The 283342-nt window shown below is 55.8% G+C and overlaps 2 protein-coding genes, 2 long non-coding RNA genes and 4 pseudogenes across 6 annotated transcripts in view; 5 read left to right on the top strand and 3 right to left on the bottom strand.

The window, feature by feature from the left end:
• The window catches only part of LOC118613818, a 10517-nt gene extending 6003 nt beyond the window's left edge, over positions 1–4514 (top strand). The window contains exon 2 of the long non-coding RNA XR_004955923.1: positions 2116–4514. This is a non-coding gene — a long non-coding RNA (uncharacterized LOC118613818). The remainder of the gene's footprint in view (positions 1–2115) is intronic.
• A 1118-nt stretch (positions 4515–5632) lies between these two features.
• Positions 5633–5751, top strand: LOC118614578 (annotated as a pseudogene).
• Positions 5752–14705: 8954 nt separating this feature from the next.
• Positions 14706–63267, top strand: WNT7B (Wnt family member 7B). Of its 2 annotated transcripts, none has more exons than XM_016135704.2 (4): positions 14706–15148; positions 39140–39366; positions 54777–55048; positions 60684–63267. In XM_016135704.2, exons 1-4 carry the CDS (start codon positions 15078–15080, stop codon positions 61161–61163), a joined length of 1050 nt encoding a protein of 349 aa, XP_015991190.1. In that variant the 5' UTR covers positions 14706–15077; the 3' UTR covers positions 61164–63267. The 2 variants fall into 2 exon arrangements, with proteins under 2 accessions (XP_015991190.1, XP_015991189.1); XM_016135703.2 differs by lacking the exon at positions 14706–15148 and adding an exon at positions 19271–19471.
• A 54315-nt stretch (positions 63268–117582) lies between these two features.
• Positions 117583–243305, bottom strand: ATXN10 (ataxin 10). 2 transcript variants are annotated; one of them, XM_016135705.2, is made up of 12 exons: positions 242973–243301; positions 225205–225396; positions 222055–222137; positions 212196–212292; positions 210284–210442; positions 200471–200551; positions 194292–194457; positions 187104–187212; positions 185498–185667; positions 138481–138544; positions 118369–118556; positions 117583–117899 (listed from the first exon to the last, which is right to left on the bottom strand). In XM_016135705.2, the coding sequence occupies exons 1-12, from the start codon at positions 243086–243088 to the stop codon at positions 117897–117899; spliced, it is 1428 nt and encodes a 475-aa protein (XP_015991191.1). In that variant the 5' UTR covers positions 243089–243301; the 3' UTR covers positions 117583–117896. The 2 variants fall into 2 exon arrangements, with proteins under 2 accessions (XP_015991191.1, XP_036093553.1); XM_036237660.1 differs by lacking the exons at positions 117583–117899; positions 118369–118556; positions 138481–138544 and adding an exon at positions 180965–181972 and having other exon boundaries at positions 242973–243305.
• LOC118614069 lies at positions 193413–193531 on the top strand (annotated as a pseudogene).
• On the bottom strand, positions 233939–234057 carry LOC118614351 (annotated as a pseudogene).
• Positions 243306–252929: 9624 nt separating the features above from the next.
• LOC118613715 lies at positions 252930–256888 on the bottom strand. Its single transcript, XR_004955743.1, has 3 exons — positions 256370–256888; positions 255170–255356; positions 252930–254976 (listed from the first exon to the last, which is right to left on the bottom strand). It is a non-coding gene; the product is annotated as an uncharacterized LOC118613715 (long non-coding RNA).
• Positions 256889–272496: 15608 nt separating this feature from the next.
• Positions 272497–272615, top strand: LOC118613935 (annotated as a pseudogene).
• The last annotated feature ends 10727 nt before the right edge of the window (positions 272616–283342 follow it).

Below are 283342 nucleotides of genomic sequence, written 5' to 3'. Positions count from 1 at the left end.
GCGCGGCCGTGGGGGCGAAGGCCAGGCGGGGCTCCCACACACCTGGGGAGGAGGGGGCAGGCAGGAGAGATAACACCCAGAAGCTCAGGTGTGCCGTGGGGAGGTTACGCGGCCAGGGTGTGCCAGACCCTCGCCCGCTCACACCGATCTGATCAGCCGACTCCCCTAACAAAGGGCACGGCCATCCTTGCCCGCCGTGGGGGATGTGCCGTCCCCCCATATTGTCACCCCTACCTTCACCCCTCCAGGCAGCAGCAGAGGGAAGGGAGATATCCCAGGGAGGGATAGCAGAGAGGCTGGCCAGCTTTTGACATTAAAACAGACTTTGAAAGACAAACAACAGAAGAAGCTTCTAGAAGCCACAGTCCCGGCCGACATGAGTTCATGTCCCAAACGGTGGCTCTGGGGAGATGCTGAGCCGGTGACCCCGACCCGGGGTTGCGGCAGGGCTGGAGGGGTTGGGGCCTGTGCCCACGGCCCCCAGGGAGCTCCAGCTCTGGCGGGGAGCAGGGAGGGCTGGGTCCAGGAGTGACCAGGAGAGCAGGCCCGCACTCCCAGACCCCGCGAGATGGGTGCGCAGTGACAGGCCTGAGTGACCCGTACGGGCCGGGCTGGAAGGAGGACAGCGCCCCAGGCCGGGCACCCGTGGCGGGGACGCTGCAGGAGTCGTCGCCGCTGCAGAGGCGGAGCCCGGGGCTGGCTGGGTTTGCTCTGTGGGTGCGGAGGGAGCGAGCATCGCAGCTGGTACAGACTCGGCTGCGAGCCAGCGGGGCCCTTTCCGCCTGCCTGGGTCGCCATCTTTCCTCGAGGATGCTCCGGGGAGGATGCTCCGGGGAGCGTGCTCTGTGACCCTCGGCCGGGTGGGGCAGGTGGAGTCGGGATGGGGTGTCCCCGCCCCTGCGCGTGGGGTTATTTTTCCTTTGGGAGGTGATAGCCGGGTGCTGGAGTCGTTTTACTCATAGATTAGGTCTTGGTCTTGGCGAAAAGATGCTGCGGTCCGTGATAGGGGAAATAACAAGCTGGTCAACTTGGTCAACGCCCTACCTCCAGTAACTGGGTGGGCCTGAGGAGCACTGGGTGGGCAGAAGGAAAGGGACAGGTCCTGGCCTGGGTGGCTGTGCTGGGAGGCAGGGTCTGGCCTGCACGTCCAGCCTCCTCTCTCAAGATTCCAGGCAGCCCTGGGGGACCAGATGGTCACCACCCCCCCCCCCGAGACCCCCTGTCCAGGCCAGCACTGGGCTGAGCATGGAAGGTGGGGAGAGCCATGGGGCGCAAGGTCCCCACGCCCTGCCTGCCTCAGGGTAGACACTGCACCGCGGGGGAGGGGTGGCCCTAGGCCAGGCTCCCCCAACCCCCTCCCGGCCGCACAGGAAGACAGAGCTCAGAGACAGCGTGTCCTGGAGTGAACCTGCCACCAGCGCTGTGGTTTGGGGCGCCAGACTCTCCTCCAATGGGCTCGGACGCATGACGGAACTTCTCAGCCTAAAATGATGAGGGGCCTGAGACTCCCGCCCGACTTCAGGAAACCTCAGCCTCTGCACCCCGTCTCCTGCAGCCCTCGCCCTGGGGTTCTGCTGAGTTCTTGCTGACCTTGGAGCCCTCGCTCTGGCCGTGCCCCACACCTGCCACGCTGTCCCCCGGGTCCCGCCACGGTGGCCTCCCACAGCCCCTTCCTGTGCTTGTTCATGTGCCATCTGCCCCCCCCACCCCAGTGCAGGCTGGGACCTGCCTGTCTCGGTCCCTGCTGTATGCAGTGCAGATGGATGTAAGTTCTCCCCATTCGCCTCCTCCCAGCACCCCCCCCTGCACCCCTCAGGGCCCCGCCCTGCCCGGCCCCCACACCTGCCTGGCATGCACCCCAGGGTGCTGCCAGCTGGTCGCTGTCCCACCCTGGAAAGCCCCAGAAGGGCAGGGCCACTGCAGGAGCCCACCAGGTCCTAGCCCAGGTTGAGGGAGGGGACAGGCTCACCAGAGAGTGGCCTGGCAGGCAGCCTGTGACCTGGGCCTCTGGCTCCTCACCACAAACCACCCTCCCTCCCGTGCAGCTGGGGTGAGGCTCCCGGGGGCTGGGGGTTGGGTGCTCCCCAGTGACAGCCCCTTCCTTTGTGACCTCAGGGCTGGCCAAAGATAAGAAGGCACAGAGCTGAGCCCGCTGGGAGGAGCCAGGCCTACAAGTCAGCGCAGGGAGGAGAAGTCCACAGAGTGGGGCTGCCCCCCCGGAGCCCCAATACCTGAGCACCAGTGCCGGGCCCGCTGCAGCGAGCAGACCTCCCCCCTCGCTGCTCCCTGACCGAAGACCCAGCTCCTTCCCAGGCCTCAGGCCCTGCCTCCCGGACACTGTCCCTCTCGGCCCACAGTGCTTCCCCGGGTCCCCAGCCCAGCCACACGGCACCCACCACCTTGCACGTCCCATGCCTTTGCCAGCAACGCTCCCTGCCCAGCGCTCACCCCCACACTCAGCCGGGGGTGCTGCCCCAGGAACGGCCTCCAGATCTACCTGCTGTGCCCTCTGGCATCTGCGACCCCGCCAGCAGAGCAGGGCGGTCTGCACACCTCCGACTGGGTCTGTCTTTCCCGCTAGGCTTGGCTCTGGTCCCCCGTCCCAGGGGAAGGGGTTAAAAATGTCCCTTATTTTGGTATCTCTGAAACCTCTCAGCACACAACTTCGCATGCAGTAGACTGAAGTCACAGTCCCTGGTCCTGACGGAGACTGAGTGTGTCCGCGTGTGTATTTCTCGCACCTCTTCCCGCCCCCCCCCTCCGCCACCATCACGGAGGGCCCTTCCGCACGTCTGCCCCTGCCCGAGCGGCCCCCAGCCTGCGGCTCATTAACCGCCACCTGCTCTGCTGGCCAGCGCATGTCACCCCTCGCCTCCGGAAGCTTCCTCGAAGTTCCGAGTTCTCCCCCGCCACCCTGCCTCTCGGGGTCTAGGTGGGGGTGTCTCTCCCTCCTGACCGTGAACGTGGGCCAGTCGTTCAGCTCTCCGAGGGCGCGAAGCCCGCCCACGAGGAAGCTAGAACAAAACAGCATCAGCCACAGTGAAACGCCAGGGAAGCAGCCGGCGAGGCTGTGGGGAGACTGGCCCCCTGAGGGGCGGCTGGCGGGGTCAGCGGTACAGTCTCCGCGGACAAGCTCAGCGGCTCCTCACAACGCTAAACCCAGACCGCGGGCCGCAGTTCCTTGCCTGGGTGTACCTGTGCCAGGAAAACTGAGATCAGGGGCTCGGGGGACCCCACGCCCCGCCCCGCACAGCTTGTCCAGACGGCAGAAACACCCCAAGCGGCCGCCCACGGACGGACCATGCACAAAATGGGGTCCGCCACGCAATGCTTACGCAGCCCCCTGCGGACCCCCGCGTGGGCTGGGAGCGCAGCCGGCCACTGCCCCCCACACCCCGTCCTCGCCGCGGCCGCCTCGCAGCCCCCTAGACTGGCATCCTACGGAGAGACGAAAGGGCCGGGGTCACACGGCCCTCCCTGCCGCCCAGCTGCGTCCTACGGCCGCATCCTTTCCCGGCCGCAGAGTGCCCTCTGGTGGTCACATTGGAAATTTTCGAGGACTCAGAGGAGGAAACGGGAATTGGGTGGACCCCAAGGTCAAGAGCCGGAGGCCAGGGGCTGCCTGAGGACGAGGACCTGCTGCCCACGTGGGCCCTGAGAGGGACGGGGGCAGGAAGCGCGTGGGGTGGGCGGCTGAGGGAGGGCAGGAGTGAGCAGCGTTTCTGCCCCCGTGGGGCCGCTGGGGCCGCGAGGCCAGCAGGGAGGAGCCACCAGGCCTCTCGCCCCAGAACCACCTCTGGGCCTTCATCCCGCAGGGTGCCACTTCCGCTCACTCCCTGCTGTCCCCCAAGCCGGGGCCGTCCTCTGTGGCGGGGGTGGGGGGCGCTGTGTCCTTCCTGCCAGGCCTGGCGCCTGGGGCATGCCTCACCCCTCCGGGGGTGCCAGGCCTTCCCCCGCCCCACCCTCCCGTGGGCCCAACCCAGATCCCGACCCCGCCCTCGGGACCGAGGCCCTGAGCCTGGAGGAGGGGCGAGGCTGGGAGGCCGTGACATTGAGAATTTTCACAAGGAGCAAATCTGGTCTTTGTCCCCATTTCTGGCACCAGGCTCTTCAAACTCTTGGAATGTCCTAAGTGCGGAGAGTGGCAAATGTGTCTTTTGTTATGTTAATGAGGTGACTCGGGCTGGTCACCAGGAGAACCAATCAGGCGATTAAAGGCTGGAGCTTTCAGTCCTCCCTAACCCCTCGGGGCTGGAGGTTAGACCCGCCCACCCATCCCCAGGGGCCAAAGGCTTAATCGGCTGTGCCCAAGTAATACGGCCTCCTGGAAACCCCTAAAGGACAGCGTCCTGAGAGCTTCCAGCTTCCAGGGTGGCGGACAGGCTGCGGTCTGGGGACGGGGGTGCCCTGAGACGGCACGGAGCCCCTCGCCACGTGCTTCCCCTGTGGGTCCCTTCCATATGCTGTTCCCGAGTTACCGCCTTTTATAATAAAACTGGTCACCTAGCAAGTAAGACATTTCTGGGAATTCTGTGAGCCTTTCTAGCAAAATAGTGGAACCTCCAGAGAGGCGTGTGGAAACCTCCAGGCTGTGGCTGGTCACCTGGCGTCAGGGGCAGTCTTGTAGGATCAAGCTGAATTGCAGGACACACACCTGGGGTCTGAGAATCGCTTGGTGGGGAAAGAACCCCCATATTCAGACTGAGTACAGAAACTTTTAGAGGGTGACTGGGGTCCCCTAACATCCCCGCCGTTACTTCTGCAGAGGACCAAGGCTGCCGGCAGCAGCTCTCGTCCAGGGACTGCGGCGTGAGGGCAAATCCGAGTTCAGCACTGGGCGCAGCGGTGGAGGGGCTTCGCCCTCTTCGACGCCCTGAAATACCGGCACCGCCTCCCCCGGCACTTCCCAGGGCAGCACCTGGCAGCCCGCGGCGCCCTGCCCAGGCGGGCTCGCTGCTCAGTCCCTCTCACACGGACCCCAGGCGCCACTGTGGGCTCGGGGTGCGGGGGCTGGGGGACATGGAGTATAGACAGGCTGCGGTCCCACATCTGCCCAGAGACACACATAGCACAGTGGGATCTGGGCTGAGGTGGGAGGGCAAAGCGGCCACGGGAGGCAAGAGAAGAGAGCACCTCAGGGAACTGGGACGACCGGAGGGCTCCCTGGAGGCGGTGCCAGCCACTTCTGTGGGCCCAAGAGGAATTTCAGGAGTCTCCTGGTGAAGAAGGCTGGGGGACGGTGCTCTAGGCAATGTGCCCAAAATGGAACTCTAGGGGTCACTGAGGGATGGTCCGTATGGCTGGCGGAGGCGGTGGGCGCTGGGGCGGGGGGCTCGATGCAGGTGGGTTTGATGCAGGTGGGGGTGCAGGGACTGTGTTCCTGGGAGGCGCAGGGAGGCGCCTGCAGGGGCCCCGTGGGGAAGGCAGGCACTGTCACCCCATTCCACACACCAAAACCCCGAAGCTTCTGAGAGGCAGCCGCTCCCCCAGCACCATGCTCGGTGGGGCAGGCGCTGCCCTGGCACACGCCTGTGCCTCTGCCCATGCCCGTCCCTCCCCCTGGAAGACTGTTTCTTGTCCCTCAGGCACCCAGCCCTGACTGGCCTGTTTCCCACTGTTAAACCTGGAGTGAGTCTCCGGCCACGCCACCCTGAACGAGCCCGATCCCGTCTGATCTCAGAAGCTAAGCAGGGTCGAGCCTGGTTAGTACTTGGATGGGAGACCACCTAGGAAGACCAGGTGCTACAGGCATAAAAATAAAAAAATAAAGGAGTGTAAGCTAAGTTCCTTGCAATCTGTGAGGTCAACCAAGGGTTACCTTGCCATAAACAAACAAAGAAACAAGCCCCGCCCCCCCAGTAAAGGCGGGAGTGCTGCAGGAGACGGCCCCAAGGGCTAAGGAGGGGCCATCACTTCATTCATTCATTCGTTTACTCATTCATTCATTTCCTCGCTCATTCATTCATCCGCCAGCCTAGACGAGGGTCGTAGGCGCCAGTGTTGGTCAAGGCCTCAGCATGGGTGACAGCCTGCCATTTCACAGCTGAGTAAACCAAGGCCCAGAGCTTGTGAGCTACAAAGGCATTTTCTGGGCCAGGATGGGATTCTGCCCTGACGCCCTGGATGCTGCCCTCTGGTGGCCCGTGTGCATCTAAGGTCAAGATGGGGAGTCCCCATGGGTGGGTGGACTTCTGGTCAGTGGGCCCACCTCCCTGGGGCTCTGCACTGCAGTTGGGTGCAGGAAAGGAAGTCCATGTGGCCAGATCTGGGACCCCGGATCATGCATCTGATGCTGGATTGGCTGCTGCAATTCTGGGAGGGGGGCGGGGCAAGAACCCAGAGGGATCCCCTTGGGTGCTGGACACACTTGGCTTGGAATCCATGCTTGGCCACTGGGTGACCCTGGCAGTCACTCTGCTCCCTAAGTTGCAGCCTTCCCACCCTTAAAGCAAGTCGCCAGGGGCTCCTTCCAGGTGCTGCGACCGTGAGTCTGGTCAGTCCTTGCTGTTGATGAGCTACGAGGCATGGAGTCAGAAGGCAGCGTCCCAGGCCTCGCTGCAGGTGTCGGCCTGGCTCCTGGTGCCCGAGACAAAGAACAAACGCCCCCTTACTTTTAGGAGATCAATCTGGCAAATAGGATTAGGGCGACAGAGGCAATTACATTTCAGAGCTTTAATCCAGCTTCTTAAGGCCAAGTCCCCAGCTCAGAAATGAGCTTCCCCCTCCCCCAACCGACTGGGCGGTCATTCCCTGCGAGGCTGGGAAACCAAGTGACTTAGCCTCGTTTTTTTCTACAGAATACGCTTGGCTTTAAGAGGCATGAAAAATGCATGAAGTTAAATGCCGTGGTAGAGTGATGATGAGGAATAAATAAGTGTCCACGTTAGACAATGACGGTCTCTCCCGCACCTCCCTGGCTCTGCATCGGTGGCTTTGACCGGATCGGCCCAGAGCAAGGCTGAGTGGGCGTGGGGAGGTGATGTCCACCTGCTCCTTTATTCCTTCAGCGCCACCTCTTTGGGCCTGGACACAGGCTGGGACCCGGCTGAACCCCCAGGAGGACGTCTTAATATTCTGTTGCCCATAGGCTGGGTGGATTCAGGATGGGGACAGCTGAGCAGATCATGGGTTGGGGAGAAGTCTGTGATCGTGTGCCTCAATGTCCATCTCACCATTCACCTGTGTAACACAGCTCCGATTTAGTGCTGCTGGCTAACAGGTTACACTTCCCGGCCTCCCTTGCAGCTAGGTATGGCCATGTGACCAGGTTCTGGCCAATGAGAATTAAGTGGGAGTGTCCAGGAATGGGGAGAGGCGTGCCCTCGTTTGGTCCGCCTTCCACCCAGCAGCCGGGAAAGCAGACGGGATGGCAGACTTCTAGCAGCCAGCTTAGACTGTGGGGCGAAGGGACACATGCTCTGGAAGGCAGAGCAATGAGCTGGCAGGAGCCTGGGCCTCTGATGACATGTGTGGCCTTTATACCAGCTCTGGTTTATCAACATCTAGCTATCTTTCATGGGAAAGAAAAATACACATTTATCTTATTTAACCACTGCCGCATTGAGTCTTGCTGTTCTATGCAGTCGAACCTAACCAGAACTGGTGTCACGGGAAGAACTTACGAAGAAGAGAGGACGACGTGTGTGAAAGCCAGAGGCGTGATCGGCTTGTGGGATCAGTTTGAGAGGACTACGTGGTACTGGGTGACTGCATAGGGCAGGGCAGGAGCTGACCTTGGGAGCAAGGTCTCTCGGACTGAGCTAAAGAGCTGGGGCCACACCCTTTAGACAGGAGCCGGGGAATCAAAGGCTTTCGAGGGGCCGTGGGACTATAATGAACAGCGTGGGAGGGTGTCAGGCAGCGGGAGTGAGGAGAACTGCAGTGGGGACCGGAGCCTGATGGTGTGTGAGGAGCTGCCGGTTTGCCTCCGAAAGCCACTGACCCCTTCTCCCCGGTAGCGATCTGTGTGCCCGCCTGTCCTATAAAGTGGAAGCTGGTCTTGGCGCGCAGCCCAGCCTGCGCCCAGGGGCCCCAGACCCCTAGTGGCCACGGACCAGGCCGGCATCAGCATCAGTGGGCCGTGGGCAGAGTGCTGTGTACGCCATGCCACTGGCTTAAAAGGAAACTGCTTGTTTGGACTTTTTCGCTTCCCCCACGCAGAAGCTCAGACACACCTGTGATCCCACTAAGAGCCCTGCTGACCAGGCCATGTCGTGGGGATGTCCACGCGTCCTCCACACCCAGAAGGGCAAACCTTACAGCTTAGAGCCATGGTTCTCAAGCAGGGCTGATTCTGCCCCCAGGGGATATTGGGCCATGTCTGGAGACACTTTGGGTTATCAGAACTGGGGGTGAGGGGCGTGTGACAAGCATCTAGCGGGGGAGGCCGGGGGCTACCGCACACCCTCCAGTACTCAGCACAGACACCAGTGTGAGGAAGATCCAACCCTGAATGTCCCTGGGGCCACCGGTGAGGACCCTCAGCTGACCCAGCAGCCGAGCGCATGGCACACAGTCCTTGCCCGGAGGACAGCTCCAAGGCCTTCGTCTGCCTTTCTCGGCCTGACCCAGCCCGAGGGCTCGGGATGTCAGTGGTCAGAGTTGAGCTGTAAATGGTGGTGCAAAGGAGAGGAAAAGGAATTCCAGACGGGGAACAGCATGGAAAAGGCACAGAGGTGAGACCTACCCGTGGACCACGAGCTGCTGGCCCTAACAACCCCACTTCCCTTTTGGGCAGGGCGGCTGCTGCCTCTGACCAATCAGACGATCACCTCCGAGGCCAGGGGAACGTGACTGGCGCATGTTTCACAGGCGAGCCTCGCTCTGAGTAGGCTCCTTCCTTACTCCAGCAGGGGTATTAGCAGGCAGCAGGAGAGGCTGATCAGAAGCCATTGCGAGCCGGGAGTCGGAGCCAGGGCCGCCAGGTCATGGCTCCCCGGCGTAAGGTGCCACATATGCGAGCGTGAGCCCACCCTGCCACAAACAGCGGCTATAACACACAAGCCGTCATCTCGGCGGATCGACACAACCAAGGCGGAGTTCTCTCTCACATGACGATTCCGTGGTGAGTGGGGTTCTCTCTGCTTAGCTGCTATAAAGGGAGTCGAGATCAGCCCCCTGAGAGTTTGAGACAAGACAGGAAGGGAAGCTAGTCACCAAAGAGACAACTGACAATCCCTCCCTCTGCAGGGGCCAACCCAGCCCCAGGCACCTTTGAGCCAAACTGCAAGTTCATTCGCAAGGCAGCCCCGAGCCCCCAGCAAATGCCTCGACTCCTGAATTCATAACCCTCACAGAGGTCAGAGGACAGACAGCAGCCTGCACATGTCATTCTTGGTGCCTCGACACAGGCTCCGGGTGCTTACTCCTTCTCTGGGCTCCGGGATCCCCTGTTGAAGCTTGGCAAGCCCCGGGACTTGCCCTGTGGGGCTTCCTCTTCTCCCTCGGGAAGATCGAGCTCTGTCCGCCCCTCTCTGTGAGAGGACCTCGGCGGCACAGAGTGGTCAGCGGGGCTCCCAGAAGGTTCTCTCAGGCTCCTTCTGGAACCCCGTCTCCCATGACCTCTTTGCCCAGGTGGGCTCCAGTTCTCGCTCACCAGAGGGTGCTCTGCCCCTCCCGCAATGAACTGCTTCTCTTCACGGGGGCCCCCACCACCCCGGACAGGGCTGGGAACCCCGAGGGGAGTCAGGAAAACCTTGTATACGGAGATGATCTGGAATGTGGACTCAGAACTTTCAACCACGTAGCCATTTGTCCAGAAGGAGCACTTCCCAAATGTACTGCTGCCCGCAGCCGGTTGGGCATTTCCTAAGCATGCACGTTCGCAGGCCCCTCCTAGGACATGCTGGAGAAGTAGGTCTGGGGCGGCGCTAGGAGTGGGATGGTCAGGCGAGCCTGAGACACTCCACCCGGGGCCCGCTTCTGGTGGCCCTCTCTCCCGTCAAAGTCTTCAACAGCCCCCCAGTGCCCATTAAATCAAGTCGGTGCCCCTCAGCCTGGCATTCGGCTCTCTGTCCGCTCTCATCTTTCACTCTGCTCCGCGACCTCCCGGCACCCAGCGGCCACCGCTCGTGCCGTTCTATCCTTTGGAGTTCTGCTCCCTAAGTCCGCCTGTCCAAATCGTACTGTATTTGTTTTATACTGTCGGATGGTAGATGACCGCACACTTAGCAGCTTAAAGCCACATACATTTATGATCTCACAGCTCTGTGGGTCAGCAGTCCAGCAGGTCCGACAGCTGGGTTCTCTGCTCAGGGTCTCACAGCTGGGAACCCAGGTGTAGGCAGGGCTGGATCTCCCCTGGAGGCTCTGGGGGAGAATCCAGGCTCACCGGGGCTAGGAGCAGATGTCAGGTCCTTGCAGCTACAGGACTGAGGTCCCTATTTTTTTTACTGGCTGGCATCCCTGGGCCGTACTCGGCAAATAGACGCCATCCGAATTCTTTACCACACAGCGCCCTCTGTCTTTGAAGCTGGCAAAGGCATGTCAAATCCTTCTTGTGCTTCAAATCTTTCTGACTGCTCCTCCTGCCACAAGCCAGAGAAAACTCTCTGCTTTTACAGGGCTCATGTGGTCAGGCCAGGCCTCCTAGCTAATCTCCTCTGATGAACTCAGTCAACGAATCAGTCACCTTATCACATCTTATGCCCTGGGCATTCTATGCACTGTATTCCCAGTCCCTGAGATGAGGGCAGGACATCTTGAGGGACATTTAGGGTTCTGCCCGCTGCGCCCCTCCCTCCCCAGGCGCCCTCAGGCACCTCGCTCTCCCAGGGTTTGCCCAGTGCCAGTGGCCCCTTCCTCATGGCCTGTTCTCTGGCTGTTTGCCACACTCTGTCCCCTCCCCCCCCGCCCCCCGCCATTGAACTGGGAGCTCCCAGCAGCAGGCCGTGGATGGTTTACAACATCCTGCACTCCAGGAGGCACAGGCCCCACCTCCTGGGAGGCTGGGAGTGCTGTGAACGAAGCCCGGGCTCCGGGCCTGATGGGCCTGGTTTCGAATCCCAGCTCCACCAACTGCGCGACCTCAGCCAAACTCTTCGTCCTCTGCCTCAGTTTCCTCACCTGCGCCATGACTTCAGTAGCATCATTTCACGAGGCCGTATGAGGCCCAATAGACAAGCACATGTTCCTTATTCAGAAGGGGCCCGATACAGGCTCAGTGGTATCTGAGTAGGAATTGTTGGGGCACAGGAAATGCTTGTCAGCGAACCCAGAGACAAGATGCAAGAGAGGCAGGAGACAGGTGGCAAGAATGGGGTGTGGTCGATGCTGAAGCTACCGGCTGAGGTCAGACCCAAGGTTCAAAAGAGTCACCGTCAGGTCCCTGCTCTCCACGGCTGCCAACTTACAGGTCGCTGCTGCCAACTGCTTCCTGGAAAACTATTCATTTATTCAACAGTTGCTCATTGAGCACTTACTACATGCCGGGTTCGATCTAACGCCTTGAGGATGGAGCAGGAAGCAAATCAGATGTGGAGATGGTCCCTGTGGAGCTTACAGGCTGGCGATCGGAAACAAATAATGACCTATTGTCCTCAGCGTCACAAAGGGAGCAGCAGGGTGTTATGAGAGAAAGTACCAATGAGTGTTTTGGGGGGAGGAATGTGAGGGCCCCTTTGACGTGGGCGGGACCACAGAGAACCAGGGATAAAGCGCTGTACTAGCAGGGACGGCATGTGCGAATGTCCTGGGGCAGAAACTAGCTTAGCGTGTTCAAGTGACAGAAGGAAAGACGAGGGTGCCGGAGGGGAGAGAATGAGGAGCCTCAGGTATGTGAGGAGACCGAGGGACAGACAGGGGCCCGAAGATGCCAGGCGGGACCCGCACTGACTAAATGCCCGCCGTGTGCTCCTCACCCTCCAAGCACTGTCGCGTGGGTTAACTCACTCAGCAGTCAGAGCCCCACAGAGTGTAGGTGCCATTGTTACTGCCACGTGGAGAGGAGGAAACCCAGGCTGCGGACATTGAGAGCTTTGCCTGAGGTCACACAGGTAAGAAGTAGCTGAGCCCCGCTGGGCCCCACGGGGCCCGAAGGTGGTCTAAGACCCATCCGGAGTCCCCAGGGTGCCCTGGCTCTGGAGACTTCAGGCCTCTGGGCATGAACAGGTCTCCATGTTGGGTGAGAATCAGAGCTCCATCCCCGGCAGAAGGGTCCCCTCTACTTCCTCTCACCCAATCTTTCCCGCACCTCAAACAGATTCGGGACCCTTGGAGCTCCTACCCTGTCCAGGATGACGGAGCTGCAGTCCCATTTGGGAGGAGGGGCGGGTGGGGGAACCTATTTGTGGCCACACAAGCTCAGATCCCTGGAATCGGCCCAGACTGAGTGGGAGCCTCAGACACAGCCGCCCCTCTGCCCTAGGCAGATGCTTCTGCTGTGTGTGTGCGCGCGTGTGCGCGCACCGATAGGAAACAGGACTCTTCAGTGGAGGGGGGGGGGAGGTCAAGAGAGCGGTCCTTGAACCTGGCCCCGAAATACCTGCCGCTCCAACCTTTCTCTCCCGCGCGGCCTCCCTCCCAGAGCCGGCAGGGGGCAGCACGACGCTGCGCCTCTGTCCCTCCGCGTTCCCAGTGGCGCGGCTCTACATCCGGTTGTCCCAGGGAAACCGAGGCACAGCGAGGCAGAGTGAGTCAGTGAACCAGAACAGGCGTCCGGTCCGCCGGCCCCGCCCCTCCCGGCTGGTCCGGAGCCAACCTGACCACGCGCCCGGAGTGGACTGGGGTGGGCGATGCGGGTCGCTGCGGCCGAGGTCTGGGGCAGGCGAAGAGGTCCGGAGATGAGAAGAGGCTGCCACGGCTGTCGTCGTTACACGAGCCCCGCCGCAGCTCCACAACTCCTGAGGATTCGCCCTATTAACGGTCGCTAAGACTGAGGATGGTGGGGGGGAGGAGCGAGGTGACCCTTGGACGCTGTGCCAGGGTGGGGACACTGCCCGTCTCGCGGCCCCGGGGCTCGGCGTGGCCCAGTGGACCGCGAACCCCGGCCCCGGCGCACCTGCGACCTTGCATCTGAGGGTTCGCATCGTCGCCGCCGGATGGCAGTATTGGCCCGCGCGCCCGAGCTTCTTCCGCGCTCCCCACCCCCAGCGCGCCCGGCTGCAGCCACTGGCTGCGAGGGCTCGGCCCTGACCCTTGTTTCCAGAGCTCAGCTTCCCGTTCTGCGAAATGGGGTGGCATCGGGGCGCTGCGGACACTTGAGGATGAGGCTGCTATTGTCATTTCACTTCTTTCTGTGCCTCAGTTCCCCTGCCGGTGATGGCCTCCAACGTCCCTTTCATCTGGAAATGCTCCCCCTCCACCCCACTCCTCATGGCTGCACCGCCTCCCATCCGCCCTCCCTCCCCCCCATGGAGAAGCCGCGGAATGGCCTGCGCTCGGGTCGTGGCAAAGGTTCAGGAGATTTGGGAGGATTAAGAGGGGATCAGAGGCTGGGGGTCAAGCGGGACTGCAGGGGGAAGGGGTAGGCTCTGAGCTCGGGGTCACCGCCCAGGCTTGGCGAGGTGGGACCTAGGGTGGTTGGCAGTAACACCCCTCCTCGACCTCCAAGGTTTCACCCTAGCGAGCTTCGGGTCTCGGAGGGATCCTGGGAGACTAAGCGCTCCCCAGTTCCATCCACTCGCCCAAGAACGGCAGGCTTGAACCCGCAGAGGGCTGTAAATTCGCGGAGCACAAAAGCCTAACCAGGACTGCGCTTAGGCGCACGGTCGCCGTCCCCCTCGGAACAGACAGGGCATGGGCGCAGCGGAGTGTGCAGGGCCCCGGCGCCCACTCACTCGCGGCTGAGCCAAGCCAGACCGCTCCGGGTGTCCGGGGCACTGCGGCTGTTCTGACCTCGCGCTCTAGGTGCTGAACATGAACACTGAGTCTTGTCCGGCACGGGCGACCGCGGTCGACTGTCGGGGAGGGAAGGCAGGGGACCCTTGGGGGCCTGGAGTCTCCCCCAAAGCCTGGGAAGCGCCCTCAACAACCTCCTCTCCGTCTGCATCATGGTGCTTAACCCAACGGCTTTTGCAGGAGGTCATCTGAGCAACGCCCCTGCATCTGACCGGGCCTGTCTATCCTTTCCCTGTCCCCACTATGAATTAGCAGTGCTGACGGGGCAGGGCGACCCTGGGTGCTGGAGGGAGGGCTCTGATCGAGGTCTACGGAGATGGCATTGCTGCCTGGACTAAGGGCGTGGCCCAGGAGGACCCCCTGTGGATAACTGCGGCGGGGTGGGGTGGGGGAGGGAAAGCGTGCCAGAATGGCTATATGACTGGGTGGTCTCTCCCTCTCCCACTAGAAACTGGAGGCCGAGTGGCCACCAGGACCTGTGCTATCCGTCCCCCGCCCCCCACCTCCCACCCCCACGGGCTCAGACGAGCCGCCAGCCCCTCCGCAGGTGTCTCTTCGGAGCCGCACCCTCCCCCCCGCACCCCCCTCTACGCACCCAATCGCCAAGCCCCCGCCCAGTCCCGGCAGGACGAACGGAAGGGAGCCGGCCTGGGGAGGGGGGTTCGGGGGGTGGATGCGTCTGTGTGTCACCGGGGAGGGAGGAGAAAAGGGAGGGCAGAGCTGGGGAGCGAGGGAGAGAGAGCGCGCGGCGAGCGAGGAGGGCGGGCGGGAGGCGGATCCTCCTACCTGGGGCGCGCTCGCTCGCTCGCAGCTCGCTTGCCGGGGCCGCGAGTCACCTGGGGAGGCCGACAAGTGCGGACACATTGGCTGCCGCAGCGCTCGGCGAGGCGCGCACGGCCCCAGGCGGCTGCGCCCAGTGGAGGCTGCGCCCGCCTGGCCGCTGCGCTCGGGCCCGGGCCCCCGCCGGCGCTCGTGGGGCCCCGCGGTCGCTCAGCCGGGCTCCGAGGTTGCGGCCCCCAGCCCAGGTCACTCCCCCAGGCGCACGCGGCGGCGGCGGCGGCGGCGCCCGGGGCTCACCATGGTGGCAGCGCGCGCCGAGTGCCTGCGCGTCGCCTGCCGCCCAAGCCGCAGCGCCGGCTGAGAGCCGTCCGCCGAGGACCCCCGCCGCTGCCTGTTCCCCGCCTGGCCCGCGCGTCCCCTCCGGCCGCCGCTGTCTATGGCGCAGCCCCCCTCCCTGGATCATGCACAGAAACTTTCGCAAGTGGATTTTTTACGTGTTTCTCTGCTTTGGCGTCCTCTACGTGAAGCTCGGGTGAGTATCCCCGTGGCCAGGGGCCGCCGCCGGGGGTCGAGGCCGCGGGTGGGAGCCGCCTGCAGGGGTTCCGCGCAGGAACGTGGGCACCGGAGGGGGCCATGGGCAGCTCTCGAGGATCCGGGGCTGGCCTGTGTGCTGGACCCTCGCCCAAGCTGGGCAAAGACGCAGCCGAGTCCCCGAGCGGCGGGTTCTCCCGAGGGGCGCCCAGCCCAGGGCTAGAGGCGGGACAGCGGGGCGCGCAGGCTGCCGCGGGCAGGCTCGCGGGGAGCGGGGAGCGTGCCCGGCGCGTACTTTCACCTGTTTGGGCTCCAGGCCCCGGGGGTGGGACGCGCCTTCCCTCCCCCGGGCTGCGCTGGGCGCTGAGCCCGGGCCGAGAGCTCGCTGCCCGGAGGGCGCGCCGGGGAGGGGGGCGGGGGGCGTCGGGCGGCCGGGGAGGCTCGGGAGGCCTGGGCGGGCGGGGGGCGCGCACCCCAGGCGCGAGCGCGCACGCCCGGGCTCCCGCCACGGCCCTTCGTCTCTATCCATCACCCGGACGTGTTGAAATTACCTTGACAACTCGTCCGGCTGGCTCGGGATGGGCCGCGCGGCCGACCCGGCCGCCTCGGGCTCGGTACGGGCCCCGCGCCCCCAACCTCCCGAGTTCCCAGGCCCGGCCCCCTCTCGCCGCACTCCCCCTGGCGCGGCCCGGGCGGGCGCCCGGCGGGCCGCGCTCGCAGCAGTAGCTGCTCCGAGTCGTATTTCCACATTCCTGAACCTAGCCGAGTCCTTACCTGTTGAGCTGCGATCTCCTTTAGACAGAATCTGTCTCGGCCTCACTCGAAGTGGGGGTGGAGGGGGCGGTGTGACCATGAGGGGGTGCGGTGCACCTCGTCGGGGGCGCCCACGGTTCCCCGTCTGACCGCGCCCTGCGCGCCTACTGTGTGCGGCTAGCGGCTGGAGGCAGGCCGCTCCCGGCCGCGGGCAAAGGCGGCGAACCGCCCGGCCCGGTGCCGCCAGTGGAGACGCGGCTTCCCAGGCGGAGAGGTAGAAGCTTCGTTTGAGAATCATTTCATCCATCGTCCCCACGCCGTACACAGATGGAGAAACCGAGGCCAGTGGCTGCAGCGGCAGGGCCGGAAGCCCCCTGTCTCAGCCTCGGTTCTGCAGGCCCGGCCGCCTGGCGCGTGTGCAGCGGCTGGTGGCTCTGTTTATTATGGGCCTGTGTGTAGGCCGTGTCCCTGGGTGTTTGTTTATGGGAGGTGAGGGTGCGTGCGTCCAGTCTGCTGGCAGTGGGGTTGGCCGGTGGGGAGGGAGGCCCTGTTTTCTGGGCTCTCCAGCACCTCCTGAGCTGACTCCTCCTGTGTTCGCCACAGTAGTCCACTTAAGGAGGCTTTCTCTGCTACCTAGTTCCCAGTACTGAGGCCATGTTTCCCCCTGACACTCTGGAATTAAGTGTCCGCATTCCTCCTGTTTTAAGAATTAGGATACTCAAGTCACTTGTCCCCAGGAGTAAATGGCAGAGTGTGACGGGAGCTGGCTCTGGTCTCCACCACTGACCACTCCTCCCAGCACGAGCGCCTAACAGGAGTCATCTGAGAGCTATCCCCCTTCCCCCGCCCCGGCTTGCAGGAGGAGCTCTACCCCCGACTCCCCACCTCCAGGCCGCACAGGAGCTGGAGTTGGTGCCCAGCCCAGACTTCCAGGGCTGGCTCCAGGGCTTGGAGGTCTGAATGACTGGGGACGGTAACTTCCTCTCACCACGAGGGTCCCCACCTGCACTTCCCGCTTCAAGTGAGACTGCTGCTCTGGCCATCCCGAGCAGGGAGAGCCCAGACAGTGGGACCCGGCCCGTGTGCCCAGGCACCTGCATCAGCCTCTCTGGGGATTCCTGAGAGAGCTGGGTGGCGTTCCTGGCACTGCCATCTGCCCCCACCGAGGGGCCCTGGGAGGGGAGCTTCTCCCCCTGGCATGCCCCGTTAAGCATATGCTCTCTCAGTCCTGGGGAGAGAGTAGAAAATGAGATCTCCACAACACCCCCGCGGAGCCACCACGGGACCTGCTGAGGCGAGGGCGCTCGGCCCCTGACGCCAGCACAGCCCCTGCCCGCCAGCGTGGGAGTGAAGGGTCCTGCTTTCTCCGCAATCCGTCTTGGCTGTACAAGGCAGGGAGCAGGGGGTGGCTGGGCCCAGATGTGATTTAAGGGGTTAAATGACCTTGGAGCGCAGTGAGGTTGAGGACGGGATTCAGGTGGTCAGGCCCCCCCCCCACACTCACCTAGTGGCCTTGGGTGAGCTCTTTAACCTCCCAGCTCACCTTTCTTCTGGGGGGAAATAGGGGAATGGTAGCGCCTCCTTCACTGGCGCTGTGAAGGTTAGTCCCAGGGGCTTTAGCCCCGGAGGGCTTTGGCCCCAGGGTTGGGGCGGCGTCCCATAAACACCTGTGCGCACCAGTCAAGCCTTTCTTATTGTTAATAACCGGGATACCACAGCTGCTGCAGGCACTCCGGAGACGCCTCCAGAGAGTATATTCTGGGGCTCAGGACTCCGAGGACTTGGGATTTTAGGGCCACCAAAGCCCCAACCCAAATGTCAGAGACTGTGTGTGCTGGGAGACATTTCGTGATCACAGCCCAGCGGCCCACACTGTGCACAGGCAGCCCCCCCCCACATGCGCCCCTCAGCCAGTGCAGATGTGCAGCCCCTGGGGGGTGAGAACTCTGTCCTCACAACCCCTATGGGGATTGGGGTCCCAAGACCAGATGTGTCTTGGATTTTGAGCAATTTGAAAACAAACGACTTTGGAGAGTCACAGTTCCTCACTTGAGGACTGATCAGCCTCCGTCCGAGGTCCAGCCCTGGAGGAGGCCAAGCCAGGGCGGGCGGGGGCAGCCGTCAGGAGTCTGGGCACATTCTCACCCTGGAACCGGGGTCACGAAGTGCCAGGACCAACCCTGCTCCATGCCGGCCTCCTGCCTTTGGAGCCAGGAGAGGCAGAGGGGCCTGAGAGCCCTGGACCCCGAGGAATGAAGGGGTAGAGGCAGCCCCTCCTCGTGGATGCTTGGTCTCCAGGCCAGGTCAGAAGCCAGGAAATCCACTCCCCCGGGACCAAGACCTCTGTTTTCCTGTCATCGTCCCTGCTTTGTGCCTTTGCCCCAGCGTAAGGGGTCTACGCTGCATCTAGAGGGACATTCGTGTGTAGCTAGGCTTGGCAGACAATAGGAAGTGGAACTCAAAACCTGTGTTTCTGGCCTTTTAAAAAAAAATCACTGGAAGAGGATTGCTCTGAAAAGTGTGTCCTTGTGGCTCTGCTCCTCCCCACACTTACCCCAAGCAACCAGCCCCTCGAAGGAGAGCAAAAGAAGCGAGGTGGGGAAGCCAGAGCTGGCAGCTCTGTGCACCTGTTGGGGGTGCGTTCCCTCTGTCGGCCTCTCCAGACTCAGAGGCAGGACCCTGCAGAGATACCAGTGCGCATGTGCGCAGGTGAGCCTTGCCAGGCTGGGCCGGGTTGGCCATGGCAGTGAGCGCGTGCGACCCACAGCCAGCTTCGCCAAACCCAGGGGCGCACGCAGGCAGAGGCGCAGCGCACACAGTGCATCTGTGCGCACACACCTGCGCCCTCACAGACGCGCCCACGCTCCCGCGGGCACACACAGGCGCATGCAGGCACATGCATGCACACGAGATCACGTTGCGGAGCACAGCACCGCAGAGGAGCGCACGCCCCCGCACGGCTGTCCCGCGGTGCTCCCCCAAGGTACAACTTCCAGAGCAGGCCAGAGCTGTGCGGCTCGCTGGAGTTGCGGGTAGGGGTCCGAGCCAAGGCGGTTTGGGCAAGCCCTGGGGGCGGCTCCCGCCGCGCGCTCGGGTCAGCCTCCCCTTTAAAAAACCCGCCCGCGGAGGAGGCGGATGTAAGGGCGGCGCGGCCAATGGCAGCTGCGCGCCTCGGGAGACTTGCAGACGTGAGCCAGAGCGAGTGACAGAGCCGGTTCCGACGGATCGACGGACGGAGGGCCAGACGGCGGCCGAGGCTCACTCGCTGCCCCCCTACCAGCCCCCCGCCCAGCGCTCCAGCCGCAGCGCGATGCGCGGCCCCGGCGGCGGGGCACTGGCGAGTACTGCGCCAGGACCCGCGCGCCCGGGTCCCTAGCGCCCCGTGCCGCCGCCCTACCTCGGGAAGGGCCGCGGAAACCCGGGCCTCGGCGGGCTCAGGCGCCCTGCCCGCGGGGCCCGGCCAGCCCTGCCGGGAGTGGCGGCCCACCATGCTCCTGCTGTCGCCGCGCAGCGCGCTCCTCTCCGTCTACTGCCCGCAGATCTTTCTCATCTTGTCCAGCGGCAGCTACCTGTGAGTCCCGCGGACGGCACGTGGGGTGGGCGGGCGGCGGGGTCCCTCCCCGGCCTTCCGCTGGAGCCCGGCGGGCAGGGAACGCGGCGGTGAAGTCCCTGGGCGGGGCGCCGGGCGTCCGGCGCGCGCGGGAGCCGGGGTACTTTGGGTTGCCTCGCCGGCCTAAGCCGCTAAGGTGGAGGACCTGGAGGAAGCCTCCGCAGTGAGAAGTTCCAGCTTTGGGGTCAGAGAAAAGGTAGCTCGCGGGAGGCCTGACCGCTCCACAAAGACCAGGCTGCGCGCACCGAGCGCGAAGGCCGGAGGGCGCGCGGGCGGCGCGGAGATTCCTTGCGCGTCCCAGCTGAGTCCTGGACCAGCGGGATCCCCTTCCTTATTTATATAAATCCACGCGGCCCGCATGGCTGTGCGACATTTGAGAGAGCCGCACGCACGTACCAGCTCCCCCGAATACACATTGGTACACACGTGCACGCTGCGCCCCACCGGACAGCGCCCAAGCTGTCCTGCGAGGTCGCTGCGGCTTCTCGTGCCTTCCTGCCGCGCTGGGCCGCCTGGCCCTTGCCCTGGCCGAATCCTCACCTGGGGCGAGGGGGCGCGCAGTGCGGGCCTGCGGCCGGCCGAGGTGCGTCTGGACCTTGCGGCCAGGGCAGCGCGGGAGCGTGGGCGCGCGTGTGCGTCCGCCCGGCTGCGCCTGCCGGGCTCCGTGCAGCTACCGGCAGGGCCCGGCCCGGCCCGGCCCAGCGAGCCGAGGGGGCGCGTCAGCGCAGCGGTGGCTTCGCCGGATTCCTAATGGGACGCATATGCTCTGGCCTCCGATTTAAAAAGAAGTTTGATTTATGGAACCGCCGTTTGGGGGAATTTAAGCTGGATGCTACTGATTAAACCTCAGAGCCAGCTCTCCCTCCCCTTCTCTCCTCCCTTCCCCCTCCCCCTCTTTTACACGCGGGCCACGTCCGGGGTCGCCTAACGCGGCCAGAGGGGGCAGCCGCTGCCTTCCCGCTCCCTGCGCCACCCCGTCCCCCTCCCCCCGCGCGGCCGTAGTCGTAATAAATCGCCGCGCCCCCACCCCCTTTTAATAGAGACGCAGCCAATTTCTCCTCCAGCTCCTAGGAAATTACTATCCTACCAGTTTTCCTTCTATAAATAGTCGCGCATCTTGAAACAAAAGTTCGCAACCACAGCCAGATGCTGCGAGGCCCGCGGTTTCCCGGGCTGTGGGACATAATTACAAGGTCCCAGCGCAGAGAGCGCTCCAGGCCCGGCGGGCAGCCCCGGCTGCGGAGGCATCGCCTGGGGCGGGGGGTGTGGGGGGGGGGCGGTGAGGCAGGCTGCCCCGGGCAGGGCTCGGGGCGGGTGGGGACCGCCTGATCACTGGGGACTCGGGCTAGGGAAGAGAGTCCTGCTTCTGGTGTCCCTCCTGGGAAATGGGTCAGCCCAGGGGGGCCTTGGAATCCCAGCCTCCAGTTCTCAGAGGTCGGAGGCGGAGATCGGGAACCTCCCCCTCCCCAGAATCGCAATCTCATGGCTTGCTGGAGAATCCGCAGCTACTCTGCTTAATAAATCATTTTCGGAGCCAGCTGCCTGAGGGTTGGGGAGGTGTCCAGGGGTGGGAAACCTGGGGTCCTGGGGGGGTGGTTTGGAGTGAGAATCTGCGGGAGAAGGTGGGCAAAGGGCTCAGGAGCTGGTGAGAGCGGGGAGCCAAGGCCGCAACTGAGGGGCTCTGGGGCGGGCGGTGGCCAGCATACCTCTGTAAAGCCCAGTTTTGGAGAGGTTGGTCCCCCAAATCTGGGCCTGTCGTGATTACCATCTGTGCCCACACAGGCTTCCTTCCTGTGTGCTGCCAGCTTTGTTGGCAGAATTCTCCTAAGACAGTAGCTTTCCCGAAGGTTCGTGGGCCAATGCTGGGGTCCGGAGTGGGTGACTGAAGCATCAGTCAGACTCTGCGGGCCCCCCCCTTCGGCAACCCCGCCTTCCAGCCAGCACAGCCTGACCTGCAGCCCCAGGGGGAAGAAAGTGCTGATGCCAGCCTTTCCTGAGCAGAGAGAACTCAGCCGTTCCCAGGAGCAAGGGAGGGAGGCCCCAGGCGTCTCTGGGGCTTCCCTGCCCTGTTTGGGTGGGCGCAGGCCAGATGCGTGAGATGCCATAGGAAGGACAGGGACTGGGTGATGTGAATGAAAGTGTGCACGATGAGGCGACCCTCTATGTCCACCGAGCTGATGCCCAAAGGCGGCGGAGGCAGCCGGTGCACAAGCGCTTTGAGAACTGCCAGAGTCCATGGCTGGCCCACCTCAGCACCCCAGGAATGCGTAAGGAGGCCGGCCCTGCAGGATCTGAGGATACCCGGGGCAGGAGGGGCCCTGGGTGGAGGCTTTTTCTGCTCCAGAGAACTTTCCAGAAGGCATCCCATTGCCGGGATCCCAGACACTGGCGGACAGTTGATCCTTTCCCTTTCATCTGGGCTGCTCTCCCAGCTCCCCGTCCTGGGCTGTGGTCCGTGCACAGCGAATCCCAGATGCATGCCTGGGCCCCTGCCACTGATCGGGTCCGACGTGTGTGCTGGCCTGGAAGGGCTCTGAGCTCGCCTGATGCTGAGCCCGGCCAGCTGGGCTGGTACGCGGCAGCTCTGGCCAGCTGTACCCTCCTCTGCTCCTCTGTTGTGAGAGCAGAGGCTCCCAGGGCCGGTGGGTGTCAGCGAGGGCCCCAGGGAGGGCAGGTGGGGGGGCGCGGGCCAAGAGGAGGGCCTGCGGTGCCAGGTCAGCCGGTATGGGGGCCTGGCTGAGGCCTTGTGCCAGGACCAGGCTGGCCTCCCGTCCTGGGCAGGTCCCTTCCGGTCTTGGCCTCCCTCTCTCAGATGTGGGGGTTGGCTGCAATGGTCCCCCCAGGTCTTCCGGTGCGAGCCTCTCATGGTGACCGCCCGCTCTGGGGAGCTGAGTGAGTCATGGGTGACAGGGCGGTTACTCACCGACCACCTGGCTGTGGGGGGTGGGGGGCACTCACCACTGCTCAGCCAAGGCTGGGCCTCTTCCCGGCTCCGCTGCTGTGGCTTTATTGGTCGTGTCCACCGCAGCTCCAGAAGCCCTGTGGGCATGACCCCGGCGGAGGGGGGCTGAATCAGGCCGACTCCTATGGCATCGCTGCCCACGTGGGGGCAGAATGGGGTCGCTGGCTCAGGCGCGGACAGGTCACCCTTGGGAGGAGCAGCTCCCAGCCTGGAGGCCTGTTTCTGTCCGGATTTGGGAACAGCTCTGCTGTGTGGCCTCAGGCAGGTCCATGGGCCTCTCTGGGCCTCGGTCTCCTCGTCGGTCACTCAGGGTGGAGAGCCTTGCTCTGCAGACTCAGATCAGGCCCACGTGCCCTCAGGGTCTGAAAGCATGAGCAGCTCTGGGGGGGGGGGGTGTGTGCATATAGGGGGCGGGGTAAAGCCAGGGAAGCCGACAAACCTCAGCACCCAAAGGACCCGCAGCACAAGTTGTAAGAAGTCAGTGACATGTACGTGACCCTTGTCAACCACTAGTTGAAGGGGGACTGGTGCATTCTGGGAAGGACTCCTTTCAACCCTCTGTGTGTGGGGAAGGGTGCTCGGCATGAGAAGGAGGGTCCTCGAAGGCTGCCTCCGGGGCCACAGTGGGCTCTGCAGCTGTGTAGTGAGGCCCGTGGAGCGGCCAGTTTTCTAGTCCGCTTTCCCGTGAGTCCTCGTGAGGCCCAGGGGCCCGGTGATGACCCAGATCCAGGGGTCCCATCCCCACTCCTCTTGTTTCTTGGGTGCATCCTGTAACCTTAGCTGCGTCCTCTGTACAGAGGGATTATGGGAACTCAAATCTAGAGCGGGTGTGAGAATTCAACAGGCAGGTTTAGAGACATCTCGGCTGGGTTTCTGGTACACGGTAAGTGCTCAGGAGAGGGGGTCGTTCTCAGCTATTAGGGGCAGGGAGGCTGGCTCCCAGTGACATGGGGAGGCCCAATGGCTGTGTCTGCTCGGGGGAGAGTGATGAACTCTCCAGGGTGTCTCAGACGGCTTCTCGGAGGAGGTGACCCCCAGATGGGGTTTTGAAGGGTGGATAGGAGTTGCCCAGACGAAACAGCATGAGAGAAAATGTCAGGAGGAGCAACCCTCATTGTCAGACCCACTCGCCCAGGTTCCTTTGGAGGGAGCCCCACAGCGTCTTGCTGAATCGGGCGGACCGAACCCCGGGGTTCAGCAGACAGGCCCGGTCCCGAGGCGAACAGTCCTCTGGCTCTAGAACCAGCTCCACTGCCACCTCTGAGGGGGAGTGCTCCCTGTGGTGGCCCAATGGAGAGGAGAAGCCCAGGGCCTCTGGGGCCCCGGGGGCGGGGTGGTCCAGGCAGCTGGAGGAGGCACCCTGGGGCGAGGAGCTCTCCAGGAAGGGAGAGAGTGTTTGAGGGCCTGATGTCACATTGTTCCTGCATTTGCTTCCCCTGGGGACATGGTGGCCACAGGCCTAGCAAGTCATGCTCCCTGCCCTTGCCTCCTGCACCCCAGCCATGTCCCCGAGAGCCTCACGCAGCCTGCGGAGAGCCCAGAACCCCAGCTGGGGTCTGGACCGATGCTCCGGGTAGACTCCGAGGGAGGTGGCAGGGGAAGGGCTGGGGCGGGATAGAGGTCTTGCCTGGGGGACCCAGTCACCCTAGGTCAGTTCACAGTCTGGGGGACCCAGATCAGCCTGTGCTGCCTGCACCAGTCCCCGAGCCCCCCGGGGCCTGTCTCCCCCTGGGGCAGGGGAGGGGCTTTCGCTGGCTCCCCTGAGGCCTCCGTTTTTGGTGGCCCCTTGGTCCAGCTTAGATAGGACTCATCCCCCCTCCCCACTCCTCTAGGAGGGGACAGGAGGCTGGGCGCCCTCCCTTGTCAGATGAAACCCCAGGCCTGGGCTCGCTCAGCCTGATGAAAGGGTCATTGTGTGGCGCAGGCCGCCCGCTGGCCAAGGACAAAACCACCGTTTGTCCTCCTTCCCTGGCGAGGGCTGGGGCCTCCCCTCGGGCTGGCCGGCGGGGTGGGGGTGGGCACAGGTGCGCTCCCTCTTCCCTTTCCCCATCCTCCCTGTCTCCATCACAGAGCTGCTCCATTGCCGAGACCCCCTCCCGGTCCTGCCCCTCACCCAGGGCGTCCTCACCCTGAGTGGGGAGCTCAAGGCTCGACCCAGGCCTGCTCTTGGCAGGGAGGCAGTGAGCTCCCCAGCCTCAGAGGTGTGCAAGCAGATGCAGGAGTAAGGGCCGGGGATGCTGGGGAAGGGCCTTGCCTGGAAGGGATCCAGCACTCGGGGCGCTCTGCTCCAGCGGCCGTGTGTGTGGTCGGCCCACTGCATGGATGAGGGTGCCGAGGCCTCGAGGAGGTGGTCCCCGCCTCAGGCTGGAGCAGGTGGCCTCTGAGGCCCTGGGGATGCCACGAAGGGCTCTGTCTGAGGCTGTGAGTGGAAGACACTACAATTCTGCAGACCTCAAGTAGCCACTGCCACGCAGCTGCCCAGGGTGGGACCAGGGAGGACGCCGCCCTGCCCAGCAAGCAGGTCCCCAGCAGCAGCCACGGTCTGGGAGAGGCGGAGTCAGCACCCCACCCCCAGGACACCTGTGGGCCTCCATCGCATTTCTGGATGGTGCCCCACCCATGGCTGTCCCTGCTCCCCACCCTTCTCCAGGGGCCTCCCAGGCCAGAGGCTGTGCTGGGAGCTGCAAATGGCCAGGCCCCCTGCAGGGAAGGAGCCCAGGGACGAGGGTGGGTGGTGCCTGGGCTCACCCTCCCCGTAGCAGGCGTGGGTGCTGCCATGGTGCCCAGGGGGTCAAAGCCGAGACTTAGGCCCTTGCTGTCCGAGTGGTAAAACAAATTTAAAAACCTTTTTGAATGAGAATTTTTTCAAAACACATGATCTGTCCCCCAGGCTCTCAACTGGGGAACACAGGGCTTTGCATTCCACTTCTGGAGGACTCAGGTCCCCCTGGAAAGGCCTTCTCTCGTGGGACTGGCCGCGCGCACCAGCTGGGGTCTGATTTGACTGTTTCCTCTCTGGCTGCCAGGACAGGTGGGCTAAGCAAGGACCACCCACGTGGAGTAGGGTGCGTGCCGGTCAGTGACGCTGCTCTAATCATGCACCCATTTTGGTCAGTGATGCTCTAATCACGCTCACGCAGGCTGAACCCAGACGCGAACCTGCATCCGTGTGGCTCTTGGGTCCTCGCTGCCTCTTGGTGTCCTGCCGATGTGGGTCTCTACCTCTAGGCAACTCCATGGCCCTCTAACTCACCGCCTGTAACCTCACCTCGTCTGGAAAGCATATCTTCCAGCTGATGAGCATTGTGTTGACGGGGAGGCTCGAGGAGGTAGCCCCAGCTTGTGATCTCTATCGGGTCATACATACGCTGTGGCTTTGCGGCAGCCTCGGAGGCCACCCGCCCCTTTTCTGGACCTCAGTTTCTCCATCCGGGTGATGGGCCTAGATGCTTTCGGGACGCTCCCCTCCTCCCCTTCCCACCGGCCCTCCCCACCTCTCTGAGACTGCTCCTCACACGGCGACACCTATGGCCACCCCTGGGCCAGGCGAACGCGACGGGCCGTGTGTGCAGGTGACCCTGGGCGGCACCCCTCCTTCCTTTCCCGTCATTTATACAAAGCCCTGTGCTACCCACGCCCCAGCCCCTAACCCGTCTGCAGTGAGAATGGACCTGGGAAGACCCCTCATGGAAGATAACCTCTGACTTCGTCCTAAGGAATGTGCTGGATTGAAGAATGGTGTTTTGGGCACAGGGATGACTGTGCGCGTGGGCCGGGGTGCGGCGGTGGGCAGCAGCTTGTCACAGTGGGGAGTGTGGGGGGGTGAGGTCGGAGGCGTGGCAGGCCCGTGCCCAGGCCTGGGAGCCGCGGGAGGGAAGGTTTTAAGCCCTGGGCATGGGATGGACAACGGGAGACGGGAAGAGGCTGGTCCTGTCGCTGGCCTCGGATGGCCGGGGCTGCAGGGAGGGGTGGTTTCCCAGAGGCGGGGGCTGCGAGGCTGGCGGGGGCAGGGGGCAGGAGAAGAGCATCGTCAGCACGAGGGCCGCGCAAGGCCAGGCCTGTGGCCATGAGATCGGATGCTGCCATCCCCCCGGGCACCCGGCACGGTGCCTGGCATTTACCTGGTGCCCGGTTCACCTGTGCTGGATGGTCAGGATGCGGCTCACGTGTCTGGGGCCCAGGGAGGCCCACCGCCTCGGTCAGGGCCCCCTGCCCAGTGGTAGCAGAGGCCTCCAGGTCCAGGTGTGCCGGCCCCCAGTGGGCGTAGGTGGGCACAGGGGTGGGCTGGGGGACTGGATGACTCCCCGACCCGGGTCTTCCCCAGGTGTCTTCACTGTTGGGGGGAGTGCTGGGAATTTCCAGGTGCTGCTGACACCCCTCCCCCCCCCCCGGAAGGAGCCGGACCCATCACCCTGCTGCCCTCAGCTTCCTCGGGCCCGTTCTGTGTGCCCATCCGTCCACCTCGGGCCCTGCAGAGGGCTGACATGGTTGCTTGGCCACACCCATGGACCACGTAACCGTCACTGCCTGGCAGGGTCATCTCCTTGCCTTGGTGGCATCGTCCTGGGGGTGGAGCATGGTGTCTGGCATGCCTAGGTCCACAGGGTGACCTCCCTGAGCCTCAGGCCTATGGAATAGGCTGGGGGCCAAGCAGCTAGCCCCATAAGGATGCCTAGGGCACGTGCCTTGGCCTGGGGTGGCAGGGCTAGGAGTTCAGGGCTGGCCGGGCACCCTGGTGTCGTGGGAGCCCTGGGCAGGGAGTAAGCAGCCTCTGACTCACTGTCCCCAGGAGCTCAGAGCACATGGGGCCACTGGGCTCATCACCTAGGGCATGGGGACCCAGGGGCAACGGCCCTGGAAATGCCGGCGGGGGTGGCAGTCGTCAGTGTCTCAGGGCCACAGGGCCAGTGCCCGGCCGAGGGCCGTGAGCTGCCCGAGAGCCACCCCTGTCCTTCCTCTCAGACCCCACCTGGCCGGCCACGTGACTGGGCTGGGCAGGGCTGCACTCCGGGGCGCCAGGAGTGTGGGGGGTGGACACACGCCCAGCCTCTGGCTCCCTTGTTTCCTTTCCAGGGACCCTGGGTCCGGGCAGGGCGTGAGGCGTGATGACACCATCCGCTAGGGAAATCCTCCCCATTGTCTGGCTTCCACCCCTGGCCTGGGCATCGCGGGGCTCCTGCTGCCCCCAGGGGGCCCGCCACCATATGCCCCTCCCAGAGAGGTGCGGGGAGCCAGGGTTCGCAGCCAAGGGTGAGTGTGAGCCCGGGGCGACCCTTGGCTCCCCGTCAGGCTTCCTTCCAGGGTGGAGATTCCTGCAGGGGGCGGAGGCGGGAGGAGCCGGGGAGGTGGGGGAGGCGGAGGCCTCAGGCCTCGCAGGCAGTGGGAGGGTGTTGAGGAGACAGACAGCCCGGCCTGTGGAGCCGGAGCCGGGAGGTGGGAGGGAGACCCGGGGCCTGGCCCCGCTCCTGGCTCTGATACCGAACCCCTGCCAGGTGGTTGCGTGGCCTTGGGTGAGATGCCGCTCCTCTCCTCCAAGTGGGGGCTGGCGTGAAAGTCAGGGGCTGCGCTCAGGCCGCCTCCGGCCGGGTCCTGGGGCCCCGAGCCAGGCCGGTGTTCTGAGGGTGCCGCACCCAGCAAACTCCCCACGTCGTTCGGGGCATCGCGGCCGGGATGGCGAGGGGGTAGAGCGCCCTGCACTACGAGGCGTCTGAGCCGAGGCAGTTGGCTGGGCAGGTCCTGGTGGCCCGAGGATTCTCAGAAGCAGCAGCCCAGGTCAGTGGGCTCCTCGAACAGCGAGGTGGGTGGTGAGGGAGCTCTGCCCCGCGGGTCGGGGCCCAGAGGGGGTTCCCAGCTGTGAGGCCAGCACAGGGCAGGACCACAGAACTGGGGGCAAGGCAGGGAGGCTGGCCGGAAATGGGCCTTGGGCCTGGGCGTGCTCTGCGATGCTACGAGGCCCAGGCGGGCTCCACCCTTATCTGTTCCTGGAAAGGGGACCGTCCAGGATGCTGGCCTGAGTCCCTGGGCCAGGAGCTCGGCCCTGCCCTGCAGTCGGCACAGAGGTGACTGACTGCTCATTGTCCATTGCCTGTAGGGGCTTGGCCCCTACACCTGCCGCTCAGCCCATGTCCAGAGTAGCCAGGAAGGCTGAGGCCCTGGCTGACCCATGAGGTGCCCAGACTCCCAGCCTGGCCGCAGGCCAGCGGGGCCTGCCAGCTTCCTCCCACCTGTTCCGCCCGCCTGTCCGTTCACCCGTCTGTCCTGAGGTTTCAGGTTGGCATCCTGGCCACCCAGGCCTGCAAGGCGCCCCCGCGTCCGACAGATCTGGGGCTTCGGGGCCAAGGCCAAGGCCAGGGCTGAGGGGCTCGTTCCTGCTCGGGCCTCGGTTTGCTGTGCAGCCTCAGGAACAGTGGTACCCCTAGGCACTGTGTCCTCGACTGTACCAGGGAAGTCAGGAGGAAAGTCAGAGATGAGGCCTCAGGAAGGTCCCAAGCTCAACAAGGGTTAGGAAGTGTGGCCATGGCCTGGACAGACAGGTGGTGCTGAACCTCAGCCCCCAGCGGCCTCCTCAGGAGCCTGGCAGAGACGCAGCAGTGCTGGGAAGACAGAGGAGAGCCTCGGGCAGGCTTCCTGGAGGAGGAGGCACCAGCCGGGGCCTGGAATCTTGCCTGGCTGCTGGAGGGGGCAGGATGCCTCTGGAGGGAGAATCACTAGTCCAGTGTGGCCTGAACCCAGGCATGTCACGATGGCTCCTGAAGGCCCAGCGTAAGTCTAGAAGTTTCCGAGGCGAGAGGTCAATGTCTTGGGGTCACAGTGACTGGTGAGGTTCTGATTTCACAGGTTTGGCGATGCGAGGGCCATGCGTCCCCTGCGCCCCCTTAGTCGCAAGCTCGCTGTGACCCCGTTCATGGGTGAGGAGGGCGCCCGGCCGCGCTCGCCCGCCTCTGAGGGCCTCAGCCCTGCCCAAGACCCCCTGCTCGCTGCCTGCTCCCTCCCGGGCCGCCTGGTTTCTCTCCAGGGTGGGGTCCCAGGATGCCAGGCCAGGAATGCCAGCTATGTGGGGCGGGCGGGCGGGCGGCTGCCCGCCGGGGGCGCGAGGGAGCATGCGGACACTGAGCTCTCTTCCCGGGGAACACCGCGGGCGGCAGCGGAGCGGTGGCCTGGAAAGGCCGCAGCAGGCGGCAGCCTCGGCGCGGGGAGCCGGCCCGCGGGGGACCCACCCGCAAGCCGGGGCTGCTCCCCGCCTGGACGGATGAGCAAACTGAGGCTCACGGGGGCCAGTGAGAGTCAGCGGCCAAGCAGAAGTCAAACACAGGACCCTAAACCCCAGAGAACCCTTGTTAGGATACAGCTTCAGGTACCTGGATGGTTACAGCAGCCTCTCACTCCACAGACGGGAAACTGAGGCTGGGGGGAGGGCAGGGAGGGGCAGAGGGACGGCCGCCTTGCCCAGCGGGGACCCTGCCCCCCTCCAGGCCTCTCTGTGCCTCCTCTGGGGACGCCCTCGTCCCTGCCCGTGGCCCACGAAGCCCCCTCTGGGTGTTCTCTCTCAGCCCACCCTGGAGAGCCGCCCCTGGGGGTGCCGCTCAGGAAGCTGGTCTGTCTGGCCTGTCCCACCCCTGAGAGTGTAGGCCCTGTGTCAGGGCAGGTGAGGGGACAGGTCCGATGGCCACGGTGGGCTGCAGCCAGGCCTGCCCTGCACGCACGCTGCCCTCCCCTCACTCCTCTGGCTCCACTGGGCCCAGCACAGTAGAGGGAGAAGCCCTTTGCCAAAAGAGGGCTGATTGTCCCTCAGATGAGAAAACGGAGGCAGCTCGGGGTGGCCTTTCTGAGGTCCGGGGATGTCCCCAGGCTCCATGCCCTCCACCGAGCTGGGTCTAGAACCCCAGCAGGGGAATGCGGTGAGGAGAGAAGAGCAGAGGAAGGACGGGGGGCCCCGGAGCCACCTGGCTCTCATGCCAGCCGCGTCCAGCTCCGACCCACTGTGGTCCCTTCCAGTTCCATCCCACAGAGGAGGGCTTCAGGGACCCGCCTCGTGCCAAGCTCCGGCACTGTGACCTGGGGGGTCTGCAGAGTGGCCCTACACCTGGATGACATTCTTATCCTCACTTGACAGGCAGGAACACTGAGGCCATCATCACGCTGCCTCATGAGACCCTGCGGGGCTGCAGAGCCAGCATGTGTGGCTGGAACGTTCTGGGCCAACCGCCGCGCACCTGCAGGAGAGGCTGGCAGGACGTGGCCTTGGGTGGGCGTGAGGGCCAGGTGCTGCCTTCTCAGGTATTTGCCGAGTTACTTCCTGGACAAGTGGACCCAGGCTCGCCTCCCCGGCTGATCACAGATAATTAGAACATTCTTCGAATATTTTGCTGGAAGATGCCCGAGAAGGAAGAATTACAAAGCGCCTCGGGCCGGGAGCGTGGGCTGAAGGGGCTCTGGGCAGCTGGGCAGCCAGGGTTGAGGCCAGGGCTGGGGACTTGGAGGGAGGCTGGGGATCTGGTCCAACTCGGCCAGCTTGTCCCCACCTCTCAGAGAGCTGGGGCTGTGGTGGGGGCTCCCGGCCGAGGCCAGCTCAGGGCCCTGCTGGGTGCTGGGAACATTGTGGATCCCTGCCCTGGGGAGCCCACTGCAGGAAGTGGGGACCGACCCTGCCCCAGGTGGCATTAAGAGAAGCCTGAGGCTGTCCGGCACAGAGCCTGGCTGCCTGGGGCCTCCCCGAGGAGGGTCCCTGCAGTGGGGACAGCAGTGGGTCTGGGAGGAGGGCACGTCTCGGGAAGGTAAACCCTGGGGCAAAAGTGTGGGCCAGAACCCAGAGTGATGTGGGAGACGAGGCTGTGTCTGTGACCAATCTCGTGACTGACGCCCACAGCCCGACAGCTCAGGCCTGGGGCCACCGTCCTGCTGGTGTGGGGGAGGAGCAGGCTGGGGGTGGGCAGCGTGGCCCGGAGGGCAGAGGGGGCTGGGCGGGCTGCTTTCCCGGGGGCGCTACATGGCAGGGGCCGCCACCATCCAGAAACCCCGGGGGGGGGGGGGTGGCGGCTGCCTTAGAACCGGAGCCCGGTCCAGAGCGAGGGCTCAGAGGGGAGCCGGGGCCAGGCGCCGGGGGTCCCCAGGGGGTGGGGCCGCTCATCCCCCGCTGGGGCCTCTCTCTCCTGGGCTGTGGTTTGTGGGGTCAGCTGTTGGGGAACCTGTAGGAGAAACGAGTTGCTGAGGTGAAGGTGCCTGGCTCCGGGGGCCCCCCACATCCGCGGCCATAGGTCGAGTGCTCAAGCCTCGGGGCCTGAGGGGCTGTTCTGTCACGTGGTCCTGGGCTGGCAACGACACCCCTCACTGGCAACGCTGGCGATCAGCGCCCTACTGAGGACACTTGGGGGTGGCTTTGTCCCTGTCGGCCGTCACCCTCCCCACCTCCTGCCACTGAAGCTGCGGGGCCCCCAGAGGGGGAGCTGACGCTGTCTCAACCGTACCCAGTAACATGGGAATAAAAGTCGTTTTGTATCGGTCGGCCTGTCACAGTCCAAGTGAAAATGGGGAGTGCGGCCTGCCTGCTGGCCCCCCGCCCGGCCGAGGGTGCCCCGGCTGCAGCATCCTGCCCTCTGCACAAGCGGGGTCCCCGCCCCTGCCAGGGCCCCCCCCAGATGTGTCTGAGCTGTCTCCACACTCGCCCGCCACGTTCCTTCCATGGTTCCACGGCGACCCCCTGCCAGACAGCACGGCACGAGACCGGGCCCGGGCCGGCCTGTCCGGGGAGGGGCCGCGACGCGACTCCTGGCCTGAGGGACTCCTTCCAGCCCGGCGCCAGTCGGGGCCTCCTTCAAGAGCCCCCCAGGGGTACCCTCCTTCAGTGCGGCTCAGCCCCAAATGTAGCCTTCTGCCCCTAGGGACCCATGGGGGAGGATGGCTCCTCAGGTGGACAAGTGCCCACTCCCCCGACTGTCTGAGGCACTGGCGGTCTGGGGGCTGGAGGTGTGGGTCCCTCCCTCCCTTCCCGAGCTGCTCGGCAGGTGGCCGGACCTCTCTGGACCTCTGGTCCCCGTTCTGAAGGGCTAATGAAGATGGCGACAGGAAGCAGAATCGCCTCCCCGGCCCGCTGCGGGGACCGTCACTCGGAGCACCCACTCTGCCTCGACCCCTGAGGGCTCTGAAGAGCCGGTGGGTGTGGGTGAGACGCCTGGCTGTGGGGGGCAGCTGCGTCCTGAGAGGGGGAGAGGTGCTGCACACGTAGACGGGGCGACAGGCCGGGTCTCGTCCCGGCCGTGGTGACACGCCGGCTCCCGTGTCCGGCCCCTCTGGCCCTCCGGGTCTCCGACCGGAAGCCGCCTCCGATGTCTGCGCGGAGGACTCGGGCCTTGGCACGGCTGGGGCCTGGCCTAATGTAGGCCTCAGCCCGAGCTCTGTCCCCTCGGAGCCTCAGGCAGCCCCGGGAGGGCCTGGCCGCACTGGCGGGCCCGGCTCCGCGGGGCGGAGGGGCGGTCAGCAGCCGGGCTGGTCCCGAGTGCCCAGCGGGCACAGGCTGAGGCAGGAGGGCACTTCCTGTCACGGCCCCACCCGTGAAGGGCCCCCCGACCCCTGCAGCCGCCGGGGCCTCCCGTCCCCGTCCTCACTGCCCTGCAGTTGCTACACAGCCTGTGTCCTTGATTCGGGGTTTGCAGAGACCGAGGGCCTGGTGGGGACAGGCCGGCCACACCTGTGGATGGTGTCCAGGCAGGGGTGAGGGTGGGCAGGTGGGCATTGCCTGGAGGACCGGGCTGGGAATGCCTTCTGATTCTGGGGTGTCCGAGCCTAGGTTTAGGCTGCACTCCCGCTCTGCCTGGAAGGGGTGGCCGGCCCAGCCCCCCGGAGACCCCCGCAGGCCCAGGCCCAGGCAAGGCGCACGGCTAAGACTTTATGTTCGTCTTTCATCTCTCAGGTATACTTTATTTTGCTTTTTTGTAAGAGAGCTTGGCCTTTACCGTCCTTGTCTTATCCTGCCGGCCCTGTAAATTTGTGTGTCATAAACTTTTACTTCTTTGTTGAGGTAAAACTTACATAAAGTAAGTGTGGGAACCTCGAGAGGATAGTCCGACACCTTTTCATATATGTGGATACTGGTATGACCCCTGCCCAGCCAAGGATAGAGAACATTCTGGAACCCCGCAGGCTCCCGGGGCCGGCTCCCATGAGTGCGTCCCACCCGTGGGTGACTCTCGTGACTGGAGGGCGGTTTTGCCCGTGGACGTGTGTCGCCGGCCGGCTCTTCCCCTGCTGCTGTGCCCGCCACTGTGTGAACGTCCATAATCTGTCACTCTCCTGGGACGGACACCTGGGCGGTGGTCCCCAGCCTGCTGGGGACGTGCGCGCACGTCCACGTCTCCCTGGGCGTGTGGACGTCGGCGTGAAAGCCTGGGCGGAGGACAGCGGTGAAGCCACGGGGTGGGGCGGTGGCCGCACAGACGCCCGCGGGCTTCGGGGCTGCCAGTGTGGGCACTGGTGCCCCGATGGACCCCGCCGGTCCCCGACCCCCTCGGGGAGCTGGGTCCTGGGGGCTCAGCGAGTGAGGGCCGGTAATGGGCCCCCAGTCTCAGACCTCGGAGGCTGGCGAAGGCCACCAGCGGTGACCTGTCACCACGGGCCGGAAGGGCTCTGTGCGCGCCCTGCCCTCCTCCCGGAGCAGCGTCGGGTATCAGGCCGGTTATCCATCCCATTTCACAGATGGGGAAGCTGAGGCATGGACCGGGTAAGAGGCTTGCCTGAGGTCTCCCAGCTGAGAGGCAGAGCTGGGGCTCCGGCCAAGCTCGTGTTCCTCACCCTGCCCCACGGGGCTGCCGGCTGGGTAGGCTGGTGCCTGGCTAAGGCCACGGCGGAGGTGGCACCCGCTTCCGCACCCGTCCGTTGCCCGGCGGTGGTCATGGAGCCCCTCAGCTGACTGGAGCGCCCTCGTCCCCTCGGGACGGCTCTGGCAGAACACCTTTCCATCTTCCTGTTGTCCAGGGGCAGCCCCCGCCCCCCGCCTCAATGCCCAGTGCGAGCCCAGTGCCAGGCCCTCTGCTGGCCTCCGCGTCCTCTGGTCTGAGACCAGACGCCCTGTCCACAGTCCCCGGGGACGAGGCGGGAGCTTCTTGTCCACAGGGCCCGGAACCCCTTCTCCGAGCTCCCCGCTGGGGACTGGCCCGGGCCGGGGGTGAGGGGAGTTCCCAGATCTTCAGCCTTGCCCACTCTCCCTGGCATCGTGCCTGTGTCCTGGGGCCCCTGGACAGCCCGGGCAGGGGGAGGGGTGGCCCCCAAGCAGCATCTCCCCTGGAAAACGTCAGCAACTGAAACACGAGCACCCCGCCACGCAGAACCTCCCCGCCAGCCTCTCCCCAGGCACCCGGGCGGGCAGCTGTGGGCCAGGAAGCTGCCCAGAGGCTCTTCCCACTTCGGGGTGAGAGCCGGGCGACCCCCGGTGGCGGGGCGGCTCGGTGAGAGTGCCGTAGCATGCCCTCACCCCCAAACGGCCAGCTACCCCAGGACCCGCCTCTGGTCCGCCAGAGCACCAGTTACCGAGTGACGTGTGTTTATCCCTTTCCCCACTCGGAAGGTTTTCTAATGAAGGCCAAGCTGGTCGCCCATATCAGCGGCCCCCTCCCCTCCAGGGGAAGGAAGAGCGTGGGCAAGTCCTGGGGTGTGGCGAGGCCCCGGCGCGGGGGAGGGGAGGGCAAGGCGGGAGACACCACCTTCCCCGGCCTCAATCGCCAGCAGCAGAAGTGTCCGGAAACCTGGCCGAGTTAGTGGGTGACTGTGAGCAGCGGAAGGATGCAAGCCGGGTTCTGAGAGTGACGAGTGGGCCCGGGTTCCCGCTCCTGGCCACCTTCTCGAATTCGTTGTGCACCTACTGTGTGCCACACTCTGAGCCTCAGCGCTGCCTCCCCTGACTGCCGGAAGCAAGAGACGGGGCTCCGAGCCTGGCTGTGTGGCCTCGGGCGGGTTCCCGAGCCTCTCTGAGCTCCAGTCTGCACACCCCTAACGTGGGCGTAGCAACGTTTACCTTTCCAGGTAGGACCAAGGTCCCGCAGAGGCTAGTTGTCCAAGGTCGGTGTTCAGTGGGGGGAGAATTTAATATCCTCAGGGGGAAGATCCCTGCATCCTAAGGAAGACAATTTTGAAATTATTTCTGAACAATGAACCGTATCTGATCATTTATGCTCCCCGGGCACCAAATGCAGTGCGACTTGCCCTCCATACCCGTATTTCACCTGTAACCTACACACCGGCAGTCCGGGGGCTCCTGTTCCCCTACCCCGTCAGCCCCCCACCCCCTGAGAAGCATACAGCGGGTACAAGCAGGTGTCAGCTGGGCAGGGCCCATCTCGTCTCCTTCCCCCAATCCCCTATGGCCAGGGTGTAGAAGTCCTGTGTATAGACAGAATTTTTTAAAATCGTGGTTAAAATACACATAACATAAAATTCACCACGACTGGTTTAGAGTCAGTGTCATTTAGCACATTCACAGTGCTGTGTAACCACCGCCCTGATCTAGTTCCAGAACTTCTTCCTCACCCCAGATGGAGATTCCATGCCTCTTAAGCAGGCACGCCCCCTCCCCCATCTCCTTCTCCCAGCTTCCCCTCCTCCGGCACCCACCAGTCTACTTCCTGTCTCTGCGGATTTGCCTTCGCTGGGCATTTCACACAGGATGTGGTTTTTTTGCGTCTGGCTCCTTTCACTTGGCATCCATGTCGCAGGGGACTGGACTTCAGTCCTTTTCAGGGCTGAATAGTATTCCACGGTCTGGATGGACCACATTCTGTTCATTCATTCATCCGTCGATGGACTTTTGTGTTGTTTCTTTGTTTTGGTGACGACAAACCCTGTCCTCCGTCCTTTTGGATACATACCGAGGAGTGGAGTTGCTGGGTCCTGCGGTCATTCGATGTGGAACTCTTTGAAGAACTTCCCAACCTCTCCGCGGGGGCGGCACCCCTTCTCGTTGCCACCAGCAGTGCGCGAGGGTCCCCGGCTCCCCACCTCTCACTGACATGCTGCTTCCCGTGGTCTGAGCGTGCCCACCCCCGCGGGTGCGCATGACGTGAGACTCTGTTCACCTCCTCCTCGGCTATTTGTACGTCTTCTTTGGAGAAATGTCTATTCGAGTCCTTTGTCCATTGTCGAATTGGATTGTCTTCTTGTGCCTGCGCCGCAGGGACTCTTTCAGATACGACCCCTGAGTACTTCATCATTGGTTCATTCGTTCGCCAGTTCCGCGAACATCCTGTTCAGCGGCCCGGGCCAGCCCCCAAGGTGCCAGAGTCAGCTCAGACTGGGCGCTGCCCTCGAGGCGTTCGAGGTCTGGTGGGGAAGCCGGGCATGGAGGCAATGACCGTGAGGCCGGAGGTGAGGTCGGTACTGCGGGTCCTCAGTGCCTAGGGCTGAGGGGTTTGAGCCCTGTGGGGCTTGCACTTGGCCCTGGAAGAGAAGCAGCTTTTGTCAGACAGAGAAAGCGGGGGAGAATGGCATCCCGGGCAGAGGGACCAGCACAAGCATCGGTGGCAGGGGGCGTCAGGGGCCAGGTCCCAGGGGGCCTCCGCTTCTGGGCAAAGGAGCCTTCGAGCAGGGGAGTGACAGTCACGCCTGGGCGCGGGCGGCGGGGCTGGGCAGCCTGCTGCAGGCGGGACACCTGGGCTGCAATGCTCCGTTTCATCTCCCAACATCCGCCCAGGTCCCGCTGCGATCGCCCCGGTCACACCCTGTTTGTCCAGACCGCTGCCCCCAGCCGGGGTTCGTGCCCCGGGCAGTGGGGCTCTGCAGCCCGAGCCCGCGGGGATGGGCTGCGTGCGAGCAGGGTCCGGGACCGAAGCGGGCTCTGACCTGTGGCCTGGAGGCTGGTGCCCGGCAGGGTTCCCATCCATCTCATTTCCCCGGGTCGGTTTTCTGCGCATCTACAATTACTCCGGGCTGAATTCCCCAGATTCCAGCCCGCTCCCTGCCCCACCCGGCCAGATGCGCTTCCTCCATGCCAGCCTCCGAGTTCCTGCCCATTGTGCCCGTGGGAGACCTGGGGGGTCCTGGGCAGATTAGCGGGCAGGGCGGGCGGGCCACGGGGATTGAGTGTCGGTCGGGCATCCTGCTCACAGCATATGCTGTGGGCTCACACCACACGGGGACTTTCCCAGCTGGCTGTGGGTGCCCGGCCGCCCTGGAAAAACACTGGCTTGTTTCTCTTAAGAAAGGGACTGGCAGGCGGTGCGTAGAAGGAGGCAACTCCCCAGTGCAGGGGGCCAGGGCCATGGGCGTCAGCTCTGGGGAGCCCCTCGGCGTCTCCCGTGCTCCCGCCCTTGGCCCCTCACCGAGCAGGCCCGCCTGTGGCTTGGGAGCCAGGTGCGGTTTTGAAACCCAGCCGGCGCACCCGCCTCCTTCCACCTCGCTGTCCCTTCTCGTCCAGGTGCTTACAACCAACCGATGCCGCTTCCTTGGGAAACAGGAGGCGGTGCCTCACATGACCTGGCAGTTCCACCCCTGGGCACTGCCCCAGAGAGCTGGGAACGGGGATTCAGACGCAGTCTCGTCCGCACGTGTTCCTAGCAGCTCCGTTCGCAGCAGCCAGGAACAACCCAGAGGTCCATCACTGATAAACGGATGAACGGAATGTGGTTTCTCCCGACAGTGGAATAGTAGTCGCCCTTGAAAAAGGACGAAGTCCTGACACGCGCTGGCAAACGTCGCGCTAAGTGAAAGGAGCCAGACACGAGAGGTCGCGTGGCGCACGATTCTGTCCGTATGAGACATCCAGTGTAGGCAAGGCCACGGGGGGCCGGGGAGGGAGGACGAGGGGCGAGTGCCAAGGGCTTTCTTTTCAGGATGGTGACAGCGTCTTGGAACCCGGTGGAGGGGGTGGTTGCACGAGGCTGTGTTTGTACTAAGTGCCGGGAGGATAATTAAAAGGCACCTTCGGGGGACTGCTCTGGGGACGAAGGCTGCGGTAAAGCGCCCCGCCTGCCGAGCCCAGCGCACAGTAGGTGCTCAATTCACGTCGGGGCCTGTTCCCTGCCACCCGGAAATGAATGAACAATGACGGCAGTAGTTCAGCCTTTCTCCCTGCTCTGAGCCTGTGTCATGGTGGTGATGACGGAGGCAGAGGTGTTTTACACCCGCATTTCACAGTTTTGAGGCTCAGAGAGGCAGAGTGCTTTTCTGAGGTCAGTCACAAGCTTTAGCTGGAGCCAGGACCCAGTGGGCTTGGCTCCCAGCCTGGCCACCCACTCAGCAGCCAGCCTGGCTAGATGCCCCCCCCCCCCCGGGGAGCCAGGTCTTTGGCGATGGGAGTGGGGGTTTGCTGCTGGGGGCAGGTGCTCACAGTCCCGAGTCGATGGCTGTCGAAGCCCCAAACGGTCTGGGTTTCTGATTCAGAGGCGTGCAGAGCCATGGTTCTTGCATTCATGGGACTTGCAACTCCCCAGATCACACCTGATCTGTGGGACTTGGGGTTTCATGTCTTGCACTCCTGCGGTCCCTGCGGTTTCAAGGTCGAGAGGGCACAGGTGTGTGCGCGTTTTCGAGCTAGGGTCACAAGCGCGGGTCCGTGGAAAGTGGCCCCTCGAGGGCAGGTCTCTTTCCTGGTGGTGGACGCCTGGAACACGCTCGCTTCCGGAGAGCCGGGCGCAGAGGGCCCTGCCCAGCCAGCTCACCTCTCGGTGTCTCGTCCCTCTTCGCAGAGCGCTGTCGTCTGTCGTGGCCCTGGGAGCCAACATCATCTGCAACAAGATTCCGGGCCTGGCCCCGCGGCAGCGTGCCATCTGCCAGAGCCGGCCCGATGCCATCATCGTGATCGGGGAGGGGGCGCAGATGGGCATCAACGAGTGCCAGTACCAGTTCCGCTTCGGACGCTGGAACTGCTCTGCTCTCGGTGAGAAGACTGTCTTCGGGCAGGAGCTCCGAGTAGGTAAGGGCGCCTCTGGGCTCGTGGGGACCATGCCACCTGGGCTTGTGGGGCACGGGGCCTGGCCTCCTGCCTGCCCGCCGGAGGCCGGGCTGGGCCGGGCCCCCCACGCTTGCTGCTGTGTGCCGCCTTCACTGGCCGGTTTTTTTGCCATAGTGTTTCCACACTCCTGGTCTGTGCCCTGGGGCTTGGGCACCTGGGAACCCAGGGACACCCAGACCTGGCCTGGCCCTCCGGGGCTCTGCCGAGTCTGGAACAAGGGCGGTGGCAATGGGAGCCAGCCCGTGTGGGTGGACGAGGGTCGTTGCTCTGGGCTGTGGGGCCGGGGGATGCCATCTTGGCATGGACGTGAGCCGGGCAGGCTGGTGGTGTCCAGTACGGTGCAGGTTAGAGGCGCGCGCCCTGCTGCTGAGCTGTGTATGTGCCCCGGACCTTTGTCCCTCTGTGTTTCCAAGCCGTATCTGGAAACGGGATGACAGCAGTGGTTTCCGCATGGGGCTGTTGGGGGGCTCGATGCCCGGCCCACAGGAAGTTCCGTGTAAATGTTGCCACGATGCCGCGAGTGGCGGAGGGTCCAGGCAGAGGGGACGGCGTGAGCAGCCGTGTGAGGGCTGCGGCGACATGCCCCGTGTGGGAGCACGGAGGAGCGCGGCAGCTGGGGGCGGGCGGGCAGGGTGTGCAGGTGCCGTTGGACGGGGCAAGGGGTGTAACCTCCAACGCTATGGGTGGCGGCAGCCACCGCAGCTCATCAGGCAGAGTGGCGAGGCCTCTGCTGGCCGTGCCCCCCGTACTGCGTGCTGTCCCCAGGCCACAAGCCACGTCCCTGTGTCCTCATGGCCCTGGGGAGGCTCCATTGTGCCCATTGTACAGGCAAGGAGACTGGGGCCCGGGGAGGGGCTCAAAGGGAAAAGCGCATCTCCCGGAGTCCGACCTGGACTCGAATCCAGCTGTGTGAGCTTGGGCATGGCCCTCGGGGCTGCTCGGGGCCTCGGTTTCCCCGTTTACAGCATGAGCTCTGCGTGAGCAGGGCCCCCACCTCTCCCAGGGCCCGCGTGCAGTGGGTGCTCCGGAAACGGCTGTTGAACGAGCGATGGTGAGACTAGTCGCACACCCCGCCCCTCCAGGCCCTCGTGAGGGTCAGACGGGGGAGAGTGATAAGTCGGGGTGCAGTGCCGGGCAGGCAGGGGGTGCCCTGTTATTTTAGACTCCAGCCTACGGGCACAGGTGGGCCTCTGAACGTGTGGGCGCAGCATGTCCTTCCGGTCGCAGAGAGCCAAGGAGCCACAGCTGCCGGGACCCAGGCCAGAGCGCGAGCTCTGTGGGGCTTGGAACGCCTGCCGTGGGGCTGGGGGTGGCGCAGGGAAAAGCCCGCGGGGGCCCCTCTGTGGTGAACAGCCTGTGGGTGGCACCTGGCACGGCCCGGAAGGTCGCCCCGCCCCGCCCCGGGGCCCCGCCACCCAAGTGCGGCGCCTCCCTCCAGGTGCCAGCGGGGAGGCGGGGCTGCCCGCCCATCAGGCGGTGGGGAGGGCGTCGGCCCCGGGCCTGGTTTGTGCCAGGGGCCCACCTGCCTGCCCGGCCCCGCAGCCCCGAGACTCCGGGCTCTGAGGCGGCCGTGAGCATGCCCGCTGCACAGGGCGGCACTGAGGCCCGGGGAGCCGTGAGGCTGCCCGCAGCCACACGGTTTAGACGGTGCGGCTGGGTTCTGATCGAAGTCTCCTTTCTAGAAATCCTCGCGGCCTCACGGTGCAAAGAGAGACAGGCCGTGGGAATGGCGCTGGGCCTGGCAGAGGGGTGGGAGCATTCGCCATCAGCACCCCGGCACACGCTGGCCTGCTGGGACCCTCCAAGGCCCGCGGCGTTGGCCCCCCCGTGACCTGCCCCCACAGTGGACACCGTCGGTGCCCAGGGCGGCTCACCTCTGCTGAGCGTCATAGCCTGGGGCCGTGAGGATGGCGGTTATCAGCTCACCCTGTTCCTTCTAGAAGCCCGGGAGGGTCCACAGCTCTGCCCGCAGGGAGGTGCAGCCACAGCCAAGGACTGGCTGCGCGGGGCCGGGGGCGGTAATTGAGGCCGCCCCTGCCTCGAGGTGGGGCTGCTCTGGGTGCTCCCCGCGCCCCGGGCTCCGCCAGCATCAGGCTTTGCTTCTGGGGCGCCTGTCCTCGCTTTCCTGAGCTTTGCAGAGGCAAACTTCTGGGCAGAGCCGTCCGCACCCACTTCCCCCGCCTTCTCTTGCTCCCACCACCAGTGCCCGGGGCGTGAGTGACCTTCGCATGACCCCCTCTTCCTCGCCTAGGCTTCTTCTCGCGTCTCCGGCCGCTCCTTCTCAGCCCCGCTCCGATCAGCTGCCTCCCAGGGGCAAGACCCGCATGGCCGCTCCCCGTGGCAGGCTCGGCGAGGCCGACCCACGGGACCCTCTGGCTCGACACACTCAGCATCTCGTTGCTTAAATCCCCCGGGCTCAGCCTCCCCCGCCCCCGCCAGAGACCTGGCGTCACGGCCTTGGCCACTCCTGCGCTCTGCCCAGGGCCGCTGCAGGGCCTGCCTCTCCGAGCCTCGCCTGGCAGCCGCCAGTGCCTCCTTTGACCCCCCCCACCCAGTCCCGGCCGTGCAGGGTCGCTCCTGGGCTCTGAGGCCTGCAGTCCCCCACATCGCCCAGCATGAAGGTAACTCCTCAGCCCGGAGTGTGAGCCGTTCCCGCACACGTCACCCCTGCCTCCCTCCGTACCGGGGCCTCGGCCGTGGCCGATTCCTCCTCCTCGCCTTCCCTCCTCTGGGGCTTTGCTCCTGCTGCTGCTGGCCCGGGACTGTCCCCTCTGCTCTGCTGAGTCGCATCGGACTTCCCTCGGGGACGACACCTTTTCACCCCTGCCTGGCCGTCCCTTGCCTGCCGCCGGGCCTAGGCTCATCTCCGGGCGTCTCGGCCCGAGGCCCACTGAGCACCTGCCTCGGGTTCTCCTCACCCTCTGCCCCAGCGGGGTGGGCTCCGCAAAGCCCAGGCGCAAGTGTCCCGCTGGCCACCCTCACCCAGGAGGGCCCTGGCTGCGGGGCAGCTGGGCTTTGTCCTGCAGAGGCAGCGGGAGTCCCCCTGGGTGCCACGACAGTGGTCTGAACAGGTACCTCACTCCTCCCAGGGCTTGGCCGCTGGGAGTCACAGCAGGAAGTGGCCCCTGTCAGAGGCATGCGGGTGCCCCGGGCGCAGGATGGGGGCCCAGCCCTGAGCTGGCAGGCAGCCGGGGGTACTCGCGGGAGCAGCCACTCAAGCGATGCCAATTAATGATTGGCCGCGAGAGGAGGAATGGCCCGGGTGGGTAGGACGGGCCCCTTCAGGCCTTGCCTATGACCTTGGGCCATGCTCACGTCCGGAGAGCTAAAGAGAAGCCCCTTAAAGAGGCGAATCGAGCTCTGTGCAAAGTTGCGATCCTGTTTCCAGCACCTGGCGCTGTAGCTTCTATGCCTCCACGGGCGGGGAGCTCACTACCCTATCTACGCTACATCCTTCTTGTCTTGACCCAGTGCTGGCCTTGCCCTGGGGCGCTCTGGGTGCCAGTCGCTCTGCTCCCTTCAGGGAGCCGAGGCCCACACTGGGCCACCTGTACCTTCGCGGTCACGCCTCGTGCCTGGTGGCCTCCAGCCTCCGGCCCCCCGAGCCTGCCTCAGGCCTATTTCTTCGTCTATTGAATGAGACTTGTGCCTCAGGCCCCTCCCGACCCCTCTTTCTGTCAACTGGAAATGCGCTTGGCAGTGGAGGTGAATGGGTCCTCAACTCAGCTGTCTCCTGCCATGGGGTGGGAGGGACACAAGAGTTGGGGGTGAACCTTGCGTTCTAGGGGTGCTCGTTAGAAAGTCAGGGCCCCCGGGACCCTGAACAGGCTAGGGCAGTCCCGCCAGGCCCCGTACCGCATCGGGACTGTTGCGGAGCACTTCCTTGGCAGGGTGGGGGCAAGTCCAGACCCAAGGGTGGGTCGGAGTGACCCAGAGGGGCCTGGAGGTGAGCTCGGGGAAGGGGGCTCTGGGAGGAGGGGACAGCCAAGGACCGGAGGCCAGAAAGCAGATGGCACATTCCAGAAACTGCAAGAGCATCGCGCTGAGGGCAAACCGGAGGTGGGGAGACCGGAGGCTGGAGGTGGGGGCGGGGCCGGGGCGCTGGGAACCCAGGGTGTGAGTGCTGTGGCGGCCTGGAAAGTTCTGAGCAGGAGAGGGACTGCTCTCCAGGCTCTGCGCCACCCCCTCCCGGGCCCTTGGGACCTACCTGCATGGGGTGCCGGCCCCCCGCCCCGAGCGGCCATGGACCGCTGAGCCCTGCTGGTCATGTGCCGCTCAGACATGACCGGGCATAGGCGCCGCCCCTAATCCTGGCTCACACGGCCGCTGGGGCTGCTGCCTCTGCTCCGGTTTGCTTTACGGGCGAGATTTACGTGGGGGGCAATCGCCAGCCGCACGCAGTAGGGGCTCAGCCACAGGAGGTGGCAGAGCGACCTACCCCCAGGGGTCTGAGAGGGTCGGGCCTGGGGGCTTCCAAGTCAGCCACTGGCAGGGGTCTCGGAGGAGAGAACACGAGTGACTCCACGTCCTGTACACCTACTGTGCGCCGGGCCCCTGTCCCGGGCCTCACAGACCAGGCCCAGGGAGGCACGACGTTAGTCCCTAGCAGAGACAAGGACTCGAGGGCCGCGCCGTCCACTCCGGGGGCCACAGGCCACGGCTGGCAGGGGGGCAACTTGAAACATGGAGCGTGCGAACGGAGATGAGCCGTGAGTGTAAGACGCACAGCAGATTTCAGATCTTGCAGACTTTGAGTGATGGAAGCGAGTAAAGTGTCTCTGATCATCTTTGCATTGGTTACGTGCTGAAAGGGCAGTATTTGGAAATATCGGCTCGATAAAATGTTACTAAAACCACACTCACCCGCTGATTGTCACTTGTCTTTCTGTGGCTACTAGAAAATTTGAAATGGCCTGTGTGGCTTGTGTGAGACTTCTGTTGGTGGCATGGCTGCCATCAGGGTGAGGAGTTGCCTGGAGTCACCCCGGGTCAGGGGCAGAGTGGACATGTGAACCCAGGTATGACTGTCTCCTCCCGGGACACTGTCTTGTAGCTCAGCTGAGGGCCGAGGGTCACTGTGCAGCGGCTTCACAGGGCCATGAGGGCGGCGCGGGCGTCGAGTGCCTGCTGAGAGTCAGCCGTGGGCCGCGGAGCTGGGAGGTGGCGTGAAAGCCAGCCAGCCCCCGGGCAGCCAGTGGGGCCGGGCCGGGCACGCAGGCCCATGTCCGAGGGAGGCACATCTTTGTCCTGTCTGCCCAGGTCCCGGGGACCCAGCCCGGGCCCGAGGCTCAGGACACTACGGACCATCGGGGCTTCGAATGTCAGAGTCAGAAAGGTTTTCCCAGGGGCAGAGCCACGCTGCCCGCTCCTGGTTCAGGACGGGATGAGGCCTGCGGTCACCCTGGGTGGGCCCAGGCTCGGCCCCCTCCCCTGGAGGGCCAGCTTGCACTTGAGGGAGGTGGCTCCTGAGATGACCATGTAAGTGGCCAGGCCTGGGCCTTCTAGCAGGTGGCGCAGAAGCCTGGAGACCAGTGGGCCTCTGACCAGCTGGGTGCTGTGGGCTGGGTGGCGGCCGATCCTTCCACGTGACCCCTCTGAGGCTGCCTGGACCTCACCCAGGGTGGGAATTTTCCACTTCCCCTGGCAGGGCCCCAACAGACAGACAGCCATGGGGCGGGGTGGGGCCTGGGCGGAGAGAGGGCACTGTCTGGGGTGCAGACCCCGCCTGGGCCAGCTGCCCAGGTCCCACTGTGTGACCTTGGGCACAGCCCTGCTCCCTCTGGGCCTCAGTCTCCCCGCGCATGCCAGGGGCTGAGGCTGAGGACGTGCGGCCTCCCCTCAGAACGGCGGCGGGAAGGCCCTCTGCCACCTCCGCCCTCACTCTGGGTTCCGCCGAAGGACGCCCCGCCCCAGACAAGGGGTCCAGGGCTCTGGGCTGCGGTCCCACGAGGCAGGACACAGGGCGCAGGTGGGCAGGCGTCCACTCTCGGCCTCCGAGGAGCGAGGCGAGGCCCGGCCCGGACGTCGCCTGTCTCCAAGCCCGACTCCGCCTGCCGCCGTTTTTGGGAGGTTCGTTTCTCATCTCCCAAGGCCGCTTTCAGGAATGTCGCCCATTCCAGTCCCTGCTGCCCTACGTCACAGGTGGGAGACTGAGGCTCGCAGGAGGCTGATGCCTCGCCCTAGGGTGCACGCCGGTAAGAGCTAGCAATTAGAACCCAGCAGTCCAGCTCTGCGCCCTGGTGGGGGTCCAGGTGCCTGGGGGCCATGGGCTGGCCCTGGGGAGGAAGGGGCTCTGGTGCCATCATGTCCCCACTCAGAGGCCGCTGCTGATTTTGCTGCAAGCCCGGGCTGGGGAGCATTCGCACAGGCAGGCTGCACGGGGCTGGCCTCCCCAGCCAGAGAGGCTGCTGGGAGCTGGGGCTGGAAGCTGCTGGAAGGCCAGCCCAGCTCAGGACGCAGAGCCTGGGCCCCGGCCCACAGCGCCCCTGCCACGCGGCCCTGGGCCAGGCTCTGCCCGTCTGCAGCCCGACCCACCTGCAGGGCTGTGCGCGGCGTGTGAGGGCCTCGCTGGGTCAGAACAAAGGCTTGGGGCACGGGCGTGCCGGCGTGTCCGGGCCTGGCGGGACTTTTTCCAGCGCTCTGTTTATGACAACGGCAGGGAAGAGCTTAGCGCGGAGACACTGACTCAGCCGGGGCCGACTGGGGTGGGGGCCAGGGCGGGGCTGGAGAGAGGCAGAGACGGAGGGGGACAGAGGGACAGAGGGACAGAGAGACAGAGAGACAGAGAGACGGAAACCAGGAGGGAAGGCCAGACGGAGATGTATGGAGGGCGGGACAAGCAGGGGACAGCGCGCACGGACACACATGCACGCACACGCGTGCACGCACAGACACACGTGTGCACACGCACACGGCACCAGCGTGCGTCTCTACCTAGCCCCTGGCCCAGAGCCTGGGCTCACCCGGAGGTGGGTGAGACATGCAGCCCAGGCGCGTCCCGCACGTCCCGCGTGCCGAGCCCTGCGCGGCGCTGACTGGCACACGCCGCACGGGCCCCTGCGGGGCGGGCGACCGATGGCCTCCGTTCAGCAGGTGCAGAGATGGCACGGGGTGGGAGGAGCCTGTCCAGCTGTCACCAGGCAGAGCCCAAGCACACCCAGGCGGCCCAGGGCTCCAGGCTTCTGATTCTTCAAGAGCACGGATAGGGATTTGGGGCCTAGCCGGGCCTAGAAGCATCTCTGGGCCTGCCTGACCCCCGCTGCACCTGCCCGCGCCTCCGGGCCTCACCCCAGCCTTAGCACAGTGTGTGCTGGGAGGCAGCTCAGGCAGGAAGCTGCACCCCAAGCCCTGATGACTGAGCTCAGGGTCCAGGGGCCAGGCGGGGGCATGGGCAGCCAAAAGGGGCTTGCTGGCCTCTCCCTGAGTCCCGGGGCTTCTCTCCCCAGCTCCTACACCCTCTACGACCTGGACGTGGGCACTGGACCCACTCGGCCGGGTGACACCAGGAGCTGCCAGTGTGGCCCAGGGGTCTCTCCGGGCCCCCCAGGCCTCGCTCTCTCCACCTTTAGGCTGCGTCCTCTCTGACCCACTTCTAGGCTTGTGGGAGCCTGGAGCCAAATGGGATGGGGCTGCGGGCTCAGGTGAGCAGGGAGCTCGGCAACCAGCAGAGTCCCACTGGCCTGGCCTCAGGCCTGGAGGACTTGGGGGCCCCGCCCTGCCAGCCCAGGGGCCCCATTCCGTCCAATGGAAGCTCACTGCTAAAGAGGTTTGGGAGCCACTGCGTGAGGCCGGGGTCGCCCTGGGCCCCAGCTCCATCTGGGGTTGGCTCCTGATGATGGTGATCGGGCAGGGCTGGGGGTCTCCCGGGCAGGGCTTGAGTGCCCAGCTGCTCCCGTCTCCCTCCCACTGCCCCTGGGTACCCCAACCTGCCTGCGGCCAGGGAAGCTCCTTAATGTCCCCAAGAGCTCATCCTCCCCGCCCTCTCAGGGGCATCCCACCGCTCTCCAGGCCCCGGAGCCTGGGCTCCGCTCCCTAACCCCTCCCCACCGACCCAGCCCACTAGCTAGTCTCTAGCCACACCTCACCTCCTCCACCTGGCAGGCCACTGGCATTTCTTACCTCGACCCTCGCAACAGCCTCCCAGGGGGTCTCTCTGCTTCCGCCATGCCCCCTACAGCCAGCCAGAGGGTCCCTCTCCATGCCCATCATCACGGCACCCTCGGGGGCTCCTCACCTCAGAATAAAGTCTAAAATCCTCCCCGTGGCTCCCAAAGTCTACGCAGCGTGGCCCACGTCATCTCCCACTGCCGTCTGCTGGGCCGAACCGGACGCCACCCAGCTCATTTCTTCCTCGGGGCCTTTAGCATCGCTGTTCCCTCTGCCTGTGCACGGCTCACGTCTGTCATCATTCGGGACCCGCCTTCAGCATGCCTTCCCGAGAAGGGCCCTCAGTCGTCACCCTCTGCCCCGATCCCGCCAGCCTCCCTGTCCTGCTGACCCCTCCCTGGTTCTGGCGGTGGCCGCTGCCTGAACCCTCTGTGAACCTCCTCCCAACCCATCGGCCCCCTGGGCTGCCCCGTATCAGTCGCCCTGCTGTACGCTTGGCCTTGGGCTCAGGGATGGGCGGGGCTGAGGGCCTCACCCCTGGGACTCGGGAGTTTGGCCCAGAGGGTGCTTTGGAGACACTCGGATGGTAGAGTTCGTGAGGGAGGAAGGGGCGAGAGAATGAGTGATGTGCCAGGGGCTGACGCCCGCGAGCCCGGGGCCCAGGCCTGGGCAGGGGAGCGGGAGGCAGGACCGTGCAGCCTCCCTGTCCTCGTGGATGGGGCGTGGTCTGAGCACGGAGCCTGGGATCCTGGCTCGGATCCCAGCTCCATGGCTGGCCTGCCATGCGACCCCAGGGCAGTCACCTGCCTCCTCTGCGCCGGGCATCCTCATCGAGGTGGGGTCCCCTGTGAGGGTAGATAGAGCAAGTAGGACAAGTTGCGTGCAGTCCCTTGAAAACCATCGAATGCCGTATGTTTTTATAACAGCTTTATTGAGATGTAATTCTCATACCATACAATTTATCCATTACAGTGTACAAGTCAATGGTTTCTAGTGTTTTTGCAGAATTGTGCAACCATCACCACAGTCGACTTTGGAACGTGTTCATCATCCCCAGAAGAAACCCTGAACCCCTTACTGTCACCCTGTCACCCTCCGGTCCCTCTGGCCCTTGGCAACACTCACCCGTGTTCTGTCTCTGCGGGTTCGGGGTTCGCTGAGCGCCGTGTCCTCGAGGTCCTTCCGTGGCGTGGCGTGTGTCAGAGCTTTGCTCTTTCGTGGTTCAGTGATGCTCCCTCGTGCAACTGGACCACATTTTCTTTATCTGCTCTCCCGTCGGTGGGCATCCAGGAGGCTTCCATCTTTGGGCTGTCGAACGATGCTGCCGTCCTTGGGTACAAGTTGTTGGGTGGACACATGTACCTTGGGCCGGTACCTAGGAGAGGTTGCCGGGTCAGAAAGTGACTCCGGATTGAACATTTTGGGGACCTGCTGAAGCGTTCTGTAGTGGCGATGCCATTGGAACCCCCCCCCCCCCCCCGCAGCGCACGAGGGTCCTGCGTTCTCTGCGACCTTGCCGGCACTTGCTCCTGTCTGTCTGGCCGCGCTGGCCATCCGGCAGGGGCAAAGCGCTGTCTCCTGGTGGCTTCGATTTGTATTTCCCCGATGAGCATCTCTTCATCTTTTATTGGCCGTTTTCATATCTTCTTTGGAGAAATGTGGATCCTTTGCCCAATTTTAATTGGGTCGTTTGCTTTGTTATTACTGAATTGTAGAAAATGCCAGGGTTTTTTTTTTTTTTTTTTTTTAAGGGGGCAAGTGCCGGCTGGCAGAGAGGCCGGGTGGATGGGCCTGTGTTGGCAGCAAGCGCAGGCGCACGCGCAGGTGCGCACACTCGCTCGCACGCTCGCACAGGAACCACGTCTGTGCGTGAGCGCCGGCGCGCACGCCCCGGTCCACGTGCCGCGGTCGCGCACACGGATGCACACGAGAGCCCGGCGTCGTGTGTCGCACGTGACGTGTGGGCGTGAAGCTCCACTCACTCGCCGTGTGCGCAGGGGCCGGGCGTGCCCCCCGGGACCACACGCGGGCCCACTCGGTATGGTGAGTTGGCTGGATCAGAACCAGGATCCTCGTTTTGCAGGCGGGGAAACCGAAACGTGGAAAGGCCTCTCGGTTGGTCTGAGGTCACCCGACGGGCCAGTGTTAGGGTCTGGACTTGAACTCGGGGTGTCACACTCTGAGCCCCTCTCTGGGATCACGCGTGGCCCCGAACCTCAATCGTGTCAGAAGGTCAGGGGCTCCTCTGCTCTCTGAGCTGCTGTGTGCCCCTTTCTGGGCCTCAGGCTCTTGTGGGGTTGTACTGGACGGTCCCTGAGGCCCTGCCCAGCACTGAGGTTCCCAGCTCCCCTTTGAAGAGGGAACCAGGTGCCTTTCCCACTTTTCTCCCCAGCCTGCAATTAATCGGGTCATTATGAGCTCAATTACAGCTTTTTATGGCTCTCTGAACATAGGGTGCCGGCCCCCCGTGGACGCTAGGGCGTGGCAAGTAGCTTCGAGTGGACAGCGGGAGCAGCCCCGGGCATTGGAGGCATAGCCCGGCTCCGCCCTGGGAGGGCAGGGGGCGCTGTTCTGCCAGGCCCCAGTCTGCTGGGGAGGCACATGGGTTCCCCACAAGATCTGCTGACAGAGATCTGTCTGGTCCTCCTTGGGGTCCGGGTGAAGGAACGAGGGGCAGGCCAGGCCCCTTGCCCGGGCGTCGGGTCTGGCTGAGGCCACGGAGCAGGGTGTGGCGCTTCTGGTCTCTGACTGGGAGCCCAGCAGGGTCAGTGGGGCGAGGGCCTGAGTTTGAGCCACCTGCAGGAACGAGGGGGCAGAGCTACGGTCGCCCGGCGGCCAGGCGGCCTCGGCGCACCCCGGGGGCAGGCGCTCTGAGGGCTCTGAGGTTCCGTGTTCTGGGTCGGTGCAGACTGCACAGAGGGCGTGCTGTGGGGGGGAGCTGACCGGGTCAGCCCCAGGGAGGAGGCCCTGGACAAGCACAGAAATGCCCGTCTGTCCCGGAGGCCCGGCCCTGGCCCGCTCGCCGCTGGGCGAGGCTGAGGCCGAGGCCCATTTGTTTGCTCTTAGAGCTCTTTCTGGGCCAGGGGGTGGGCTGAGGGTCTGGAGCCCCACCTGGCGAACGAGGACCTAGGCTTGGAAGGGTTCGTGGCTTACCTGGGGCCACACGGCAGGTGTGCGGCTCCGGAGCCCACCCTGAGGCTCCGGCACCTCCTCTGCTTTCCGGGGCCTGGGCCCTTCTGAGCGAACGGTGCTCACCTTGACCTGCGGGCACCAGAGATGGACTGCCCCGGGAACTCCGGGCTCTGCGTCAGGGCCATGTGCGCTCAGGGACGCACCCCGCCCCCCACCCCAGGGCTCGCGAGGCCCTGGGGCTGCGGGGTGACCAACGTGCGGCCAGCCGGCCTGTCTCCGGCATTTTCCAGGAATACTGCCAATGCTGCCACCGGCTCCGGTGTCGAGTGGGCGGGGCTGTGCTGAGCGGGTCCAGGATCCCGAGAGGGACCTCTAGGCCTCCTGAGACCAACATCTGCCCCCAGAACAGCTGTTGGCCCCAAACGGGCCACTCATGCTGCCTTCACCCAATTCCGCACCCCCATCGCCAGGCGCATCGGGAGCAGCTGCTATGAGCCACCTGGGAGCTCGGGTGGCTGCTGCCACTGCCACCTGGAGCAAAGCAGTTCCCACCTTTGAATCTGTGTTCCCATCTGTGGCACGGAGCTCGTAAAGAAGGACTCTGTCGCGGGCTGTCACGGGATGAGAAGGCGATGCAGAGAGAGCCCCGGCCCCGGCCCTCTCATGCTCGGGGCTCAGGGAACGACGCTGGGTGGGGGGCACACGGAAGAATCCGGCGCGGATCCGGCCTCCGCCTCTGCAGCCCGTGGGGCACTGACGAGCCCAGAGGAGGGGCTCACGCCAGCGGGGCTGCTGGGGGCCCGGCGTTGTCCCAGCTGTGTCCAGAACTTGGGTGAGCTGTGGGCACGTGGGCACGTGGACAGGGGCCCCAGGCAGAGAAAGGGCCAGCGGCAGGGACCCAGGCCTTTCTCCTTTTCGGTAAGAGCGTGTGCTCTGGGGGCAGCTGCACCTCCCCACACGGGGGCCACTGGTTCATCCTGGCCAAGCTAGGCTGCAGGGAGTGGTGGGTGGGGCCAGGTGGGGTCAGGCCTCCTGGGCTCGAGGTCACTTCCCGGTCCTGGGAGCCAGAGATGGCTGCTGAGCAAGGCCCACGGGTTCGAGAGACATCTTTCTAAAGCTGAGCCCTCCCTCTGCTCACCTGGATGAGGACATGTGAGCAGCTCTCTGGGGACTGGCCAAACTGCCCAGGAGTGACTTTGGGAGGGGCCCCTCTGCCTGCTCCACGCCAGGGCACACTGCGACCGGGGCCCTCTGAGCCAGCATCCAGGTCGGTATATGGGGTGTGGTCCCCCCCGCCCCACAGGGCTATGGCGAGAATGCAACAAGACGCGTGTGCTGAGTGCGGGCGCATGGGAACCCCTCAGTCTGCGACCTAACGTCACCCTCTGGATGCTCCCCAAACTACGACTGTCTCACAGTGGCCCCCACCTTGTCTCCGTGGAGAGACGAGGCGGTTTGGCTCATTAAAACCAAATAAAAAAGGAATTAGCAGGAGTGGCAGCCAGGTGAGTGAGTAACCGATGAGTAACCGGGAGTTTGCGCAGGGTATGGACTTAGCCCGGTGGGAGCAGAAGCTCACTGAGAAGAAAGGGAGATTTCCGTGAAATGCCCCCAAACGCACTGGCCTGCCACCTGCCCGGGGCTTCGGGATGGCCAGACGCAGGAGTCCCCTCTCCGGCTCCCAACGGGAAGACGGGCACTTCGCGTGCCCCCTGGGGAACGCCCACATCATCCTTGATCAGGCAGGCAGGGCTTGGTGGTGGGGACTAACTCTGCCTGGCCTCTTGGCGAGATTGCACAATCGTCAGAGTTCTCCGCCCATCCCCCTCCACTGGGTGCCTCATTTGTGACATGCCTCTGAGAGCAGTTGGGTGTCCCCTGAGCTCCTACCCAGAATTCACCTGCTGGCTTGCTGCCATCCTTCCAGGGCCCACGGCGCAGACATGGCCCAAATGAGGCATCTCCTCCCCCAGGGAGCCGTGCGCGCCTCTTCTCCCATGTCCTCCCGCCCAGGTCACTCAGCTGCAAGGGGGCCAGGCCGGGGGCGGGATGGCCTCCAGGGGCCCGAGCCCCAGGTGCCGAGTCCCTCCCTCTGCCTCTGGGCTTCGATTCCGCTGCCTGGGTTCAAATCCTGCTTCAATCGCTAACGCCTAGTTCCATAACCTCTGTGGCCTGTGTCCACGTCTGCGCGATGGGAGCGGCCACGTCTCGTAGGATTGCTGTGACAGTTGGATGAGAATGTATGCGAAGGGCTGGCGACGATGACCACAGCTCTGCGGATCCGCTTTCTAGATAGTTCCAGAATCCCCATCCCTCGTGCAGCCAGCGAGCTCTCAAATTCTAGCCCCACGGAGTGTGGCCCCAGCACCTGCACAGAAAGCGCCATCTGCTCCGTGGGTGCCCCCACGGGAGTCTGGCTCCCTTGGATTTCACCCACCTCTTTTTATTACGCTTGACCTCATACGTCCAGTGCCGGCAGCGCCGAACTGTTTCGCACCTCTGCACCTTTGTTCCAGCAGTGGCCAGGAGTGCGCACACACACACGTGCGTGCACACACACACACCCCCCACAGACACACTCACCGGGAGTTAACTCGCTGCTTCTTGTTAAGACTCACTTTACGACGTCACCTTCTCCAGGAAGCCTTCCCGGTCTCCACCCGCGGCAGAGGCAGGTCGGGGCATCCTTTGAGGTTTCGTGACTCCCTGTGCCCCTTCTTGCAGAGCTCTGTGGTCACCTCCCTTCCTGGAACCCCCCTCTTGTTTATCGTTGCCGCCGTGTGTGAGCTTGTCGGCAGGCCTGGCCGGGCTTGGGCAAGGCAAGCAAGGAGTTCAATAACCCACTTCACACCCAGCAGGCTTCTCCTCACATCATCTTGATCTAATTGAAAGCCAGGGAGGGCAATGCTCACATTCTCCCTGTCCCTGTCCCTTTGTCTGTCTGAGAGTCCCTGGCCAGCTGGCCTTGACCACACAGGGACCAAGACTTCTCCAAAGAGCCACTCACTGCGCTGAGAAACGGCTTGTTATGGGGTGGTGCTGGGTAGTGGAGCTTGTATGTTCATTCGGTGAGTCCCCAGGTGGCCCTGCATTGACTCCTGGCAGGGAGAAAAGGAACTCAAGGGTCTGACTTTATCTCGTAGATGTGGATGGAAGTTGCCATGCAACAGGCGGTTATTAAATTATTGTCAAACTAACAATGAATGAAGGAATGTGTGACATGGTCTTTGCCTCCCAGCGGCTCGCAGACAGTACTCAGGCACCATGCTCCAGCACAGGCAGGCTGGGTCCGTGCTGGGAGAGCCGAGGCAGGCGAGAGTCACTCACCTGGAGGCACTGGAGGGCTTCCAGCAGGAGGAGGTGTAGCTGAGCCCTCAGTGGAATCACTGCCCCTTGAGCCTCTGCAGTGGCTTAGGTCCCGAGCAGGGGCTTCCCTGCACCCCTGGGAGGAAGGTCTCACTGTCCCCACCTGGATGGTGGCCAGGGGGTGAGGGAGGCATGGAGACCCAGTGCCCAAGTCCGGGGAGTGTGGGGGCCCCTGAGGGAGGCTGGGGTATTAGAGAAGGGAGGCTCAGGAGACCAGGGCTTGGTGACAGGTGATGGTGGGTGGTCAGAGAGAGGCCGGGGAGGTGGCAGCGGAGAGGCCAGGTGGGTTCTGAACTATGTGGATTCTGCCCCAGTCCTGGCTGGTGGGGTGCGGTGCCCCCACGGGAGTCTGCAAAAGTGGCCGATTCATGAGCAGCAGCACTGGAAAGGCGGCAGAAGAGAGGGGGCAGAGGGACGGACCCCACGGGCCGGTCACAGGGCCGCCCACAGGCCAACCCTTCCAGGGTCGGGGAAACAGGGCCCCTCCAGCCCAGGCTCTCGGGACAGGGAGAGAAGTGTCTTCCGCGTTGGTGGCGAGGCCGAGGCCCGCATGGCGTGCTCGCTGCAGGCGGGGCACTGTCCTCAGCCCTGCGGGGTGGGCTCCCCAGCTCCACGTCCCCGAGTCGGAAGCTCAGCGAGGGCGAGAGCAGAGCCCAGGGCCGCACAGCCGGCCATCGACAAGACCCGGGCGGGCGGCTGGCTCGGCGGCCCTGAGCCCCGCGGGCGAGGCCGCAGCGCCTAACGGGCCGCACCTTCCCTCCTCGCAGGGAGCCGAGAGGCCGCGTTCACCTACGCCATCACCGCGGCCGGCGTGGCGCACGCGGTCACCGCGGCCTGCAGCCAGGGCAACCTGAGCAACTGCGGGTGCGACCGCGAGAAGCAGGGCTACTACAACCAGGCCGAGGGCTGGAAGTGGGGCGGCTGCTCCGCCGACGTGCGCTACGGCATCGACTTCTCCCGGCGCTTCGTGGACGCGCGCGAGATCAAGAAGAACGCGCGGCGCCTCATGAACCTGCACAACAACGAGGCGGGCAGGAAGGTAGGGCGCGGGGGCGGGGCCAGGCGGGGCGGGGGCGGGGCCAGGGGCAAGGCCAGGGGCGGGGGCGGGGCCAGGCGGGGCCCTGGCTCGCCCGGGTTCCTCCTCCCTGAGCTCTGCCAGGCTCTCCCAGGGGAGGGGATTGGGAACCCGAACCCCAAAAGCGCGGGGCGAGCAGTGCTGGGCATGGCTGTCACCAGGGGCCCTCTTCCAGGTGTCGCAAGCAGGCCTCATGGTGCCCGTTCCAGAGGGCCGTAAACGGAGGCTCCCAGTGGCGAAGCAATGTGCCCGCCGCTCCCAGCTGCTGGGAGGCAGGGATGAGACAGGAAGCCTTCCCAGGATCCCGTTTCCATGCAGGGTGGGAGCCGGGCCTGGCCAGGGACCTAAGTGTCAGGGGAGGCCTCTGGGCCACAGCGCCAGGTCCCTGACTTGGTCCCAGTACCAGGAGAGGCGGCCTTTGGTTTGCGTTGCCATGAGAGAGCGGAAGGAGGGGTGTAGGGGTGCGAGGGGCGGAGGGAGGGGGGAGGCGCAGCCCCGGGGAGGGCGGAAACTGAGCTGGGGGCTCTTGAGGAGCAGCCAGCTTCAGGTGTGGGGTGGGATGCAGTGTGGTAGGTGATAACGGAGGACATTCAGGCAGGGACACACTGGGGAAGAAGTCAGGGCTGGCCCAGCCCTGCCGTGGGGAGATGAGGGCCCCAGATACTGGGCTGGGAGGAGTGGCCGCCATGGCGGCGAGATGGCCAGAGATAGGGCCGGCAGCGGAGCAGAACGCCTCTCCGGGTCTGATTCCCCAGCCCGGGGGCCTGCACCCAGTGCTCGGGGCCTCGGGGGTTCTGTAGGCATGGGATAGACTTGACTTTCCAGGCCAAGAGGAGTCCAAATTACCCTCTGCCCCAGGGACCATAACTGAGGCCACCGGTCCCTCACTCATTCACTCGACAAATGCTCCCTGCCCCTTCTCTAGGTTCTAGGTTGGGCATGGGGACAGGGAGGGGCACAACAAGACCCTGGCCATGGGCGCTCACCCAGCACGAGTAGCTGCACGGAAGGGGAGCAGGGGCCATAGCCGGGGACAGGAGGGGGAGCAGAAGCTTCCTGGCGGTGACGTCCCCGTGGAGCCTCGATGGACAGGCCAGAGCTGAGACGGCAGAGGCAGGAGGAGTGCCACCCGGGTGGGGGGCAGGGCTGCAGACGGCGCAGGCTGGCGGGAGCGGGGGCCGTGGGCCTGAGAAGCAAGCAGGCGCTGGCCCAAGGGAGGCCTTGAACGCCAGGCCAAGGGTCTGACTTTATCTCCTAGATGTGGAGGTTGCCATGCAACAGGCAGTTATCAAATTATTGTCCGACGAACAATGAATGAAGGAATGTGTGACATGGTCTTTGCCTCCCAGCGGCTCGCAGACAGTACTCAGGCACCATGCTCCAGCACAGGCAGGCTGGGTCCGTGCTGGGAGGGCCGAGGCAGGCGAGAGTCACTCACCTGGAGGCACTGGAGGGCTTCCAGCAGGAGGTGTAGCTGAGCCCTCAGTGGAGTCACTGCCCCTTGAGCCTCTGCAGTGGCTTCGGTCCCGAGCAGGGGCTTCCCCGCACCCCCAGGAGGACGGTCTCACTGTCCTCATTTTACGCAGGAAGACAATGAGGTCCAAAGTGGGCTGCAGAGCCACTGGTGGCCCCAAGGCCTGAGCTCTGGTCACTGCTCCATGGGGATGTGTCTGAGTTCACAGCAGAGACGTGGGGAAGGACACTCCCGGTAGAGGGACCAGTGAAAGGGGAAAACGGCATGGGGGTGGGGAGGGGCACTCGGGTCTCGCGTACAGAGCAGCGAGGCCACCAGCCCAGCTCAGGTGTCTGGGGCAGGCGAGGAGGCCGGAAGGTTGGACGGGCTGCATGCTGGAAGACTGTGACAGCCAGGCTGGCTCTGGGCCCCTTGCAGGTCCCTGAGGGAGAGTGGGGCTGAGCAGCTCAAGGGCCAGGGTTGTGTCCAATTTGGCTCTGAGGTCCTGAGTGAACCCCAGGGCTGACCTAGCATGGGATTTGGGGGTGCTCTGGGAAAAGGCATAAGGGAGATGGAGGTGGGCAAGACTGAGCCCCGAGGGAGACGGGGCCAGGGAGAGGAGAACGAGGAGGCTGGGGGTGGATTCGGCCTGGCCAGGGGGTGAGGATGGAGGAGGGTCAGCATGTGGGGGGTTTGAACTGGGGCGAAGCCCTGAGCCTGTGAACGGAGGAGAAGCAGGTTGTCGGGGGTCAGATCAGCAGTTCGCTGGCCCATCGGAGACAGGGCAGCCGTAGGAGAGGGCTATAAAGGGCTCAGCGGCCAGGGTCCTCGCGCCAGCACTGACCCTGACTGTCTGTCAGGACCTGGCCGCCCCCGCCCCTCCTCCGAGCCTCGGCCTCCTCCTCTGCACAGCGGGCGGAATGCGCCTCGCCCCCTCCACATGGAGCTCGTGGCACACAGGTGGCCGAGCCCTTGGACTGAGCCGACTGCGGGCAGCACAGGGAGCAGGAGGGGTGAGCCCTTGTCCCCAAGGCAGTGCGAGGGGTGTGGCGGGCAAGGTGTCCCTAAGGACTGAGTCCAGAACTTCAAGGGTCACCCCGGTGCTGGGCGCCCTGGCCCCCTTATAGAGAAAACAGGCCCGCCCCGCCCCCCACTTCCTCAGCGAGTCAGGTGGGAAGGAAGCGGACCATGAGGTCCCACAAACCGCCGGCAGAAACCCATTCTCTCGCAGGCTGGAGCCAGAAGTCCTGAACCCGGGCTGGGCTGGGCCGAGCTCCCTCTGTCCCTCGGGGGAGCAACTTCCTGGCCGCCCCAGCCCCGGGGTCTCCAGGCGCTCCTGGGCTTGTGCCCACATCGCCCGGGCTCGGCCTCCTCCCCCGGGGTACCCTCCTCTGCCTCTCATAAGGACACATGTCCTCAGGTTGAGAGTCCACCATGGTCCGGGTGACCTCATGCCGTCTCACCTTAATTGCATCTGCGAAGCCCCTGTTTCCAAATCGGGTCACGTTCCGAGGTTCTACGTGGCCGCGGGTCTGAGGGGCAGCCCACCCCGGGCTGGCACGTGGCCTGCGGGAACCCCCCGTGGGCCAGGCTGGGAGAGGCTGAGCACGGACACCTGCTCACCTGCGCTTCCGACAGACCGCAGGCTCCCTCGGGGCTTCAGTGTGCCGGCCCACGACTCCCCCCGCCTGGCTAGAAGGGAGCGCTGTTCGCAGAGTGTGGGGCATCCCTCACTCCAGAAAGAACCTCCAGTCGGCCCTGTTCTGGAGCCCCCAGTCACCTCACACCACCCGGGCTGGGGGCGGGGCGGTGAGCCGGGGGAAGGGGCCCTGCTCAGCCCCCAGCTGCTCCGGCCAGGCCTGGTCACTGCGCCCTCCGAGGGGGTCTCCTGGGCAGTGGGGCTGGCGCCACCTTTGCCGTCGCCCTTATCTTGAGGGCACTGGAGACGGAAACGGCACATTCTTGAATTCTGTGATCACTTCCCAGGAGAGGCTCAGGCCCAGGGGACCCAGCCAAGCGAGGATGTGGCCCCTCGCTCTGCAAACAGCTGCCCAATCGACTCCATCTGCTGGCTGTCACTGGCGGCACAGGGTCCCGAGACGGGTGGGTGGGGCGCTGGGCTTTCCTGCCTTGGCGAGGACAGAGAGATGGGGGTGGAGGGTCGGGGATCGGGGCGGGTGGCACAGCGAGGTTGGGGGAAGCTGATCTGCAGGCTGAAGTGGACACCCTGATGGCAATTAAGCCTGGACCACCTGGCCTGTACAGCCTCTAGCCTGGACACCCCTGCGGGGTCTCTGGCCATCACAGCCCCTCTGAGGAGGAAGATTCTGGGCTAACAGCCTGGGGTGGGGTGAACCGCTAGCTGGGCTGGGGCTTCTGAGAGGGACGTTTGTCTGGTCAGCTTCTGGCCTGAGGGGTATGCTGGGCCGGCAGTGTGTCCAGCACATGGGACGTTTGCAAGCCTTGAAGGGCAGGTTATTGGACGGAGGGGCTTTCAGGGGAGGGGAGGGTCCGTGCGAGGATGAACATGGGGCGAGGCAAGGGAGTGGAAAGGGATGTCTCTGACCTTGCTGGATAGCAGGGGGCAGAGGGGCAGGAGGCAGAGAGATGGCCCAGACATCCTTCCCCCTGGAGGTGGGAGGGTTCCACCCTTCACCCAGACCAGACTTCTGGCCTGTGCCCTCAGCCCGGGCACCCCACGGCCCTGCCATTCCAGTTCCGAGCATTCCCCAGACCTGCCCCTTTCCCTCCTCCGGACGCCCGGGCTCTCCCGCCTTGCCTCCCCTGGCCGAGTATCAACCTCTCCCCAGCCCCTTCTCCGCCCTGCTGCCCCCTCCTTTGTCTAATGAGCTCCCGTTCCTCCACGGGCACCCAGGGGCGGCACCCCCTCCTCTAGGAAGACCCCGGGCAGGGGCAGCCTCTCAGCATTGCACTTTGCTGCTCTGTGTGTCGATTTCCTTCTTTTTCCCACACTGGACTGAGCCCTGGGCATCCTCACCGAGGGCCCCGGGCGGCTGGGGCAGGAAGAGAGACGGGGCAGCCGCCGGCCCGTGGGGTGCTCCCCTCACTTTCTTCATTCATTCATTCGCTGTGGGTCTCATCTGGGCCAGGGCTGGGGCTCTGGCCCCGGGTGGGGTGGGGTGGGGGTTGTGGGGGGCAGAGGGTGGCCAAGTTCCTTCAGGGCTGGGCCACGGAAGTGAGGCCAGGGAGAGCTGGGACAGCTGACAAATGGCCCTCCTGCAGTCGTGGGCTGCAGCTAATGATTCCCCATCTTTAATCAGGCCCGGCTGGCAGGGCCCTTTCGATCCGGGTAAATGAGTACCTGGGGTCAGGGCTGGCTCTGGGAATCGGCCTTCCGGGGCCAGGGAGGGAGGCCCAAGGAAAACACGCTGCACCCAGCTCCGGCTGCTTGAAGCTGGGGAGAAGGAAGAGCAGGATCCGGGGTGCTGCCCAGCAGTCAGCACACCTGGGCCTCACCGGCCGGGGTGCTCACCTCCCGCCAGGCTGCCCCGCGTCCTTTAGCAAATGTGGTGCGTACGGCTCCACGTGCACGCCAGGCGCGCCAGACCTTCATCGGACAGCCGTTTATTAAGTGCCGACTGCATGCCACACCCCACGCCGGGCCCGAGGGCGAGGAGCGAGAGAGAGGGGGGTGAGGCATCAGCGCCTATTAAGCACCTACTGTTGCTGGGCTCGGTGCACCATGAGGTGCCTGGGGGCAAGCTGGGGGCAGGCTGGGGGCAAGCTGGGGGCAGGCTGGGGGCAAGCTGAGGGCAAGCACCCGCTCTACGATCTGCCGTCCTGGGACCTGCAGCCAGCCCTGCATTCCAGCTTCCTCCCAGCGCAGTGACTCCCAGCTCCCGGAAGGGTGGTTGTGAGAATTTAGGGAAATACGTTTGATAACGGTGTGCCCAGCTCTGCCAAGTTCTGAATGTTCTCTCTGGACCCTCACAAGGCCCTCTGCAGCAGGGACTTACCGTCAGCACCCCCATTATCGGATGTAGAGACTGAGGCTCAGATAGGCAACGGAAGTCAGGCTGGAGGTAGGAGGTGCCCGGCCCGGCCCCGCCCACCCTCAGACCACGCCCACTCAGGCCACGCCCCCCCGGCCACGCCCGCTCTCAGGCCCTGCTGTGTCGCCCGCAGGTCCTGGAGGAGCGCATGAAGCTGGAGTGCAAGTGCCACGGCGTGTCGGGCTCCTGCACCACCAAGACGTGCTGGACCACACTGCCCAAGTTCCGAGAGGTGGGCCACCTGCTCAAGGAGAAGTACAACGCGGCCGTGCAGGTGGAGGTGGTGCGGGCCAGCCGCCTGCGGCAGCCCACCTTCCTGCGCATCAAGCAGCTGCGCAGCTACCAGAAGCCCATGGAGACGGACCTGGTGTACATCGAGAAGTCGCCCAACTACTGCGAGGAGGACGCGGCCACCGGCAGCGTGGGCACGCAGGGCCGCCTGTGCAACCGCACCTCGCCCGGCGCGGACGGCTGCGACACCATGTGCTGCGGCCGCGGCTACAACACCCACCAGTACACCAAGGTCTGGCAGTGCAACTGCAAGTTCCACTGGTGCTGCTTCGTCAAGTGCAACACCTGCAGCGAGCGCACTGAGGTCTTCACCTGCAAGTGAGCGCAGGCGGCCCGCGGCAGCTGCGCGCGGCTCCGCAGCTCGCGCCTTCCCGGCTCTGCTCCGCCTCGGCTGCGGGCCGGGGGCAGAGGCAGCCGGGGGAGCGGGACGCAGGAGGGCTCCCACTGGGCTCCTCAGCCTCTCCCTGTCCCCGGGGGCGGCCTCCTGCCGTTCCCGTCACTTCCTGTGGCAGAACAGTGCCCGCGCCCAGCAGAGAGGGCGAGGCCAGTGGCGCCGGTGTCCTTGACGGGGCCCAGGGAATTCGCTTTCTTTTCTCCGGGAAAGTGAACCTCAAGGACGCACGTATCCCCGGAAAGCAAAGTGACAAGACTCTGCGCGTCCCCCTCCCCCACCTGGTGGCACGGACAGGGGAATGCCATGCCCGCCTGCCCCACCAGAGACAATTTCCCGCGCCATGTCAGCCGTGGGGCCCTGGAGCTGTCTGGGCGGATGTTGACGAAAATTATTTATGTTTTCTTAGTATCAGAGGAGGATTCTTAGCACTAAGGCGCAGCCAGCCCTGACTGCGGACTCCATGCCAGCACGGCCCCTCTCTGCCCTCCGCTTCCTCTCCCCGACCTGCGGGAGCATCCCCGAGCCCGGCACCCACCCGGCCCTGCCCCGGGGGAGGTGGCTGTGTGAGTGTGGTCCCCAGGGGAGCTGGGCAGGGCTTGGCCCCAAGAGGGCCGCCGAGGAGAGCCCCGACAGGGTTTTCCGCCCCTCTCTTCCCTTTTCAAAAATCACATCAATCAAATCAAAATGTCACCCACGTCAGGTTCCAGGAGCGCTTCGTCCCCTCCCTCATGCTGTCGCCCTCCCAACACCTCGCCAGCCTGACGCCCCCCAGTTTACAGAGCCCCCTCCCACCTGGGAGCCGGCTGGACCCCAGGAGAGCATTGTGCGGGGGCGGGAGGGGCTGGCGGGGCAGGGGGTAGTTCAGGGTGTTTGCTTCATTCGATGGAAGGGAGCACCAGCCAGAGAGCCCGAGGCCACTAGTGGAGCTTCCTGACTTGGCTTAGGTGTCCTGTGCCCCAATGCAGGGCTCCTGGCCCTGGAGGAAAAGCTCTGGGGGTGCTGGGCATGGTGTGGGGTGGCCCTTGTACCCCTGCCCCTGCTGCCAGCCTCACTGAGGTGCCTTCGAGGGTCTCTCAGTGGCCTCCTCGGATCCAAGACCCCAACTGCTGTCCCAGCAGATGCCTGTCCCCCCAAGGGTCCCCACACGGTGCAGACCCCCCCCCGAAGTCCGTCTCACCCCGAAACCTGGGAGACAGGAACAGGAAGGGGTCCAGGGCAGCTCTAAACCAGGTTTGGGGTGAGGGACATGGGAAATGAGGTGCTCAGAGCCGGATGTGTCCTCCGCGAACGCTCCCGCCCCTCCCTGGAGAGGCACAGAGGCAGCGACCTGCCAGAAGGCATGGCGTGCAGCTGGCTTCTACCAGCTGGGGGGAGTGGGGGTGCACGTGCTCCCCACCCTGGATTTAGGGTATTTTGCAGAAGCTCGTGGAAATGTGTGTCCTCAGGCAACCGACCAGCCCAGTGGGCTGGTTATTAGCCTCGGGTGAGGGACACTGTCTGGGCCCTGGTGTCCACCCTCTGTGCCCCCAATGACGCCAGAATGCTCCATTAGCTGCTGTCCTGGGAACTCCCAGGCCGACGTGAACACCCCCACCACGCACCCCTGCCCCCACGTCCACAGGCCCGGCGTCTTCTGCCAAGGACCCTGGTTAACTTATGTTGTTATATAGTGTCAAAATGTCTATAGTGTCTTTTAAATTATTGTGACCTACACTGGGTACTGGGGAGGGGGGATGGCCGCGCGCTGTCCCCTGAGACAGGCTCCTCCTCCTGCTTGAAACGGACTCTCGGGGCCGCTGACACCACCGAGTCATGCGCACTGTCCCTCTGCACCGAGTGCCCCCGCCGAGACCCCGCCCGCCCTGTCGGCAGCTGCCCTTCCCTCGGGTGGGAGAGGGTCAGTGTGGCCCGGGCAGGGGCGGCGGTGGCCGAGGCGAGGCGTCGTGTGACCCTGCTGTGCCCTGCTTCAGGAGAGCCGGTGGGTTTCTGACGGGCCGAGGGTGGCGTCGGCCCCAATAAAGCTGGACTCAGAGACGTGAGTGTGTGTGGAGCCATGCGCCGTCAGCCGAGAACAGGTCCCCCGCGTGCCTTTCCGGCGTCCTCTGCCCTCTCTGCTGGCCCTGCCCTGGTGTCCCCCACACCCAACCCTGTCCTCACACCCAGGTCCCAGGTGGAGCCTTGAGTCATGCCTGTCTCCAGGCCACCTTTGGCCTCCCTAACCAGCGAGGGCTACGGCGGGAGCCAGACACAGAACCTGAGGCCTCCTTGGACAGCCCAGGCTCAGGCTGAGGGCCCCTGGGCCATGGCTTGGTGTGAGAGCCTTCATGGGGTGCAGTTGGGGCTGTTCTCAGGAGAATGGGGAGCCTGGGGGTGGGGGACCCACAGCAAGAGACCCTGGCCCCGTCCGCCTCCTTTTGTGTACCCTTTCCCTTCTGAGCCCAGCTGGCCTCAGGGTCCCTGTGGGTCCATCCAGCTGTGTCAGGGTGGGTTTTGGCTTAAGCGCTCCGCCCAGTGCGCTCCCTGCCCCCTCGGGCCGTGGGAAGATGGCCCGAGTTCCCTGGGCAGCCACCGGGCCGTGCGTCTCCCCGGGAGCCTGGCGCCCCTCCCGCGGTAACCACGCGCCAGGGGCATGAATGGCATTCCTGCCGAGGGCCGGAAGGCATGCGGCGGGGCCGGTTTGGCCACTGCCCGCTGTCCCCGCAGCCTGGCATCGGGCGGAACCGCTGATCAAACAGCCCTGTCTGCTCGGTGCCCACCTGGGCACCCATGGAGCTTGGCCCAGACCCACAAAGGGACCGCTGGGTGGGCTTGCTGAGGGGGCCGTGCCCCTCCAGGCCGTGGAGAGGGGGACACAGACAGGAAGGAACCTCCCTCGACACCCCAGACTCGGGGAGCCTCTGGAGTGCCCCCTCCCCGCCCTGACAGAGGGCCTTGGTTTCCCCATCTGGGATCAGGACGTGGCCCAGAGCAGGACCTGGTGGTTGGCGGGGCCCTCAGAGCCCCGGCCTGGGCCGGTGGTTTGGCAGGAGGCCCCGGTTCCCCGCGAGACGGTAAGCAAATCCCAGGTGGCGGCTGCAGAGGAACGCCGGGGTCCGGCAACTCCCACGGGGCCAGGAATGAGGAAGGAGCCTCGAGAATGCGCGGCCCCACTGCCCAGACTGTGCTCGCTTCTTGGCCCCGGTTCAACCCCAGCCCCAGCCTCCCGGGGCTGCGGGCACATCCTCCGAGGGGCCCTGCCCTCACCGCCGGCCAGCCCCAGGCCCCGCCTCCCGGGCCAACATTTCAGAAGCACTTCCTGGGGCAGGCCCGTGCCCAGCACACTGGCTCGTCACCCCCGGAGGGACCCCTTTGGCGCTTAGCTGGCCCGTGGGCACGACGGGGCCTCCTGCCTCTGTTTTTACTGGGGCGCCCCGTCGCCAGACCTGCCTTCCGCTCCGCTCTGAGAGGGCGCAGAACCACCACAGCAGGAGCGCGTCTCGCGGGCTCTGCCGGGTCATTTGGGGGCGCCGGCGTGAGCGCCTGGGGTTCTGGGACCGTCTCTGCCACCTGCTCGCTCACTCAGTCTTCCACCTGCTCATGCGCCTGTTTAGCTCTGCTGGAGGCCAGGCCCCAGGCTGGTCCCCGGGGGCAGGGGTGGTTCATGCCCGGCCTTGACCTCAGAGGTTCCGGCTCTTCACCCCACTGTCTTCCCCAAGGCAGCCCACTCTGGGGGTGCAGCTGCTGACTGAGGGATCCTGGGAGGCAGAAAGGGTCTTGGACTGACTCCTTTACTCCGTGAACCTCAGCTTCCTGCCCTGTAGAATGGGCACAGGGACCTGGTTCAGCCTGGCTCCCCTCCCTCTGTCTGGGGGACGCCCCTGCCCACACAGGCTGAGCTTTAGCATCGGGGCTCCCACACTGCACCCCGGGGCTTTCAGGCTGTCCACTCAGCTGCTGTCTGGTGACCAGAGTTCATAGGAACCCCTGTGGCGTGGGCGGGCAGCGGCTTGCTTTTCACTACGGCCTTGGAAGCTCTTCCTGACCCTCTCTGCCTCATCCGTCTACAGCTCACCTCCAGCACCTCCCCCCGGCCCCAGAGTTCCCTGCGCTGCCAGGAAGCCACCCCTCCCTGGAAATGCCCCTCACACTCTACACACACCCAGCCTTTACTCCAGCTGTGGCCTTTCTTCTACCAGCCCTGCCCACACCCTCCTTCCCATAATGCCCCCCTCTCCAGCCGGCTTGCCAAGGCTCCTGCCTGCTTCTTCAGCCTCTGTCCTGGTCTCGTCGCTGTGCCTGCCCGTGCCCACCCTCCCCCCCTCAAGCAGGCCAAGGGGCCTTGGAAGCGATCAGGTCCATTAAAAACTGGACACTCCCCACCACGCCAGTCGCTAGGTCTGGTCCACAGGTACCCTCAGCCTTCACACACCCCTTCCCCAAACAGGTCAGTGCTAACTCCGTTTTATAGATGGGAAAACCGAGCCTCGGGGAATAAAGGGTTCTGCCAAGGCCACAGAGCCCGTGGGAAGCAGAACCGGGATTTGAACTCAGGTCCTCTGAGGTCTTCCTTCTAGCCAGCTCATATGCCTCCTCCCACGAGGAGAACAGAGGCCCCGGGACCTTGTCTCAGGCCGCTCAGCGTGGAGCGGGAAGGGAGTGGCGAAGGCAAGTCTCAGAGAGATGACAGCGGCGCTCTAACTCGCAGAGGACGGAACAGGAGGACCAGTGAAAAGCAGCAGGCGGGATCTGGGTTAGACATCTGGGTGAACTTCTGGGTGACCCAGAGCTGGGCGGTGGGGACGGGGTCAGGAGAGGAGGGGTGGTGTGGAGGAGAGGGAGGTGACCTGGGACGGGTGGGGCTGTGGTTTGGGGGCACGGGGCCGGGGGCGGGAGGAGAGGTGAGTGGAGGCCGCAGCTTCGGTGCTCAGGAAAGCAGGGAGGTTGTCGGGTCCCTGGGCAGAGCAGCCAGGGCCACCCTGGCAGGCGCGGAGCCGGGCGAAGGGCCCCAGGAGCCAGGAAGTCTCCCCGCACCGCGCCTGCTGCAGTCCCGGCAGCTCCCCCCACCCCCGGGACTGAGCGTGCACCCACTTCCTGCTCTGGGATGCCAGCTGCCTGCTCGCCAGGTCTTGCAGAACCTGGGGATTCAGAACCACCTGGCCTGAGTGTCCCAGGACCCCTGAGAATCAGAACTGGCAAGTCTTCAAGGGCCCAGGGAGTTGCAGGCCTGGCACCCACAGCAGTGCCCGGCGGAGGCCTGGGGGGTGGATGGCTGGTGAGGGGGCCCCAGAGGCCGCCTGCAGCCTGCCCTGGGTGGGCACTGCTCCCAGGGCCTCAGGGGTGAGCAGCACCCAGGCCGGAACTGCCTGGCTGGCTGCCCTGGCTGGCCTGGATGCTGAGCCTCTCCGGGCACAGCTGGAATCCTGCAGCCACCTGGGCTGTAGAAGGCAAAGCACTCACAGCCTTGCAAGGAAGCAGCCCAGGTGCAGGCAATGCAGACTCAGGGCGAGGGGCCTACTCCACCTGCAGGCTGAAGCCGGTGGCCGGCAGGGCAGGGCTGGGACGCCCTCCTGGTGCTGACGCAAGTGTCCTTTCCGGGGCCTTGTTGGTCTCCCTGGGTGGCCCACCCACCCTGAGTGGCCTTCAGGACTCTAGTGCTTCCAGAACGAGCCCAGTGGGGGAGTGTGTGTGGGGGGGTCTCAGCCGATGGTGCTGGGCAGGACCCTGGGGGAGGCCTCTCCAGGTATCTGCATCTGCGACCATTCTGTCGTGCGCCCCACCTCGCTGCCCCAGAGTGGGCTGGGGGCTTTGCCCGAGGTCCCTCCCTTGGCTTCTGGCTCACGTCTGTCCTCAGAGGGCTGCTTCCCCATGGACAGGCTGGAGTGTGCGTCCGCCCTTTCGCACGTTGCTGGCTCACCGCTCACACACCTCAGCGCCTCGGTGCCCAGGGCTTGGCCCAGGGTTGCAGCAGGGAGTCCACTGCCCGCCCCCACCGCCACGGCCAATGCAGCCCATCCCTCCCAGCCAAAGGGCCCGCGTCCCGGCTGGCATTCCCCACCCCAGGCTGCCGTCTGGAGCCTCCTTTTCCAGTAGAAGCGTCTCCCAAATAAGAGTCGCGGGCTGCGCGGGTGTGGGGCAGGGGCTGGGCACTGAGGCTGCTGGCCCTTCACGATGGGGGCGGGGGTTCCGGGCCACCTCTGCCAGGCCTTGGGCTCTTCCGTGATGACCCACCAGCCCAGCGAAAATGTTTGAGGAGGGGCCTCTGTGGTCCTATTTGGACTGGCTGCTCCCGGGGTCCTCATCAGACCCAGGATGGGCACCCAGCGGGCCGTGCCGGGGGCCCCATGCCTACCCCTGCTGAGCTACCCAGGTGGATGCTTCTGTGAGCTTCTGTGAGCCAGTTGGGGCGGGGCCCTACCTGCTGAGAGTGGGCATGGCCTTGTCCCCACGGGGGATGGGGCCCGACAGGGGTAGCCTGCTTTCCCTCCTGGGAAAGATAGATGAAATCTCCACTACAAACATTCCAGGGAAGGGAGGACAGCGTGGGGGCATCAGATCCGAGCCTCCAGGACAGTCCCTGGGAGCCGGGAGAATGCCATCACGGCCTCACACTGGAGCAGGGAGGTTTTGAGGTCGCCCTTGGGGGCCCAGCAGGGGGCAGGCCTCAGGCCACACTAGGAGGATTTTCTCAGGCCAGAGCTCCTGGAAGGAGACCGTTTCCTGCCAGCGGAGGGATCCGTGCATGGTTTGGGCTCCACGCGATGGAGGGGGCGGGGTGCAGCCCCCCGCACTCTGATTCCCCACAGTTCTCAGGCGCTAAGAGTCTGCGCTCTTGTCTAGGGCCTGGGAGTCCTGATTCTGTAGGTGGTAAAGGTCCCAGTTCCGGGGACGGGCAGTGTCGGGTTCTGGGAGAGCTGCCCCGCCCTAGGCCCTCCCCTCCTGTGCCTGACATGAGTCCCCCCCCCCCCCCCCGGAGGGGAGACGCTTCGCCTGCCCCTTATTCGGTGGATCCACGGACGTCGTGCACGTCCTGTCCCGTGCGAGCGTCAGGCGCTGGTGATGCGGCAGCGGCCCCGGCCCGGCCCCTGCCGCCCGCGGGGAGCTGGCGGTCCGGACAGTGAGAGGCAACGAGCATCTGTTAGGACTGGAGTGAATGTCGCACCATCAAGTGCTGGGCACAGAGGAGAGTGATCGGGGCTCAGGAGAGCCGAGGCGGGCTGCGGCGGCGAGACGGGGGAGCGGGCGCTGAAGGACACGGGGAAGGCGACGCGGAGGGTAATCCGGGCGGAGCGGACAGCCAGGCCGGAGGCTTGGGGGAGGAAGAGCGGGCGGTGGCTGGGGAGCTGCGGGAGGCCGTGCGGCTGGCACCGAGTGAGCAGAGGGCAGCGGAGAGGCGGCTGGACGGGCGGCGGCCTCCCGCACACCGAAAGGACTTGGGTTTTCCTTCCGGCGACTAAACGGTCTCCGCAGGGTGTCCCACGGATGGCCGTGCAGGGCCAGGTAAGGGGCAGGGGCAGAAGCAACGAGGCGGCCGAGGAGTCTACTGCTCCGGTCCCGGCACCGTGGCCCGGGGAGAAGTGGCGGCTTCTGGGCGTATCCGGCAGACAGGGCCACACGTTCTCCGAAGGGAGCTCAGGCGCTGGACAGGAATCCCCAGAAGGGAAAGGCCGAAGCAGGCCGAGGTGTGTCTGGCCCAGGCCGAGCACCCAGCTGTTCCGCAGGGCGATGGGAGGGACTCGCCTCAGGGCACGTGGGTGGCCAGGGGAGCCAGGACACAGGCCTCCCTCCTGCTCCGCCGGACTGCTGGCTGGAGGGAGCACCTGCCCCTCCCTGCCCCCACCTGCGGCCTGCTGGGCCCAGGGTAGGCTGCGGGCAGAGCTAACACTTCCTGCCTGTGTGACCTTGGCCTGCTCTGCCTTGGTTCCCCTCCGGGAGATAGGATGACGGCCTGTCCCGTGGCCGTGCGGAGGGTCCGGGGAGTCGGCCTGTGTGGACCCGCGGAGAGTCATCAGCCTGCTCGCTCCCCCTTTCCCTCCCCCTCCTCCACCCAGGCCAGCTGTCCCCCGAGCGGGCAGACCGGCGATGAGCCTGGGAGGCCCCTGCCCCACCTGCCCGGCTCAGACCCTTCTCTGCGCACGCCCATCAGTGGAGGGGAGCTGTAGGTGTGGCCGGGCCCCCCACCCCGCCCCCTCATAAAGCAGTGCGTCTTCCTGGAAATCCCTCCGTGGACAGACCCTCTGCCCAGCGTGGCCGGCACAGGCACTGCCGGCCTCGGGAAGATTCCGAGAGCCTCGCCCTCCTGCGTGGACAGCTCGCAGATGTCCCCGTGACCATTATCTGCTCCTGCCCCAGTGTCGGGAGCCGACATCTTGGCCCCGCCCTCGTCCTCGGGGCTCCCCCTCGGCTTCCTGCTCCCAGACCCCTCTGGCGGGAGGGGGCCTCTCACCCTTTGCTGACCCCTGACCGAGACTGGGTCTCAGGGCCCCTCGTCCCCTCCCACCCCCTCCCAGGGCCCTCGTGGCCACGGAGCTCTCTGTGATCCTGAACCTCTGTCCTCCTGGCCGGTGTGGCCAGCGACGTCCTTGATCCTCTAGCTCCTGCAGGTGTCACCCGACACGTCCCCCTAACTGCCCTACCCCTCTGGGGACTCCCTGGGGCCACTCACCCTGAACTGGCCCCATGCCTGGCAGACCTCCGTCACTAGGAGCCCCGGGTTCATGCCCAGCTGCACCCCTGGAACTCTGCCCTGCGAAGCGGCCCCACCCTCCTCAGGCCCCCTGAACTGGCCGACCACACCCCCTTCCTGCATGCTGCTCCACAGGCCTCAGGCTTTTCCTCCTGCCCCGCCCTCACCCCCAGCCCTGCTCCCTCTGGCTGCCGCTGCCGCCTCACCCAGCGGCTCCTGGTCACCCCTCAGCCGGGACGTGGCTTCTTCCAGGACACCTGACGGGTGCCGCCCCGTTGGTCTGCGGTCTTGGGGTCTGTTTACTCTCAGATGGGGGGGGTTACTAATTATTCTCACTGCCAGGTGGAGGGGTGCCGGGAGGGAGTCGGAGCGGCGCTGTGGCCCCTGGCGCCGATGCCTGCCCGCCGGGTGTGGCCTGGCCGGGCACTGATGGGTCTCCCTCCCTCACAGCCGTAATCCCATAATCATTTTCTGATACCTCCAGACTCCTGTCACCGGCAGTTAAATCAAAACTTGGCAGGAGACCCGAGCTCCAGACCAGGCCCTGCCCAGCGCCGGGCGGGGGGTGTGGGGAGGGGCAGAGAAGGGGGAGGACAGCCCGCGGGGACGCACCTATTTTTAGCCTCGAGAAGAAAGCTAAACGCCAATACACACAACACGCAACACAAATGTTTGTTTTTATTCTTAAAAGGGCTCGGGTGGCGGGTCTGGGGCCCGAAGCACACGCTCGGCTGAGCCTCGCTGGCTCAGAGGGAGGCTCGCCTGTCCCCACACGCCCCACCCGGCACTCCTTCCTGGCGCCCCCATCCTGCCTCTCCCGGAGGCTCCCAGGGTCCCCACCCACCAAGCCAGCGCTGTCCCTCACATGGAACTAGCCCGGCGACTTCCCACCTCCCGCCCAGCTCAGGCCACTGGCCAGACACCATGCCTCTCTCCTAAGAAGTCCCGGGCTCTGAAGAATCCCTCCTCCGCGGAGGCCTTCTCTGCAGGAGCCCCAGTACCCGCGGGGTGGCGACGCTGGCCACGCGGGGGCCAGACGTTGCCTGTGTGGGGCCGCCATTCTGGTTGCTCTGGGCCCCCTCCTGAGCTGCGCCCTGCAGAAGCAGACACGAGAAAGGGACCCCCAAAGTGCTCACAGCTCTCCTGCGCTGGTGGAGAGGGCTGGGACGTGACCTCCTAGGACTGCCAGAGTGGGGGACCATGACCACAAACCAGGCAGCTTTAAAACCCAGACGTTTACTCTCTCACAGTTCTGAGGCCGGAAGTCCCAAGGTGACCGTTGTCAGGGCCGCCTCCCTCGGAGGCTCTTGGGGACCATCTTTTCTGGCCTCGTCTAGCTCCTGGAGGCTGCCAGCATCCTTGGCTAGTGGCCGCGTCACTCCAAGGCCAGCGACTTCAGATCTCTCTGTCTCGGCTTTACATGGCCTCCTCTGTGTGAGCAACGGCCCCTGCCCCCCCCTCAGAAGGACACCTGTGGGTGCACTGAGGTCCCCGATAGTCAGGACAATCACCCATCTTGACTTAACCGCATGTACGTACAAGGAGATGTTTGCAGGCTGCAGGACGAGGGCCTCCCCAAGGCCATGGTTCGGCCCGCTACAGACAGCTGGGCCGATAGACCCTGAGCGGCACCCGCCCCAGCAGCTCCTGCTGAGTGGAGGGCAAAGGGGAGGGGTCCACCAAGGCGGAGGGCAGACCAGCGCCAAGGCCTCCAGAATGTGGGTTTGGGCGAGAGACGCGGAGCTCATGGCCCCATCACGGCCCCAGGCCTGATCGCCGGGCGTGGGGGCCACTCTAGACGGGGCAGGCCTGGGCGAGTGTCGGCTCCCGCCCCTGGGCTGCACGTGCCGGCAAAGAAGCGTTTGCCCACGTCGGAGTGGCCACGGTCCACGCCTCCCTCTGAGTGTCAGCAGAAAGGCAGTGGTGAGGCGTGAATGTCCAATCAATGGTGGCTCTTAACTTTCTCGTGACTCTGCTCTGTCCCTGCCCAGCCTCTCCTGCCTAGGACTACCTGATTCGCCTCCGACTGGGGCAGGGTCTGCCCAGGACCCTGGCATCCCTCCTGCCCCCCCATCCGCCTGTGGGACAGGCGGGATGCCCTCCGCCTGGGATGTCCTCCTGCTCCCCGGGTCTCGGCTGGGTGGTCCCCGACCGAGAGCCCCTCCTGGACCCCAGCCGCCCAGTCCCCAGAGCTGGCTCTCGCTGAGCTCATCTCCAGGCTTCTGGTTGGTTCCACCGGCATGTGGACCCCTGGAGGGGACCGGGCCAGCGACAGGGCTCGGGGCATAGTGGATACAGTGATGTTTTCTTGCCCCAGTGGATGGAGAGTTTTCGGGCATCGGTTCGGGGATGAGAAAATGCCACAAATACCAGGGAACAATAATGCCTGAGATGAACTCAAAACGGCCAATGCGGTGAGCGCAGGAGGCCGCCGGGCTGCTCCGGCCGCCCTCGGACGCTCGCGTCATGTCCCCCCACACCCCGCGTCCCCCGCGCGGGTCTGGGCCTGAGGCCCTGGCAGGGGTCAGGGCGCCGCCATCCAGGGAGCCCACCTGTCGCGTGCCCACTGCACGCCGAGCCCACTGCACGCCGAGCCCACTGCACGCCGAGCCCACTGCACGCCGAGCCCACTGCACGCCGAGCCCGCCCTGTGAACCGTGTCCTCGGTGCCAGGCCAGGGACACTCCCAGACGAGGCCCCGAGCCCGTCCTCAAGGCCCAAGCGAACCTTCGGAACCATGGGAGGCTGGACACCTTCCCGCCAGGCGTCCTAGAGCCAGGCTCGCCACAAGCTCAGCGGACGCCTCCGAACCAAACCGACCCAACGCGCGGGGCGAGAGGCCCCGCCCCCCGCCACGCAGGGCCAGGCGGAGCTGCGCAGGGTCCGCGGGGCGTGTCCCTCCCAAAGCCTCGCCCACCTCACAGTTAGTGCGTCTGGAGGGGGAGGGGCTCGGGGCTCCGAATCACTAGACTCACGAGCGTGGCCCGCCAGGGTGCTCTTGCCGGTGGGCACAGGGCGGGCCGGACGCTGCTGGGGTCCCACGAGGCCTCTCCCCAGGGTGCTCCCAGAGCGCAGGGCGGGGGCAGGGACGCAGCGTGCGGCGTCCGGGGGCGGCTCTGAGACCCCCCTGCACAGCAGCAGAGCTGGGTTCCACAGAACGGTTGGTTTGACAAAGGAGCTCTGCTGCTAAAATAATAACGTTTGAAAACTACGCAGGGAACGCTGCCCCGCAGCTTCACGAGGCTCGGAGAGGGACCTGGGCTTCCCCAGGCCGCGCAGGCCAGGGGGGTCCCCTGGCCCCCATCTGCCTGGCCCAGAGACTCCACTCCAAACGCAGGCTCCCTGAGCTGGGCTCTCAGGGCCTGCAAGCCCATGGGGTGGCCAGAGGCCAGTGCAGCCCAGCACCTGTCCCCTCCCTGGGCTCAGCAAGGCCCCTGTCCGCAGCGAAATGGTCACAGGAAAGGCCAGTGTCAGAAATGCTTGGAGAGGCTTTCGGATCACAGAGGTCGTGGGTCAGGGCAGGCGGCACGGGGGAGCCTTGTTGGGGGTGCAGGCTGGCTTACCTGGGTTACGGTGCATGGCCCAGCTGCCATTACCCAGGGGGTCTGACCACTGCTGCTCGGTGCTGGGCGTCACCCCACGGAGGGGGGTGGTCTGGAGAGCAGCGTCCACCGGTGCCCCATGGGTGGGCTGGAGCTCGGGGCTGGAGCCCATGAGGTCGACAGCCCAGCCCACCACCCCAGCGACCCCAGACCTCCTGGTCGGACCCTGTGGTTGGGCCCTACCAGTTGGTGCTGCCTTGCAAGGTGACCGGACAAGGACCTGGGACCCGGAGAGGGACACTTGGGGGGAGTGACGGCTGTGGGACAGGGTCGGTGGGACCAGCCCCAGGTCCCTAAGGCGGGATTCAGCCTTTCGATGGGGGAGGGACTTCCCGAGCCCAGAGGGAGGGCAGGAAAGCCGAGGGCGCTCCAGGCCAGACCGGAGGGTCCCGAGCCCACAGGAGCAGGGAGAGCTCTGGGTGGGAAGGGGGCACATGGGGCGCCAGTGTCCTGGGCCGGCTCGAGTCCAGAGCCATGACCACCGACTCCGCCTCCGCCCCAGAGCCGTGGAACCGCCTGGCCTCAGCCCGCTGACTTCTGGCAGCAAAGCGGGCAGCTGCTCTCAGGCCTCTCAGCCTGGGCCCCCAGCTGCGTCTGCCCTGGCTGACAGTTGGCCGACCCTCAGGCCAGGGGCAGCACCTGCCCCCAGGCCTCCTACCGATGAGGCGTGAAAGAAGGGAGGCTGAAAGGATGAGCAGAAGGATTTGTAAGTGGCTGGGTGCAGGAGAGAGGGGGGCATGGAAAGGGAGCAGGGGCGAATGGACAGGTGAGCAGAAGCAGCGCCCCGAGCGGACCCCCCGAGCGGGGCAGAGGGACCAGGCCCCTTCCAGGACCGTCTGAGGGCCAGACAGGGGTCTGCCCAAGTCCCGCTCCCCGGGGCTTCGATGGCCGCTGGGCCCCAGCAGGCTCCCTGGGGTGCAGGCCTAGACTCAGACCCAGGGCGTCGGGCCCCTCCCTCCTCGCGGCCACTGCTCCCCCTGGGCTCACTGGCTCACTGACCCTTGCCCAAGGTGGACCACCCAGTCCTGTCTGCTGGTGAACTACCGCTCATCCTTCAAGACCGGTTTATAGTTACCTCCTCCAGGAAGCCCCCCAGGGCCGTGCAAACTAGGACAGAGAGAGGGACTCCAGGGGCTGAGCCCCTGCGAATCCTTCCAGGAGCCGTGAGGGTCCGTGTCACTGTCCTGTGGGCATCAGCCTCGAGGGCCCTCCCGCCGCAGGCCCGGGGCAGAGTCTGAGGGAGACAGAGTCCTGCACACCGCACACCATGGGACAGACGGGGGGAGGGGCCTGGAGCCGTGGGAGAGCGAGGCCCCTGTCCGCGCCCCACTCCTTCGGTACCGCCTGGGCCTCAGTTTCCTCTTCTGTAAAGTGGGCCCCTGTGACATAGAGCACCAGGCCTGAGCGGGCTGTTTCGCCGCCCGAGGGCCCTGTTTTTCATCTGTAAATGGGGCTTGTGCTTGCCCAGCAGGGTGACATCAGGGTCCCGTGAGGTCCTAAGGGCCCCGTCCTGCTGGCTGCTGTCGGAAAGGTGTTCACGGGAAGCAGTGTGGCCCCCATTGCCTCATGCCATCCCCCTAGAAGCAGAGAACATTCTCTCACCCTCTGGGTGCCCAGGAGAGCTGGGGACAGGGCGTCCGTGGGGCTCGCACGCTGCACCTGACTCCTGGCCCACACCCCTGGGGTCTGGTGGGGCCCAGGAAGTGGCCAAGTTGTCATGGGCCTGGCAGAGCCCCTCAGTCCTTTCTGTGAGACCTCACAGCTGTCCCAGCTGCAGCTCACTCCTGTGAGCTGTTGGGGCCTCACGCCCTTTACCAGGGTACCTCGGAGCTGGGCAGGCTGGGCGGGCTGCGCTCGGCCAGGCCAGGGGAGCCAGCGATGGGGAGCCTCTGGCCTTGGGACAGACGCTCTCTGGTGGTGGGGCGGGGCTCGGTTCCCTTGTCTGCAGGAAGATAACCCCCACCCGCCCTGTGGGAGCCAGAGTTGCCCAGGCCCTGGGAAGATGCACCAACACCCCGCCCACTGCCCGGCCTGCGGGCGACCCCCAGGGTTTTCACTGGTTGCCCCACCCTTGGGGTAATTGAGAAAGCGGCTTCTTTTTAATTAAAGATCTGCAAAGGGCCTGTGCTCCCCAGGAGAGGAAAAGTGTAGATGCAGAATAATTAGCCAGACAAAAGGCAAATCCTCTTAGCGTCTCCCTGGGCGATTGCAGGTTAATTGGTTGGCGCTCCTGGGCCAGACACCCCGGCTTTCCCCAGCCTCCCACCGCTCGATGACCCCGAGGCCACACCTGCCCCTGCTGTCCGGCGTGGGAACCCAGCAGGGGCTCCGGTTGCCCTCTGATCCGCCCCTGCCCTGCCAAGCCCTCTGCTCAGCCCCTGGCCCCTCCCTCCGGCAGCCCCTAAAGCCAGGGTGGGCAGCCCGGGCCTGTCCGCCTGGGGCTGCTGCAGCCGCAAGTGTCCCAACATTGCCCCGAAGGCAGGCTCCCCCGTAGCCATGTTCACACCTCTGACCCTTCCGCCTGGCCCTCTGCCTGCCAAACACCCCGCCTGGAACACCTCCTCCCCCAGGGGCAGGACCGGCCCTGCATCTCCCGAGACAAGGCCACCCCGAGAGGTGCAGGACTCACAGCAGGCCGAGAGCTGGCTGCAAACCCATCGCTCCAACTTGTCCTGTCCTTATCTGTCCCCAGGCAGAGTTGGAGCCACCTCCAGGAACGGGAGCCCAGGCCAGGCCGAGGACACAGCAGGCATCCTGGGAAGCTTTAATGCGGGTCACACCTGAGGAGCAGGGAGAGGCCCGGGCGGCTCTCAGCAGCCCGACTGTGGGCACGGGGCACAGGCCGCCTCCCTGTCCACGGCCCCCCTGAACCTGGGCGGTGATGGGTGGAAAGAAAGGGAAGGTGGCAGGGAAGGGGGGACGGAGTCCGCAGCCCTGACCGTGACCTTCGGGGCCAGCAGGCGCCGGCCGGGCGGAGCTTGTCCGCTGGTAGGCCGTAGGCCCATTTAATGTCCACGTTTGTTAAAAATCACTCTGAAACGTGCATTTTCCTTTCACTGGCTGTGGCCCCCGGGTGGACCCCTGAGCCTCGGCCACCATCGCTACCGTCCCTAACCTCCTCGGGCAGAGCAGGAGGGTCTGGGCCTGCATCCGGTCCTGGCGATGAGGCCACAGAGGCCAGGAGAGGCCAGGGCCACTGGTCACGCACCGAGCTGTAGGACAGCGGGGCACGCAGCGGGAAGGGCGAGCCCCTGTGTTGGCCCCGTGGAGAGCGTGGGGCCCAGACAGGGGCGGGCCTGGCCCGAGGTGCCCACAGGGCTCCCGGGGGCAGCCCTGGGCCCCTCCTCACCGCCCCTGCCCCGAGGCCAGTGAGTCAGCCTCCCGGCGCTGCCCGAGGTGGGGTTCCAGCGGCAGAGAGAGGAGGACAGCTGTTTATTTTTCTTGCCGTTCAGGGTGGCGGGGCGGGGGTGGGGGCAGAGGGAGCTGACCCTGCTGGTTCTCACACTGGCGCAGGCTTCCCGGGAGCCCCCAGGGGAGGGGGGATCTCAGGGCCAGGCTGCGGTGGGTGGGGGGGGCCGGGGGTGTGGGCCCGGGGCCTCCCCGCCGCACTCCTGGGGCAGCCCGCCAAAGCCAATCCCACAGGCCAGTCCCTGGAGCGGGATGCTGGGGTTTCCGAGGTCGGGAAGAAACTGGCAGCGCTCAGCTCATGATGTCACCGGCCCGGCCCCAGCCTGGCCCCGGCCCTGGCCCTGGCCCTGGCCACTGCTCCTCGGGGAGAGGGGCATGCCGGGGTCTGCTCAGGGACTCCGGTGCCTGTCCCGGAGTGGCCCTGGACATCCGGACCCTCCCTGACCAGATCCCGGCCAGCTTCGCAGCCCCTCGGGGACAGGGACGAGTCCCCTGGCTTCTAGGCATTGAGGTGGTATTGAGGGGCTGTTTTTTGAACCAAGAGAATGTCCTTCCAACATGCAGTGATTCAGCCGTCCTGGGAGGCCTCCTGGGGCCGCTGACCCTCCTCCCGGTGGACCCCGGGCGACCTACACTTCCTCGCAGCCCAGGGCTGAGCTGCCGGGGTGAAGGGGGGCTGCCATCTGCAGTCGAGATGCCCATCCCCGTGGGGAGGGTACGGACGAGAGGAACCATCTTTCTTCTTCTCTGGGATTTCCAGTTTTCGGCCACAAATACTATTTTTTCTGGAACTTTTTAATGAAGTATAACCCACAGGAAAGTGGACACAGAAGTGTACAGCTCGACAAATTTTCACAAACCAAACCCTTCGCGTAACCGGCACCAGATCAGAAGCAGACCGCGGCCAGCTCCCAGAAGCCCCCTGAGCCCCTCCCGGCCGCGGTCCCCACCCCGGGGGGCTGTGCTCCTGGCCCCGACACTGTGGATTCGATTGGCCTGTTTTATGCCTCGCATGAATGGGTCACACAGCCTGTCCCCTCGGCTGTCTGGCTTCTTTGTTCAACATTGTTTGTAAAAAAAAAAAAAAATGACTATGCGAGGCGAGAAATATGTTAATTAGCTTGATCGCGGTAATCATTTCACAATGTGTATGTTATCAACACTTCCCGTTGTACATCTTAAATACACAGTTTTCATGTGTCAGTAAAGCCAGAAAGAAATGCATAAACAGGCAAACAAAAATTCTGTTTGTGAGATTCACCCCCATTGTTGTGTGTGGTTTTAATTCATGTAATATTTTTTTTTAAGTAGATTTTTTTTTTTAAGAGCAGTTTTGGTTTGCAAAAATACTGTGGGGAAAGTACAGAGTTCCCATGCACCCCCCTTCCCGCCCCCTGCAGTTCCCCTGTGATTAACTTCTCCCGGCCAATATCGATGCGTTATTATTCGTAAAGCCCATACTTTACATCGGGGTCACTTCGGTGCTGTGCATTCTATGGGTTTGGACGAATGTGTAATGACATGTATCCATCATCACAGCATCACACAGAGCAGTTTCGCTGCCCTACAAATCCTCCGACTTCTGCCTGTCCGTCCCTCCCCCGGCGCAGACAGCCGCTGATCTTTCTACCATCTCTACAGTTCTGCCTTTTCCGGAATGTCACAGAGTCGGGATCACACAGCGTGTGGCCTTTTCTGATCGGCTTCTCAGTCGTACGCATTTAAAGTTCCTGCATGTACTTTCATGGCTTGACAGCTCGTTTCTTTTTAGCGCTGAATGCTGCTCCACTGTCCGGGTGGAGCACGGTTTATCTGTTCACCTGCTGAGCCCTCCTTGGTTGCTTGCAAGTTTTGGAAGTTATGAATAAAGCTGCTATAAACATCTGCGGGCAGGCTTTTGTGTGGAAATAAATTTCAGCTCCTTAGGTGACTACCAAGGAGCAGGACTGCTGGGCCGTGTGTGAGAGTATGTTCAGTTTTGTAAGAAACAGCCAGACTGTCCACCAAGGTGGCTGCACCATCTGCACCCCACTGCCTCCCCGCCCTGGGCTGCGCCATCTGCACCTCCCTCCCCGCCCCCATCCCCTGCCCCGCTGCGCCGCCCGCACCCCCGCCGGCTGCCCCGCCTGCACCCCCCACCCCGCCGGCAGCGTGAGCATTCCTGGGGCTCCACGTCCTTGCTAACATCTGCTGTCGTCAGGGCTCAGACTTCGGTCGTTCTGCTAGGCGTGCAGTGACAGCTCTCTAGTTTGCCTTTCTCTGATGTCACGTGACGTGGAGCATCTTTTCACGCGCTCGCCTGGCCGCGAATGGGTCAGGAAACGCATGTTCGTGCATCATCTTTGGCGAGGTGTCCGCTCGGGTTCTGCCCATTTTTTGATTGTTTGCTCTCTTCTCGTTGAGTGCTAAGAGCTCTTGGTGTATTTTGGGTACCAGTCTTTAATCGGACATGTTTCGCAAAGATTTTCTCCGGGTCTGTGGCTTGTCTTCCGATTCTCTTAACATCGCCTTTCTCCGGGCGGAGGTTTTAAGTTTAGCGAAGTCCAGCTTGTCGATTATTCCTTTCGCGGGCCGTGACGTCGGTGCCGTGCCACACTCAAGGTCGCCCAGGAGCTTTAGGTTTTCCGTTTTACACTCAGGTCTGTAATCCGCTGCGAGTCAGTGTGGGCGAGTGGGTGAGGCGGGTGTCTCGGTCCATTTCCGTTTGCGTGGGGACGTCCAGGTGTCTCGGTGACACTTGTTGGAAACGCTGTCTTTGCTCCACCGTGTCACCTTTGCTCTCTGTCGAAGGTCAGCTGACTGTACACACGGGGCTCTCGATTCTGTTCCATTGACCAATTTGTCTGTTCGCTCACCAGTGCCGCGCTGTCTTGATTATGTGGCTTTACGGTCTTGGGTGCTGTGTATCACTGTAGCTTCGTAGTAAGTCTCGTCTAATACTCTTTTTAAAGAAGAAAGATGGCCAGTGCTACTTTCGAGAGATGCCATGGTAGGCAGGCCTCTGCCCGCAGCTGCCGGCTGTTCGGGGCGACGCCCCTGCTGGCCCCGTGGTCCCTGGCAGCCTCCTAGGTCCCAGCAGACCTCACAGGCGGGCAGGGAAGGGGGACCCTCTTCATTTCCATGTCCGTGAGCTCGTTTTTTTTGTTTTCCAGGCTGTGGTGAGTGTGTGGGGGTGGGGGGAGGGGGCAGTGGGAACTCCTTACTCTGGTTTGAACATTAACCATTTCAGCAGCCAGACCGGGCTGGTGGCAGTGGGGGATTCCCGTTCCCTGTTCCCAAGTGGGCGTTTCCCATTTCTGGCTTCCCATAGCCATCCTAGAGACAAACTGTAAAGCGCCAGGCAGGCCTGTGACTGTTAGGGTCAGCTGCGTCCTGGTGCGGGCCGAGCTCCTGAAGGTGGCTGAGGAGGTGGTGGAGAGGGGCCTGGGGCGGCTTTCTTGGTACCTTTGTCCTGTCCCTAGTGCGCAGGCGAAGGGGGCCAGGCTCCCGAAGGACGCGACACGCCAGGCACTCAGGGCCCGGGCCAGCGCTTCCTGACCCCGGGCACCCACGCACCAGACTGCTTCCGGGCCATCGGCCTGGCGACGACCACCGCTGACAGGATTAGAATGACAACCAGGCCGACCGTGTAGAGAGCTCCGTGCAGGAACCGACCATCGGACGCCCTCCGCCTGCCCGCCTCTGCCTGTCCCGGCCCTGGCTGCCTCCCAGGATGGGGGAGGGGCACTCCGGTGGGATGTCTGGCCCTTTATAAGGACAGCCTCTCAGGACATCCGCTCCCCTGACTCAGAGAAAGTCGGCCGGTCAGAGGCCGAGTGAGGCTTAGCCGGACGGAAGCGCGAGCCCCCGTGGCTGCTGGGCGCGTGGTGGGTGAAGAAGCGACGTGGCTTCCTCGCCAGGACTGGCCGCCAGGCCGTGCCCCTGGACAGTCGGATGGCCGGGGGCTCTCGGCGACTGTGGGCAGGTCCTCACTCACAGACCTGGAGAGGGAGGGCGGGACGGCACACAGTGGGCCTGGCAGATTCACGTGTCATGTCCAATTGAGCCAACTCAGGTTCCAAAAAACAGGACATTAAAAACTAGTCAAACCGGTTGCAGACAGGAGCTCGCCAATCCGGCAGCAGCTCCTTCGGGGTTCACGGGGAACCGCGCCCTCCCTGCATCCTGGTCCTCCGAGGCCAGGCGGCCAGGCCCAGCTTGGCCCGCGGGCGGCAGGCCTGCAGCGGTCTGTGCAGCCGTAGCCTCCCGCTGCGGGAGACCGGGCCGTGCCTCCCCCCTGCTCCCTGTCCCCATCTCAGTCCTCAGGGAAAGGGCCGCCACTGAGTCTGTTCCAGAGACCCCAAGCCCCGCCCCGAGGGACCTGGGTGCCACCTGGTCGAGCAGCCGCCCTCCTGTGGTCTCCGACAAGCCAGGTGCTTCTCTCTGGGCCTCAGTTTCCCGGACTCGATTTCTTCGTAAAGTGGAGTTGGGAGGAAACAGCTCTTCTCAGAATTCGGTTCAACAAGCCCCTGTGGTCCCCACCCTGGCCAGTCACGTGTCAGTGAACCCCAAGGGGCAGCAGATCTGCAGCCACGGGGTCAAGGGCAGAGCCCTGGGGTACAGGGGTCTTGGGGCCCCTGCTCAGTGCTTGCTCCCCTGACTTGTGGCCCCACGGCCACTTGGGCCCTGCACGCCTAGCCGAGCTGATAAGCCTTGTCCAGAATCCAGGTCTAGGTGGGCTTTGCTCCCAGCCCTAGCAGACAAATCTACAGTGTCAGGAGCCTCCCCCGGGCCCTGGGGCTGAGAGCATCCTGGGAGAGCGAGAGGAGGCAGGACCAAGGCCAGTGACCTGGCCGGGGTTCTCTGGTGCCTGGCAGCTCCGCCCTGTGGTCTTCAGAGGCCTCCCAGTCCCAGACCCGCCCCTCCCAGACCCACTGTCGGGAGAGGGCCTGCTGACCTCAGTGCTGCACAGACCACCGCCCTGCACCCCACTGATGCCCTGCGCCTCCAGCTGACCTGCCCGACCCCAGGCGCCACCTGGTCCTCACCTCCCTTCTCTGCCAGGCTGACAGCTGCTCCCTTCCAAGACACAGTGCCAGGCGCCCTCTGGGGGCTTCCTCTCTGGCAGGGCCTTGACCACGGAGACCCAGAGGCCGTGGGAGCCCTGCCCAGGGCCGGAGAAGGTGCCGACGGAGCAGAGTTCGAGTGAAGAGGCGCTAGGAACCTGCCGGAGGGCCCGCGCCACCCCGATGGCGTTTACTGGCTCATGTTGTCGTCCAGTTGAGAACAGGGGCTGGGCTGAGTCCCCTGCAGGGGCCTCGCGGGCACGTGGGACCTGGCTCTGCTGGCTGCATGGACGACGTGAGGAAGACTGAGTCAGATGGTCCGGGAGCCCCTTGCTGGTGGCCCACGTCCCGTGAGAGGGGCCCGTGGGACTCCCGTGTGTGTCGAATGTGCCACAGAAGGTGGGAAGACACTGGCCACTCACGTCTCTATGGTAACAGGCAGGTTAATTAACACTGTGGTAGAAAAAGTGAGTTCTGGAGCCCCTGCTGGTTCCATCCCGGGGCTCCCTCCTGCCTCCCTGTGTGGCCGGGAGGGGTCGCTCAGCCTTTCTGTGCCCTGTGGGAGGAGGGTTGTAAGCCAGGGGCCAGGCCGCGGGGACTAAACGAGTTAGCTCGCAGAAAGCACTGGGCTCGCAGGCCCAGTAAATGCTGGTAACGCTGAGCTGGGCAAATAGGGCCGTTTGATAATCTCATCACAGGGGACTCACACGGCGAGGTGATCGGGCCTGGCGACAGCGCTGTCCAGGGGATTAAATACCCCGATGCCCATTCTGGGATGGTGCCAGGAGCAGACTCAGACATCCCGGGCGCAGGCGCCACAGCCCAGCGTGGGCACTGCCCAGGGAGATGGGGACCCCGGGGAACGAGCCGGAGGGACTGCCCAGGCCTGGGGAGGGGCCGAGGGGCTGGTCGGTGGTGGAATGGGTCAAAGTAGGGCAAGAAATGAGTTGTCATCCAAACAAGGGCGCTTTTTGAAAGGATGGGGGGGCACTAAAAATAATTTAAATGATTAGTAATCTGAATATTTATTTATTGACCAACTAATTAGTTTTATGATATTGGTGGACCCATGAAACAGTTCTAGTCAAAGCTTTTCAAAAAACAATACAATGATTTCTGAAACACTTGATATAAACTGTGTCAGTGAGTATCAGTGGGCATTTAAAAATAAGCCTGCCCCAGAATGCTTACCTGAACGTTAAAAACAATGTATTTACAGTGTCAGAGAATGCCACTCCTTGGTCACAGCCACGTCTTTGGGCCCCATCTCTCTCTATCTGTCCCTGGTATTTCTCTGCCCAGTGTATTTTTTTCATACGGTCTTATTCTTTTTAAAGTTTATTTCCATCAATTTTCCTGTAATTTTCAAGTTGCTTTTAACGGCCCCCAAATATGAATATGTGTATAACTTCACTCGATGCTTCTCTGTAGCTCATAACATTTCATTGGGAAGGCGCTCTGTCCGCAGGGCTGGGGTCCCTGGTATGCTCAGAGCAAATTCCGTAAACGCAAGTTCTCGGATCTAATATTTTGCATTAAAACATGTAAATATTTCAGCCCAAATGTTCTCACGGGTGCTGCCTTTCAGCCTCCATTCGGGGGGCAAGTATTCAACAATAAAAGACAAATAGTAAAAGACAAATCTCACCAAATAAGTTATCTTTATTTATGATTCTTTTTAACGATTCTTCAAATTGAGATGCTGTAGAACCGTCGGCCTCCCCGATTCCATCCCATTTCAATCCAGAATATAAACTTACCCGATTAATGATAGAAACTCCATCGGCAGAGGCACGTCCGGCTGGCCACGCCGGAGTGCGACCGCACGATTTCAAGGGACACCTCGTCCCGGTTGGCCCCCTCGCCGGTCGCCGTGATCTGCCCCGCCTCGCACGTGCAGGGATGAACGTCCACGTCTGCTGGTTTGCAGGCTGCGTCTTCAGTCCTCGCGGTCCTGTAAAGGCTTCCCACGGTGAAGGTTTTCGATGCTCTCTTTGTCGAGATATTTGATGAAGGGTTTCCAAACGAATTGCAGCTTGTTTAGAGAACTTGTTTTCCAAACATTTGTGGACGTCGGGGGTCCCTTGGGTTGGTCACAAAGCAGTGCTGAGAAGGCTTGGGCGTGCGGGGGAGCGGGGACAGGGGCAGCGTGCTCCACTGTTAGGGTACCTCTCTGCATGCGACGCCTTGTCACGGCGGAAACGTGGCCGGTCAGCCGCTGCCCTGGGCGCATGTGCGGCCGGCGCTGCAGGCGGCGCTAGGGGCAGCTTGCGGGCGTGACGTCGGCGGCACCACCACCAAACCCGTCCGCACCCCCTCATTTGTGGAGGTGCTAAGAACCGTGCTCTAACTCCCAGAACCCGCATCGCTGTCATCCCTGCAAAGACAGCTCACTTTGTCCTCGCGCTGAACTCGTAGCCGAATTCGCAAGGGCATTCACGATCATGACACCTGGGTCACCTGGGCAGACCCGACTTCGGGAATGTTTCCCCGATTGAGTAAATGGGGGTGGAAATGGCCACCGTTGGACTCGGCGGTTCACTGGCCATGTCCCAGGGCGGGGATGGTCGGCCCCGGGCACCTGAGTCAGGGCGGCTGTGGCCCCTACCCCAGCTGCCTGCCTCACTCGGCTTCCGGAAGTGCAGGCCGCAGCTGCTCGGGGCCTCCGTGCCCTGCCCGGGCGCCACCGGCCCTGGGGGACCGGCGGGCCCCATGCGGACCCCTGGGCTTCTTTCACTGGCTCACAGCCACCCACAGCCTGGAGCACAGGGGTGGGACGTAGAGAGAGGTAGGGAAACTGAGGCTCTGAGCCAGGGGGTGCCTCACTTGAGTCAAGCGAGGGAGGGAGGACAGAGCAGGGGCTGGGCCCAGGGCCTGACCCCAGCTGCCCCGGCGCTGAGACCGAGGACGTGGCCGGGACTGCTGCTGTGGGCGAGAGGTCCCAGCTCCTCGGCCCTTGTCCCGCAGCCCGACATGCCACGCACCGCTCTGTGCTCCACGGGCGCTTCCCGAAGCTGTAAGCGCTGAGCCCTTTGGTGCTTGAGCCCTCGGGCCTCGCGGGCTTCCGTGGGACACAGTTTGGGAATCACTGGGCAACACCGGCGTGGAACGCCGTTGCAGAGACCCGGAGAGGCCGCTGCGGCCTGGCCCCCAGGAGGCGGCGGGCCCCCGGGGTAGCCGCCGGGCTCCCCAGGGAGAGCCACTGCCCCCCGTGCCCGCCCTCTGCCTCGGTTCCCCCACTGTACAATGCAGTGGCTGAGCGGGGGGAGGGGGGCCCCCTCCTCATGCTGCTGGGGCTGATTCCTGGGCCTTGGGCACACAGGTCAGGAGTGGGCAGATGAGGTGCCCGGCTTTGCGTGGCTGAGGGGCTCTCTCAGGTGTTTGGGTCCCAGGCCAGCCCCTCCCTTCTCCGGGCCTTGGTCTCTCCATCTGGAAACGGGGCCGTCTGCACGGCCCAAAGGTGGGAAGGCTACACCAGGCAGCAGTGAGAGGAGCTTCCACGTGCCCGGGGCCCTGGGTGTGGCTGGGGCAGCCGAGTCAGGGCCCGCTTTGCGGATGGGGAAACTGCGGCAAGAGAGGGGTCGGGGGCGGAGCACCCACTCATGAGCCCCTCGCTCCCCGACGTGACGTCCCTCAGCCACGTGCCGGCGCTGGGGCCGGCTGGGCGCAGGCCCGGCCGGAAGTGGGTGCTCCCAGGGCCGCTGCCCCAGCGCAGAGACGGGAGGTAAACTGAGGGAGCAGTGAGCGGCTCGCTGGGGAGCTGTGATCGGGGGTCCGCGGGGCAGACGAGGCCGGAGGGAGGGTCCCCCAGTCCAGTGCGAGGGGACCTGTGTGAGGGAGGCTTGGAGGCCCAGGGGTGGGGCGCTGAGGGTGCTGGGAAGGAGCGAGGGGCGGGCCCGCCGCAGCCTCGAGGGGAGGGGACCGAGGGCTGTGTCTGGGACCCCGCCATGGGGGCCTGGGCGGGGGCGTCTGACTCTGGACCCCTCTCAAAGGCAGACCCGAGGGGATTTGACGATGGCCAGACTGTGGGGTGGGGAGGAAGAGGGGGTGAGGGCGGCCCAGGGTTTTGGCCCGAGAGCCTCGGAGGGAAGGGGGCCATGGGTCAGATCCGGGGCGTGGTCAGTTGCAGGACGAGGTCCCCACTGGAGGCATGAGCGCGGTCCTGGGCTGGTCGTTGGTCTTGAGTGGGACGGGACCTGAGCTGGGGGTGCCGGACCCACCCGCCTGGGGCCCTTCTCCGCGCAGCAGGCTGACTGCCGCAGGCGCCCCGACGCGGCCCCGCGCCCCTCACGCACGCCCGGCCGTCTCCGGGGTCTGCTGGGCACAGAGAGCCCGGGGTGGGGGAGCGGGGCCGCCCCCGCTGAGCTCACACCGCGTTTCGGGCGCTGGGATCCATGACCCGACCTAGCCGGTGCAACCCCCTGAGAGGCACATACGATTCAGCCCCCGTTTTTGTAGATGAGAAATTAAGCAGAGGCCAGAGGGAGGGAGGGACTGGCCCGGGTTAACGGGGATGCGCCCGCTGCCCCCCGCCCCGGGGGAGGTCCCCGCCCGCGTCTGGCTGGGGCCCGGGAGCCGGGAGCCAGCGCTGCCCCGGCGCGGCGGCGGTGGCCGGGGCTGTTTCTCCCGGGCTCACGCCTGCCTCTGGGGCCTGTGGGAATTTTCTCCCCTGAGAGTCCTGAAAGGCCATGGGGGAGGGGGGATGCCCAGTCCAGCTGATGGAGGCGAAAGGGCCACATGCTTTTTGTGGTCGAATTATCCAAACACTGAATCGCTCCATCCGCCCGGACGGCTGTGAACGGGCCGCCTTTGTCCGGCCCTGAGAACCGCGGCGGCCTGCAGGCCCAGACAAAGGCCACGCTGACGAGGCCTTTTCCAGGGTCCGGCAGGGAGAGAAAGGCCTGGCAGACAAAGCCCCAGTCAATGGGGCGGGCGGGGGCTCGGCTTTAGTCACGGAGGGCTGGTGGGGGGGGCGGCTCCCCCACGGCTCCCGCCCACCCCGGAGTGATCAGGAGCAGCTTGCCGACAGCCCCCTGGGTCCTGGGACGGTGCTCGGGGCTGCGAGGCCCACCATGCTCATGCATGGCCCCCACCCCAGAAGAGGCCTGGTGGGGACACAGAGCGACCTCCCAGGTTCCTGCCACCGGCGGCACCCACCCAGTCTGGCCACAAGGTCAGGCCGCCCACTGGGGACAGCGCACAGCGAGCCTCACCATGCCTGGGTGGGCAAGGCCTCCCCAGCCCCACAGCCCCCAAGCCCCCAAAGGAGCCCAGCCAGCGACAGGCTAAAACTGACCTCTTAGCAAAACCGTGCGTGCAGGGGGCAGTGGGGGGATGGGTGGGGTGGGAGCTGGCGGGCAGGGTGCCAGGGGCCCCGGGGGGGACACTGGCAGGCCCCTCGTCCTCCCCGCTCTGCCCCAGATGCAGGTGGCCGAGGAGGGATGCATGCGGGGAAGGGCGGGGTGGTGGGGTCCTGGGGGAGGAGGAGACCCCAGGGGGAAGCAGGGCGGAGCCAGGCCTTGCTCCCTCGGCCACGTGGAGCCGGAGGCTAAGCCCCGGGACACAGGCAGCGCCCCCCCCCCCACCGCCCTCCGCTCCTCCCTCAAGGGAAGAAGGGAACAGGGATGGAAGGAAGCGGGGGTCCTTGAAGGTGGATCTGCAGGGACACAGGCGTGGGGTGGGGGTGCCCCATGAACACGGGGGTCGCAGAAAGGGCAGGTATCACTGTGACCAGAAAAAAGCCCACGGCAAAGTTGGTTGGGGGTGGGGAGGAGGGCATTCCTGCATCTTAGAAGACTTTCCGGAGAGCCCTGAAGACAGCTGGAAGGGGAGGCCGAGCCTTGCTCGGGGCTGCTGTGGACGGGCAGGACTGGGGGATGGCGGTGGCGGCCGGGCCGGGGGGCCGGGGGGCCTCATCTCGGGAGTCCAGACGCCGGAAGAGCCGGCCCGGGAAACAAGGCCCCTCACACACCGTGATTATAGCACTTAATCCTCAGCACTGGCCAGAGGGTGTCTTCTCATTGGCACCCAGGGGAGCTGAGGCTTAATGGGACCAGGCGGGCTCCACCCGTGCCCGCAGGTGACCCCGAGACCCCTGTGCCATCCTGAGGGAGCACTTGCATTGTCCTCACCGGTGAGGTGGCTCCCCCCAACACTGAGCCCACCTGGGGACCCCCAGAGCACACGATGCCCTTCCTCAGGCGAGCGGGGCCTCTGGTCCAGCCCCCGCCCCATGCCCCCGCCTCCTGCCCCATCTGGGTCCCGTCAGCAGCGCCCCGGGCCAGGAGCCTGTGGCCGCCGCGGGAGCAGGAAAAGCAGCCGCAGGGGCCCGGCCTGCTGCCCGGCAGGCCTGGCCTCGCCCCAGCAGGGAGGGCGCATTTCTGATGAGGAAGCAGCTCGGCCGGTCCACCCCCATCAGGTGGTGCCTGGGGAGGACGCCCGGGCCCCCACCCGCCGGGCCCCCACCCGCCCCGGCCACCAGGCTCCGGCCACGATCTTCCGCCAGGATGTGACTAAAGGCCTGGCCGAGGCCTGTGGGTCGACTGGAGGGCAGCGGCAGGGCACTGGGGGGTGAGGAGTGACCGTGCGCGAGGGTGCGTGTGTGTGTGAGTGTGCAAGCACGAGTGTGCATGCCTGTGTGCCTGTGCGAGCGTGAGTGCGCGTGCCTGTGCGAGCGTGAGTGTGCGTGCCTGTGTGAGTGTGTGTGAGTGCATGTGCCTGCATGTGTGCCTGTGTGTGCGTGCCCGTGTGAGCGGGAGTGTGCGTGCCTGTGTGTGAGTGTGCAAGCACGAGTGGGCGTGCCTGTGCGAGCGTGAGTGCATGTGCCTGCATGTGTGCCTGTGTGTGCGTGAGTGTGCGAGCGTGAGTGTGCGAGCGTGAGTGTGCGTGCCTGTGTGTGAGTGTGCAAGCACGAGTGTGCGTGCCTGTGTGAGCGTGAGTGTGCGTGCCTGTGTGTGAGTGTGCAAGCACGAGTGGGCGTGCCTGTGTGAGTGTGAGTGCATGTGCCTGCGTGTGTGCCTGTGTGTGCATGAGTGTCGAGCGTGAGTGTGTGTGCCCGTGCGAGCGTGAGTGTCCGTGCCCGTGTGTGCGAGCGTGTGTGTGCCCGTGTGAGCATGAGTGTGCGTGCCTGTGTGTGTGCCTGTGTGTGCATGAGTGTGCGTGCCCGTGCGAGCGTGTGCGTGCCCGTGCGCGCGTGAGTGTGCGTGCCCGTGTGTGCGAGCATGTGCGTGCCCGTGCGAGCGTGAGTGTGCGTGCCTGTGTGTGTGCCCATGCGAGGCTCCCCCTCAGGACCTGCCAGGGAGGAGGGGCCAGCCTGCTGTCCCCACACAGGACGGCCCCGCGAGGCCTGTCTGGTCCCAGCGCCGCCCGGGCCCCGGTGTGGGACGTCCGACGGCCTTGGGTTCCCGTCCGGTTCTGCAGTGTCCACGTCACTCGGCAACTGAACCGTCGTGTCCTCGCCCGGCACTGGAGAGGCTGGCACCCGTGGTGACCGGACATAAGGTCATTTGTACCTATCCCCCAGGATGGCGCTTGGCCTGCAGCAGGTGCTCAGAGAACGAAGACTTGACCTCTGAACCATCCAGAACCTTCGGGGACCGGGCTGAGGGGCCTTCTACAAGGAGGCAGGCGGGACCTCAGCACGCAGCGGGGCGTCCTTACGGGCTCCGGATGTCCCACGGGACCCAGCAAACATTTCCCGAGGTCCCGCAACAGGCCAGGCCCTGGGTCTGGAGCAAGTAGGCAGGGAGGTCCCCCCGGCGGCGGGAGCAGTGCCATCATGGCCGTGGCTGGCGGGCAGGCGGTGGTGGCAGTGGGGACTGTCGGCACGGAGGGCGGAGCGTGAGGAGCCCGGGGAGGGCAGAGGGGCAGGGCCGGGAGCCCGAGGAGCTTGGGGAGCAGAGCTGTTGGCCATGGTGCCCATCTCGCTGCCTGACAGTGCCCTTGGCCATATTCCCGAGTCCAGAAGTCCCCTCACTGGGGCCTTCGGGGCCCTGGTCACCCCCTTGCAGAAGGGGGCTCCCCTGTGGGAGGTTGTGCAGAGATGTCCACTCCGAGCAGCCCTCGGGGTGCTGCGGGAGCCACCTGCTGCTGGCTTCCCGGGGGTCCCCCCGCCCAGCCCGGAGGGCACTCACGGGACCCACTGAGCAGACGCGGCAGGTGTGCGCCCCGCAGGCACCGGACCCAGCCCTGAATGAAGGGCGCAATGGGGCAGACAGGGAAACTGAGGCAGGGCACTCCCAGGAGTGGAGAGTGAGGCTGGGAGTGGACATGGGCCCAGGAGGAGGCCTCCCTGGTCACCACGGCTGGAGCAGGACCGGGACCGGCGGCTGGGTCCTGACGCCCAGGCGGGGTTCTTGGCACTGAACCGCCTTTCTGGAAATTGCTACCCCCCTGCAGCCCTGCTCACGGCAGGGTCTTCTCTCCAGGGTGCTGGCGACAGAGGCCGTGACAGCCACCTCCGGGGCGACCCTGTGCCAGGGCCTCGGCCCCGGCCTCTGTCCTCCCCTCACTCAGCTCACCGCCATGCCCGCGGACGGGCGCCTCCGTCACCCCATCCACACTGCACACACGGCGAGGCCATCGAGGCCCCGTGGCTTGCCCAGGGCCTTGCGGGTGAGGGGCGGTCTGGGTCAGGAGCTGTGCCCTCGACCTCCGCGCCCTGAGGTCAGAGTAGGAACACCCTTTTCAGCTCCTAGGATTAAAACGCTTTTTTTCACTTTTTCTAAAATACATTCTGCTGCCTCCAACGCCCCCCGCCCGGCTCCCCGTCACCCACAGGACGCAGGCGTCTGCTGTCACACGCTGTTCCTGAATGTGCTGTGGCCGTGCCTTTTCCTGCTCTTCCCGCAGCACGGGGGCCCCCCACGCGCCCCCCGTCGGGCCCATTCTCTCTCTAAGGCTTAGCTCGGGCCAAGGCCTCCCCAGGCCTCCCCAGCCGCTGGCCCTGTACGCACGCGTTTGAGCCTTTAATGGCGTGGGCCACCGGGCATCTCACTCCTCTGGGCTCATTGAGGAAGGAGGCTGCCCTTCGCCTGCGTCCAGGGTCCAGCTGCTGGGCTTTGGGAGGCCCGCAGAGCCCCGCCGTGACCCAGGGCCGGACGGGCGCTGGCATCAGGAGTCCCCTCCCGAAGGACACGATGTTGTCAAACCCAGAGACACAGAGGGGCCCGGTTAGCGGTCGTGATGCCACACTCCCTGTCGCCTTGAGTGACGTCTCCAAGCGTGGAATTATGGTTCCCAAATAGGCACTTACTTGGGTTTGCTTTTGAAAAGGTTAGGATTTAAGTATCCCTCGATAACACACACATGCCTAGCTACATGGGAAATTACAGAGCGGCCATCCCCGGGCCTGGCGCGTGCCCACAGCTCACGGAGAACGTGCCCCATGGCTGTGGGCCCCTCCGCCCGGCACGGGGGGGTCTGAGCAGCGCCATGTACCTGGCCCACCATGGCGGGTGCTCACAGGGTCCGAGGAAGGTCTTCGGGCCACCCCGAGGCCGGGGGGAGGGCCCTGGGGGGCCGTACCCTGGCGACCGGGCCGCTGTGCCTGAGGACAGGCCCTGGGCTCCTGGTCACCCCGGCACCGGGGCACCGGGCACCGGGCAGTGCCACGTCTCCCCAGAGCGGGGATCTCGGACACCTGCTGGCCCTGGGACCCGGCCCGTTTCTGACCCTCTCCGTGCCTCGGCGGGTCCTCTGTGAAGCAGGATGGAGCGGGGCTGAGGTGAGCAGAGACATGTGCAGAGAGCCGACCCCGCGGCCACTCGCTGCGGCACCCAGGAGCCGAGGGGCGAGACGGCACGGAGCCCGGCAGAAGGCGGCCAGCCCAGGGCCCGGCGTGCCCCACGTGCCCAGCAATGGGGGCGGTGATTATTAGTGTCGACGTGAAGGGCAGGGCCAGGTGTGTGTGTGTGGGGGGGCAGGGCCAGGTGTGTGTGTGTGGGGGGGCAGGGCCAGGTGTGTGTGTGTGTGGGGGGGCAGGGCCAGGAGTGTGTGTGTGGGGGGGCAGGGCCAGGTGTGTGTGTGTGGGGGGGCAGGGCCAGGTGTGTGTGTGTGGGGGGGCAGGGCCAGGTGTGTGTGTGTGGGGGGGGCAGGGCCAGGTGTGTGTGTGTGTGGGGGCAGGGCCAGGTGTGTGTGTGTGGGGGGGCAGGGCCAGGTGTGTGTGTGTGGGGGGGACAGGGCCAGGTGTGTTTGTGTGGGGGGGGGCAGTGCCCTGTGGTGGTGAGGGGCAGACCCCGTGGGAGTGAGGAGTGGGCTCGGGGGCCATGCCGGAGCACGTGGGGAACATGTGGGAGCCGAGGCAGGACCTCCGAGGGTCTCCCGGCACCCTGCCTGGCTCCCTGCTCCTCGCTCAGGCTTCCGGCCGCACAGTGCGCAGAGCGCCCAGCAGCCCGCCCTCTCTGCACCCGTCTCCCTGTACCCGCGCTCGGCCTGGGCCCGCAGCCTGCTCCCTCCCCGGGGCCTGCCACCCCTCTGCTGCGGGTTTGGAGCGGGAGCCATGGCCGGCCCACCGACAGCCTGCACCCCGCGGCACGGTCCGGTCCCTCCGTGGTGCCTGTGCTGAGGTCCCCCGCCAGGCTCCCCGGTCTGAGGCTCCGCTCCCACACTGCGCGCCCGGCCGCCTTCCTCCCGGCTCTGAGCCCTGGTTCCGGGGCCCCCTCGTCCGCCCTCATCCCTGGGCATCCTCTGCCCCTCCCCCGTCTGTGCAGGGCGCCCGGCACCTGTGCAGTGGGGTCTGGTTCCTCCTTGTCAGCTGTGCGATCTGGGAAAGTGGGCTTCCTGCTCGGTCTGCAGGCTCCTGTGCACCAGTCGCCAGCTACACTGTCCCCAGGGCACGGGCCACCATCAGCATCACGGCTGTCAGCCTCCTCCTGCTGACAAATGCTGGCGTCTGCAGTGGGGTGATGCCTGAACCCCAGGCCGGAGTTGGCGCCCCCACCCGCCGTCCAGGCTCCCTGGGCCATCTCGGCCGTTTCATTTAACGCAAAGGTGGCCTGTGGGTCACTGGGCTGTGAGCTGCAGCAGCAGAGGTGTGGGTGAGGGGTCCTCCAGGTCCTCCACGGCCAGCGTAGGGCAGGCCCCTCCCGGGATCAGGAATGCGGCCGAGTCCGGCGGGCGGCGGGCCAGCTTCCGGGTCCGGACTTTCCCCACGTTGATGAATCGTTGATGAATGGTCTGGGTGCAGCTGGCCGGAGCACGGGGAGGGGCAGGGGAGGGGGCACAGTCAGACCCCACGGCCAAGTCGGACCCGGCTCGTCCTGGCAACGAGTCTGCGTGGAGGTCACTGTCCACTTCAGCAACTTTGGTCACACACAGTCTTCAGCGGATTCACCCCCGAAAGGCGTAGGGGACTCCAGGATGACCAGCCCGGAGGTGGGGGCTTCCGCCGGCCACAGGCTCCCGGAAGCGGGGTGGGGGGCTGCGACCCGCAGCTGGGGGGTCCAGGGCCCGGGCTGCGAGGGGCGTGCGGGCGCGGCCGGGCACAGGGACGCGACAGCCCGGCGTGGGGAGCGCACGCAGCCCGGGGTGGGGGGGCAGGGCAGAGAGGCGCGTGCGCAAACGCCACGCCAGGCCCCGGCCCCGGGGCAGACGGCGCAGCCTCCGCGCCTCGGCGGCCTCGTCCTGAGCGGAGGCGGGGGCGACCCCGCGACCCCGCGGCCCCGCGGCCCCCTCGCAGCGACTGGGACTGGGGCGCGCAGCTGCCCGTGCGGCTGGCTCGGGAGCGCCGGGCGGTGACCCCCGGGGTCCGGGAGCCCGCGCCGCTGACCGCGAGCCGTCTTAGGACTGGCCGCCGAGGGCGTCGCCGGGAGCGGCCGGGCGGTCAAGTTTAGGCAGAGGCTGCCCTCGCCTCCCTGGCTTGTGCTCGAGAGGCCCAAACCCAAACTAAAGGCAGCGCCGGCCCCCGCAAGTGCCTGGGTGTCTGAATCTTCCACGGCACTGGGCCACCCCGGCAGGGGACACGGCGGGCACCAGGGCCAGGCTCTGAAGGTTCTCGTGGCATCTGCATTCGGCAGTGGTTCCCGGCGCCTGGGTGGCTTCCTGGGGGCCCCGCCCCCCAGGACCCTGGGCAGCCTGCCCCGTTCTCTCCCGGGGTGGTCCCCAGCCCTCCTCATCCCCAGCGCCTGCCGCAGCTCCTGAAGGGTGCCCGGGGGCCTGTGGGCATTGTCCCGGGGCCACCTGTCCTGTCCCCGGCTGGCTGGCTGGCTGCACACCCGGGGTCAGCCCTGCCCGGCTCATTCACACGGGCCTGAAAGGCGACTGCCCTTCTCCGTGCTCCGAGCCGCGCGGGGGGAGGGGCCGGGCAGAGCCGAACAGTATTTTTCCTGTTCTCCCCTGCACAAATGGAATTCAATTAGGAAAGAAGAAACCCAAGCCCGGCCAGAGCGCTTTAAAAAAACTGCGGGCGAGAAGCATCTTCCCACATCCCTAGCGAATCAACGCGCTCGGCTGGTCCTGCAGTTTCCTCCACAAACGCGGAGGGTCCAGCCGGAGCCAAGGGGGCGGGCGGGCCTGGCCACCGCCAACGGAGTTCGCTCCAGCCCCAGACCCGGTTCCGGCCCCGCCGTCTGTGGCGTGAGAGCAACGACTGTCCCTGCAAGGAGGGGTGGCCGGCAAACCAGGCCAACCCTGCCGCCTCCCCGTGCCAGACCCTGGAGGGGACGCGCCAGTCACCGGGCTCTGAGCGAACGCAGCTGCTGCCCACCGCCCCAGCGCAGAGCCGGCCCGAGGAGGAAGACACCCCCCACCCCAGGACGCACCCCGTCCACAGAGTCAACTGTTCTCAGACCATCCACAAAAAACCAGAAGAGACATGTACCAGCCTTTAAAAAAAAAAGTGCCCTCTGACCCTGGGCAGAGGCGAAGGCCATAGGCAGCCCGGAGTCATGCGGAGGCCGCAGAGCTGGGGCCCAGGTGGCCTCCCAGGCTCGACGCGGTTCGGGCAGGTCCTGCTGCTGCGTCTGTCCATCAGGGAATTGGCGAGTTGAGCCAGGACCCAGGGCACTTAAGGGAAGGGAGGTTGGGGAGCCACTGTGTCGGCCGCGGGGAGGTGGCTCCTTTCTGCCCCGTGGGCGGCAGAGTCACTGTCTGGGTGCCACCTGCCCAGGCCTCTGCACGGGCCCTCTCCTTCCCGTGCCAGCCTTCCTGCTGCCTCTTCTTCCGGAAGCGCTGGGGCCCATTTTGCCCCAAGATCCCTGGCACCCTGATGCCCCCCTCTGAGCTCCTGGAGGCTGGGACCCCCTCTCGTGTAGCCCCCGTGGGCCCCCAGTCCCAGTACAGACCGGCGGGGAGGAAGGCGCTGGATGAACCTCGGCTCCTGCCCCGTGGCGCCTCCTCCGGAAGGCCCCGCTGGCCTTCCCTCTGCTTGCACTGTCGTGCCTCAGTGGCTACGCACGTGACGCGCCCACGTTCAGGCGGAGTCCCCTCGGGAGGAGCAGCGGGCATGACAGCCGGCTGGCGGCCAGGACCCGCGGACGGAGCACACCTGGTCGGGCGTGGCAATGCCCCACCTCCCCGGCCCTCCTGGACACCTGCTCTGTGGATGAGGATGAGCCAGAGGCCGAGGCCCGTGCAGGGTCGCAGAGCGGGAAGGGGCAGGAAGTCCCGGGGATTTGTGGATTTCAGGGCAAGGCGGCTTGGGTTCAACTGCCTTTGATGTTCTGAACCCACGGGAACCGTTTCAAGTCCTCAGAGGCAGGCTTGGCTACAGGTGCCTTGTCTCGCAGATTGTGAAGCACTAATTAGTGCTAATTAGAATCCGATCGCCTCGCCAAGGCAATCCGTCCTGCTGGGGCAGGCGCGGTCCCAGAAGCAGGTCTGATCCCGAAGGGAGTGGAGCCTTTTATGCAAAAAGGCCCCACGGGTGGCTGGGGGGTGGGGGTGTCTTTGTGCCTGGTGCTGGCTGAGGCGTGGCTGTTAGGAGCAATTCTCTTCACATGTGTTCACATATTTCGAGGAAAGAAATGCATGCCTTTGAGAGATGCGTGAGGAGGGACAGCACCAAGGCCACCAAGTGTCACCTGCACCCTTTTGTGCAAAGGCACCCACCGGGTTTCAAAGGCCAGGAAGAGGCCCCAGCAGGGTTGCCATGGGAACGCTCTCTGCCGGGAGGGGAGGTGGCACGGGACTCCACCCCCTCCCCCAGCCTGGGATCCGCCCCAGAGCAGGGTGGCCAGACACCCACCTGGGCCCTTGAAAGGCTGGGGAGGGCCCTGAAGTAACCTCCTGAAGCCTGGTGTCTGGCAGAGGGGCAAAATGCCAAGGCGAGGGCTTTGTGCAAGCCAGGGTCCCTCCCGCCCCGCCTTCACAAGGGGCCCCGGGGTCGGGCTATCGCCTCCATTTGACAGAAGTGAACCCGAAGCTCCAACAGGTTAAAGAAATGTCTCAGGGTCAGGGTCACAGGCCAGCGAGGAAGAGGCAGGGCTGGTGACCGACCAGGGCCTCGCGCCCGTGCCCGCAGCTGCCTGCAGTGCCCCGTGGTGAGCAGGGGGCGCACACCAAAATCAAGGGGTTCGGGGGAGCAGGGCCCCCGCTCTCGGCCTCCGGCTCTGTGGCGCACTTCTCCCGTGTTCGTTCTCGGAATCCAGGGCCTGCCTCCCCTTCCAGGTGGGGGGCCAGGGTCAGCAGGGGAGGGCACCTCGCGCCCCCCCCACCCCCCTGTCCCCTCGGGTTGAGCCGAGCCCAGTGCCCACGGGTTCACAGAAACTGCCCGCCCGCACGGGAGCTGCTTTTCTCTGCCGACAGGTGGCGAGCGGCCTGGCCGTGGACGGAGCCCTGGGACGCAGGTCCGGAGTGGAGGGGAACCCCCCCCCCAAACCGGGTCTGCCAGCCATGGGCCCCCTGGAGCGCAGCTGCGATGCTGGGGGCAGCGCCCCAGGGCCTGGCGCTCCGCGTGCGCACGCGGCCGGGGGCCCACCCTGGGGGCGGCCCCTGCGCGGGTCCGAGCGGGCTCCACGCCGCAAACCCCGGCCAGCGAGTGAGTGAAAGGTCAGAACCTCTGAATTTCTGATGAGCCCCAGGCCCGCGGTTCAGATCCTGGGCCCACGGGCTGTTTACCAGAACCTCGGTGGTACCACCCTGGGCAGGAAGGGGGCTCAGTCTGGGGACATTCCTCCTGCTCTCTCTCTCTCTCTTTTTAAAAGCAGCTTTATTGAGGTGTAATTGTCAGATAATTAACTGCACATGTGTAAAGGCCACAATTTGATAAGTTCTGACATCTGTATGCATCCGTGAAACCATCGCCACAAAATCAAGATAATGAACAAATCCATTATCCCCAAAAGTGCCCCTTTGTAGTCCATCCCACCCTCCTGCCCCGCCTCGGCCCACCCTGTGCCCAGGCAGCTAATAATCTGCTTTCCGCCGCTCTAAATTCGTTTGTGTTTCTCGGAATTTCGTGTCACGGAAGCAGCCGGGACGTCCTCTTTTTTTGGCCCGTGTTCTTACACTCGGGATGATTATTCCGAGATTCCGCCACGTCCCAGGATCTCAACAGCGTCCTCCCTTCCACTGTCCGGCGTCTGTCCCACGGCTGTGTCTCCATGCACCTGCCTGCAGACGTTCAGGTCGCGTCCAGCGGTGGTTCCGGATGGCGCCGATGTGGACGTTCACACGCGAGTCTCTGTGTGGACCCGGCTGTCGTGTCCCCTGAGTGAGCACAGGCGTCGCGTGCCAGAGGTGTGTTCACCTTTGGAGGGAAGTGCCCAGCTCCTTCCCGAAGCGCTCGCGCCAGCCCGGTGGCAGTTCCCGCTCCCCCACACCCCGGCAGGGCCAGCCCCCCTCGAGCCGGCCATCCGCGCGGAGGCGGAGGGGTCTCCCTGCGCCTTCACTGCGCATCGCCCTGACAAATGATGACAGCGAGCATCTTTCCATGTGCTCATTTGCTCTTCGTATATCTTCTCTGGTGAAACGTTCGAATCCTTCGTCCATTTTTTAAAAGTCGGGTTGTTTCTTATTGGGTTTTGAGAATTTTTAAAATACATTCTGGACACAAGTCCTTTATCAGACTTATGTTTTGAAACTATTTTCTCCCAGTCTGTGGCTTGGCTTTTTAACATCTCTTAACGACGTCTTTGAAAGAGAAAAAAGCTTACTTTTTCCGAAGTCCAGTTTATCAATTTGTCCCTTTGTGAATCATGCTCTTGGTGTCAAATCTAAGGACTCTCTATCCAGCCCAAGACCACAGGGGTCTCATCCTGAAGTTCTGTAGTTTAAGTCTTTCCACTTAGGACTGTGGTCCATTTTGAGTTAGTTTTTGTATTTGGGGTCAGGGATGGGGTGAAGTACGCTCTTCGGTTTGTTTTTTCGCTTTTGTTTTTTCGCATACAGATATTCAAATGTTTCGACAACATTTTTAAAAAAGACTATGATAATGATCATTTCTCCACTGAACTGCCCTTACGGTAGCTCATAAATCTTGAAGCTGCAGAGTGTGAGTCCTCCAGCTTTGCTCCTGTTTTCGACGTTGCTTTGGCTCCTCTGCGTTCCACACACTTCCGTATGCATGTTAAGAGTCACGCTGGATTTCCGGCTGTGGTCGCACTGACTCTATAAATTGATCTTTTGGGGTAGGGGAGAGTGACATCTTAACGATACAGAGTCTTCTGAACCAGGGACACAGTCTACCTCTCCTTTCGTTTGGATCTTTAATTTCTCTCAGCAATGTTTTATCGTTTTCAGGGTACAGGTTTTTCACATCCTTTGGTAGATTTATCCTTAAGTATTTCATTTTTTGATCCTATTGTGATGGAATTTTAAAGTTTTAATTTCTGGTTATTTGTTACTAGTCTATGGAAATAATTGATTTATGTGTATTGCTCTTGTTCCTGCAAATCGTTAAATTTAATTATTATTTCTAGTAGATTTATTGTAGATTCAATGGATTTTCTACTTAGCTGATCATATTATCTTTTTAATTTAAGTATGTTTCACATATACCGCTGGATAACTTTAAGGTGCACATGTTAATATGATAATTTATATATCATAATCTGATTGCAGAGATCCTGTCATCTGCAAATACAGTTTTACTTCTTTTTTATTATTTTTATTTATTTTTATTTTATTTATTTATTTTTTACACCTACAGCGCCTGGTCTTCCTAGGTGGTCTCCCATCCAAGTACTAACCTGGCCCGCCCCTGCTTAGCTTCCTATACGGGATCAGGTGTGTTCAGAGTAGCATAGCCGTACATGGACTTCTTTTTCTAAAAATCCGAATGTCTTTTATTTATCTTTCTTTCTGGATGTCCTGACTAGAGCCTCCGGGACAGTGAAGGATAAAGTGGGGAGCGCAGACGCCCTTGTCTTGTCCCCAGTCTTAGCAGGAGGGGGCGACATTCAGTCTCTATCAGCAGATTCTGTAGGTGTCTTTTCTCAGCTCGAGGAAGTCCCCTTCTGTTTCTAGTTTGCTGCTTTTATTTTATTTTTTAAATCAGGAATGGATGTGGATTTTGTCAAATGCTTTATCTATATCTTTTGAGATGATTGTATGTTTTTTTCTTTTTTACATTTGTTAACATGGTGAATTACATTGAGTTTCTAATATTAAACCAACCTTGCATTCTTACATAAACCTCTTTGTCATGATGTAATTATCCTTTTTATACGTTGTTGGGCTCAATGTGCTAGAGGATTTAGAATTTTTGCATCTGTGTTTCGTAGAATTCAGTAGTGAAAACATCTGGACCTGGAGTTTCTTTTGTTTAATTTTAATTTCTTTAACAGAGATAAGAATATTCAAGGTCTCTATTTCTTGAGTGAGCTTTGGAGGTCCATGTCTTTCAAAGAATCTCATCACTTTATCTAAGCTGTTGTACAGGCGTGAAGTCGTGCATAATAGTCCCTCGTTGTGCAGAATCTGCAGCAAGGCCACGTCTCTCATTCCTGATTTTCCTAAGTAATATTTTTTCTCTTTTTGTCCTGATTGGTCTGGCTGGACTTTCATCAGCTTTATTGATCCTCCTAAAAAGAGTGCCTTCAGTTTCATTTTTTTTCCCCTCTACGATTTTTCTCTATTTCATTTTCACTTTGCTCTCTTTAATTTCCTTTCTTTTGCTTACTTTAGGTTTAACTTTTCTCTTTTTCTAGTTTCTTAAGATGGAACCGAGGGCACTGATTTGAGGTCTTTCTTCTTTTTTGACAGGTGTTTAGTAGCATCTCCAGCTCAGCTAAGCTGTGCTTTCCCATCATCTCACGAATTAGAATGTGTTGTGTGTCCATTTTCTAAAATACTTTCTAATTTTACTTTTGACCTCTTCTTTGATTCCTGAAGTGCAAATTGTTCAGTTTCCAAGTATCTGAGGATTATTTAGGTACCCTTTTGTTGCTGGTCTCCATATGGCAGAGAACATATTTCGTGTGACTTGCATCCTTTATATATTTTATGAACCAGAATGTGATCTATCTTGGTAAATGTTACATGTAGATATCCAGTTGTCCCAGCACTTGTTGAAGAGACTGTTCTTTCCCCGTCGAATGGCCTTGACACCCTCGTTGAAAATCAATTGGCCACGGATGTGCGAGTTTATTTATTTCCGTGCTCTCAAATTGATTCCGTCGGTCTGTGTGTCTGTTCACTTGCCAATACCACACTGCTTTGATGACTGTAGCTTTGCGGTCTGCAGTAACTGGGAAGTGTGAGTCTTCCAGCTTTGTTATTCTTTTTCAAGACCGTCTTGGCTATTCAAAGCCCCTTGTAATTCCGTATGAAACTGAGGATTTTTTTCCCACTTTTGTAAAAAAAGCTGTTGGAATTTCGATAGGAGCTGCATTGACTTGGCGGATTATGTTGAGTAGGATTCCCATCTAACAATGTTAAGTCTTCCAACCTGTGAACATGGGACATCATTCCGTTTATTCAGGTCTTCTTTCCGATCGTCTCTTAAAGGCGTTTACATTTCTTAAACTGTCGCACACCCGCGCGGGCGCCGATTCCAGCGTTCTTCACTCCTTCGTGCAGAGCCACGCGTCCTCTGTGCGTCCTGGTGCATCCGTCTCTGCTGCGCCTTCACGGCCGTCTTTTCTTCTGCAGTGTCTAATTTCCCGTTAATTTTATCCGCTGTATTTTTTTCCTCACGCGTCGTGATTCTCGGTGAGGTTTGGTTTGAACCGTTTTCCGTCCCCGTCTCCACCCTGTTACGTGGACTCGGGGACTCCGGGCGGGGCGCCCTGCTCCGCGAATCCCGGCGCCGGTGCGGAGTCTCCGCTCAGCACGGAGCGCGCCTCCCGCCTGTTCGCATGTCCCGCAACCGTTGGGCGGATGCTCGGGATTTGTGAAGTTTTACCTGTTGGAAACTGGACGTTACTGTATCCCGGTGAAAACTCCTGAGCCTCGCCCTGGGGTACGGTTCAGTTCCCCGGAGTCGACCCGACCCCTCGGGTCTCGGTTCCGTGGTACCGCGGGCGGGTCCGGGTACGCGCTCGGCCCAGGCCCAGTTACCCTCCAGCACAGCGGTAAGACCTTCCCGAGTCTCCTCCCCTCTCTTCACCCCAATGTCTCTCCAGAATCAGGAATTTTTCCAGTCTGGCTGTCGGGCCAGGCACTGTTCCCAGCCCTCTGAGGACACGGGGAGCTGTTTCCTTTACCCTTTAGGTCGGTTCGCCACAGGCCCCAAGCAGAGGTCGGCACTCTGGGGGACGCCGAGGGGACCCTCCGCCTGTCGGCTCCAGCCGCCCTGGTCTTCCCGGACGCTCAGCTCCGTCTTTGCAACTCAGGGACCTGCCTGGGTCGCCCGCCAGTACTGCGGCCTGGGGACTCCCTCAGGGCAGGAAGCTGGGGCCGATACAGGGCTCCCCATGTTCCCCGGTTCATTTCATTCCTGATGTCCTGAAAACCGCTATTCACTCTATTGTCTGGTTCTTTTCGTTGGTTCAGGTGGGAGGTGAAAACAGCCTGTCGCTCGCCTTGGCCAGAAGCGCCCCCTCCTTCTAAACCACGTATCGGCCACCTCCTCCTTGCTGGGCGCATGATCCCGGCAAAGCTGGACGAAACTCTGGCCCTCTCCTGCCCGCAAGGCCACCCCTCCCTGCCACCCCCCCAAGGGATCGCAAGGCTGGGGGCGGGAAAACGTACGAGGTTTCAGCACAAGGGGAGGTTGAGATGGGGTCTGACACAGGTTGCTGGGTCCTGGGACTGTTCAGGCAAGACACGTCGCCTGGACAAAGGCCAGCCGGCCAGAAACGGCGCGCTGGTGAGGATGCTCGGAGGCTCTGCTCACAATGCCAGGGCGAGCCAGGTGTTCACGGTGCTCACGACGCCGACGTGGGGACAGCCTGGACCCCTAGGTTACGGTTTGGGGGCAAAGCGACAGCCAGCCGAGGGGTCACCGTCATCCGGGCTGCACCATCCAGCTGAGCCTGGGATCACGAAAACAAAGGCCGTGGCCATCGCCCGCTGGCTCTTCAGAGCCACTGCGCTTGGGGCACGGCCACTGGTCATCTCGTTTGGGCCACACAGTGACCGGTGGGGCCACTCGCATCTGGCCCCATTCGGGGCGGTGGTTACTGAGGCAGGTGCTTATCCTGGGAGGTGGCAGCCTCCCTCACCACGTGCACAGCACAGTGGAGCGGACCGTGCCCTTGGGACCGGAGCGAAGGCGACGCGAAGCCCCCCTCTGGCAGGGTCACTGCCCGTGCTGTCACATGCAGACAAGGCCGTCTTGGCGGGACGGGCTGCCAGCGCAGACCCTCGGGTCCCGTCTGATGCCAGGCAGGGCTGTGATAAGTCACCAGCAAAGTCGAGGACCTCCCGGCTCCCTGACCAGTGGCAGCGCCAGCAAGTGTGTGTGTGTGTGCACGTGCGTGTGTGTGTGTGCACGTGCGTGTGTGTGTGCGTGCGTGTGTGTGTTTGCAGCAGAGGGGACTCCCAGAGGTCTGGGTCTCAGCCCCGGCTTACAACTGTCACAAGGATGTGGCAGCCGGGGTTAAGCCGCAGGGCTGATCTGGCTTTGATGTTGACCCTTGGAGGGTCCGGGGTGCCGGAGGCGGGACCACCCGCCTGGGCCCTGCAGGAAACACCGAGGTCCCTCGACCCGGCGAGAAGCTCCTCAAAGGCTGAAAGAAAGCGGGCCAGGGCTGCCCGGGCCGCGGGACCCCTGCCCCTGGCCCTCCCCGCGGGGGCTGCCGTGCCAAGGGGCAGAGGGCCCGCCTCGTGCCGGTGCTGTTCTGGGTGCAGGGGACGCAGGAGTGAGCAGAGGCGGGAGTCCCTACCCGCGCGAAGCGACAACGAGCCACGTCCCTGGAACAGGACAATGCGCGAAATAGACATCGGGCCAGCAGGCGGCTGTGGGACGAGCAGGGATGGGGAGACGGGGTCCCGCGGAGAAGAGGTTGAAGCTTCCCTGAGAGGGTGACATTTTAGCTAAACCCGGAGTGAGCCAGGCGGACAGCCGAGGGTGCAGTGGGTCCGGCAGAGCGGAGGCCAGGCGCGAAGGCCCTGGGGTGGGGGCGGGGGTGGTCGGCTGGCTCGAGGAGCATCTGGGAGGCTGTGGTCTGACGGGCGCTGCATGGAGGGAAGCCGGAGCAGGCAGCCCCGATGACCCCGACACGGGGAGACGATGGCCGCAGGCCTGGCCCACGGCGGCGGTTCGCGGAGGGCTGACTAAGGGGCCAGATCCGGGACACGTTTGGAAGGTAGAGGCACAGGATTTGCTGAGGGAGTAAACGTGGGGTTTGGGAGCGAGACGGGAGCCAAGGGCGAGTGTGGTCTGCGCGACCGGCAGGGCGCAGCTGTCAGTTCCTGCGTTTCGGAAGACCGGGGTGGGGCGGTCGGCGCTGGGGACATTTGGTGGTGGGCAGAGTCTGAAGCTTTGAAACTGGAGAGGTTTTGAGCCGTGCGCGCTGACGCAGGAGAGGAACTCCGGGGCTGTCGCTGGAGAGCAGCAGGGCTGGGGCTGGGAGACGACAGCGAGCCCGCGGCGGCCGGGAGGGACGAGGGGACGGGGCTGGGCGCGGCGGTCGGAGCCATGTCACGGGGAGCCGCGTCCCAGGAGGTCTGAGAGCAGCAGCTGGCCACAGGCCGAGGGACGCGAAGGTCTCCTTCGGGGGCCTTGCAGTGGGCTGGCAGAGAGGCTCATGGGAGACGGGGCGACGGCTGGGGACAAGCGGGTGACTCTGGAGGGACTCGGCGTCCCAACGGGCAGAGCAGCGCCGGCGGCTGGGCGGAAGGACGGGTCAGTGGCGGGGTTCGGGCGGGAGGGACCGCGGCCTGCGGGGTGCTCGTGGAGGGGCCCGGACCGCGGCCTAGCTCCCGGGGGTGTGAGGGTGTGGCAGCCCCGCCGGGCAGGAACCTTCTGGCCGCCTCTGCTTCCAGAGCTGGGGGCCGGGCCGGAGCCGAGACGCCGCGAGCAGGCTCGGGTGACAGCAGCACAAGCGCAGGGGACCACCGTCCTGCCCGCGCAACCCAAATGCATGGCGACCACTTCCTCCAGGCGGGCGGCTGGATTTAGCAGGGCAGGGACTGTGCCAGACGAGGATTCCAAGTGGGGCGGGCAGGGCTTGAGGACTGAGGAGCGTGGTGAGAACGAGGGGCCAACGGCGTCGGGGTATGGGGGGGGCAGGGGCTGCAGAAGGTTCTGGGGGAGCCGGAGGGCTGTGGGGAGGGGGCGGGAGGCAGAGGGGCTTGGGGCACCGGATGTGGACTTGTGCAGCGGTTCCGTGACAAGAGCCACGCTGTGCCCGCGGAAGGGAAAGGCCGAGCGAGGTCGCGCTCCGTGCCTCGGTTTCCTCATCGGGAGGGGGCAGGAGTGTGGCACGGCAGCGTTGCCGGGGGCCCGATGGGACGCGCCCGCCCCGTCCTCAGAGGGCGGCCTGGCCGACAGCGGGCGCTGCACCAGGGCTTGCTGCCAGCGCCCTGGCCACCGCGGCCGAGCAGCCGGGACCAGGGCTGCGGGGCCCGTCTCTGCGGTGGGACCGTCCTCAGGGGCTAGCCAGAGGAGGCTGAGGGCCTGCGGGCCGTGCGGAGGGCGGAAGGAGGACGGAGGGCCTGGGTGTCCGGGCCGCGCCGGCCTCTCCTGCCGGGCCATCCCCCAGAGGGCAGTGCAGGATCACCTCTCGGCCACACGCAGCCTCCCCCGCCGGGAGCAGGACTCTGCGGACGGCCACCCTGCCTGCATCCCATTCTGCTCTGAACACTCCTCTCAAGCTTTCTTTCCCGGCTCCTGCCCCGAATTTAAAGCGGCCGCCCCTCGGGGCGTCTCTGGGGGGCCTGCGCCTCTCGGCACGCTGTCTCGCTGAACCTTCGCGGCTGCGCCGTCAACCGCCGGCTGTTCTCATCTTCGTTTTATGGGGCAAGAAACAGAAGCTCCGAGAGGTTTGGCAACTTGGCCAAGGCCAACGACTAGGGACGGAGGGGCCGCGGTTACGACCGGAGGACGAGCCCGGATCCCCCACTCAGCCGCAGGGGCCCCGGCCTCCCCGTCACACTCTGTAACCTTTTAACTTCTTTGCGTTGGTCTTTCGAGTCCCCTCCCCACCACCCACACCAGGGGGACAGGGACCCGGTCTGTCTGCAAAGGGCCTGGCACGTCCTGGGCAGACCACAGCTGGCCGTGGCTGGGACCCACCCCAGTGCCAGGGCGGGAGGAAAGGCGGGCCGAGGAGCGCAGCCCCACCGTGGGCCTGCTTGGGCCGTGCCCCCTTGCTCCCCCAAGCCCTGCCCTGCCCCTGGGTCATGGCTCATCCCCGCCACGTTCCCGATCTCAGCTGGGCCTGCGCCCTGTGCCCTGCGGCAGGCAGGCAGAGGAGTGTGCTCTGAACAGCAGAGAACCAGGCAGGGAGAGAGCAGGATGGGGACCCCTGGAAGAAGAGGAGGAGAGAAGTGGAGGTGCAGGAGGCAGGCGGGCCCACGGGCGGGCGGGAAGCCAGGGAAGGGAGCAGCCGGAAGGGCGGCGGGGCAGAGGCGCGGGGAGGAGCCGAGGGCCTGGGGGGGCTCCTGGGCGGGGCCATTATTTACGGGTGGTAATTGCTGGGGACACACTGCAGCTCAGGGCCTCAGAGCGAGCCCGACCTGAGCGGGGCTCTGGGAACAAAGGCTCCCCGTAAACATGTCCCGAGGTGTGGGACCTCTGGCGACTCAAGGACCTCACATCCAGACACCGCAGCTGTGAAACCCGAATTCCTGACCAGGCTGCTCAGTCGGCCGCGCGCGGTGACTTACCAGGCGTGAGTCACCAGCCGTACCTGGGAAAATGCCCGCGTCACCCCCACAGCAGCGCTATCGGCTGCCGCCATCGCTCGTAACCCGGCCCTGCGAAGCCAGAGAAGGTGCCGGCGGGGCCGGGCCGGGCGGCGGGGCCAGCGAAGGCCGCTTTCCCGGCGGGAGCCCCTGCCGTCCTGCCAAGCCACGGGGCCCGCGTGGCCCACCTCACGGCCCGGAGACGGGGCCCGCTGGGGCCACGGCCGCCCCTGCGGCTGATCCAGGCAGGGGCCCCGAGTCAGGCTGCCTGGGAGAGGCGGTGGTCTCGGGCGGCCAAGGGGGCCAGGAGGGTGTGTGTGTGGGGTGTCTTGGCCAGCCACGTGCCACCACCTGGGCCACCGAACGGTTACCCTTCACGAGCACCATCCTGTGCAGGCACGTTGCCTCCCCGCCCCCTCCACAAAGCGCGTGCCCTTCCGGCTGCTCCCCTCCCTGGCTTCCCACCCGCCCGTGGGCCCGCCTGCCTCCTGCACCTCCATTTCTCTCCTCCTCTTCTTCCAGGGGTCCCCATCCTGCTTTCTCCCTGCCTGGTTCTCTATCCCCACTCTACGGACGGTGACACTAAGCCTCAGAGAGTCTGTCACTGGCCCAGGGTCACTCGGCTAATACATGACAGCCGTGGGTCACCCCGGGCCCACCTGACTCCAAGTCCACGCTCTGTAGTGACCTGCTGCCTGTCACCTGACGTGACGATGCACAAGCCAGCGAGGGGCCCTGCCTCGTCTTAAGGGACGTGCTCCAGGGCCACACGGCCGCCCGCCCGCCCGGGCCGTGCACCGTGCAGCCCTCGCGGGCCCCGGGCCTCCGGCGGCGGGCGGCTCAGGCCGGCCCACCCACGAGCCGCGGCTCCCATGCTCTTCATCAGTAAGATATGTTTCTGGAATAAACCGCATCAGCATTTTTATTTTCAAGTTCAGACAAAGTTTTTCTCCTTCTCTCCCCAACCTTCCCTCCGCACGGGTGAGGCTAATCCTCTTGCCCTGACTCACGGCTCCGGGCCCAGCCGCACACGTGCGGAAAGGCGGCCCGGCGGCCCCAGCCCGGGGCGGACCGCGCTTCCTCCCCCGGCCCTACAGGTGCCGAAGCCCGCGACCCGGGGTGACCGCCACGGCGCACGTCTGAGTGACAGCGACTGCGCGGGGCCTGCCTCAGCCGAGTCCGCGGACACGGGCTGGCGCTGCCCCCCCACCCCGGGAACGTGCAGTCTCCCCTTCCTTCCCGACGGCCCCGGGGCGAGGCGGCGCTCGGGCCGCGGGGAGCTCACCAAAGCTTCATGTTGGGGGAAGAGCTGGAACAGTACAAAGCAGAGATTTATGGGGACAAGGGACGGGGCTGGGAAGGAGGGGGACGTGCAGGGAAACCCAGGTGTGAGCCGGCTCCTCGGGAAACCGAGAGCAGGGAAAAGCCTCCTTCGGGGGGTGGGGGGGGGGGGCTTACCAGGGCTGCGGAGTAAACACCAGAATCTCCTCTGTCCCCCGCCCCTCCGTGCCAAGAGTCCCTGCTCCTGGAACTGAACTTGACATCTAGTTTTGTCTTTATTAAAAGTGGGGGTGGGGGTGGGGGTGGAGGGGACAAATTCACCGCAGTAAATTTTTCGGGTGTATGTTTGGGAAGGTCTCCGAGAAGTGACAGTTAAGGAGAGTCCCAGCAGATGAGGCAGAATCAGCCAGGCCAGGCCAAGGTGAGACAGCTCCAGGCAGAGCTCCCAGCATGAGATTGGGGGGGGGGGGGGGCGGGAACCGAGGGACAAATCGGGCTCGGCTCCGGGTGCTTGTGAGTCTCAAGGGTCAGTTCCGCAGCGTGGGGCCCGTCCGGCCACTGCAGGATGCTCGACACCCTGGCCCCTGCCCGCGACCTGTCAGGCGCATCCTAAATGGTTGGGACGACTCATGCTCCCACACTCCCAATGCCCCCTGGTGGGCGTCGGGGGCACTGCCACCAGGGAACTGTCGGCAGGTGTGTGTGTGTGGGGGGGTGCGGGGCGGGGCGAGCTTGGCGCAGAGTGTAATAGACTCAGACCCCGACGGCGGAGTGTGAGGCATGGACTGAGGAGAGACAGTGCTAGGACCGAGAGGCACGCGGCCCCTGGATCAGGCCGCCTCGCGTGCCGCAGCGGGAGCAAGCCACTGAAGAGTTCTGGGCAGGGGAGCGAGGCCCGACTCCTGCTCCAGAAAGGCCACTGGCTGCCGGCGAGGTGCACTTCGGGGGCGTTAAGATCGAAGGTAGAGGCCTGGGATTGTGTTTGCGGAAAGGTTAATCACAAATCCAATTTCAGAGATGTAGTTGTTTGGATTTTCTATTTCTCGTTTTCATTTTCTCTTTTCCAGAAACAATTCATTTAAGTTTTCAGCTTTTTTGGCATGAAACTGTTCGCATCTCCCTTGAAGTCCCTTGCTTTCCTTTCAATGTCTGTAGGGTTCGTAGTGATGTCCCCTCCTCCACTGCTGGGACCGACAGCGTATCCCCCCCACCCCCCGCCCCGTGCAGGCTCACTGGAGATTTATCAACTTTACTGGCCTTTCTGAAGAACCGGCTTTTGGCTTCATTGATTTTCTCCACCTTCTGTGCACTGAGTCCTTTTTTTTCCGGCCTCGTTTCCTCCCTTCTATTTACTCTGCATTTCCCCCACTCCTCCCTTTCTGGCTTCTTACACTAAGAACTATGTCATTGGTTTCAAATCTCGTTTTCTAACAAAGCATTTTAAAGCTCCAAATTCTCCTTAAACGCTGTTTTAGCTGCATTTCAAGAGTTTTCAAATACTGTTCCCTTATTTGGTTAAACATAAATTTGTTTTATAATTTCTTCTTCAACCCACAGATTATTTAGGAGCATGCTTTTTAATGTCTAAATAGTCAGATAATTTCCAGGCATCTTTTTGTTATAGATTCTGGTATGGCCAGAATTGAATTCTGTTATGTGAAATCATACATATCCTGTGCAATTTCAGGCATAAAAATAATACATTAGGATAGAATACTGTGAAATGAAAATGCAGATTTTAGAGGAAACAGTGAGATTATTTACAAATATTAAAAGAAAGCAGGGTCATTTTAAAAATGGATTAGGGTAGGCACATTTTTCTGTATTTTGTTGAAATCATTTAAAAGTGATGGATTAGATCTACTTTAAAGCACCTTTACTATTTGCTGCAAATTATATGATTTGAAGACAACTAAGCTAAATAATGAAATTGGGGAGTCCCCCTTTTAAGATGGGTGAGACTTGAACCTGCTGACCGAAGAGGCTGCAGACACAGGGCAGGGGGCTGCCTGTGAGGTGCCTGTGGAAACGGGCCAGGCGGCACCCACCGCCCACGTGAGGGAGCAGCCGGGGCTGGGACGGGAGGGGGGGCGGGGGGGCGGGCAGCAGGTGCAGACGTGCAAAGTGTGAAGGTGCGAGAAACGGAGGCCGTTTCTGTCCGCAGGCCCCGGCGAGGGAGGTGAGGGGAGGCGGGGAGAATCAGGGTCCACGGCTGCGTGGAGTCCGGGGTGCCGATGAGATGAGGTACAGGAAGTCCTCACTTGACGTCATCGGCAGGGGACCAAACCCAGCATCGCCACGGCCTCACCGCTATGAACGGGAGTTACGTTCCGAAGCGTCCCCTCATTGTAACGAGAACGTCGAACGGAACGACGTCGTTCGGGACGCTGCCGTGTGACGCCCGGGTCGCTGCGGGCACTCGGCGCAGCGGCACCTGCATCTGGTGATTCGATACGCGCAGCAGACCGGGAGTGGCATGGAGCCACCGTGCCACTGGTCCCAGCCCTGAGCGCAGCTGTATGACAGGCACGTCAGGTGTTCCCTGGAAGGGTTAGCGTCACCTGCCACCCCAGCGCCTGTTTGGAGCAGGTGGTCTTGACACGGCAAACGATCAACAGCAGAGCCCAGGGATTAGAAGCGACAGATCGCGGTGCACCCAAGTCCTTGGAGGACTTTGCGGAGGCGCGTGTCCCGGTGGGGCCCGCAGGGAAGTGCAGGGCTGGGAACGGCGAGGAAGGGCCCCCCGCATACTGTGGGGAGGATGGGGCGCCGCTGGCTCCAACTAGGGCTGTACCCCGCCCCCCAGGAGCTGCGGCAGAACAGCTGCCATTGGCCAAGCATCTCCCGAGACTGAGCCCCTCACACAAACCACGGGATTTAATCCTCACCCCAATTCCTGCTTGACAGGTGAGGCAAACAGAGCTCCCGGAGCTGGGACCATGACCCTGGTTTGCATCCTTCCACTCAGCTGGGCCGCGCCTGGCTGGGCCGCCACACGAGTGAGACTCCTCAGCTGGGGGCTCCCCACCCTCTCCCCTCCAGCCCGAGCGACCCTGCAAGTTTGTTTGTGATGTTTGCTTATAACGTGCTAAGGCCTCTGGGTCTGCGCCTGTGCACCACGGGGCTTCGTTTCCTTTCTTCTAATAAACGTTTCCGGTGTCGACATCAAGGTCACGCTGGCTTCTCTGAGTGCGTTGTGAGGGGCCCCTGTTATCTGGAAGAAAGTGTGATTAGCAGCAATTCTTCTTAAAATGTTGGTAGAATTTGTTGATGAACTGAGCCTGGAGGTTTCTCTGCGGAAGTTTTAAAGATTAAGTATTTAAACTATTGTAAGATATTTTACTTTGTATTTTGCTTTTAAAAAGAATTTGCCCATGTCATCTAACAGTAAGAGTTTAAGTTTATTAGCATAAAATAGTCACAGTATTCTTTTACGGAGTTTTTAATGTCCAGATGATCTGTAGTGATAATTTTGGGGTGCCCTTTTTTCTTCACCGACCTCATCACAGCTTTATCAATTGAATACATTTTTCAAACAAAAAACAGAAAACAAAAAACTTTTTGATCTTTTAAAAAATTATTATCGTGGTCATTTCTTGTTAATGTTCTGCTTTCATATTTTTCCTTTTTAAATGTTTTCTTCGATTGTGGGTCTCCTTCTTCAATTGTAAGTTCTTTTTATAATCACCTAGGATGGTTAAGTCATCTCTCTTCTGCCTTTTCTCACATATGCAGTTAAGGCAGTAAATCTCCATCTAAGAATACCTTTAACCGCAGCCCACACACTTGGATACGTAGTATCTTTAAATTAACATTGTTAAAAATGTTTTCTAATTTCCATTCCTTCATTTTGTCCCTTAGGTAGCTGATATATTGTTGAATTTCTAAAACTGGGGCGGGGTGGGGTGGGGTGGTGGTTCTATTTATCGTTTGGGTGTTGATCCGTAGCCTAACTGTTGCAGGGTCAGGACACACTACGCATGAGCTTGACCCTTAGAGACGTGCTGAGCGGTGTCTGATGGCGAAGCGTAAAGGCCGATCCGGTAAGTGGTTCCGTGCACACGATCGCTGGGCGCAGGGTTCTTCGTGTCCAGCTGCGCTGATCGACCCTGGGATGTCCTCACTGATTACTTCGTGTTGTCTGCTCATGTTCTCTCTCGCTGAGAGGCCCGACGCCGCACGCGGACCACACGCCGACCACGCCCTGTGCAGCGGTGGCTGAGGCGCTGAGGGAGGGCGGGCAGCTGACTGGTCCCTGGGCACGAGCCCTGCCCTTTGCCTCTCGTGATCACTGCGCAGCCACGGAAGGAAAGAGCATCAGCGTCTAAACTCAGAGACTTTCCGCTCGCAGCTGCCTCCCTGCGGACATTTCACCCCTCGGGTTCAAGTTTTGATTTTCGGACATTACTCCCCAAAATGAACACACGCATTCTCTTTCTTCTTTGGCTCTAGGAACGGACGTCCAACCTTTTCACTGCATTCTCCGTCTTCTGTAACTGCCATCACTTGGCTTCTCAGTGGTTCATTTTGGATTTTCAACTGGCTTCTTCTCTCTTCCATCGCCGATTCCTTTTCTTTGTGTCTAAACTCGACTACCGGTTTCTTGATTTTGGTTATGTTTTCATTGGTCCCGTCATGGTCCGTCCGGTCTTTCGCGGACGTGTTCGTCAGTTTTCGACCCTGGCTCCTGTCCCTTGGCACGAGCTGGACGGGCTGTTCTACACTCCTGGCAAGTCTGCCCCCGGAGCCCCTCCACGCCCGTTTCCACCAGCTCTGGTTTCCCTTGGATTTTCCTGTCTTGTTATTTCATCACCTCATCTTATTTCTGAGTACTAGAGCACCCACACGGAAAGTCAGACGAATAACCTGAGCCCTGGGATGCCGCGGTCTGGTGTCGGGTGCCAGGGACGGCATCTCTGGGACGCCTGGTGGCCGCACGCCAGGGCCGCTGAGGTTCAGCCTCTGGGAGGAGCGATTTCTGGTTCGCTGTTGCTCTTCTGACGCAGCCCCTTTGGGGTCTCAGCGTAAAGAAACAGAGGTTGGCCAGGCGGTCCCGCCGCCTCTGCCCTCCGCTCGAGGCGGCGACAGGCACCACTCGGTGGCTCTCACTCTGCTCCTTCCTTTGAAACGAAAACAGCTCCAGAGGAGAAGGCGCCGGAACGCCCCGCGTCCTCACCGGTGCCCCCAGATCCGGGTCCCGTGGGCCTCCGCTGCATCCCGCCGGCGCCCCGACGCCTTGCCACGGCAGCTTTACACGCGCCGACCTGCGTGGCCGAGTCTCCGGTGACGCTGGGTGGGAACTGCGTCGACTGTCGCTGGGGCTAGACGTGCCCTCTCCCCCAACAGACGCGATTCCCTTGAGCCCCGAATCTTCTCTTCCTTCCTTGAGCCCCGCCCACAGTGGGCACCGAAACACAGAGAGCGCCTGATGCACCAAGATACCCACCGCGGCACTTGTGGGGACGAGAAGCGATACGGATGTCCAGCAACGACACGAGAACGGTTAAGTCCAGCGCAGAACGTCATGACGGCGCGTCCACGGACTCTCCCCCAAGGAGGGGCGCTCACGCCCGGGGACACCGCTCGCCGGAACGCCGCGTGCGGGCTCGGACGCAGGCCCGGGCGGGGGCCCTCCTCGCCCACGCGCCCTCCGAGACAGGCCCCCTCACTTGCACGGCTTCAGGCACCGGCGGCACGTGAGGCCGCCGACTCCGAGCGTGGGTCTCCAGCGCCGACCTGCCTTCGGGGCGCTGGTCCCGTGCACCCAATTACTTTCGATCGCTTCCGCGTGGATGTCTCAACGGCCTCTCAAACCTACCTGCCCAAAACAGAGTTCTCGAGTCTCTCCATCCCAAACAAAACACACATCGGAATCATTCTCAGCATCAAACTCGTCCAGCTCGGCGAATGAGCGCCCGCCCGCCCGGCCGTTCCCCAAAACCTTAGGAGGAGCTTCCCGCTCGCTCGCCTCCATCTCGACGGCGGACCCGTCGCGAACTGTGTGGATTCCACCTCCGCAGCGCCTGTCGGAGCCGTGTCCCCGCAGAGCCCCTGCGCCACCACGCCCGTCCACGCCACCGTCGACGGCCCCGCCGACCCCTCCCCTGCTCCCGTTCCTTCTCCTCCCCGATCCATTTTCCACACAGCGGCGACGTGCTCGGGGGAAGACACGAAGCAGCTTTTCTCACGCCTCCGCCTGGTACGACTCAGACCTTCCCACGCCACTCAAGAAAAGCCCGCGGTCCCCTACGGCCCCGGAGCCCCTGCACGACGTGGCTCCCGGTCCCCCGGGACCCGGCCTCATGCCCGCCCCGCCCCCGTCAGCAGGCCCTGACCCCGCGGCCACCTGCCTGGCCTATGACCAAGCGACCCCCGCTGCTCCTGGGGCGCCCCCGTCTGGACTGCTCGCCTCCCGCCCCCGGGCCCGGGCAGCTGTCTCCGTGGCGTTCGCTACAACACACGACGCCCGTTTACCTACTCGTGTGCTTGTTAACCTTCTGCCACTCCCGTCCCAACCTAAGCCCCGAGACCACGGGCTGTGTCCGTCTCGCCCCCCGCCACGTCCCAGCGCCTGCCAGTGGGGCAGCGTGCCCGAGGCCACGCAGCTGGCGCGGGGCGAGGCCGAGAGGCGATGGCGGACCCTGCCACGGCGGGGCCCGCGGGGCGCCCCGGCCGCTGTCCGGCCGCAGTCACGCTGCACGCCTCCGGGGACGCGGCCATGTCGTCTCCCTTTACTCGGGTCCTTCCAATCAACGACAGCATCGATCGCTGAGCACCCTCTGCAACTCGACTTCCTCATCTGCAGAACGGGACTGGAACAGAACACACTGTGTAGCTGCTACGAGAGTTAAACGATTGACACTTCCCAAGTGCTCAGGACGTCGCCTGGTTCTCTGCAAGCACTCCGCGAGCACCTGCTGACAGACACTCAGCGAGCACCTTCCGTGCGCCCGGCTCCGCGGTGACAGAAGATGAGATGCAGTTTCCACGCACTGCCGTCGGGTAAACTGACGGTTTTCAGTGCTTAAAACTGCGTGCTGGAGCGACTGAGGGAGACCGCACCAGCCACCGCCCCCCGCGCCACGCACGGTCCTGAGGACCTCGACACCGCGTCTTCTTAGCCTCGCCCCTCCTACGGGCTGGCGGCATCAGGGCCCCATGTTGGTGGGGAGCAAACGCGGTCACGGAGATGCCCCGCGTCAGCCGGGTGCAGGAGGGGCCTGGGCCGCGCACTCTGCACAGCGGGGAAAGGTCACGTCCACGCTATAAAACATCACATGAGCTCGTGTTTAACCAACAGAAGCACGATGCAGGTCTGTGTGGAAGCGAAGAATGCACATCACATTGTTTAAACAGAAAGAAACATTGAACTTAATGTTTCTAATTTAAGGTTTTAATTTAAACAAGAATAAAGAATCATTGAAACTTGCAAAAAGTCATTTTCACGGACATAACTGACTGGTTGTCATGAGATCTGATGAATGAGTTAACTCTGTAACCACCACGCTTAAAGAAAAGCTTATCTTTAAAATTCATGTATATTATAGATGGTAATCAAATTCATACCGTAAAATATCACTTACATGAGTTTTGACCTAAAAAAATCTCAATAATGATTAAAAATATGTAGGGAAGAAAAACACAGATTTTTATCATATAAATGCAAGGGAGAAAAATCTGAATTTTGAAAACAAGGTTTTCGAATTGATTTTCCATATATAGGCCACTGTAGCTAACGTTATCAGAACCTTGGACAGCACTAAGAGGACCTTTTTCCCTCCGAAGGACCAGTTTTGTATTAGAGCTTGAATGTTAAGGTTCTTTCTCAACTTCTCTGCCTTTTAAGAGTCTTAATTTTACTGACTCTCACGTAAAAATCGATTCCTTTACGTGTATGCGTCGAGCTCACCAATACAGAATATGTATTTTTTTCCAAAGTCTTCCTTCTGTGAACGCTGGTGTTTTTTGTTCCCAACATCATTGTTTATTCATTGGAGGAGAGATTAAAGGACAGTAAAAAAGCATTAAAATAACATTAAAATCATAGCTGTTGTTATAGTGCAGCCTACCAATGCCTTCAACACAGTGATGGATGTAAGATATACATGTGTAAAAAATTAAATTTTGATTTAAAATTTGCTAATTGGTAGCCCAAACGACCACAGTCATTTCTCTATCTCCCATTTTGCAAAACAGACACCTCTAGCAGTCTGCAAAGTCCTATGGCTAGATTCAGAAGTTACAAACATGCATGTCCATATTGGCTTCCCAAAAACCCCACATCCGTGAGACGTACTAACGTGGGTATACGTGTGTACACACACACGTGTATATATGTTATGGACAAATTCTAAGAGTATATTACTAAAACTGTGACAATAAATAATTTTGAAATATTAGCATCCAGGCTGAGGTATTAAAAAACCATTCTGCAAACACTTGGACTCAGTGTCCAGCACAAAGCCTCTCCCTGCTATCTTTTAAAAGGAAGCTGGCTAAAAAACTGCATTGCTTTGTCAGTTGGCTCTTGAAAGCGATGGTACGGTCACAAAACTTGCTGTGACCGTTGTCTCTATGCGTTTTGTACGGCTGGCCTGCCCTTGCCCCCCTTGCCCCCTCCTTCTAGATGACTGAGTGTGGTGGCGAGTTAATCCCCTGCAGCGTGTAAAACAAGGGTCCCGGGCGCTCCTCTCCGCTGGCGGAGGACAGGGAGGCTGTTGTGCTCGAGAATTAATCTGTCCACGGGCATCAAAAGCAGCCACAATGCCGCCATCAGCATGTTTTCAGTACGCAAGCCCCACACTTCCTCCTCAGAAAACACATAACCATTACCCCATTCTGCATTCCCACAAGGCTCCCTTTTATTTATTTGTGTTTGTTATTGTATGGCTCATACTGACATGTTTGTGTGATTCCACTGGTGTGCACACATCCATTGAGAGAAGAAAAAACAGAAGTGTCTGTTGCAGACTTGTTAAAAGGAAAAAGGGACTCCCACTGTTTCTTCCCTCCGGCCAGGCTTCTGTGTAGAGAACAGGGCTTTAACTCTTTGTGTCCCAGAAGAGAATGACTTCTTTGTGCACTGTAAGTTCTGCAAAGACTTCTTTACCGGTAGAATTGTCATAAGTGAGAGAAAAAACGTTATTTGTAGGTTACCACAATCCTAGAAGGTGACATTTCTTCACAGTTATATAGAGTGCGTTAGACAGCCTGGGGAAGATCTTTTATTCTTAACACGCTTAAGCTGTTTCTACAAAGTGATTTAAGTATGGCCATGAAGCAGCTTAGAAGCATGTTACTTTGGGACAATCAGTATTTCTGGAAAATTTCTGGTTGGCTTTTTGTTGTTTTTATTTTGGAAGGTTCCACATGAATCGTGCGATCTCTAGGGATTTTAATTTAGTACATGGCTGTTCAAGAAGATAATATGTTTTAACCGTCCACAACATGACCACCCAAGAGAGGTTTTTGATGGTATGATCTGGGTGTTTATAAAGATTTTGCTGCTCACGTAATCCAGTTCTACCTCTAATGTGAATATCTATCTATCTATCTATCTATCTATCTATCTATCTATCTATCTATCAATGACAGACAGACAGACATAGGTCGAACTCCTGCTCCCTCAAGTTCCTTTTGCAAGTCCAGCGAAGCCGTGGCCGAAGCTCGGTGCGCCTTTTCGAGACGGCTGCCGTGTACACCGAGGAAGACACGGAGCTGCCAGTCACGCAGCGGCCGCACACAGAGCCGACGGAGACCGCGGCCTCCCCCCTTTTCGGAGGCATCGGCTTTTGAACAGCGTGGGTCCGGGGAAGTCTGCTGCTAGGGTGGCCTGGCGCGGGAAGTGTTAACCGCCCGCAGTCCCCTCTCAGTCCCGCTAAATTCCAAAGGGACAGGGCTGGTGACAACAGGGCCCAGCCCCTAAAAGGAAGAGAGGGAGAGGACTCTATTCTTCAGCATCTCTCGAATTAATTAACTGGAAATGAGTCTTGTCAATGTTTTGGAAAGGCAGAAGGGGTGAAAAGAGATCGCCAGAATTAATCACAGTGAGAAACTACTTCGAAGTGGCCGCCAGCCAGAGTTCAGAAAACCCAGCGAGAAGAGGAAGATAAAAGGAATGAGGCCGATTCGCCATCTGAAGGAACAAATGGAACCCCAGAAAACGGCGGAGTCTCTGCCAAGGAAGGGACGGGCGCGCCACAAGACGAGTTTATTATCTGCTGCCACAGCGCGTACAGTAAGTGACTTAAATGCACACTGTATCCACGGGGACAAAGCTCATCAGACGGCTACATTTTAAAGCAAAGAAACAACAGAATATTCATGTACTTTCACTTTTAAACTTACACACATTTAACTCTATTACCAAAAAGATTCACGAGTTACTAAACTTGTACTTAATGAATCTTCAAACACTTGCAATTTTACTGCCGAAAATGAAAAATCCATGAAACAGGGCCCCAAAATTCAGGTATTTATACGGAGCGTTGATTCACTAAAAAAAAAAAAAAAAGAAAGAAAAATAAAATTGGAGATATAGCACATTTACAAGAATCATCACAGAAAAAAAATAGAGAATTTTCATCAGTGATCAGAAGTAACTGAGAGAAATCTGACAAACCCGCCCAATGTGATACGAGTTTTCTGTTCTTTTCACTGCAGTCGGTATGAGCTATTTGAAAATCTAATTCCTGTCAGAAACTTCTGGACCACCTAACAATTTTGATATGTTTCTTCTATTTCTCCCCTAGAATGAGTTGGATATTTTAACTCTTTTAAGAAAATGGCAGCATAAAGCCTGAGAGAAAATTCTTGGCAATTCGATGCGGGGCCTTCCTTGCCATTTTGGAAGGCAAAATGCTCCCATCTGTGATTGTGGGAAGGAACCTCGTCACGGCCAAGGCACTGGAAAAGCGGGCAGCGCCCTGGGCAGACCGAGGGCGCGGCTCGCCCCGCACACCTACCGGCGGAGGGGCGTCGCGAACGGACTTCAGAACCAGCCGGCCGCCCCTCTTCTCGACCTCGAAGCCCATTTTCTTCAGGAGGGACGCGTCGACCAGCCCCTGCTCCTCCATGCTGGCAATCAGATCCTGGTTTTGGCTGTTGTCTTCCGTCAGGTTCCGGATGGCGTACACCACCCACTGGGTCATAACTGGAGGCAGAGTCAAGGAACGCACCGACACCACCCCACCCCCCGCCCCGCCGCTGCCAGAGGGCGGACCGCTCGGCGCCGCGAGGCCGGGCTCGCTCGGCAGGTCTGTCCTGCGGAGGTGCCGTGACCACGCATCCGAAGCAGGAAACCCTTACCGTGACCTAGGACACGCGTGTGTGCGTGTCCAGCGCCTGCGCACGGAGGCGCTCCGTCCGGGTGAAGGAATGCGCGAGGGCGCGGAGGCTGGGAGCGGCCCCGCGTGGAGTTCGCGGTGCCGGCGAGCGTGCACGGCACACACGCACACGCACTTGCGCTGCTGAGCCACTAGGGCGAGAACACGCGCATCGGAGACTCGGTCACAGAGACGCCGGGTTAGCACAGGACACGAAAATTATCTCGTGTAAAAAACGCCTAGGTACGAACTGTGTCTGTGAGTCGCCATGGAATTTCCCTGCTGCCTTATTCTAAAGATGACGCTGCAAACCTTGAAGGACCTGCTGGGTGCAGTCTGCGCCCTTGGGCTCCCCAGAGCGCACCTCGCCCTCACGGCCCCGCTGGGCCCCGGCCCTGATGCTAAATGCTCCGCGCAGCGACCTTCACAGCACATGGAAGACAACTCACGCGGAGGAGAACGTCGGCGCCGTTCACGGAGGCCTCTGATCTAGTTACCGGGGGCTGTGGGCGCCCCGGGAAGGCACTAAGCTGGTGCTCTACGGGGTTCTGGGACAGACCACACGAACCGGGTCCTGGCACCCCCGCTGGTCCAGAGGCAGCGGCAAAGCACCTAAGGAGGAAGCAATACTTTCTCCGATGACGAGAGGCGTCCCTGCCCCATCGGGGGGAAGGTGGCGGGAAAAACATCCGCCCTGTCCCGGTTATCAGGCGTTTCCCACGCGGGCACCCGATGCCAGAACTGGGGCATCTGGTCCCCAGAAGGCATCAGGCCCTCTAGCCGAGGAGTCGACGCCTCGGACCCGCCGCCCGCACACCTCCAGTTCCGTCGACAGGACGCAGGGCGCTGCAGAGAAAGGCTGCGGCGCGCATACAGCCTGCGGCGCTTTCTCGCAGTGCTTGGGAAAGAAAGTGGATCAGTTTTCCTAGTTCAACGACCGCAAAGGAAGACAGTGAAAGACGAGCCCGTTAGACAAGGGCAACGCGGAAAACGCGAGTGACTTCACGTGCGGGGGGCGGGGGGGTGTTCCCTGCAGGTCTAGAGGCCGCTGCTCCCTCCATCTTGGCCCCTCCGGGGCGCTCAAGCTGGTCCCCACCCTGACGAGGCCTTGCTGGCTCCCGGAGGCGGGCGGGGGCTTCACCTGATAGCAGCCCTGACCCGACCCAGCCCTGGTTGCCGCTCCTGCCTGCTCCAGGACGGGGCCGTGGGCCGTCACAAGGAGGACCAGCGGACACTTGCGTGACCCGCTGGTATTCGGGGAGTGACACCAGAGCCACCGGTGGGTGAGTGACCAACCCTCTCCGGACGGCACGGAGGTGGCACCGCCGGTGCCCAGCTGAGGCGGACTCTGTGTAACGAGCCACCCCCTCGGGGGGGCTCTCATTCCGCCACCTGCCTGTCACCCTTTTGTGACTAAGCTCCGGTCCTCTATGAGGCTCTGCTTCTCATTTGATCTTCTCCGTCTTCTACGACCACTAAGCCCCACCCTGTGCCAGTACAGAGAATAAAAATGACCCCGGGTGACAAGGCTCCCACTGTGTCAGTGAATCTCTCAACAAAGCAGCGCTTGCTGTAACTGATTTTTCACCCAGGACGACATCGCCCTCCATCGCCTCATTTTCTGTAGGAAAAGAGAGGTAGTGAGCACGAGGACTGGGCGCGGGAGCAAACGTTTGAGGGACACGTGCGGGTGAGGACATGCTCACAAGGCCGGAAGGTTCCGGCCGGCGCGTAGCTCTCGACTGCGGGGCGGAAGCAAAGCCCTTCGTCCCGCGGCTCCCGGTTCCTCACTCAGCACGGCCGGACGCAGGAAACCGGGGCCGCGCCCCGGTGGGAGCTCCCGGCAGCCGCAGGGCCGTGCGGCTCTCAAACCCGAGAAGCCGACGCCAGCCTCTGGAGGATGGGACTGTCGCCCAGAGCTCCAGACCACCGCGCGACAGAGCACGGCCCGCCCAGCTCTCTCGCCAGGCGCCTTCGCAACGCTGGGTGGCGCCTGTCTCGCCACCTGTGGGTCCCTGACCCGGGAGGGGTGGCGCTTCACCCCCGTCTGCCCCTTCCTGTCTCAGACTCGGCTAAGTGCCACCGCCCCCTGGAGGCCTTCCCTCACTGTCCCGGCTGTCCCCGATGCCAGCTTAAATTAGGCACGCCTGTGTGTTTACGAAGCCTCCTCTCTCAGCCTCTGTCGCCTTCGGGCCGCTGCTCAAGGGCCCGGGGGCTACTCGGGGGGGCGGGGGCCTCGCCTGATCACCCTTGCGCCCCCAGCACCCAGCCCCACTCCTGGCACGAAGCGGTTATCGGTCTGTGCATTGACGCGACCTAAGCTTTGGTTCGGCTCACACTGCTGTCTGGCCCTGCCACCCCGTGAACTCCCGACGAGCAAGTCTGATTCGCCTCTGTCCTCCGAGCCGAGCGCCGTGCTGGGAAATGCTGGCTGGACGTCGGGACGAGGGGACGCGATCACCCCGTCACCGCGGGTGGGGCCGTGGCGGCACGGCAGCGACCCACACGGCCTGGCCTTTTCCTCCTGTTCTCGGTGTGGTTTCCTGACTCAGGGCTTTACGGGGTTGACAGATCAGATGAAAGTAAACCAATATAAACGCAGCCCAGGCAAGGAAGCTGAACTGTGTAAATAAAAGGTCCGCGACAACACAGCCCCAGAGAAGGCCCACGTGGAGGGATGAAGGGCGGATCTTAATCACGTCCATCTGGGGCGGCGGCTACCGCGTCCCGTGTTTTAAGCGTCTTGCCCTCGCAGGGTTTGGTAGCTCGTTTCTGCAGACACACACGACCCCCGTGCGACACACAGGAGGGAACGAGGTCCACGAAGACCCCCCGACGACGAGCCCCGCGTGCGCCCAGCGAGGGCACCAAGGGCGCTGCTCACCGCGGGGCCAGCACGACTTCAGACACGAAACCTCAGGGCCGGGGCTTCACGAGGAGCGGGCGCCCTCGCGGGAGCGCTACAGCCCAGGGCAGAAGCGGCGCCTGTCCTTCCAAATGGCCTTTCCGAGGACAAAGAGATGTGCCAGCAGGGGGAGCGGGGGGAGTGGGGAGACGTGCGGGCACAGGGCCCGACCGGAGCCCACTCCTTTTCAGCACCTCCAAAGTCAGAAACAGCAGATGAGCGACCGCAAAACCCCAACACTTTCCACTGGAGCGTGTAGCCCACGTCGTTACGGGACGAGGGACACCCACCGACCTCCTCCCTGAGGAGGCTGCCGGCGAGCGAGAGCACTGCGCGCTGCGACGCACTCTGCCTGGCGGACGCGGCTCCACCGGGCCCCAAGCCCGGGCCCCAGCACTTGGGGCCTGCGCTGTCCGTCTACAAACTCAACGCCACTCGCAAGGCCTCTCACTTCCTGCTGCTTCGGGGAGGACACTTTACCACGACTGCCTAGGGGCGCGACGTCTTCATAATTTAAAAAGCGCTTTGCTATTCCGTCCCTAAAATGAGCTGAAGAGAGACCCCGAGGCGCACACGGCCCTCCTGCACAGGCGGCTCATGAATATGCACAGCCCGCCTCGCCGATGCGCTGAGGAAGGCCGGGAGCCTGGAGTGTCCCGAGGGAGATGAAAGCGAGTCCAGTTAATATTCACATGGCCCTCTTGTTCCCTCTCAAAAAAGAGACAGAAAGAAAGAAAGAGTGGGGGAGAAAATTAAACATCTTCTCAAGTCCCTAATCCTTCCACCACTGAGAGCTTTCGTGCCCGCTTGGCTTTAGAAAGCGCTAACGTTTCCATGGCTACCACAAACAGGAGGCCTGGGTTGTCTTCACGAAACCGCCTCGAAAGAAGCCTGCGAGCAGCACTGGAGTGAGGCCGCGGCAGGGCCAGCCGGCCCGGGGTCATGGGCCGCAGATGGCACCTGGCGGCCGGGGCCTGGACGGCACGTGAGGAGCCGCCCGCGGACCCCGAGCGCTTGCACGGTGGGACCCGGGGGCCGAGCGTCCGCGCACGCGACCTGACGCGATGTGAGCAGAGCTGAGCCGGGGGCTGACAACGGCACGCACGGAAGAAGTCGCGACCAGGACGTTACTGACCCGCGGCGCCGTGTGCCAAACTCGCTTTTATGGTCAGGCGGATTACAACACTAAGATCGGAACTGTCTGACGAGAAAGGTTCCATCTGACCACGAAAGGCGGCCTTCTTCGGCTCCCAGAATCATGGTAAAGGCCCGCAGGTGACCAGGACTCGGCCCTCGCGATGACAGGGACTTTGTTCTGGTCCCTGTGTGCTATGTGTGTGTGCAGAAGACTGCTAAGAACGGGCTGGCGAATGGGGGCCCGTCTTTTTGCATGGCCGCAAGTTAAACAGTTTTTCTATTTTTAAACGGAAAAAATCAAAAGAAAAACACTAATTGGTGACGTATAAAAATTATTTGAAACTCAAATGTCAGCATCCAATAATAAATAAAGTTTTATCGGCACAGAGCCGTGTTAACGCGCTGACGCCTCGTCTGTGGCTGTTTGAGCTGCAGCAGCTGAGCTGGGGCTTGGGACAGAGACGGCGCGGGTGCCAACGCCAACTCTGTACTAGATTTCAACCTTGAGGTTTGTCGGTCTCTGGTCTAGAACAGGGAAGGCACCGACAAACGCCTGCTGATTAGACAAATGAGCTTTTAAAAGTACTGTCACTGAAAAGCTTAATATTATTTAAATTAAAACGATTTAAATGTTATGAGATTTTACTGACTTTTCAGGATATGTACACACACTGTGAATGTTTTATGTATCTACGGCTGTCTAGTGTATCTGTTTAATATGTAACATGTACACAAAACATTCACGTGTTATCTATAACAGCTGCGTTTGCTTTTTTGCTTCTAAGGCAGATTTTGATTTTCAGACAAGCAGCCCATTTATGGCAAGGGGTTGAGGTTCCGCAAAACCGTGGGAGCATCCGCCACGGCACGTGAGGACGCTTTGCGGCTTCCACAGCTAAACTGACACCTCCCCAGACAATGGCAGGACCGCGCGGCCTCTCACAGTGCGAAGTAGTCAGTGTTTAAACTGTCCTTATAACGCTTTACATGGCTAAAAATCAAAATTCCTCCAGATGTGCCAGTTTCTACCAGCCGAAGAGGAAAAAGCACGGGGCGGGGCGTGGCTAGGACGACTCCCCTTCCTGCTGTCCCCGGGGGGACCCTGTTCTCAGACCCTGTTCTCGGACCCTGTTCTCGGACCCTGTTCTCGGACCCCGTCGGCAGGAGCCCTGACCAACCCGAGGGGAAGGAAAGGCGCTTCCTCCACTGCTGCCCAGGGTCTCCTGCTGGGGAGGGGAGACCTGGCCACGCCACAGGGGGCCACAGGGGATCTCAGAGTGGAGAAGGATCCAGAGCCGGATCTCACCGGGCGGAGGCGAGGGGAGGGGGGGGGAGGGCGGGCGGGGGTGGGCCGAGCCCCCGCTGGCCACGCCTCCCGCCTAAGCTGGGAACGGAGGCATCCCTCCCCCCCCCCCCCCCCCGCGTCGCCTGCCGTCCTCACACCCAGCCAGGGCTCCCTCTTCCTTCTCCAAATCACTGGCATCTCCTTCCCCCGCCCCCCGAGTATCTGTGTTCAAATACGAGGGCGCATCTGTGGTTCAAATGTTTCGGCGATGTGCTGATGTGTATCTTTTAGGTTTTGTAGTCTATCTACAGCATTTATAAATAAATATTTGTACTCTCTAATTTACCAATTAACAGCTAATTGCTAATACTGAGAGTGGAAAAAAAAATAGAGTGGTAAAAAAAAACTAACAGAAGAGGATGAGGGAACAAATGACTGCCAGATTTGTGAATTACAGGTCACGATCTGAAAACATAAACACTTGCGTTTCTTACGTGCTACAAGGAGCAGAGTCGCAGTCTTGACTGAGGGAGAGAGTCACCCCGGAAACCCCGTTCCTTTGAAAGCAGAGCCCGCTTGTCTGGCCCCGAAATCCCCAGGGACCCGGACATCACAGGAAGTGGTACGCAGGGCCCGCGAAACACGGCCGGACCCTGACAGAACCACGTGGCACCGAGGCCTGTGCGTGACCCCAGGCAGCACCTCCCTGCGGCCCCGAAACACAGGCCACAGTCTGGGCGCACACAGACTCCTTTCCCTACAGCGACCCTTCACAGGGACAGGACGCTCGGCACCACGGGCCTCCCCTCCCCGTCACCGGGCCCCGCTGCCTCGGCCTCGGCACACAGGAGGGACCCCGAACCCCGTCCTCCATCTGGACCCTGCCAGGCTAGGAGCGCGGCGTCCTTTCCAAGGCCCAGACGCAAAGCACACGGCGGGACAGGCCGCTGCTGTCGCCTGCACTGACCAGCAAGCCCGTCGGCTGGGCCGTGAAGTAACCGACGGAAGAGGACGTCCCCGCTCCCTGCCCGGCCTGCAGGTGGCCTCACGTCCGCGGGGTCTGCTGCTGAAGGACCCGGCAGCACTGAACTAATTTGGTGCGCCGCGTGTTCTGGAACCGTTTTGCTGACCACTTAAAAGCACAGCGCGGCAGGAAGCAGCCACGGCCTGGCATCGGTCACAGGGCAGGTTTCAGGATCAGAGACAGCAATACCACTTCTAACTGGAACCACACGAAAGGGTTTCGGGGCCACGAAGCGGCTCCGTTTGCCCCGGGGCGGCACGCCCACGGCACTGCTGAGGCCCGGGGCCTGGCGCAGAGCAGCAGCTCGGCGCCCCCAGGGCCCGCCAGGCGGGTGTGGCCCCCCCCCCCCCCCCCGGCCACCCGCCCTCTCTCGTGTCACCTCTCTGTCTCGTCGCTACGTAATTCTGACTCCCGCTCCAGGGCTCTCGGCTGCGGGCTGCGTGAGTGCCCCCTGGGGCCTGGTTCTGTCTGTTTGACTGGGGGGGGGCAGCACCCCCGACTCCCCCGTCGGCTCTGGGCTGCGAGTGCGGCGTTGCTTAGTAAACGCACGCAGACCCCGGAGCCACGCTGCATCGGCCTTCACGCTGCAGGCAGAACTGTCAGGGCCGGGCGCTCCGGACACGATGGACGCTTCCAAAGACAACGGCGCTGCCCAGCGCCTCGTCCACACCCGGGGTCGAGGAGGGGGTGACGTGACCTGGGACCGCGGGGTGCTGACAGAGGCCCGTGGAAGCGGAGCAGAGACGCCGGGAGGCTGGAGGCCCCTCCTGCCAGCGGGGAGGGCGGCACGCGGCACTCCTGGGGCAAAGGAGTCACGGGACGGGCCGGCTGGATGGACGTCTAGTCACAGAGCACAGGCCGCCTGCGATGCAAGCAATGCTTTGCAAGATGCATTTAACAGTCTCTCACAGAGGCCACGGCTGTCATTTCACCTGCATGAAACAGTGACAGTAATGATTCAATAAGACGACCGCGGCGGCTCTGACAGCCCCGGGACCCACGGTATGGCGGCTGTTCCGGGCCCTCGCAGAAGGCACTCGATCCTCACAAGCACGCTACGCGGTAGGCACTATTATCCTCGTCCTGCTGATGAGAATACTAGGACACGGGAGCCTAGTGACCCGTCCAGGGTCACAAACCTGGAGCGGCGAAGCCAGCATGTGGACCCGGGCTCCAGCAACGCTCTCGAAAGCCCTCGGCCACACCGGCCCAAGCCCTCATGGAGGACCACAGTGACGAGAAGGGGCCTCTGTAGGAGGGCCGCGCTCTTCCTGCTGAGTCTGATGCCCAAAGATCAATGACAGACACAGGTTTCATGATACCTGCAATAAGGTCCCTTTCTCTTCCAAGAAATGCCAACGCATAAAGGGAGCCTGCAGGCACCAGTCGGAGTGACCAGCTCTGCCAATGCATGTGGAAACAGCTCATCAACAGCTCAGAGTGAAATGAACACTCGAGGAAGAGAAGAAAGTAACCCCACTTCAGTGACAGAGGGGGAGCCTTGGTCTCCCGCCACCGGCTCTCCAGAGGAACACAGCAGCCAGGTCCACGCAGGCCCGAGACACGAGCCTGGAGCGAGGCTGCGGTGTGGAGCCTCGGCGGGGTCTGGACCAGACAAGACGGCAGGCTCCGGGGTCAGGGCGCCAGCTCGCTCAGCATGTGCTGGGCGCTGAGCATCTGTGAACACCATCCTGGGTCAAATCTGTCACTAGTCACGTGGGGAAGTTCCGCTCTGCGGGTCAGCCACGGCCATGCTGGCCTGCCTCTCCCCAGCAGCCCCGGCCCCCACCCCACCCGCCCCGGCTGTCCCCAGAGCTCTGCAGTCAAGGGCGGGGGCCTGCAGGCTCGGGCAGGCACAGAGGACAGGTGTGCTTCCCAGGGCCTCTGCGCTGCGAAGTCGAGCCAGGAGGGTGGCGGTTCCCACGGACGCCATCTGCTTCTGCTTCTATCGGTCTCAGGTAAGCCAAGAGCCGGGAGCCGGGAGCCGAGCGCCGAGCGCCGCCCTCTGATTTTCGCTTTTCCTCAGTAAGGGAGCGGCACTGCCGAATCCACTCTGAAGTCAAGACAACCTTCAGCAGGAGTCTGTAATGTGCAAATAACTCTGACGCTAACTGGAAATAAATACCAACAATGCTTCGGGCTATTTCAAAGCCAAGTTGGTCACAATGTGACACTGAGTTCTAAAGCTCTTTCTTCACTCGTCTCTTAAAACTTCCAAAGTACTGAATGTCTCATGGGGGGGGGGGGGGAATCCTATTTGGTTATAGAAACCTAATACTTGAACGTCTTTTTCCTCCCCATAAACAGGACGCGTCTCGATTCTCGTACTGGTATTACAGCAAGGGATCTAGATATAAACAGAAACTCAGACTGCTCATCACAGATCCACATGTGCGCCAACAATTTAATCATGGTCTGTCCGTGCGTCTGGCAAACATGGAGGCGCCGTGCTCAATGCCATGGGCGCGATGACCGACAGGTCGGCCGGTGGCACTGGCGTTCCGGAGAGGACGCGGGCCCCGACCCGAACCCCAGCCCTGAGTGGGGTGAGCGGACGCCGCGCGGTCACGGGGGGACGACGCGCTAGGCAGGGGCGTCGCGGGCCTCTCTGAGGAGGCGACCTGAGCACGGCCCAAAGGATGAAAGGACGCCAGGCACCCGGCGAGTGGGAGAGGCGGCAGCGGGCGGCAGCGCAGACCACGCAGGAGCCGAGACCAGCGGCGACGAGGGACAGTCCCTGTGGCCGGGGAGCGCGTGCGGAGAGCTACGGGAGGCGAGTGGGGGCGAGCGGAGCCCCACCCCTCGGGGGCTCCAGGCTGCATTCTGTCCTAGGCCAGTGAGAACCCCCTGAAAGGCCCGAGTGGGAAAATGCAGAGCTCTCCTCACGGCCGAGTGGAGGTGGTGTGGCGGGAGGCAGGAGGGGGCCCGGAGAGCAGCCGGGAGCCCCCACGGTGGGAGAAAGAGTCTAGCACAGAACAGACCTGCACGCGAATTCTGGTTCTGCCACTGCAGAAGCTGGACGACTCTGGGGAACTTACGCAGCCTCACCAAGCAAACCTGGACAGGTCACACGTGAGGAGGGCAGGGGGGGCGTCTGTCACGTGCCTTGCCTGGCACCCGACACACAACACGCAGCACACCTGAGGGCCACGGAGCTGCCCAGCTCCAGCCTGGGCCCCAGGGAGGCTAAGGGGCACCCGGCTCCCATCAGGCAGGTGGCTTGACTTCCCTTTGCCTCAGTTTCCTCATCCATACAGTCGGGGAAAGCAAAATGATTTCCTAAAACGCCAAATGACATCACAGGACAGAGATCAAACCCTCAGGCCATGGAGTCGGCACGTCCAGGTTCCACCTGTCGTACCTGCCGCCCACCGGCCCGTGGTCTGGGCCAGCTACCAAACTTTTCTGTCTCTAGCCCCATTCTTTTGCAAAATGGGAATAATAGCAGTATTGATCTCACAGAGTGACACAAGTTTAAATAAAACCACAATGTCTGGCATGAAAGAGGCACTCAGGAAACGTCAGCTATTTTTGTTATAATAACAGATTTGTCATCGTTGTTACTGTTACGGGTATTGGTCCCGAGGTCAACAAAAGTGGGTTACAGATTTTGGATATCACGGAAAAACCCAGGTCACTGAATGTCAGTAGAAGCCCGACCCATCAGCTGTCAGAGCGGTCAGGCCCAGCCGCCGCCACGCCACCTGGGGACGCGGGAGCGAATTCAATGCCCCTCCCGAGTCACCTTCTCAGCCGGCTTCTGATGCCACATGCGGATTTCGCTAAACACCGTTTCTTAAAGTTTTTCATTCTCCCTTTACCAATCTCCACCGAAGGGACGGGAAGCACAGGCAGCCGCTACGGAAGGAGGGAGGCGCGGAGATGCCGAGTGTGTCACGCTCACGTGTTTACGCAGTAAGCGCCAATTCAATGACTGTGATACCCAAATCCGGAAGCCGCAGAGGTCCTGGACTTCCAGGGAACAAACAGGTCATTCCAAATGTGACAACGGCTACAAAACTAAATGATAGGACAAGAGGAAACAATAAAAGGGGGCCCACGTGAACTGGGGTTGTGGAGGACTTCTCTCAATGAATTATGTTTAAATCAAGTGGAAAGAACTCGCAGGCGTTGGTCAGGGTAGAGCGGAGAACGCCGGGCGGAGGAACAGTGTGAGTCTGGGGGCGCGGTGAGTTTGGGGCGCTAGTGGAAGGAGAGGCGGCCAGAGTGGGGAAGGCCTAGGAGGACGCGCCCCCTCGTTCCGGCCAACACTTACGACATGCCCAGAAAAGAGGGAAGTCAGATGTGGCCTGCCCTCCGGGAGCTCACGGTCAGGGACAGGTGGCACACCCACCGAGGACGTGGCACGAGCTCCTGGGGCGCAGCAGCAAGGCGTCCCGAGGGTGAGGTCACAGCTCCTTCCCCTGGGGCGGCTGAGCGCCTGTCCTCAGGCCGAGCCCTGTGCCTGCTCCCACCCGCCTGCAGGCTGCACAAGAACAGAGCGTCTCCTCCTCGGTCACCACTGTACCCCAGCAGCCGGAACAGTGCCCGCCGCACAACAAGGCGGACACTCAGAAAATACCTGCTGAACGGACGAACGGAAGTAATAATACAGACACCGCGGGATCCAGCAACACTGGAAAAGGACAACGTGTGAAACGCTGGTTAGCACTGGACATTCATTCCACCCGATCGGCCTGACGGCCGTGGTAGTTAGGGCAGTGCGGGCCATACTCCGAACAGAGACTAGAGGGCCAAAAACAGAGTCGTGCCCACAGGACAATGATCTGCGACAAGGCGGCCCTGCAGAGCCAAGGGTGAGAGGACGCCTTTTCAACTCTGGGACGACTGCGTAACCACAGGGGAAATGTAAAGACTGAGCCCCGCTGCTCACCATAAATGAGGATTAACTTCTGACAGATGAGGGATCTAAATGGGAAAGGTGAAACCATAAAGCTTTTAGATGAAAACAGAAGAATATTCTCATATCCTGAGGGCCTTTGGTAAGACACAAAAACCACTAACCATAGAGGGAAGAAAAATTCATCAAACCACCACAGACGTCAGGAGAGAGTATGGCTGTGGGGACCGGCACCGGCTGAGAAGGGGACCGTTCTGCATTGTCGCCCGGGAGACGGCCCGAGGGCCGAGGCACCAGTACGAGTTTGCGCTTTACCATGTGTAAGTTACATCTCAATTACAAAAAGACACCTCGAAGAAAACCAAAAACAAAACAAGCCCAGGGGAGAGATTATTTCAACCCACATAAAGAACTGATGTCCTGAACGTAAAAAATTCCTATGAATCGATTTACAAAAGACAGAAAACATAAATATAAGCAAAAAAGAAAAAAAAAATCAAACAGCTTCTTCATGACACAGGAAAACCAAAAGGTCAAGAAACACAAAAAAGGTGTTTATTACTAATTGGAAAAATAAAAATCACATCCCAACAGCAGCAGAAAGGCAAAGTGTGAGAGTCCGACCCCAGCGAGAGCTGCGGGGGCGCAGGGCGGCGGGGCCGTGAACCGGCGCGGCTACGTCTGGAGCCTGCGCCGCCCAGAGTAAAGCTGAAGACACAGAAGCCTCAACATTCCTCCCGCTCGTGTGCCAGGTACACACACCGTGCAAACGTGTTCGCAGCGGCACTAATCCTGACAGCGCCGAAGCCGAAATAAGCCAAATGTCCACTAACGGCTAATGAATGAATAAATGAATGTTAAATTTTCTCGACACCCTGTACAGCCAAACACGTGCAATGACTTGGCTGAATCGCAGTTACGATTCTGAATAACAAGGACAAAACGATGCAAGCCATGATTCCACTCACAGAAATTTCGAGACGGCCAACCCGCAGCTCAGCGTGCAGGAATGCAGACCCAGGGCAGGCGGAGCCCGGCGAGTCAGGGCTTTGGGGAAGCCTGGCCATGTCTTCTGCCGTGGCCTGGGTGTTGGTTACACGCGTGTGCTTTGTCATTATTTGCAAACAGCACATATATATATAATACACTCTTTACCTTTTGGTATCTAAGTTATGTTTCAAAATAATTCTGAAAAATCCCGATGATGACGGAACTAAGACGAAGTGTGGGTTGGTTTGCCAAACGCTGTTCACGTTCCGTCAGCGAGACGGTGCTATGAAATGCTGTCCCCTGACACCTCGGAAGGCTTCTGGAGTCCGTGGGCGCCCCGTCCTGGCGAACTGCAGGGCCCAGGACGGCAGCCATTCACGCCCAGCCCGGGCCTCCGCCCGACCGCGCCGCGCCCGCCTTTCCCGGCGCCTCCCGGCTCTGCCCCGAGACGTCGCCAAAGCCGCACTAGTGTCTGAAAGCGGTTTAGGAGAGAAAAACAGCACAAGTCTGACTCCGACATATTTCGGTTTCTCTCCCAAACTGGGAAGCTGCTTTGACTCTTTACGGGCTTTTCCGACCCTCACCCAGAAGGCGCTGCTCTCCGTGTGCATGTGACAAAGTCGTCATTCTGTGGGCCCGGGTGAGAGTGTAAAATCGAGCGATTAACCCAACACGCAGACAGGGATCTCTGGTAAAAGCCAGGCTGGCCGCAGTCACGGGGAAGCTCAAGGGCCGGGTGGGGCCCCGCTCGCGCTCCGCTTCTCCCGCCAGCGAGGCTTTTCCACGGCCCGGGCCGGTTGTCCGCGGCGCTCACTCAACCCCGAAGACGAGGTCCGTCCATTCTCCCAACGGCCTCTGCCGGCAGCTCAGGGAAACCGAGTGACGTTGCGGGTGGGGCGGCTGGGCTCGCCAGCCACAGCGCAAGGCCTGCTGCGCTGGGGTCAGGGCCGTCTCCACGAGGGTCCGTGTGCGGGCGGCGGGTGTCTGAAACCGGCTTTAGTTTACCACTTCCTGCGCCCATCACCAAGCGAAGGCTGGCGGGGATGCGCACCGCCACGGCGAGGGAGCCCGCGGCACCGCAGGCTGCCTCCCCCACGCCCCGCGATCCGGTGGGGTCCTCGGTGCCGAGTCGTGTCACGAGACACCATCTCGGGTGACGTGCGGCCAGGGCTAGGGTCCCACGACCCCTGCCCCCGCCAGCCTGAGGGGACTCGCGCGCACATTCCCCGCCAGCCTGCGCGCAGGGCTGGCCCCCCTGCCGGTGGCTGCTTGCGAGCTGCTTCCTTCACACACTCACACTCGCCCGGCAGGGCGTGCACTCGGGGTGCAGGAGCAAGACACGGATCCCCCCAGCGTAAGCCTCCCGGACGGCAAGAGTCGCGTGTTCAGTCACTCCGGAGGGACATGTGCAGGGAGGGGCACAGTGACACGACAGAACCGTAAAAGACCGATCGGGGGCGCGCGGCTCGGCCAGGGGGGTCACGGAGGAATCCCGAGAGAAGGCGCACACGACCCAGTCCCACCGGAGGGGAAGGCGTGGGAGACGGAGGAGGGCCCCAGCATCTACCCTGACGACCATCCAAGGTCACAACGGAGCAGTGCGTGGGGACGACGTGCTGGATGCGCAAATGGTTTGATTTAAGACTTTCCAGATGACACGGCTGAGTGTCCACACGTCCCCCAAGAAAGGTGCTTGGGAGAGACCCTGAGGGAGCGACCAGGGCAGCCACTTGGAGGTCTGGACAGCAGAGTCGGGACCAAGGGACACGCCGTGGGGTCAGACAACCTGCGCCTGCGCCCCGGCCTTCCGGAGTTCCTCTTTTATAAAGTGCTGTCTTTTGTCCATTAAAAAAAAAAATTATCTTTTCCTTGTGGTTTTGTAGAAATCCTTTATGTATTACGGGCCTGAGGCCTTTGTCAGATGTACGTAATGCAATTATCTTTTCAGTTTTTCCTCTCATACTTAGTGCTTTTCAATTATAATATTTGTTTTGTTTAAGGAACCTCTGCCCACCCCAATATAATAACCATAGACTTCTATGGTTCCTTCTAGAAGCTCTTCTGTTTCGCCTTTCGCACTGAGGTCGAGGATTCATCTTGAATTCACTCACACGTGTGCTGGTTCGAGGTGGGGTGGCGGCTTTTTCCCGTTATGGACACCGAACCGGGCGAACACCATTGATGGAAAGACCATCGTTTCCTCGCTGAACCGCAGTGGGGCCTACGTCATGCGCGCGTGACTCTGCTTCTGGGTCCTTCACTCTGATTTGTGGTGCGATGATCCTCTTCTGAGACCTACCACGGCCTTAGAGGGAGGTCACAGACGAAAACTGACTTCGCTCCCCGGGGTTGACGGCCGTCACAGGCATCTGTACGCGGCCACCCATGGCTGAGACGCGCTACACACTGGGCACTTGGAGAACGCGATGACGTTTTATGTCCATCGCATCCCTGTGGGGTAGGCCCCATTTTACAGACAAAGAAGCTAAAACTCATCGGGGGTAAGTGCAGTGCTTAGAACTGAAGAACAGGCAGAATCTGGGTCTGCCTGGCCCGAGAGCTGACTCTCGGCGCTGGGCCACACTCCCTCGGCCACGGCGTACTGTGGCGAATACTGTCCGCTCATTAGTTCTCTAAACGTTACACTTCTGTATGCAGCAGAAACTTTAAAAGAGGTCTTTTGACCAAAAAAAAAAAAAAAAAGGAGAGAAAAGAAAAAAAAAGAAAAACCCTGTTTGGACTCTCATTCTAACCCTATCCCCTCCCCTCCAATAAAAACAACATTAAAAAAAACCCACATCAAGGAGAAGTGATCAAAACACAGATCAAAAAAGAACGAAAGAAAAACATTTCAAATAAAGTTCAGCTGTTTCTATTTGGGAACAACAACAACAAAAATCCCACTCGCCACAATAAACTGACAAATCAGAAATGGACTCTGTGGTAGCGGAGCCGGAATTTTCCGATGGCATCGGCACCGTGTCATTACTGCGGCTGAGCGAACAGCTGGGCCTGGCCGGGCTCGTGTCACCCAAGCAGCGGCAGCCAGGAGCATCCTCCAGAGCCAGCCACCGCTCTGAGATGACGCTTGTTCCTGGAACTGGAAATCCCCGTGGCCTCCAGGACGACTGTCCGAGAAGCTCTGAGCTTCCTTCCCGCCCCGTCCCCGGCCCGGGGCACTTCAGCCCTAGTTCTCTCTGATACGATGACCCGAAGTTCTTAAACCCCAAGGGTGGCCAAGGAAGCAGCCGTCCTGCAAGGGGTCCCAACCGCACGGAACAAGGACCACTGTCCAAAGGCAATGTCGGCCCTCGCCCCAGCCCAGGCGGGCGGTATGGACACGGCTAGGTGATCCACAGTGACCAAAGAATGGAGGTATTTTAATTAATTAATATTTAACGTCAGCACCGTTTCCAGTCTAAGCGTATCTAAAATATCTATTGTTTTTTTAACATGAAATATTGAAATGAAAAGTCCAATAAAAGCTTAGCTGGTGGTGTTCATTAGCAGAGGTTAAACCAAACAAACCCGAGAATATCAGTGCCAAACGGAGCTTGATTAACTCACCAATGAAGCAAAGAGCTCATGGGAGAAACTTCTCTTGTGCTCAGGACTCTCCCAACAAAACATGCACACACACACACGTATTTCACCAAACTGTGAGCCCATTTACTCGTTCATTCTTCTACTCAACAAAAACGGCAACACCAGGTGACCCCCTGGTGTCTGACCCGAGTGGCCGGACGGAGACATTCGCTCATCTACTGGGAGAGAGAGGGCAGTTCTGCAGGCAGAGAGCGATGGTTTAACTTTGGACACACCGGGTTTGGATACACGTCTGACTCTCAGAAAGAGAGCTCTGTCCAGGGGCGAGGTTTAGGGCTTGTTAGCATCGTACATCACTTCTCGCCCAGATGATCACAACGGCCTCCCTACACGATTCCCCGTCGTTCCCTGGCCCAGAAGAACGTGTGGGACGCAAAAGGCACGCAGGAAACGGCGAACGAGTAACTGAACAAATGGGCGGGACTCCCCGGGAGCACCCGGACACTGGGAAGCCGTGGAGAAGCAGCGGCAAAAACAGGGACCAAGAGGGAGGAGCTGGAAACCGAAAGAAGGTGCCACCGTGAAAGCCAAGGAGAAAGCAGTGCGTGGAGGAGGGAGGGAGCGGTTCCGTCGAACGGGGTTTTACTAGGTCGGGAACTGTGCGGCGTCCGCCGAGCTGGGCGACATGGGGGTGACTGGCGACGAGGAGCAGGCGATGGAGCTTACAGACACGGTCCTCCATCCACACTCCCTTCTGAAGGCCCGCGGGATTTTTCTTTAAAAGGCACAAACCCACAAGGACAAACGGAATTTCAGAAGCCCAAAGGCCATCAGACAAGAAGTAACAGACGGGGCTGTGGCTTACGGCCACGTGAGGGCTCTAGCAACTAAGTCAGCGAATCCAAGAGCGCCAACCCTAAGCCAGTGGGGAGAAAAACAAAGAAACAGTCGTCTCACAGGCTCCCCCAAAGCTCGGTGTTGGTGAGCACACGTGCCGTTGTAACATGAGGTAAAGGCGTCAATTAAAATAGAAGAGTTGTTTGCAAATTTTTAAAAAAGCAGGTGAGCTCCCGGTTCTCTCCTCACCTCAACAGAAGATTCATTCGACAGCGAGGGCTGAAAAGGCCCCCGGCGTGGACGCCACGCGGGCCGCCTGGAGCTCCGTGGCGGTGCACGTGCCCAGGCGCCGAGCGCCTGCAGCCACCCCGCCCGAATGCTGGCTTCGGGGTGCTCTCTCCAGCAGGAGGTCAGGAAAGCGGAGGCAAAAGAAAAACGTTTTCAAACAAACCCAATTAGTTCCCCAATGGAGCCGATTTAAAGGGAATTCTAAAAGAGGACGAGGGAGAAGGAAAGAACCCCAGACAGCCGGACAGAGACTGAAGGCGGGGCGGAGGGCTGGGCAAGCAGTGAATACGTGGGCAGAGCTAAGCGACCACTGACTTCACAAAACAATACTACTTGATGGGGCTTCGAGAACAGAATTAAAACATGCAACGGCAGCAGCATAAAAGCCGAAAGTGCTAAACGGTGCTGTAGCACCCGGGAAGAGGGTGAAGGCCTGAGAAACAGCAAACAGCGCTTAGTTAAGAACGCATGGTGTTTCCTAGGGAACTACTAATGCAATGGAACAAATAACGAAGAACTTTTAAGCTAGGAAAAGACAGAAACTGAATTATAGAAAGCGAGAAAGAACAATAAAATAGGAAGGACGAACACAGAGGCTTAAGCATAAATAGATCAGTAATTACACTAAATATAAATGGACTAAATCCAATAGCTAAAAGACAAAGACTGTCAAACCAGATTAAAAGAAAACCCCAATTATATGCTGTTTATAAAAACATCCGAATGCAGACAGGTTGAAAATCAAAGGAATGAAGTTATACCAGGAAAACCGCCCCTGGAGGAGGGCAGGGGGGGTGAGGAGGCGCGGCCAGGGCGGTGACATCCTCTGGGGGACCCGCCTGTGAGCGGGGCCGAGCCCGGAGCGCAGGCCCCTTTCACTCCCGCACCTGCACGTGCCGCATCGGCGCGGGGGCGGGGAAGGCCCAGTTCCGGTTTATGGCTCACACGGAAAATCAGAAAATCGGAGTTCCTAGGCTAAATGCTCCCTCGTTTCCTATCATTCGACCATTATTCCAGTGTGTCTGTCCTATCTTTTCTGTATTTTATATGCCTTTGAAATCTGGTAGCTTGAATGAATAAAACTCTGAAGAATTACTGAATAGATGTAACACTAACCATGTAATTTTTTAACTTTTCTTGACAAGTCAGAGGAGACTCTCAGGGCCTGCAATGCTTCACTATCATTATAAAAACCAGGATCCATATAGATTACCCAGATCAACTTCAATTCAGAATTCTGAATGACTTCTCCGCTACATGAACGAGTTACAGTGGTTTCTCTGTCCGTGTACTGTCCCCTCCCAGGGACTGGCGAGGAGGCAGTGTGGATTAGTGGCTAAGAACCCCGAGTTTAAACTCCGGGTCTGACCTTCAGGACGAATTGCCGAGTCTCTCAGTTTCCCTGCTCACCCGCACTGCTCCGCGGCGCTGCCAGGAGCAGGTAAGGTCGCGTGTGTAAACACACGTACGGGACACACTGTGTGTTTCTCGAAAGGAGTGAGCGAATGAATCAATGAATGAACGAATGACGGAGCGAATGGCCGCCGGCCGGAGGGGCGGAGCGAAGGCGCCGGCCGGAGACACACGCGCAGCCGCCTCCTCACGCTTTGGTCTTGCTGAAAGCCAAGGACCGGAGAACGGTCCCTTTTTCACTAGAAGGGCGATTCAGGGGACATGAAAGTAAAACCGGGTGAATTTCTATTTTCATAATAAATCGCCTTTTTTTTTTTATCAGGAATTCAATATCGGCACCAGGATGTTCTACTGCTTTCCCGTGACAGGCAGCTTTCTCTGTTTCTTCCTTTCCCTTTTTGGAGCTAAATATTTTCAAAACCCTCTAGGAAATACAGCCCGCGGCGACCGACTACCGTGTAGCGAAGCGGCTCCATCTTCCCCCGAAGGAGAGTCCCGCACGCGGCCTGGCCTGCCTTTCCCGCCGAGCTCACAGCTTCATGCTCTTTGAAACAAGGGAGCTTTTTCCTCTATTGCTCATCAGACAAATGACAGCATCTTTAGCACAAATATGCCTTTCTCCTTCTATTTACTTTGACACACACGGTTTTCATCAGCTCCTTTTCGCTTCTAGACAGAAAGAAACCAGTGGGGGGAATTTCACTTTAAAATGCCCCTCTTCCTCCGTCTCCTGTCCCAGGCTGGGCTCCCCACTGTCCCCCCCCAGGGTGACACTCTCCAGGTCCCTACAATGGTCTTCCCTGCCCCACCCCACATGCCATTAGCACAGGGCGAGGAACGGGGCTGAGGTCGGCTGTCACCAGGGAGGTCCTGACATCAGTCTCTCTCTCAAACCCACCAGGCTGCGTCCGGCCCCTGGCCCCGCGTCACTGTCCTAATCAGCTCCACGGCCACTACAAACTCCAGGCGATTCGTTTCAGTCCAGGTTAGGGCAAGAGCCAGAGGCCCCGGCTTCAGTCACAGAGGGTCACAGGACCAGGAGCCGTCAAGCCTCCCCGCCCACTGCTGGCTCTGAGCGCTCCTCACGTTTCCGCGTCGCCACACCACTGTTTAAGCGGTGCTGCCGAAGGAGCGAGTGCTTAGAAACTTCGCAGCACAAAAACATGAAATTGTTCCCACCTGCTCCCAAGAACACGGGCGCAGTTTGCAAAGGTGACCTCGCGACAGCGCGGCACGCGCAGGGGCCACAGACGAGCTGTCTGAGCCTTAAAGCACTCTGTAGCGGAATGGTTTATCTCGCGAACTTCAGCTCACCACGCTGCGGTTTGCAGAGTGACAGGCAGGCCCGCAGCCAAGTGAGAAGGGGGTACGCGAGCCACGAGCAGGCAGGAGCGTGCGCCCGGCGCGCCCAGGGCCCCGCTCCTGAGGCTCCGGGCTAACACGCGGCGACTCGAAGGCAAGGATACAGGGGTTCCGGTCATCGGGCCTGCAGTTGTCCAGGATCAAGTGAATGGCGTCCATCTCGTTGACCTAGAGAGAAGGGAGAAGACAAATTTACACACTGGAAGCAGCCTGGGGAGCCTCGGAGACGACAGATGATCTGCTTCTCCTTTCCGACCTCCTTCCTCACTGCTGTGGTACCGTGTGTGCAATCGTGTGAAACACCGACATCAAACCACAAATATTTAACAAGACACATAAACAGAAAGTGGTACTTTTCCCCCCACTTTAATCAGAAATGTTGGGGCAACTGGGTAGCCACATAAACAAGGATAAAGTGGATCACACCCTAACACTGTTCCTGAGGATAAACTCCAAACGGATCTGAGCTGAAAGTTTGCTAGAACTCGTAGTGAATTCTTTCTCTAAGCTGGGAAGAGGAAAAACTTTTCTAACTATGACTCAAAATCCAGAAGCAACATGGAACAGGTTTTAAAATCTGACTGGGTTTTAAAAGTCAAATGAAAACTGGAGAAATTATGTTTAAGATATCACAGGCAAAAGGTTAATATTTAAAAAAAAATTTTCTGAAAAGAGAAAAGACCAACAATCCAATAGAAAAGTGGGTGACCACGTGAACAGAAAGGGCACAGGACAAAAGGAAGGCGGGCGGGGCGCCGGGCAGCAGAGTGCGCTCCGCTCTGTCCGCAGCAGGAGGGCGACTGTCAAGCGCGCCGAGACGCGGCTGTCTCTGCCAGGTGGCCAACGCCGAGTCCAGCGCCTTCCGTCCGTGCTGGAGAGGCGACGGGGGGTGGCGCCCGGCCCCGCTGGAGTGCGGCCTGCACGGCGCGGCCCCGCGGAGGGGAACCGGGCCGAACGCAGCAGCAGCGCACGCGCGATTCGCTCTCCGACCCAGGAACCCCGTTTCCAGGACCGCACAGCGTCTTCGCCGTCCCGGGCGGCGGCTCCGCAGCCACCAGCCGTCCCTCCTCACCGCCTCCTCCCTCCGGCCCTTAGCGACTACTACCCGCTTGCTGCCTCTGTGGATGTGCCTAATTCCGGAGGTTTCCACCAACGGAATCGCTCGGTACGTGGCCTGCTGTGTCCGGCTTCGTTCCCGGCGTAGCGGGTGTCGGTGGCTCGCTCCCTTTCGTGGCTGAACAGTGCGCCACCGTCCGGAGAGACCGCGTTCTATCCCGCCATTCATCCAGTAACGAACACCTGGGCCGTTCCAACCGCCTGGCTGTTATGATACGTTGTCATCAACATGTTTTTGAGTAGATGTACGTATTTAAGTCTCTAGGCTATACACCTAGCGGTAGAACCGACTGGATTTTAGATAACCATATTTAACATTTTCAACTGCCAGACTGGTCTTCGAAGTGGCTGTACCGTTCTACGTGCCACTAGCAACGTCTGAGCGTTCCGATTCCTCCGCGTCCCGGTCAGCATCTGTTGCCGCCTGTCTCCCTTTAGCCATCCTGGTGGGTGAGAAGCGGCATGTCACTGTGGTTTCGATTGGCATTTCTCTGATGACTAGTGATGCTGAGTGTGGCAAATTTATAACAACAAAGACCCTGGGAACAACTCGAATGTCCGTCAGCACAGGCTGGCGGAATCAGCTGTGGCACAAATACAAAGAAGTCTGCGCAGTCGGAGAGTTGACGGAGAGGGCGGGGGTCGCCGGGATACGACGCAAAGTGTAAAACGGGAAACGCGGAGCGGGCTCCTGTGTGGACCTCTGTGTGCCACGGGAGGGGAAACACACAGACTGCCCTCGATTTCCCAAAAGAAACAAGGAAGGGTCACGTGAAAAGCTGCTATGCGGAGGGCGGAGAAGGGAAGGAGGTGGGAGACACAGGAACGGATCCGCTGGGCCTCGGGCAGTGCGCCCGGCTGTGCGACTCTGACGTTGGAATCCTACGTGTAGCAACTACGACTTGTTAAAATTAAATTTATAGTTACATAAACAGAAAACAGAAACAATTCATCTGATGACATGTAAAACAAAAAAGATTATTTCACAGAATTAAAACAGAATTTTGACTTTACATCTCTAGTGAGACGCCCCCTCAGCTCACCGAGAACTACACAGAAACTTTAAAATCACGTTCAGTTGTCTGAGTGTAATATTTTCGTACCATTATTTTGAACTGTTATTCATATATTTAGCAAACGGGCAACTAATCATTATGAACCAAGACTTTCAGCTTAAAAAATGTTAATTTTACATTTAAATTAGGAACACTAGCATGAATTCACGATGCATGAATTCATGATACATTTTTCTTTCTAAAAAATATTTATTTTCTAGCTATTTACTGAAAAGGCCGGGAAGCAAAGACAATCCAGTAGCGAAGACCTTTCTAGTACACGATGGACTATTGCAGAGCTCATGTCCCACCAAAGAAGCCACCCTCCAGGTGTCCGGACTCGCTGAAGGCAGGGAAGAAGAGAATCCACCTGACCTCTGTAGCTTCTAGCCACTGAGGCAGGGTGAGAAATGAAGTACTATGTAACTTCAGCGCGTGGTGACGGACACGAACGACCCCATTTAATTCTGACAAGGCCAGGTGAGTATGAACGGTTCTGTTTGACGGGTGTCAGAAGTGAGTCTCACGAGACAAGCGCCCTCCCTGCGGTCCCCTAACGAGTAAGCGCTATTCAAAGTGAGCTCGGGGGACCCCTGTCCGCCTGCAGCACACAGAGCAGAGGGCTCTGCGGATCTTGTCATAACATGTGGGCTTGAATTTCCTGTCTTTAAAATTGTTTTGTTTTCCTAGTAATTCACTGTGTTGTATTTTATAAACACAGAGGTCTAGGGCGGTTTGGGGAAAGATATGGGTTGCTCCCCTCGGACGGCCTGGGAGGTGCTAGCATGGAGGAGGGTCACGGGTCATGCGTCTGAGAACCCCGGAGGGAAGTTGTATAGCCAAACCGGGTGGCCCACCCGAGACAGCATGCAAAGCTTCCAAAGCGACCGTCCCATCCCACGCCTCCTCCCAAGGACCCGGCATGCCACTCCCAGCGGGCCAGGCGGGGTGCTGACAAGTCTCGGGCTAGCCCGGGGTGAAGGAGGGAGGCATGGGAAAGGAGCGAGGGCCTGCTGACTGGCACAGAGCGGGGACACCAGCCAGTCCTCACCGGCCCTTTGCGAACGTGTGAGCCAAGGCCTTCCGGAGCACAGGTGTGCCTCCAGGCCACAGTGAGCTTCGTAGTATTTGACTTGGGGACTGTACGGCACGGGGCTCCGGGAAAGGCGTCCCTGCAGAAGTGACATTTAGCTCGAGGAGAGAACGAAGAGGAATTAAGCCAACAGGGGGGCTGCGGAGAACGTTCTGAGCAGGGGGAGCACGTGCCCCAGCTGGAGGTGGGCAGGGCCGCGCGGCGTGCGGGAGGGAGGCAGCACCGCCAGGGGCCGGGGGCCGGGACTGTGCAGCAGAGGGCTGGGCTCAAAGCCCGGGTCTGCCGCCCTTTTGAGCTGCGTGGCTTTGGGCAAGTCACTGAACTCTGGCGTGTAAAACGGAGGTAAAAGGGCCTACTTCGAAGGGTGACTGAGAACGGAACGGCTCGCCGCGCGGCTGGCGCACAGTGAGCGCTCGGGGAGGGTCCGTGCGGTCGGCTGGCGCAGGGAGCCACGCGGCAGCCCCGAAAGATGGGCGCGCCGGGGACGCCGCTCGCACTGCCGCGCACGCTGCTCTCCTGGGTATTCGGCAAAATCGGAAATTTATTTTCAAAAACCAGGTTTTTGGGGGGGAGGTGAGAAATAAAAGGATCGAGGATGTATTATTCCATGCAAGAGATACGTCTATTTTCCTGGGGAATAAAAAGAATTCTCAGCTGCACGAAATGGGTAAGATGTTCTTTGAAGGAAGTGAAATCACACGTAAACACTGAAATTCAGGCAGGCAGTGAGGGCGCGTCAAAGGGCTCTTGAAGATGATGGTCAGACCAGAGCTGTGGCTGAGCTGAGGGTGAGTTTCCCTAGTTAAACATTTCTCATTCACATCCACGCGTTATGAAACGACACAAAGTAAAATTTTCCATACATTCCTTCAATGCTCACAGCATAAATGACCTACTATAGACAAAGATGGCCGTGGCGTTATGACGGGGAGGTAAGGATGTCCTTAAGAATGAACACAGGTAAGGTCACTAGAGAAAGAATTTGTGAATGCCACGCCTTCAGCAGTGACAGACACGCTGTGTCACTACTGGGCTCAAGTTCGCTGCTGCAGCTGCCTGCGTGGAGAACAATTAGGAAATTAACACGCTTTCTTCTGTTCGCACTTCATAAAACAAGGAAGGGGTTTTGTTTTCTTGCCCAACACGTTGGGAAAGATTCTAGGCCCATGCTATAAATGAGTCAGAGCTGCAGCTGGCAGCCAGGAGCCGGGCTCGGTCGCCGCCGCCCTGAGCTGATGCGTCTCCACCAGACGCCATGCCTGCCCTAAACAGGCGAGCGTCTCGCCTCCGGAAATCAAGTGTGAACAGAAGGACGATAACTGACTTGTTAACAGGTCTCTCCCACCTCAGTCTCGCACTGAGCGGAGTCTGCACACCCGCCCCAGTGACATCTCAGTTCCTTCGGGAAAATGTATTAGGGTGACGGAAAACAGCCTCAACTGTTCTGGCTGCTCTGCCACTGGATGGTGACTGCGAAAACGCGAAACCTGGGGAAAGGCGAGAGCACCCTACCCAACGCAGGACAGAACCTCCTCCTCAAATAGACGGTCGGCGGAGGCGAACCAACACATTGGTCCACGTGTGCTCGTAACACAGCCTCTGAAAACAACGCACGGGCAAGACGCTCACTAGAGTCCGCGCGTGACGTGAATAATGAACAACGCGGGTGTGCTTCCTACCTGGAGACGAAGCCGTCCTCAGACCTGCACCTGGTGTCAGCCTTCCTAGGTGACAGCATTTGCATTTCCCTGATGACTAACGACGGGGAGCATCTTTTCAGGAGCTTCTGGGCCATGCCCAAATCTTTTATGAAGTGCTGCTCAAGTATTTTGCCCAGTGTATTAACTGGGCTGTCCTTTTTCATTGAGTAGTGAGAGTTCTTCACATAACCTGGAATGAATGAGTCCTATGCCGGATATATGGATTGCAAATACTCTCTCCTATACTGGGGCTTGCCTTTTCATTTTCTTAATAGTGTGTTTCAAAGAACATAACTTTTCAATTGAAAGGAACGAGCCGTCATTTTGTTCATGGTTAGTGCTTTCTGTGTCCTAAGAAATCACTGCTGACCCCAACACATCCAGACTGCCTTGAGTTTTATAGTTCTGGGTTTTGTATTTAATTCCAGTTTAAATCAACTTTTGCATTTGGTGCTAGATTAAGGATTTTCTTTTTATTCCCCATAGGGATATGTAATTGTTCCAGTCATTTGGTGAAAGGACCACCCTTTCCTCATTCAGTCCATTTCTAGACCCTCTATTCTATTCTGATATAAACACGCTATTACTATGCCAGCACCACATCTGACTCATCAGCCTGATCGTAAATCAAGGAAGATGCAGGATCATCCTCCACCTTTTTTGGTTTTAACAGCTCTCGCTATTGAGCCAGGTTACTAGGGCCTCCGAAACCAAGGACCACAGCCGTGTGGCTCCAACTCCAAAGCTTCACCGCTCACAGGTCTGGAGGCCAGAGGTCCCATCCAGGTGGCGGCCGACTGGTTCCTCCGAAGAGCCGCTGCAGTTGATCTACAAATAATATTGCGGCAGGTCCTCAAATGATGTCATTTCATTTAACACAGTTTCCTTACAATGTCAAGGAGGAAAAAATCAATTCCCGCCTGTGTGGAGTCTGCATTCTTCCCACGTCTTCATGGGTTTTCTCTGGGGACTCTGGTTTCCCTCCGCATCCCAAAGAAGTGAACACCAGGTTGACTGTGGTGTTTAAATTGTCCCAGTATGAGTAGAGAGGGTGTGTGTGTGTGCGCGCGCCCTATGATGATGGCATGGCGTCCTGTCCAGGGTGGGTCCAGCCTGGGTGCCCTGAACTGCTAGGATGGAATCCAGCCACCTGGGACTCCGAACTGAAATAAGCAGGTTGGAGAGTAATCCTCTTACTTGTTTTATTAATCTTTCCTAAATGTATATACGACTCGCATTTGTGTTCAGTATTGGAAATGCTGTGGGTCTTTATTGAGAAATATGGGATGCTCCGGGGCCGGAAATGGGCCCGGAAACCTGCCGTGGGAACTCTCTCTCGTGTACGTCAATCGGCCTCGGGTCAAACTGGTTTCGTTGCGCGGTGCCTCACTTCAGGTCGCATTTTCCAGGAACTGAGCGAGGACGTCAAGTGAGAGCTTGCCGTACGCCACTGCACAAGCCATGGACGTGTGACATCTGGGCAACTGTTCCCGCACATGTGACTTCTAGACGAGAAACCACCAGCACGCAGCTGTCGCGAGTGCTCCGAAGACTCAGTGTTAGTGTGAACAAATCAAAGAGCGCGGACAGAGGCACTTTACATTGACCCAGAGTCGCCTGCCCCGGGGCGAGCTTCCGTGTGACGTGGCTCTCCTTCGCCCTGCACGACAGCCTGCAGCACTTCTCAGAGCGCAACCCCGTTGGTGGCAAATTCTCTAACCTCGTGTATGTGTCCGGACGTCTTTATTTTGCCCTCATCATTTCTGAAGGCTATTTTGGCTAGACAGTTCTAGATAGAGTTCTCTTCTAGCATTTTAAAGACGTCATTTCGCTGACGCCTGCTAAGTGTCATTTCTGAAAAGAAGCCTGCGAGCTAGCACTTCTCTTTGTTCTTCTACAGTGTTGGAGAGTAACAGCACCACGGGAAGGATTAACCAAAACCAAAAACTGCTTCCTAGTGGTTACTGATCGAATAAGAAAATTCCAGAAACGCTGACGAAGGAAAAAAGATATCAATTTTTAAAAGAATAGAGTAAAAAGAGGGAAAAAGGTATAAAAGACGTAGGTAAAATAATAAAATATTATAAACTTTATGAAAAACATTGAAAATCTAGATGGAATAGATATTTCAGAAAAGTAGAAAATTGACACAATAAAACGTTTGAATAAAATAATTTAAATATTTTCATTTAAGTAATTTAAAGACAAAAAATTACCATGACTCACTGACAAAAATGACAGCTCTCCAAGTGGGCACCACCACCAAACTGTAAAGGACTAGACATCCCGTCGGGCATGCATGTAAGCTGTTTCAAAACAGCAGAAAAAGAGGAAACCTTTCCCAACTCATTTTATGAAGCTACCATGACTTGGTTCCACAACCAGGATAAGGCAGACCCGTAAGAAAATTACGGGTCCGTTCAATTTATGAACACAGACCCTCTTGCCCCTGAAAAATCATAAAAATTTTAGATTAATGAAACATACTAAAAAATTCACCATGATTTAATGTAGATCAGAAAATCTACAGTATAGCTATCCTCATTAACGTACTAATAATTACCTGTTATCACAGAAAAAAGGATCTGTTTAGCACGTATCTACGACTTTAATTCTCAGAAAACCAGAGAACGTTTTTTAACTTGAAAAGGGCTACGTGCCAGAAACCGATAACTAAGATCACACCTGCGAGAAAACTGGAATCGACCCCGGGATGAGAAAAATCACAAGCACGCTGCCGCGGTCTGCTCACACCGACGCGGAGCTGACCGCTCGCTGGAACCCTGCGGCCGAGGGGGGCCACGGGGCGCACCCGCCGGAACCCCAGGAGGGTCAGGACAAGGCCACGTGGCGGCCTCGCCGTCGGCGCAGAGGCGGCAGGAAGGACGGCGACGGGGAGCAGTGGGCGGATCCTGGCGAAGGACGAGGGGATCCTGCTGTCAGGAGGACACGCTGACGTCTCAGAGCGGCGGTCCCCAACCTGTGTGGCCCCGGGGGCCAGGGCACCCTGAGAACCTAGTGCCTGAGGGTCTGAGGCGGGGATGCAGGGCTGGGAGCGGCTGCGGATGCAGAGGCAGCTCCCCTCGCCGGGGCGCCCGCCGCTCTCCTCCGGCCGTGCGGCCCGGCTCCGCACAGGCCAGTCCCGGTCCACGGCCCGGGGGTTGGGGACCCCTGTCTTAGAGGACAGAGCACCCAGACATAAAACAGGAAATAATTATCAAAAGATCAGGATAAAACCATCTAAACAGAAATGAAAATTGCACTAGTCCTAAGCGCTATTAAAGGGACTTTTAGGAAAGGGGTGAACGTTTTATTTGTTCCTAGAACAGAAACTGTGACTGGAGCCCACAAAACCCAGGGGAGGAGAAGCCATGGACTTGGCGAAGGAGAGCAGGATCCAAGCAGTTCGGAGAGAGGCCCCCAAATGCCGGGGGCCACCAACGCCCCACGACCCGACATCCCGGTGAGGCAGGAACCAAGACCTTGACACCAGCGCCCTCGCCGCCGGTGTCGCGCTTCTGTCTACGGCCTGCTGCCCGGCAACGGACCCCAAGAGCTGCTTTCTGGGGGACGCACTTCTGCAGGGTAAGTGTTAGAGGGCGGGACGGTAAGGGCGGCGGGTGGGCAGGGCTTGGATAAACCTGGGCCCCGTTCACCTTTTTTAGTCTTAAGGAGCGAGGCACATTAGTGACTCTGTACTGGGGCTTGTGAAACCTTGAGAACCTGCCGGGCGGGCGCGGGGCGCCCGCGGGGATGGGGCAGAGGAGGGGGCGGGAGGGCACATTTTGTGCTTCAACGTCTTTGAATTTTAACTCACACAGGCAGAGAATGACTCAAATGTCTTTGGACTTTAATTTAAAATGAAATGTAATCTTTGGATTTTAATATTTCCCTGGGAGTTTGATAATGAGATAGAATTAATATTCAAATACAGAGTATCTCTTGTGGGACTTCCACTGGAGTATGGTAATATGGAATGAATTTTCTGCCTTGAGGTCAAAGTGATTTGGGGGTTAATTTGATTCATTAACTTAAGAGTCTTGTGGGGGCACAATCTCCACTCCCCTCCGGTGGTCCAGCATGAGGCGAGAACGGCCCCATAAAGGTGGGAGCAGAATGGTCTTGAGAACAAAGCTTCTTTCTAAAGGGACCCGCCCAGGCCCACCACATGAGAAAGACAAAGGCTGAGAGCCACAAGGACCCTTCCCCTCCCTGCGTGCTGTGGAGAGTGCGCCATGAACCTAACAGTCCCTGGCTTTCCAGGTCCTTCCCGGGGCGTGACCCTCAGGTCAGGGGGTCTGGCTGCATGAGGTCCACGTGTACAGAGCAGCTGTCTGTCCGACTCTCACTGGGCTCCGGGTGTCCGACTGCGTGAAACGCAGTTCACCCCTCCTTGCATCCCTTGCTTTGCCCTAAGGTGTCAATAACTATTTGCAGCAAAAGAATGTGTGTGAAGGGGGGAGGGGGAGAGAGAAGGGGGGCACGTGAGAGAGCATGAGCAAGAAACAAGCAAACAAAAAATATATATTTACAGATGGCAATTCGTATAAAGAAAAAAACAGGGTGATCAATTAGAGAGTGACAGGAAGGCTCTAGTTTAGACAGGGTGGTCAGGTCAGGCTTTCTGTGCAATGAGCCCTGGGTCGCGCAGATGCGACAGATACAAAGATCCAGGGGAAACCAAAACCGCTGAAGGTCAAGGGAACCAGGAACGCAAAGAGTCCCCGGTGAAAGGTGCCTCAGGGACACGGAGCCAGCAGCACGGCCGTGGGCAGGGAGGCGAGCCGGACCCCAGGGCACGGTTCCCAGTGTGGTGCCTGGACCAGAGCTCCACGTCACCTGGAACCATCACCTGGGAACCGGCTCTTCAGACACCTGGATTCTGGGCCCAGCCCCAGGCCTGCTTAATCAGGAACTCTGAGTTAGGGACAAGCCCAGACGACAGCGTCTCAACGTGCCCTTCAGACGATGATGAGGAGCTACATTTTACGACTTGCTGGTTCTCAGTCTTTCCGGGGAACCGGAATCCCTTGGGGAGCTTTTGGAACTAGCCACACCCAGGCCCCATCTCACAAAAACTCAGCGTGACTCTCGGAGGTGATGGCCCCGGCGCACATATGCATCCGCGTGTATGTATTTTAAAAGCTCCCGAGGTGACTGGGTAGGGTTGAATATGGTCTTGAAGGTCAGGAAAATAATTTAGATCTTTTCCTAGGTGTAAAATGAGCCACTGAAGATTCGATGCAGGTGAATGAAATAATTCGATCTGGATTTCTAAGGAGGTGACCTGACTGCCACACACACAAGTGCGTCGGAAGGGGCAAGAGTGGCGCCGGACAGCCCCGCAGGAAGCCCCGCAGTCACGACCGGAACGCTGGGCAGCCGGGGCCGCCGTGGTGGCGGGGGGGACACAGGAAGCAGGCTGAGCGAGACGCAGCCTACGAGCAGATCGGACGGCGCGTGCCTTTTAGAAAGGTGGCTGGTAAGAGAAAGAGGGCTCGAGGGTCCGACCGGTTTCTGGTGGGCTGCCGGGGGCGGCGCTGCGAGCGCCGAGAGCGCGGCTCTGGACGCGGTGGGGGCACGGGGCGCGGGCACAGCGCGGCGAACGCCAGCACTCACGTCGCGGCAGCTCGTCCAGAGGGAGTGTGAGCGTCACGCATCCCAGGCAAGGCCCAGGGGACAGGCCTGAGCTCCACAGGTGCGCTGGGGTCACGTGCACACGGACGGTCCTCCGCCGAGAAACCAGAGGTGCGCCAGAGGGGGTGGGTGCGACGGCGAAGGGCTCGGGACCATGTCCCGGGGCACTGGAACACCGACAGGCCCCGGGAGAGATCCCGGGCTCCTCCAGCTTTCTATCACCTCGGCATCACCACCAAGTATGACTTAGTCAAAGGCTTGACTCATTCAACACTGGACACTGCAGGCGAATGTAAGAACTTATTCTCGACAGATTAATTCGTAAGCCATGTATTTTTTTCCCCTAAAAGGAGAAAATGCATGGTAATAAGGTTTTTTCAAACGTTACAGTGATCATTGGATTCCTTGTCCACTGATCATTTCTCGGAGCAACTTCTTTTAGAAGCTTATTTCTCATCCAAATTCCATGTGGGCTGTGAAATATGCAAAATTCTTACTGTGTTCCATCAAAATCACATAGGAACAACATAAATACACATACACACATCACTCACCTGAACAAAAAATACTTTAATTCCAACTGACTCAGTATGTTCTATCCCAGGCCACAAGAAGAGCAAAGGTGACTTTGATGAGAAGTTCAAATTCAGTTTGCTGGGCGGTGTCCCCCTGGAGGTCTGTACTGAGAACTGTCCCGGGACCTGGTGGCTGGGGTGGGTGTGGCATAACCGGTGGACTCACCATTCCCCGAGCCCCTCGGTCCCACTACGCTTGGGGCGAAGGGGTTGAGCAGCAGCGCAGGACCAGAAAAAGTGAGTTTCGCCGCCAATGAGAATGAGCCCATTTCAGCGGGAGGCTCACACTCATGAGCCCTCGCCACGGCCCGGGTGGACAGTCTAGGATCTGGGCCCTTCCCCAAGGGCCAAGCCCCAACCCTGAGATGGCGCCACGTCCAACCCAGGCAGATCCTGTCGTCTCCCTCCCCCCCTCCTCATAGGTGTTACACACATATGTGTTTTTTAAAATATATATACACACACACACACATATGTATGCTATTTTAAATTTTTCCATATAGTAAAAATTGTTTGAAAATGTGATTTTTTAAATGGTGTATACAAGTCCATTACCATATTCTACCTTATTTAACCTTCCCTTTCAGGACATTTAAATCATTTCTAAATTTTAAACGACAATATAATGAACAGTCATACATATACTATTTTGACTATATCACTGATTATTTCCTTTGGACAAACTTCCAAAAAAACTACCACAAGAAAAAATATGAACATCTTTAAATCCCTTTGCTACACATGGCCAAACTGCCCCCGAAGGGCTCTTCCGATTCTCCCCACTCAGAACTGCCCACTCGCTGCATCCTTCCAGGAAGTGCGTACAGTTTTAAAAGCTGCTTTTTAAGAATAAACAAAAAACGTAACTTGGGGGCTTTTCTTTGTCTTTTATTATTAGAAGCTGAGCATTTTCTTGCCTAAGTTTTGCGACTTAAGGTTTTAGGAGCTATAAAGGCTTTTGATGGTAAAGTTTTGCTGACCAGCTAAAATGTGTCCGAGCCGCTCTTGGAGCAGGCTCAGAAACGTCGGCCAGGAGGAACCGGCCGTTCTCCCGACAGGCGACAGGTGTGCAGACGAGAAAGATGCTAACCGACGGCCCGGCTGCCCCTGACAACGACAGCGCAGAGCCTTGGTGCCACCACCGGAGAAGGGCGGACCAAGCCCGTCCAGGAACACAGCGAGGGCCAAGGACGGGCCCACACTTGTTCAGGGACTGTGTCCCATGGGTAACCTTGCCCTCCAAGTCCCTGCAAGGCTGAGCACTCCGGGAAAGATGAGCATGTCAAAAATAAACCATGTAACAGCTACGACAACAGGTACACTCAGAAAAGCGTTCACGGAGAAGAATGACGCTGCGATCTGCCCTAAAACTCGCGGGGTGAAGGAGCAGTTCCCAAAGTGTTCACAGAAAAACAAAGACGCTTTTCAGGGACAGAAAGACTGAGACTCTTACAGTACCCAGTAGTACAAAGAACAATGCGATTAATAAAAATATGTTTTAAGTTCAACTACCAAATTCCAGGAAGATGAACAACCAACTTTTTTTTAGCAAGCATCTGCATCTGAATTCAGTGCAATTTTCTCATGAATTCTTCACCCAGCAGATAAAATCTCTGTTTAAATAATGAATACAACTAGCTGGTTTTAAAGAAGCTTACTATATTCTGTTCACCGGACTGAAAAAAAGGAATTGTTTTTAAGAGAGGAGGAAATGGCTCATGCATGGTCGAAGTTCAGTGAGTATCTGGTGGATGAATGAGCAAACCTTAAATCACCGCGCAGCGACAAACGTGCCCGCTCCCACAATGGCCAGTTTCGACCGCCTTCCAGAACCCTCAGGGCTGGGTGTCACACAGGTATTTTCCTCTGAGTCGGAATGCAAAACATCTCCAGGAGTTTGGTTCAGGACGGTGAGGCTCAGAGTCGCCAAGCGCATCCCCCCTGCAGGACGGTGCCACAGTTGGCACACAGCTCTGTCTCCAACTCCCAGTCCCTCAACTTCTACAGACCTCACCACCACCAAGACCAGGGCCGCAGCAAGGCCGCCCCTCGGGCACGTGAACTCAGGTGAGTCCCCTGGGTCTCCTGTGAAAACAGGCAGAAACCTCCCCTGCGAGGCAGAGGGCGGCGTTCACTAAGCGGATGCTGACCAAAGACGACGTCGCACACGACGGCTTCCGGAAAGCGGCGACATTCGTAACCTCCGATTCCTCCTTCTCCCTGTGGCATTTCTGCTGCATTCTTTGTACAGAACTTTAGCTGAATCATAAAAAAGTAAAAGCGCACTGTCATTTTTCCATTACTGTCGTTTCTTTAAGACAGTTTAAGCAAAATGTCAAAAGCTGACCCGCAAAATATTTGAAGAGCTACATGAGACCTCTGCTTTTAAGCAGAAACAGGGAAAATATGAATCGAAAAGCAAACTCATGCCCAGTGGCCCCGAGTGCACACGACCGGGGCCCCTCCGTTCCGCAGCGCCCTAAGCGGGATGCCACGGGGCCTGGCGCGAGAGCCAGCAAGGGCTCGGCACGCCGCATCCGCGCAGAAAAAACCCAAAGCAGCCCGGAGAAGTTGCCGTGGCGTCTACACAAACCCGCGGAGCCACACGCAGACGAAAACAAGCCGCACGGCAAGGTCTTGGACACAGGCGCCCACCTCTGCGCGCGGGCGTGAGTCCTGCCCGAAACGCATGGCCTACGGCGTCACGCTCCAGTGCCCGAGCTAACGGAGCGCTGTCCCGAACACATTCGGTCTTTAATGTTTAACCCGTGGACGAATGTCAACTGCCTGCTGTGCCAGGACGAGCCCCGAGCCCCTGAGAAACGCAGCCGTGGGAACAGCTGAGCGACGAACCCGGGGCGCGGAGACAAAGACCGCAGTGGGCGGGGCGCGGGCGCACGCGGTCGGCGACGGAGTCACGCCGCGCGCGGACCCTTGCGAGGAGAGTCGCGTGCGCGCGGGCACAGCTGCGAGGACGGCCGGGCCTCCACGTGGCCCTGCTCTGAGCACAGGGCGCGATGCGCGACCAGTGCACCTGACGCCCGCGGGTCCTGACGGACTGGCTGCCAGCCCGTCGCAGCCTCTGATGGGCGTCACGTGGAAGCCCCACTGTCACGTGACCGTGAGGGGAACAGGTCTGGGAAGAAAGACGGCACGAGTCAGAAACACAGCCCATCGTCACGAGCGTCGCTGGGTCTGCTAGCAAATGGGACACAGGAGAGGAAGGGAACACACCCCAACCACGCCAGCGTGCTCCACGCAGAGACCTGGCGCCCGGACGGCTCCGCGGGGCAGGAATCAGCGTCCTCGCCGCCGCCGAAGAACACGAGGCCCGTCGGGGCCGCCGGCTCGCCCTCGGCGGGAGGGCCCAGCGCGCGGCAGAGCCCGGCTCTGTTCAATTTGAAAATCTGTGCTTCTGAAAATTACACCACACAAACTGCAGGAGGACAGCTCTGGTCTTCAGAAAGAGACAGTGGCTGAAATAATGTTAATTGTGCTGGAAGACCCCGCAGTGGACGGTGAAGGTGCTCGGAACTGAGACGGGGAGGTGAAGGGGCCAATGAGACAGACTCGGACGGCGACAGGCCAGGCCCGGGTCCCGGAAGCAGTCAGGGACAAGGGGACCGTGCGCCGTCGGCCTCCAGTGCTAAACTGTCCAGCCCCGACCCGCAGGACAGGCCTCTGGCCCTGTCCCCGTGCCCTCGGCAAAAGGCGGGAACACAGTGTCATTTCCAGTCCTCTCTCCGTGACTGATTTCTCTGTGACACCTGAACACCTGAAAACCCTTTCACCTACAACTACTTACTCATTTGACAAACTTAAAAGAAAGCTACTTCGTGACAGATCCTCTGTTGGGGACTAAAGGGTAAACAGACAGACACATTACCTGCCCTTACAGAGTCAGAATGGTGGGGGACAGAAGAGAGAAAAGGCCACGAGCATCCCATCCAGAGCGGAGGAATCGTGAGGCGCCATGGGAACAGACGGGAACAGACGGGAACGCAGGCAACCCGGCCAGCGCGGGCCGACCGCGGGAGGCCTGGAAGGCCGAGTTCATGAGTTTATCTGCTGTCCTGACGGCAACGGAAAGATGCTACATGGAGATTTGCTTCAGGACACATACATACACGTTACTTTAAAATTTAATTTACTAAAGCACACATATTAAGCGTGCAGCTTAGAGAAGTTTTACATACGTGTGCGCACGGGCAACCACCACCGAGACCAAGACGACAGAGCAGCCCAGCACCCAGAGGCTCCCGTGCGGCCCCCAGCGGTTGGGAACCCCTGATGGTGACGAGCACCCTAGCCTCTGTCATCTCAGGGGGCTTCCAGCGCCTCTGGGATCCGGGCCAGCGGGGCCACACGGCATGCCGCCCCGCGTCTGCTCCCCCGCCCGACGCACTGCTGCGTCTCATCCCGCGGGGTGCACGCCCGTCTCCGGGTCTTCGGCCACTATGAACAAGGCTCCTGTGAACATCTGTGCCCGTGACTCTGGGTGGACAGAAGCACCTGTTTCTAGTGGGTCTGTAACTGGTTTAGGGAAACAAGATAAACAGCAACGAGACTACCTGGTTATGCTCCTACCGAAAGTGCTGGGTGACGTAACCTGCGCTGAGACACGGCGAGAAGGTCTCGGCCATTAAGAATAAAGACTAAGCACACGATCTCTTGTTTTACTAGGACGGACGGGTGATGGGATCATAATTTCCAAGACGTAGGTCGTTCACCACCTGCGAGCTGAAGCAGGGCAGCAGGACCCAGTCTCCACCCTCCCGAGTCCGCGGGTTCATCTCCTGGGGCGTGGGAGACGGTCCCGTGGTCCCGTGAACACTCCTCAGGCCCTGCCCTTTCCTTTCTCCCTCGGGGACTCTGCCTGACAGAATGCCGGACCGTTTCCCCATGGCCCACGTGTCCCTGTCAGTTTCTTCCCCAGGCTTGCTTTGTGCCGTTGGAACCGGATAATTTTAATTTCACCCTCCTGCGTACCGACGGTTCCCTCTGGCCTCTCCATTGTGCTACGGCACCCACCGACTGAGCTTTTAAATTTTATTTCGGATACTGTATTTTTCAGCCCTGAAATTTTTTTTTTTTTTTTTTTAAAATCTCTTCTACTTCTGAGATTTTCTACTTTATTTGCTCCAAGGTTTCATAACTGCTCACTGAAGCACTCTTAAGAATGATGTTTTGGAATCCTTGTGAGGGAACTCCAACATCTGTGTCGTCCAGGGGTTGGCATCTGTTGACCGCCTTTTATCATTCAAGCTGAGATTTCTTAGGTATAACAGGATTTTTAATGGTTCTCAAAACATTTGGGGTATAATGGTGTAATACGGTGGATCTTAAGGAAACTTGTTTGAGCTGGCCTCCTCTATCGCCATGACAGTGGGGGAGGGGGTCACGATGCTGCCACATGGGGGTAAAGGCCTAGGTCCCCCATTCGGCCTCCTTTGACACCCAAGGGGTGATGGGTGGGGGGTGCCTCCTTACTGCTGGGCGGAAGGTCACACCCCAGTTTTATACCCATCTCTCCTGAACAGGTGGAAGTCCCGGTTTCCCACGCAGCCTCCACTAACAACCGGCTGTGCGGGGGAGCGAGGATACCCTGCTACTGGTGAGCAGGCGGGAAGGTCTCTGGCACCACCCCGTGTGGGTGAGGGGCACATCCTGATACCCAAGTGAAGCGCTCAGTCTAGGCCCCCGCCTGGCCGCTGCTGACGAGGGCGGGGCTGCACTCTCCCAGGGTGCCTGTCTGCAGCAGGGCAGGGATGCCTGAATGCCTGTCTTGCTAAGCTGCCACCTTCTTGCCCCTTCTGGCAGGCTTCTGCTGGTTTTATTTTTTTATTTATTTATTTTTTTTGTCGGCACCCGTTGGAGGTCCTGGGTCGACAGCTTCTCGAACATCCAGTCTGAGCTATGTGAGGTGAAAAGGAAACCCAGGGAATTCACCCTCGGGCTGTGTCTGGAGTCTCGAGGTCCCCAGGCAGGCAGGCTACCGGCTTCTCCCCGCCTCTGGGTCTTGTTGTGTTTGTCCGGGGTTTTCAGGAACACGGAGACGTGTACCTGCACCGTCTCCGTCCAGAACCACGACCGCGGAGACCAGAGCCAGAAGTGCCACCCCCAGTGTTTCGTTCTTAAGAAGCCAGAGGATTTCTGTTAGGAGACAGAGAAGCAAGTCGATGACCCAGGTCTAGATTTCAGAAGAAACATCAGAACGTGCTTGTGCAACCAAAAATAACCACGGTTTGCATTTACCCGGGCTCGGCCCGCCTGGCTCACGTATGGACGATCTGCCCTGATGCTCCCCGGAAGTCTGAGGCAGGACTTCATGTCATCCCGTTTCTGAAGGGAAATGCGAGGTTGTTCCCTGCGCCACGGCAGGGCCAGGGCTTGGGCTGAGATCTGTCCCACCCTGGAACCAGGGCCCCCGCCCGCCACTCTGCACAACGCCTCCACCACGAGCCACGCTCTGACATGGGCAGCTTCACTCACATGAGGCTCTGTCTTCAGAACACACGGCCCTACACAGGCTCATCAACAACAGCTTCAAACCACAGAGCCTGCCCTTTTACCTATCCAAAGTATTTTAGTTGGAATTTCATGAATTTGGAACACTACAGACATTAAAAGTCATAGATAATATTAAGCTTAGAGTTTTAAAGGTTCTGCCCCCTGACTGGTAAAATCACTCAAGTGTATTTTCCCATTTCACCTTTTTTTATCAGCCAAACATACTGCTAATTACCAAATATTCTAAAAATGAAAGTTCCAGGAGAATGACACGTATTCATATACGGCACAAGTGATTTTTCCTTTGTATTTTCAAAAAGTATATATGAATTTTATTAATCTCTGCCAGATCACGAACTACAGATTTCGAGCCTTACTTTTCTCACCTGAAATTACACAAAGCAATCCTGAGTTGATCACTGTACATCCTATGTGCGCACAGGTATACACATTGACAGGTATCTGCCGAAGGGCGAGCTTCACAGGAAAAAGGACATAACACCCAGGAAACGAACGAGGCCGCCTGACAACCCGAAGTCCCGGTCGGTGGTCACAGTGATGGAGTCTTTTCTCTTGCTCTTGAAATGAAACAAGACAAAACACAACACACGGCCCTCTTCCTTCCAGCCCATCTTCAGTCTTCTGAATTTTACTCTGGAATCTTAGACAGTCAGAACTGGAAAGGGCCTCGGGCGATCACACGTCTGTCAAAACCACCCGCCTTGGGGGGGGGGGCGGGCGGGGTTCTGAAAGGAGTTGTCCCAGCCGAGAGGGCGACCGCGGCTCTGCTGAGCTTCACCCGGCGCAGACCTTCCGCTCAGCCTGACGAGAACCCCGGCTGAGACGCGCCGGCGCCGCCGTCACCCCCCTGCTCCCACGAGGAAGTCCCCGCTGCACCGCGCTCCCCTGGAATGCAAGGCCCGCGGGGCAGGTGTCTGTGTCTGTGTCGCGCACGGCCATACTTCCCCAGCCTAGAACAGTGCTTCCCACCTGGCAAGTGCAAAGGGTCGCTGAAGCATGGATAAATGACATTTGTAGAGGAGAAATGAAGGTTACGAACCTGATTAAGGCCACACGGTTATTGAATAGTGGCGGAGCTGAGACCCAACCACTTTTTCTATTGCATTATACCAGGGGTCAGCAAACTCTATCTTTAAAGATACAGAAAATACATACTTTACTCCCTGCAAGACATATGGTTCTCTCTGTCACAAGTACCCAACCGTGCTGGCGTAGCCCGTGAGCGCCATAGGCAATACTAAAGGAATGGACGTGACTGTGTCTCGATAAAACTTTACTTACAAAATTGGGCCCACAGGCTGTAGTTTGAAATCCTCACAATACTCACGCGAGGTAGATTAATGAGAATCAGAGACTTAGTTATCAAGGGCGTTGTCCAAGGTCACGCATGCTCTTTCCAAGAACCTCTCGGTCCCCGTGAGAGGCAGCCTTGCACATCTGTGCCCCCAGAATTTTATTCCGCACTTGACGCTGCCAAGCAGAGCCTCAGCCCTCGTGCTTCTTGAAATCAGAACGACCTCAGCGGGCTGCTAGAGGTTAAGGGCACGGGCAGGTGTGAAGGGGTGTGTGCCAGTGCACAGACATAGTTAATCCAAAATCTGTTTTCACAAGAAAATCTGACCTTACATTAAGCACCGTGACCTGGAAACAATGCAAAGACTCCATCTGGAAGACAGGCAGGGCACAGGACTGGCCGTTCCTGTCCTCGTAAGGAAAACAGCCCAAGCGAAGCTAAACACGAACCTGGTTAAACGTGAGGCTGAACAGGGCTGATGCATTAATCATCAGGCAGGATAATAAAGGGAAATATGCGAACGCTCTCCCAACTGTTTACCACTTCTATTTTTCTTGGAACAGAAACACGTTTTATATATTATATGAACCTGTAAAAAACACATACCTGGTAAAATATTTGAACACATACTCTGGACCAAGAGTATTAAACATGAAATATTCCATCATCATGAAAGAATTTTGAGTTTACAAAGGTTTAAACTCCCACTCGACTCTGGTTATGGTAACAACTACATAACAAAATCCAAACTGCACTTGATGCTAACTGGGTAATCTTGATGATTAAAAGCTATTAGGTATGTAACGAAGTATGACAAACTTCTTAATGTTGGCCCATCTCGGTAAGGAAAATATCACTTAAAATTTAAACAGAAAAATCCACAACAATTATTTTTCAAAATATAAAAGTAGCTTTTTAGTTTAAGATTATTGCTCATACATATAAAAAAAAAAAATCCAAGTTTGACGGTGTCCATTATTTGACTGACAAACATTACTTGGCTCAAAAAGTTCAATGTAATACATTTACTCAGAAATAATATGCAAAATGATATGGAAAATAAAAAGCTGAGAAAGACACAGTCCCCTCCACATTAAGAAACTTGACAAACCTCACATTTGTCTTGGACGCACTGGTACAAAAACTAGTTTATGAGACAAGTAAATGCTTCACAAACAGTAGCAGCAGCAGTCAGCACTTTTGGGTAGCTGTCATTCACCAAGCATCACCTGACACACTTTATATACATCGTCTTTAATGTTTACAGCAATCCTGCAAAATGTAACACTTGCATTGTTTTTCTCTACGGAGAAAACTGGGGTTCAATAATTCTTGCCCCAAATCCCACAGCTGAGTAAGCACCTGGCCACTGCCCTTGAGCACCTGCAGGAGTCAGAATCTGGTCTGTCCCGCCTTCGAGTCCAACCTTCTTCCATACCATAGTTCAAGTCCCTTAAAGCACTGTTTTAACTTTGAGGTCTTAAGTAGGTTTCAGGGAGCTGACGGACCTCTGCAAATTGTGAAAAATTTTGTATAGCTACAGTGGGGAAACTTTTCTAAAAGGGAAAATTTGTCAAGGAGAAAAAGTGAAAGAGGGTCAGAGGAAGTATGTGAATCATGCATCACACCTGCAAAATGTTCTGCCGAGCAGAGCCTGTCAAACCCTGAGGCGTCAGCCTGCTCTGCAATTCTGAAAAAGCAGTGACACATTCTCCTTGCTTTGGCCGGAGGCGCCAGGTGACAACTCTGCCCGCACACTCCATGGCACAACTGTCCACTCTCACTTTCACCTTGAAAAATGTATGACGCCCAGGCCCAAGCGACAAGTCCCAAGGCAAACACCACGGCAAAAAGCTCAGCTTCCTGGAAGCCATTTTTGCTTTTCCAGAAATAGGAAGCGTCCTTCCACAGCCCTGGGGGGTTTAGGTGGAGGGGCTATCACTGAGCCCCACTAAGGTGCTTCCGAAGACAGATCATGCTCCTCGCCCCCTGACTCCCTTCCATACCAAGGCTCTTAAAAGAGTGTTTTCAGCAAAGATTTATTTTGCAAACCTTCAGTGATGTACACACGAAAGTGCTTTGCAAAAGGCTCAGTGCCGTAGAAGGATTAGTCACTGGTTACGAATCAATAGGTGGTTAAAGGTCAAGGTGAACTATGGCCCACTTCTTAAGTTTTAAATGGAAAAAGTAACAGTCGCCGCGGCCCTTACGCCATGGGTGATTTCGCTCCTGCAGAATGTCACCCTTCTAACCACAGGACCACAGAGCATCCCCATCTTGCTTTTCAGGACGTAAAGACTCAAGTTCAGAAACGGCAATGGCATGCAGCCCCGGACGCCGCACCCGGCGATCCTCAAGCAGACAGGTGATGGACGGACCGCGGGGTGGCCGGACGGCAGTGCCCACGGCAGTGCCCACACAGTGCCCATCTCCCGAGAGCTCGGGACACCGGCCTCACGGCCCGGGCTTGTCGCGAGCACCGATGGTACACCTAGGTGTGACTGTGAGCACGGCTACCTTAAATAAGTTGAAAGTTCAAGTAAACCAAATACAGCGCTGAAGAAGAGACGAAAGCTTTAAGCAGGAAGCTGCTCGGAAGCTGCGTGTGGCTCCGCTCCCCTCAGCGACAAAACCCTGAGGTGCGTGTGCATGAGGAACAGGGGCACGAAGGACAAAGCGTGTTACGACCCGGACTTCAAGCCGCCGGAGCCGGCCCTGGCAGTCGCCGACGTCTACCCCCACTGTCCAGTATTGACTGTATTTCAATTGAAACGCTACGGAATAATTATCTCTGAATGTTATTCGACGAGCAAACGGGTGACTGTTTGGACAGAAGAAAGACGCTAACTGCGACGACACACAGGTCTCAGCAGGCACGCCCGTCCACGCGGCCTCGCCGGGCGTGGTCTTCCAACTTCAGTCCTGACTTCTCATAAACTCTCGAGTGAGCCGCGCGACAGAGGGCGCGCTCGGCCTAACAGTCCCTCTGCTGCGCAGCCCGGACCCGAGCCAAGGGGCAGCGACACCCAGGGCCTCTGCGGAGCGTGAGCCGCCCGCGCGCCCGCTGCCGGGTGCACCCGAGGGTGCCACGGTGCGCAGAGCCAGTGTGCCTTGCGGGCGCGCGCCCATCGCCCTCCCCGTCTCCGCACCCCCAGGGACCAGGGGCGGCGCTGCCGTGGCCCAGGCCAGAATCGGAGCCTCTGGAAGGGTGCGTCCTGAGACCTGCAGGGTCGGCGAGTGAGACGGGACAGAAGGAATCCGACAGGACTGGTCTCTCTCGGTGGGCCGCCTGCTGTTGCTGTCGCCAGACGACCTGATCTCAACTCTCAAACTGCGATACACCGACGAGACAGGCGGCTCGGCACCTGCTCTCAGAGGCCTCAGGCTCCACCAGACCAGCCCCAGACACAGTCAAGGAGCCCATCGTGGCCGAAGACTCCCCGGGGCGTTTGGGGCGAAATGCCGACAGGAGGCGGTGACTCGCCAGGTGTCTAAGGCAACGCCGTGGGCACCGCCCACCCCCTCCGTTAGTGGACTGTCACCAGGGCTTCCCGAGTGTTTGCCAGCGCACACCGACACTGCAGTGGTGGCAGTGGGGGCATCCGGTGCGGAATGAGTCCATTCTGTCCACAAAACCAGAAGATGCTCTGTTGCTATGGTTCTGAGCCACTTTACCATTCAGTTCGGCTGGCCACTCTCTCTACCCAGAAAGGACTGGAGTAAACTCTCCAAAGTCAATTCCAGAATAGGGAATCTTCATAAACACGCCTATGTAAAAACATAACTATTTTTCCCTTGTTTTTTTCAAGTCAGGTCATTAAAAAAACAAAAAAGGCCATTTTCTTTCTTTTGGTTTTGTTTTCCTTGTGATTGTTTTTTATCTTCTCTTCAGTTTTTAGAATTCTCCATTCAGTAAAAAGTGATTTCTGGTCCCATTCAGCATACTCCCAGAGAAGGGGGAAGAGATAAGACATTACAGCATAATCAGAAAAGGCTTATGAATAGTGCAATAAAACAAGAAATGACAATAAAAGGCATATAGACTGGAAAGGAAGGAACACAATTTCATCCTTATTCACAGATGGTACAATTACCTATGTAAAATATCCCAGGGAATCTATTTTTAAAAACCCTTAGAATAAGTGAGTTTAGCAAGGCCACAGGATACAAGGTCAACATACCAATCAATTGTATTTCCATATATATATGCAAGATCAACCAGGATTACTTGATTCTTTTTTTAAAATACCATTTATAACAGATCCCCTCAAAGTAAAAGATTCAGATATAAGTCTAACATAGAATACACAGGACCTGCATGCTGAAAACTACAAACACTGGTGAAAGAAACCAAAGGAGGTCTAAATAGAGACATTCCCTGTTCATGGACTGGAAGTCTCAATGTAGGAAAAGGATTTATTCTCCCCCAAAGTGCGCTGCAGATTTAAGGCAATTCCCATCGCAACAGCAGCAGGGGTCTGTATAGTTACAGAGAAGCTACCCTAGACTTTACATAGAAAGGCAAAGAAGGCAGAAGAGCTAATACAGAGTTAGAGGAATCACAATCTGATTTAAAGACTTAATATCGGTCTATAAATCTACAGTAATGAAGACAAGGTGGTCTTGGTAGAAAGACAAAAAGATTAACAGAACAGAACAAAGCATCCAGAAACAGAAGTACACAAATAGGGTCCATGTGATTTTTGACAAAAGTGCGAAGAATAATTCAATAAATAAAACAGGACTTTTAATGATGCTGGAATAACTGATCATCCATATGCAAAAGACACTTGACCTAAACTCCACCTTACACAAAGACAAACTCAGATGAAACACAGATCTGAATGTAAAACAGGCCAGTGTCAGCCCATGAGAAAACGGTCAACATCATTGGCCACTAGGGAGATACAAACTAGAACAGAACGAGACACGCTCGCACGCCTATGAGAAGGACGTGAATCAACAAAGCGCCCGAGTGCCGACGAGGACGGCAGCGGCCAGAGCTCCGCGGCACAGGCACTGCCGGCAGACAGGCGACCGGCACCGCTACCCCGGGCCGCAGCTGGGCAGCTTCTTGTAACATGAAATGCATGTCATCGTTTAATCCGGCAGTCCCGCCTCTGGGTATTCACCCCAGAGAACTGAACACTTACCCGTACGCGGGGACTCACAGCAGCTTTATCCGCGGTAGCCAAAGCTCGACACGACCCGAAAGCTCTTCAGAGGGTGAGTGACAGGCCGCGGCCCCACCATGCAGCGGGTACGACTCGGCAGCGAAAAGGAGTCGACCTTCAGCACTTATTTGACTCTCAAAGACACCGCGACGAGGGAGAGGGGTCAGCTCCGAACTGTCACCTGCTGCATGAGTCCATTTATACGAAACCTTCGAGAAAGATAAAACTGCGGTGGCAGGAAAGGGAGCCCCGGCCACCAGGGGATACGGGGGGAGGGGGCGCAACCGTCACGCGTGCGCGAGGACGTTTCGGGGGTGCCGAGCCGCTCTATGTCCTGATCATGGTAATGTTGCCCGATTCCGCGTATTTTTAGAAGGTTCAAAGGACTGTACGGCCCCCCAAGAAGTCAGCCCTACTGTACGACAGTTTAAGAAAGTAAGAGAAGGTTCTGAAGACGCAGGGCTCTGAGGAGACGCCGGTGGAGGCTCCCGCGCCTCCCTCCTCCTGCTAGTTCCCGGGAGGCGGCGGCTGCTTCGGGGCAGTCGGAGGGCAAGAGCCCGCCTGCAGGAGGAAGTCACCACCAAGTCTTCTGGAATTTTCCCTGAGTGGGTGCTCACCCCCAGCAAGAGCCTCTGTGCTGTGCTTCCTGCGTGGAAGGGCCCTCTGTGCCTCATGCGGAACGAGGCAGACCACGCGACAGATCTCTGTGCTCTAGAAACTTCTCCAGTATGAAGAAAGAAGCTCTGGGGGAACTCTGGAGAAGACTGAGACCTCTGCGGCCTGGTCCCCTGGACACAGGTGCCCCGCTTAGGAGAGCCGCCTGTGGCTAGAGGGGCCTTTCAGGGATCCGGTCTCCAAGCAGGACACGGGGACAGCCCTGAGGGGATCCCACTACGACTGCCCTCAGGAGGAGAGGGCCTCGGAGACTGCGGTCCCCTGGAGGTGGCCAAACCAGGCCCAGGAACGCACAGGAAAAGGCGGCCCCGCAGCTCTGACGGCTGACCCAGCACTACCCCCGGACTGACGAAAGTCCTGTATGGGACGATCACTGTCCTCTTTTTCCAAGAGACAGTTTTTGAAAAGCCACACAAGGAACAGTGAGGGAAGTGTGGGTCATTCCCAATGAAACAACGTCCTGGCTAGTGAGGGAAGTGATGTCCCTGAGGGTGTGACGCCACCCTTCACTGCCGTCCCCTCGAGCGGCGAGCTGGCAGCCCTGAGCCGCAGTCCACGCATCGGCCGTGACGGGTCACACCTCATCAGGTGTGTCTCTCCCACGCTGGACACGAGCCCTTACATCCGGCTCACTCCAGGACACCCGGGGGCCCGGTCTGGCCACCCTCCAGCTGTTCAGAGAGCTCCCTGCAATTTCATTCAAACTTCTGAACTTGTTCCACAGTAAGAAACAGACTCTCTACTGAACCTTACACACACACACACACACACACACACACACACGCATGCACACGCACACGGAAACGTGCGTGCGTGCGTCCAGTCAACGCGGGCACGCAGCCCACGTCCTCCCTACCTTCCTCGCACCGTGCGTCTGAACTGGCCACAATCCTGACTACAATCTATTCCATCTTACCTCATTTAAAAAAAAACCCTGGCTGTGATCAATTAAATCCGTTTCACAGCCCATGAATGGGCTGCGATCCACATTCTTTCAAAACTGCTTCAGATGGAATTTAAACAGATCTAGGTTTCGATCGCACTCTGACTGGTTCGGGCAAATTACTTGGACGACTTCGGTGCCTCAGCTGGAGAACGGGGCTCACAGCTCCCGTAGGTAAGTGACAAGCACAAGACGAGGTCTGACACGCAGTGAGCGCTCCAGAGCTCACAGCGTCGCTCGTGCAGAAGCTCCCGGGATCGCTGTGGCGGCTCTCGCCCCGCCATCTGGGACGCAGCCTGTCCTGTGAAACTGCATCCGGGCACCTTCGTCGGCAATGTATTTATAGAGTTGCAATATATTTACAGCAAAGCTTAATTTTTATTCAACCAATGTATCTACATCTTGTGTTCCATCAGAAAATTGTTTCTTATTTTTTAAACTCCCTGACATGCTACAAGTTTCTATTCGCATCAGGCCCCCTTACTGAGTACAAAGTGAACTCCTTCATCAGATGCCTTCTGAGCACCGAGCAGGCACTATACCAGAAGGACACAATGCGCGAGCACGGCCCTGGCCGGGGGGCCCCCGAGCTGGCTTCGGGGTCCGTGGAATCTGGCCTCCATCCTTTTTACTTTTTTTTCCTGACCGAGTCTACTCGACAGTGTCCCTGGTTTCAGCCCGACTGGCCCCGCCCCTTCCTCTCTCTGATCCCGCCGGTGTGACCCGTTCCTGAACGTCCGCGCACTGGGTGCTGCCCAGGCTCCCCCGTGGCCCAGGCCGAGCGCCTCCCGCCAGGCCGTCTCTACTCTCCCCACGCCGACGCGCTCACGGCCGACCGTCCCGCTCGGGCGCAGGATTCTCAGCACCCAGCCCTGACTTCCCCGGACAGCGCGGGAACAGCGGCTGGGCCTGTGACTGTAACACGGCATGTGTACGGGGGGGTGGGGCACCCCCACACCACGGATGCACCCTACTGGCGAGGCTGTCTGTCAGACTCCACGGTGACCCCCGCCCACCAAGGGCTGCACTCTGAAGTCAATGATAAAAACAATCGAAAGAATTTTTCCACTTTCGAAAAATGGAACTCTCGAAAACCCCCGGGAGAAGCACAGTGAATATCCACACACCCGGCTTCGAAAACTGCCGGCGTGTTGCCAGTCCTGCTTCACCTGCCCTCTCCGGCCCTCCCCCGAGACTAGTTAGCACACAAGCACCACGTCGCGTCACTAGCTAACGCACGGCAACGAGGACAGCCAGGACGCCGCTGCCCTGCTCGGCGCGGCGAACGGCCATCCTCAGCGCCGTCTGACAGCCCCGCAGCCGTCTGATGCCCAGGAACATCTCCGCCCGTCTGGTGCCTGCGGCCCCCAAACGAAGCTGCCCTGGCTGCCGGGCTCCGTGTCTGTAGCAGAAACCCGTGCCGACGCTCTCCTCCCGCGCACGTCACAAAGGAGATGGCCGCTGACCTGTCCACTGGCCCCGCTGGCCTGGCTGGCTGCATTTCCATGGCGTCTTTACCATGCCTCTCTACGATCCGTATATTCTCTGGACTGGCAGCTAGATCCAGAGTTCTGATGTGGTTCTGACGAACTTGTTAGGAAGGCGCCTTCCCAGGGGATGCTGCGCCTCTGCCCGCGGGAGTCAGGGGTGCACAGCCTCCGGCCCCTCCCTTTCGGTGACTCATCGGTGGGTTCTGGCGCCAGCGGCCTGACACCGCCACTACACAGTTCTATGTCCACTTTTTACCCGAGGGGCTTGGAACAGTTATTGACGCTGGACACCTAAATCCAATATTCCTTTAAGGGTTGCGAAAATAAAACGGTGATTTTCTTATAATACTATTCTTTTTTTTACCTGTTGGCTGGCATTCTTTTATAAAGTGTCTCTCATCAACTCTTTGACTGCCCTGAAACACAGGTCAAACTTGAAAGGCAGGGTAAATGCTTAATTATTTACATTCCCTTTATCCATTTTCAGATTAACTGATGCCTTTGTAATCTAACCAAATGAGTAAAGAGAATTCTTACATTTTAGCATTGCGATGAACAGGGGCGATGCTCACGCACGCTTCCCTTGTGGTCAAGCTTAGTGAGAACCCCCAATATGTTAACCACCACGGTTAAGATTTGCCACCTGCCAGGAAACAGCTTCTGTCCGAGGCGAGACGCACGGCTAAGGGGCTCCTGAAACAAACGCACGGAGGACCTGAGTCATCGGGCGAGGACCTGGGCGACGCGACCCCAAGTCGATGGAGAAAGCCAAACATCTGCGAGCGACCCGTCGACCCCAGACGCACCGCCGGGGCACCTTCCTGCGGGCAGGACCTGCCGGAGAGGAGTTACACGCCCCCCGATCCACAAGGCAGGAAGATAAGCTGGAGCCGCGTGAGTCCCCCTCCGCCGCCACGTCCAGACAGTCGGCGTCACGAAAAGCCGACCGGGCTCCCCGACCCCTCGGACCTGCCCCCGTCTCTGTTCCTACGTGTGACCCTGCAGTCACCCTGCAGAAAGTCCAGTACCCCCTTTGGCCACCGCTCTGGGAAGACGTGCGTCCTGGGGCTGCCCCAGTGCTGGGGGGTGGCGGGGGGGTCACCTCTGACCCTGTGCTGCTTCTGTGGGGGGGCGCACGTTCCTTTATGCTGCTTTCCCATCAGCACGGCTCTTTAAAACTCCACAAAGTGATTTTCATCATTGACAAAATAGAAAACGTATCACAATCGTCTACACGCTGTCCTCTGGGCAGGAGTGGCCACGGCCCGCACTAGTGCGTCCTTCCTAAACTGTCCGACTCGTGGGTCTGAGGTGGAGCCCGCGGTCACTGGCCCCCAGGGGGTGCCCTTGCGGTGGTCCCGGGTCCACTCTGAGTAGTGAGGGACCCACACGGATGGAAACGGACCCGGGAGATGCCACACAATTATTCTCACTTAGGATCCGGGACCAAGATGCAGTGGACGACACCTGTCAGTGGCCGGCGCCGGAATGGAGCGGTGAGGGAGCTGTGTGAAGACTCGGGTGGGGGCCGCCTGGTGCCACACGCGAAGTAAGAAGGAAGTCTGGAGCGGTGGGAGGCTGCGCCCGGTGCGCGGCAGAGGGCGAGGCCAGCGGCCTCCGCGGGACCAGGGGCGCGGCTCCGGCTCCCGCCAGCTGCAGAGCTCCCTGCGGCCTGGGGCCCGTCCGCTCCAGCATTCATCCGCCTTCTCACCAAACAGCAAGTTCTCACTTAACGCTGCTGACGAGTTCTGGGACTTGGAGCGAAACGAGGAGACGAAACCAATTTTACTACAGGCTGATCAATGTAAAAAAGAGTTGAGATCCTACGGGCATCGCATCAACTTAAAACAAAGGATGTTATTAAAGGACCTGCCACACCTTTAAAACACACCCTAGCTCGGCTTCTCTTCAATTGGCATGAGGGCACCGAGAAGGAAGAGCCCTGACCAGGCCCGGTCTGGGGTTCTGGGGGGACCGACATCTGATTGATTACGTTTGACCTAGGCCATGTGAGAATCCTGTCTTATTACAAAACTAGTATAAGGTAAAGACATTCAAAGGAGCCACCTTCAAATGTGTGTGTGTATAATTAGCAATGTTTGGCAAAGAACACACAATAGTCAAAGAGAGTCCACTGCTCACATTTATGTCTGCCTGAAATAGCCTGCCTAGCCTGTGGTCTTTCACTGCCTCAAAGATAAATAAGAAATAGTCATCCCTTCCATCCAGCGGGGGAAGGAGTCATAAACCCCTGAGGACCTACCCTGGGCCGGGCTGCCAGGCAATGACACACAGAGAAAAGTAAGTTTAGGCACCTGCCCCTCAAACGAGAACTACAGAGCAGTCCAGGAAACATTCAAAGAGAAAACACCACAAAAACAGCGTCAGAAATACAACAGTATGGAGGAAATGAACTTGCTTGTCACCTGCAACTTCAAGCCTTTCCCTTCTGAGATGTTGGGAATATAACATTACTGTTTTTGAATAACTTTTGCTGTTCAGCTTACTTAAACCATAGAGTAAAAACATGTTTAAATAGGCGACTTTTTAAAAATGAGAAAAACCTGGAGTCAGAAGACTCTTAAAGGCTTACCTGCTCCATCCACCTGCTTAAAATGAGGACCACACCTACAACATCCCAGACAGATGCGGTTTTTCAAAAAGCCACATTATGCTTTAATCCATTTAAGTACAGTTTCAACACGGCTACACTTAAGTCAGTCTCTTCTGTTTTAGACATTTAAAAATATCTCCTTCGTGATGGCCTCATTTTTTTTCGACTTTAATTAAAGACCATTTAGACAAGCAACCAACTTTTGCAATTCCCTGGGGCATAGCTTAAAACGACTTTTTATGTAATTACTAATAAAGACCAGGAAAAGACGGGAAGAGACACAGGATAAGAAAATGGAGAGCGAAGAGTTACAGGACGTCTCCCCGCTACGGGATTCGGAAGGTTCGCAAGAGGAAAACAGATGTTTTCTGGCACAAATGTATTACAATCCTCCATTACATTCACTTTGTAAATTAGTTACTGACTTTTTATTTCTAACGTTCACCTTTTTAAAAGAATTTAACACTTATAATTTTATCAGTGACCATTTTTGTACCTCGTCTTCCTATAAAAGTTAGAAGCGAATGAAAGAAAAGCGACTACAGCATTAAATAAGAGCTTAGAGACGTTTAACTGCAAAAATAGTTATATTCAAGAATAGTCATTTGTTCTTAAAAACGTACAGAGCACCGCCTCGGGCCAGGCTCTGCGCAAGGGGCCGAGCAGACAGCAACGAGCCAAGCAGCGCGGAGCCTGCAGCCCTGTGGCTACGTCAGGCGTGAGCTTAACTTCTGCTCGCGTCACCAACATAAATGTGCTAGCAGTGTGACGAGGGCCTTCGAGCTGGAACGCAACAGTGAGAAGCGAACTTCTTTCCCCAAGGGGCAGCGATGGTCACGTACAAAAAAGGCCCGGGGAAGACGGGGAGGGAAGCCCTCTGGCCGCGCCATCGTTCTCACACTGTCCCCTCCACCAGGCCCTCGCTCCCGGCCTCCACGGCCCCGCAGGCCTCCCTCCTCCACTCCAGACCCCTGCGGTCGGCCTCTAGCTGGTCCCCTGCCCGGGGTGTGCGGGGCTCTTCTCCAATCCCTTCCACACCGACACTCCTCTCGGCGAGGGCAGGAGAGGTCATGCTGCAGTCACGACCCACAAAAGTCTGAACCAAGTTTATGTCTTGCCGATGCCGTTTAGCAGCACTGTGGTCTCGGCACATCGCCCAACTTCCCTGATCCTCAGTTTCCTCGTCGGCAAAATGGCGGGAAATCACCAGAGGCGTCAAGGAGTCGAGGGAGAGGTACTGAGACCCGAGCTGGCACCGAGCACGTGCTCAGGAAGCGGTGACTGTTACGGCTGCGTCGGCGTCACTCCTGGACGCGTCTGCGGCACCCAGGTCCTGAGAAGCCCTGCCCCCCCCCACTGTCACCCTGTCCAACCGTCTGTGCCACGTCAGGAGCTGCTTGAGAATAAGGACTGCATCTGCCTCCGTCTCCCGAGCCCTGAGCTTACGCGGCGGCCGGGTACGTGGCAGACGGTAAGTGTGGGCCCAGCTAAGGGGACGGTGGGGACCGTCATCCCTGCTGCCGGACCGACACGAGCGCGGCTGGCCGGACACCGCGCAGAGGCAGCCGACGGCATGCGACGTGGTGGAGGCACGCGGGAAGGCCACCGTGGGAGGCCCCGAGCCAGGCCCGCCAGCAAAGCCCAAGCAAAGGGGCGTGGGCGGATCGGCACGCAGGACAATGCCATCGCAGGGAAAGGACGGTCCGAGGGCCGCCCTGCTCCTCCTCCCTTACTCAGGGCCAACGTCCCTGCCTGACGCCGCAGGGGCACAAAGCAGCAGCCCGGATGTGGAGCAGCTTCTTCGAGAATGTTCTACAGAGCGTGACTGAGGGGACAGTGACGCAGGATCAGGCACGTATCAAACTCACCGAGACCATCACGAAAGCCGTGCGATTTACTGTATGTAAGCGGGGCGGGGGGGGGGAAGGGGGTGCCACGGGGGGAGCAAGCCATGGGCACGCCCGCTGCTCCACACGCCTCTGGCTCCTCAGCTCCCAACGCCCCCAGGCCGGAGCATGACAGGGAGGCGGCCGCGGCCCCCGCGCACCGCGGCCCTCGATGCTGCCCTCCCGCGGGCCCGTGCGGCACCAGCTCTCGCCGGACGCCCTTCCTCGTGCTGCAAAACGGCCGCATGGACAGCGGGGGCTCTCGGCCCTGCACCCGCCGCCCTGGTCCCCGCCACCCCTGCCCCCAGGCTGCCCCCCAGCCTGGAACCTCCCAGAGGGCCCCGCCCTCTGCGGCCTCCTCCTGGCCTGGCGTCCTGAAGGGCCGAGGCCACTCCGCACTCAGCGTGACGCTTGGCGCACACTCAGCTCTGAATAAATATTTGTTTCTCTGGTAATACGTTTTTAAAGTTGCCTCGAAGATACAAAATAACACTGCCTTTAGATAACAAAGCTGCTTCTACGTAAGAATAAGGCCTTAAAGAACATTAAATCTTACAAACTCTGTAAAGACTTAAATCTCTTCTTTTCTGGAGATGTACAAATCCTACTGTCATGATTTATAAGTCCATAAAAGCCATATATTTACTGGGCAGAACAGACACAAGCCTGGAATGCGTAAGACAGCACTAGAATTCCTGCCATAAAGATTACGAGGCCTCAGGCTTTTAAAAAACGAGATGTCACATGAAGCTGCACATCAGGAGCTCACCCTAAATACAAAACATTACCCACTGCTCTATCAATTCCACTTTAAATTACAGCTCCTGGCACTCTGCTGTGAGTGTGTAGGCAAGCGTGCACGCACAAGCACACAGGCCAGTGTGTTTAAATTAACACCTGGCAACCTAAAACACCACACCCCAACGCTAATCTGCAGGGCATGAGCACCGCGCCAACCAAGAATTCCCGAGGCTGCGGCCTGACACCGTGCACACCCAGGGCTTGGAGGAAGCCTCGGTTTTCCAAGGTCGATCGCTTGAATCTACGGTTCGAGGCGGCACGATGCTGCCGTGCGGACACCGCCGGCCACGCAGCGGTAATCTCATTAAGGGAAAGCTGGTTCTCCGGCTCCCGCGTGGGTCTGCCCCGCCCAGGGGCCCGAGCAGGCCCGTGCTGGACACTCGGCGGATCGAGAGCCCCTGGCACCGACCTTCCGGAGAGACGGCAGACCTACCGTGTGGATGGGGCGAGGAGACAGCGGACGGCTCAGGGCCGAGGGTCTGGCAGAAGTGCGGGACGAGCGCGGGGGAAGACGGGGGCTGGCGCGGGTTTGGGGGCTGCACTCCCCGTGGCACGGGGCCTCCCGATGCCGCGGTTCGAGGGTTCGAGGCACCCGCAGCTCAGCGAGACCCTCCCTGCTGTCCAAAGCTGGAAGCAGCAGGCTGAGTCTGAACGTGCGCATCTCATCGCAAGGGCTGAGCTTTGTGTTTCATCTTTTACTAATTTAAATAAGATCACCAGCGTACACAAAGGTCTAACAAAGGCCAATTTAATAACTGTAGCCCCGATGAGTATGACCGATCGGAGAAAATGTATCAGTGCTTAATTTTCTCATAGGGCCAAGCTGAATTATTTATAAAAACTATTGAAAGAGAATAGAATATCAATTTTCGTGAACAATCTAATCCCAATTTTGACTTATTAACTAAAACTGCAAAGCTCGGGACTGACGAGGGCAGCAGACGGAAGCCCCGGGCTCCCGCACCTACTCCATACCGGTTACCACGCCTCCTCCTCCCCTCCCAAACGCTACCAATGGTTTGTCAAGACTAAACACAAATCTATCTGAAAAGGAACATAAAAAGGACACATTTCTGTCTCTCTACGAAGCGCTGAATGAAACATCCACTCCTCCCTTTTGGAACACAGCCTCCAGGGGCCCCAAAGGGGGGGTCGACAAAATTCTCAATCTGACTACATTAAGGGAGCCGCCTGGGGCTGGAGTTCCCGGCCCAGAGCCTCAGGCACTCCTGGGCCTCTCCGTGCTGCTGCTGGAGCTGTGTGGGAAACTGAGGCAGCTCCTCAGCTGGGAGGGCAGGGGTCTGCCACTGCTCACTAGGCCACAGTGAAAACTCAGCGGGCGCTGCCCCTCTCAGCCCGAAGCCTGAGATGTTTTGTCTGGCGCTGGGGGAGGAGGAGGATGGCGCTGGAAGCTGCTGGGGTTGAAATTCCAGCGGGAGAGAGACCCGCCCTCTCCCACCCCCTCCCACCCCCTCCCAGGGGCCTGCCAGTCAACACCCCTGCCAGGGCCCTGCTAGGACGCCCCAGCCCCCAGGCTGTCCCTCACGGAGCTGCAGGTGCAAACCAGAGTCATTCGTGCCACTAAGAGGAGGAGGGAGATTTGCTCTAGGAAACATCTGAAACTGTCTCTCTCATCCCAGTTCTGACCCTCAGGTGGGCTCCCTCTTCTTCCGCGCTCAGGCTCTGACCATGGCCTTAAAAGAAGAAAACTCAACTCCAACCCCCTCCGGCCCCGATCTCTGCCACAGAAGTGACTTATCCTCAGAATTACCTGTTGGATTTTTCCACTGAGTAAATTCAACATGGTCACTAATTCATACCAAGTAAATAGCGATGACTCATTCCCAGAAATTATTGTCACATTAAACCAATTATTCAAATGCCAGAGAGTAACTCAAGCTAAGTGCCACTTGGGGAAGGATTTGTAACATAAGATGTGTAACAATACAAACAATGCAACCTCAAAAGGACAATCATGTCCCCGCACCCCCCCCTCCACGGTCACCTCTGACAGGCCGGCTCGGCTCACAGGGCGGGCCTGAAACGCTGCCACCAGCCTCCTCGGAAACACCCTTACAGAGGCTCCTCACAGCTAGTTAGCGATCTTCATTTAACGTCAATGGTTTGTTATTTTTCTTGAAATGATTATAAAAAATATATTTTGTTTATGTATACACATATACAGTATATATCAGACAAAACTTTTTTTAACAAAGCTATCTTTTTGAAAATGTCAAAGCTGTACTCAGAATATTACTTAATACTCTGGATAAGCGAAAAGAATCCTATTTTAAACTTAATTTACAAAACTCATCTTTACTTCGACACCTGAAAGAGTGATGCTAGATATTCTACACACATTTATAAAAAGAAACCGAATCTGATCATCGACAGAAACTGAAGGATCCTGTCACTGGCTGGCGGTGTTCCCAGTGGACGGCTATCACAGAATGGCCAACGCAGTGTGGGCCGAGCATGGGAAAGGAGCCGCCAGCCGGGAGGCCCCCCGGGCCTGGTTGAGGGCCTGGTCTGGAGCCCAGCCTCTGGTTCTTACGTGTCTCCACTGGCTGCCTGCGTGTGACCCTGGGCAATGTATTTCACCAGGATGGGCCTCAGCTTAGGAATTCAGAAGATAGGGGAACTGACATTACCTGCTCTAGGAGACACGCTGACGCCTGCGGGGGGCTTGGGTGTCGGTCCCGTGTTAAGCACTGACGATGCCTGCCTCTGCTACTGCCTGTTCTTACTATTCATTTTAGACGCAGTTTACTTTGCTTGGATCTTAAATAACGTTTAAAATTTTATTTTTTCGATCTAAGTGGCCAAGGTAACTGATGCCCTTTCTCCAAAAGAAAGAGCGGGTACCTCCCAACGCAGACAAGCGATTACCCCTGACACGTCGTGAAGAGTGGAGCGAGGGGACGAGCGTGATGACCGACCACGCGTCGGGCCCCCCTGGGAAGCCACCTTGTCGCGTCTGCTCTCAGGAGGACGAAACACAATCACGTGAACACGCAAACGCCTGATAAAAGCTTAAAATGCTTCCCCTCCAAGCTGTACCTGCACGTCAACGTAAATCTGAACTAAGGCGAGGAAAAGTCAATAATGGAAATCTCAGCGTGATGAAAAGCGGGGAAGACGGAGAGTCCTGGAGGAGGGATCAGGCCGCCCTCCTGCCCTGCGCGAGGGCAGCTCCGCACAGGCCCCAGTGTCCCGGGGGTGGGCCTCTGCTTTGACATGACAGTGAGGGGCCACAAGCGGTTTTCCTTTTGAGGGCCCTGGCACCCAGCATTCCTGAGCTCCAGGATGCCACTTTGCAAGAGAGCGCCAGCCAGTCCTCGTGTGTGTGTGTGTGTGGGGGGGGGGGTAGCGACCATCTGGCGCTCATGGGCAGAAAAGGAATGGCATGGCCCACGCCTTCTCCCCCTCTCCCGGCTCCCACTCCTGGGTGTGCCCCGCGCGGGGGTCCGAGGCGTGCTCCGAGCGCCGTGGGGACAGCACCACCACCCGTGGGCACGATCACTACTCACGGCTGCCTGTTAACTAAAGAAACTGGAATTTCAACTTTCTTTTCCCCAGAATCAAAAATTTCCTATACATATGCCGCAGAGAAGAGTGGAGAAGCCAGGCGCAGGAGGCAGATGCTGGAAACAGTCGGGGGAAGGCTCGCACAGTACGCCCTGGGGTCGACCGGCTCGGGCTGTCTCCCCGCGGCTCTGCTGGGCTGGCAGGACTCTTTGGTGCCTAACCCCTGTAGGGCTCGGGGGATCTGGGTGTCACCCCGTCACGGCAGCCTTTGTATCACCCAAGATGCCACAAATGGAAAGCCAGAGTGGCAGACAAGAGGGGAAGTAGCCAGCACCCGACCAGGACATAGTCCCTGGAGGCTGGAGCTGAGGACCGCTGTGGGGGACAGGCAAGGTAGGTGGCCTACGGCCCACGAAGGGCAGTGCCGAAGGATGAAAAACCCCAAGCTAGAATGAAGCCGCGCCACAGGCTGCCGCTTCATGAGAAACTGTCCCCTGGTTTGATAAGGCTTGTGCTTTGCCCAGAGTTCTGAGAAGGGGGCCGGGAGGGGACCGGTACCGCGAGCAGGGACCGGGCCCGCGTGTGCATGGTCACTGTGGTGCCTGACCCCTCGGTCACGGACTTACATTAGTATAAAAACTGGGACTCCAGAACCCCAGGAGAGGGAAGCAAAGCAAACCGCTCTGTGACAACCAGGCCGCAGCCCGGGGCCCATGCGACTGCCACACGAGATGAGGGTGCGTTAAAAACGATTACTGGGACAAAGAACCGCGAAGCTAAGGAGAAGAAAAGAAGATGAAGGGGGTGGGGGTGGAGAAGCAAATGAGAAAAATCGCACCCCAAGGACCTGAAACAATAACAACCTGAAACAGAAACTAAGTACGGCTAAACACAAAACACACAGAAACAGCCTCCGGAGCGCGTGGGGCTCCGCAAAGAACGCAGGATCGTTTGAGGAGAGGAAAGACGCTGAACCGGCTCTCCTGAGACCTGCCACCCCTCCAGGGGCGTGCGCGGCCCACCAGCACGGCACTGCTCCTCCCCAGCGGGTCCCCACCCAGCTGCCGCCCCTCCCCGCTCCCCCCAGCTCCTTCCCAATCGCCCCTGGGAGCCTAGCGCCCGCGGCTCTTCGCGAAGCCCGGAGCGTTTGACGGTTCTGAGCACTTTCACACACCATGTTTTCTGCTCTGATGAAACGATGCGTTTTCACACCCGTCGCCCCCTTTGCACCGATTCCCGGGGAGGAAGCCTCAGCCAAGTCCGTCCCCGCACTGCCAGTGTCTGGAGCACCGCCCGCTGCTCAGCGCCCTGGAAAGCTCAGGGCGCCCTGCCAGACGGCGGGTTCGCGCCTACTTGGAGTCAAAACGGTGCCTGACTTTACTCTTCACGGCAGCACAGCAGTAAACCGAAGTTCAGACTAAAACCCACGGTCCGAGACGAAATCTCACCCTCGGTCCATCAGAACGCGATGGGTGTGAAATTAACTCTATCAGAACGAGATAAATCAGAGGCTGGGGGGGGCGGCTCTGATAGTACTGACGAGAGTCTTTTTACAGGAATATGACTTTGATCCTCTTAATTTTCAGTTGCTGCCAGGGGGAAAAAAAAACAACTAAATATGCTAAAGATCAAAACTGTTTTAGATGTGTGACAGACAGTTCCATCTCGTTTTTTAAGACTCTCCAACATTTGAAATAAGAGCACTTTTTTCATTTAACCAAAGAAAAATGAAGCCTGGGGAGACAGAAATTTCGCAACGTCAAAAGCACTCCGATTGTCCTTGGGTTGAGATGTGCACCTGAAACCTTCTACGCGCACGCACTCAGCGAAAGCAAATGCGCCCGGCTCAGCGCACCTGACGACGAGGCCTGGATTCAAACTCCTCCTCCCGTGAAGGAGAAAATGATGTCGGACACACCGGAAGGATAACCCCGCCACCACCCCAACACAGCTGGTCATTATGAGTCCGCAAACTATCCAGATCCTAGCATGACGCTTCCCTTTTTAAAAATCTCTCAATTAAAACGATAACTGAAATTGTCATTGTTAAAGTCCTCGGCCTTGGCCAAGGAGGGGCTGAGATGGGCACCTCCATGGAAGTGGAACAAAGAACCACTTCGGTCACAAGCGAATTCGGCATCTTCTCTTCTGATCACAGAGAGAAAAAAGGAATTCTAGACACGTGTCTCTTCCCTTTTTCAATAATATCTTATTATTATTAAAGGGATTCGAGATCACTGTAAAGATTACGAAAACAGAAAACAGAAACAGAAGAAAAAGTAAACAGAAGAAAAGAAACCCATGCTTACTTTCATCGGACAGATATGGCTATTAACACTGCAATACACTTCTTTGTGGTCATTCCATCATGCATGTATATATATATATTTGGGGACATTAAATGTACATGTAACGTAGCTTTAAAACATATAAAAGCTTATGAGACAGGGCTGTGTCTTGCTTTGCATTCCCGCTGACCACGGCACCTTGAGCACTGTATCAAGCATGCTGTAAATGATCTCTGAAAACATGACTTCTGTTGGCTGCGTCTCATACTAGCACGACTCAAGTATTTCCCTTTGGTAGAAAAGTAGGTTGTTCCTAATATTATCAATCATGCCGAACTAAGCCAAGTATAAATGCAGCTGACTGTGACCGAGGGCTTATCACATCTCTTACGTGGACATCTCATTCACAACTACCCTTTGCCTTAACTACTACCATGACTCCGTTTTTGGTTGGGTAAACGGAGTCACAGAAAGGCTAACTAATCTGCTCAAGGTCACCCAGCTACTATTTAACAGAACCCAAGTTTAAACCTCCCTGGGGGCATTCAAGCCCAAGGCCCTCATTTACATGGGATCAAATCTATGGGACCTTCATTATTTCTGATTCATGGAACAGACTTGCTTATTCCAAAAATCAATTAATGCCATTGTAGAGAACAGGGTTCCATCTTTAACAGTTTACTCTTCAATAAATCCCAAATTTACTTCGGTATTACAGGCGAGGTGAACTTTTTCCAAAAAGTTAGCCACTTATCCTTGGTTCACTGTGAAAATAAGCTTTCCTCCTCTCTCTGGATTGCCGGGCTAGTTCAGCCTTCTCTCGTGCTACCTTCTTGTAACTTCTCAGGGGATCATTTCTCTTCCACTAACGTACACACTGCTGTACACTGCTGACTACTTAGCTTTAAAGTATATTTTAATACTGTTAAAACGATTCCCCAATTTTTTTAAAATCCGGTCCCTCCCTGCAGTGAGATTCAATTGGCCTAGCAATAAACAAATAAGCGAGTTTAAAAACAACTAACATTTTTACAACATTCCATATTTCCATTCACGAACAAGGCACATCGCCATCTCTCAGTTTATGTGGCTGGTTTTCCCTCGCCTACGACCAGGACATTTCTTGTTGTGGACACTGAAATAACCGTTTTTACTATTAAGCAAAATCCACCGAAGATCCCTGTCTAGACTTGGTCATACAGCACAGTCAAGAACACTGAGTGAAGGTTACGAAAACTTGATCACGGGCTTTTACAAACTGCTGAGTTGCCACACGCATATGACTCCCCCCAAGTCTTCCTCTGGCGTCCAGGATACAGGTAGATCGTGCTTCTGAGAAAGAGGCACGTCCCTGAAACTCGGTTCTCACAGCCTCTCGAGGAAGTCAGATCCTGCCGGGACACCTCGGACGGCAGAGGGGGGCGCGCGGGGAGGACTACAGCATGCGCTCGCCGCCGAGCGCGACGTTTGCAGTCGGGCGTCCACTCCGAGAACGCACACGCTGGTCAAAGGCTTCACAGGACGAGCCTCGAACGGCTCTAGCTGGTGAACGCGGGAGCCGTGGAGCGCGGGGGGAAGCGCGGGGCTCTGAAGGCGGAATTCAGGGTGCTCTCCCTCCGCACAAGTAGCCAGGCTGCTCTGAGCTCCAGCTCGTCACTGAAATGGAACACTCACCCAGGGTCCGTTCGTTCCCGCCACCACACGGGCTTACAGCCCGGTGAGGGGTGAGGACGAGTCGGGGAGGGGACCACGTGAGGAAGCTCAAGGCCCGGGGCCGAGCTCGGGTGCGACGTCCACTGTGACGGCAGCGGTGTTCTGCTATGTTTTACGTGGATGTTTAGCATGGTCCTCCCTTTAAAGTATGCTACCTTCTCTGCAAAGGAACGGGCTGATCACGACAAGGCAGAAAGGGGTTTTGGGGGTCTTTTTATAAAAAAAAAAATACAGCTGCAACAAACTGAGCCACACGTGTGTCTTCTAGATAGGAATTTTAATTTCATTTACTGTAACAGGAACTGTAAGTTCAGGAAACTAATGGTGACAGCTTGATTTATGAATTTTGACATATTTCTTGAACTGAGATTACATTACAAAGAAAGTGGAATTCTAAGCAAGTCAGATCTTGCCTATACATTCAATCTTCAAATCAATAAGCGAGGATTCTGTGCAACTTGTTTCTGACAGAGGAAAAACACAGCCCAACTGAGACGGGCCGGGAACCTGTGACTCAAAAGTTCCTTAACACACTCTCAGAATCGAGCCAGAATGGTTTTGGTGTCCGCAGAGAAAACACTTCGGCTCTTTACTGGGCAGTAACAAAAGAGAAATTCAACTCAGAAAGCATTTGTGGTCAAACTGACAAGGAAAAAAAATGATGCTTGTCCTGAAGAAAAGTGCCCGTGTTTGCTTTCACTTTACTTCCTCCAAAAAGTCCCATCTGTTAGGAGAGTAATGTACACAAAACATGGAACATGAGGATCACTTCGAGCTTCGCAAACACCTGCGAAGTGCTGTCTGCGTTGCTGTTTAAACACACGCAATGGCGAGGCACCGAGACGCACGGGCCCTGGGCATCCACGGCCAGGCTGGCGGGGAGGCGGGGGGCAGGGGAGGCAGCGGTTGAGAGGCACCAGGTAGTCTGTTACGTACTTTACAGACGTGGCGATACTTAACCTTCCTACCCCACAAGGTAGATGTAAGTCTCCATTTTACACGAAGCAGCTCAGATTCAGAGAGGATAAGTCACACATTCAAACTGACACAGCTAAAGATGGTAAAACCAAGGCAAATTAGGGTTCGCCTAACTCTCGGAGCAAAGACAGGGGCACCAGCGACAAGAAAAACCACTGCCTGCATTTTTTTCAGAGCCTACCTGGAATCCCCCGATCAGGCACAAAGGTGCGGTACTGATGCGTCCTGTAAACGCGGAAAAGTGTGTACTCGGGAAAGGAGGCAGCGGGAGCCATCTCCATCGGGGAAGACGCAGGGAGGGGCGCTTCACGGCTAAGCGTCAAGGGAGGAGCAAGGAGGCGGTGGCGGTGCTGCGGGTGCTGGTGTGACCAGGAAGGGACCGGGCTCCCCAAAGTAAAACCGAGTGACGCCCAAACCAAGTGTTGCGTACGTCACGGTTTTGCGTGTCCCACCAAAGCCTTAAGTAAAACGGCGGCGGGCGTCTAATGCAGTGCACCAGAATTAACAACCGGTGACATAGTTGCATACAAACAGTGATAGCGCAGGTGGAGCATAAGGTAGGGGAGCAGAAAGACGACAGGGCATAAAGGGGAGCGAGAGGTACGTCTGCATGACCTGAGGTTTCGCAAAGAAGGCACTTTGTGACTTTGAGTTCTACAGGCCGTTAAGGGTGGCACAGTAATAACGCAGGCTGGGAAGCAGGCTGGGAAGCCTACAGGGAGCTGGGCGAGGCCGAGGGAGACGCTGCAGGCCTCGCGTGGGGACAGGGCGCCAAGGGCCGTGCTACCCCAGCCCACCTGGCGGCAGTGCAAAGGAAACTCCAGCACAGGCTCGTCAAGCGTCCACTTCTCCAGGGAGGCGACATGTCGGCCGGCGCTGATGTACCAACACGAGCGCTGAGCCCCAAAGCGCAACGATCTAAATAAAATGAGGACATCGCAACTGATTTTTCTAGGTTTCATGATTTAACAGGCAAATGTGTTGCCTGAAAACATTTCAGATAGAAACCAGAAAAAAGGATTTTATAGTTTGCCTGCTCGTGGCTCTTCATGTCTGGATGTGAAAAGCTGAAAGGTACCACCCCCTCCAACAAAAAAGCCGCTAAAAATTAATCTAGTTACGAATGCTTAACAAGTGTAAATTTAGTCTAAAGCTTTTAACATTAATGAAAAAAGTGCACTCAGATCTACAAAGCCTCAACTATGAATTAAAAATTTGTTTTTAATTACTCGTAATTACACTATGTAGATATTCTTATGGTCTAAAATACAAATAAGACAAATCATGATAAGTTAGAACATATTCAAATATATCCTAAACATAAATGACGTTAATAAATTATAAAACCCAGACCTTACAGAGGAACATTAATTTTCATCTGAAAAAGTTATTCTGTTTTTACTACATGTCTTTGTTTGCGAATATAGTCAGGATATTTTATAGTAAAATACAGACTCCCGGCAAAGATAGGTTGTGTTTCATTTGCTTTATATTTTCAGATCCTACGACTGTGCTCAGTATGTAGTGTACACTCAACAAATATTATTTTAAAAAGTTATTACTGGAGAAAAATTTACTGAATGCCTCCTCTCTGGCAGGCAGACTTGGGGATAACATGATGGGGAATACGTTTTAATGAAAAACGTATCACAAAGATTTTTTTATGTATTTATAATGAGATATTTTCTTATGTATTTATTGTAATTCTGGATTGGAGTGGCCAAGCAGTTGTCTCTACAAGATGGATTTTTCTATACAGCACGGGCGTATTTTTCCAACAAAGTTATCCCCGCGCGAAAGCCCTCCACGTGCACCTGCCAGAACACGCGCGGCCAACGGCGCACGTGCACACGACGAGGCGTCTCATCGTGGAGGGGGAGAGAAAACTCCGAACGGCGCCTCTGGAGAGCCTTCGGCAGCCTGGATTCAACAGCCAAAACGGAGGACAGCCCGTCTTACTCAAGACAATTTCTTTGAGGGAAAAAGAAGGTAGATAAACTAGAGCAGGGGTCCCCGATCCCCAGGCCGCGAACTGGTACCGGTCCAGGCCTGCTGGGAACCGCAGCAGGAGGTGAGCGGCGGGCCGGAGAGCGAGGCTGCTTCAGCTGCATCCGCAGCCGCTCCCAGCGCCAGCACCGCCGCCTCAGCTCCACCGCAGATCACCAGGCGTCAGATTCCCAGAGGAGCGCCAGTCCCTGGTGTCACGAAGGTTGGGGACCGCCGAACTAGATCACCGGCTTGTTTGTTTTGAAAAAAATGCAAGTAGCTTGATGGGGAAGAAAAGAAGTTTGGGTTCTTTAAAGGAAAGAATGGGGAAGAAAAAAGGAAACCGTACATTCCTAATTCTAACAAAGAAGCCAAAGAATGCTTTCTTCATGTTCACAGCATTAATACCATGTGCCTCTTACACGGAAACCAAAACAGCATCTCCATTTCAGGTCCACAAAGGTTTCAGGGTAAACTGATCACTGCAGATGCAGCAAGGAAACGCCGCGTGAGTCGAGCCCGCAAAATGAGGCAAGAACAGAAGTCGGCGGGCGCTGTGGACGCCTCCCCACCCGCCCCTGCTGAAGGCAGGCCGGGAACGTCCTTCGCGATTCAGGGGACGCTACGACGTGTCACAGGCGGGCTTGAGAGTCCGAGACTCGTGGGAAGATGGGACAAAACCCATTTCTGAGCAGCTTTCTTGTCTGAGGCCAGGGACCTGACTCTCTCCAGACACATCTGGAAAGGAAGAGGACCAGCCTCCCTGTCACTGCGGGGCTCCTGGCAGCCCGGCCCTGCCCAAGCTTAGCGGGCGTGGGGGGGAGGGCGGCCCACGAAGGTTCCAGGAAAACGCGTGCACTGACTGATAATCCTGGGATTCTGGCTCAAAGTGGCAACGTCCCTGGGGTGGAAGTGGCGACGGGCCCCAGGGCTGGGAACCCCCATGTCCTCTGAGAGGGTGCTTCAAAGACAGAGGTGCTACGACCGGAGAGCCCGACCGGAACCAGGAGGGGCATGAGGGGCCTGGCTGGCCTAGAGACCCAGAGCCACCAGGATCCAGCACCATCAGCTTGAAGTCCTTACGTCGTCTGTTTTAAACCTCTTCCGCCGAACCCCTGGCAAGCTCCCAAACGAGGGGCGCCGTGTACCTGGGAGAGCGCCCAGGCCCAGGGCACACAGTCGGACAAGGCTGAATGCCACTCTGGGCTCACAACCCACTACCTGCGTGGCCTCTCCCGCATCTGTGGTTAGCAGAACCTGCTTTGGGGGGCTACATGCGAAGATTAAACTGTTACTACCCATGATTCACTAAGCACGACGCTGGGACACAGCAGACGCGAAGCCAATCATTAGTCCCTTTTTTCTCCTGGGAGAAGGATGAGCTAAATTAAACCAGATACTCACGTCTTTAGTCTTAGAGCAGGGACACGGCTAAATTTCCCTTTAGGCCCTAATTTCGGTAGAAGTGAGACGAGCCAGCTAGACAGTTCAATGAGCATTACCAGCCTGGTGTAAAAGGCCTTCCACCTAACCGCCCATTTCTCCAAAACTGTCACCGAAGCCCTCCGAGCGCCAGCGAACTCCAGCCCTCGAGGCAGCAACGAGCGAAGCCACTGAGTCTAACAACAAAAGACTAGTTAAACACGAGGAAAAACGCCTCCTTTGTGTCCTTGAGAAAACAACTCTTGGCCATTAAAGAGGGAAACCGTTTTAGTCTCTACCACCTTTCCCTGACAAAGCCCAGGCCGGTGGTGGTCCACGGGGAGGTCAGTGTCTTCCACGCACACCTGCTTGCAGGTGGGTCACCAGAACGGTGCACACAGGCGACCGCGATGCGGGTCAGCCGGCGCGGCTGCTGCGCCGTCCCGCAGAAAACGTTCCAGCTAGCAAACGCTGCGTGACGTAGCGCCCCGAAATCCAGCATCTTAGGATGACTTTTATTTTCAATCTTTTCTCTCTTCGCTTCGTCAGATTTCTCTTGATCTATCTCCCAAGTACACAGACTTTTCACTCTGTCATCTCTATGGAGTTGTTAAGCCCATTCGGTACATTTTTTTAAATTTTGGATACTATTTTTCAGTTCTAGAATTTCTTTTTTTTAGTGTTTCTTTAAAATATGTTACCTTTTTATTCATTAAAAGCATATTTTCCTTCACATCCTTGATTGAAGTTACGACTGCTCTAACATCCTTGTCTGCTGCACCCAAGGTCGATGTCCGCGCGCACTCCCGGTCGACGATCTTCGCTTTTTCCTCTTGAGGAGGTTCCCGAGTGCCAAGCCAGTGCGGACCCCGTCCTGGACGCTGTGAGTGCTGCGCGGGGAAAACGCTGCGTTCTCGTATGTTCCTCTAAAGAACGCTGTTGCTTGGTTTCAGCAGGCAATGATCCTAGTCTGAGCGAAACTCTAAACTCTTCAGGGTGACCGCTCGAATTTCAATACAGTTATTTTATCCTTGGCTTAGCTGCTTCGCACTCAAGTGCGACTCGGGCATCGGCAGGGACTTAGGCGGTTGATACGGATCACCTGGAGCCTGCTTTATCCTCTCCAGGATTCCCACCTTCATCTCCTGAGGGCTGCGGTTCCTCCAAACTGTCCTTTGATTCCTTGAGCTAAAAGGTCTATAGGTCTGAGATCAGAGTTTTAACTGCTCTGCACGACGCGCACTGTGCTCTCCCTGCCTTCTCACTGTCCACTCAACTCCAGAGTCCACTTGTCTGGGCCAAATCTGATGTCTTTTGTCCGGAGTTTATAATTATTATTTGTAGGAAGATCAGCCCAACAGTAGCTTACAGGGCCATTGAAGGAAGCAGAACTTGCACACTTAATTTTTCCCCAAATTTTTACTTTTTCTCACCATGTTGTGGGTGATGAATTCGGGAAGGGTGTGCAGGGCCGGCTACTCCTGATTCGTGTGGCCCCAGCTGGGCAACCACGGGACCGCGCTCAGCTCCACTCCCAGGCTGCTGTCCTGCTCACGTCTGCTGCCTCGTGGCTCCCCGACTAGCATCCTCTCCCCCAACTGCATCTCACCCTCCAGGGCTTCTCCACATGGACCTGGCAACTCACGACATGGTCACCTCCGGGAATCTGCACTTCTTACATGGGGACTGGCTCCCAAGTGCCTAGAAATGGAACCTTCCAGGCCAGTCTAGGGCAACACCAGGAACAGCACAGCCTCACTCCTACCGTATCTTATTGTTCGAAGCAGCCACAGCGCTTTAGGCACCCAAATCCAAGGGAACGGAGAAACAAATGCCAACCCTTCGTGGGCAAGTGGCAGAGTCACATTCATTGAAGGAACACAAGCATAATGACAGATATTTGTGCGGGTGTCTCGGAAAAATGTCATCTGCCATATATTCAGCATCTGATAAAACGAAACAAATGCCACCCAAGCTAGAGCTCTACAGGACGCAGGCGCGCGACGTGAGCTGCGTGGTCCAACCCTCCTGCCACCCTGATCGTCGCCCTCGTATTAGCAACAGAACTACCTCTAGGCTACTGCGCATAAAATAGGCTTCTAATGCAGTCTACTGAGTTTCCAAAGATTTAATACTATGTCCGTTTCAAAATACCTAGAAAAAATGCTTATGATGCTATCATCCAAAGCACAGGACACAGAAGTAAGATAATGTTTATTTTTTCTTAAGGTAATGTCCACTATAACTACTGTTTACTAAATATACAGATATATTTGAAAATTCGTAGGCTTTTTAAATACCTGTTTTTACTGACTGTGGGATATCTGTAGGATATAAGCGTGTTCACGTGCACGGGCTTAGGACAAACACTGACGCTTTGTAAGAAAATAGACTGATTCAAACACGCCAAGGACAAACACAACGCAAATTACAAGAATAAAAGCCCTACTATAATTATGAGATTTTATGCATATCTGTGGGAATATACATGTGTATACATATCTCGAACAACTGTCTAAAAACCTTAAGCTGCTACTCCAGAAAGCGAGTATGTTCCAATTCTAAATACTACATTCTGAATGAAGTCACGTACGTATGAAACATAACAAGAAACATCCCTACCTTGTCTTGGTTAATTCTGTTCTTGTAACACAGATTTCCGATCAGACGAATGAGGTGAGACTTGAAGCCCTCCGCCATGTTCGCGACGTTGCTGTCGGCTTTGATGTAACTACAGGCGCTGAAGATGTTCGTGGCGTCGGTGCCAGTCACGTGGATCAGTCGCAAAAGATCTACAACAAAAAATATAAGAAACTTGATTTTTCATGGAAAAACGTTTAGCATTTCGTACTCATTTTCCGTAAATAAATCTAATTTATTTTAATGGATTAAAATAAAACAAAGGCCAAGTACTGAAAACTTTCTTTAAATATTCATTAGAAGGCTCTTCTGTTTCTGCTTTAAAATTTCTCACGACTCTGGTCTGGGGACCCAAGGCGTAATGATTATCCCAACTAGGGCTTTCTATTTATCCACAAAGAGTAGCTAGCTACAAGTTTTCCACCATCTTCCTAAGGAAAACATTTCCAATCCCAACTTCTTGACGACACAGCTGATGTGACAAAACACAACACCCGCCCGCGACGAGCCCTACGACTTTCCCCACCGGCCAGACCATCGGAAGGGAGCAAGCGTCTCCACAGGCGTGTTCCGCCTACGCTCAGAACTCAGCGCTGCCACACTCCATGGGACAGACGCCTTTAAGCAGCCCGTGAAAATAAGCAATCTTCCTGACCTTGACTCTAAAAAATGTTTCCACTTTATCTCATTCAAGCGTCTCAACAAACCTCTTAAAGACAGCTTGCATTTTCCCAATTTTATAATGAAGAAAACGGGCTCAGAGAAGTTAATAATTTCACAGGGTGGGGACGGCTACCCATGACTGCCCTGGCTCCGAAAACATGCTTTTTCCATAGTGATTCAGCTTCCCAGGTTCATGGTGCTTTAATTATTATTAAAGTCACTGCATTCAAAAATAAAACACTGATGTGAGATTCTATCCTCTACAGCTCACTGCTAACTCACCTACCCATCTAGACACAAATTCATCCTTCTTAGCACATGAATCCCCAGAATAAGTATAATCTTTAAAAAAAAAAAAAAAGCCAAGAGTGAACAGCAACACCATAAGCTCAGCGAACCACACAGCACAGGTTGTACTTGAATTATTTCGCAAGCAGTTTTTTTTAGCAAAGATGGTACTATTTCCCCCACTGTCTTCCTGTTTAAAAACAGTTTTCTTATAAGACTCGAATACATAATTACTATGTGTACGGCACTATCCTTTCGGCCCCATCGATGTAATTAGGAAAAATTTACTAACAGATTTGGTGAAACTATAGAAATATAAAAACTGACACCATCATCGTCGAAACCCACCACAAACCCCACCATCGCCAGCACAGCCGCTACTGATGGCGTGTGTCCCCACGACGTGCGCCTGGTGCACCGGGCATTCGCCAGGCACCTGAGTTAAACAGCAGGTGAGCGGCGAACGCCTGAGCTGCCACCAGAACGTCAGAATTCCTCTCAAGAAAAAACATCCTAAAAGATCTCAAAAATACACCGATACCCTGAAAATGACGGATCTGTGTTTGGACTTATATTACAGCATTACAAGTCAAAGGTTTCTCAGTTAAAAATAACAATGCGTGGTCTCCCAACTCACCGACGCCTCTGTCCAGCAAGCCGGGGTACGCCTGCAGGTAGCCGAGCAGGTCGTCATGAACACTCATCTCGCACAGCACGTCCAGCAGCCTGATGGTGGCCAGCGCCTCCTGCAAGCGAAAGGAAACAAGAGTCTGAGTCGAGCTGAATGATCGGGCTGTTATCAATACCTGTGAGAGAATGAAACGTCATGTAAGTATCAAACGTAAGTATCAAAGAGTCAGAGCTTCTAAGACATCTAAAGAGAGACAACCTGTCGAGAACAAAACTAAAGTATTAAAGGTGCACATGAACAGTCCTTTGCATGAAGAGAGACGTCACCATCGAAAATGCAAGAAAGACGACGTGTCATTATGTGTCTTTTTGGAGCAAAGAATCAGAAAAGTTCTTATTCAAGCAAAAATATCTTCCAACAGTGGAATAAATGTTTGAAATTACTAGCTACACACATACCATTTATGCAAATACCTCCTTTTTAAAGCATTCCGAGCAAGCAAATTCTACTTTAAAGATACAAATACCCCACAGAATACATTAATTTCTTGTCCACAGGAATCCTGCTAAATGTTGTGGTTGAAAGATCTCTGGCTAAAAGTACTTGCATTATTTCTGGGTAAATATAAACCTATATCCAATATCTTGTAGGATGGAAAATGTATTATTTGAAAATGTTAGCTCATGTAACTATTAAATGATTTATTATGTTGGCATTTTGGTAGCATTTATTATGTGACAGTGTGATCAAGAACTACCAATTGCACGGCATTAGTCAAAAAAAAAGTTTTTAAATGCAATTTTTATACAGATTTTAAACTTCATTTTTAAAGTATACATTATTTGACAACTTGTGATAGATGCTATAAATTTAGGTGATAAAGATAAAATTCTTCAAAAAAAATAAATACTTCCCTTTTGTTAATTCTAAGTGTGTACTTATTGTTCTCCAATTAGGATATTTAAAATAATTATTTTAATATAGCATTCTAAAAGCTCAAAATAAATAGCAAGAAACAAAACGCATTTTTAATGTCTTGTATCTTTAACCTTACAGTTTTCACTTGCTAGTTAAAAAGTTAACGGAAAACACCTAGGTAAGATGTCTGAAATTAGAACAATGTTTAAAAGACTCTTGAGCAAATCCATGAAGTGCCTGGCTTCATCTCTGCATCCTCTTTCGCTAAACGGCTGTTTGCCCAGATTGTCATCTCTCGACACCATTTCTCCTTCAAGAAGTGGATGATTGGTTCTAGGTCTGGGCAGATGTATACGAGTTGATCCTGAGCATCCTGTCACCCAGACAGCAAGGGAGCCGTGAGAGACTGTTAGGGTCATGTCAGAGGAAATCAGAAAGCCTGAAGAGATCCCCCCAGCGAGGGCACATTAGGACACCAGGAAGTATTAGAGCTGCAGCGGACTGAAAACAAATCAAGTGGTTTTAAAGCCATGACTTCATAATAATTAAAACAAACAAGTCACTCATCGTCTCTGGATGATACCACAAAACCAACTCATTACTCGAAGACTGGGAATCAAGGGAGGGGGCCAGGATCCAAATGTACCTTGTATGACCCAAGAGTTGATTAAGGGAAGATTCTCTTTATAAAACATTGTAGATAATAAATAAAAAATGAATGATACACTCAAAATACCATATTTTGCACTCCCTAAACAACTGATAGAGCTAGGTAATAATCATTAACACTTGCTAACATCGCAAAAAGAGACAACCAGACATTATGAGCCTTGTGATGAAGCGCATTATCACCAACAATAAAATGTTACTGGGGAAAAAAAATAAAAGACAATTAACTCGAATCTGAATAAGCCTCTGGAAATAACTGTCATTCACAGAAAATTCAAGGAAAAGAATATGTTAAACGCCACCACGGAGATATAGTCATCGAAATCCAAGCTGTAGAAACCTCTACCAGTAAAGCAGCCCAATTTCTTCTACAAATAACTAGCAAAGGACAAAAAAAGGAGGGGGAGGAGGCGGAAAGGGAGCTGACACGCCCAAGGAGACCTGAGACACACCGGCCAGTCGCAACGCACGGCCTTTATGTGCATCGCTTCGAAGAAAGAAACTTGAAAAAAAATAGACGATGGGGAGAATGTGAATACTGTTTATTTAATACTAAAATTTTACTTTTTTTAGGTGTGCTAAATGTATTTTACCTATGTGTGAAGATTCCTTATCTTTTAGATCCGTAAGTATAAAATAGTAGCTGATGAAATACACTGGGGCCCCTCTCGGTCCAGGGCGCCTGGCGTGGGAACGGGTGTGGACGCAACGAGAATGGTAAAGGGGCGGAAGAGACGACCCCGACTTTCCTTCCGGCTCCTAACCTCTGATAGTAACCAAAATGAGCCCGAAAGGAACTTAATCCGTCTCTACCTGACACATCCCCAATTCTAATCATTAAGATCCTTTTATTAATAAACTATTCCTAATGAGCACCTGCAAAGTAATAATGACATAACTGTCAGGAAAAATTATTACCTTAAAAAATAAAGAGTAATGAGTCACATGCCCTTCCAATATTTATAAGTATTATAAAACTACATTCACTCAGGCACTATGGGATAAGAAAAAAAAGAAAAAAGACAGGCAAATCAAAGGAACAGGATTTTGAAACGATCCTGTCTAGATCATGTGTCGGGGTCAGCTTCACGCTTTAGTGTCTCCGAGCTATTTTAGAACACCGTAAATTGTAGAAAAATATTAATGCGAATAGTTCCTGTCCACAGAAAGCAGACCACTTGCAGTTGGTCGAAACGCATCTAACCAACGGCCTTGCGCACAGCCACGTCTGTGTCTATGTAACGTAAGTTCGATTCTGCGGCCTTTTACTGCACACGCAGGTGTGGCTCTGAATCTTTCGCCAATTGTTAATCTTATCTGTTCCGTGTAAAAAGTTGGAAATCCAAAAACACATCAGAATTTAAAATATGATAGGTATTAAGTGGAAAGGATGCCCTTAGTCACTAAATGGTATCCTACAGTAAGTAAAGCTAACATTTAGGGACCGTTAGCTACTTACTAGTAAGTGCACTGGACACTTGTATTAAAATACAAGCATTTTACAGGTAAAGAAACTGGGGCACAGAGAGGAGAAGTAACTTTCCAAAAGCATACACCAGTAAGAGAAGAACTCAAGATCGAAACCTAAGCAATCACCGAAGATCACATAATCTTAGAGATAGACAAATAATTCATGTGGCTGTATCTTCACTCCTTACTCAAAAATAAATTCTAGGTTAATCAAAAATGTGGACAGTGTGTTAAAAAAAACTAGAACATACAGGTGTATATTTCCACAACCTAAGTGGAGAAGATTTTACTAAATATGTAAAAAAGTGTCAGAAACCATAAGGATAAAATAAAACTAGATTGAAAACAAACAAAAAAATTTCAAGAAGGCTAACAAGACTACAAATCAAGTCAAATAAAAAAATTTGAGAAAATTTTCTAAAAATATATAATAGATTAATTTTCTAAAAATGTTCATTAATAACTATTTTTAGAAGGAAACCTAATATGAAAAATAAATTAACATATTAAAAAAATGTCAGAGAGAAATGGTACTTAGATGAAAGGAGGGCTGGAGGCACTCTGGTGCTCTATTGCTGCATCGTTTAGAAATATTTCTAAAAATTTTAAATAAACATAGTCTCTGAGTCAGCAATCTAACTTCCAGGAATTTATAAACCCGGATTTACTCATCCAAAATTGCAAAAATATTTTTACAAGTATATTCACCAAAACAGTATTTGTAAAGGTTTTTAAAATAACAAACCTGGAAGTAAACGAAATGTCCACCTATAAAGAACAAAGGAAAAACTATGATGCATCCCTACAGCAAAATACTATTCGACTACTCAGAAAAGTGAGATGAGCACACGTGTTACATGGAAAGATACACGGATATGTCATAGTAAGTAAAAAAAGTAAGCTGAAAAACAGACTGTGTAGTATTATTTTTAAAAAGGTGAAAAAGTGTCTAGGTGTGTATACACAAAAAAGCTTTGGAAGAAAAAGAAAAAAGTAGATGCTGATATATCTGTAGAAAACATGGGGACTGGGCATAAAATACTTAACTTTTTGCATCATTGACTTCACTGGCTTGAATTATTTTTTTAAACAATAAAACCAATATATTTGCTTATTACAAAAATTTAATCCCATATATGTGGAATGAAGGACTAACTTACTACACAAATATTAAACACCTGCTACGTAACGAGCACCACGACTTAAGCTGTGGATGTGAAGAATGTAACAGAATGAAAACCCCACGACCTGAAGATAACTCTCATCACATGTGAATATCAAAGAAAACGAGAAACATTTTATTTAACTTTCAGAAGAAAAGCAAGGCTCACTACAAGCGACAATACTGAGACCCAAAATAAATCTAAAATGACTCTGAAATCTTAAGGATTAAGCACACTAGAACTGACAAAAAAAAATATCAAAAATTGGAAACAAGTACCAATACATACCAAGGCAGAAACACGTATACTGATATGAGATCGTAAAACTATTTTTACGAAGGAAAAAATGAATTAAATCTCAAGATTTTAAATCCAAACAAGTACATATATTAAAAAATAGATGCTATAAAAATGGCTATTTTCATTTTTATTTTTCAGTCACAGCATTATGAAAACTTTATTAGATAATCTTGTCTGAAAAATACGACAAAAGGGTAATAAATGCAGTAGTTTGCTGGCGGACTAGCTGGGGGGTTAAACTTCTAATTTAAAGGACAACACACATACATTAATATGCACAAGTCATGAGTGTATAGATCAACAAATTTTCAAAAAGACAACTATTTGGGTTTTTCAAAAGAAAACTCTATTATTTTCTATCGTTTAATATATAACATATAAACATTTCCTAAATGTAAAGTTGCATCGGGTAATTTCTTGTTACAATATTAAAATCATCTATGCTATAAATATAAGTACCTTGAAAAAGTTTAAAGCTGTAATTTAACAAGTACTAAGTTTCACTTCCTTTTCCATCTCCTAGAGAATTAATTCATTTTTAAAACCGTGAAGCAGAGCTCACGGCTCCTCCTGCTGGAAGCAGAGGCGAACCCGGCCCCGGCAGGAACCCGGCCAGGCCGGTGCGCAGACGACCCACTCCCAGCACAGAAAAGGAGAATTAAAACGTCGGCTCTACCGCGAGACCGAACACGGCCTCGGAAAATCAGTAACAGAGTCACCCTGAAAAGAGCATATTCACGAGGAAAACACCTCCATGGGAGAACAGGCCCGGTCACAGCCTCCAGTCGTCACAGGGGTTAACAAGTTCGTGTGTCACACACAAGCCCAGGAAAGGCCACGCGCAGGGTCCACGTCCGCCACCGCCCCATCTAGAGACAGCGGATGTCCCGCAGAGGACAACCCCTTAGCTGGTCCCACTTATTTGCCAGTGGCTCCCTCTAGTCATCCTTCCCATTAGCCCCTCTACTGTGTTTCTGAACTTGGTTAAATCAACTTTTTTGAGAGATAATTTACACGCAATAAGACACACGCTCTTAATTGTACGGTCCCGAGCGGCGTCAACGTACACAGCCACGTATAACATTTGCATCACCAAGACAGTCCCCCGTGTCCCTCCGCAATCAACCCTACCCCTCCACTTCCAGCCCCAGGTGACATCGGATCTGCTCTGTCACTGTCGGCAAGTTGTGCCTGCTACAGAGTCCACAGAAATGGAGTCACACGGTACATTCTCCCATCTATCCGGCTTCTTCCGGTCAGTATGCTTGAGACTCGTCTCCGTTTTGGTCTCAGAAATAAAATCCTTTTTAGTGGAGTAGTATTTGGAAGAAAGAACAATTCCATCCTTAAGACAGAAGGGAAGGCAGAAGGAATAAATAAAAAAAGAGAATTTCTTAGATGAAAATAAAGAGAATTTCTGAAGTGAAGAGGAAGGAAACAGAATTAGTATCGGGTCGTTTGAAAAAGAGAAGATGTGAGCGATCCAGGCTGGGCTTGAGGAGGATAAAACACCCGAAGGAGCTAACCAGATGGTGGCCGGACAGGAATCTCCGTAATGGACAGAAGACAGGAGCGCTCTGGAAGGAAATCTAGAAATGTGCAACAAAAGCTTCGAAGCCGGACGTAGCCACACACCCAGCAACGCCACTTCGGAGACCGTGTCCCAGGTCAGCACGTACGGAAATGTACAAAGACACAACCCCAAAGTCACAATGCTAACAAACGGAAGTAAGAACGCCCTAAACGTCCAACTACAGGGAGCTGGACACATAAATGACGATGAATTCTTTACTCAGTCTACGGCCACACCACCCGGAACGTGCCCGATGCCATCTGATCTCGGACGCTAAGCAGGGTCGGGCCTGGTTAGTACTTGGGTGGGAGACCACCTAGGAGGACCAGGTGCTGTAGGCATTTAAAAAAAAAAAATTCTTTAATCAGAACGTTACCCTGGCATTTTAAAAAGACGTTCAGAAAGTACTGTTTGTTTATTCATTCAGGAAATGTTTGCTAAGTGCCACTGTGTACACGGTACTATGAACTCACAGTCAAAACTTCTGCCCTCGTGGAGCTTACATTGAGAAGAAAATCGGGAACTTAGAAACAGGTGGCACAGAGTGATTTCGTCGTGAATGTCTGCGTGTGCACGCGCACGTGCATTTGCCGCTCCCCGTCCAAAGGCATTCCCTGGGCCGGTCTGGGCATTAACTCTGGGTGGTAGTGAAGGAGGACACCTTCCTAACTGCTCTGCAACGAGGGCGCTGCCTCAGTCCGTTCAAAGCGCTCCGACAGGAACGGCACCAACAGGTGGCTCACGAACAACGGCGGTTCCTCTCGCCCCCACGCGGGCCGCCTCCACGCTGCGGCCGGCCCGCTCCCTGCCGCGTCTGCGCGGGGGCCTTTCTGGGGCCCCTTCTATAAGGGCGCTGGCCCCACTCATGGGGGGCCCACCCCGTGACCTCATCACCTCCCAACGCCATCACTCTGGGCATTCGTTAGGTTCTCAACACCTGCGGGGGGTGGGGGGCGGCACAAACATTCGGGCTACAGCAGATACGTTACTCGCACCATCTATTTTTTTTAAAGGTTTAAAAAAAGAATTCTCACGGCGGACCGAGCTGAGTTAGAAAATCTGTTCCCCTCTCATCACCAGCCATGAACTCTCTCTTCTTACCTCGTCGTCAGTATACTGCTCGGAGGTCAATTTCAGCACGAGCCTGCACTGATCCACGAAAGTGCTTGCGAACAGCTCGGCATGGCTCAAATACACAGGGACTTCCTCCCTGGTCAGGGGCTCGTCGGCCATCACTTTGGCTATGATGATGTCTAACAGCGTAACCCTGCAAAACACAAAGCATTTTACATGAACGTGCAATAGCGAAATTCTACAATGCTAAAAACACTTAGAGAGACCATTTTAAGAGAATATTTTTATTTTGACCTTCCTTTACTTGCTTATAATATCTACTGGGGGGGAAAATATTTTTGTGAATAAAATTAATCATCATCAATTACCTATTTTTTTAAAATCCTGATTTCTTTGATGTAACATAGCTACAGAAACAAGCATTTTTTATATCCATTACTTTGAGCACTTAAATAATTCAACATTTCGGAAATGCTGTCAGTTTAAGTTTTATAGTAATCTACAATAACAATAGCCAAGTTAAGCAGGCTAACATTTATTAACTGCTTACTATTGAGCTAAGCATTCTACACACGTTCTCTCATGTAATCGAGAACTCTGCGAGGCGGGTACTGCCATCAGCCTCCCAGGAGAGTCAAGTCGCCCAGGATCAGACACACTGAGCCGCCGAGTCAGGCGCAAATGCAGACTGTGTCTCAGACACCTGCGCCAGGTGACGTGAGCACTCGTTCCGCTGGCTTTCTTGTCGAGGTTGGCCTTTTTGTTGTTTTATCATTTTAGTTTACTAAAACACAAATCTGCCATTTTTTACACCAATATTTAAATTACCAGGTAAATATTTCTATTCAACAATCTTTTTCCTTCATCTAGGAAAAACGATCATAAACAAGGCAACCTATCCGGCCCAAATCAAGTAGGATGCTCCTCAAAATAGTATTTTGATCGGGATTATATGTATAAACTATTTATTTCTATATCAGAAATGGTATGAACATCTAAAACACTTAGCAACTGGGAGAAAATACACTTACATTAGGTATGAAGCATTTCTTACTAAAAGAAAAATAGGAACTGTTTCCTGCTTCATGTGAAGAAATAAAACTAGTATGCTGAACGAGTTTTACAAAATATCTTCCTATATTTTAATGGGAAGGATCATCAGTCTGGGGTAAAAAAAAAATCACCCACAGACCTTAATGATTTTCAAATCTCCTAAAACTTCAGATTTTTACAGCAATTATTAATCTAAAATAAAACAAATAAATGAACAATCCCCCCAACTGAGCACCAAAGAACAAAAATAGTTCAGTATTAGGATATAGGATATTTTTGGTTTCCTTTACTCACATGTAACCTTTAAAAGTGAATGGGGTACCAAGGCCGCGGAGCCAGGCCTTCCACTGTCCCCAGGCAGGATGACTTTCCAGAAATGCTAGGGAGGAGGCCCCCATTCAAGTGTGACTCAAAAGGGACCCAAATGCCTGCTCTAAAAATATTCCTTTTAAATTAGGATAACATGGCAGGTACTGCTGGTCTAAGAAGTCACGAACCCTGGCCCTCGGGACTTCAGCACCTAGAGGGCTAACCGCAGAGCAGGCCGCCTGGGAGAAGGAAGGAGTTTTATCAGAGTGAGTCACGGGGCCCAGAACACAGTGCAGAGGAACGAGGAACGAAACAGAAGGGTCGTAACTGGGAAAAGGACCCGACACCTGGCTGATCCTGACCAAGAGCCAGGTCCTGCAGGAGTCACGGAGGGTCGGGGGGGCCACAGGGTGGTAGCAATCAAGGTGGTCCTGCAGCGACAGGCCCTGGGGCCCAAGGGGCCGATCTGAGGGAGACCTGGAAGCTGCAGCTGGAGCACTGGTCAAAGCAGGTTTCGCCCTCTCTACAAACCCACCCAGAGACAACCCTTCCCCGGGCTGCTCCCCGCGGCCAGATGCTCGCAACACTCTAGCACGTCATTATAATAGGACAGTGGATCGAAGGAGATGGGTAGTGAGTGATTTTGACAGAAAAACGGGAAAAGTCAAAAACGAATCTTTAAAATACAAAAATATAAAGGAAGCTTAAATGATCACCTGAGAATAAATTACACTTCATGAAATGATGCTATTTACGTTAAGCCGTGTGCTAATAAAAACTTTTAATGGCTCTCACTATGAAGGAGTAGGTCCCAAATACTTTAGTCTGGTGTGCAGGGCCCTCCCAACCAGGTCCCCACCTAACTCTCCAGCTCCCTCTACCTCTAGCTCCCATCGAAATCATCCTCTTAGAATAAAAGAATCACACACACAACACACACTCAGGTAGGACATTTTTTCCAAAATCACTTACTTGCACGCTCCATTTGCTACCCCTGTTTCAGGCCAGAAAACGCGGGTACTGAGATGTACCGCACAGTCAGGGGACACGGGAGGTAACGAGGAAGGTCTCACCTCTTCCGCGTGGGGGGAACCACACAAAATACCTCCCTGGACGCACGACAGACACAAGTGGTGTAATGAATGCGCTACTCGCTCACGGACTTGTCCACTCCGGGGTGAAGAACGCAAAAGCGAGAAAGACCCAGTCGAAGAGGTCAGAGACCAGTTGTCTAAAATTACTGCCCGTCAGTCAGTGTGACAGTCTTGCTTCCTTTAACCCAGAAACCATCACTCAGGCTGCCTCAGGCTTACCAGACGCGGCCGCTCAGTCCGGAGCCGAGCTTCTGTAATTCCATCTGTCAATCACTGGGCACATCCAGCGTGCGGGGCAGGCGCGGCAGGACACATTCGTTAAACGAACCGAACCTCCTGTCACCAACGCAAAGCCCAGCCCTGGCCTTCCTGCCCGCCGCACGCCCACTGCTCTCCTGTGAGGATCTTTCACCCCAAAGCGGGGTTCTCCAAAACACCCCCAGATTCCTTTACCTGTGCTTCCTGCCCCGCTCCTCCAACGCGCACAGGTCCGCGCTCTTCCCGTAAGGTGCCTGGCAAAATCCTGCCCATCGATGCTGCCTCTTCCAGTCTTCACCTGCTCCAAAGGCCACAAGCACCGTCTCCCCCTTCCCGCCAACCCCACGTCCCTCAGGCACTGTCCTTGCTCCCCTCCTGTGACAGCTACCAATCTACCTCGTAGCATAGCTATCAACGCCCTGATCTGACCTCTCCCCGCAGCTGCCTGGCGAAGTTCACAGAAAGGCCCCAGGGTCGCTGCAGGTCGGCACTGTCTGCCCGTGGCATCTCCTTGCAGAACACAGCACAGGGCCCAGCTCAGAGCGGGGAGTCAGAACTGCTTAGCGAAGTGCAGCGAGTCAAAGAACTTTGCCGTAACTAGCACCGCCGAGGGGCGAGGTGTTCGCAGGCTTCTGTTTTCGCTCACGTAAAGCGCCCTGTCTTTCTGCATCGAGGCCCCGTTTCCTTCAATCCTAAGTGGTCAGATATATCGCAAAAGTCGCTGGTATAATTAAATTGCTTCCATGTGTGCAGATGCGTGATTTAGAAGGCACACAACACAAAAGTACAAATCTCGAGCCAGAATGTTTTGGGTTGATGTTTCTTGAAAATGAAGTTTGCTGCAGTTAGAAATCTGGCCGAGGCCATATAACCACATGAAATATGAACCACGAAGACCCACCTCCAATAAAATCTATCTCCCAATGAAGCTGAGCGCTTAGATCACGCAGGACTTAATTCGCTCACAGAACTGACACTTGGTGACCGATTGTGACATTTAAGAACACCATGCTCGACATGACATCGATATGAGATACGTCTCGACATTCAGGAGACCAACCACCGGCCAAAAGACAGTGAGCATCTCTTTTTGTAAAGGCGTTTAATTTATACGTCCTCTTCTAGTACGTTATTGGGTGTTTAAAGGTTTTTTTTAACATATAGCACAACTGTCCCCTTACTTCATGGCTTTCGGCTCTGGGTGACACAGTGCGGGAGTCGGAACAGACCCAGAGCAAGGCTGCCTGGGCTGGAAGGGGTCGATTAAGTGCTACATTTCTGCCTCACACATACTCTCACATAAAAGAAGCGTTTTGAAAAGAGCAAGGTCTTATCCTAGAAAACCTTAACACCTCCTTGTGCCTAAAAGGATGACAGCTGAACATTTGTCGCCCAGGTTTACAGTCCCTTCTCCTACCTTCTATCCTACGAATAGCCTTGCGGCGCCTCCAGAGCTCTGCCCTCTCTCAGCCTCGAGCGACCCTCCCCGCCACCGGAGCTGTAAAAGTACCTCCAACAGTTACTCCGACCGACAACGGTGCTACCACCACATGACCAACGAAGCTGCTAACAGGCAGCATCCTTTTCCTGAACACTAGTGCGTGGGCAACTCTGGTGTTGTCAGCGCTCAGTGATGAAGAAAGCATAAGCTCCGGAGGAGTGGACTACCTGGCGACGCACGCCTCCGCTCAGCGTCCTCCCGGATTCTCACCGCACGCTGCCAGGATGTGTAACTGACGGGGAACCTACCACTGCCAGACTAGATATTAAACAATAAAGCTTAACTGCTTTCTTTTTCTGACAAGTCAATAAAGGTAGATGTTCTCATAGTTCTCGCCATACACGAGAGGCTTGTCTTGCACACTCGCCTTGGCGAAAACTACAAAATGATGGTGTCACCAAATAAGGGACAGACACCTGCAGAAAGAGGGCGGCAGCGTGGCTGAGACACTCTGGCAAAGGCCCACCGACCTCCGGGTTCCTGATTCAGCAGGTGACGCCACAGTAATCAGTGTACTAAAATGGACCTTTGCACGAGTAGAACACCCATTCGTTCACTCATGCTCTCACTAACAAAACTTGTGCCTGCTGTGCGCCAGCACTGCCTGCGAAATGCACACGTCACAGAATGAGGGCGGGTGTGCCCCTGCCCCACGTGGCCGGGGTCGCCAGCGCGGCGTCACGCGGCAGCAGGCAGGGACGGGGATGGCACGACGTATGACACATCGCGGGATGAAATGACGAGTTCTCCTTTGGGAGGAAAGCAGAGGAGGAGCAGGTGGCAACCGCTGAGCAGAGACCCGCAGGAAGCAGTGGCTACGACTACTTCGTTAATGAAAACGGAAGATGTCAGTCTGTGATCCTCATTTAGTTAGGGAAGGGGTCAGCTTAAAAACAGATCACGTGATAGCAATATGGAAAATGGAAACTTGAATATTAAAATACAATTAAGCTACGTATTCAGGTGCAAAGCAATTTACTAATGCATAGCACCGCTTATCATGTTACTTATTTTAAGTCAAAAACTACAAATAATTCTTTTTCTGCAATAAAAGTACCCGTATGTGATGGTGGCGAGGGGCACTGGATTTATAAACATGGTATTTATACTGACGTCAGAAGTACAGACTTTTCTTTTTTGTTAAAAACTACTACTTAACGAGGCCACAGAGCAGTGCATAAAGCTTAATTGTTGGAACTCAAATAGTAAGAATTTGAAAACCACCACAATTTTAAAAACTGTGACTACAATCAAAATATTAACATTTCTTAAAGTTCTTCATCATTAGATTAGCTTTTGCTCATCAGATTTCTGAACAAGTTTTATTTTCCTAAGACGACATTTCCAATGGGAAAAGGAAAATCATATACTACTGGAATGGAAAGATTACCGTGAATCTTTCTATTCAATCCTCTAATTTTCCAGGTCAAGAAGCTGAATCTAAACACAGTGTATGACCCAGCTGCAGTCTCAGAAAGGATTTCTATCCCAACAAGGCGGGGAGCCCAGGCCTCGAGGGCACTGCCCTCCTTGCTACGGCAGCGGTGAGGTCACAGGTGGCAGTGAGGTCACAGGGGGCCGGGCGCTGCTCGCCTTCAGTGTGAACTGTCTGCCGGGTCCTACGTGCCGTTAGTATGTTCCCCGATCACGGGACCAGCGGTGTGAACGTTTCATACACACGGCTGCAACACCCCATTGCACGGATGACAATTACAAAGCCATGGTGCAAATACAAGAGTTTGTTCTCAGCGTTTCGTAACTCGCCCTTACTGAGTGATGGCGCCAACCTGGACTGTGCAGCCCCACGGCAATCACGGCCTGTTGTGGCTAAGCCGTGATGTCAACCAACCAAGTTAAAACCATTACTGACACAGAAACATGTAGTTAGAGATTCTGTGCCAACTAAGAAACCACACAGTTTTTCAGTCACGTGTACAGGATACTGTATATGGAATGCTAAATACTCAAACCACACTGGTTTTTGGGGTTACCTTTCTTGATTGCTCATTTTGGCATACATGGCTTTTACCAATTCCGGGCTTTTCAGAAAATGGTCTGTAATAATCAAGAACCTAAGAAAAAAGAAGGAAAAAGTTTGGTTACTAGAAACATAGTAAAACAGACACGACCTTACACACTTCGTAGGAGGCTCATACTTAAAAGCACTGCTTTTGTTATTGAATTTTTGATTTGTTGTCATTTTAAAACGTTTTGAGAGATCGCATACTATTGTTCTATTAGCAACCAAAAGAAAATTGAAACACTCTTCCCCCAATTCTACTTCTGAAAATTTTATTGAAATGATTCAAATTTATTCAACTGGAGAAAAGGGCCTACTATATAGCTTTTATCTAAACTCAGAAAATACTTCTTACGGTTTAAACAGTAAAATGAAATCTAGCTACAAGTTCAGGTATAAACAGAAAACACACTAAATTGTTTTGGTCAGAAGGTTAGTGCTAAAATTAACCAAAGAAATAGACAAGTCATACTTTTTATTTAAACGCATGCCAGAGACGGGGTAATGAATCCTGGCTTGATTATCTACTCTTCAAGAGCTCTCAGGTTACCAAGAAAACATCCTCATCGTCAGGCAATGCAGTCATCCAAACTCAGAGATCAACTCAGGGGAACCCTCAGGCAAAGATTATAAGCATATTTCTCCAAAGTGCCACTGTGACAACTAAAAAGATTGAATAGTACTATTAATTAATTCTGAATCATATTTACCAGGGGGCATCTGAAGGCTTAAGGACTAAAGAAGACACTGTTTATAACCAAGGTTATAGTAATAAAAGAGTGACTGTTAAACATTAAATATTTTTATAATCGCAGTTTATTTAATCACTTCTGAACAAATAAAGTAAGTACGGCTTTCAGTACAATACCCAAATGAGGCATATTAACGATCACGAAACACTGTCGCTTTACATAGAAACAAAATCTAAACACGTATTTCGTTTCTTCTACAACTTTTACAATAACTGATCAACATTTTGATGTAAAACGTTTCTAACAATAGTGGATAATATTCAAAATTCTAAAACCATTTTCACATCAATTTAGGTAGCTTATCAAACTGTAACGAGAGCAACTCATGTAATTCGAGCCAGGTACACAAAACTGTGATCCTAACGTTAACTCATGTAACTCAGCTATTTGAAACTTACAACACTTTCCCACAGGAACATTCACTCGAAACCAGTGTTCCCAGCGCTGTGCTGGGGCCCGGCCACAAGCCGTGTTCCCAAATGCTAACAGTGGAGAAAGACCCACACCGAGATGTCTACAGAAAACTGTCTTGCGTGCAACATACACACATTATGGATTATAAACACGATGAAGTTGGCTGGGGGGAGGAAAGGCGACGAAGGGTGGGCAAGAGGACCAAGCGGGCTGGAGGAGGTGTTCTGGGAACCACTGGTTAAAGGGGAAGGAAGGTCACTAAATGAGACGTGACGAAAAGTAAAGACCTGGGGCAAGAAGAGCAAGGGGCTCGAGGAACCCTAAGCGATAAAACGCCAGCAGGGCTTCGCGAGGGATTCGGGACAGAGCTCATTTTCTCGAATGCTGCCAGCAAAGAGCCCTCGGCTGCGGCCTCTGCAGAGGCCTTGGCTGAGAAGGCAGCCTCGACCACGGTCCGGGCTCACTGCAGGCCGACGCGGCCACGCTTTCCATCACGACGCTGGCCATTAGTGTTCCTTTAATTCTTGATCAACTCTGTTGGTCTTTTCAAAGAATCGACTTGGCCTTTGTTCCTTTTTTCTACTGTTTTCTGTTTCACTGACGAGGGAAAGAAAGGTGGTCACAGCCAACACAAGCTCCACAGCTGTGACCAGCAGCAGCATCTGGAGCAAAAGTGAAATGGATCCACAGATCTTTCGACCAAGATACAGTTCCCAGCAGGTCACACACCTAAACTTTAACCTAAAGTGCGATGACACAAAACTGGAAGAAGAGCTAAGTAGAGGGAAGGTCTTCACGGCTTTCACCCAAAAGCTGGATGTAAGACTTTGTAAAAGACTGACAGACTCGCCTACTAAAACATCAAAAATTTCTACATGAAAAAGTGAAACAAGCAGAGTCGAAACCCAAATTAAAAAAATATATATTTACATTTTATTTCAAACAAAAGGCTAATATTGCTAATTTAGAAAACATCCCCACACGTGATAAGGAAAAGACTTATCCTTAGAGGAAAATGAGTAAAGAAAATGAGAATGAAAAAAGGCTCGATCTCATCACAAGAAAAATAAAAAATAAAACTTCACAGGGATACCATTTTACACTTTGGCAGGGCTGGCAAATCCAAAACTTCGACAGCACCCTCTGGTAGCAAACGTGTAGAAACCAGGTACTGCCACAATTTGCTAAGGGGCGGGCGGACGGCACCAATCTAGGAAGGACAACTTGGAAGAGCCTGTCACGTTATAAAAGCACATTCCCTTGGACCCGGTCGCTGCACTTATGAATCCATGTGACAACCATGCTTGCCCACACGCACAGGACAGATGTGCGGACGAGGCTATCATTTACCGCAGCATTTTGCAGTTATGAAAAATTGAGAACAATCTAAACGTCCGACAAGAATGGGCCAAATCCTGCTATATGCATACAATGGAAGAGAATGAGGAAGTTCTTTACACCGTGACCTGGAAAGCTCTCAAAAATGTGCTGCTTAGTGAACAAAGACGCCCAGCCTGTGGGGCGCGGGGGGACTGAGGGCGGTGGCTGGGGGGAAACTATGCCTTTTCATATGAGGACAATGTGAATGTATTACCTACCGAAAAGTAAACACATAATTTAAGTAATAAACCCAGGCAGAGTATCCTCAAATCGCTCTGTTGGACAAGTATTCTCCTGACGCATGCGTGGCCACGCCCGGCCAGTGACCCCAGCCAGCGACCCCGGCCAGCGACCCCGGCCCCTCGCGCTTCCAGCCAGAGAACTCAGCTTCAGTTTCGTCCTAACAGTAGCTATTTGTGGAAATTTAACATGGCCAAAACACACTCCTCCTCTCCGCCATCCCTATCCCAGACTGGTCCAGCCACCTCCGCCTTCAACAAGCCGAACGCCCCGCTCCTCCCATCCTGGCCAGATCTCTGCCCAGCTCAGCCACAAATGACCCCTCCCGCAGTCCGGCCAGTGCTCCCTGCTTAGCACAGTCCACCTGCTCACCTGACCCCAGCCCCCATCTCTACCACCGTCTCTACCTCCCGCCTGATAACTACAACTACGCCCTCAAAGCTGCGGTCTCCATTTTTCCCTGTCCCCAACAGTTCAGCCTCTGTCCAGCAGCCAGAGGGACATTTCAGAACAGAATCCAGGCTGGCGCACACCGCACTTAAAACGCTCCCATCGGCCCCCATGGCGCAGAGCGTAAAATCAACCACCTTTTCCCGCTTGCAAAGCCCTACGGACTCGGCCTCCAGTCACCTCCCGGACTGCGCGGCCCACGATCGTCTCCTTTGCCCACTACGCCGCAGCCGCCCCGGGCGGCGGGGCTCTTCGCGCTGGGCAGGTTCGCTGCTCTGACTGTTCTTCCCGACCGGCCTCCGCCTCTGCCCCCGACAGAGCTTCACGCGGCTGGCCATCTAGTTCTCAGCTCCAACGCCACCAACTCAGAAAATCCCTCGACCTCCACATTTTAAAGCAGCACCTTGTGGCTCAAAGTCACGCCGCCTCCCCAGAGTACTTCGTCGAGATCTGACGCTCTCCACGCTTTTTCCATTGTCTCCCCTCCCCGCCAATCACATTTAAATTGCAAATAATAGAACAGCTAATACTACATAGCATTTCCTGTAAGCCGAGGACCATTCTCAAAACGGCTTAGTACGCAAAATATGCAGTGTTTTTCTTCAAAGCATTTATCTGACATCTTCAATTCCTTTATTTGGGGGTTTCTGTTCATTATCTTTCTTACTAAATTGTAACATCTTATCAGTTTTGACTCTTCAGTGTCGTTAACAATACCTGGCACGCTTCAGAAACTCAATAACTATTAATCAACTGACTGATCGATGTGTGGACCGAGCAGCTCTCAGTTTTGCGTTTCCTAAACGCCTGCCGAGTAGAAGCGATTTCTAAACCACGGTTCTCCAAGATGACAGCAAATCGCACCTTTGTGAAAAGAACAGTTTTTCCTCACGGAGACCGAAGCGCTCCCGTGTGACGCGGCTGGCAGCACGGTCAGCAGCGTCCTCAGCAGGCCGAGAAACAGGACAGAGCGAGTCCTCATTTCCACGGGATTACGGAAAAGCTCACGCGCGCAGAGCAAGCTGTCGAGGCCAAAGCGCTGACCACACCGCTACGTCATTTTCCAAAATGGCTAAAACACAACATGCGTGAAGGCCCCTCTTCCTGTCGCCCTTTCTCTCACGTTCTCGTTTCTAATTGGTTCTGAAGTATGTGAACTGTGACGGATTAGTCACTACCTGCGTTACGTGTCTGTGCACCAAATCAAAGGTAGTAAAAGCCATCTGAACATCCAGGAGCTGCGGAGAAAGACAGTCAAAGGTGACTATGTCCCCAGGAAGCAGAGGTAATCCTAAAGTCAGGGTTTGGGGAAACTTTCAAAGCGAAGGCTATTATCTCCATTTCCGTACGAGCACGTCATGTCAGAGCTACATTTATAACGTTTCACTGACTGCAAAAACCTGGAAAAGGTTTTTACAACTCACAGATTAAATGAAGAATCTGACTTAAACACACTCTGGGAAAGGAACTCGGTCTCGAGATCTGAGGAATCCCACCCGCGGTGGCTTAGCACGGCGACCTGCACGAAGGCGCTGGGGACGCGGAGCTGCAGCAGCACCAAGACTGAAACCGCCAGTCTGACCACGTGACAGCGGCGCCTCGGCCAGAGCACAGGAGACGGGCAGGAGCTCTGGAGAATCCCCTGAGAGCTCCGGGCAGGGCACCAGTGACCCGCGACACACAGCACGGCGCAGCCGCCCTGCCCTCAAGGCCACGCCGTGGAGGAGCAGTTGTCACAAGGATTTAGAGCCCAAGTTTCGGTCTCCAGAGCACTAGGCGCGACGCTCAGCCCGGTGCCCGCCCTCTCCGCGTGGGTGATGCGCAGGAGCCGACCCCGACCCGCAAGGGAAAATGCAATGCCAGCCGCCTCTAAAGCACCGCAGGCGACAAGAGCGGCTCACTCGTCCAGCAAACGCTGAGCTCCTGCGGCCGCCTGCCTGTTTGTTTCCTTCCGACGTCCATTTGTCCTTCTAGAACTGAATACCAGAATTCTTTTTCCTTTTAAGAATAAACCCCAACCTTCCAGCTGGGGCTGTCAGCTCCACAGATCCAAGAGCCCTGCCACAGACGCGCACATGGGACCCCGGCCTGGCCCTGGAAAAAGGAGACTGACAAGGGCCACGCGCATGCCTGGCAGAGACCTGACCGGCCAGCGTCCTTCCGGTGGAGTTCTTCTGTTTTGAATTCTCGCACTTCTCAATACATTTGCCAGCCAATGCTTATGAAGAAAACTGTTATTTATATCCCGAAGTATTCCAACATTTCACGAACAGACGTACACACACGCGCACGATCACAAGCTGATTCCACGTGCGACTGCAAGTCAGGACCGCGTGCAGATGGTTGGAGACGCACACAGCGTAGACCAGAGCGTACACCCAGCCCGAGGTCCTCCCGCGGTGTCCTAGGGAAGGCTGGCTGGACCCTCGGGAGTCTCTCCGAAGCCAGACAGAACCAGATGAGCCTGCGGTGACTGAAGGCTGACCCATCCATCACCCAACTCATTCACCCATGCGACACCCCACGTACTGTTGTTTGTCCGGGGCTGGCAAACTTTTTTCATAAAGGGCCGAGTGTAAATATTTAAGACCGTGCGAGCCAAGGCCTCGGTCACAACCACTCAGCCTGCCACCGTAGCGGGGGGACAGTGCAGACGGCAGGCAAACAACCGAGACGGCTATGCGCCGATGAGATGGTCCACAGAGCTGGCGGGGGGCTGGCCCTCGCCAGCACGCGTTCGCGACAAATCGCGGGGCGCTAAGGGGCTAACCCTACGTTCTAGCCACAGGGAAACAGATACAATGCGTAACTTTCTGTAGCGATACGCGCTGCTAAAGACACAAAGGCAGGGAAGGGGGTGCGGATTTGGAGGACACGTGAACGTCGGCGCCCGGCGGCCTCTCTGGAGAGAGAAGGGACAGTCGCGCGGAGACCCGGAGGGAAGCCACTCCCAGCAGGAGCAACGGCAGGTGGGAAAGGTGGGAAGACTCAGTCTTGGGGTGTCCCAGGAAGAGCAGTGAGGCCAGCTGGGACTAAGGCGCCCCGGGGAAGTGGCAGACAGAGGATGGCCAGGTAGGTCAGGAGCCAGGACGTGACAAGCGCCTCCAGTTTGCTCCTCGGGGCCGTGGGAAGCCGCCGCAGGGCTTATTTAAACAAGAAGAGCGGCGAGCTCTATGACGCGTTCTTCCACGGTCGCCCTGGGTGCTGTGTGGTGATCACGAGGGCACGGCAGAGGCCGGGAGCTGGGTGAGAGTCCCCGCGGCGGTCCGCCCACAGCGATGACAGCGGTGCCTCGAGCCGTCGCGGCGGGGAAGGCGTGACGTGCGCGGCCTCAGGACGCGGTCTGCAGATGGGGCTGGTGGGCGCGGGTGCGCGAGAACGCCAGAGGCTCGGGACCGACCCTCCGGTTCAGAGTCGGAGAGGGGACCGGGCCTCGGCGACGCCGCCGCCGGAACCGGAAAGGCAGCAACAGCCGGCTCTGGGGTGGGGACCCCGGGGGTCCGGTCACAGCCTTCGCGCGTGAGACGCCGACCAGACGCCTACGGCAGGACGCTGCGCACCTCGGCGGAGCTCTGGCCAGAGGTCGAGGCCAGAGACACGTGTCCGGAAATTACCAACGTAGAAAAGGATTTTAAGCTGTGGATCCAGGCGAGGTCACCCAGGGAACGAGCAGCCGGAGAAGAGGTGTGAAGACTGGCCGCGGGCCGCGCCCACCTGGCAGACCTAGCGGCCGTGAAGGACGGGGCGGCAGCGGAGGCCGAAGGGAACCCGGCAGAGAAGGAAAAGGACACACGGAAGGGACCGCATGCGCGCCGAGGAGCCTTTCGGGCCCGCGATCCACTGACTACAAATCCGGGACTCCGGGCCTTTCGGCCAGCAAGCCAACGGCGTCCCTTTCGCACGGGTGCTACCTGCGCCGGGTTCTGCCACTCAGGTTCAGAAGACGTGTGACTGACACGACGCCTACCACGCTGACGGTACCTTGCAAAGGCTCCAGTAACAAACAACGCTGAATCTTGCCGTCGGGGAGCTCACGGCTGGAGGGGCGAGTGTTAAATACTATGCGATCTGAGTGCTCGGATACTCTGAGAGAACAGAAGAGGGGGGCAGATTCAAACTGCAAAAAGGGCGATTATGTTTACCTTCCTACTGTCTCTATAGTTAAGGAAAGAGCAAAATTTATAGGGATGAGGCAAGAGACATCCCTAGAACAAAGAGACATCAATCAGTTTGGGAATGAAACTATTATGCAAAATAAATCACCTAGGTAACCCAAATGCGAACAAAAAATAACACTCTACTCATGGTTTAAAATTTTTGTGTAGCAATAATGTACACAAGTTTGAAGAATGATGAAAGTTTACTCTGAAAGAGGCCGAAACTGAAAGAGTTCCTGCCTCCCCGTAACTGGGAGTCCTAAAGCACGAGCCATCACGTTCACTGTCTCTTCTCTGCACCAGCTCTGTGGCCTCGGTCAAGCGGGTTAACCTCACTGAAGTCTCAGGCTCTCATCCGGAACTGGTGGCAAAATACCATCACAGGGTGGCATGACCAGGAGAGCGGGGTCGCATACACAACACGCCGCGCACACCTCGGGGCAGCCGGGCACCCCACCTTGTCCCCTCCTGCGTATCCCGCACCGACCCTGCCTGATCCTTTCTAACCTCCCGAGGCACGTGTTCTGGGCTGTCAGATACAAGATACGGATGGATTCGAATGCCAAAATTCATGCCTTGGATTCATCCAGGGTTATCTAAGAGCACGAAACATCTTTCACACCTACGAAGAAAAGGAACAAACGTTTTTAGAAGGACATCATCCCAATAATTCAAACGGAGTAGTGCCAAAGCCTTCCTCGCCTACACTTTCCTGTTTCTGGGGGACTGAAACACAAAGGCCCAAAGTTATTGAAACCTTACATTTGTCCCTTTCCAAGAAAAGACTCTAAACCTGTGAATTCTAACACCATGAAGTTTTGTCGTTTTTGTTGACCATCGCATAACGCGGGGAGGCGGGAGGGCAAAAAGTGGGTTTTTTCTCTCATTTCCAGGGTCGAGTTCATATTTAACAGTGAAAGTAAAAATTCTGTTGGACGTCTCTGGATGTTTTGTGGTCCCATTTTGTTTACCAAATGCAGAGTTCCTCTCACGTAAATCAAAGTATTCAGCATCCAGACTGCAGAAGACATCAGTAAACTGCTCCTGCCCCGCCTTTTTCCCGTCTAATCCCACTTGCTGACCTCTGAGAACTTTAACTCAAGCTACTCTGAAGCATATTTTATACTTTGCCCTTTATGACCTTTTGCCCTAGAAAGGTCATGCTTCTAGAAAACTGCAGCAGGTGGTTAAAATATAGATTTAAGACACTTAAATAAAACAGAATTCAGCAACGGAAAATTTATCTTGGTAACCTGACTCTAATGATTCAAGCATCACGTTAAAAATATTTGCATAATTGGAGAGGTTTTCTAAGTTGAACTTCTGTTATGCAAACGGCAGTTCAAATATAAATGAATGTTCAGAAATTGAAATAATTTTAAAATTAGGTTTAACTTCAACCAAACGCTCCAGTTCACACTGAAAGAAGACAAAACGGGGGAAGGTCACACCTCCCCGTGACACGCAGGTGGGATGACCGGGAGCTCACGGCCCCCACTAGAGACAACGTGCCCCAGACACGCTCACCGCCGCGTGGGAAACAGACACAAACGGACGTTACGGAAAACAGATTAAGAGCACTAATAAAGAAAAGCAACAAAAATTGTGGTGAATTTTATCATGATGAAAGGATCAATTCCTCAGAACACACAGCAATCACAAACATACACGTAACTCACAACAAAGCCTGAAAATAAGTGAGGCAAAATGGAGAATCGAAGAGAGAAACAGATAGTAAAGGACAACTAGACAGAAGACCACCGAGGAAACAGGAGACTTACGTAAACGCAGTAAGCCAGCGAGACCTAACACTCCACCAGAAACGGAACACACACGGAACATTCTCCACGACAGACCGGACGTTAGGCCATAAAACAGGACTCAATATATCTTAAAAAAATAAAATCATGTGAAGCGTGCTCGCCAACCATGACAGTGCATTTCTCATCCGGATGGATGCCCACAAGACACACAGCACTCTCATCTCTAACGAACCGTCAGCCCAGCCACAACAGCCTGGTCCGTACACCTGCACGCTGCAGTGACTCAGACGCGGCGCGGCCGCCCACCGCCAGGGCCTCTGCGAGACGAGACGCGACATGCACGGAGAGCGCCTGCACACTCTGCCGACTCCTCTGAGCGCCTGCAGCGGCGTCCCAGGGCCCCTCCCGTCTCCGGGACACCTGGATCTCCTCACCCCCAAGGCCTGACCCAAACGCACGCCCCCTTTCACAAGGCCTCCAGAGTCTGCAGAGAAACTTTTCCTATTCTGTCAACGTATGATGTTTTAACTTGTGTTCGATTATTATAACTCAAATTTTTCTCAGCACCTCATAAGAAAGCATCTGTCAGAATGTTCGGGAGCAACGACGCTTCCAGCGAGACACTTACGGCCACTCCGACTCGGGCTGCTTGTAATGGGCTTCCACCACGTTGATCGCGATGTTGAGGTTTTCTTCCAGGTCTTTCATTCTTGCAGAGTTCAGGGACGTGAACAAAATCATGGAGGAGTAGGAAACAATTTTTTTGTCTGGATGATTTAAACAAGACCTTCCGAATAAAGAAATGAAAGTGTTAGCCCAATTTAACAACATGACACAATGATTACAGCACATAAACAATAATAATCCCATTAACAAATTAAGTACACAGTCATTGTTAAGGATTTAATGAAGAATTACAAAGGTCTGAAACGAGTACGTTATTTACCGGAAAAACAGCAAATACAGAATTAGTCAAACACAGGGTATCCATTAACAGTTCCATGGGACAGACTGTCTAAGGGAAAGATGGTGACATTGACATTGACAAGAAAAAGCACCTGGAGTCAAGACCCTGGGCGCAAGTCCTGGTTCCTCCGCCCACCAGTGACACGACCTTGGAAAGGTCACCAATTATGTTATGGGTCATGCACTAAGACAGAATTTTATTTTTCATTTAAACTTCACAACACTCCTCTGGAGGAGGAGTTACTCTTATGTTATAGATAAAGAATGTGTTGACTGACCGCTTTACTTGCCCAAAGACAGAGCTAGTGGCAGCCAGAGCTGGAGCCCTGATCTGGTTATATCTGCCTCAGAAACACGGGAAGAGTGAAGTCACCTAAGCTCTCCCGGTGTGTTCACTGACATAACAATGGAACAAGATAACAAGACCTCCTTGGCCCCCGCCCGGGGCCTCTGAGAGGACTAGATGCAACAATGCGAGCAGAGCACCGGGCGCCGCGCTGGCTGCCCGAGGGCCCCTCCCCTCTGCCTCTGGGCGCCTGGATCTGGCTAGTTCTGCCGGTCCGGTCCGGTCCGTAAACGACAGGCGCTCCCCTGTTCCTTCACCCCCCGCACCAAAGCCTGAGCTCCTCGGGAGTACTATCTGTGTTCTACTCACTTGGCCCAGAACCTGGCAGGCGTTAGGGGGCCCGAAATGTTTCAAAGGAATGAGTTCTCAAATAATAAGTAATTTCTATTTGTGTAGCTTGGATTCCACAATTCTTTCCTTCCACCTAAGCTCAATTATCCATCATAAACATAACAGGCAGATCTATGCCTTCGATTCTAATTATCTGCGGGAATCTGAGTGGCAGTTACAGACTCAGTGAGCTGGGAACAACGTGAGGGTCAACGGATGCGAACGGCGCACGCTGCAGGGGACCCGCGCGGTGGTGGCGGCGGCGCAGCTGGGGCTGGAAGCCGGGCCGCGCTCCCTCACGGCGCCTGTCCCCTTGGCTGTCCTGCCTCCGCCTTTGCTCTCAGCGCTCAACTTCTCGCGGGCTGACAGCCGCTCAGGACGCAGCGGGAGCGCGGCAGGCGGAGCCCCGGAACGAGCCTGGCGGGCGGAGCGGGCCGGTGACGCTGGCCTCGCGCTGCAGCTAGGACGCCGCCACCGCGGAGCGGACGAACGACTCACCCACTGCCCTCGCGCCCGTGTTTATGGCTTGTTTCTCACTTTCTTATCAATTGTGTTCTTATAAAGCATAATGTTCCTAATATTTCTTACTTTAACCAAAATTTTCATTTTCTTAAAGTAAAACTGACATCCAATAAAGGACACACATCTTAAGTGTTTGGCTCAACAAACTTGTAGGCAGGGACACACCTACGCAGCAGCCGCCACCTAGACTGACATGAGGGACGTGCCCAGGACCCAAGTGCCCTGTCTCGGCCAGCACTGAGCTGCCACCACCACGAAAGCCACTACCCCGAGTCTGATACCAAAGGGTCGTTAGTTCTGTTTCTGAATTGCATGTAAATGAAATGGCAGAACCCCAACCCTCTCAGAAGTTAGAAACTCGCATCGATATACTCACAAAAAGAGTTCCGGGAAAGCATGCAACCAAACGGCGGACTGGGACGCTTCGTTCCGTGAGGCAATATTGCCCAAAAACTGCAGGCCGCAGCGAAAAGCTGAGAATTTACAAAAGGGAAAAAGATGTGATTTAAAAAACAGTTTAACACAATGAATAAATACACTTTAATAAGACATATTCCCCAGGGGGTTTCTGCTAGGTTCCTTCCTTATTAAGGTCTCTTGTCACAATGGAACTTTGGGCGTGACGATATTAACATGCCTTACCAGAACAATGTATTCTACAAAATTCACTTCTTAAAAAGAGTATAAATATAAACATAAACCTGAACAGCCCTGTAGTTACATTAACTATCACTGGAATATGTGCTCCAATTAAACTCTTAAACTGGATTTTAAAAAATTTAACTACAGGCTATTTAAGACAGACATCTGAAACTTAAGACTACAGACGTACTGAAAAGTAAAGTGTGGTAAAAAGATACACAAGGCAAACACCAGCCCAAAAAGAACATCAAAGACCACTTAAATCAGACATAACAAACCTTAAGGCTAACGATTAAGGCGAAAAGTGTCACAGGAGATTTCTTGAAAAAGTCATTTCAGAATGACTGAATTCACCAGACAGGTACGGTAATTTTAAATTAGAACAACCTAATAACATGACCTCAAACACACACACACACACACACACACACACACACACACGTACGCAAAACTGACAAAAGTATAAAAAAAAATCTAGTTAAATTGGGCGATTATAACATACCTTTCTCAGTAACACACAGAACAAGTAAACAAAAAGAGTATATTTTAAAGATCTGAATAAGACTTAATGATAATGCTGTTGGTATGTTGGAATATTTTGCCAACTAAAACTGCAGAATATTGGACAAAATCCAGAACGCTGACAACAACAGATGCTGGTGAGGGTATGAGAAGCCACGGAAACTCTCGTGCGACGCTGGTGGGAATGAAAAATGGTGCGACGGTCTGGCAGTTTCTTAAGAAACTAAACACACTCTTAGCATGCAATCCAGCAATCGTGCTCCTTGGTATTTACCCAAAAAACTGAAAGCTACATCCACACAAAAACCTGCAAACAAATGTTCACAGCATCTTTACTCATAACTGCCAAGTCCTGGAAGCAACGAAGATATCCTCGGTGAACGGATAAACTGCAATATGTCCAGACAATGAAGTATTATTCAGCACTAAAAAGAAATTATTAAGCCATGAAAAGACACAGAGATCACTCAAGTGTGTATAACCAAATGAAAAAAGCCAATCTGGAAAGGCGACATCGCGTGCGATTCCAGGTATGTGACATTCCGGAAAACACAAAACTATGGAGACAGCGAAACGACGGGGGCTGCCAGGGCCTACGGGGCGGGGGGTGGACGGGCAAAGCACAAGGGTTTAGGGCCGTGAAACTGCTCGTGTGACACTGTAAAGGTGGATACGCGTCATTCAACATTTGCCTGAACCCGCAGAACGTGCAGCACCGAGAGTGAACCCTAATGTGAACTACGGCCTTCAGGGGGTGGGTCAGTGTAGATTTGTCGATTGTAATGAATGAACCATTTTGGTGTCAGATGCTGACAAGCTGTGCGGACGTGGGGGCGGGAGGTAAAGCAGAAATCTGCGAACCTGGAACTGCCCGAAAAATTAAAGTCTATCGAACAAAAAATTTTAAGGAACAATACTAAAACTGCTTAGGGACGAAAGAATGAAAAAACAAACGAACAAAAGAAAGAAGACCGAGGCTCAATCCCAACGTACCGGGGACCCGAACAAGTGATCTAACCTGTGTAAGGCCCAAACTCCTCGTCACACGATGGGGACAACGTGCAGTTACTGGTCACCGTAAGGACGAACTGTGAACCACTCACGAACTGCGCTGAGCGCGTGGCCGGGCCACACTCTCAGCCGCCACGTGACGTGGACTCAATACGACGCTGCTGTACAAAGTCAGACTTTCAAGCTGTAATGGAAGCGCGTCCGCTCCTGCCGCCACACACTCTACATGGAAACCGTGAGCGCGCCTGGTGCACACACCCTTCCGAGAACACGGCTCCTGAGACCGGTACCTCCGCCCTCGTTACAGACCTCAGGGAGCCAGGACCCCAGAGGCTGTCAGCGACTTGACCAGAGCCACACGGGCATCAAGGATCACCACGCTGGGCTTCTCTCTGAGACTGCGGCCACCGAACACGGCAGGAGTGTTCCCACATGCTTATCGGCTCTGCCTGGGAGCTTGCATATTAATTTGATTCATAAAAACAGAGGTCTTCTCAGAGACATATCGCACACTGTATAACAGTACTTCACATAATGGGGCAAAAGACGACTCTCGACAAATTCTAAAGAACTGACGTACAGATAGCGATCACTTACCATGCGCTAAATAAATCCCCCAAACAGTTAGAAGAATCCCCATGTTTAAAATGAAGAGATGTAGTTCTAAATAACCCATGGGAACAAAAAAGACATCGTAATGAAAATAAAATATTTCAAACTGAATGTTAACAAAAATACTACGAACCACAACTTTTGAGATGCAGGTGAAACAGTACAGCGGGAAATGCATACCTCTAAAACGCCCACGCTGGGAAAGACGAAGATGAAAATAAGTGAGCTCAACATCTGCTTGAAGAAATTATAAAAACAATGGCAAAATGGCAAAAATGAAAGAATAAGATGAGGAGGAAATTATTTAAACTGAAAACAATCATCAAAAAGAGAATATCGACAAACCCAAAATTTGATTCTTCGAGAAGCTCAATACTGATCAACCTTCGGGAAGACTGAGCAAGAGAGAAAAGGCACAAATAACACAGATTTTCAGAAATGTAAAAGAAGACACGGGCACAGATCTTGCAGACATCGAAAAAAGAAAATCAGAAGACATTTCACATATGCCAAACTGCTTTAAAAACTTAAATAAAATAAACAAAACCCTAGAATATAACCAACAAAAACTGATTCTATAAAGAATTCTGTAAAATATTTAGGAAAGCCTGACAATTCCTCTAACCATTAAAAGAAAATGAACTGGTAGTCAAATGTTTTCCCAAAAACAAAACCCCTGACCCAGATGACTTCACCGGCCAGTTCGCATTCAAGGAAAAAGTAATTTCGATTTACGCAACTCTTCCAGAGAACACACAAAAAAAGAGTAGATTCCCAAACCAACTTCACGAGGCTGGCACAACTGCGAGACCCAAACCGGAACACAAACAGTACCAGAAAGGAAAATAACTCATGTGAAAAACACTGAACACCACGTTAACGAAATGAATCTGGTAATACATAACGCGATGAAGCTGAATTTATACCTGCATCAAAAGCTGTTTTAACATTAGAAATAAAATTTATAACTGACCGCATTAACCTATAAAAGACAAAATCATAAATGACCATCTCAAATACTAAAGAAAGCAGGTGATAAAATTTAATACCCGCTCATAAAAACACTCTGACCCCTAAAGAACAGAAGGGGCCTCTGTAACCTAAGAACGGGCATCAGCAAAACTCTCAGCACTGGAACTGCCAGCTGTGGAGAGTATGCCCTTCGAAAGGGAACGAGGCGAAGGCACCTGCTACTACCGTTCCCAGTCAACACCACTGAACATCTGTCAGCAAGACAAAAAAATGAAAGCTTAAGAACTGGAAAAGAACTGTACCCTCACTGATGAAGTGGCATTTCTAATGTAGAAAATATTTTTTAAATGTGTAAGTGGTTTCAATCAACATGAGAGTTGATAAACATTGCCGGATACAAAGTCAATATAAAAAAAGTCCATAAAATTTTATGAAAGCATCAGTATAACTAAAAAAATGTTATGTAATGCCACTAAAGGACTTCTAAAACCCGACTGAGATGTATTACGGCAGAACTACGTGAGTGAAGAATTCCATCATGTTCACAGATTAGAGGACTGTTTGTGTCTAGAGATTAAATGCAATCCTAGTCTGAATTACAACAAGGTGTGTGTGCGTGTGTGTGTGACTTCACACACCAGAGGATGTGTCTATGTTTGTGTGAGTGCTCTATAATTTGACGAGATGACTTTACATGAAGATACAAAGGACCAAGAATTGCTGAGATGCGGTCACAGTAATGAGGTAAGAAGATTTACTCTCACGGGACAGTAAGCACTGGGTAACAAACACGGTGTGGCCATGGAGCAGGAATAAATGAACCACCAGGCCAGACCAACACAAGAAATACACTCAAACCCATGCTGGCGGAGACGTAACGGCAGCTCGCTGAGAAAACCAGTCCTTCCGAAAACGATGCTGGAATAACTGGGTTTCAGGGTACGGAAAAATGGAAACGGGCCTCCTAGCTCACACAACACAGTAAATGCGACTCCATGTACTAACTTAAATGTAAAGGGATAAAAATAGAAAGATTTTAGAAAAGGACACTGCAGAATAAGAAAATTTTTAAACAAGACACATAATACCCATAAAGAAAAATATTAATAAACTAAAAATTAAGAACATTTTTTTTCTCAAAAGACACCAGAGTTGAAAAAAAAAAACTACCTATGAACTAGGAAAAGATACGGGACACATAATTGCCGTGACAGTCACATATACACCATATGAAAAGAGCTCTTATATATCATTTCAGAAAACAAACAATCCAACAGAGAAAGAGGCATTAAAAAAAAACCACAACCGGATCCCGTCTGATCTTGGAAGCGAAGCAGGGTGGGGCCTGGTTAGTACTTGGATGGGAGACCACCTAGGAGGACCAGGTGCTACAGACGTAAAAAATAAAATAAGAAATAAGGGATGGTAAGCTGACAAGGTCCTTGCCATCTATGAGGTCAACCAAGGGTTGGCTCGCCTAAAAAAATATATATTAAAAATACCAAAAACATGAAGAACACTTAGTCAGATTATCCAAAAGGCAAATCTATATAAATATGAAAAAGTGCTCAACCCCATGGGAAACCCGTGAGATTCTGCTACGTATCCACCAGACTGGTGAAAACTGCAGTCAGGAAATAACGAAGTGGTTGTGAGGATGTAGTAGCGCAGCAGGAATGAAGGGTTCTCTAAGGTCCTTTATGTCCCAGGGAGTCCAGGAGCCCTGGACACAGACTGCCCTGAGGGGGCTGGGAGTGGGTAGCCATAGCAACGACTGCCTCTGGGCCCCAGAGCAACCCTCGGGGCCTGCTCTGCGAAGGGAGAAAGGCGCCGCAGACCTCAAGAACATCTCCTTGGTCAGCGGGCACAGTCAGCCCCGCCAGCAGGGGCGCTGGAGAGCGGGTGCCCCTCCTGGTTCAGGGGTTCCCCCAGCAGCAGCCTCCCGCACCAGCCTGGGCAGTGCTTCTCCAGCGATCAGCTCCTGCAGAGCCTGACAGCCAGCAGTATACAATGGCCAGAAAACTTCTTGGGGTGCTGCAAAGCAAGTCTCAGGTCATGGCAGCTCCCAGCAGACAACTCTGCCCGCACCCCAGGGCTATCTTACCAAAGGGGTATTAACATCCTCTCCCCTTTACACAAGAGTAAGCCACAATTTGGAAGGTCACTGACTCACCCCACGACAGGGATGGGAATCAAGGCTGATCAAGAAAGGTAAAAAGCCCCAGGGCAATAAGTTGAAATGAAAGAGTCTGCTTCATTCAAGGAATTCCCCCCAGGCATCGACCAGGAGACATTTTTAAGGGCGAGTGAACTTCCAAAGGCCTTAAACCTTCTAGATCCCTGCTTTGGGGAACAGAAGAGTGGCCTGCTGATCCCGCCCCAGAGCTCCAGTGCCCCGTCCTTGGACTTTCCCAGGGCCGGGCCCTCCCTTCATCCCTGTCGCCTAATCCCTGGCTGAGCACAGGGCAGGCTGCGGGCTCCAAGGCCTCGGAGGTTTCTGAAGATCAAAAGGGATAAGGTGTGTAATGTGCCCGCTTAGTCACTTACTCATACTGATGAATAAAGGTGTGTAATGGGCCTCATGCTGTTTATTCACTTATTCACTTAGTCAACTGGTTGCTCAAAGAACAGCTGTAAAACTGTGGCCAAAAATCAAAAACAGCAAAGGAAAAGACCAGCATACGAAGAAAATGACGTGCCACGAACCTCGAACCTGAATCACCATCCCGATGGAAAGGACGCGGCACAGAAACCGCACACACACGCTGCTGCTCACGCGCAGGACCCCGAAAACGAGGAAGCGGGTCAGGGTCTGCCTCGTGGAGCCGCCGCAGACAGCGATCATTTATCTTTCTCCTTTGCTGAGTTTTAAGAAATGACTCCATAATGAGATTACGTTAAACGTTAATGAGAAATCTTCGTTTTTAATCTTAAGTCACAGTTTTAAATGACGATTATATTTCTGCTGAGTATTTTGGAATATTAAACTTGTAAAATTTAACACAAAGCCAGCAACACAAGTAAGTCGGTCTGAAAGCCAAGTGACCCGACAACTCATCAGGCAACTAAAAACCAGCCTCTGAATCAGAGCACAGTTCTGGGAAGAAGGTTAACAGATGTCCTAGAAACAAGGAAAGAAAACTGCAGACGAGTACAAATGACAGTTTACTTTTACCAAACAGCTTATCAAATGATCTTTATGTAAATACTGCAAATGTTACAAAGCCCCTCCAAAATCCCAACATTATTTTTACAGATTAAGAAAGAATAAAGGCCAAAAATAACACCAATAACTCAATTAAAATAACTCATGCTTGTGTTTACATAAAATTAGATGAGCATAATATATTCGTCACACCACTGTAATTATTCTCTGAAAATAATACTCTAAATATTATTTTCACAATGTAATTATAGTTCTTACCTCAAAAGTGGTTAACAAAAAAACTGGCACAGATACCCTGCTAAAGTTCTACCAAGAATAAGGTTCTCACAGAGAAACAGTCGAAAGATAGTACAGACACTTTATCAGGAGACGGAAAACATTACAGAAGATTTGTATTAGGTTTGAACTAATATACTATAAATTTTCTTAAGTTCATTGCTGAATCCAAAGTTCATTGTTGAATTCCAAATAAAATTCAGTAATATCGCTAGCTGCCTTTTTAAAGAAAACAGTGAGAAATATCACTTAACCTCTATATTCCTTCTTGCCTCAACAACAGCCTTCCAACCCGGCCTATAAATACAGGTTCTCTACTTGAAACTGCTACAACTGAAAAGTTAAAGACCTAAATAAATAGGGAGATGTTCCATATTCATGGACTGGCAGACACAGCATCACTAAGATGGCCTTCCTCCCCTAAGGGGTCTATAAATTCGACATAACTCCCAGTATCCACGATATATTAACTCTTACAACTTCACAGGGAAAAGACAGACTGCCCAATTAAGAACTGGGCCAAGGACTTGAAGAGACACTTCCCCAAGAGGATTTACAAATGGCCAACACGGATATGAGAGGTTCAGCCCCATTAGCCAGTAGGGAACTACCAATCAAAACCATAATGAGATGCCACTTCACACCCACCAGGATGATTATCATCTGAAAAAAGGAAAAATAAATGTTGGTACGGCTGTGGAGAAACTGGAACCTGTACATCGCTGGTGAAAACGCGAAATGGCCAGCTGCTGTGGAGGAGTCTGGCAGTTGCTGAAAAACTTAAACGTGGAACTGCCCAGCAAGGCCACTGCCAGGCGCGCGCCCCACAGGACGGAAGGCGGGGGCAGGTGCGCAGACATCCGAGGACTCACAGGTGGAGTACCAACCGACTGGCGGGAGGAACCCCACGTCCACCGACTGAACGGGGACACAAGACACGGTCTCCGTGCACACGCAACCGTGTCCGGCATAAATAATGACGTGACGATACGTGCTCCGGCGTGGAGGAACCCCAAAAAACATCACGCTCGATGAGAAACGCCGGGCACGAAGGTCACGTAGCTCCAGGATTCCATTAGGTGAACTACCCGGAACGGCTACGTCCGCAGACACGGACGCACGATGGTGGCTGCCAGGGGTGCGGGGAGAGGGAGATGAGGGGTGAGGAGACGGAATGAAGAGGGAAAAACAGAGGGCAGCAGGGGACAGGGGTAATTGCAGGAGGAGAGTTCCTGCGTGGGCGACCGGGGCCAGGCTCCGACGCGCAAGCGGAGCGCGGGCCCCGGCTGATGGCTATTTAATCACAGCGTGGGAAGGGCACTTCCTCTCGGCGTCCTGTGTAGGAGGACCTCATCGCGAGAGGGGCCTGCTTCTGGCCACCGCAGCCCCTCGGCCCCGCGAGGACACACCTTCCCTGACGCCAGTGTCTTCCAGCAATTACGAGACGCAGTGCATTCTGCCCATTCTGAGTCACCGTGCTACACGCAGGCTTCGAAAACAGCTGCCCTTCCGCACAGGAAGGGTGAAATCTTATTTTATTGCTCATTTTTAATCACCCGAGTTGAGCACGGAGGCTTTCACTTTATTTAACAAAAATAACTTGATAACATCTCAAAGATAACTTACAGCTAAATCCTATATCACGTCAATTTCCTGAGAATACTGAATTATTGCTGTTTTAAATTCTTAGATAACGTAATTCAAAAAATAATTATAATTCCCAAAGGAAGAATTCTAAATCAAACAGAGAAATGCAGGAATTTTAACAAATGAGTTTTAAATGAAAACAGAACGAGAAATAAACGGAGCAGGAGGCACCTGCGACAGCTGGTCTCACCCACTTCGCTCTGCGCCTCGGTTTCCCTGTAAGACTATCACCTCCCTACGGACACACGCGGTTAGCACTGAGCACGTCTCACTTTACGTAATGCGCATGGGCATTAAGAACTCCGTGTACATCAATTTACAAATCATTTTAAATACAGCCAGAGATTTCTCATTTACAGAAGTTATTTACTGAATTACGTTCCATTTTCTTTACTAAGAAGAATTTTTTTAACCTACAATCTAGTACATCTACTTATAGACTAGATTTTCTTATTAAAAGACTTAGTTTGCCCATAAAGTATTTCTTTGGATAAAGAGACCATATATTAAAATTCTATGTTTTCTTTTATATGATGTTAATAACCCTAGTTCAAAGAAGAAGTGTTGATACTAGTCCTTCAAATGCAAAAATATTCAAAAAAAAATCTAGAAAAGTTTACTGGTCTTCAAATCAAGAAGCTTGGTTTTTCTCTTAATCCCATACCGACAGCCATTACCGATCAGAGCTAACTTCCCATTCCGTCACACTATGAGTTTTTTTACTTCACATATTTATGATCTGGCTCCCTCGCTGGAATGTAAGCTCCCTGAGGGCAGAGGTTTTCGTCTGCTCGTGGTCACTGCTCAGATCACACCCAGCCCGGGGCACAGGGCCTGCCACATGCCTGACCACTCTGCCAGGGCCGACATCACGGAGTGCCTCGGACTGGGGCTTCCACAATCAAAACGTACTTCCCCACAGCTCGGGAGGCTAGAAGTGAGATGAAGGAGCCGGCAGGTTCCTCCTGAGGCCTCTCCCTCTCCCTGGCTTGTGGACGCCCGTCTTCCCCTGTGTCCTCACACGGTCGTCCCTGTGTGTCCTGCTGTCTTCTCATAAGGACAAACGTCATGCTGGATTGGGACCCACCCAAAAGACCTCCGTACCTTAATTATCTCATTAAAGGCTCTACCTCCAAAAACAGTCGCCTCCTGGGGTACAAGTTAGGACTTCAACATATAAATTTGGGGGAACACAATTCAGTCCACGAGAGAGGTAGGAAAGGAAATTGGTACAACTTCATTTCCCGGTCCTTCTTTAACATCACTAACAAAGCTTCTCTATCATGAAACACAGAACATTTGCTTCCGCGACTGAGGTGCTACTCCGAGTGCTGGTCCTAAGCCCTTCCCAAAGACATAATTAGCCATGAATCAAAAAGCAAGTTACCTGTCAGCAGGGCCTCCTGCTCCACTCGCAGCTCCCGGAAGAGAAAAATCAAATCGACAGCGATGCAGACTGCATCCAGGTTCCTGCCGGATTGTTAGAAACGACAGAGTCAGACCCTTCTGCCTGAGCCTGCGTCTCCGGCGAGGGAAAGACGGTGGCGAGGCTGCCGGTGAGCACGTCCTGCGGTAGCAGGACACGGCCTCCACGGACGCCCCGAAACACTCCCCCGAACCTGTGAACGGTGACCTTACGCGACAAAAGGGAAGTGCCCGTTGCGAGTTAATTAAACATCCTGAGACGGGGAGAGTCCCTGGGTTGTCTGGGCAGGCCTCACGTGATCGCAAGGACCCTTAGCAGGAGGGGGCAGGACGGGCGGGCAGAAAGAGCGGAAGATGCTTCGGTGCTGCTCTGAAGACAGGAGGCCGGGCCGGGAGCTAAGGGCCACGGGCAGCCTCTGAAGCTTGGAAAGCAAGGGACCGGATTCTCCACCAGGCACTCCAGAAGGAAGCAGCATGCGACACTGTGACTTTCAGTCAGTGGGACTGATTTTGGACTCTGAACTCCAGAACTGCAAGATAATAAATTTCTGTTGTTTTAATCACTTAAGTCTGTGATAACTCGTTATAGCAGCAAAGGAAACTAATACAGCTCCTGCCTTCTCCTCAACATGAATCAGAATTAAGTCAAGACATTCACCCATAAAGAGGGCCTCAGTGGGGGGAGCATGCAGATAAGGTCCCCTCCCCCGCCTCGGGTCTTTACCATGCGTGAGGCTGGTGGGGAGAGCGGCTGGGCGCCTACCTGCCCCCAGAACAGAGGAGGCTCCTGCCTTTACACATACAAGCGGTCACACTGCCGATTCCTAAATGGCCAGATTTTAAAAGAGAGAGGGAAGGAGGGAGATGTAATTTCATGATGTAAGAATTTTATGCGGTTCCAATTTCAACATTCCCAAATGAAGATGTATCGGAACACAGCCACGCCCGTTCGCTCACGTGGTATCCACAGCTGCTTTCACACCTGGAGGGGAGAAGTGAGGCGCGCTGACCGAGAGCACAAAGCCTGAACTGTCCATTAGCTGGCACTTCGCAGAAAAAGCACAGCAGCCCCTGCTCGAGCGGGTATATTTACGCGCAGAGTTAGCTGCTTTGAACAGGCCTGAACTCCTCCTGGAATTTCATGAGACTCGGGTTGTTTGCGTTGCTCCGTGAGACCCTGCCCACAAAAAGTGCCACGTTCAGACAAGAGATGTGAACAGATCGAGGCTTCAGCAGCACAGCATCTTTTGACCAGCTCTTTAATCACTTAAAATATACATCTCCAGAAAAAGGCATACTGGTTGTGATCCGAATCTTGACGGGCTCGGAAATACTGGCTTCGGTTAAGGTTGGCCTCGAAGTCCTTACTAGCATTTTTGTTGTATTTCTGATTAAAAAATGCTTTTTTTTTTTCCCAGAAGCTGATGACAAAAATGGTTGAAATTTCCCTCAAAATCCACAGTGAATAACACTATAAACCTAGAAGGGAAGAGGCAGAAAAACCAGAACTGTGTCCTAAGAAGTCACCACGCGCATTTACTGCGCAAGCGCAGCCGGGCGGGAGCAGAAACGCGCTACGGGCTCGCCACGCGCACACGCACACGGGCACTCACCCAAGCGACCCTGTTTAACACCCGATACAGGCCGGCGTGGGAGCGTCCGCTCGCCGGTTCACAGAGGACACTGGTGCTCAGAAAGGGGAAGGCCCTTGGCCAGGGTCGCAGGGCTGTGCAAGGGATGGCAGAGACGCACACGACAAAGCAGACGTGTGTCTCAGGGTAGTTATGGTGACGCTTCTGAGCCGAGCTTTCGTTTGGAGTCAGAAAGAGGGCTCCCAGGCTCTCCACTCACTGGGTGAGCGACTCTCAGTCAAGCTATTAAACTGAGTCACAGTTCCTTTTTCGTAAAAATGCAAAAAACAGCAGCATGCTATGTCTTGGGATTGTTCTACGCATTAAACGAAATGCTGCGCATCGAGCTCGAGACAAAGCCTGGTGGTTAGGGCAGGCTCACCGAATGCCCGCCTCGTTCCCCACGAGGCTGGGAAAGCACTGGAATTCGGCCAGCCCACAGCCAACAACTCTGTCCTAAGGGTCTCCCTTCCCTGCCCCTTTGCACTAGAGGGCCTCCCTGCCCAGAAAGGGACGAAGTTAACTAGCCTCGGGCCCACTCGTCTAGCACATAACTAGTTCTGTCTTTAAAATGTTGACTATCATTATCAAGATTATAATTGTTTCTATCCATTTATCTGCAAAAGATGGCAGGTTTGGTTTAGAACTGAAATTAAACAACCCTAGTTTTCCCCCCTCTCCTTTCATCTTAAAAATCTCATTAATCATATCCAAGCCTCAGGTATAAGAACTGTCTAGGCAGCGAAGGACGTCCCTCAAGTGGCTTCTGGACCAGCCTAACTTCGCCCATGACAGACAGCAGTGACAGGGAGGCCTGGAGGCTGTCTACATTCAAGTTCAAGAGAGAAAAAGGTAAGCATACTCTTTGCGGCTTCTGACTTCATCTCCAGCAAAAATGTTTAATAAAAAGCAGATTCCATAAAAAATCGAAGAGGAAAGGTGCTCAGTCCTGGGCAGCGAGAATAACGTGCGAAGGACGCGAACAGCGGCGAGCGGCTCTGCTCGTCTCCGTAACCACGTCGTCGCGGAGACGCAGTGGCGCCTGCCACCAAAGAGCCTCAAGGAAGTCCCAAGACGGGGCATCTCAAATTTGCAAAACGTGATCCCTGTTCGAAATGAACACCAGGGTAACGGATTAAAACACTGAACCTAATTAAACCATTTACCACTCAGACAAGCGAGCCCAGAGCCGCCTGCGCGTTTAGGCCGGCGGAACCTGGGGTCACGGACGCAACACGAAGTTCGGATCCGGTGCTTCGGAGAAAACCCAGAACCTCAAAACACGTCATGAACACAAATGGGGAACCAAAGGGACCTGCTAAACATACCGTCACCTGTGACGCCACCCTACGCTCGGCGCACGGCCGCCCTGGAGGTGCGCGCCACGGGAGACGCGGCGAGGCCCGACAATGTCCCCCAGAGCCCCCGAGGCGACGCACGGGACTGTCACGGGACACACGGGGTACCGCGAACACCGCTACCTGATGGAATTCTGGTTCACGAAGCACTCGATGCACGCGTTGCGCAGGCACCGGAAGCACTCGGTGATGAGCTGCAGGCTGGACGCCAGGCCGTCCGCCTGCGACGGGTCCCTGCAGGCCAGCTCCACGGCGTGCGACGACTTCTTCAAGATGTCCAGGACTCTCTGGAAGATAGTCCTGGGCGCCGTCTCTCTAAAAAAAGGATGGAATTGTTACACAACAAAAAATAATCTCATCTCCAAATGTCCCTTCGGAACGCTGCTTGTACTCATTGCCCTGGGGCGGCGGCCGGGCCCATCTCTTTCAGCTCCGGAATTGCGACATAAAATGGAAGAGCTTACTACGTGCTTATCTGTTCTTACCAGTTCTGTATTACCTCAGTTAACCTCTGTGTCTTTAACCTTCTGAAGCCCGTACTGTCCCCTCCATTCTAAAGATACGATGGCCTAAGCGGAGGAGGTAAGGAAGATGAGAATGTGTTTGCACGACATGGCAGCTAAATGCGAGCCAACGTCCTCACTCCGCCACGCCCCTAAAGAAACAGCAACCTGTTTTCATGCTGGTCCGCCTGTGGACGACCTCCAAGCGCCTCACCAGTTAACTCTGACCACGTAGATGTCCCCCCCGCCCCGCTCTACTGTGCCCCACATCTTGTCCTGGGATCAAGCCAGGCCTCAGTCGGGGAGCGGTGCATTTACATACAGAACCTGCAACCCTGAAACGCCTCCCGCTGCTGCGCGGGCTCAGGTGCTGGTCAAGATGCTCCGACTCCCCTTCCCGCCTACCCCCCCCCACCTCCCCCGTGGCCACAGCGCTGCGAGCATGCGCACTCCCAGCGGCTTCCGGCTCACGGCAGACAACGCGGACCACACTGGTCACCTGCCTGGGCCTTCACAGCGCCTGGAGCCAAACCTATGACCCATCTTTAGCACTGAAGCCCATGGCAATACTAACCTTATCTTTCCTGTCTGGCTTTTCCTCTCTTCCCTATCTCCTCTCTTTTATTTAACTGTATTTTTTTTTTTAATGTTTCAAATTTGTCTTTGGAATGGGGGACAGAGTGTAAATCAATCAATATAAAATTGGGAAATCACACATAAAATACTTTGCCCATATCTCCCCAGTCAGCCCGCCCTAAATATGGATCATGAAGCTTTGACTCAGTGTCACGGTGACTAAGTGATAAAATTAAAAAAGGGGAAGATCAGGGTAACACACTGCTCCTGCCTCAGTAACTGCAGAAAGCGATTAAGTATGTAAGCCACTGTCAATGGCAACATGCCCGAAAAGAACATTCACTAACATTCTGAAAAAAGTTTTAAGGAACACTACACATGAATATGCTAAGAAAATACCCATTTTAAGAAACATTTTAAAGAACGACAAGAGTGATCTCGAATCCTACTAGGGCTCTACACCGACTGATCTAAAGTCAAGCCTCTTTTTTCTAGAACGACAGCTAAGAAATGTGCATTTACACCTACATGAAGAAGCCGATCGGCTGGTCCTTTGTCAGCCACCTCTCACGTGGGCGTCACCTGAGGTCACTCTGAGATCTCAGCACTCGTTTTACTCAAACTGGTATCCAGCAGCGCAAAAGCTTTGGAATCAAACTACGGTAGAAAGAACAAGACCAGAGAAAAGGACTGTTCTTAAGAAACCTGGGTAACTGACGTTCCGACTACGGGACAATTAGCAAGTTCACGAACTACCCTGTGGATCACTCCAGTGTTACACGCTAATCTGTCATATATGTACCGTGTCTTTTTCCTTTATTACACTTTTAACCATGAGAAGAGTGTTTAACGGAGCGAAAGCCCATCAAAGAACCCTGAGCTCCGAGTAACTGTCACAGCTACTAAGGAGCAGTCAGGCAGCACCCACCTGGCGCGGAGTCATTCCCATCTGCGGTACAGACACGAACTAACTTGGGATGGCGATCGCTGTCATTTGCTCTCCCGGGCAGCACACCCATGATTTCCTGAAGGCGCCAAGCACTGGCAAGCCTGCGTCTGCTCAAACGTATGCCCACCCCCCGTCCCCCCAATGCCCTTCCCACCCCATCCCACCCAGCTCTGTCTGGAACGATCTTGCGTCTCCCTCACTCTCAGCCCTGTGAGCTTCCCCCACTACCCCAGGTGACCCCGCTCCCACCTCCGCGCTCCAGCGGCCCGCCGTCCAGGGGCCTGGACACCACCACCCACATCAGATTACACTCACCCACCCAGTCTATGTCCCCAGCTAGCCTATAACACCCCGAAACGGAGACTATCTTGTTTTCTTTAGTTTTAGGGCCCAGAACTGACATTCACTAATTGAACTTGTTTAAGTTTAAAACAAAGAGACTCTGCCTGCTCCGAGTGGCATCTGACAGCTTCACAGCTCGTTAGTGACCCAGACCCCTCCTGAGCCAACCAAGAAAGGGAACCACTGAGGCATCGGCCCAACTCTTCGGTTCCCATGACGAAATCCACACCCACGTATTCTAGGCTCAAACACTTCAACTATCGTATTTTAAAAGGGAGCTATCTCACGACTGATCTTTAACATCTAATTTCTCCTTCTCCACTAAATAGTACAGTAGATAAACTTAAAAGGGGGAGAGATGGGTGGAGTTGTGACCCGATTAACTGCATTTTAAAAGTCTTAAGAGCAAAGACTATTTCTTAAATGTCTGTGTCCCTCCACAAAGGATGGGAGGGGAAAACCCTTTCCTCCCATTTCATAAATAGCTAAATTTCACTCACTATATTTTTTACGTTAATAACTTTCGTCAGATGACAATTTTACTAAACACTAAATGCTATGAAAGCATTTAACTCTCTTCTATACTCCTTTACCTTCCATATAGATTTTTTTTAAAAGCTTTTTGGCATTACAGATCCCAAGGAGTACTGTCTGCAAAATCCAAGTTCACTGTTGGGACCACACAGCTACACGTGGGTGATGACTACTGACAGAGAAACAGCTAGTAAAGATCAATCGCTCCTAAACTGCAAATGTTATTAATAATAAAAACTGCTGTCATTTCTGCTTTACCAAAACTAACACAAAATATTCACAGAGCCTTTAATAAGCTTAGTTACTTCATTCACAGAAGGCAGAAAGTACTTAAGAGGACAATTAAAATTCAACCGTTAGACATTCCTATTACATAGGAATGCATACCCTGAAGACAACGTAAAAATGAAATGTTACATTACAGACCAAAAAAAGCAAAAAAAAGCCTTTGAATTATACAAAAGGTAGAATTTCATTTCCTTCAAGTTTGAACAGATCTGTAGGTTTAATCTTGGCAAGTCCTGTTTGAGTAAAATTAAAGAAAACTAGCAGTGACTACGTGTATCCGGTTAGAGAGCTCTAATACAATACACGCACACACGTTTCACAGCTAGGCCACCTGTGCGACCTCCTACCGAAAAGGAAACTAAACGCTCACCATTATAATGCTACAGCTAAGACTTTCATACTTGTTAAAAGATTTATTCTAATACCTAGAATCCATTAAAAACTGGCACATGTGGTTTAGAGTACTTTAACCACTGTCACTAAGAAAAACTATTAAAATATAGAGAAGTTTAGAGATTAAAGTAATAATCACTGGTTGTTATCTAAAACCATAAACCTCGGTTGCTGATTTGACTGTACAAATCAGTAACCAGACTGAACAAAAACAGAAAATAAAAACATTTCTATCTTCTGCCGGAAACAGCCTGGGGCGAAACTTTGAAATTCATCTTTGCAGACCTCAAAACGCTCCTCTTTTCACTCTTTTCCCCTCTTCGGTCACATCCCGGATTCTCACGCTGTCTTCACAGCCCAGACCACTCCGTTTTGCAGGGCTGGCCAACTTTTTCTGGCCAGGGCCGGAGAGGAAGGCCCTTCGAAGGCCTGCCGATCTCTGTCACAACTCCTCGCCGCTGCCGCCGTGCAACGAAAGCAGCCGCGACACCGAAACACACGTGCCGTGTTCTAGTAACTGCTTATGGACACCGACATTTACAGTTCATGCAATTTTCATGTGTCGCAAAATTTTATTTTCCCCAACCATTTAAAAATGTGAAAACCGTTCTTAACATAAAGACCACTGACAAACACCAGGTGGTGCGTCAGATCTGGCCCTCGGACCAGTGTGGCGACTCCTGCTTAAAAGGATTGCAAACAGTATCTGCCCCCTCCCCACCCCGAAGAATCGCACGCTTCCCCATTTCCTACTCTCTTCACCACATCTCATCGGGACAAAAAGAATCGCAAATGGGCTGCGCCAAGGGAAAGCAGCTAAGAGACGGTGAACCTGACAAAGGTGGAAAAATGGACCGCCGGATAAGCGGCCAGGAACCAAACCACACAGAGAAATCCGGTAAACGGCAGCGCTCACCCGAAACGTCGGCAGGGCGGAGGCGGGTCTGTTCTAGAAGAGGAGCTGTGACAACTGTCATCCGTATGGGGAAAAACTGAACTGGATCCCTGCTTACAACCATACCAATAAAGCAACTCCAGGTGGACTCAGGCGAGCCTGTAACACTCTGGAAGGAAGTATACGGAGAATGTCCTATGTCCTCACGTCCTTAGGGAGAAAGACTTCATGCGGACGGCCTCGGGACGAGCCTCACTTAAAAAGCGGTGTTGGAGCCCGGGGCTGAAGGTGGGAAACCAGTCGAACACCATCCTGGGGGAAGAGCGTGGGCGGAGTCGGCAGTCAGGGCTAGCCCGGAGGGACCCGACGAGGGGGCCGAGAGCAGAACTGGCCGAAGACGGAGCCCACCCGCACAGGCCACTAAAGGGACTCCAGCTTTCTCCCTGATGTGAAGCTGCGAGGGTTCTCGCGGGACAAGTGCCCGCCCCGATTTTCATTTTTAAAGGATGCCCTGGCTGCTCTGGAAAGAAGTGCTCACAGGGGCTGAAAGACCCCGGGCGCCCCTGGGGACCCGGTGCCTGGGAAGGGGCGGCAGCGGCAGACACGGCGGGCAGCGATCGGATTGTCTGAACATACTCTGAAGACAGTCACTGAGACTGGAAGTTAAATCACGATGAGGGGTCTTTGAGAACGGGGAGTCAGGGACGACTCCAGACTTTGGCCTGCAAGTGGCCAGAGGTCCTTGCTGTCTGCCGAAACGGAGGCCGCGTGGAGAACGGGGCGGCCGGGAGTTCGGTCGGAGAGACGTTACATTTGCGGTAACTATTACCGCGCGAGTGGAAACGTGGAGTAGGCGGTGGACATACAAGCCTGGAGTTCGGGGGGAAAGTCTGGCGAGAGAAAAACGTTGGCGTCACCAGAGACGGGAAGTACGGCGGGCGCAGACGGCGGGCGCTGACGGCGGGAGCAGGCGGGGCGCCGCGCTCCGGGCCCGAGAAGGCGCGGGAGACGAAGCGGTGGTGTCCCGGACGCCGGCGAGAAGGGGTTTCCAGGAGAGGGAGTGACGGACTGCATCACACGCAGCGGACAGGTCAAGAGCAGGACGGGGCAGGGTGACGGCCACTGGTCGCGGCGCGTGGAACGGGCTCAAGAGGAGCTGCAGCAGGAGGATACTGAACCCCGCCAGCCTTCACTATGAAGGGAACAGAAAGAATGGGATCGCGGCTCGGGGAACCGGGCGCGGATTTTTCTAAGGACAAACTGATGAGAATAACTGAACAAAAAAGGTCAAACTGATGAGTTAAGAAAAAGGGGGAAGGCAGAGAATTGTTGGAGCAATGCGTGCAAAAAGGAGTGGGATTTGGTGCAGATCCAAGGGGAACCAGCGTTCAGAGCAAGACAGGTCATCCGCAGAGAGAAGGGAGGGCAGGCCGGGCAGGTGGGAGGGGGCGTGACGGGAGTCCCCGGAAAGTATCTTCTGCATGTTCCTATTTTCTCAGAAAAACGGGAAGAATGAGGATGGGGGAGAGGCAAAGGAGACTGAGGGAGAACAAAAGGCATAAAACAGCTGCCCAGGAAAGCGGGAGATCAAGCGGGCTAGGGAAGCAGGGTAGGTCCGCCAGGCGGCACTAAACGCCTACCGAGGAGAGTGATCGATCTACGGAAAACCGATCGGTGTGGTTTTTCTCCAGCCTCATTCAGGCGTTTGGGCGGTGGCACAAAGGAAACAGCAAGCTGGACTTAGCCTGAGCTGGAGTCTAGCAAAGGAAAGTATAACAAAGTTAAGAAGAGACAAAGGAATTGAGGAAGTACAAAGGCAATGCTTTCATCACTGATCGCACAGCTAAACCAGGTTGAGAAGGGAAGTGTGAACGTGAAGAAAAGGGACAGTAAACGGGAAGTGGCAGCTCGGCAGGCTGTAGGTCCTGGTGAGGTTAAAGATGCCGGAGTACGGGACCCAGGGAGAGAAGATAAAACGGCAGCCAGGGTGACTCTGGAAATCGGGCCTGTGGAGGGCGTGCAGCCGGGGTTAATGGCAAGGACTGGGTAGCGCCCGGCCGTGTGTGGGTACACGGGAGCATCGGCTCAGGGAGGGAGGGAAAGCCAAGGAATTAAAGGGCCAGGATGACCTAAATTTAACAGATTTTAACAAATTTAACATCTCTCCGACGGAATTAAAGGGACACACTGAAATAACCAAGTTAAGGTGAACTAGAGCTAAAGTCCCCCAAGGAATAAGGTGAGTGACCCGCGGATCTCTTTTAACAGCAAAAAAGCTCATCTGTGTCATATACTCTGATGGCATGAGATGAAAAGCTGGCGTGGTTTACGCAGGGAAAAGACGTGAAAGCAGCAACGACAATCACGAGGAACTCCTCCCACACCTTCGAGCAGAGCAGTGCACCGGACACGGGAGGAAACAGCCTCCCGCTCTGGAGATGCTCCCGGAAAGGCGTTCCTCAGAAATGAGCCCTATTTCCCAATACCAGAAAACCTAGGAGCTCCCCGCAGAAATTAGAAACTCGGCTTGAGAATGTGACGAAAGCCCTGTTGAGATGTTATTTCCGCTGTCCCTGAGAGCGCGGCCCACGCGGAGGGAGCGAGCGCCTTCATGTGACGAGGTTTCCCGTCACGGAGCGGCGAGGCTTCCGGCAAAGGTCTGCAACGTCCCCGATGATGAACGACGGCCACCAGCGACGCCGCACGGACACGCTGCTCGGTGGCGGCGGGAGGAGTCTGGCTTGCCTACCACTCGTCTTCTCAACTCCAACACGCCTCCCCCAGGCTGTGGCCGTCAGAGGGTGACTCAGCCCACAGTTGGCCCCAGGGCTCCTCTGCCTGTGAGTGAGTGCCCACAGGCCGGGGACCACGCCCTTGGGTCCAGGGACCACTACACAAGCCTGGGAGAATGAAAGAGCTGGGAAAGGCTCGTCTGAGGGCGCCGCTGGTCATTCTACCCGTGTTTATTTTGATGTGCTGGCTCGCACTTCTTCCTGTCTGCGCTGTCCATCTGAGATAATTGAATGGGAGGGGTGGCTCCCGCTGGCCGCATCTGTATTTTGAAGCTGAGTCAGAACACCTTACCGAAGAGTTCCATGCGGTGTTCCAGCTCGCGGCATAAAAATAAAGTGTCATCGCTCTAAAAAGTCCTTTTTATAGTGTAACTTAATTGTTGTTCTCTCAACAGAGTTGATCTGAATCATGGTTGAGTCAAGGTGATATGGGACTAGGCCGATGATTCGTGTGGGTTTGGGAGGTTTTTTGTTTTGTTTCATTTTGTTTTTGGTGCAACCAAAGACCTTCGCTGGCCAGAGGCTTAGTAACATTTGGGGGAAACCTATGAGAATGTGTACACAGATGGAGAGGTTTATTTTTGAGTTCTGTAGTACACTGACCTCTGAAGTGCTCAATCCATTTGCTTTATGAAAGTTAGTCAATATATTTATACAAGCAATAGCGATACCATGACATTTTTTACCTCTTGAAATCACAGGAAATGTCATACTCAATTTTTCTTTACCTTCCTTGAGTCTTCACTCTATGCTCTCACTTTATATCTTATGACTCAAAAAATTAAACGTTCAAGGAAATTATCAAAATACTATCAAATGCTCACTTTGTACTAGGTCTTAAAGTATGTCTTGAGTACAGAGGCAGATCGGGAGAATCCCGTCCTCAGACTGCTCTCACCCAGGTGGGGCTGGCAGGTGATTAAGAGGCTGTAATATACCCCATGAAGTTCTCTGAAAGAGGCAAACAGTGTCAAACGGAACACAGGGCAAAGGCGCGTAGGCCAAAAAAAGGCTTTTGGTAGGAGGTGAAATGGTAATTAAATCTTGAGGGAAAATTATGAGTATATGAGCAAAACTATAAAAGCAGAAGACATTTGTATTTATAAATTTAATATAGCATTTGAGCTATTCCTATTTTGGTGGCTCGATGTGAGCTAACTACAGTCATTTAAACTGTACTGACTCCAGCTGCAGCACTGAACTCGGCGCGGTAAGTAGCACATGCGAAGTGACTGAAGAAATGAATGGATAACACAGGAAGCGGAACTAACGGCTTCTGAGTAATCAGCGCATCAACGACTGGCTCTGTGACAGCACTAGGAAGTAATGTTTTCATCCCAGCCACGGGCTCCTCACCGTTCTGTCGGTTCAACACGTACTGAGCACCCAAAACGGACCAAGTGCTGTGGCGGGAAATACCATAAAAAGACAATCGCAGCCCTGAGCAAAGTCACAATCAAGTAGGAAGAAAGACGTAAAAGGCTATTTCATTATGAAATGAAAAGTGCAGTGAAGGAGTTCACACTTCAAACATCTCTCCTCCTTTCCAAAAATGTTACTTAAAAAAAAAAGAAAAAAAAAAAAACGCCTACAGCACTTGGTCTTCCTAAGTGGTCTCCCATCCAAGTACTAACCAGGCCCGACACTGCTTAGGTTCCGAGATCAGATGGGATGGGGTGCGTTCAGGGTGGCATGGCCGTAGACTCACATTTATTTTTAAAAACTATAAATATGCAGCCAACTTAAAACAAGGTATCTCCACCCACCGAAAACTGAATGGAAACGCTCAGCTACACCCAAGTCTACAACCGAAGCGTGGCACATGCTCGAGCCGCGGAGGCTGCCGCAGCCCAACCCTCGCAGCGCAGTGGGGCGCCCGTGCCTCGTGGTGGTCACAGCTAGTCCGGAAAGCTGTGCTAGGACGGGACTCCCTGCATCTGAAGCAGCAGTGAAAGAGCTGCACTCAGGAGGCCCTATGCAGGCGTCACATACACCGGGCCCTGTGCGCGTGGCATATATGACGCCATGCACCTTCGATGTCAGGAGAAAGCCAAGGGAGCTTCAGTTAGGACCTGGTCCAAGATGCTGGCCAGCTCAGGAACCAGAAACGCAGTATCCCCAATATCATTATGACATAAATCACCAACAGAAAATCTTATGCTAGGATCACTGAGGAAATAAGTGGAAAATTCAAAAAAGAAAATGAAACAAAACAAAAAACAATGCAAAACTATTTTACAGGACGAGTGAGCCCAACAAGGGAGAAAATATAGCAAGTCTCTCACTCAAGGTGAACCAGTAAACTGAAGGTTCAAGAGAAAAACTAACCCTAAGAAAAACAGGCCCCCTTGCAGAATCTGTGTTCCCAAGCCCTCAACTCCAGACGGTGCTGGACTAAGTCCCAGGTCCAAGACGAAGGCCACTGCCATGGGGGAGCATGGGAAGAAGCCCAGGCACCTTAAACTAGATCTATGGGATGATGGCTTTGGGATCCTCAAGCCAGTGGCCCAGCAAGCAGAAAAGGGGAAGGAAAAGGAGCCCTGGCAGAAGACGCTGACCCTGATAATCAGGAAGAGCCAGCACTGCAAGGCCAAGACGGGGGAGGGGAGGGGACTCCGGACCTTGGGGACCATGGGATGCCTCTTGGTGCTCATGCATCTACCAATAACCACAAACAGGCAAGTGCAGCAGCCAGCCTGCCAAGCGCAGGGCAGCCGAGGGCTCAGACCCCTTAGCCTCAGAGCCCGGCAAAAAGCGAGACACAGAGGGAGGAGTGGGGAGGCGATTACTTCCAATGACAGCTCAGGACAGGCTGCGGCAGTGGGGACAACCGACCTGTCTAGGCCTTTTCTCGCAGACACCGACCTTGAGAGCCAGTGGCAGAGGGGCCCGTGAGAAGAAGAGCAGACTGTAAAGTTCGGGGTGCCCTCAGGCCACACCCAGGCCCAGCAGCTGATGACCCCAGGGGCAAGTCCCAGGCATCGGGCAGCAGGTTAACAGGGAAACTGCCCGGCTCGCATTCCTCAGGGGGACCCGGCAGGACTGCGCCCAGCTGCCCACACCAGTTACCAGCTCGGTCAGGCACCCTCACACCGGCGGTCTCGCCCTCCGGCCCGGCTCCCCCTCCCACACGCCTCACTGCTGGGGTCACCTCTGATTAAACTACTTCACCCGAGTCCTCGCCTCACGTTCTGACTTGGGAAAAAAACAAAGGCTCAGAGATGCACAGAGATGCACGGAGATGCACGTGAGCATGGCCTCTGCGGCGCTGTCTGAAGTACCAAACATCCGCAACAATCCGAATCCCCACCAGCGAGACAAATGCAGCTCAATCACGACCTGCTCTTACGACCGTGCAATTCACAACAGACCACGTGATGAAAATGGCACAGCACCAGGAGGCCCCCAGTGCACTAGGCACACCGGAGGGCGCCAGGCCCAGTCTTCTCTTGTTCTTATGGCAAATTTTACAATTCAAAAATATTGTTTTGCCAGTAACAACTCTCAAATACTGAGCGGAAAAGGCCAGTTGTATGTCCTTCGACCATGCTGGCTAAGACTTAGCTCGAATAGGCTTGGGAGGTGGCGGTGAGGTCAATAATTTACATGGAGAAAACAGGTATGATGTACACAGTGAAATACACAAATCGCGTTAGTACAGTGAGTTGTGACAGACACATGCGCCCAGGCAACCAAGACCTCATCTGGATAGAGCACGTTTCCCTTGCTCCAGAAAATTCCCTCATCCTCCGTTCCAGTCCATCTCAACCTTCGACACCCGCTGTTCTGATCCTTATCACCACTGATCAACTTTCCCAATTGAGAACTTCGTAAAATAAAACCATACGGCCTGCACGGCGAGCCCGGCTGCCTTCATGCGGTGTGATGCGTCCGCGCTGTCATGCACGTCTCAGTGGCTCGTTCATCTTACTGGCCAAGCGGTTTTAGCCGTTCTCCCACTGACGGACGTTCGGGTTGTTTCTAGTGTTGGCTATTACCAGTAAAGCTGCGAAGAGCATTCCTTTATGAGTCTTTTGTGGACATATGTTCCTGCTCCTTGTGGGTAAATATCTGGGGTCACAGGCAGGTGTATGTTTATAAAGACTGCCAACACGGTTCCCAAAGCAGTTGCCACCACTAGTCCTCCCACCGGCAACATATGGGTGCGCCAGCTGCTCCGCGCCCTTGCCAAAATGTGGCGCCGTCAGTCGTGGTAATTTTAGCCATTCCGGTGGGCACGCTAAGGTATCTCATTACGCTTTCGTGTGCTTATATCAGCTTTATGGAGATGTAATTAACATGGCATACAATGCACCTATTTAAAGGATATGGTTCGATGGATTTTGGCATATTACATAATTAATTTTTTTAATTGCGTTAAAATATATTCTTAACTGAATAATATTCCACTTACATAAAGACAACATTTTGCTTCTCCACTCATCTGATGGATGATAGACACCTGAATTGTTTCCATCTTTTGTCTGCTGTAAATGACGCTACAGCACACATCCGCACTCAAGCATCTGTCTGAGTCCATTTCCAATGCTCTGGGGCACACACGTAGGTGTGGAATTGCTTGATCACCTTCTACGTGTAGCTTTGTGAGGGAATGCCAAACTGTCTTCCACAGTAAGGCACCATTTTACATTCCCAGCAGCAATGTACAAGGGTTCCAACGCCTCCATGACCTCGCCAGCTTATTTTCGATTTTTTTTTGTAATGCCTATCCTAAAAGGCAGAAAGTGGTGTCTCATTGTTATTTTAATTTGCATTTCCTTAATGACTAATGGCCTTGAGTACTTTATCTTACATTTTTGGCCATTTAAGTATCTTTCTTTGTAAAGCAGGTATGTTTTTTTGCCCAATTTTTTAATGAGTTGTCTTTTTATTACTGAGTTATAAGAACTCTTCATATATTCTAAAACAAGTCCTTTATCAGAGACATGTATTGCAAATACTTTCATTCTATGGCTTGCCTTTTCATTTTAATTTCTTTGGATGAGCAGAAGTTAATTTTTATAAAGTATAATTTGATAAAACCAATTTTTTTCCTGCAGTTAGTATTGTGTCCTGGATAAGAAATGTTTGCCTACTCTCAAGGTCACAAAGATATTCTCCTATGTTTCTTCTAAACACTTTATAGTTTTAGCTTTTATGTCTAGGTCTATAATCCATGTTAAAATATTTATTGTGAATGGTGCAAGGTGAAGGTCAAGGTTCACTTTATTCCGATTAGATATCGTTGTTCCACCACCACTTGTTGAAAGAAATCATTGTAGATTGTTTTCGATTTTGAGTTTGCAAATATCTGCAAAAGGAAGACACCTGAAAATGGCCTCATTTTTCATGCACAACATTCAACATTCAATAAAAAAAAAAAAAAAAAGATATGACCAAATGACTAAACACAAGACAGCAGATAAGAGAGCAAAATCGAGGATTAGAGAACTAGAGCAGATAAGGAGAAAATTTTCAAACAGCTCGGAGAAAATGGAAAACAAAGAAAGGAGCCTATGAAACATATAAAATATAGTGAACTCCATGTTCACGAACTGCTGCATTATTTACAATAGCCAAGATTTGCAAAAAACCCAAGTGCCCACCAACACACATGGACTATTACTCAGCAATAAAAACAATGGGATCTTACCACTTGTGACAGCATGGATGGACCTAGAGGTTATTACGCCAAGTGAAATAAGTCAGACAGAGAAAGACAAATACCATGTGATCTCATTTATATGAGGAATCTAAAAAACAAAATAAACTAATCAGAAACAGACTCAGAGAGAACAAACTGATGATTGCCAGATGCGAAAGGGTTGGGGGCTGGGTGAAAAGGTGAAGAGATTAAGAAGCACAAACTGACAGTTACAAAACAGCCGCGGGGATGTGGCCGAAGTACAGCACAGGGAACACAGTCGGTAACGTTCTTATAACTATGTAAGATGCCCGGTGGGCACTAATCGTGGGGATCACCTAGTAAATTATATAAATGTCGAACCACTTTGCTGTACACCTGAAACGAATATAAAATAATACTGTCAACTCTAAGTGAAAGGTTAAAATTAAAAAAAAATTTGTGGGGCAAGACATAAATAAATACCTCAACATAATCAGGAGTGAGTGCCACAAAAAATGATGACTACTAAACCACACGCATTTTATATATATACATATAATATGAAAGGTTCAACATATGTATAATTGGAGTCCTGGAAGGAAAGAATGGAAGAAAAGCAACATTGTAAGAAATACTGGTGACGATTTCTCAAACTGACGGAAAACATCAAATGCAAGAAACATTATCCAAACAGAATAATTACAAAAAAGCCAAATATCTCTGCCCTCGTGGGCCTTCCATTCTAGAAGAGAATATGAAACCACTATAAATAATCATACAGTATGTTAAAATGTAAAAAAGTGCTTTCCACAAAAAAAAAGAAATGAAAAAGTTTATAAGATAAAGGGTTCAGACTACAGAGGGAAGTATCTGCACTATTAAATAGGATGCACAAAACCCTGAAGTAAACAGGAAAACAATTTTAACTAAACACAGACTGAAGAGGAAATATAAGCCACATTGACAGAAGCTTTAAAAAAACTGTCTACATGAGGATGGAAGAAAAAGACCAAGCACGCACAATGAGTAATAAGCTACATAACAGCAGTGATTCCACAAGAACCTGTTAAGCATCTACAATTATTGACTCTAGGCACAGATGCTAGAGAATGGGATATGCTCACTTTATTCAAGCTTAGCAGATGGACGAGCGATGAGGTATCAGTTAAGTTCTAGAATTTACAGACAGTAGTATCCACATGTTACATCATTTCACGAATACTCAAAAACCAAACAACCTTCTCTATAGAAAAAAATAAATTTTATAGCAGCACTATCCAAGGGAACTTTCTGCGATGACAGAAATATCCGACGTCTGAACTGTCCAATAGAGTAGCCACTAGCCACGGGTGGCTAAGGAGTACTCAAAATGCGGCTAGTACAAGTAAGGACAAGAATCAATTTTATTTCTTTCTAATTAACTTAAATAGAATATGACCACCAATCTCACCTGACTCCACATTTTAACATGGGGTCTGGAGATATCACACCGATGACACAGATACATCACGAAGGTAATAAAAGAGCCGAAAAACAATACCTCCGCGAAAAGACCAAAAGTACAATTTTATACTTTGTTCCAGAATTTTAAATGACTTGCTAAGACTCTCAGCATAGCAAGAAAAATCACCTGTTATATGTTAAAAATGAAGATACGTACATTAAACAAAAGGTATAGAACAAACTTAAAATAGGTTAAAAAAAAAATTACCTTCCACTGAGAACAATTCAGTAATATCTTAATATCGATGTTTTATGATCACAAGCAATTTCTTTAGTGATTCAGGTATCATTCAAGAAGTGGATTATAGAATACGGGTTAAATCCAGAGCATGAAAAATTTAGACTGGGACATTAATGATCTATTGCTAATGAATTACCCCCAAACTTAGCAGTTTAAGGCAGTAACACTGCCATCTCAGCGCAGGTTTGAGGGTCGGGAATGTGGGAGTGGCCGAGGGGGCGGGTTCTGGCTCAGGGTCCCTCAGGAGGCTGCTCGCCTGGCTGAAGGCTGGACTGACAGGGTCCACGTGCAAAATGGTTCACCGGGTGCCTGCTGGCAGGAGGCCTGAATTCCTGGCCACACAGATCTCCCCATGTGAATGCTTGCGCGTCCTCCTGACATGGCGGCTGCTTTGTCAGGGTGAGTGATCGGAGAGAGAGCAGAGAGCAAACTGAATAGGCCTTTAATGAACGACCTACTCTCAGAAGTCACAGTCACTTCGGCCATATTCTACTATTTGAAAGCAAATCACTAAAAGTTCAGTCCACATTCAAGGGGAGAGAAATTAACCTCTTCCTCTTCAAGGACAGCATATCAAAGAATCTGTGGCCCTATCTAAAACCTGCCTCTCCGTTGGGGGTTGGCTAAAAATTCTAATGAGATTCTGAGATCCCTTTCCCAGGAAAGGTGAAAATTAGAATTATCATCTTTTTGAAATACTTTCCACTGCTTTCCATAAGGCAAGAGATTAAACACAACTGGGTTCTCGGTCACTTCCGGCCCAGATACTTTTTAATAGCAGGTGCTAAGTAAACAGCATGCATTATGCACAAAGCACTGGGGTACCACACAGCACCAGAGACCCTCACGGTAACGCTGCAACGTAGCCACATCATTCCCGTTTTCAAGACAAAAAATAAGGGGACCAAATAGATGAGCCAGAATTTTTGTCCAGGTCCACCTGGTTCCCAAGTCATTCTCCTTTCCACTACATGACACTTGTATCGATCCAGCTACCACAGATCGAAACTTGTTTTGTAGCATCAAACATCTGGAAAGGACCACAAAATACATTTTTTTTAGCCAAGATGTGTATCTTTTTTTCAATCACTTATACTTACTTTCCTGTTTGTTTTTGCTTTGCCTGACATTTTCTACTTGCTACTCTGAGGCCTCATTTTGCTTCATTTTATGTCCCATCCAGCTCCCGGCACCGTGGCCCACCCTCCTTCTGGGTCCATCTGCACTGGAGGGGATCCTGTCACGGCAGCTGGGCTCTGGTCTAAACCCCATGAGACCCCTCTGAGGGCCAACCAGTGATCTGTTCAAAGATACAGAGCCAAACGTGGGCAACATCTTCATTTCTTCATTCTCCAACAGTCCAACTAGTGTGAGTCCTGCCCATTCAACCCAGTAAATGCTTGTCAACATTTACGCTATCCATCTCCATGAATGATGCCCTAATTCAGGTACCTTTCTCTTTCACTTGGGCTTCTGCATCAGCTTCTTAAAAGTCCCCAGCCTCTGCCTCATCCTAATTTATCCCCCACAATGACAGCCAGAGAGACCTTTGTAACACGGGAGCTCTATCACGCCACTCCCTTGAAAGAACCTTTGCTAGTTCCCCATTAACTCCCCTCACAATAGGAGGGCCAGAAAGGCCTTGTAGATTGCCTCAGGGTCTTAGATTTTACCCTACAGATTAGAGAGAGAGAGAGAACTGACCTTTGAACGTCTCCTCAGCAGCAGACCCCTTACCTGTGTTTAATCCTCTTAGGGACCCTGCTACACGCACCTCCTGAAGAGCCCTCCCAACTGTAGGCGAGCAGCCACTGTGATCTCAGGCCTCTGCAGCCCCTCCGCCTAGCCAACACATCACATCACGTTCCCCTGTGCCGCCACCTCTTCTTGTCTGGACCTCATGACAATTTTTTACACAGCAATTTCCCTAACATTTTTTTTTAAAAAAAGGGATCATGTTATATTCAACTTTGTGTCCTCAGCCCCCAGCAAAGAAGCTGGTTCATAGTAGCTGCTCAATAAATGGTGGACTGATTACAGAGTGCATCATGGGTACAGATATGCTGAGGCATTAATCAGTGTATCTCCATGAAGTATCACAACAGTTACCAAAAGCCCAGGGGGCAGCGCCCTGGACTCAGCACTCTCTCAATAGCCCAGGGCTTCCTGTTGTGACCTGACACAGAAGTGCACGGCCTAAGGTGTCTAGTTTACAGACAAAAAGATCACCAAGGATAGTGTGGACAAACCCAAGTCTACCTGTCCCTTTCCTCTATGCTCCCCTATACTCTTCGTGCAAGACTCCATGATCGGATAATTCCCTGACTTCTGAAATCAGGGCTTCCCAGTACAGGACTTTTCATTTTCCACTTCATCCCCTAGAAAACACCTAACACGTGATGGACCATAAATACATAAAATGATAACACCTGCTAACATCTACTTAGTACTGTGTCAGGTATGTACTAAAGATTTAATATGCATAATTTCATTTAATCCTTATAACAATTCCCACTAAATAGATAAGAAAACTGAGGCCCTGCGTAGAACAAAAATTAAACAAGCACCGAGATCATCACATATTTTATCACGTTTTATTTCATTTATTGCCCTGTACAATCCAGGAATAAAACTATGCATCATATTTCAATTTCTAGGCAAAAAAAAAAATCTAAAGTTTCCAGAAATCGCCCAATAACGCACAGGTTGAGAGGCCAGGAACCCTATCCTGGTCGGTCAGGCTCCTGGGCACCTTTACACCGGCGGAGGCTGCACTGCAGGGGCCTCTCGCGGCCAGGGTCGTCCACGCTCCGCAGAGCGCCGACCCCGTGCATGGCAGGGCCTGGGCTCGGCGGTCGGCGGCGGGGCGCGCCACGCCCAGCGCCCCGGCTCAGGGGCGGCTGTTCACACGACCCCCCACGCGCGCATCGGTGACACGTCTGCCCCACTAGAATTCATGCCTTGTGACCGAGGGTCCTGCGCGCCCGGCCGGGGCCTGGAACTGTACCTCGCACGTCCCAGGGGCGCCGTCAGCTCGCACACAATTAACAAGACGGTCCCCCTCCGTCCGCCCGGCTTCGCACCTGTACTGGCGGGTGGGGGGCAGGTGTCAGCCGCCCGGGGCACCTCGGGGGCCGACGCGGGAAGACACGCGCGGGGACGCAGCGGCCAGGGGCTCCCGGGCCGCCCGCGGCGGCTCCACCCGCAGCCGCCCGCGCCCCGCGCCGCCCCGCACGCTCGCGCCGTTACCGGTTCCGCTGCTCCTTGAAGAGCGCCGTCAGCGCGCGCAGGGCCTCCAGGTCCTGGATGGCCGCGGGCACCATGATGCCCGACACCCGGGCGGGCAGCTGCCTGGGCGCCGCCATCTTGCCAGTGCCGAGCCGGGAGACGACGACGCGCAGAGAGAGGACGCGCAGCAGCGGGCGGGAAGCCGGCGCGTGAGCGCCGCCCCTCGCGCTCCGGGCCTCGCCGCCGCCTCGGCGCCCCGCAGCCCGCGGCCGGGTGGCGAGAACGCGAAGGCTCGCGCGGGGATCGACTCCGGTGGCACGGAGAACTGCGCGCCGAGGGCAGGGGGCGCGGACGGAAGTCCAGCCGAGGGGCCGGGGCGCGAGCGGAAGTGCGGCCTGAGGGGAGGGGGCGCGAGCGGAAGTCCCGCCCCGGGGGTCGCGGCGCGAGCGGAAGTGCGGCCTGAGGGGAAGGGGCGCGGGCGGAAGTCCTGTCCGAGGGGAGGGGGCGGGGTCGGGGGCGGAGCTCTGTGTGCGACCCGGGGGCGGGGGCGGCAGGAGGGTGTTTGGCGGGCGAGGAGGACCCCGGGTCCAAGGGGCACCCCGAGGGGTTGGGGGTGCTGGGACAGGGCCCCCTGGGGGATGGGGTGTGCGGTGGGGGAGGGGAGCCGTGCGGACGCGCTCCGAGGAGAAGGCCGGAGACCAGATCCTGCGGTCGAACGGGTCGGCCCCCCAGCTCGGACCCTCTGGAAGCGCGAGCGTTCTGTCGCCAGGTTGCAGGCCGCTGCCCCTGGACGTTCGGGCCCAGCAGGGTCACTTGCCAGGCGCCCGGCCAGGACAAGAATACGTTACCCCAGCCCACCAAGGGCCCAAAACGCAATTCGATCCAGGAGCTAAACGCTGCAGCCTTGGGGGACGAAGTGGCTTTTTTCCAAAGGGAAGTGAGTATATTTTTCAGGAATCACACGAGGTCCTCTGGCAGGTGTTGGTAACTCACACATTTTCTTCCCACGGTCCTTGATCACGTGTGTATTGTCAACAAGCATTATTGCCAAGCCCTGTGCTAGGTGAGATGATCCCAACCCTGAAAGAACTCACAGACGTTGACAAAGAGGCCGACAGGACGCCAGGTGCGGTTGACAACCGCTATGACAGGACTATACGAACTGCTGTGGGACCACCTAAAATATGTAAATATGTACCCTCTACCATTCTATTTGAAGAGAGGAATGTCTTCATAGGGAGGCACTTTCGATGTTCTTTGCTACATAAAATTTAAAAACACGATAATAAACACGGCGGGAGTATGCTGGAGATGCGAATCACGCACAAGCAAGTCGCTCAACCATTTACCTGACTACATATCCCTTTATTTCCGCAAATATTCCTGTGTGCCAACTATGTGCTGGGCTTCGGTTTACCTAGCAGTGCTCCAGACAATTCAAAACGTCTAACAATCCTTAGACTTGCAAGGCAAAATCCAATTTTTCCTCAAGGAGCAGGGATAATGTAAAATGTACCGTAATTTTCCACCCTTGATTGGGAAACAAAGGTAACTACTCCGATTCTTCCAGAAAACATTCCCCATGATATTCACATTTATTACCTGGAATATTGCAATATGATCCTGATTGGATTCTGTTTTGTTTGGGCTTCTTCTTTTGCCTATTCTGGATCCTTTAAAAATGTAAGCCAACATTTTGCTGTGCTCAAAGCCCCCTAAAGGATTTCCATTTTGCTCAGTATAAGCTGAAGTTTTCCTTTGGAAAAGTCGACTTCCCTCTTCTTCCCCTGCTTCTGGTCACATCTCGTCTCTCCCCACTCCATTGTGTTTCCGCCACACTGGCTTCCGAGTCACACTCCACCAGCGGGAGTGCCCTCCTTCCTTAGAGCCTTGCACATGCTAGGCCTTTGGTGTGGAACATCGCCAACACTCCCAGCAAGCACTTGGAGGGTTTGCTTCCTGACTTCCTTCAACTCTGCTCAAATGATCTCTTAATCAGTTTTTCCCTTATCAATCTTTAAAACTGTAACACACCTCCAGAATTCCTCAGGAACTTCTCCCCATAGCTCTTAACACTTTCTATATCACAGTTTACTTATCTCATTTATCATTACTTATCTATTTGGTTTACTGCCAGAATGTATTCTAGCACCTAGAAAAGGGGCTACTGCGTGGTAATTGTTCGATAAATATTCGTTGAATTAATGAACGAAGAATATTTTTAGATGATGTTTTCAGAAAGGAGAAAGGAAATAACGCACCTCCAAGAGGAAGCACAACAAATCAAAAAAGTACAGGAAAGAGGAAAGATGGAAGAGGAGGAGAAAACAATTATGAGGAAGAAGCTTAAAAGAGGAAGACACTAACAGGCCAGACTAGAAGTATAGGCAAGTATGACAAACAAAAGGAAGTGAAATTGGTTGAACAGCAGGCATTATTGACTACCTGGAATCAGCTAGAGGATTTCAACCTTGACTGAATGGACAGAACTAAGTTAATATTTCACTTGGGCTAAAAGGCACTTTTTAATGTTACGTAATGTTATATCATCGTTTACCTTAGATAAATGCGCCACCACGCTGATGTACCTAAATTAAAATTCAGATGAAATTTGTGATATGAATTCGAGTCTTGAGCCCCCTGCAGAAGAACTGGATCAGCGATAACTATAATTAAAAAGTAAAAAGAAGTAAAAAGAAAGGAAAGAAGGAAGGGGGGAAAAAACGAAAGCAAGGGAGAAAGTTGGTGAGGTGCAGACAAAAAGATTTGGACCAAAGCGCACAGGGTTTTGGCATGGAAAACGGAGAGGAATCAAGTGGATTCTGGTAAAGAGAATGGACGATGAGTGATGATTAGAGAGAAAAATTCTTGCTTACCGTCTCTGCCTATGATTCTCTCCCTGGAAAGCTCATGGCATTGCCACCTGCGCCACCGCAATGTCATGTGCCAATCAGGAGGAGCTCTCGTCAGTTCTGACCTCTCTCGGCACTGCCTTTTCATAGTCAGCCTTGTGCTACAGATGGGTTGACGTACCACCTTCACGCATCTAAGGTCCTTCAAGGCGGGGGCTTTGTCTTCGTCCCATCCAGGCCCAAGTACCTGTGTTTAGAAGCCATGTTATAAATATTCATTGAACTGAAAACTTAGAGACTGAAGAAAAATAATAACAGAATAATGTAGTTGTTAAGAGCAAACTACAGCCTATTAGCCAAACCTTTCCCACTATCTATGTTTATAAATGATGTTGGAAACGGTCACATTCACTTACATATTGTCTAGGACTTCTTTGATGCTACAGTGGCAAAATTGAGTCATTATGGCAGAGACTGTGTGGTCTAAAAAGCCTACGATATTAACGATTTGGTCGTTATGGAAAAGGTTTGCCAACCTCTGGTAAACAGCATGAGCTCTGCAATCAGACAAACCTGAGTGATGGGGATGCTGCTTTTCCTCACTTAGCGCCTGACCTTGGACAGGTAACCATCTCTTTAAGACACTTTTTTTTTTCAATTGTAACATGGAATAGTAATAATACTTAATTGGGCGGTTGGGAAGAGTCAGTGAGGTAATCTACGTCAATTCAGGGTATGTCATATATTTAGCTTAGCTCAATAAATGTCAACATTGAATTACGTATGTTAGGAAATCAAGTAAGAAGGAGGGATAAAGCGGGCAAGGGAGTAGAAAGCTCTTCGGTAGTTGGGTGAATTAGGAACACGAGAGGAGGTAGGAAGTTTGGGCTAGGTTCAAGGAATTATTGTTAGTAAGTGGCTGACAAAGGACTGCTGATGGTTGAGGCAATAATTTTGATGTTACTCGTAATAGTTGCATTGTAGGGATGGATGATGTTTATGCAATTTGCAAAGTTAGTAAATTAATTCCTTATGATTGCTGCCGATCCATTTTTAACTTAACTTTCATATTTCAATTTAGCCTAGATTTTTCAAGCACCTCTCATGAACTGTATTAGAACCTGGTAATACAAAGCTGAGTATATTTATGAATTCCTTTAATAGACCTGGAGCTGATTGGTGGCTGAAATGTTATGTTACTCAGCTTTGTAATACTAGGTTCCATACTGGTGACATATACTGGTGACACAATGTAATAATATCAGAAAAGCATAAACAAAGAGCCGAGGGACTGGGAGGTGAAGAAAGACTACTAGGGAAGACATTTAAGCTGCATCTTGACAGTGCTAGACAGGCAAAAGGTGGAAGTATATTGCAAGCAGCCAAAAATGACCTGAGACCAGTTGGTTTTATGTGCGAGTTCTACCAAACATGAAGAAAAGATAGAATCTCAGTCCTATCCAAGAAGTTCCAGAAGATGGAAAAAGTTTAACTTTTAGTAATGAAAGCCTAGGTTCTTTAAAGCCATACCCTGAATGAGAAAAACTTTTTAAAAATACTAAATGAAATATTTCAAAATTTCCCTGTCACCTAGTTGATCCAAGCAACTAAAACACTTGAATTACAATAAAGACAAACCCAGAATGATAGCTCATTTAGACATGTGGCAGAGGCAAATGAAAACATCTTTGGAGGAAAGTGGCATCCTGGGCATCACATTATTCCTATAATTCCCCAAATAGTGACTAGTACAAAAATGACTAGGTCTCCAAGGAAACAAGACATTATGAAAGCAACCAGCAACAGAAACTGACCCACAAAGATGTTGGAATTATCACATGTAAACAATGAAATAACAATGTTTGCTGTGTTCAAAGAAACAAAACACCATTTAAAAGTCTAAGCAAGGAATTGAAATGTAAAAAATGAAATAGCCTGTTTATAAAAGAAATAAATAGGAATTCTGGAACTAAACAAGAGACTGCCAAGTAGGAATGCAGTGGATAGATTGAATAGTGCATTAGAGAGATCTAGAGAGAATAAATGAACTGAAAGGGCAGAAGAAATCCAGCATAAAGAAATAAAAATATGAAAAATAAGGAAGAGCTAAGAGACACAGATTACATTGAGAAAGTCTAACGCATGTAAGTAGAGTCTCAGAAGGAGAAGACAGAGAAATAGGACAGAAGCAATACCTAAGATAACAGCTGAGAATTTGCCACAACTGATGAAAAATTCCAAAACGCAAATTCAAAAACATCAATGACTATAAAGAAGAATAACAGAGGAGGGGGAAGGAGGGAGTAAGGGGAGGGACTGGAAAAAAAAAAAGACAATGACAAAGTCTGATAAGAAGCCACAGGAAAAAAACGGTTTATTTTTAAAGGAGTGAGAATTTGACTTTGCTGAGTTCTCTATAGAACACTAAAATCTAACGCTAAATAAACACTAAAATAGTGGAATGCTATCTTCGATGTACTTAAAAATATATTTATATTAATAATAAAAAATATAAAAACTGCCAACAGACCCATGCGCAAGGAAATACAAGAGTGTGAATAAGAGAATAAAACGATTCAAGGTGAAAGAGATATATAAAGAACAATAAGAATAGTGAACACTTCTATATGAAACCCAAAGGATAAAGTAAAAATAAAGCAACCACGTGTCACGGGGTTTAAAATAAAGAATTGGAATAGTTATGAGATGGCTCCGCCTGGGGACTTTTCACCCTCTGGTGCCTGAGTTCGTGCTCCTAGGCTTCTCAAAATGCCACCTCCCCACAGGCAACAAAAGAAAAAAATAGATAAATTGGAGTTCATGAAAATTTAAAATTTTTGCGTATCAAAAGACACTATCAATAGAGTAAAAAAGCAGCCCATAGAATGGGAGAAAATATTTGCAAATTGTAGATCTGATAAGTTACTAATGTTCAGAAAAGTAAAGAACTAAACTCAACAACAAAAAGCAAATAACCGAATTCGGAAATGGACAAAGGACTTGACTAGACATTTCTCCAAAGAAGACGTGCATATAGCCAAGGAGCAGGTGAAAAGATTCTGACTCCATTAAGCAGCAGGGAATTGCAAATAAAATTACAATGAGATACCACCCCATATTCATTGGGATTGCTACTCTAAAAAAAGAAAAAAGAAAAAGTGTTGATGAGGATGTGGAAATATGGGAACCCTTGCGCACTGTCGGAGAAGAAAGTAAAATGGTACAGGCGCTGTGGAAAACGGCATGGCAGTTCCTCGAAATGTTAAAATGGAATTAATGGATGACCTGACGATTCCATTCTGGGTCTACACCCCGAAGAATTGAAAACAGAGTCTCAAAGGGATATTTGTACACCCAGGTTCATAGCAGCATAATCCAGAACAGCCAAAATGCGGAAGCAAGCCAACTATCCATCAATGCATGAGATGGAAAAGCAAAATGTGGTCTGTACACACAATGGAATATTATTCAGCCTTAAAAAGGAAATTCTGGCATATAATACAGATGAGCCGCAAGGAAAGTAAGTGAAATACGCCAGTCACACACACGAATGCAAAACTGTGATTTCACTTATGTGAGGTGCTTGGGGTCGTCACATTCGAAGAGCGAGAACGCAGAATGGCGGTTGCCGGGGGCCGAGGGGAGGGACGAATGGGGAGTACAGGGTTTGTGAACACACTTAATACGGCCGAGCCGTATACTCGAAAATGGTTAAGGTAGCAAATGTTATGTTCTATGTATTTTATCGTAATTTTTTAAATTGTCAGGGCGAGGGGGAGAGGCCACCTTTGTGGGCACTGGCCCAGGTCTATCTCTTGCCTAAGAATTTCCTGTGCTTTACACTTCCCAGCAGCTAAAATCACAGGAGGCTGAAGGTCAGAAAAGAAAATATTTATAGACAGAAAATAAGAGCAATCCATTGAGCACAATTTGCAAAGGCCAGAACTGTTTCGTAGGAAATGAGCTATGTCCAGTCGATCAAAACCAAAGAAGACTCAGATACTCTTAGCAATCCACCTTCTCCGCCTGAACTTGGCATTCCTCCACGGGTACTGACGTTGTCTGGTATTGAGCCCCTAATTATAAACATCTGGCAGAAAATTACAGAAGAGGAACTTAAAAATATCATTCCGAAAGGAGCCCTCACTGAGACAGTGGTTCAGACCAGAGGTCTCCGAAGTGTTCTTAGCGGAACAAGTCACGACAAGATTCTACCTCTGAGAAAGATGGGTGAAGACCCTCCCAGATTTCAGATTTCTCTCTCTCTCTTCTCCTCACCTCGCGCCTCCCCCACACCCAGCCCGCCCCCCTCTCTCTCTCACACACACACACACACACACACACACACACACACACCATGGAAACCCCCTAGACATAGCATAAAACCTGGACATAACACAAAAAACAACCATCTGAAGCTATTTGAAGAGGAAGACATAATAATCATAAATGTGCATTTGCCCAAAAAGAAAGTTTCAAATACATGAAGCAAAAATTGACAGAATTAAAGGAAGACAGTTTCACAATCATAATTGGAAATTTTGGCAATCTTATCTTAGCCATGCCTAGAAAAACTAGACAAAAATTAACAAAGACAATATCTGAACAATACTGTTAACCTCTTTTACTTAACATTCATACCAAACAATATCCAACGATGATAAAATATACATTCTTTTCAAATGTGCATGATAGACCATGTTCTGGGCCATAAAATAAGACTTCATACAGAATATGAAGATTGAAATCATACAGAATATGTTCCCTGAATATAGTGAAATTATGTTAGAAATCGATAATAATAAAATAACCTGGAAAACCCCCAAATATTTGAAAAACAAACTTCTAAATAATCACTTATAAAAAAAAAAAGAAATCACAAAAGAACTTAGAAAATGTTTTGAACCGAGTGATAACAAAAATCATATCAAAATTCGTGGGATAAAGTTAAAGCAATATTTAGAAGGAAATGTAGTTTTAAATGCCTAAACTGGAAAAGAAAAAAGATCTCAAATAAGTGATCTGAGATTTCACCTTAAGATACTAGAAAAAGAAGAGCAAATCAAACCCAAATACAACATAAGGAAGAAAATAATATGAAAATAAAAATCAATAAAATAGAAAAAAACAATATGGTATATTAATGAAAACAAAAGCTAATTCTTTGAAAAAATAAAACTGATAAGCTTCTAGATGGATTGATTAAGAAAGACACAAATTTCCCATATCAGGAATAAAAGAAGACACACAAACATAGGTTTTATAGACATTAAAAGAATAATCAGGGCATGTTATGAACAACTTCATGGCAATAAACATGACAGCTTACAGGTAACAGGCAAATTCCTCGAAAGACACAAATCACTAAACGTCATCCAAGAAAAAATATAAAACTTGAACAGCCTGATAGCAATTAAGTAAATTGAATTCATAAATAAAAACCTTTCCATAAAGCAAACTACAGTGACATGGCTTCAGTGGTAAAATTAACCATGCACTTAAGAAAGAAATAATAGCAATCCTCCACAAATTCAGAAAATAGAGAATAAACACTTCCCAACTTATTTTATGAGGCTAGCAAAATCCTGATTCCAAAACCAACCAAAGGCTTCACGAGACAAAAGAACTACAGACCAAACCCCTCATGCCCATAGACACACAAATCAAACAAAATATTAGCAAATCGAAACATATGTAAAAGTGCTAATAAATCAGGACCAACTGGGGCATATTCTGGGAATATAATATCAGTTTAACATCCAACACTCAATATGATACACCATATTAACAGAATAAAAGAGAAACAGCATATGATCATTTCAATAGATGCAGGTAAAAATATGTGATAAAATTCAACATGCTTTTTGTAAAAACGTCCGGAAACCTAAAAATAGAAGGGCACTTATAAAACCTGATGAAGAGCATCTGCAAAACAAAAACAAAACCAACACCCAACATCACACTCAGCAGTGAAAGACCAAGGCTTCCTACGTAAGGCAGGAACGAGCCGAGGATGGCCACTGTCACCATCCCTCACGTTTTTCTGCAAGTCCCAGCCAGCACTAGAAAAGGAAATGAAAGACAGACAAAGCAGGAGAGGAGTGAACGTGTCTGTTCTGCAGACTGCTTAGTCATGTATGTAGAAAGCTCTAACGAATCTATAAAACTGTAGTAAAATTAATAAAACCGTAGCAAGGTTGGAAAATACAGGTTAATACATGAAAATCAATTATGTTTCTATACACTGTCAATGAACCATGATATATTCAATTTGATAAACGACTTTATGATAACATCAAAAATACTTAGGAATAAATTTAATGAATGATGTACAAGACCTAGACAATGAAAACTGTAAAACATTACAAAAGGAAATTGAAAAAGAACCAAATAAATGAAAAGATACACCATGTTAATAGACTTGAAGATTTGCTTTTGTTAAGATGTCAGTCCTCTTCAAATTGACCTATGGATTTAATGCAGTTACAATTAAAATTTTAACAGATTTTGTGAAAAAGATATTGATGAGCTGATTTTTAAATTTATATGAAAAGACAAAGGATCTAGAATATTCAAAACAATTTCGAAAGATAAGGACAAAATTGTAGGACTTAAATTATTTGATTTCAAGATTTACTGTAATTCTACAGTCATGAAGACAAAGTAGAATTGTCCTGTAGATCAATGGAATAGATTACAATCCAGAAACAGACTCACACTTGCATGGCCAATAAGTTTTTGACAAAAATGCCAAGATAATTCAATGGGGAAATCCATGAGATACCGCTATGCACCCATTAGAAAAGCTGAAGTTAAAAAGACGTAATAAGATCATCGTCGATGACGTAGAGCAACTCATATACATTGCTGGCGGGACTGCAAATCGATATGACTACTTTGCAAAACAGTGTGGCCATATCTTTAAAAATTAAAGATACATACGGGGGTGACTCCATAGAGTAGTGGTTAGCACGTCTGCTTTACAAGCAGAAGGTCTTGCGTTTGCACCACAGGTGGAGCCACAGACCATACCCTGCGTGCACCAGGCCCTGGGTGCGCCAGACTCCTCCGAGCGTGCCGGGGGTGCTAGGCCGGTCAGGGGTGGAAGTTGGGGGGGGGGGCGGAATCAAAGAGGGGAAAAAATAAATAAAATTAAAAAATTAAAATTAAACATACTCTTAACAACATGCCCCAGCATTTCCATACATATGGAGTATACGTATATGTCTTTCTTTTCCAAAACATATGTATGAATGTTATAGTAATGTTTTCATAATAGCCCCAAATTGGAAGGAACCCAAATGTCCATCAACCGGCGAATGGATAAACAAATTGCGGTATATCCATGCAATGGACTACTACTTGGCAATAAAAAGGAACAAAATATTAACCCACGTAAAAAACTTCATGCTAAATGAAAGCCATCAAACAACAACAACAAACAACAACAAAAAACTATGTACTGTGTAATATCAAAATTATAGAAAAGGCAAAATGATAGTGAAACGAAGTTGCATCCAGAAAAGGGGGCGGGAGCAGTGCGCAAGGCCGCGAGGAAGGAGACGTCTTGGTGTGCGAGCGCAGCTCTCCTCCGTGATCGCAGTGGTGATTACCAGCTGTGCACAATTTCCGAAATTGCTCAAACTATATACACTTTAAAAAGATGAATTTGATCGTATGTAAATAATAGCTTAGTGAACAATTCAATCAGAAAAGTATGGCTGACCACGATGGAAAACGAGTAGCAGACTGACCTTCCCGCTGTTAACAACTAGAAAACTAGGCAAACGTACAGGGAAAAAATAAAACAAAATATTTTCGGACATTGAACAGTAAGGACACAGCACTGGGATCCCCGAGTCAACAAGAATACATGGGGCGAGCTTTTGACACCCGGCCTTTCTGCCCGGACTCCTTTCCACGTCACGGCGAAGAAAGCAGGGGCCCAGGACAGCAAGACGCTCTTGCTGAATTAAGGAGACAAAGATCACAGGTGGCCACCAAAGCGGCTAGCATTTGCGGAGGTGGGCATTCTGCAGAGAACAAACTCCAAAAATAGGATAGGACTCTGTTCGCGTCTCCGACTAAACATTAAACTGTGTGTGCACAGGGCGTGGGTCCACGAAGCCAGACAGAGAACAAGCCCCAGAGCTGACGCAGGGCTAGATGTCTGAGTTTGGGACCGGCGGATTGGAGAGACGCACCTAACATGGATGAAGCTCGAAAAACATTGAGAAATCAGACCCCCAAAACCCCTATATGGTTGCGTTTATGTGAAATTTCTAGAAAAGGCGAAAACTACAGAGACAGAAAGTAGGTGGGTATTTGCCTGGGGTTGGGGGTAGAAACAGGGTGGACTGAACATGGTCAGGGAAATCTGAGGGGAGGATGGAAGCGATCTAGAGCAGGAACGGTTATGATGACACAACTGAATAAATTTACAAGGATTCGTCAAAGCGTTAAAGAAAAAAAAGCTCCCGGCATGCTCCTGGGCTCTGGTAGGAATGCAGCACCCGACCATGACATCGAGTGACTGTGTGGCCAGTGCTGCCCATTATGGGGGCAACAGCAGCTCATTATAAGATGGAAGGAAGCAGGGCGTCTGGGGCTGAGCACCATCCGGGCCAGAGGGCAGGCGTGAGCAGCACAAGCAAGCCGCCCAGAGTCACGCCATCCACCGCTGTTGGGCTGGCACATGTCCCCGAGCTCCCGCCACCTCTGGGAGTCGCTTACGATCAGAGCGGAATGGGAAAGTAGCCAGCCTGGTTCACAGACGGGATTGCTGGGCCACCGTTACGCATCATCACGAACTCGGTGGCTCGAAACAGCACAAATTTAGCATCTCACGGATCATCACAAAGTTAGTGGCTTGAAACGATTTAGTATCCGACTGTTCAGAGGCCTGAAGTGGATCTCACTGGGCTACAACCGAGGCGTCGACAGGGACGGGCCTGCGATTCCTTCTGGAGAATCTGCTTTCTTGCCTTTTCCAGCATTCGAGGCCCCCGTGTTCCGTGGCTTCCGGCCCCTTCGTCCGTCTTCAACGCCAGCAGCGCAAGGCTGAAGGGTCGAGTCCTTCTCACACCTCCGGCCCTCTGGTTCTCCGCTTCCGTCATCATCTCTCCTTTTCCGACCCACACTCGCCTGCCTCCCTCCTTCGCTTACAGGAACGCCTGTGATTACAGTCACAGATAATTCAGACAGCTCACTCGGACAATTCAGGATACTCTCTCATCCCAAGATTGATTGATTAGTACCCCTGATTCCACCTGCAACCTTAATTCCCTCGTGCCATATGATTTAACACATTCACAGGTTCCAGAGATTAGACTGAGGACCTCTTTGGGGGCCCATTATCCTGCTTACCTCTCTCGGTATGGGGGTGCAAGGCCGAGTGGGAAGGCTTTGAAAGACAGCAGTGAGTTGAAATCGTAAGGGACAGAGCTTAGGCCAGTGGACATGGTCATCCATTCTATGGAGAGAGACGTGGCCAGACCTTAGAACACGCAGACTCATGGGCTGTGGCTCACAGCTTGCCTACTCGGTCTGATGCCTGAAAGAAGAAATATGGGAAGATGGGGAACAAGAAGATCTGGGGGAGAAGATGAGATTCAACCTAACAGAATGGGCACCAAGAAAATCTATCTTTGGGTCACATGTTAATGCCGCCAATACCAAAGGGGACTAAACAGCCAAATAGATTTAGCCACCAGCCTTTGCCGCCAGTCAGCCTGGAAGTGACACAATATTCTCTGGAGTGACTAGCCCTGGCGTCAGGGGTTGGGCCACGTGTGGGCCCCGCAGCATGGCAGCCGTGCACTAACGCTGGTGTACCAAGTGGCTCTGTCAAATGTCCGATGTTCTCCTCCCCGCCCCCCACAAGTCCTGCTCCCCCCCAACACACACACACACACACAGGTGTTGATCAGAGAGTACTTCCCAATAGGCACCCAGATCTCTAACCCTCCACTCCTTAGGGACCCCGACCTGGGACAAGATACTCAACGATGATTTGTTGGGTAGAACTGAACGAACCTGACTCGGTGGTGGTCAGTGTATTCCTCTCACCGCGGAGGAATGCGGCTGAGGCAGCCACCCCAGGCTAGTGATGGAGTCTCTAAAGGACTCATTTCTTTCCCGATGATTGACTGACTGAGGAACACCCCCACTACCTTCCCACCTGAGGCCCCCCTAAGCTCATCACCTACACAGAAGACGCCTGCTCCCTTGCCGGGTGAGACGTGTTGCCAGTGGTGGCATCCCAGCCAGGGTGACTGCACCACCCTTGAAGAGGTGGAGGCGTCTCTCCTGGGGCAAGTGGGGGGTGAGTCAGGACAGGAGATCATTCGTTAGCCGTCCCTTCAGAGGTCTAGGCCAGCTGCTCTGTATTGTCGGTCACCGAACTGCTTGCTTGTCTCCCTTGGCTGGCACTTAGCCTATAGTTACTTAACACAGTCATTCATTGGCTTGTTTACTGTCTGTCCTCTGAAAGGCAAGCTGCATCTCTCGTTCAGAGCACCCGTTTGGAGACCCACAGTCCCTTTTAGCGCCACCCCCATCTCTCACCTACGGGCTGTGGAATCCTGGGCCCGTCACTAAGCCTCTGGTCCATCACCTGTGAAGTGAGAATAAAGGAGGGTGGCTGCGGGGATGAAGGGGGGAACGCGAGGAGAGAGCGCTTAGCAGGTGCACGCACGTGGAACGCATCTGCAGGCTGAGGGCGCGGAGCCGGCGGCGCCCGTTTCCTCCGCGAACCAGAGGGCAGCGCCACCTGCCGGGGGCAGACGCCGAGCTGCGGGTGGAGGCGGCGAAGCGGGGCCGCGCGGAGCAGCTGGCGCTGTGGGCAGCAGCCGTCCTCGGTGCAGGATTTCCTCCGTCGCGGCGCAGAGGCTGGAGCAGGGCGGAGGGGACAGGTGCCTGTGCAAATCCCGGGCTCGAGTTCGGCCGGATGAGCCGGGCGGAAGGACAAAGGGCCAAAGCAGTTGAGGATGCTGGCAAGGGAATGGCTGTGATGATGTCCTGTGTGGTCTGGAGGCCTGGAGATGGGGAGCCGGGGGGTGCCGGTCCACGTGGGAAAGTCCAGGGAGCGCGGAGCAGGATGAGGTCAGCGGGGGTGGGGGTGTGGCGGGCGGGGGCGGGCGCTGGCAGCGTCGGAAGCTGTGGTCAGGTCATGGGATCCTGGAGCGCACTTGGAGCCGTCCAAGTGATGACAAGGCCCGGGGCGTGGGCGGCCGGAGGGGACTGGAGGTGAAAGTCACCGGCGGAGGAGGAGCTGTGGGAAGGAGGGACAGACCTGGCAGCGCCCCCTCCCCGCCCCGCCCCCCTCAACACCTCCTTTGCTCACTTATTGCCCCTGCGCTCTGGGCCTCTGAGCCCAGTTTCTGGGGTTCTTTATGTCCCCCAGATGAGTCACATGTGCTTCTCCGGCGCCCCCTCTTACCCTCAGTTCTTCTTTTATGTTTTGCCTTCCACCTAACATGAGAGCGAGGTTTCACCGCCGCTGCCGACTAAACATGCCTCAAACGGGGTTTATTTTCTTTATACCAAGTCCTTCCCCTTCGTAACCACCCTGTCATTGTCTTTCCAATCCCCTAATTTTTGTGTCATTCGTTTCCTCTTCTACTGCTGGTTTTGCTCCCGTCATCTAAGTCCGTTATGAATCCTCATGAATTATTTTGTCCGTAACAGCTCGGAGCTAAGCGCCTTCTTTCAATTTTCTGAGCTAAAATCCTGCTCCGGAATCGGCAGCACAGATCGAAAAAGCGAGGGCTGAGGAAGGGCTGCCCCTGCGGTCCTCGGGGTGCAGAGGGACCGGGCGGTCCAAGGCCTCGGGCGGGGATGAAGCAGCATGACCTCGTAGTCAGACAGGTGCGGGGTCCAGGCTCTCGCGGAGCCTCCCGTCAGCCCCAGTGAGTCAAGGAGAACACTTAACAGCGGAGAGTGGAACTCTCAGCTGAGATTAGCTATTCACGTGCCTGACCGGGGTAGGCCCCTGCCAGCTCTTCCAGGAGGACTCGCTGCGGACTTACCCGCCATGCCCTGGATGGTGGCCGAGGCTCCGGGTCAGAGTTGAGCCCTGCTCCACCCCTGACTAGTCACCCAACTGGCCTCGGAGTCTCATTTCCTTTATGTGCTTCACGCACTGAACAAGGCTGCGGGGAGAATCTATATGGTTGCATATGTGGAGATGCTTTGAAAATGGTGATGTTTCAGTCTCAAGTAACTCAGCGAATTATCGTCCCTGGCTTCTTGAAACAAATCCACTGCCAACATGCACCCCTTCAGTCTGGATCCAAGGAGGAAACTGTCCCATAAATGCTATTTTTTCCACATTGTTCCAGACTCAAGCTGCCTGTCCCCGAATCCCTGCCTTGAGCGCCACCAGGCATGTGCCCTGCACACAGAACGTGACCATCTCAGTGGGAAGCTCAGTGAGGGCGTGAGAAGCTCTTAGAACAGCGTCTGGCACACAGCAAGTGCTCAGTAAATGTTAGCTATTATTACTATTATCATCAGATCTTTTATGAGTTCACCCTCCTATCTAAAAAATGTCTACACGTCCCCCAAATATATAGAAGTTGCCGTCATCTGCTCTCTTAGGAAAATCACACAACTTAATGTCCTGGACTGAACTCCTCCCCTCCCCCCAGGCCGGACATTCATCCACAGAGCGCCCCTCCCCCTTCCTTGGTAATTCCCAACTTTGTTTTCTGTAATTTTTACGCCACATACAAACCCCACCACCACAGGCAGTACCCGCCAGGAAAAAAACAAAAAAATTAAGTAATTGATGGCTTGGCGATTTTTTAACCTAGGCTTCTGAGAGAGGAGATGTTTGTGTGCGACCTGGAATGGGAGGCGACACCCGGGGTGGGAAGTGGGTGGGAGCAGCTCTCGTAACTTACAGGAATTCCAGGCTCCCCCCTGGTTACCCCGCTTTGCGCCAGCGGCTGCCGTTTGGACAGGCATCTCTCTGCCTTTCCGCCTCCAAGGCAAGCGCAGGTCTCTCCGTGCCCCCAGGGACCTGCCGAGGCCTCCGGTACAACTGCGGGTCCACGCTGCCACCCCCGCGCCCCAACACTTTCCAAGCCAGCCCCACCCCCACCCCCAGCCCGGATTCACCCTCGCGAGGACACACACCTCCAGGGTTCTGCACCATGAGAACGGGTACTGGTTCCGAAGGTGCTTCCTTGTGTCAGTGCTCGGTGTGTAACGTGCTTCTTTGCCTTCCCCCCCACTTTGGTGACATCAATCTCAAACATTCTACATTCTACCATAAGCTTTGCTGTGTGGCGTAGGGGACAGAAAGGTGGGAGACGTTCGGGGCTCACAATCTAGAAGGTGAGACAGACACCCGGCAGCGTGAGGCGTGACCCGGCGGACCGCAGAGAGGTCCCAGACGCATGACGCGCCGGGCGCGCGGGGCGGCCACTCTCATTGCCGGAGGCTCGCCCGGGAGGCTCCGGGGCGCGCCGGCCTCTCCCGCGCCCTCGGGCGCCCACGGGGCGCTTCAACGGCAGATGCTCGCGGCCGCGTGAGGGGCGCTCTGGCGGGGCGCTGCCAATGACAGGCCCACACGAGGGGCGGGGGTCCGTGGCGGAGGCAGGGGCAGGGAGAAAAAAGGGAAGGCCATTTAGCAAGAAAGCAAAAGTGTCTGGCACGGAGGATTTTGGAATGTTTGTGCCCGAGGCAAGGAGGGAGGGAAGGAAAGGTGAAAGTCTGAAAAAAGCTGCCGAGGCCCCGGCCAGCTGCCATTCGAGACCCCAGACTGACACCTAGTGGACACCTGGGGAGATGCTCCCCGCCGGCGCGCTCGGCTGCGGCGGTGGAGCTCAGGGTGCTCGGTGCGGGGAGAACCCGGGCCAGGTGCTGGCCCCCGGAGGTCGCCTCCCTCCGCGCTGGGAGGACTCTGGGGTCCCGACCTGGTGCAGACACCAGCTGGGCGACCTCAGAAACTCCGCGTCTTTCGGGAAGCGGGGGGGCTCTTCCTTCTGCTCCGACGTTCGGGGGTCCCCAGCCCCCGCGTCCCCGGGGAGCCGGGGCGAGCCGACGCGGGGGGCAGGCTCCCCGGGGCGCGAGGCCCGCGGAGCGAGCGTTCGGGTGGCCGCGGGCTCGGGACCGCTTCCCCCGCCGAGGCCAGGCTGCGCGCGCAGCGCCTCGCTGGCCGCCAAGCGCTCGGGGAAGGTCTGCGGGCGGACGAGCCGCGGATCCGGGGCCAGGACGCCCGCCCGGTCTGAACAAAGGCGCCTCGCGGAGCGGGAGCTGAGCGCTGCTTCGGGAACGTTCTCCCTGTTCCTCAGCGAACACCGGCCCCCCCACACCCTGTTGGCCCTTGCTCAGCCCCGGGAAGCAGCTCAGAGTAACTGCTGTTGTAATGCAACGCCCGCAGAAAGCTTTTACGTTCCCTGCACACAATGCCATCTGGGGCTGAACGTGCCCGACTTCCTTTATTCTTCAGGGCCGTGGTTCTCAACCAACGACGCCTTTGCGCCTTGGGGACCTTCGGCGGCGCCTGGAGGGAGACCTTCCGGCCGGCACACCTGGGGCAGAGAGGCTGCTGCTGACACCTAGTGGGCAGAGGCCGCGACGCCGCGACGCGGACCTTGCTCGGCGCGCCCCGCCCCCACGCCCCGCGCAAAGAACCATCCGGCCCCAAAGCCCTGGAGCCCTGCTTCTCTCCCGAGACTTCTCAACATTCCCATGCCTTCTGGGGAACTCGTTTGTCGTTGACGTTTCTACGGCGACGTGGTACAGAGGTCCAGACCGGCGGGGGCCAGCCTGCGCATCTTGGGGTCGGTCTACGCACTCAACGCCCTGCCCTGGAGCCTCTAGACTCCATCCGCCCTCTTTGCAAGCCTGTGCCCGTATTGTCAGTATGTCCTTAATGTTTCTAAACAAAGGACTTATGAACTCAAACGTGTGTACGATTCAATCAAAGGTATATATTTCCCAGGAAAACCAGTATTATTTTCACGCACACAAATATTGGGTAAAATTCCTATCAGATGGATTCGATTTTAAACGATTACTATTATATCAATGTTTTTTAAATCATTCCCCTTAACAAAGACGTGGCGAGGCCCCGCCAAAGCCCTCCGGAGCTGCCGGGACAAAGAAAAAAAGATGCTTGTCAAGTAAAATATGAAAGGCGTGCGCCCAGCCCCCCCCCCCCCCAATTACATCTTGGGAGAAAAGCTTTGTCCCATTGACATTCGGCATCATTTTTCACAAGCTCAGGTTACCCCCTTGAAGATTTTTAGGAAGTTTCGTGATATGGAGACATTGTTGAAAAATCGGCCGCTTGACTTGTGCTAAGCAATCGCACACACAGACCAAATCCATCTCTGCCCACTCAGACGGCTGGAGTGGCGCTGGTTATCTTGAGCAAAATGAGTTTGCAGCCTCAGCTCGGACTTTCAAGGAGTCAGGTGGTTTACCCTGCTCTCTCTGTGTGTGCCCTTCACAAAGGCTCTCTGAGGAAGCCCGGCCCAAGGCGCCGATTGATCTCTGATCCCTGACATATTCTGTACTCACGAACGTAGGTATTTAAAGAACAGCAAGCACCGCTTTTATTTTTATAAACTGGAAGCAGAGGAAATAAAACTTCTTTCACCAGACCCTTAGGTCCTTCCTCTCCAATAGAAAATCCTAAAGTAAATTGCGGGTTACTCTTGTCCTGTCCTGAATTTTCAGTGTTTGACTGCCTAAACTATCATTAAACTTAATGAAATTAAACTCAACTTGGCCCTGTCAAACATTGATTTATGCACATCTGTTTTAAGCTCACGGAGAGTCTGGCGGAGTGTATTTTTATGTGGGCCCAACGTATTTAGTAGACCTCCTGTTTCTGCACGAGGCCCTCATTCCTCGGAACAGGAGTGTCTAGCAAATAGGAATATATTATAAATCACATTTTTAGCGAGAATGACAAAGCTTAGTAACCCTTGCCTTAGGGAACCTGTCCAATTTGTCAGTTAAAACTCAGCCTTCTGATATAAAACGAGCCCATTCATGTCGTGCAGAGGCTGATTCCCCGTGGAAAGAATGTTCGGGAGCTGTCAACGGTGCAGAGAGCGGCTGCGGCATGGGTGGGAGGCGGGGCCCTCGGGGAGAGCCGTGTGCCGTTGCCTCAGTTTACCACCCTGCCCCTCGATCGCTCACCCATCAGGCCCCACGGCAGCTGTGGACCCGCCTCCGAAATTGCAGGGGAGGTTCTGCTGCATAAAATCAGAATCCTGATTGAATCGGTTACCCTTCCGAACAGGACAATGGAGCTATCAGACCTGAAAACAATAGTCAAAGTAAAAAGTCACTGGAAGGCGAGGAGAAGACAGAGCCGTTTCCAGCCCCCGCTGGGCAACACCAGCCAGGCCTTTCTGGAGAGGAGGAGGGAGCGGGTTGATTTTGAACCCCATTATTTGATGATTTCAAGATGTCTGTCACTCTGAGAACGTGCTGCAGGCAGGTTCACCGAAGGGCCTGGTAGGCAGCAAGCGAAGGGGGACTTTGGGGAGAAAAGAGAACATAGTCAGAATTCCAAGTACTTAGTTCCCTCTTTGCCCCAGATGTGTGGCCTCCACACCCACACCTGGGAGGGCCCTGCCCCCGCCCCCCAGCCTGGTGCCAGCCCTGGACCAAGGTGCACAGTGCCAAGGTCTGCAGACCACCTGCTGCAGGATCTGTCACGGGCAGGGCTGGCTACAGCCACGCCTTCTGGGTCCTCTCTGAGCTTCCGAGCCAGATCTCGATCATCTCGGTGGTCCAGCCGCCCATTAAATCAAGACCTGCAGAGCAAGCGCTGGCGGTCGGTCCAGTCCCCTCCGTGCCTCTGCTTTGTCCCGGGCGGGCATCGGACACGGCCACCCCTCACGCACGGGCTCAACACCACCTCCACACAAAATCAGGACACAGGTTGGAATCTGTCACTTTCATGAACAGGATGGCAGACATGTTGAATCTACAATGCCACCTCTGCCGAGGTGCCACCCCCCGCCCCCTCCCCCCACATCTCCACGGAGCTTCCCATACCCTCCCCCTGCTGTCTGTCCCCTCCACCGGCCACCACCTCGTGGAACGTCGGCCTGATCACACCCACGGGCCGCCAGCGCCATTGTGAAGCGGGCCCGAAGCTCAGGCCTGGGTCTAAGCTCACGCCTGCTGGGGCCAAGGTTCCAGGGCTGGTCCCTCGGGCCTCGTCTGCGTGTCCACGGAATGTGGGAATGCCACCAAGGCCAGACTTGCTGCTGCCTGGCAGAGGAGGACGCCAAGACTGTCCATGAGCAAGGCTGGGAGCCCGGGGGGCGCGGGGCAGGCCACCAGGGGGTGCGGTCCAGCCCACTGCGCTTCTTCCCGGCTACGTTGCCACTGTGTGTCAGTCACTCTCTGAAACTCACCTGCTCTCCTTGCCAAACAGGAGAGGGAGCGACTCTGCCTCTTCTGGAGGGGAGACTATTATCTATGCCCTGCCTGTGGCCCTGGGCACGTCCCCACGGAGCAGGGCAGAGGTGCTGCTGAGCCCAGGGAGGGTGTAGACAGTAGTCTTCATGGGGAGTGTGGACCAGGGGTGCCCGACGACCAGGCTGCGGACCAGTACGGGTCTGTGGCCTGTCAGGAACCGGGCCGCGCAGCAGGAGGTGAGCTGCCGGCGAGGGGGTGAAGCTCCATCTGCATCTGCAGCCGCTCCCCGCGCCAGCAGCACCTCAGATCGCCAGGCATTAGAGTCTCATAGGAGCACTGGTCGCTGGTGCCAGGAAGGCTGGGGACCGCTGGTGCGGACCGTATCCTAGTATCTGGTCCCAAGCTCTTGGCAGAGGCGAATGCCAGGCTGCCCTCAAAACTGAGTGTGGCTGCCACAAATACAAGCGCCCAGCTGACCCCGTGGGCCACCTGCCGTCCCCGACCCCGGACTCCCCAGGCCACGAGCCCTTCCGAGGGGCAGTTGCACGTGTGTGTCTCAGACACGTGCTCGGGAGGGACGTTCGGGCACGTCCACAGCGCCTTCCTCTGAGACACGGGGTCTCTTTCCCGACCCCTGCCCCGGGACGTGGCCCACCGATGCTGACAGGAAGCTTGGGCCAAGCCCCTCCTGACCAGGGACCACAAGGTCTGAGAGGCCACACTACCGACCAACCCCGAGGGCCAGGGCACTGCCGCTCCCACCCGGCCCCAGGAGAGACTGCCCACAGGACCCCCAGCCCTGCCCCAGCCCCTGGGGAATAAGGAGGGTCAGGGCGAGTTTGCCCTGAGACCTCAGGCTCTGTCGGCAAAGCTTCGCCTTGCCCGCAGAGACGGGAGTGTGTAAGGGGAGGAAGGGGAGGGGATGAGACCCCCCCCAACCACACCACAGGGCCCCGCACGCCCACGCTCCCACGGGTCTGCTCCCTCAGCTCCCTCGGCCTCTGTGAGTTACTCGTCATTCTTTGAGACCCACCTCCAACGCCACCTCCTCCAGGAAGCTTCCCCTGGTCTCACCCCTGGCGCCCCAACAGCACCAACGACCTGCACCTTGGGCCTCCCACCTGGCAGCGCTCGCTGGCCCGTGCTCGGGGCCGTGGCTTTCCCCGTCCCTCCAGGCGGCGCATCCCTGCGAGGCTCGTGTCTATTTCCCGGACTGACACTCGCGCCGACCCGACCCACGCCTGGCTGGCGTTTCCCTAGGTGGTTGGCGCCGTGGCCACGCTAGCTCTCTGAACCTGCTGGGTGATGGGGGGACGCGCGACTCGCCCCCGGCCTGAAGCGAAGGAACGGAGCGAGGGCCTGAGGCGCCCCCTCACCGAAAGTCCTTCGGAGGCTCCGAGGCGCCTGGTACCCGGCGCAGGTATGGAAGGTGGCTGCGTCGTCCTCTAAGCCACAGTTCGGTGGCCTCTGCGTCCCTTGTCGTGCCTGCAAATCCCTCCAGGCCATGCCCTGACCCCGAGGCGGAGGGCGGTCTCCAGCCTCACGCTCCCTGAGTGGCAATGACCAGGGACACTTTGCAGACTGGGCATTTGCAATCCCGAGAGGAGAAAGAGGCGGTAGTGAAGGGAGGATTTCTTGGGGGGGGGGGCGGTCTGGACCCGTGAGGAGGCAAAGGCCGGGTGGGAGAGCTCACCTCTCTCTGACCTCTGCGGTGACCGCCCCCCCCGGCTCGTGGGCACCAGAGGAGAATGGGCTGACTCACTCAGGTGGCCTGGAATAATAGGATTCTGGGACACTCCCTTGTGTGGTCACCGCGGCCTCCTGGAGGCGTCTGGCCTTGCCTGGCCACTAGGCCTGTGTCCCTCCTGAGTTCTGCAGAGAACATTCACATCCGCACCTGACAGCGCCCTGCAGTGCAGCGGGCGCTCCTCGCCGCCTCCTCCTACCCCCAGCGCCACCACATCTGGCCACTGGAAAAGCCACCATTAAAGCAGACATAAGGATGGGTCGAATCATGGGGTTTTGCTTCTACTCAGATCTATTTGTCCACCCGAAAAGGGCTTTCTGTTTAAGTCGAACTGTCCCTAATGCATTTTCCATTCTCTACAGAAACCGCAGCCGCCGATTAAAACACAAAACCACGAAGCTCACTTCTCTCGCCCTGTTTACCATTTTCTTTGATCCATTAAAATCCTCTTCTCCTGTAGAGCGAGGAGGGAATAATTATCCGTGAAGTGGCCATCCGAGTGTTTGCTCTGCGATGAAAGAAAACTTTTGAGAACTTGGAATAAAGAAGGAAAATGTAAGTCTCTCCAGATCCCATCGCTAATAATATTAATGAATTAATGATTTACTCGAGTCATAAATGTCTATTTGCTTTGCTGTTCGTAAGCATACATGGTTTCCTTAGCGACCCTGACATCAGCCCGAGCTCCATCTCTCTGAGAACGCAGGGGCACCTCTCGAGGAAAGGCCCACAGCTTCTCTGGCTTTTTTCAATGTTTGCCAAAGGGGAAATGATGAATCGATATCGTCTGAAGGACCCATTTTTCTTCTTTCCTTTTCCTTTCCATCACCATTGAAATCTGACATCTGAAACACCTACTGAATCAACATCTAATTCCACCGCCTTCCTTCCCAACGACGCCTCTAGTCTTAACCAAACAACGCTGCTTTCACCAATGCGTGCCGTTCATTTACATGTGTGTACGCACACCCGCACACGCACACACTGATACGCCATCGGCTTCTTACCGACAGGCAGAGATGTTGATTTATTTTCTCAGGTGACTTCCAGAACCTCGGTAATCTCATTGCCCGAGTACAGGACCGTGCCGTAGACACGAGATGTGTGCACAGAGAATTGGTTGATGAGGATGGAAGGTTCTGGAATTGCCGAGTAAAGAGCTCATTTATCCACCATTGCTCATGTGGCAGCAAGTCAAATTTCCTCGGTGCAAATGCTCATGAAGGAATCCAGTCAGGTAGACAGACAGATGGCTAAGAGTAGAGCGAGTGTAGACTAAGACTCACGGCCGACCCCGACCACGTTTCCTTTGATCTGCTGCTGAGAATGTTCTCGTAAGAGGATTTTGTGATTTACTGTTCTGGGGAGAGGTTATAAAAGAAATCGAAGGGAATGGGGGGAGTCTGCTTGCTGAGGGAGGACAGAAAGGGGTGGTCACCATTTGCTAGCAATCAGAAGCCTAGCAGGTCGGGGAAGCTTCCTCCACATCAGGGAACAGCTCTTCGTTTTTATAGGTTTAACCCTTTTCTGCAGTAGCTGCCCTTCTTGGGTGAATGTCAAGGTGAGGCTAGAGGGTAAAGGTGGCTCAAGGAAGCCATTTGTCTGTGCCCAAGTGAGGGTGTCCTAGAGGGGGCAACATGGCCCTTGGCCTTTGGAAGCCCCTGGTCTAGTTGGCCTGATAACCAGACAGCAATGAAATGGGGTGCTGTAGTAGAGACGGGGCGTGAGGGCGTGGGGTTCACGTGGCCTGAAGAGAGGCATTACCTGGACACAGAGGTTGGGCAAGGCCTTGGCAAGTGCGCGGGTGGGGTCAGAAGGTGTTTCATGGCAAATTTCGGACTCTAAAACCATCGCCTCCCTTTCCGCGTTAGCAAAACTCACCCGAAGCGAACAAGGCGCCAGCGTTAACTGCTCGTCACCTCGTTGGCTCCCCTCCTGATAGTTGCCGAGGCTGGCGAAGATCTCGCTTCTCAAACACTACGTGTCGGCCAGCTGGTACAGGGACGTGGAACACAGACTTCGGGACAGCTTCAGCCCTCTCTGCTCACAGGCCTCACTCGATCGGAGTCACAGCGGGGAAGAGGAAGCTGACTTTGAAACGGCCCGTTTCGCAGACTCTTGGGGATCCTCTTCTCTCTGAAACTAACTGGGCATCTGGAGTTTTAGACTGCGAAGGCGAGAACCTCCAAATGGAATCCAGTTGGCCCCGGGGGCAAAACCATGAGAAACCACAAAAACCTTTCCACTGTTCCTACAGAACTGGGCCCTCGCTGGCCGACAGTCTGACCCGGGTTCTGAAGGCGTGAGCCCAGCTCGCTCGTGTGTCTGTGGGGGGCCCGAGACCAACCTGGCCCTCTCCCGCCCGCTCAGGTTTTCCAGTAAAAGTGTGACCGACAATTTTTATAGACTCTTTTATGGCAGAGCAGCCTGCCTGCAGCAAGGAGCTAGGAAACCCCGTCTCCTCTTACCTGACGCCACCCCCCTTCCCCACCACGACCCGGCCTGCAGCCACCGTGCGAGGTCTTAGAAGGGGCAGGAGCCCCCAGCTTCTAACCTGACTGCGACTCTGCACAACTGCCCTTACGCCTCTGTGTCGTCTCTGAAATGGCCGGCTTGACGCGGTCATACTCCCAAGGGCTTATAAAGAAGAGTGGCAAACAGCCGCTTAGAGCCACTCGGTAGACGGAATACCCCTTGCCGGCTGCTGTCCACCTGACTGGGCTGAATTCACCGCAAGAGGGGAACGTGAACATTTCTGTAGAGCTAGTGTCTGTGGTGTGAGTCGCCTCTACAGGCGGGTTCCTGCTCCTCTTCCAGAGGCAGAGGCTGCCTGCAGCTTGCCGCGGTGGCCTGTGTGGTCATCCGGACAGAGCTCACTTTCTTGACCGCAAGGCGGGAGTCTGGTGGGGAGACCCTGGCCCTGCCCTCCGCCACCCAGTGTGGTCCACAGCCATGACCTGGGGTTCGCCTTGGGAACTTTCTCTTTTTTTTTTTTAAACACACAGCTACGCAAACCTCAAGTGGACTTTTAAAAAGAGGAAGGCCCAATGTAAAGCAAGCAGATGGCTTTACCGTACAGTGGGCCTCGATTAAGCCCCATCTGAGAATGGGGGAAGGGAAGAGTCTGCCCCGCCTGGTCTACATCCCTTCCTGCCCTCCCCACCCCTGATCCCCGCAAATTCTGGTGCTGCTGCTCTATTATGCAACCTCCCTGTGCCTCAGTTTCCCCATCAGCTATCCGCGCTGCAGGATTTGGGCTCTGTGGCCCGCTCCACCCCGCTGCATGCTGGCGACCTGGTACCCGCGTGTCAGGCCGGCTGGGCCTGGGCCTGGGGAAGCAGCGATTAGCTGGCTCCTTCCTGGGCCGAGGCATTTATCGGCCGGGGCCCTCATCGCTTCTTACTTTCCATGACCAGCATTTTCCAGGGTTGACCCTGAACTACACGCCGAGTTCTCTTCTTGAGACAGAACAATAGATGCGCATTCCTGCCTGGGTGGTTGGAAGCTAGGTCACACTCCCGGGCTATCTCTCGGTTAGGAAAATAAACACGGCGCCCCCGCCCCTCTCCGCCCTCTGCCCCCCCACGGAGGGGAAGGCAGGCTGAGAACGGAACACAATGCCTTGCATTTTCCATGCCTGTCCTGCGGATCAAGAATCACTTTCGAGGCGGGGTTAGCCAGAGCAAAATGAGACAGCTTGACCCGGGACCCGCGGAGAAGCGGAGAAGCCGGCGGCGGATTGGCACCCCTCGGCCGGAGGGGGCGCGGAGGGCGGGGCTGCTGCAGCCCTCGGTCTGGCCCCGTAGGCGGAGGACGCCAGGCCCAGAGCTGGCCAGGCAGTCGCCACAGGACCTGTCAAGGACGCTGAGCCGTCCTGACTCCGGCGCCTTCCTCTGCTTGGGACTCTCTTCTCCCCATGCCCTCCCCTCCTCCTCTTCCTCGCCCGCCCCCTTCTTTTTAGCAATAAACTTGTTCCTTTTTTTCTTGCTCTTTTAATCGCGGCGGCTGGATCTCTCTCCTGCGCTCGAGTCCTTCCTCGGCCCGTCCCGCTCTCGTTTGACGGCTGCGGCGTCTTCTCCGCTCTGACGGGTGACCCCCACGGGAGGTTCCTGCCGCTGTTCTGTCGTCGTACTAGCTCCTACCTCCCCTTAATGCTCGGTTTCTGGAGGGTTCTTTTTCCTGTCTGCTTGCTCTGGTCTCCAACGCGAGACGCTTTCCCCGAAGTCCTTGCTCCTCACTCGATCCCCCCTCGTTATTTTATCACGGGGCACAAGCGAGCTGGTGGGGGGACCGCCGTCCGGACGGGCACACCTGCGCTGCTGGGCCTCGGTGCGGCGCAACTGTGGGGGTAGCGGCTCCCTGAATGTCAGGAGACGCGAGGCTCGTCTTTAGAGAAGAATTTTGCAGGGAGTGATGCGGGCAGACATCTAATCGCCTGGGGTTCTCCGGAGGGAGTGGCCGACTGTTCTAGAAACCAGCTTCTGGGTTTATCTCGGAGAGACCCACATTCGAATGAGCTTCCAGCCCGCATAGCTTGGAGAGGCCCCTACATCTTTCTAAGCCTGTTCTCTCCTCCGTAAGAATTCTAGGGAATTCTAGCTGCTGAGTGGCTGACCCTGTGGCATTACACGGGCTGGGGCGGCCACAGGGCCCCACACTGTGAGGTGCACTGTTCATATGACCCCTGCTAAGATTCACTCCAGGTTTGCAGGACGCAGGGGACTCCTGGCTGCCCCAGGCCCGGGGCGGGGCGCTGTTTTTTTTACACAATGCCGCTTCTCTGTTTCGTCCTTTGTCTGCTGCACGAGGTCCTCCCAGACCTCCTCCCCTGGCACTTCCTCAAGGACAGACCTTGTGCAGCTCCCCTAATTGCGATTTCCCTCATTTGCATGTGGCTTTTTCATTATAATTCCTTGAACCTCAGCAGCCACGTTGCCAGGGCAACGGAGAGCAGATTTGCTCGCTGGCTCGCTCACTCTGGGGCTGTCGTGCAGACCCTGGCATTTCTTGGTCCGGCTCTAGCTATGCGGTTGCCCCCCCCCCCCCCAACCAAGCAGGCATAGTCCGCAGTTTCCTCCTGCTTGTTTGGTCTGTGTCAACACAAGGTCCGAGCGACATTTCGACTCTTCGATCGCTCCTGGCGAACTCAGAGCTTGCAACCCTCCTCCGACACAGCGAACCCCGGTTTTATTAATCCTGCCCCCGCCCCGGGCTGGAAACCTCTGGGGCTCTTGCGATGCTAACCGAGCCTGCAAGGAGCGCTGAGCACGTGTGATCCTCAGGCAGGTTACAACAGTTACCTGCTGTCACGCTCCAAGGCTCCCGCTCCGTTTTGGGGAATTCAGCTCTGGCTTGATGAATCACCGCGCCCCGCGGTTCTGCCTCTCGGGTCAGCCGCGTCTCAATCCCGCTCTCCCTCCAGCTTCCAGCATCACGTGCTTCCTTCCTTCCTTCCTTCCTTCCTTCCTTCCTTCCTTCCTTCCTTCCACCCATCCCTCTGCTTCCTCTTTCACACGTTTTTTAATTGGAACCTCAGGTGACGCTAATGGAATTTAATGTGGCTTAATTACAAGCCTCGGTTCTCCACCGGCTCTGCCAAATGAAGTAAAGAATCGATGAACCGAGCGACCCTCCCCCGTGGTCACACTCCTACGATCTATCTCGGAGATGTAGCTTTTTTAAAGCCCTTTCACAGCTTGATCAGGATAACTAACCAGTGGTGAAGAGCAAAGGCGAGATGCGGTACCGAGCCCAGAAATCGACATCCGGCCCCGCTGAGCCGTGAGCGCCTCGCTTTTCCCTACAGTTACTAAGTAGCCAGAATGGCTTCCTCTTCCCCACAGAGCCCTGAGCGGAAGTGTGAATGTGTTCTAGAATTAACACACTGTAGACCAGGAGACGACCTACGAGGGAGTGATTCCAGGTCAAGTGTACAGACTCTAACTAACCGAGCTAGACCAGTTAGATGTGGCCCACCCGACCGCTGCAGGGACATCCCCAGGATTTCCACATCCTCAAGACTTCTAATGGAAAAGGAATTGGGGGAGGGGAAGCCTTTACAATAACTATTCAAATGACAGTTTGAGTATAAAATGTCCCATTTCAAAAAGCTGAACTTAGTAACACTTTGGGGGGCAGGGAGAGGACTTAAACAACAAAAAAAAGAAAGAGAAAGAAACTCTGCTTTTTAAATTCCAGCTCAGCTTCGTCCCAGCTTTGTGACCTTGGTCAAGTCATTTAACCACCTTATGCCGTCAGTTGTCTGACCTCTTGCTCAGCACCTGTTCAGTTCTCAGTAAAAATTACGGTTCGGATCCACGCGCGTCATTCAGATGGAAAGAGCATGTAGTCAATTACAACGAGGGCTGTGGTCACACCGGAAGGTGACCAGCTCACCTCCACGCAGCCCCGATGGGGGCCAAGCTCCGTGCCGTCTGCGTCATAATCACGGACCGCACCCAGGAGCAGACTTGGGGGGGGCGGGGAGGATGGAAATGACTCGGCCGGACCCACAGGGCTGTCAGGGGAGCGGCTGCCTCACCCCAACGGCTCTGTATTCACTCTGCTGCTCGGCACCATTTTTAAGTGGCACATGCTGTATCTCCCTAAAGAGCTGGCGTGAATTTGACTAGCTGGGCCTCCAACAGCTCTGCTAGCGACGCCAAAAAAAGGGGAAGATAGACTCTCTCGAGGATATTAAAAAGTCCACATCAGGCCGCGCTGGGAGTGGAGCCCAGATCACTGTTGCCGCCGCCAGTCACGTTATTTTTATTTTTATTTTTTTGCCCGACATTCTCCTCGCGCGTAAAGTTTGGTTGCTGAAAGCGAAGCAGCCGCAACACAGCGGCCCACGTCTGCCTGGCCGAAGGGAGTCCTCGAGTTTCCGGAGTCCTGAGCAGGTGCATCTGGCGAGGAGATAGCACCGCGGCAACGGCCACCTGGGCAGCGCACCTGTCACGTGGACGAGGAGCCACCGCGTTTCTGGGCATACTGCGCGTCAGCAAACAGGCCCCAGCGCAGAGTCTTCAAGGACTTTGCCGCATCCCATTTTGTTTGGAGTTTGTTTTCTGCGGCCCCAGAAAAAAAAATTCAAAGGTGCGACCTGCGCACAGAAGCACAGCCTCGAGGGGAACCCTGTGTGGCTGATGCACGTGCCACCTGCGGAGACGGGCGGTTGGAGGCGGGGAAGGGGGCGGGGGCTGGAGGAGGGGTGGGTGGGGGGAGGGGGGAGGACAGCGCTAACACTGCCTTGACCCCAACGCATCAGCAACGCTGGCCTTTGCAAAGAAAGGTTCGGATGTAAACATTTTACACTTCAATATCATCTCATCGGGAATCACTTCTGGTGCCTTTAGAGGCTGTTTCCTTGTGCCTTTTTTTGTTCGTTTGTTTCGGTTTTCCCCTATATACGCCTCCACCCTAAGTCAGGAGGCCTGGGCTGTGCTCAGACCTGAGTGGGCGCCCGGAACCACCTTCTTATTAAAGGTGTGAAAGCAGCAAGCCCTGGGCTTCGATCTCCTCGTCTATCAAATAAAAAGTTAAAAACCCAGTCTACTGCCACGCCACCCTGAGCGCACCTGATCCCATCTGATCTCAGAAGCTAAGCAGGGTCGGGCCTGGTTAGTACCTGAATGGGAGATCACCTAGGCAGACCAGGTGCTGTAGGCAGACCAAGTGCTGTAGGCGTAAAAAAATAAAAAATAAAAAAATAAAATAAAAAATAAGGGATTGCAAGCTGACAAGGGTCTTGCAATCTGTGAGGTCAACCAAGGGTTGCGTCGCCTAAAAAAAAAAAATTAAAAACCCAGTAATTTCGTCGTGAGGATGAGAGGTCACATATTTGTGCGATCTGCAGCGCCAGCCGTCACACTGAAAGCACTCGGCCTGGGCTCCCCGCACTTACTGCCCACGCACCGGGCCGGGCGGTTCGTGAGACAAAGGAGAAAGGGACAGAATCCTTACTTGGGAGGAGCCAAAACCGGCGGTGGAGACACGGCTTAATGCAAATAACACAGGACAAAATGTGGCAAAGTATTCTCACCGGAACCCAGTTCTCTTCTCTGCTTCTTGAAAACAAAACTCATTCCATATTTGGCACATAAATTCTTCAACTCCAGTAACCTCTAGACTTATTTTTTACCTGGGGACCACGCCCGAGCGCCCGGGTCTAATTTTAAAGAGGGGCGGGCGTGCCCCAGAAGAGGCATTTCTCACACGCATGTCCCATCCTGGAGCCTGGCAACCTCTGCCAAGGGTGACGCAGGCAGACGTGCCATCAGGCCGGGCTGCCAGTCGCCCTGCGAGGATCCAGCCAGTACAGTCACGCCAGGTGTCTAGCGCCACTCACCTGCGCGGCCGGAAAATTCGCTGGCTTGTCGCCACTAGAATTGGGATGGGAGAGAAGGAGAACGACTGGCTTAGACACCGTCCCCACTTCCCCAGGAGGAGAAAGAGATAACTCGGGAGGGGGACCGGGGAAGAGGAGAACCAATCACGGGCACCCACGCCGAGAGCGTCCAGTCCCGGGCTGCGGCTGGGCGCGGGGCAGCCGGGAGCCAAGTGGGGGCGCCTGAGTCTCCGAGGTGCCCGCACCTCCGAGGGGTTCACGATCTACGGGAGACAGCAGCCGTAAATCACACGATTAAATAAATATCGAGACTCACTATATCATCACCAAGCATGGTAAGTTCTAGAAAGAAAAAAAAAAAAACACGACAGGGTATGAATAAAGGTTCTAAAGGGGACCTGACTTAAATTGGAAGAGGGGTCGAAATGGTCACCTCAGAAGGGACATTGACACGAAGACCTGCAGGAGTGGGAGTCAGCCAGGCGAAGGGGGCCAGGGCAAGTTTATTGACCAAAGAAACAGCATGAAGGACGGGGAGGCGGGACGGAGCCTGGACCGTCTGGGAGGCCCGAGAACCCGCGGTGGTGAGGGGTGAGGGAGGCTCGATGCACACAGGCCTGCGCTGGGCTCTGCTCCGTTTATCCTGCCGCCGCGTGCCGAGAAGCCCCCTGCGAGAACCCCGTTCCTTTGTGACTGGCCAGGATTCGGAGCCCCGCCTGGCTACCGGCGAGTCTGGTAGGAACTTTGCTTAATTCTGAGAATTTTAGTGTCCTGTCTCTTGGGTGCAGCCAATGACACTTGCCTCAGAGGATGGAGCTCTGAGTTGGTGGAGAAAATGTGTGAGATGTGCCCAGTACCGTGCTGGGCTCTCCCTGGATGGGAGTTAGTGCCCTTGTTCCAAATGTTCCTGCCACCCTCGACTTGCGACCCCCAAAATAAAATGGCAGTTTGGCTCTGCAGCTGGCACTGCTCGCTTTGCTTCCTAGCTTCCTCAGAACCTGGGGTGGAGGGGAGGGGGTGGGGATATTATTTATTAGGAACCTTTGGGACCCTCCCAAAACCACCCAGAGAGCATGGGGGACGCTATCTGCTCCTCTATAGAGGAGGGCACTAACAGAGGAGCTGGAAGGAAAGATTCTTTTCTAAAGGACAAGTATAAATGTTTAAAAGACAATGTTATGCGCTTGATTTGACAGCGTCCACTCGTGGACGACAGCATGGCCCCCATGGGCGACGTGCAGATTTGTGAAGCAGTTTACATTTTGGAATCCGGGCGATAATGGAGTAGTATCTTTAAATTGCTGAAAGAACAACGACGACCAGAACCCTGCCATCCTTTTCGGAGAAGACGTTCTTTAGAAACAAAGTGTCTTCAAGCAAAAGCTAGGAGAAATAGTCACCAGCAAACTGTTGCTACAAGGAAATTCTTCAGAAAAGCGACCCCAGATAGAGGCGCTGAACTGTAGGAAGAATGAAGAACACTGAGAAGGTAAATATTGAGTAATATCAACTACTTAAAGCAACAATAAATGACTAAAAAACACTAAAATGCATAATATTGATGGCACCGGGAAAGGAAAGGGATAAATGGGACCTTGGAACATCTACCATACAGCGCACAGGCTGGAGCAGGTCTCAACAAAGGACTGAAGTCACACAGAGTGCATTCTCCGACCACAGTGCAATTAAGCAAGAAATTAATACCAGAAGGATAATTGGAGGATCCTCAAGTGTTTGGAAATTAAGCAATTTCCAAACTTCTGAATAATCCCTGGGTCACAGAAGAAATCGCAGTGGGTGGTAGAAAATGCTGCGAACTGAATGATAATGAAAATAAACATATTGAAACTTGTGAGAAGCAGCTGAGAAGTGCTTAAGTGGAAATATTTAGTTTTGAATGCATGAAATAGAAGAGAAGAAGGTTGAAAACCAATGATCTAAGCTTCCATTTCATGTAACTAGAAAATACTCCCAGTAAATTAAACCTAAAGAAAGCGGAAGGAAGAATGTAATCAAGAGCAGGAATCAATGAACTGGAGAAAAGATGTATGATAGAAAAAGTTAACAAAGCCAACTTAGGTGCTCAAAAAGGGTAATAAAGTTGACGATCCCACGAAGGCTGATCAAGGAAAAAGAATAAAAAAGGACCATTAGTACAGGTCCCAACGACATTTTAAATGTAATAACAAAATATTATGAACAACTTTATGCCAAGAAAAGTGACAACCTGGATGAAATGAACACATTCTTTAAAAACTGCAATTTAGCCAAACAAACACAAGAAAAAAAATAGAAAATCCAAAGAATCCTATACTGTTAAAAACAATTAAATCTGAAATTAAAAACGTTTTCACAAAGAAAACTTAAGACTCAGATGGCTTCACTGGTAATTTTCCAGACATTTGAGAAAGAAATAATATCAATTTTACACACATTCTTTACACTTCCCAACTTATTTTATTAGGCCATCAAAACCCTGATATTAAAACTTGACAAGAACATTACAATTAAAAGAAATTTACAGGCTGATATCTCTCATATAAATAAAAAAACCCTAAGCAATACATTAGTAAATCAGATACAGATATATAATGAAAGGATAACACTTCATGACCAAGAGAGTTTATTCCGGAAATGCAAGGTTGGTTTAACATTTGAAAATCTATCAGTGTAATTTGCCACAGTAACAGAGAAAAGGAGAAAAAACATAACAATGCCCACTGATGAAGAAAAACAGTTGATAAAATTCAGTCCTTATTCATGATAAAAACTGTCAATCAATCAAGAATAAAAAGAAACGATCCGATAAAGGGCATATTTAAAAATTAGACGTGATGCAAATGAAACAATTAAGTTCTTACCTCTTGTGCACTATTGCCACTTCTATTCGGCACAGTACTGTAGGTCAGAGCCAGTGCAATAAGGTTAAAAATATATATATAAAGATTGGCAAAGGAGAAAATAAAACTTTATATTTTCAGATGACCTAGTTATGTACATAGAAAACCCATAAGAATCTACAAAATATTATAATTAATAAATGAATATAGCAAGATCACTGGATAAAATGTCGATATAGGAAATTAAGTTTATTTCTATATACTAACAACAAGAGTAGAAAATAACATTAAAAACAATTCATGATAGCATAAAAATATAAAATACCTAGGAATAAATCTTTTGAAAGATGTGCAAGACCTACGCTGAAAACTACAAAACATTTCTAAGAGAGATCAACGAGACTTAAATAAATGGAGAGATATACCACATTCATGCATTGGAAAGTTCAATATTGTTATGATGTCAAGTCTCCCAAATTGATCTGTAGATTCAATGTAATGTCAATCAAAATCCCAGCAGTGTTTTTGTAATGGATTATTGACAAACCGATTTATATAAAATTCCAAAGCACCTAGAACAACCAGGACACTTGTGAAGAAGAACAAAGTTGGAAGACTTAATCTTGTAGCTATCGAAACCTACTATAAGGCAGCCATAATTAAGCAATGGTAATTAAACTTTGTGATACTGCCATTAGAATACAATGGTTCAGAAACAGACCCACACATATATGGCCACTTAATTTACAATAAAGCTACATGAGCAAGATAATAGAGGAAAGGATAGTTTTGGCAATAAATGATGCTGAATTTGATATCCATGAAAGAAAACAAGAAAGATTCCAGAAGAATAGCAGTATATCTTCGTGCTTTCAGATAAGCAAAGATTTCTTAAATGGGACATAAAAGCTATTAATCATAGGAGAACAAACTGATAAATTGGACTTCATCAAAATTAAGAACTTCTATTCATCAAGAGAAACCAATAAGTGAGTTAGAATGTAAGCTGCAGACTGGAGGAAGATGTTGACATCACATATACCCAGTAAAGGACTCATACCCCAAATATATAAAGAAGCTTATAAATCAATAAGACAAAGACAAGCAACTTAAATAAAAATGGCCAAAAGATGCGAAGAGTCACCTCACAAAAGAGGACATCCAAATGAACAGAAACTATAAGAGGAACTCAGTATCGTTAGCCATCAAAAAAAAATTTTTTTTTTCAAGTTAAAACCGTAATGCTATACAACTCGGAGAGGTTAAGAAAGCACTCGAAGTCACGTGGCCAGCTGGACCAGCTACGGCGAACATGCCTGATGACGTCAGTGTTGGTGAGGCTGCAGAGAAAGTGAAACTCTCATACGGTACTCAAAAGCGACACAATCATTTTGGCCCACATCGCGGACCAGCAATTCCGCTCCTCAATGTGGACCCAACAGAAATGGGTGGGCGTGGCCACCGAAAGGCAGGGACACGCATGCGCCTAACAGCTAGCTGTGTGATGAATGAATTGTAGTTTAGTCACACAATGGGATACCACACGATGATCGGAAGAATGGACTTCTGGTATACCTGGTGATATGCATGGATCTTGCAGACATAATACTGGATAAAAGAAGCCGGATACAGAGGAGTGCACACGATGTAATTCCCTTCAATGAAGTTCAAGATTAAGCAAAACTGAGACGGCAGGCTGGATGGTGGTTGCCTGTGGGGGGGCTGGGCGCCGACAGGGAAGGGCCCGTCATTTGTGTTTTGCTGTAAATGGCACCTGCGGCCGCCCTTCCTTTTGCTTTCTAATCCAAAAGCAGCTCGTTGTTTTTACTGCTGGTTCCATTGGGCCTCGGCCTTGCCTTCCTTGAGCTCGTCAATTCTTACACATAGAAAGTGGCTCCTTCATATTCCAGAAGGAAAGGAGGGGCTGAGGAAGGGAACCGGTACTTACCACAAGCTAAGCGTGTGCTGAACACTGCAGTGAGCATTGCACGTGTAACTAAATTCACTTGTCACAAATTTGTCCTGAGTTACGGTGGCCTTATGGTCCCTTCTTCTGGTCAGTTAGTACTTTGTTCACGACATTATCAGCTCTACCTGTGGTTTGGATTGCAGCTGGCCATCCCGCAGAGACTAGAAGGGCAGAACCAGGCCTTAGGAATTAACCCTCCAGCCCGAGCAGTTCCAAGATGGGACAGTCATCATTGTCCCTTAAACTTAACGGCTGCCTTCTCTATGGATGGAGGGAAGTGTGGGGAGGAGCTGAGCACGCAGGAGGGGCCTGGAGCCTTGTTACCAGCTGAGGTTGGAGGAAGGAGTCTAGGTGTCGTGAGCAGCATCGTGGCCCCCATATCAGTGCCAGAGAGGTTTAGCAACTTGCCCACGTCACACGGCTTGTCAGTGGCTGAGCCGGGGCTCAAGCCCCGGCCACCTGGCTTCACAGTCTGAGTTCTTCACCAGTGCACTTTGGCTGTTCTTAGGACGAGTTGCCAAGGCAACTGTGTCTCTGCCTAGCCTCAGGGTGGCCACCGTCACCTCTGGCTCAGGAGGGAGCCCAGAAGACCCACCGAGTCAGGCACAAGCACCGCCAGCCAACAGGGTGGCCTGGCCTCTGTCCGCCTTTGGCAAAACTGGCTTCGAGAACATCTCCCCCCCCCCAAAAATAAAAAATAAAAATAGTGAGTGAGCATGAGGTCCCGGCCAGGGGAAGCCCTTCTCTGGGCCCCCTCTGTCACCAGCCACAGTGAAAGCACCAGGCGGGCATAGTCACCCCTCCTGTCTTCCTCCTTCCCCAGAGAGAGGTCGCTTCTTTCTCCTTCCTCGGTGCCCCCCATAGTATAATGATGCCTTCTCCCCGCCCCCACCGGCTCACAAGAAAAACTGTGGATGATGATATCATACGACTAATAACGGGGAAGCAGTGTGAGTACCCGGAGGCCAGAGATAAAACAAACCGGCGATGACAGTCGCTGCTGCTGCAAGCCCGCTTCGACCGTGGTCCGTTCCAGAGAGGCCTGTGGGCGGCTGGCCGGCTCGGGGAGGGGGGAAGGGGCCGCCCCTCGCTCCAGAGAGCCGGTGTCCTGCTGCTCAACAGACGCTTCTCTGCTCTGGGGACAGGGCTTTGCTCGCTCATCAGATTACGGCAAGCTCGTGGTGGCTGCGGCTGGTCCCGAGACAGTGTTTGCACTGCGATGCCTCCTCAGAGAGATCTAGAACACACTCCACTTGGGTAGGAGGGTAGACGAAGCGTGGGGGTGACTACACGGTCCCTCTACTGAGAAAAACAGCAGAAACTAGCCCAGGGTGTGTTCTGTAAGACAGAAGCATTACAGTGTTCATTTTCAGGTGACTTTCTGTTTTTATGAACCTTTTAAAAAATTGTGGTAAAATATACATAACGTAAATTCCACCCTTTTCGCCGTTCGTCAGCACGCAGTTCAGTGGCATGAAGCACATTCGTGGTGTGTAGCCATCGCTACCCTCCGTCCACTGAGCTCTTTCATCTTCCCAAACCGAAACTCTTTCCCCAATAAACACTAACTCCCCAATCCCCCGCCCCAGCCCCTGGCGCCCACCCTTCTGCTTTCTGTCTCTATGAATTTGCCTCCTCTAAGTTGCCTCAGATAAGTGAAATCACACAGTATTTGTCTTTGGCGACCGGCTTATCTCACTGAGCATAATGTCCTCAAGGTTCACCCATGTCATGGCAAGCGTCAGAATTTCCTTCCTTTTTGAGGCTGAATAACATTCCACTGTACGTAAACCACGTTTTGTTTATCCATCCGTCCCTCGGGAGACACCTGGGCTGCCTCCGCCTTTTGGCTCCTGTGTCAGGTGATTTTTATTATGACATTCCCGTCGTCTCTTACTAAATTATTTATAATTTATGCCTTGTTTTAAATGAGGTTATGAGATGACTTCCCTTAAAAAAAAAATGCATTAGAATGGTAGAGACTAAGAAAATGGGGATCCAAAACAAGATGGGAGGTAAAATTAAAATTTAAATGTCAGATAGGGTATTATCCAATTGGAAGTTAAATTTAGATTTGAGCTTCCAAGGAGCCAGAGTAAAAAAGGATATGTTGGTTCTTAGGGTTCTACACGCGTATGCTATTTTTATTAACAAACCAGTTAAGCTAAATTATAACCAATTCATTGGCTCTTTCTTTGATAATTTATTTCTTTAAATATTTGTGAAATTGAAATGGGTTTTATCTTCAACATCTTGGGGCATAGAGACAAAATTAACAAAATAAAAGTGATGAAAACAAAACTTACTTTAGCAGCTTTGCGATAGACATTAAAAGAAAATGGCTTCTTTTGGGCCCCGAAATCCCAGACATCGTTCTGCTGGCCACTGTGTCTTATTGTATCTCTGGGCCTGACTCCACATGTGGTCAGTCAATTTTTTTTAAAAAAGAATGGAGAGTAACGTGACGTTTATGAGAACCCACAAAGCAGGTCCCCAGGGAAGGAACAGAAGAGCAGGAACGGGCCTTTCTGAGCCCATCCGGGGCCAGGCACTGTGCCCCGGCTCACACTCACCATCTTGCTTCCTTCTCACCAAAAGCCCTGGAGGGTAGTAATTATTAGGGCCATTTTTCAGATGGGAAAACTGGTACAGAGATAGAGAGCCCTTAGGAGGATCTGGTAATGAGTTGGGGACAGGCACGAGACACTGGGTTTGGTCCCACGGGAGAAGCGAGGAAAGGGTCCTCCGCCAGCCATGCAACGCCAGACCCCGGGCCCTGGGGAGCGGGGAGCAGCCTCACTGGCCAAGTCTGGCGCATGCGCGTCGCCGAGGGTCCGGCCGGGTGGCGTGTCCTGGGACTGGGTGCTGCAGGCATTAGGGAGAGGCAGGGTGCCGCAGTTGTTTTGCTTCGGGCATTTTTGGAAACAGGGATTTTCACGCAACCCACGTTCAGTCGCTATTTATCAAATCGCGCTGAGTGTTGTTTGCAGGAAGACCGGACCCCGACGACGCCGGAGTTTATCAGGAGCTTGGGCGGAAGGCGGGCGACGACGCGGGCAGAGCCAAGGAGCGCCCCGAGGGAGAGGGACAAGCAGCCGGTCCAGCCCTGCGCTGGGAGAGTCCCTTAATCTCTGACGCTCTGGTTGTCCTCTGCAGAACAGTAATGGTGAGTGACATCGACCTGTCAGTATCGGCTGGAGGTGGCGTGTGCCACGTTGGTGACGGTTCCCTAAGGGGAGTCGGCCTGGTCCCTTTGAAGTGTCTTTTCTTTTTCACTCTCTGTTGAGACTCCGCGAACACTGGGTGGCTTCCATCTCTGAGCTCTGCTGCCTGTCTCCTGTCACATGCCCACCCCGCCTCTCCCTAATGCCTGCAGCACCCAGTCCCAGGGCGCTAATCCACCGAGCCCCGCCTGGCAAAGACGCCGCCAGCCCCGTGTCCTGAGGAGCTGGCGTCAGTCTCCCTGCCGTATAACACACGAAGTTGGCAGAAAAGCCGTAGACCGATCTAATAAACTTTCTCACATTACCCTAGGTTAGCATTCCCTGCCAAATTTTTGTGGCACAAAAGGAAAAAAAAAAAAAGCCCCCTTTTTTTCCTCCCATGGAACCCAAGAAGTCCGGAATGTGGCTAACGCCCCAGACCTTCGAAATGCCAACTGAATTAATTATACTGGGACGAACTTCTTCCTGTTCACCAAAACGCGAATGTTACCAAGAGTAAGCCGCCATTGGTGCAGGCCAGAGCAGGTTCTCCGGCGACCCCCATGCTGTCGGCGAGTGGTTCTGAAATGCCAAGCGCCCTCTCTGCGGTGGTCTGGGTTTGGGGGCTGCCGCGCTCAGATTTCCAGGCCGATGCTGCTGGAAAGGTTCTAGTAGTTTTCAGCAGTTAAGGCTCCGGAGAAGCATTGTAACCAGGGGCCTCTGTTAACCTAGGGAGTCAAAGTGAAATGGTTCTTTTGTGCAAATCTAAACTCCTTATGCTCAGGCAGGCTCTGCCCTTTAGAGCAAGAATTAAGCACCTGCTGCATACGGACAGAGAGGAAAGGTCGTCCACGGGAGTGCATTCTTGGAAATCTGAAGGTTTCTTTCAGGATCTCTCTGACTTTGCCATCAGAAAATACAGAATAGGTTTAAGCCTCTTAGGAATGATCCCTGCTGCTGGCTATCCAAAAGGCCGGCTGCAGTAATTCACCCATAAAGGTGCTGGAGCAAGACAGCCACGCCTGGAACTTGGTCTCGCGAGTGAGGGCCTCCTGCAATAAAACGACGTCAAGGTCAAAGTTGTTGCTTGATGCTACCATTATGGTCGCCTCTGCTAACTGCTTGGATTTCCCATTATGGACGTTGGAACTTGGCTACTGCCCTGGAAAGACTGTAAGCAGGGGCTTTAGGTGGCCGCCTTTGTGACGTTTCCTTAGCTTCTGGGTCCCACTCTCCAGGTGACCCCCTCTCCCTTGACCCAGTTTCCATGCCCCTGTGACCCCTGCCACTCTCCTTCATCATCCCACAGGTTGCCCACCTCTCCCCCCAAAAAAGATGTCCAAGTCCTAACCCCCAGCACCTGTGACTGTGACTCTGACTTTATTTGGAAATCGGATCTTTGCAGGTGTCATCAAGGTGAAGATCTCGGGGATGAGGCCAACCTGGATTTAGGGTGGGCCTTACACCCCATGACTGGTGTCCTTACAAAAGAAAGGACAGAGAGATTTGACACACAGATCCAGAGGGGAGGCCTGTGAAAGAGGAGGCGCAGTTGGGATGCGTCCGCAAGCCAAAGAACGCCCAAGACCGCTGACAACCCCCAGGTGCTGACAGAGAGGAACCGACTCTGCTAACACCTTGATTTCTGACCACTGGCCTCCAGACTGAGAGAGACAGATATCTGTTTTATGCTGTTTGTAGTTACTTGTTATAGCAGCTCTAAGAGACAGATACGGTATTTGCATGTGTGTATATGTATATACGTATATGTATATACTCAATAATATATCTCTTGGTTTATATATTTCACATCCTAGAGAGTGAATTAGTCCTGTTATTTCTGTTTTTTTTTTTTTTTAATGGTGAGGTATACTCGAGTGTGGATGCATATCCCCTTGGGCACCCCTCCCACTGAGGAATCATTTCACCTGAGTCTTGAAGAGGATGGCACCATCTAGGGCACCTGGTTACCTGTGCCGCCAGAAGCAGGGCACCGAGCACAGGAAATACACCTCGACGTGGCTGTGACAGAGGCA

The sequence above is a fragment of the Rousettus aegyptiacus genome, unplaced genomic scaffold (genome assembly GCF_014176215.1).
Source record: "Rousettus aegyptiacus isolate mRouAeg1 unplaced genomic scaffold, mRouAeg1.p scaffold_m13_p_2, whole genome shotgun sequence".
NCBI lineage: Eukaryota > Metazoa > Chordata > Mammalia > Chiroptera > Pteropodidae > Rousettus > Rousettus aegyptiacus.
The sequence above is the reverse complement of the archived record's forward strand: the minus strand, read 5'-3'. Positions and strand labels throughout refer to the sequence as shown.

What these genes read in the sequence shown, in the direction of transcription:
- WNT7B (XM_016135703.2), top strand. Translation starts at nt 19,389, where the DNA reads ATGCTCCTGCTGTCGCCGCGCAGCGCGCTCCTCTCCGTCTACTGCCCG. An exon ending in TTGTCCAGCGGCAGCTACCT is followed by an intron (nt 19,472 to 39,139) that starts GTGAGTCCCGCG and finishes CCCTCTTCGCAG; the next exon opens with AGCGCTGTCGTCTGTCGTGG. An exon ending in ACAACGAGGCGGGCAGGAAG is followed by an intron (nt 55,049 to 60,683) that starts GTAGGGCGCGGG and finishes TGTCGCCCGCAG; the next exon opens with GTCCTGGAGGAGCGCATGAA.
- ATXN10 (XM_016135705.2), bottom strand. Translation starts at nt 243,088, where the DNA reads ATGGCGGCGCCCAGGCAGCTGCCCGCCCGGGTGTCGGGCATCATGGTG. An exon ending in GTGAACCAGAATTCCATCAG is followed by an intron (nt 222,138 to 225,204) that starts GTAGCGGTGTTC and finishes ACAATCCGGCAG; the next exon opens with GAACCTGGATGCAGTCTGCA. An exon ending in ACAGAATTAACCAAGACAAG is followed by an intron (nt 138,545 to 185,497) that starts GTAGGGATGTTT and finishes CCTTCTCTCTAG; the next exon opens with GTCAACGAGATGGACGCCAT.